The sequence below is a fragment of the Microcaecilia unicolor genome, chromosome 6 (assembly GCF_901765095.1).
Source record: "Microcaecilia unicolor chromosome 6, aMicUni1.1, whole genome shotgun sequence".
NCBI classification, from domain to species: Eukaryota; Metazoa; Chordata; class Amphibia; order Gymnophiona; family Siphonopidae; genus Microcaecilia; species Microcaecilia unicolor.
In genome coordinates this window covers 52,102,406-52,390,763 of record NC_044036.1, presented here as the reverse complement: position 1 = coordinate 52,390,763, position 288,358 = coordinate 52,102,406, and the positions used below count along the sequence as shown (strand labels likewise).

Below are 288,358 nucleotides of genomic sequence, written 5' to 3'. Positions count from 1 at the left end.
AAAACCTCCCACGTGCATGCAGTGTCTTCTAAGTGTTCCTTTGCAAATACTATGTAGCACAGATGTCGCGTGCTCGAGGACCTTGGCATACTGTCAGGCTTCCTCCCCGGGAGCACTGGGTTTGTGAGTCCGTGGGCCACTACCGTGGAGCGGCAGTGGCAGGCAAGATCACCTCCAAGGTAGAGATAAGACAAAACTGGACCGGAACCCCGGACTGGAGTTCTACACAGGAACACACGGAACTGGAACGCACCGGACGGGTGCGCACTGGGGTGGAGCCCGCTGGACTGGAACACACTGGAGGGCCCCACTTGACTGGAAGATACAGGAGTAAAACCCGCTGGACTGGAACACACTGGAGCGGAACCTACGGGACCGGAACCCGCTGGACTGGAACACACTGGACCTAGGCTTCACCTACGCTTGACCACCTTTCCCCGAGGGTTGAGCCCTCAGGTTCGGGCGGCCGGCAGGGCTTACAGGAAAAACCGGAACTGGAACTTGCAAGCAGGAACAGCAGGCATGAGGATCCAGGAGTGCCCCCTGGCACTTCGGCGAAGGCAAGGCAGCCAGGCAGGGAAAGTCCGGGTTCTGGCAGTCGGCAGGTTAGACACAAGGACTAGTAGACTGTACCCAAGCTAATAGGAAAGCTATGCCCAGGCAAACCAGTCATACACAAGAAACATACACTAGGCAACTCAGGAGACTAGTAAAGCTATACACCAGCTAACAACAAAGCTGTGCCCAAGCTAACAAGTCATACACTGGAAACAAACTCAGAGCACTAGCAAAGCTATACACAGGCTCACAAGCCAAGCGGTGCCTAAGCTGGCTAGTCAACACTAGGACCAAACACAGAGAACTAGCAAAGCTATACACAGGCTAACAAGCCACACAGTGCCTAAGCTGGCTAGTCTAACACTAGGAACAAACACAGAGAACTAGCAAAGCTATACACAGGCTAACAAGCCACACGGTGCCTAAGCTGGCTAGTCTAACACTAGGAACAAACACAGAGAACTAGCAAAGCTATACACAGGCTAACAAGCCACACGGTGCCTAAGCTATCTAGTCAAACATAGAAACTCACACAGAGCAAACACTGAAACAGTGTACAGAGCACTCTATACACCAGTGCCCTTAGATGAAATGCAAAGGCCAGGGCTGTAGACTCTAAGTGATTAATAAAGCCCTTCCACACCAGAGGCACAGCTGCAGCAATCACCTTGCATCCAAACAGAGGCTTGACACACAGAGAAGTCAGCCCAGCGGGAGCCATCTTGGATACTGGCATAGAGGAGTCGGCGGCAGCCATCTTGAAAAAGGCATAGCCCACACAGATGAGGTTCAGTAGGGCAATCAGCACACAGAGCCAGAGAGAAACTAAGACAGAGACAGACACAGAGACAAGCAGAAGCCAGCACAGCCACTGACTCCCAGAAACAGGGTAAGTCTGAGGGTGGTCACGGCCACAGACGTAACAACAGAATCTCCCAAATTCTATATATGGCCCTCAGAATTGCGTGTGCAAATTGAATAATGAGCCAAGTAGTGATGATAATTGGACCGTAATAATCAATTGTCAGTGCTAATTGGGATTAATGTAAATTTACTACACTCTAGTATTGTTCGGAATAGTTCTACTACAATATACAAATACACAAAAAAAGGATCTGCTGTCAGCAAATGACATAAAACTGCCTACAGCTCAAGCTGTATTATGACCAGCAGAAAAAAAAAGCCTCAAAGAGCTTCCAGGTCCTGAATCGATCTGTTGAAGCTATAACGGGTCCATGGACCCTGCTTTCATCATTGGCCAAAAAAAACTACTATTATATCAACTTCTGGTGAGGAATAATCGCTATAACTTCATAGGCAATTAACTACATTTATTTTAAATCGATAAACACCACACTTAATTTAAATTTAAACATGCATATTTATGAGTGGCTCCAAAAACAGGGTGCGGCCATGGGAGAGGGTGTTTTGTAAAAGGAGCCCCATGTTTTTTTTCAAAACAAAAGCTGAATAGCAATTTAAAAATATACTTTCCTGAATAGAATTAAAACTATAAATAACAACAACAATCATTTCTAAAGCGCTACTAGGGTTACGCAGCGCTGTACAATTCGAACATAGAAGGACAGTCCCTGCTCAAAGAGCTTACAATCTAAAAGACAAGAGAACAAACTAAGGACAAGTGAACAATCTAGAGGACGAGTGAACAGTTAATCTGATAGGGTGGATAGATTGGGGTATTTTATATTTCTCGAGCGGTTAGGCGCCGAAGGCAGCATTGAAGAGGTGAGTTTTAAGCAGAGATTTGAAGATGGGTAGGGAGGGGGCCTGGCGTATGGGTAAAGGAAGATTATTCCAGGCATAGGGTGAGGCAAGGCAGAATGAGCGGAGCCTGGAGTTGGCAGTAGTGGAGAAGGGTACTGAGAGAAGGGCTTTGTCCTGTGAGCGGAGGTTGCGGGCGGGAACATAGGGGGAGATGAGGGTGGAGAGGTAGTGAGGAGCCGCGGCCTGAGTGCATTTGTAGGTAAGGAGGAGGAGCTTGAATTGTATGCGATATCTGATCGGAAGCCAATGAAGTGATTTGAGGAGAGGGGTGGTGTGAGTATAACGGTTTTGGCGGAATATAAGACGTGCAGCAGCGTTCTGAACGGATTGAAGGGGGGATAGATGGCAGAGTGGGAGGCCGGTGAGGAGTAAGTTGCAGTAATCGAGGTGAGAGGTAATGAGAGCGTGGACGAGAGTTCTGGAGGTATGCTCAGAGAGGAAAGGGCGAATTTTGCTGATATTGAGGAGGAAGAAGCGACAGGTCTTGGCAGTCTGTTGGATATGCGCAGAGAAGGAGAGGGAGGAGTCGAAGGTGACTCCGAGGTTGCGGGCAGATGGGACGGGGAGGATGAGGGTGTTATCAACAGAGAAAGAGAGTGGAGGAAGAGGAGAAGTGGGTTTAGGAGGAAAGACAAGGAGCTCGGTCTTGGACATGTTCAGCTTCAGGTGGCGGTTGGACATCCATGCCGCAATGTCGGATAAACAGGCCGATACCTTGGCCTGAGTCTCCGCAGTGATGTCAGGTGTGGAGAGGTATAGCTGGGTGTCATCATCATAAAGATGATACTGAAAACCATGAGACGAAATCAGCGAGCCCAGGGAAGAGGTGTAGATTGAGAAGAGAAGGGGACCAAGGACAGAACCCTGGGGAACTCCAACAGATAGTGGGATGGGAGTGGAGGAAGATCCATGGGAGTGTACCCTGAAGGTGCGGTGGGAGAGATAAGAGGAGAACCATGAGAGGACAGGGCCTTGGAACCCAAAAGAGGACAGCGTGGCAAGAAGTAAGTCATGATTGACAGTGTCAAACGCGGCGGAAAGATCGAGGAGGATGAGGATGGAGTAGTGACCTCTGGATTTGGCCAGGAGCAGGTCATTGCAAACTTTAGAGAGTGCCGTTTCAGTTGAGTGCAGAGGGCGAAAACCGGATTGAAGTGGATCGAGGATGGCGTTAGAGGAAAGAAAATCAAGGCAGCGGCTATGAACGGTGCGCTCAAGTATTTTGGAAAGGAAGGGTAAAAGAGAAATGGGGCGGTAGTTGGAGGGGCAGGTAGGGTCAAGTGAAGGTTTTTTGAGGAGAGGTGTGACAACGGCGTGCTTGAAGGTGTCGGGGACAGTTGCAGTGGAGAGAGAGAGGTTGAGGATGCGACAGATGGCGGGGGTGACGGTATGGGAGATGGTGTTGAGTAGGTTGGTGGGGATGGGATCAGAGGAACAGGTGGTGCATTTCGAGGAGCAAAGAAGGCGGGAAGTTTCATCCTCGGTGATCTCAGGGAAGGAGGAGAAAAGACCTGGGTAGGTTGGATGGGGGAGAGGGTTAGAGGGTGAAGAGGAGGTGGTGGCTTGGTCGTGAACTCAAGGTTGATCTTTTGCACTTTGTCGCGGAAATAGTCGGCCAGTGATTGAGGAGAGAGAGGGGGGGGAGTAGGAGCGGGGGGCACTTTTAGGAGGGAGTTAAGGGTGGTGAAGAGACGACGAGGGTTGGAGCTGAGAGAATTGGTCAATTGGGTGTAATAGTCCTGTTTTGCACGGAATAGGGAGGAGTGGAGGGAGGATAGCATGAATTTGTAGTGGAGGAAGTCTGAAAGGGTACGAGATTTCCTCCAGAGGCGCTCAGCGGATCGGGTGCAGGAGCGAAGGTGACGGATGCAAGGAGTCAGCCAGGGCTGGGGATTGGTGCGTTTTGTGGGACGGGAGATTGAAGGTGCGAGGGTAACCAATGCAGAGGAGAGAGCGGTATTGTAAGCGGAGAGCGGTATTGTAAGCGGAGACCGCTTTGTCGACAGTTGCGGAGGACGTGATGGAGGGGAGGAGATTAGAGATAGTAGATGATAAGGTGGCGGGGTCAATAGCCTGGAGGTTCCTGGAGGTGGTGGTTAAAGTTGGACGGGGTGAAGGGGGGGTGGGTGAAGAAGTGTGAATGTGATCAGGTGATGGTCGGAGAGAGGAAGAGCTGAGACGTGGAAATTGGAGGGTGAGCCGGAGGAGGAGAGGACGAGGTCAAGGTGAGTAGGGGTGGTGGAGCACAGCTGGAGGTTGAAGGAGGATGTTAGGGTGAGGAACTTAGAAGCATGGGGGTCGGATAGGTCATCAGCATGTACGTTAAAGTCTCCGAGAATGAGGGACGGAGATGAGGGGTCAAGAAAGACAGAGAGCCAAGCATCGAAGTCAGTAAGGAAGGAAGGGAAGGATTTATCAGGGGGGCGGTAAATGACTGCCACTCTGAGTGGTAATGGGTGGAATAGCCGGATGGAATGGGCTTCAAAGGATGAGAAGCAGTGAGACTGCGGAAGGTGGAGGGGTTGGAAACTACAGGAGGGTGAGAGTAATAGCCCAACACCTCCGCCGCGGCCAACTGGGCGGGGCGTGTGGGAGAAGAGATAGCCCCCATGGCAGAGGGCTGCAAGTGAGGCAGAGTCTTCCGGGGAGATCCAGGTTTCGGTTAGGGCGAGCAGTTGAAGGGAGCGAGAGATAAAGAGATCGTGGGTGAGAGGCAGTTTGTTACAGACTGAGTGGGCATTCCACAAAGCACATGAGAAGGGGAGGGAGGAGGGGGGAAGGAGGGGAATAGAGACGAGGTTGGAGACGTCCCGGGATCGTTCGCAGGGATAGGACGGGGACAGGTGAGGGGGACCTGGATTAGGGTTAATGTCTCCCGCGGATAGCAGGAGGAGAAGCAAGAGAGTGCGGAGGAGGGTGGGGGAGGTCGGGCGACGGAGGCGACGAAGACGGGGTGTACTTAGGAGGAAAGGGAATGGGTTAATGGTAGGAAGGAAGTGCCGAAGGTTGAGAGCTAGAAAGGAGGATGGGGACAAGAGGGATGGTGAGGTGAGGGATGGAGGTGAATAGGGTATTGCGGTGGCGGGCAGGGTGGGAGGGCAGCAGGTAGTTCTAATGGTAGACAGTGGGAGTGGGGGGGAAAGAAGATTAGGAAGGGACAGGGCAAGGAAGAGAACATGGACAGGGGCCATAGGTGGTGACTGAGGTGTAACAGGTGACTGTATAGTGAATGAGGTGTTAAGCAGTTAACAGGTGTTAATGGGTGCCTATGTAATGAATGAGATGTTAAGCAGATAGATAGGGCTTGACGCTAGGTTTTGGGTTGGTGATTAGGTAAGTCAATGGCTGATAGGCTAGCAGGTAGGTAGGTAAGTCAATGGCTGAGAGGCTCGCAAGCAGGCAGGCAGGTTACTCGATTTGTTAACAGGCAGATGGTTTGGAGCAAGCCGGAACAAGCTGAGGCAAGCAGGAACAAGCCGGAATAGGCAGGAACAGATGATGGGCAGGCTGGCAAGCTGAGGCAAGCAGGAACAAGCCGGAATAGGCAGGAACAGATGGGCAGGCTGGAACGAGCAGGAACAGATGAACTGAGTCAGGATGAGCAGACGGACAAGCTGGGATCAGGAAGACTGGAACGAGCTGGAACACGCTGGAGCAGAAGAATCAGAGTAAGCAAGGAGAGGCTGGGTCAGGCAGGCTGGAACACACTGGAGTTGATGGACAGCAGGGGGAAGGCTGGATCGGCGGCTGGAACTAGCTGGTCACGCTGGATCCGGTGGACTGGGGCGAGACGGAAGAAGCTGAATCGGGCGGACTGGAACACACTGGAGCCGATAGACTGGAGGGATCAGGCGGGCTGGAACAAGCTGGGCTCAGGAGAACTGGAACGAGCTGGAACACGCTGGCTGGATCAGGCGGGCTGGAACACGCTGGAGCCAATGAACTGGAACAGGCGGGCTGGACACGCTGGAGCCGATGGACTGGAACAAGCGGGGGGAGCTGGGTCAGGCGAACTGGAACAAGCTGGGACCAAGAGGACTGGAACAAGCTTGAACACGCTGGAGCGGATTGACTGGAGCAAGCAGGGAGAAGTTGGATCAGGCGGACTGGAACAAACTGGGATCAGGAGGACTGGAACAAGCTTGAACACGCTGGAGCGGAATGACTGGAGCAAGCAGGGAGAAGCTGGGTCAGGCGGACCGGGACACGCTGGAGCCGATGGACTGGAACAGGCAGGGGGAAGGCTGGAATGGCGGACTGGAACAAGGTGGATCAGGAGCACTGGAATGAGCTGGATCCTGCTGGAGCCAGTGGACTGGAGCAAACACGGAGAAGCTGGATCAGGCAGACTGGAATGAGCTGGAACATGCTGGAGCCAGTGGACTGGAGCAAACAGTGAGAAGCTGGATCAGGCGGACTGGAACACAGTGGAGCTGATAGTCGGAACACGCTGGAGTCGATGGACTGGAACACGCTGGATCTGCAGACTGGAACACACTGGAGTCGAAGGACTGGGTCACGCAGGGAGAAAGCTGGATCTGCGGACTAGACAGCAGAAGGAAGGCTGGATCTGTGGACTGGGACAAGCTGGGATCAGATGGATGGAACAAGCTGGAACACGCTGGTGAAGATGGACAGCAGCAGGCAAGGAGGATCAGGCGGGCTGGAAGACACTGGGGCAGATGAGCAGCCCGGAGCCAGCAGGGGGAAGCTGGAGCCGGTGGACTGGAGCAGCAAGCAGGGAGAGGCCGGAGAGGGTGGACCGGGGCAACCTGGAGCAGCTGGGCAGCCGCACTCGGTGCCCACAAAGCAGCAGAGCAGTAAGGCGCACGGGCCGTGGAGCGCAGTACCCCGCCCCGAGGACCCAGCACCACGATGGGGGGAGGCCGCGGGAGGACGGGCAGCGTGGGCGTCGGGCCGCCGGAAGATCAAGAGATCCTCGGCCAGTGAAAGCAGCGCCAGAGGCAACCCCGGACCAGACCCGCAGCCTGCATCCACAGTCGCCAGAAGCGCCGCGGTGGGCTTGCTCAGCTCACCCGGGTCACACGGTGCTCTCACCCGACACGGCCCGGGCAGTTCCTGCCGGGGAACGGGCAGCCGGACTCGCCCCGGACTCGGTGAACTCGGCGCCCGACAGCACGCGGCAGCCTCACAGCCGCAGCCGAGCCGCAACGATGGAGAGCCCAAACCGTCCCCCGACGCAGCTCCCGGAGTCGGCAAACCCGAGCAGCGCCGGATCCTCTGGGGGGGGGACCGGAGCGGAGCACCGGGGAATCGCTCGGAGTCCGAAGGAATCGACTCCGGATCGATCCACGGCGGAGCTCCCCACGGCGGAGCTCCCCATTTCTTAATGAAAATGGCTTAAGAGGAATGAAAACTTTACACACACACACACACACACACACACACACACACACACACACACACATATACGCATGAACTGAAGAACTGAATAAGCACTAAAAGTTTCAGAAGAGGACTGAATAAAAACTAGAATTAATGTGTCTATTTTGCAAGAACTGAAATTATTTGTCATGAGTTTGTGAACGGAATAAAAAGTAACATTTTCAGAAGAAGACAATTGAAACTGGAATTAAGATTGTCAGAACTAGAATAAAATAGAATAAATGTATATATTTTGTAACTGAATAAGAGCTAAAACTAAAATATTATGCTGAATTAAAATATCACTGCATAAGAGAGACTAGATAAAAGGCTGGAGGAGGGGGTACATGAGAGAGAGAGAGACTGGTGGGGATCTAAGCAATGGTGATATGTGAACAAAGAGGCCTCTTAGTTTCACCTATCAAGTTAGTGATGTGTCACACAGCTGACAACATGATTTGGAAAGAGAATTTTCAGAGGCACCTTAAGGAACTGATTTACTAAAGATTCTTTGCCCATGACACAGAATAGGAAAACAACCTTAGTAAATCAGTTTCTAGAAGAACTACTGCTGATCTAGGATGGGATTCTCGCCCCTCCTTCCTTCCCTGCCTCCCTCTCTCCTCCCCTACAAAAAAAAAACGTCATGTCGCTGTGGACAGGTTTGGAGGAGTGGAGGAGAAGCCAGAGAGGTTTCCTCTGCTGGCTCCTAGATTTAACAAAATTTGTTGAGGCCAGTTGTAAAATAATCTTGAAACTGTTGCATAGTCAATATATTCCTCAGTCTCACTTAGCCAGGGTCCTCTGTAGTTCTTTTGAAGTAATTTGTAGGTTTTACAGTGATCTTCTTCAGTAGTTTCCTTAACGTACAGGTACTGGTTTTGGAGGGACAGCCCAACTGAGGCAATGTGTTGGTAGTTCCAAAGTGTTTCTACTTTAAAATAATTGACCTGACAGTGCACCAAGGAATATGTTAACACAATGACATTTGTAATAGCTTTCTCCCAATCGCTACCTTTGGATTACTTTATTGGGGAGTTGTTTAGGCAGCTTCATAGTCATCATGTTTAAATCTTTACTTCAAATTCACTTTACAAAACAAACAGCTTGATTTTTCATCCAGGAGTATTTAAATCAAATCACTTACTGTGATTGGATATAGCTGGCCTCTACTTAATTTATTAGGGCTTTCTTAAGGCAGTTTTCGGAAATGGAACTAATTTGGGTTTCCCATAAGAAAAAGTGTGAAAACTTATGCAACCATGACTTGTTGATTTCTGATTCTTAATTACTTATGACTTATTAAGTGTCTTTATGAAGAGATTGACTCAAGGCAGTGTACAGCAGATGTAGCTGGACAAAGGCAACTTACACTGTAGTAACAGCAATAATTCTAATAAAGTGACCAAATGTCTGCATAAAGTGCAATTAAAACAGTGAGGTAAACTTGGGTATAAGCCAATTAGATTTGTAGTAACAGTAATAATGCAGTATCAGTCTCATACACATTAAAACAGCACATTAAGACATCGATATAACAGAAATATGATATGTCAGTACAAGTTGGATATTTCAATAATTGTTACATATTAAAAGGGTATATTTTGTGTAGATCAGTAAAATAAACTCATCCTTTTTAATACATTTTGAATTGTATTATTGGACAGGAAAATGTATAACGGTGTAAAGAGTTTTTCAAGGTATTGTGATCTGTCAGCCAAAGATTACACTTTTGCTGATTCACCAATTTAAAGTGATCTTTTTCTTCACTTTAAAGCCTTATTGAGTCAACTTGCAATACAAGTGATTATTGTTGTTGTCCTCTCCTAATCCTTCCCACCCAGCCTGGTGGTAAAATGCTCAACCAACTGTGAAATGACGGCCAACGAGGAAGTGGAACCTACTTTATGAATCTGTCTCAAGGTGGTGTGGAAAATCATTCACATAGAGGGGCATAATCGAAAGGGACGCCCATCTGTTAAGGCGTCCATCTCCGGGGACATTTTAGGGAAGAGGCGGAGCAAACCGTATTTTCGAAAAAGATGGGCGTCCATCTTTCGTTTCGATAATACGGTTTGGGCTGCCCAAATCCGAACATGTAGGTCGATCATGCAGATGGATGAACTTGGTTTTCAGCGATAATGGAAACTGAGAACGCCCATCTCCAAAACGACCCAAATGCCTTGGATTTGGTCGTGGGAGGGGCCAGCATTCTAGTGCACTGGTCCCCCTGACATGCCCGGACACCAACCGGGCACCTAGGGGGCACTGCAGTGGACTTCTTAAATTGCTCCCAGGTACATAGCTCCCTTCCCTTGGGTGCTGAGCCCCCCCAAAACCCACACCCCACACCTATCCACCACTACCATAGCCCTTATGGGTGAAGGGGGGCACCTACATGTGGGTACACTGGGTTTCAGGTGGATTTTGGAGGGCTGGGTCTGCCTGCCTGAAGTGCACTGCACCCACCAAAACTGCTCCAGGGACCTGCATACTGCTGTCATAGAGCTGGGTATGACGTTTGAGGGTGGCATACAGGCTGGAAAAAAAGTTTTTAAATTGGGGTTTTTTTGGGTGGGAGGAGGTTAGTGACCACTGGGGGAGCCAGGGGAAGTCATCCCCAATTCTCTCCGCTGGTCATCTGGTCAGTTGGGGCACTTTTTTGGGACTTGTTTGTGAAAAAAAAGGGTCCAAATAAAAAGCGCCCTTCTTTTTTCCATTATCAGCTAAAGACGCCCATCTCGTAACCATGCCCTGTCCTGCCTTTGCTACTCTGCTGACACGCCCCCTTGCAATGTGTTCGTCCCCACGATGAACAGCAGTTGAAAATGCCCAAAATCGGCTTTCGATTATACCGATTTGGCCGCAATGGGGAGAAGAACGCCCATCTCCCGATTTGGGTCGGAATTTGGCCATTTTCCTCTTTCGATTATAAGGTGGATAGTAACATAGAGGGACATAATTGAACAGGGCCGGCCAAATCGATGGCCAGCCATCTTCGGGGCCGGCTCCGTGAGAGGGTGGAGCCAAGCGTATTTTTGAAATACGTTTGGCACCGGTCAAACCGTTCGCCGGATTAAGAGCAGGATCGCCGGTGGATCGCCGGGCTTACATGAGATGGCCGGCTCCGATTTTCAGCCATAATGGAAACCAGGTCCGGCCATCTCAAACCTGGCGAAACGTAAGGCATTTGGGCGTGGGAGAAGCCAGCATTTGTAGTGCACTGGCCCCCCTCACATGCCAGGACACCAACCGGGCCCCCTAGGGGCACTGCAGTGGACTTCAATAATTGCTCCCAGATACATAGCAACTTTCCCTTGGGTACTGAGCCCCCCAATTCCCCCCCAAAACCCACTCCCCACCACTGTACACCACTACCCTTTGGGTGAAAGGGGGTACCTACATGTGGGTACAGTGGGTTTTGGGTGGGTTTTGGAGAGCTCCCATTTACCACCACAAGTGTAACAGGTAGGGAGGGATGGGCCTGGGTCCGCCTGGCTGAAGTGCACTGCACCCACTAAAACTGCTCCAGGGACTTGCATACTACTGTCATGGAGCGGGGTATGACATTTGAGGCTGGCATATAGGCTGGCAAAATATGTTTTAAATTTTTATTTTTAGTGTGGGAGGGGGTTGGTGACCATTGGGGGAGTATGGGGAGGTGATCCCCGATTACCTCCAGTGGTCATCTGGTCAGTTGGAGCACCTTTTTGATGCTTGGTTGTGAAAATAAAAGGACCAAGTCTCGCCGGCGAAATGTTTGTTAGGGCCGGATTTCTTTTTCCCATTATGCGCTGAAGCCGGCCATCTGTAAGCCACGCCCATGCCCGCCCATGTCACGCCTTCGCTACACCACCGACATATCCCCTGCGACGAAGTGCAGTTGAAACCAGCCAAAATCGGTTTTGTTATTTGGCCGGATTTGAGAGATCGTCGGCCATCTCCCGATTTGTGTCGGAAGATGGCCGGCGATCTCTTTCGAAAATGAGCTGGATAGTAACATAGTAGATGACGGCAGAGAAACACCCGCACGGTCCATCCAGTCTGCTGAGGAGGAAGGAGGTGTTTTAGTGAGCTCTGCTGACTTCCAGTGGAAAGGGAGTGAGACCTAGCTCCCTCCCCAAAGATGAGGAGGGTCCCTGGGGAGAAGGCCTCAGGAAAGTCCCAGGCTATGGGGCCTCCTGGGGCCCGGGACCAGAAGGCCGAAAGGAGTGGCTCTCTCCCTGGTTTGACTACCGGGAGAAGGGAAAGGAGTCCAGTGGACCGAAGGGAGAAGCAGCCCAGTGGAGGCCACCAGAGCATTTCCCCCTCCATGGCCCAGCTTGCGGAAGGTAAGCGAGAAGACAGTGGAGGGGGGAGGAAGATAGTACAGGCCCCAGAAGGGCGCTTCCAAGGAAGGGAGAAGGAAGAGGCGATGGAAGTTTGCCAGAAGCCTTTGCTGGAGGCAGCTGAGAGTGAGAGTGAGGAGAATGGATCGTCAGATGAGGAGTTCCTTGAAGTGAGCTATGACCCTGATGATCCAGCAAGTAGTGTGGTAAATATTGTAAGACGAATTAAGCTGGTGGAAAAAGAAGTAGTGGAGCTAGGAAAACGTCTGAAAATGGCAAGAACTATGTGTAAATTTGCCCCAGCGGAGCACAGACAAATGTATGTTAAAGAGGAAGCCCGGATATCAAAGTTGTTGGGGAAAAAAGAACACTTGTTGAACTGTTTAAAAAAGGGCTCTGTGAATCCTTTGAGGGAGCTCTCTGTTAACCGAGAAAGGATGGCTTCAATACCTCAGTCTGGGGGTTCAGGAACACTACAGTTGCAGCAAGCTTCAGTGTCTTCAGCAGCATTAGACTCAAAAGAGTTGTCTGGGTTCAGAGGTGACCCCACTTTAAAATACATGAGACAGTTGGCAACACAGTCTAGAGCACTTACCCAGCAGCCAGAGGATAAGGAGGCAGCGGCAGGACATGGCTCTGAGGTGGGGGCTGGAGTAGAGATCCTACCTGTGGAGGGGAGGACAGAACTCAGTAACTTTTCAAAACTCCAGATAATGGAGGCAGCAGAGGGAGACGCAGGTAGCAGCCTGTTTTCTACAGAGGTGGTGGTCGAAGTCTCAGAGGGCTTACCTGCAGTTGTGCAAACAGCAGAGACAGTTGCCGTGAAGGAGGCCCTGTTGGAAAAGGGTCAGCAGAGGCAGACTCCGGTATTTTTGGCCGGGTCTGCAATGACTGAAGTGGAAACCGAAGCAGCATGGCATCTGGAGAAGCCCCGCCCACGAAGTCCGGGAGCAGGGGAGGTCTTCCCTGAGCATGGAGTAGCTGGCGGTTTACAGGAGAGGGGTCGGAGAGAGAGGAATAGGAGCGGGCAGCAGCTGGGAGCTCATTTGACCAGCTGTCCATTACAAGAGGTGAAATCGGGGGGTGCTAACAGCCAGCCTGTGGCGGAATCAGGAACAGACAAGCCATGCCCCCGGGAAGCGCCAGCCATTGGGAGAACGCAGGAGGGACTGCACCAGAAGCAAGGGGGAAGTAACCCGATTGTTGAGAGACTTTCGTTGACTACAGAAGTGGACATGGCAAGTCTAACAGATGTGCAGCGGGTGGTGGAGCAGACCTGCCAGCAGGACGGCTGGGAGCGAGGAGCCAAGGGGAGCGGCGGAGTTCCGGAGGCTTCGCCCCTGGTGCCGGAGGTTGGAGGGAGTTCGGGGGCAGAGCGAGCAGGGAGTCTGGTATCGCCAGCTGCAGACCTGACTGGGCAGGTGCCAGAGTATCGCCAGGAGACAGAGGAGAGGAGGCGATTAGCCCAGAGGCTGGAGCCTGCAGTGGCAGGGACGAGCAGGGACGTTCCAGGAAGTGGTGATGGGCAGGACAATCAGTTGGAGGCAGCCCAAGCCGCAGAACTGACTATGGACGTTGCTGGATGTTTGTCTGAGAGGGAAGGGGACGGGGGACAACGGGAGGGGGAGGGGGCGGTGGATATTGAGGAAGGGAGAGGGATGAGGGGAGGGGCAGAGGGACAGAAGGGGGGGGAGGCAGAGGGAAGGGCTGGAACAAGTGTGGAGGGGGGGCGGTGGGGGCTGGGGTCCAAGTCCTTTGCGGCAGTAGTCCAGGGAGGGGGAAGGAGGGAGGGGGGGAGATCGGGTGGTTTTGAGGGCCCAGGGAGGGGTTGGGGGGGAGCGGGGACAGGGGGTGGACAGCTGCCTAAGCGGCGAAATGTGGTACAGCTGAAATGGATAGGGGAGGGGGCAATGCCCTCCAGGGATCGGGTCTTGAGGCTGGTGATGGGGATGGGGTTTATACCCGAGGACTTTTACGCGTGTATACACCCCATCAACATCCCAGAATATGACTTGAGCTTCATGACCCAGAGGGGGATGGAAATATTCTGGGAAAGGTACGAGGGGGTGAGGGGAAAGGGGGAGTGGCGGGACCTCAGGGCCATTCCAGTCAGCAAGCCGGACCTGGTGCAGATCACCCTGCTCGTGAGAAATGAGTCTATCTCTGGGGCAGATTTAGCCTACTGGCTACAGAGGTACGCGGAGCTGAGATCCCCACTTGCAAAGTTACCGGATCCAAGCAGGGTTTGGGCAGGAGGTTGGGGAGCCCTGGTCAATTGAGACAGGAGAGCCATGTGGTCCAGCACATTCCTTCGGCTGCCTTTATCGGTCGTGACAGGATACTGTGCTTTTACAAGGGGCAGCCGCGGCAGTGCTTCAGATGTGGTTCGTTTAGGCACTTCAGCATGTCATGCCCAGTGGTAAAGTGTGGAAGATGCGGGGATCAGCATGCCACAGAGGACTGCACCGCGATCAGGTGCAACCTCTGCGGCGGGTTAGGCCATGCATATCGGAACTGCCCTAGGGCGGCCCATAACGAGTGGGATATGTGGGGGAAGGGACGTGGAGGGGGGGTAATGGAGGAGGGGATAGGGCAGGGGGTGATAGGCAGGGAGGGGCAAGGGGGGGAGAAGGAGGGGATGCAGGAGGGGGGGCGGCAGGGGGCTGGGTCAGGAGTGGAGCAGGGGGGAGAGGGGGAGTGGGTACAAGTGCCACAGAGGAAAGGGAAGTTTCGGAGGGGGGGGAAAGTAGGGGTGGGCAGGGAGGGGTCGCTGCAGGGGAAGAGGGGGGGGAACAGATTTCAGGTGTTGGAGGAGGAGGAGGAGGATAGGGAGGTTGGGAGGGAGGAGGAAGAACAGGGGGAAGGAGAAGAGGTGGAGTTAATGGAGGAAGAGGGGGCGGCAGGGGGGATTGGGGAGGGCAAACGGAAATATGAGGAAGCACTGGAGGAGGGTACTGGTGGTAGGAAGAAGGGCGGGAAGGCTCTGGGGGGAGGGGGAGGGGTGAGGGAGGAGGAAGAGGGAAGGGAGGGAGGGAGGGGAAAGGGGAGTAAGAGGAAAGCTGAGGGGGCCGGGCAGGTGGTGAAGGCCCAAGTGCAGGCTTGGGGGGACAGAGTGGAGCTAGAGGAGGATCTGGAGGACTTGGAGGACTTGGGGGAGGTGGAGGACTCGGAGGAGGAGGTAGGGGGCGGGGGTGAAGAGGGGAGAGGGAGGGATCAGGGGGTGGGTCCGGATAGAGCAAAGAAGAAAGGAAGGAAGAAAGGGGGAGGGGGGGGTAAGGTGCAGACAGGACGGCTGCGGGGGGGGGGGGGGGATCTGGCAGGGGATGACGTAGACCGCATAGCAGAGGACCTGCTTCAGGGTAAGAAGGGGGTATCCCAGGAGATAAGGAAAGAAGGTGGGAGTGAGCAGACTCGTGACTCGCAATAAGGATGGCAGGCTTAGTGTTGACATTTGCCACGCTGAATGTGGCCAGCATCGCCTCTCCGAAGAAGCAGGGTTTAGCGTATGACTGGTTCGCGAGGGTCCAAGCAGATTGCTTCCTGCTCCAGGAGACTCGGCTGCGGTCCATTGAGGTGATCAGGCGGGCGAGGCGGGCCTGGAAGTGGGGTCCCTCGGTGTGGGGGTTGGCGGGGGAGAGGTATGGTGGGGTGGGGATCTTATTTAAGTCCCACCGGGTGAATATTCAGCGAGTGGTGGAGCTGGGGGTGGGGAGATGTCTTGTTGTGGATGTGATTTGGGAGGATAGAGCACTGAGGGTGGTGAATGTGTACGGGCCCCAAAGCAAGAAGGAAAGGGTGCTCCTCTTTGGGAAGATCAAGCCCTACCTATACACTTCGCGCCAAGTAGTCTGGGGGGGAGATTTTAACACCATATTGCGGAAAAAGGATAGTGGGGGACGATCGGTACAGGTGGGCTATGACGGGGTGAGGCTGGCAGGGATCATGCGGGAGGCGGAGCTGGTAGACGCGCATGTGGCCTTCTGTGAGGAACAGGAGGGGTTCACGTTCTTTCGAGGGCAGTGTAAAAGTAGAATCGATAGATTCCTGGTAAAGAAGGGGGTTTGTCTGGGGGGTCCACGAACCGTGGACGTGGACTTTTCAGACCACCACATGGTCCTCCTTCAGGTGGGGGGGGCGGCAGCGCAGAGGCCGGGGAGGGGGTTATGGCGACTAAATTTAAAGTGGTTAGGTAGCGAGCAGGTGCGGGAGGAGTACCGCCGGTTTTTGGAAGATCAGGTGTCAGTGCAGGGGGCATTTCAGTCATTGGGGGAGTGGTGGGATACAGTGAAAAGACGAACGCGGGGATTCTTTCTCAGACAGGCGAGAAGGGAGGGGAGGGAAAGGACAAAGTTGGGCATGGCAATAAAGAAAAAGAGGGACACATTGATTTCACAAGGGGGGAGGGAGGAAGAAATACATGATCTCCAAGCACTCCTGGAGCAGGTACAGTACAACCGCTACACCTCCTTGGTGTATGAGCGGGACTTCGGGAAAATGTGTAGCCCGGACCCCTTCGCATGCTGCCGGGAGCGGAGGGCGCGCAGGGTGGTGGAGGGGGTGCGGGATGCACAGGGGGTCCTGCAGGACACCAAGGAGGGGATTCTGGGGGCAGTGAGGGACCACTTTGCGGCGTTCCTTTCAGCCCAGCAGATTGATATGGAGCAGATGGAGTGTTATGTGGAAGGAACCCCGGGGATAGGTCACGGGGGACCCCAGCTTCAGGCCCTCTTGAACCCGTGGACAGAACAGGAGGTGGAGGAAGCCATCGGGGCGCTCCACAGGAAGACCTCGCCGGGGCCGGATGGGCTAACAACTGAGTTCTACCAGGCCTTTAAGGAGCAGCTGGTGCCGATCCTGGTGAGGGTATGGGGGGCAGCCCAGTTGGAGGGTTCCTTGCCTAGTTCCTTGACAGAGGCGGCTCTTATCCTACTAAGTAAGGGGAAGGACCCGGCGATGCTGGCCAACTGGCGGCCTATAGCACTGCTTAATACGGATCGAAAAATCTTTGCGCGAATGCTATTCCAGAGAATGAGGCAGGTGTCTGGGGATTTGCTAGCAGCCTCGCAAGCATGTGGGGTTAAAGGGAGAGGGGTCTTGGAAGCTGCAGCGTGGGTGCGGGAGGGGGTAGAACGCAGTAGAGTGGGAGGGCATGGTAGGCTGTTGGTAACACTCGACCAGGAAAAAGCGTTTGATAGAGTGCAGTGGGGTGTCCTATGGAGCATTCTGGAGCGCTATGGGTTTCCGAAGGGTTGGATAGAGCAATTACAGCTACTCTATCGGCATGCGGGGTGTTTTCCCCTGGTTAACGGGTGGAGAGGGCAGGGGTTTGAGGTAGGGGCAGGGGTCCGACAGGGGTGCCCACTCAGCCCGCTGTTGTATGCATACGCCATCGACCCTTTTATAAGACGGCTGGAGAAGGGGGGGGCGGAGGGGCTGGAAGGGGTGGAGGTGGGGGACAATAACCAGTTAAGGGTCGTGGCGTATGCAGATGACGTTACAGTGTGGGTAGCGGACCAGAGGGAGGGAGGTAGATTGCAGAACCTGATCCAGGAATACTCGCAGGCAACAGCGTCGCAGGTCAATTTTCAAAAGTCCAATAGCCTGTGGGTTGGGGATCAGGGGCTGCAATTTGAGTTGGGAGGTAGGTTTCCTACAGCTGTGGAACGTATACGGGTCTTGGGAATATACTTCGAGAAGGGGGATTATAGGCTCTACAACTGGGATAGGTGTCTCCAAGAAGTGAAGGGGAGGGTGGATAGATGGAAGGGGTGGAAAATGACCATGGGGGAGCGGGTACAGCTCATCAAGGCACACTTAGTTCCTTTGTTTCTGTTCGTCAGTTACATCTGCCTGCTGCCGGAGAGCCGGTACACGGCCTTGTATGGGGTGTTCTTCCGGCTGCTCTGGGGCAACAGGACGAATCCGGTAAAACGGAATGTTACCTATCTGCCTAGGAGGGAGGGGGGGGTGGGCATGATAAACCCAGTCCTGTTTTTCAGCGCTTTGTTCCTGCAGTTCAATCTGGGGAGGGCGGTAGGGCGGGAGCCACCGGGGTGGGCTAGGAGTGTCCTGCAGTGGTGGCCGAGATATTGGGACCTATGGCGGGAGGGGGGGAGGGTAGTGGCACTGCGAAGGGGGGCTCCGGGGGGGGTGAGTTATTGCAAGACCCTAGTGAAATTGGTGAGGGTGTGGGGGCTGACGGTGGGGGAGGTGAAGGCAGGACAACGGGGGGTCTGGATGGACAGAGTACGGGCGCAGGTGTTCTCAGCTCCTCTGGCGCTGAGGGACGCGCCGGCCCCACGGATGCAGCAGGGGTTACGGTTGATTGCTTCGAACCGCATCCCGGTGAAGTATAAAGACCTGGCGTGGCTGTCCTTTCACGGTAGACTGTACGTCCGAGGAAATTTGAAATATCGCAATGTGCGGGATAGAGGGTGCCCACGGGAGGAATGTGCTGGAACTGAAGAGACGATGGAGCATTTCCTGGTGAGGTGCCCATTTACAGTCCAGGTCTCTGACCGGGTTTCCTCGTTGCTGCAGATCCCCAGTTTCCGCAACTACAGCTATGCGGACTGGGTGTATGGCCCAGAGGGTGGAGAGGGACGCGGGGATCCGGTAACACGCTTTCTGATTTCGGTGATATTGCGGTACTGCCTCTGGATGGCGCGCTGCAGGGTGTCCCTGTACCAGGAGGTCCGGCCGGCGGAGGTAGTCAGCTGGGATGTGGTAAGGGCGGTGCAGGAAGCGGCGAAGTGGGAAAGGGTAGAAAAAGGGGTGGGGGTGGCTTCGAGGTGGTGGAGACACGTGAGGCTTAAGCCGCCATGAGGGGACATGCTTCCCAGGGGATTGTGTGCCAGTTGTCTGAAGGGGTTGTGGGGGTCGGGGGGGGGGGGTGATCCATTGTATTATTGAGGAGGGGGTGTACATAGATAGGCAGACCATGTCTAGCTAGGAGCCTGGGGTTTGATTTGCATGTCCGGTTTTTTTCTTTGGTCTTTCTAATAAACAGTTTCCACTGTACTATTGAGGAGGGGGAGGGGGTGTACATAGATAGGAGGACCGTGTATAGCTAGGGGCTTGTTTTTGATTTGTATGTTATTTGTTTTTAGTTTTTTCCAATAAAAAGAGTTTTCCAGTCTTCCCAACAAGATAACTCATATGTGCTACTTTATTGTATACCTTTACCTTGATTTGTATCTGCCATTTTCAGGGCAAAGACCGTAGAAGTCTGCCCACCACTAGCCCCGCCTCCCACCACCGGCTCTGTCACCCAATCTCCGCTAAGCTTCTGTGGATCCATTGCTTCTGAACAGGATTCCTTTATGTTTATCCCACGCATTTTTAAATTCCGTTACCGTTTTCATCTCCACCACCTCTCCGTCAAGATGGCGGCTCGAGCTGGAGACTCCGCGGCTAGCATGAGCTGAAACTCTGCTGTTCAATCTTATTTTCCTTCTCCATATGCCGCATACTAAGAGGAAGGGGGTGGTAAAGGGTTTACTACCGCCAGCCCAATTACCTGCCCCCGGTCAGCAAACGCTCCTGCGTTATGTCTCCAGCACCCCAGCGAGAACCGGTGAGAGGGACCCCGCATTTGGATATGTAGAAGGAGTGACATCTCCACTAGGGGTAGAGACATCGCTATCCCCCCCGGATCTTAATCCACCGCTTTGTCCTGCAATCCAGCGGTCGAGTATTGAGGACGCAAAGGAACCGGAAGTCGGTGACTGAAGGCCCTCAGACGGAGGTACTCTGCCCCAGGAATTAGATGTTACAACCATGGAACATGCGGTTCCCCAAGCGGTAACTCTACAATCCATTTGGTCAGCTATCCAACAACTAACGACTCTGGCTACAAAAACTTCTCAGGATATGGCTTTGCTGGTAAATAAAATAGATGCTTTAACGTTAGCTCATGAGGATGTTAAAACAGATTTGTCCATTCAAAAAACTGAAATCTCATCTCTGAAAGCAGTAACAGATACTCTGATAAAAGATAAAATTAAGGTTTCCTTAAAATTAGAAACTCTTGAAAACTATAATAGACGTCTGAATCTACGGATTTTAAATTTCCCTGTTTTACCTGGAATCGCCCCGATTGATTTCTTGAAAAAATACTTGATGGAAGTTTTGGCTTATCCTCAATCTGCAATTCCACCGATAAATAATATTTATTATTTACCTGAATCTAAACAATGTAAGGCGAATCCAGCAGAAAAGATACAGACACCTGAATTGAATTTACAAGACTTATCAGCGTTGTTGGAGGAATCTATATCAGAAGTATCAATTCGAAGGACGCTTTTGGTGTCATTCGTTTTTGAGCAGGATATGAATGCCTTATTAAGACTTTACTTTAAGAACTCAAATAAAGAATTTTGTGGTCATAAAATCTGGATCTTTCCAGATGTGGTTAGATCCACACAAGATCGTAGAAAAGCATTTCTTGCCTACAGAGAGGAGGTCAAAGCACTGGGAGCTTCTTTTGTACTGGCTTATCCATGCAAATGCTGTATTAAATACCTGGGAAACAAGTACATCTTTTTTGAACCAGATCAGCTTAAAACGTTTATAGATAGTAAGAAACTGTCCAGATAGTGATTGATGAGTATTAAGAAATAGTATATAAAGCTGGAGGTATACGAGCCAGGCCATTAATGTTAATGTATTACTTTTATGTTTCTCCTTCAACTAGATGTCTCCTCTCCCTACATTGATTGTGGTCTAAGAAAGCGAATTATCTTTTCTTTTTATGTTTATTTTACCTTTTTTTTTTTTTTTAGAGAAAGCATATTAGTTGTGGAGATTAATATTTTTTCCTTTTTGGATATTGATGAATAATGCTATTTCTCTAATTACTTCGCTGTATTTCTGATTTATAAGTACTATCTTGTAAATTTTGAAAATTTAATAAAGAAATTAAATTAAAAAAAAAAATACTTCTTGACATTTTTCTTGAGTCTGCCCCCCTTCAATCTCATTTCATGCCCTCTAGTTCTACGCCTTCCCATCTCCGGAAAAGATTTGTTTGCGGATTAATACTTTTCAAGTATTTGAACGTCTGTATTATATCACCCCTGTTTCTCCTTTCCTCCAGGGTATACATGTTCAGGTCAGCAAGTCTCTCATACATCTTGTAACGCAAATCCCATACTATTTTTGTTGCTTTCCTTTGCACTGCTTCAATTTTTTTTACATCCTTCACAAGATACGGCCTCCAAAACTGATCACAATACTCCAGGTGGGGCCTCACGAACAACTTATACAGGGGCATCAACACCTCCTTTCTTCTGCTGGTCACACCTCTCTCTATACAGCCCATCAACCTTCTCGCTACGGCCACCGCCTTGTCACACTGTTTCGTCACCTTCATATCCTCAGATACTATCACCCTAAGATCCCTCTCCCTGTCCGTACATATCAGACTCTCACCACTTAACACATACGTCTCCCGTGGATTTCTACTCCCTAAGTGCATCACTTTGCATTTCTTCGCATTGAATTTTAATTGCCAAACCTTAGACCATTCTTCTAGCTTCCGCAGATCCTTTTTCATGTTTTCCACTCCCACCCGGGTGTCCACTCTGTTACAAATCTTAGTATCGTCCGCAAAAAGGCAAACTTTACCTTCTAACCCTTCGGCAATGTCACTCACAAATATATTGAACAGAATCGGCCACAGCACCGATCCCTGAGGCACTCCACTACTCACCTTTCCCTCATCCGATCGAATTCCATTTACCACCACCCTCTGGCGTCTGTCCGTCAACCAGTTCCTAATCCAGTTCACCACGTCAGGTCCTGTCTTCAGTCTGTCTAGTTTATTTAAGAGCCTCCTGTGGGGAACCGTGTCAAAAGCTTTGCTGAAATCTAAGTAGATTACGTCTATAGCACGTCCATGATTCAATTCTCCGGTCACTCAGTCAAAGAATTCAATGAGATTCATCTGGCACGATTTAACTTTGGTAAAACCATGTTGTCTCGGATATGTTTGTGCAGCGCTGCGCATGCCTTGTAGCGCTATAGAAATGCTAAATAGTAGTAGTAATATTGCAACTTATTGGCTTCCAGGAAATTCACTAACCTTTCCTTCAGTATTGCTTTCATTACTTTTCCAATAACCGAAGTGAGGCTTTACCGGCCTGTAGTTTCCAGCTTCTTCCCCATCACCACTTTTGTGAAGAGGGACCACATCCGCTGTTCTCCAAATCCCATGGAACCTCTCCCGTCTCCAAGGATTTATTAAACAAATCTTTAAGAGGACCCGCCAGAACCTCTCTGAGCTTCCTCAATATCCTGGGGCTTTGTCCACCTTTAGAATTTCAAGTTGTTCATACACACTCTCTTCCGTGAACGGTGCTATATCCACTCCATTCTCATATGTGCTTTTGCTAGTCAATCGTGGTCCTTCTCCAGGATTTTCTTCTGTGAAAACAGAACAAAAGTATCTATTTAGCAAATTTGCTTTTTCTTCATCATTATCTACATAGCGGTTCACAGCATCTTTCAGTCTCACAATTCACTTTTTAGTCTTCCTCCTTTCACTAATATACCTGAAGAAATTTTTGTCACCCCTCCTTACATTTCTAGCCATTTGTTCTTCCGCTTGTGCTTTCGCCAGACGTATCTCTCTCTTGGCTTTTTTCAGTTTCATCCGGTATTCCTCTCCTTGTTCCTCTTCTTGAGTTTTTCTGTATTTCATGAACGCCAACTCTTTAGCCTTTATTTTCTCAGCCACTTGTTTGGAGAACCATATTGGTTTCCTTTTTCTCTTGCTTTTATTTACTCTCCTTACATAAAGGTTTGTGGCCATATTTATAGCTTCTTTCAGCCTGGACCACTGTCCTTCCACTTCCCATACGTCCTCCCAGCCCATCAGCTCCTTCCTTAGGTATTCCCCCATTTTATTAAAGTCAGCATGCTTGAAATCCAGGACTTTGAGTTTTGAGTGCCGCCCTCCACTTCAGCTGTCATATCAAACCAGACTGTTTGATGGTCATTGCTGTGGGCACCCACTCGGACATTTGACACACCATCCCCATTTGTGAGCACCAGATCCAGCGTCGCTCCCTCCTTCGTGGGTTCCGTCACCATTTGACTGAGCAGAGCACTTTGAAAAGCATCCACGATCTCTCTACTTCTTTCCGATTCCGCAGATGGAACCTTCCAATCTACATCTGGCAGATTGAAATCTCCCAGCAACAGCACCTCTCTCTTCTTTCCCAACTTTTGAATATTCGCGATCAGATCTTTATCTAGTTCATCCAATTGTGTCGGAGGTTTGTAGACAACACCCACGTGGACAGAGATTCTATCATCTCTTTTTAAGGTGATCCATATCGCTTCTTCCTTTCCCCAGGTCCCTGTCATTTCGGTCACTGCGATATCATTTCTCATATACAGAGCTACTCCTCCACCTTTATGACCATCTCTATCCTTCCTAAATAGATTATAGCCTGGTATGTTTACATTCCATTCATGGGAACCATTGAGCCACGTCTCCGTGATTGCAACAACGTCTAAGTCTGCCTCCAACATCAGGGCTTGAAGGTCATGAACTTTATTGCTTAGACTGCGAGCATTTGTGGTCATCGCTTTCCATGTACATTTCAGTGGAATTTTTATCTTCTGTTTAGTTTCTTGTTTAGTCTCTCTTCTTGCTATGTTGGTAAGAAGTGATTTGCTAAGATTGTTGTTTTCATTGCTTTCTTTTCTACTGACGCATTTTGTCTTTAGCTTAGTAGTACAGTTTGACATGTATCGTATGATGTACTATTTTGTGACAGGGCTTGCGTTTTGTTTCAACTTCTGCATTATCTTGTTCTGGTGCCTTTTCAGCATTGTTGGCTATTTGCTGCTTGTGAATAAACAAATTTCAAAAAAAGTTCAGTGCATCAGTAATTCAGAGACAATGGGCCTCATTAGTAACACTCAGTAAGGCTGAACTCCTGCACAAGGCTTAACTGTATTATGATGGAGGGGCTATATCATGGAGAGGGGACCACAAGACCATTTCCTAACTGTAGGAGAAATGCTTTTGGGTGTAAGGGGTCTTACCCAGGGCCTACTGCCCCTTTACAAGCACAGCAGTGAGTTGAGTACCTTTGCGCATTAGCAAGCAGGCCAGGGGTAAGGCTTAGCTATCCTTCTGGCAGGAAAGAACCTTTCTTACTTTCCTAGCTATGCCTCTTATTGAAATACTTTCTATTTTCTCTGTATCAATTAAGTATCTCAACTTCATTTTTGGTTTGAAGAGAAACGTAAATTGAAGGAAACGAATGAGGGCCAATGCAGCATGTGAATAAAAGTCCAAGGACCATTAGCTCACTGTCAAATAATATCAATTGATTGGAATTTTGCCTGCTTGCTATTGTGTGCACATCTGGAAGGGAGCTACATGAGTGCAGATGACAATGCACATCTGCAGGACCGTGGATGTACCGGGTATAACGTGAGAAGGGACGAATTCAAACCTACCATATCAACTTATTGAAACCGTGGGTTGAGCAGGAGGGCCTTGTCACTACCATTGAGAAGGATTTGGAGCCTCAGCTCAGTGAGGTGCGAGAAGGGGGGAAACCCACAATAGGCCTGGCCCTAACCCCAGGACAGAGAGAACAGGTGGAAGGTCTAATTCAGGAGTTTTGAGATGTCATTAATTCCCTCCCAGGGGAGACCCATTTAGTCTCCCATGATACCCAACACGCAACCAACACACGAAAAAGGACATACACTGGACATCATAACACACAAATTGGATCCGGACTCAGCTATCACACTCACCAACACAAGATGGACACCTACATTATGGTCAGATCACCATAAAGCAAATGTCTCCCTCTACTGGCAAAAAACACACATGAACACAATCAATAAACACCAGCGAACTACATACACCACGAGAGGAAAAATAGACCCCACAACATTTTGGCAACAGATCTACCAGAACGAATGGTCAACCACTGCTGACACCATCCAATTCCTCCAAGAATGGGACGATCTATGTACAACAACATTAGACAAAATCGCCCCGATCCAAACCAGAACATCACACAGAAAAAAATCAAACCCATGGTTCACCGAAGAGCTGAAAAAGCTTAAAACACAAGTCAGAAAACTAGAACGTGCATGGAATAAAAAAAGAGATGAACAAACACGAAATGCCTGGAAACTACTTCGGAGGAAATACAAATATACCATAAAACAGACTAAAAGACTACACTACAAGACAATAATAGGACCAAACTACAAAGACACACATAAACTCTTCCACCTTGTGAACAAACTGTTAGACACCACACCAGTTACAAACAACAGCAAAGATATACCAGACGTTGACAGCCTTGCGAAATACTTCAAGGAGAAAATTATACAGTTATGACTTAAAATACCTTCCAGCCAAATCGAATACGCCTCACTCCTAGACTGTCTAGACCCGGAAGACGGCATATACCCAGCAGACAGAACCTGGACCGAATTAGAACTACTATCAGAAGACCTCATCTCTGATACACTTAAAAGATATGCCAAATCCAACTGCAAACTAGACATATGCCCAAACAACCTCATGAAATCAGCTCCTCAACAATTCATATCAGACCTAACGAACCACATAAACTTCATGCTACTAAATGGACTTTTCCCAAAAGAAAAAGGAAAAATTTTACTCACCCCAATACCCAAAGACACAAAGAAAAGCGCAAGAGAAATAACTAACTACAGACCAGTAGCATCCATACCACTAACAACCAAAATAACCAAAGGAATTGTAACTAAACAACTCACCAACTATCTAAATAAACACTCAATACTACATGATGCCCAATCAGGATTCCGATCTAAACATAGTACAGAAACAGTATTAATTACCCTCATGACTAAACTTAAACAAATGATTGCAACCGGCAACAACATACTCCTCCTACAATTTGACATGTCAAACCACGGAATCCTATTACACACACTTGATTATTTTGGCATTGGAGGAAACGTCCTAAACTGGTTCAAGGGGTTCCTAACCATGCGTTCATACCAAGTCACATCAAAGTCAGCCACGTCTGCCGCATGGACACCTGAATGTGGAGTACCACAAGGATCACCTCTCTCACCAACCATCTTCAACCTAATGATGATCCCCTTGGCAAAACTCCTATCAAACCATAACCTCAACCCATATATATACGCCGATGATGTAACAATATACATCTCTTTCAAACAAGACATCAAAGAAATCTCCAATGAAATCAACCAAAGTCTACACATCATGAACGCCTGGGCAGACGCATTTCGTCTGAAATTAAATGCAGAAAAAACTCAGTGCCTGATACTTACTTCCCAATACAACACGAAGGAATTCACCGCTATAAATACACCAAAACTAAACCTTCCAATCTCAGAAACACTAAAAATCCTTGGAGTTACCATCGACTGCCACCTAACACTCGAAACCCATGCAAACAACACAACAAAAAAAATGTTCTACTGCATGTGGAAACTGAAAAGAATAAGACCATTCTTCCCAAGATCCGTCTTCCGCAGCCTAGTGCAATCCCTCGTACTCAGCCATCTGGACTACTGCAACTCACTGTACGCAGGCTGCAAAGAGCAAATACTGAGGAAACTTCAAACAGCCCAGAATACAGCAGCCAGACTCATATTCGGAAAACCAAAATATGAAAGTGCTAAACCATTACGAGAGAAGCTACACTGGCTCCCACTCAAGGAACTCATTACTTTTAAAGTATGCACACTGGTCCACAAAATTATTCACGGAGAAGCCCCAGCCTACATGTCTGAGTTAATTGACTTACCACCCAGAAACGCTAAAAAATCATCCAGAACTTTCCTCAACCTCCACTTCCCTAACTGCAAGGGCCTGAAATACAAGGCGCTGCACGCGTCAACCTTTTCTTACATGAGCACACAGGACTGGAACGCGCTGCCACGTGGCCTGAAAACGATCTGCGAACAAACCAACTTCCGCAAATTATTGAAAACACATCTTTTTGAGAAAATTTACGGAAAGAACCAAAACACATAAATCCACACTCACTGTTCAGTAATACATCAACACATCCACTATGAATTTTCTATCCTGAAATCTCACCACACATGTACTGTACCTCTACTCACAAATATGTTTTCTGTCATGATATATTGCCCCTTGGCTCCTCGTTGTTTCCTTCCAATGTTTCAACGTTCTTTTCCATTGATATATTCCTTAACGTTACTTTGATTTTGATTTTGTCTCGTATAACTCTTACAATGTAATCCATAACCGAATTGTAACAAAATGTATTTCCATCGTTCATAATGTATTGTAAGCCACACTGAACCCGCAAAAAGGTGGGAAAATGTGGGATACAAATGCAATAAATAAATAAATCCTCACCGAGCAGGGTAAGATTGTGAGGCAGAGGCCATATAGAGTGCCCGAAATGAGGAGAAAAGAGATTGTGTGGCAGGTGCAGGAGATGGTAGGGTTAGGGATCATAGAAGAATCGAATAGTCCATGGTCCAGTCCTGTTGTATTGGTACCAAAGTCGGATGGATCACAAAGATTTTGTATAGATTTTAGATGGGTTAATGCCATATCGCAATTTGATGCCTACCCCATGCCCCGCATAGATGACTTGCTAGATAAACTGGGGCAGGCTGAGTACTTAACTACGTTAGATCTCACAAAAGGGTATTGGCAAATCCCTTTGACGGCGGGAGCTAAACCCAAATCTGCATTCAGCACTCCAATTGGTCTGTTCCAATTCAGGAGAATGCCGTTTGGGCTGAATGGGGCGGCTGCTTGCTGTCAAAGGTTGGCCGATCAGCTACTCCGCTGGCATTCTGATTATCCGGCAGCATATATGGATGACATTGTCATTTTTAGTTCAGATTGGGAGTCACACTTGCAAAAGGTTAGGGCAGTCCTAGACACCCTGAGACAGGCAGGCCTTTCTGTTAAACCTAAAAAGTGTATTTTTGCCAGTAAGGAGGTAAGATATTTAGGATATATGGTAGGGGTGGAGTTATTAAACCTATGACCGATAAAGTGCAAGGGATAAAAGATTTTCCCCCTCCCCATACAAAGAAACAGCTGAGGGGATTTCTGGGCCTCATAGGTTATTATCGTCGTTTCATTCCCCACTTTGCGGAGAAGTCGAGCACCTTGACTGATATGTTAAGGAAGACGCACCCCAATGTCCTAGATTGGTCTGAGAAGGGAAGATGCAAATTTCAGGTTCTAAAAGACCTCCTGTGTAGGGAGCCAGTCCTCAAGGGAATAGATTTTGAAAAACCTTTCATATTACAAACGGATGCCTCGGAGACAGGATTGGGGACAGTCCTCTCTCAGGACTTCAGGGGAGAGGAGCACCCAGTTCTCTTTCTGAGTCGGAAGTTAAATTCCGCCGAACACAATTATGCCGTGATCGAGAAAGAGTGTTTGGCCATAAAGTGGGCCGTGGATGCCCTAAAGTTTTATCTACTAGGGAATCCCTTTACACTCGTCACAGACCATGCCCCACTGCGGTGGTTGCAACAAATGCAGGGCCAAAATGCATGGCTTACTTGATGGTACTTAGCCCTGCAAGCTTTTTCATTTGAGGTACAACATAGGTCAGGTAAACTACATAGCAATGCTGATACCTTATCTCGAATTGCGGACTCCCCAGAAGGTAGCCCAAAAAAAGTGGAGAGCCGCAATTATTTGAGGGAGGGGGTATGTAGTAAGGAAGGACAACTTAGGCACACTGCAGATCTAGGGGATACAGAACTATCCTACCCACAATGCCAGGAGGCAGAAGGAAGGGAAGGCAACCTAGAGACTCCGACATGGAATCCTTCCCTAGGAAGGAAGGGAAAGACACCGGGAAAAAACAGTTATACTAGAGGGTGGCCAGTAGGGGGAGCAGCAATGCTAAAACTCCATTTCCATGGTTAAGAAATCAATATAAGATTCCACCCACCTGGGAAGAAGGAGAGAGAAGGTACAGGCCAGCTGATGAGAGGGAGGAATTGGGTGAGAAGATTGGAGACGCTCCTGATTGGATGGAAGGCATTGAAGAGGGACCTGATTTACCTGTAGTGGAGAACAGTTTGGAGGAGCAAGTATCTATGGACTATGAGAATACAAATGTCTGAAGTTTGCAAGTATAAAGGAGAGGCAGCGGGCGGACACAGCTAGAAGTTGCTGTGAAGAGGGAGGTGAGCTGCCCAGCCTGCAGTACTCTGAGAAAGACAGTATTCAGAGAGCAGGTGATTCTGTTTTTTTTTTCTCTTTTTCTTGCTTGATTTTTCTTGTGATAGACTGTGCTTAAAGAGACTTGAACTGTGTTGATAAAGAAAAGGTCTGAAAGCCTTTTCCTTCTCAAGGAGACTCTAAAATGGTCTGTAGTTATATTTTTCTTTTTTGGACAGCTGAAAGGCTTATGTGTGAAAGAGAGAAGCTCAGGCCCAAGAGGACAGAGCCATGGAAGTTACCTGCCCCACACTGAAGGCTAACAGCATCACAATAGAAACAGAGAAAAGTGTATGCCGATAAAGACCATATGGCATATCCAGTCTGCCCATCCATGCCATCTATTCTCCCTATTACTTCCTTAGACATTCTATGTACTTTTCCAAGCTCTCTTGAATTCAGATACTGTGTTCCTCTCCACCAGTTTCTCTGGGAGGCTGTTCCACAAATTTACCACCCTTTCCATGAAGAAGTATTTCCTCAGGTTACTTCTGAGTCTATCCCCTTTCACCTTCATCCTATGCCCTCTCTTTCCAGAGCTTCTTTTCAATTGACAGAGGCTCACCTCCTGTGCATTTATGCCACATAGGTATTTCAATGTCTCGATCATATCTCCCCTCTCCCGCCTTTCTTCCACATATTGAGATCTTTACGTCTGTCCCATATGCTTTACGACGAAGACCACTGGACCAGCTCCATCCTGTTTATATCTTTTTGAAGGTGCAGTCTCCAGACTTGCATACAATATTCTAAATGAGGTCTCACCAGAGTCTTATACAGGGGCATCTTTATCTCCTTTTTCCTACTGGCTGTTCTGTCTTTTGACAGCCTTGCCTAAGTTACAGTGGAACCCTGGAATGGGTTAATGTTTGTTATTATTTCACTGCTAGGTCATGTGAGCTAGGCATTGTGTGTAGTGTAGTTTATGGTAAATGCAACCACTCTTGACAAGCTCTGTTTCTATTGGTCTTTACCTTCGTCTTCTCCTCTGGGCTTGTGTGTGCCCTACTTTCTAGGAGACGGTTAAATTCAGGAGCGTTCTGCGTCAGTAAGGGAAAAGTGCACTGTTATGATGAACCTTAACATCGAGACTTGCTCTACAATATAGTGTTGCAGAACCACTGAGAAAAATGGAATGGGAAGAGCAAAATGTTAAAATAAATTTATGGTTCAAGCTGATAAATGAAGTAAATCCAGTTGAGGCATACGTTAAAATTAAACCAACAACGTTTGTTGCCAGTGTGGTGTTGAACAGGAGCAAAGGAAGGCGTTTGGGAAGAACACCTGATCGATCAGCCCATTTTTAGCAGAAATTCAGGGGAAGGGGGAGGCCATTTCTGTAACATCTTTTCTTCTCTCGGTTATCTCTCTAATTGTTCTTTCCATCTCTTCAGCCGTCTATCACCCTTCCTTCTCCCTCACAATGCCTTCTCTTGTCCAGCTTCCTCTTCCCTTACTCCCCCTTTCATGTTCACATTATCTGCCTTCCAGAACCTCCTTCTCTAGTTCTATCACTCCTCTGCCATTTCATGTTGTTCCTATTTAACTCTTTCAGTCTCCCATTCTGTATTTAATTTTCCAATAATCCTGACTGTTTACAGCGCTGTGGGAATAGAGGAAGCTCCCCTCACCCCCAACCAATAGTGTGCCAGGAAGGGTGAGAACCATCACTGGAGGATAGGAAGGTGATACACCTAAGAGTAAGGGTAATGGGATTTTTGATATACCGCTTTTCTGTGGTATATTCAAATTGATTTACATTATATGCAGGTACTTTCTCTGTCCCTAGTGGGCTTAGTATTGTGTCTGGGGCAATGGAGAGTTAAGTGACTTGCCCAGAGTCACAATTAGCTGCAGTTGGAATCGAAACTTTGTATATTTTTGATATATAGATGGGGATGAGAAAAGAGAATCAAGAATACGAATGTGCCTTTTTAACAAGTAATATAGAAACAGTAGACGATGGCAAAGAGACCCAGTTATTTTGTCCACAGTAAGAATACATCCTAGCTGCAAGATATTTTTTCCTTATCCAGGTTAACCTTTTTTTGTCCTACACAACTATTTTGGGCGGACAAGCATCCAAGATCTTCTTTTATTTCCCTCCCAAATCCCACCTTTCTAGTGTTTAACCACAAACTTCTGTAATCTAAACAGCCAGCAATATTAGCCTGGTCAGTGTACAAGCATCTGGTCTCCTAGGCCCTTTGTGTAGCCTGCCAGAAAGACTCAGCTACATGAGTTGCCTACATTATTATATTTACCTAGCTCAGGGACCCTTTTACTAAAGTGTGCTAAACCCTAATGTGGGTTAACACGCAAGAAAAGGCTTACCGAAAAAAATGTTAGTGTGTTTTCTGGTAGTTTGCCTATTTGCGTGCACTAGCTTGTGCAGTACATGTTCTTAATAGGAAACCAGAGGCGTAGCCAGAAAACAGCTTTTGGGTGGGCCCCAAGCATTCTCCCCCCTCCCCACCACCAAAAAATATCTCAGCTGGCGGGAAAATGCTTCTTTCCACCTTGGCAGTCTGCAGCAGGCATGCACTGAAAACTTAGCATGTGGAGGTGCCGGTATCACGGAGAATAGCGTTTTTGTTACCATCAGGGGGAAGTCTTCAGCTGGCGGAACTTGGGCTCCCCACCAGCTACCGCTAAATGTATGCTACTGTTGGGTGGGCCTGAGCCCTAAGTGGGTGGGCCCTGGTCCACCCAGGCCCACCTGTGGCTATGCCACTGCTCAAAAGGTGCAGAATCAGCAATCAAGTAAGGTGATACTTTGAAGCAGGCAACCTGCACCTTTCATGCAAAGTAATTGGCTAACAAAACCAGCCTAAGCAAGGCATCATGGGAAGAGGTCACTGCTGTTCTCCCTGCAGCTCCCAGACCCCTGGGTCTCTGTAGCTGGGAAAAAAAGGGAGGAACTAAGAGACAGGAAGGAGGGTAGACAGCCTTGGTGTCTTCAAATTACACAAAGTCCCTGACAAAGATCCTGTTCCACAGAGCCACTCCTTATTTTCAAACTTATAATGTGAAATAGAAACTGAATTTTTACTCTCAGTTCCTGTAAGAATCATGGCTGCTGCAACCCCAGCTGAGAGTCTGCGAGATGAAGCTTCTTGTTCTGTCTGTCTGGAATGGATTATTTCACAGATCCAGTAACTACGGACTGTGGACACAACTTCTGTTGCTGTGGCTGCATTGCTGATCTGCAAGGGCAGGCTTTTACATGGAATGCTGCCAGTGGAGGAATAGCCTAGTGGTTAGTGCAGCAGGCTCTGATCCTGGGGAACTGGGTTCAATTCCCACTGCAGCTCCTTGTGACTCTGGGCAAGTCACTTAACCCTCCATTGTCCCAGGTACAAATAAGTACCTGTATATAATATGTAAACTGCTTTGAATGTAGTTGGAAAAACCACAGAAAGGCGGTGTATAAGCCCCATTCCCTTTCCCCTTTCGTGTGAATAAGTCGAAACTCTTCCACAAAGGTAGAGAACATACTTGGTATGAGAAGAAAATTGTGACAGGTGTAGGACATACCTAAGACTTGGGGAAACTCCTGTCGTTCTTGCACAACATCAGGAAATTTAGGGGCCCTTTTACAAACCACGTAAGCATCTACATGCGCCCCAACATGCGCCAAAATGAAGCTACTGCCCAGCTACTGCATGGCTCTTGCGGTAATTTCATTTTTGGCGTGCATTCGATACACGTGTCCGAAAAATAATTTTTATTTTCAGATGCGCGTATTTGACATGCGCCAAGTGGCATTTGATGCGCATAGGTCATTACCGCCCAGTTACCACGTGAGACTTTACTGCTAGGTCAATGGCTGGCAGTAAGGTCTCAGACCCATCACTCAAAATGGATTTGCGGCAATTTTCATTTTGCCGCACGGCCATTTTCGTCAAAAATTTAAAAAAGGCATTTTTTTGCAGGTGCGCTCAAAAATGATTCTGCGCGCACTAAAAACACACGTCTACACTACCGCAGGCCATTTTTCAGCACGCCTTTGTTAAAGGGTCCCTTATTATTTGAATGATCTGAAGCTAACATATTAGCAGTAGAATTGCATCTTTTATTGAAACTGACCAATGTTGTTTTTCGTTCTTCGAAAGGCTCTTTCAGGTCTTATTTGTCTTCATAATCCACTATATCTAAAGTGTTGAAAATGACATTCATTCTTTATTCCTGTAATGACGTTCATCAGTATAGTCCAGTGGAGAAGCATAGCGTTCAGGAGCTAATGCTTGCATTTGCACCTCATTCCTCACTCACCATTTTTCTTCTCATAGCAAGAATAATGATGGAGTGGGTTCGGTGGCCTCCAGAATAATATCTTAAACAAGAATTGCAGGGACTCAGCGGCCCACAATCACACACTCCCACATACATGATGGGTGATAGAGGGCTTATAGCCCCAACACACATTTCACAAATTTCTTAGCATGCTATGAACAAGCATAGTTCACCCCACTAGATGGGAGGGAATTTGTTTAAAGGATCAATAATTTTTCACTCAATGCATAATTGAGCTCTGGGGCTCATTTATCACAAGATATGGTAAATGCGATTAGTGTAGTTGTGTTTAAAAAAAAAGGTTGGACAAGTTCCTGGAGGAAAAATCCATAAACTATTATTAACATGACTTGGGGAAAGACACTGCTTGTCCCTGGGAGTAAGCAGCAAGGAAATTTTGGGATCCTGCCAGATACCTGTGACCTAGATTTGCTCACTGTGGGAAACAGGATACCGGGCTTGATGGACCTTTGGTCTGACCCAGTATGGCAATCTTATATTCTTATGTTGCAGTACATGCCAATGGTCCTAATGCCCTACCCATCTCATGGCACCTCGAGGTCTTCATTTATGACACTTGTGCCTTTAGCTGTTCATTCCACTCTTTATGCTGTTTTGACCCCTCTCTGTTCTTGGGATCTACATGCCATGATTGGTGATGTTTTGCCCCTTTCCTGGGGATCTTTGTGCACTCTTCGTGTTGTTTTGTGTCCTCTCCTGGTGCTTTTGGCTGTTCATGCTACTATTGAAGCTGCATTATCTCTCTTGAATCCTGGACAGAAACAAGCAAGAGATATGTCATCCCAATTCCACCAAAAATACTTTCGTCCAGGGCTGGGTTTTCCAATAGGAAAAGTAGGCAACTGCCTAGCAGTAATCGGGGGATTTAAAGATCCCAACATGTATAATCTGGAAGAAAAGCTGGAGAGGCAAAATTTGATAGAGATATTTAAATTCCTCTGTAGTATAAATTGCACAGGATGTAAGTCTCGTTCAATCGAAAGGATGCCCTGGAATGAGGAGGGCATAGGATGAAGGGGAAAAGGGACAGACTCAGAAGTAATCTGAGGAAATACTTCTTTATGAAAGGGTGATGATGAGTGGAATGGCCTTCCAGTAGAGATAGTGGGCAAGCACAGAGGATCTCTAAATGGAAGAGCTTCGTGGATAGAATGGATAGGCAAACTTGGTAGGCTATGAGGCTCATTTTCAAAGCACTTAGCCTCCCAAAGTGCTTTGAAAATATGCCTCCACATGGTCTTTATCTGCCATCATTTTATAGGTTTCTATTCTTTGGACATACTGCATGGCAAAGCTGGAACAGAAAAAGGGAATGAACTGGGCAAATGCCCCAGGTGTCAGGTAGCTCCTTGTCTTTCCACCCAAACCCTCTTCTCCTCTTCCCCCACTTTCTGTCTCTGTTGACAACGCCCTCATCCTCCCCGTCTCTTCAGCCCGCAATCTCGGAGTCATTTTTGACTCCTCCCTCTCCTTCTCTGCCCATATCCAGCAGACAGCTAAGATCTGTCACTTCTTCCTCTATAATATTAGCAAAATTCGCCCATTCCTCTCTGAACAGACCACCCGAACCCTCGTCCACTCGCTCGTTACCTCTCGTCTTGACTATTGCAACCTTCTCCTCACTGGCCTCCCGCTTAGCCACCTATCCCCCCTTCAATCTGTCCAAAATTCCGCCGCACGTCTTATCTACCGTGCGGACCGATACTCTCACATCACCCCTCTCCTCAAGTCACTTCACTGGCTCCCGATCCGCTACCGTATACAGTTCAAGCTTCTCCTATTGACCTTCAAGTGCACTCAATCTGCAGCCCCCCACTACCTCTCTACCCTCCTCTCCATGTATGTTCCCACCCGTAACCTCCGCTCTCAGGACAAATCACTCCTTTCTGTACCCTTCTCCACCACCGCTAACTCCAGACTCCGCCCCTTCTGCCTCGCATCACCTTATGCCTGGAACAGACTTCCTGAGCACATATGCCATGCGCCCTCCCTGCCCATTTTCAAGTCCTTACTCAAGGCCCATCTCTTCTCCCTTGCTTTTGGTGCCTAACCACCTTCCCCATTCATGATACCTACACTGACTACATAGTTTTTACCTTTAGATTGTAAGCTCTCTTGAGCAGGGACTGTCCTTCCCCATGTTTAAACTTGTACAGCGCTGCGTAACCCTGGCAGCGCTATAGAAATGCTAAGTAGTAGTAGTAGTCAGGTAGCTTTCCAACTGAAGACTGCCTGCTCTGATCCCCTTCTCACTGTGTACACACTCCCTACCAAATCGGCAGTAGAAAAGCATTTACTCGGATGCTGCCAAATGCCAATATCATAATGAACCACAAAATCATGCTGCTTTCATTGCAAGGCTGACGCCACAGCATCAGGAGGGAACTTCTAAGTAAGGGCCCCTTGCGAAAGGTGCATCAGTTTTAGCGCATGTCAAAAATAAGTGTGTGTTAGAGATACCCATATATTCCTATGGGCGTTTCTAACATTTAGCGCCTGCTGAAAATGCTAGCACGCCTTTGTAAAAAAAAAAAAAAAAACCTAAATGATTTTCCTGCTGCTGACTCCAGGAAGGGGGAGAAGCAGGGGAACATGGATAGTTAACTTCAGGTCAAGACCCTGCTAGCTTGGGAAGAGAAGAGAACTGAGGGACGGGGAAAGGAGAGGAGAAAGGAAAAGTTTTACAAGGGAGGGGATGCAAAGAAGGGAAGATCCTCTAGAGTTTGAGAGAGAGAAAGGAGAAACATCTTCAAAAGGGAGGATGAAAAGGAAGATAATTACTAGAGGGAGAGAGAAGGGAAGAAGATCTTGTAGAGAGGAAGGGATAAGAAGAAGGGAGAAAGTGTACCAGGAGGGAAGAAAGGAGCAAATGTGAATGAGAAAATTAATAGACAGGGCAAGATTAAGGCATAGGCAAACCAGGGACATGCCTGGGGCCCCAATGTTTCAGAAGGGCACCTTCAGATGTGCAATCCATGGCTCGCAAGGCAAATTTTTGCCTTGGTAAGTCAAATGTTGGGAGAAAGAGGCATAGGGAGAGGATCAGAGACTTTATTGTCTATTCTTCCCATCCCCTAGGCAATATCTTCCAATCAGCAGGAAGAGTCGAAGAGCAGTTCCCTACACCCCTTCCCGTGCACTCCGCTCCATGGATAAATCCTTCTTATCTGTTCCCTTCTCCACTACTGCCAACTCCAGACTTCGCGCCTTCTGTCTCGCTGCACCCTACGCCTGGAATAAACCTCCTGAGCCCCTACGTCTTGCCCCATCCTTGGCCACCTTTAAATCTAGACTGAAAGCCCACCTCTTTAACATTGCTTTTGACTCGTAACCACTTGTAACCGCTCGCCTCCATCTACCCTCCTCTCCTCCTTCCTGTACAAATTAATTGATTTGATTTGCTTACTTTATTTTTTGTCTATTAGATTGTAAGCTCTTTGAGCAGGGACTGTTTTTCTTCTATGTTTGTGCAGCGCTGCATACGCCTTGTAGCGCTATAGAAATGCTAAATAGTAGTAGTAGTCCTTCTTACCCACTACTTCCTCCTCCGTTGGTTTTCCTGTGCAGTCAGAATTACACAGGGTCCCATTTATGAGATAATTAGAATGTCTTAATATTACAAATGCAAGCCAGCTCTGTGAGTACCAGTGGGGACTGAACACCCCTAATATTAAACATGTTCCTGCACTGCATCTAGGGAGGGGTAATTTGTATTGTGTTTGGCACCTACAATCATTTTGCAGTGTTGGCATCTATGATTATGGGGACCTACCAATGCACTTGGTTGCCTAGGGTGAGAGTGGAGGAAAGAAAGGCATGAGTGTAAAGGGGTTTAGGGATACAGGGTTTAAAGCAGAACTTTCCAAACTGTGGGACAGAACCCCAAATGAGGTCACAAAACTCACATTTGAGGTCGTGACCTGGCTGGGCTCGGTTGTGACCAGGGTGGGCTCTCCATAGGTACATCATTCTGCACCTCGGGGGGGGGGGGGTATGACACAATTGTATTTGGCCACAATCATGGGCTCACAGCCACAAAAAAAGACTAATAAGCACTGGTCTAGAGCAGGGGTTCTCAACCCAGTACTCTAGACATACCCAGCCAGCTTGATTTTCAGGATAACCACAATGAATAAAGAAAAATCAACAGAGCAGGTCGTTATGAGAACAAATATAAATTATTAATGAATACTAAAAATGGACTGATTTGTATATACATTTTTAGTATTCATTAATAAATTATATTTTTTCTCAGAATGACCTGCTCTGTTGATTTTCCGTCTTGGAGTTTGCAGATCATCTGCCTTTTTGCTTTCTTTAACCACAATGAATGTGCACAAATGGAAGCAGTGCATGTAAATTTACCTCATGCATATTCATTGTGGATATCTTGAAAACCAGACTGGCTTGTTGTGTCTCAAGGACTGGGGTGAGAACCTCTGGTCTAGAGGAGGAAGGAAGTGCACGAGTACAAAGAGGGAAGAATTGGAGGGAGGCAGAAAGAATAAGAAATAGTTTCAGACCTAAGTGGATGTGAAAAGGAAAGATCCTCTAGAGATGGACAGAGAGGATGAGAAGAGGGAAGGAGGGGCTGGTGTAAAGGATCTAGAGTGGCTAGGAAGTGGGTTGACAGGAAGTTTAAAAGGGACAGAGTGCTGTGGAAGGGGTGAAACAGTGTGGAAGTGGGCCTGGGAAGGGGCTGAACAGTGGCATACCAAGGGGGGGGCGGTGGGGGCAGTCCGCCCCGGGTGCACGCCGCTGGGGGGTGCCACGGCGCGCGCCTGTGGGCTCCGACTTCGCTAACTTCCCTCGTTTGCTGCAGCTCCCTCTGCCCCGGAACAGGTTACTTCCTGTTCCGGGGCAGAGGGAGCTGCAGCAATCGAGGGAAGTTAGCGAAGTCAGAGCCCACAGGCGCGCGCCGTGGCACCCCCCAGCGGCGTTCACCCGGGGGGGGGGAGGTGTAATTTCGCAGGCGGGGGGGGGGGGGGGCACTGCACCCAGGGGGGGGGGGGGCGCATCGGCAATCCGCCCCAGGTGCAATCCAAGCTAGGAATGCCACTGGGGCTGAAAGTAGCAGGATGTCAGAAAGGGTAGAGTAAAAGAGAAAGAGCTGGTGCTGATGAGGAAATGAGAGTCAGAGGAAGGTACTTTCATGTGTAGATGGGTGTGAGCACAAAGAGTGGAAATTTGGACCTAAAATTGACTTTACATAAATTCAGCCATACTACTAAAATAGTGTTATATACAAAATAACCCAAGATTATATGAAAGCAGTTATTAGATAATTTTACACAGGTAAACACTTGGATATTGTCTCCCACCAATATAAATGTAGGTAAAAAAATGTCCGCAGGGTGTCAGAATGGGAACAGTCATGGGCCTGCAGAGATTTTATTTTGAAATCCTGTCAGTGCTCTATCCCATTGCTTCTCAACCCAGTCCTTGAGGCACACCTAGTTCCATCAGGTTTTTAGGATATCCACAATGAATATGCGTGAGATAAATTTGCATGCAGTGCCTCCTTGGTATGTCAATCTTCTCATGCATATTTATCATGGATATCCTGGAAGTCTGATGGGACTAGGTGTGCCTCAAGAACTGAGTTGAGAAACGCTGAAACTTTGTACCTGCTGCAAAGTACCCAACTTGCTGAAAGAAAAATCCGTGGGACCTAAACTTTGCTTTTAGGCCCTGCAAGCACTACATAGTAACATAGTAGATGACGGCAGAAAAAGACCCGCACGGTCCATCCAGTCTGCCCAACAAGATAAACTCATATGTGCTACTTTTTGTGTATACCTTACCTTATTTTCAACATCACAATACTGCAGTAGGCTCAGACCGTAGCATTCATGCTTTGGAATAGGGAAGCAAGGTTCGGGTCACCTGTCCAGTGTGGCCAGTTGAGCTTGGATGTGCTGTGGAGATGACATGCTCAGGCAAACGAGATAGAGAGGCAGAAGCAGCAGACACTGATGAATAAAACAGGGATAAGTTCAATAAATGTAGTGTTTTCAGATAATAATGAAAAGAAAGTGGGAGAGCAACCAAGGATGCCAAAGACAGGAAGATGTGCCTTAATCAAAGATTAATCAGATAAAACAGCAAGCAAGTTCACAGTAAAAGCATGTAATTCAGCTGTGCAGCAGCACTGCCTGGTTTTTTTTTTTGGGGGGGGGGGGTTGGGTTTTTTGTTTTTGCACTTCCAAAATTATTTCTTGTGCATTTTCTATTGGATACCTTTGTTTTACTTATTTTTATTCTTTGTATTATATAACAACTAGGAAAAAATGCCCGTTTCTGAGCGCAATGAAACGGGCGCTAGCAAGGGGCCCCCTCCCTCCGAGCTACTTGCCTTGTTGGGGGTTGGCGTTCGCCTCGCGTTTTGGGCCTCCGAGTGTTATAGCTCCGCCCTCGACATCATGACGTTTTGACACGAGGGCGGTGCACACCCTCCCTCCGTCCCTCCGAGCTATTTGCGTTGTTCGGAGTTCACGTTTGCCTCGCGTTTCGGCCCTCCGAGTGTTATAGCTCCGCCCTCGACATCATGGCGTTTTGACGCGAGGGCGGTGCAGACACTGCAGAGCACACCGGATATCTCGGGTGCCTCAACTTCCGTGGAGGCTTCAGAACGTTGGGGTTGCCTTTTATATAGAGAGATATTAAAACTTCACACAACTTTCCAATGTGCACAAGATTAACTAAAAAAAACAAAAACCATGCGGTTTATAAAGTTTTGAAAATAGAAACTTCGGGAAGACGCAGTTTAACACTGCTCTCTCTGATGTATGCTTGCACTGCAGCTCCGGTTCTTCCCGAAAAGGAACAGGAAATAAACAGTGTGTTGCTGGACTTCCTACCTCTGCTTTACAACTGATGCTGAAAATGGTCAATGTTGCAGGCAGCACTTTTGGGATGAATTATTGGAAATTACTGGCTTGCCTTCACTTTTTCTATATCTAGTCAATATGAAACATTTAATAAGTCTTATGACAGTTATTAATGAGAATACAACGAAAGATGTGTTTCACAATCAAAAGGGAGAGGATTAAAACTGTCATGGAAGATTTTCTAGTCTCCAGCACTGTACACAGAATATAATGAGTTGTCAGTCATAGAACTATGGTGCCCTCTTTCTTCTTGAGTGAAATTTGCAGAGAGGCTGAATTATATAGCTTTTAAGATGTGAATTCTTTACAGGATTGCATGCAATGTGATTTATTAGTTAGATATACTTAAATATATGCTTAAAGCCCACCTCTTCAATGCTGCGTTCGGCACCTAACCCTTACCGTTCAGTGAATCCAGACTGCCCCAATTTGACTGCCCCTATCGGACCGACCGTTCACTTGTCTATTAGATTGTAAGCTCTTTGAGCAGGGACTGTCTCTCTTTGTTAAATTGTACAGCGCTGCGTAACCCTAGTAGCGCTCTAGAAATGTTAAGTAGTAGTAGTAGTAGTAATTTATTAGTTAGATATACCACTTAAATTTGCATGCCTACATTTATAGAATACTGTCCCTTATACAGATAAGTGTACACATCTACTATAATAATTTGCACCTCCAGCATTCTGAAGCTGACTACCAGGAAGTTGAAGCCCGGTTCGTAATGTCTGAAGCCTTCCGGTGACGTCACCGTGTTGCCTGGGAAACCGCAACGTGACTCAAGCACGGACGCTACGAGTTCGCACCACCGTCTCCATCCCCTCACAGTACAGCAGTCTGCCCCTCTCCCCGGTACATCACCCCCCTCCCTCTGTCTCTGTGGCCTCCGAGTGCAAGGAGGACGTGTGCAAGTTCCCCAGCCCTTCGTACGTGGCAGCTGCTGTTTAAAAAGGTTTACCTCCTGCTCGGCCGGCAACACTCAAGTCCACCAAGTACAGACGCCGCTTCAGACAGGCTGTGGTTCGCTGTTCCTCTGGTCCCGCCCTCATTTCCTGTTTGCAGAAGGGTGGGACCGCAGGAACAGCGAACCACAGCCTGTCTGAAGCGGCGTCTGTACTTGGTGGACTTGAGTGTTGCCGGCCGAGCAGGAGGTAAACCTTTTTAAACAGCAGCTGCCACGTACGAAGGGCTGGGGCGCTCGCACACGTCCTCCTTGCACTCGGAGGCCACAGAAACAGAGGGAGGGAGGCGCTGGGCGGCAGAAATTGGAGAGGGGAGTCCTGAGACGGGGGGGTCCTGAGACGAGAGAGAGAGAGGGGGGGAGGGGTGGAGGTCCTGAGATGAGGAGGGGGTTGGGGTCCTCAGACGACAGAGGGTGGGCGGTCCTGGGGGAGGGGGAGGGGAGTGATGAGGAGGGAGAAGGAGGGGGAGGATGAGGAAGGGGAAGGGAGGGAAAGGGGAGAGGGGGCCCTGGAACCTTGCTAGCGCCCATTTCCTTTCTGTTGGAAACGGGCCTCTTTTACTAGTATGTGCATAAATGGCAGCCAAGTGCTCAGCGCTATTCCATAATATAGTTGTGCAAGTTGGGGAGTTCAAAGGGGAGGGGAATGGATGAACCATTGGTGTGTCTAATAGTTAGGCAACTTATAGAATACTGTAAGTTACAGATATAGTGCTATATTCTATATATGGCACCTCAAAAAAATCAGCTAAACAAATGAAATAGTTAGTGGGGGTGGAAGCAATCTTTCTGTACCAAATATCAACTGACTAGTAAAAAAGGCCCGTTTCTGACAGAAATGAAACGGGCGCTAGCAAGGTTTTCCTCGGAGTGTGTATGTTTGAGAGAGAGTGCGTGCGAGAGATGGAGTGTGTGTGTGTTGTAGACAGAATAAGAGAGAGACAGAGACAGCATGTGTGTGTGTTTGTGTGAGAGAGTGTGTGAGAGACAGAGTGTCTGTGTGACAGAGAGAGAGTGTGATAGACAGGGAGTGTGTCAGAGAGAGTGTATGTGAGAGACAGTGAGTGAGTGTGAGCCCCCACCTCCCTCTCACAGAGCCCCCCATCCCCACCCCCACCTCTCTGGTCTCAGGACCCCCTCCCCACCTCCCTCTCCCCTGCCCCACCTCCAGCCATCCATGTCTAGCGACCCTCCTCTCCTCCTGCTCCCCCTGCAGCTACCCATGTCCAGCGACCCTCCCCTCCCCCGGCACATCACCCAATCCCCCCCGGCGCATCAAACCCCATCGCCACCCGCAGATGCCAGTAGTAATGCTGTTCGGCCACTGCTGCTTCTGTTGAGCAGCAGCAGCCGCTACAAAAAGAAAAGAAGCGATAGATGTTTTTAAACCCAGCCCAAATCATTTGCAAATGCCCGAGTCTTACAACCCAGTCTCTGCAGCTGCTCCTCCTCTCGCCTGTCACATCACTGCACTCCTCTGGGGTCTTACTCCAGGAGAAGCAGCAGCGGCCGGACATCGTTACTACTGGCATCTGCGGGTGGCGATGGGGTTTGATGTGCCGGGGGGGGGGGGATTGGATGATGCACCGAGGGGGGGGGGGGGTTCTGTGATGCTGCGCTTGTAGCTTTTTGATGCGCCGCTCCCTGCCACTTGCTCCGAAGTGGCAGGGAGCAGCGCACTGACAGCTGATTCCCAGGCAGGGGGAGGAGTAGGGAAACACTACTCCTCCCCCTGCCTGGGAATCAGTTGTTAGTGATGTCATCCTGGCTATGGAGCCTAGCTCAGCAACTCCAGGAGCCACGGACACAGGCAGTCCCAGATTAGAATGTTGGTGGTGAGAATTATTATATAGGATGAGTCTCCTACAGCATATAAATAGGAAAATCCAAAATCAAAGCATTTCAAGGGGAGTTGGAAGGCTTATTAGCAAGGATTCAAGACTGCACATAAGAGCGACCATATGAGAGCTAAGTGATACTTGCTTCATTTTTTAATCTTATGGTGAAGACATTTATTTTACTTAGCAGCAACCAGCGTACTGTTTGTGGCATTTAAGTTATTGGTTGGATATGGACTAATAGGGAGCTTTCCCAATATTTTTCATTATTCAAACACTTTAAGGTATTGGGAAGGTTTTTTGCCCATGATGAGGAATTGATCCTTGTAAGACCAAGAAATAGGTCCACTGGATCAGCAGTAGCTCCGTAGATCTGAGCACCTTGAGGCTTTTTCCTCCCATTTACCTTGAAATACTTTGATTTTTGGATTTTCCTATTTATATGCTGTGGGAGACTCATCAGTTGATATTCGGTACCTAAAAAATCAGCACTGAACAGTATTCTATAAGCCTTGCCTAAAGTTTGGCACGGTTTATAGAACACATGCTTAAGCAGAGAGTCACATGTAAAATTTAGGCACGGTCATTTGCACCAACGAAAACATTGTGCAAATGTCCACGCCTGAATTTATGCGCAGAGCACCATTATTCTGTAATAACACACATAACTCAAAACCACACTCCTGTTCTGCCCTGAAATGCCCATGACCCTCCCATTTCCATGCCCCCTTTTACAGACACGTGTGGATCCCGTGCCTAACTTTACGTGCATGGGTCCCAATTAAATCTACTTAGTGGCAATAATTGCTTGTTAAAAAGCCAATTAGTGGCATTAATTAGTTCATTATTCTAATAAATTACGCACACAAATCGGGAACACATTTAAATTTGTGCGTGCAATTTTTGGCAACCTGTATAGAATCAGGGGGATAACAGCCACATTTAGGCCTGCCATAGACCTGGTATAAGGGGCACTCCTAAATGTAGGTGCACCAACACCAACTTACACTGGTATTCTATAATGGCATCATGGTGCACCAATGCTATTATAGAACTGGCCTACAACATGTGGCATCGGCAGGGGCGTAGCCAGACAGCCAATTTTGGGTGGGCCTGAGTCCAAGGCGGGTGGGCACGGAATTCATGCTCCCCCGTCTCTAGCTCTCCTCTGATTTGCTCCGCTCTCTGTTCTTTGTCCCTCCCTCCACCTGCAAGCCCAAAATATTAAATACCTGAGCAAGAAGGGATCTAAAAAAACCCGCCAGCTGACGATTTCCTCCTGCTCAGGCAGTCAGCGCTTTTCCTAACAGCAGCCAGCAGCACTTTCCTTGAGCTGATGCCACAGCCAGCAGGCTGTGCATGCATGAAAACTAAGCATGTGCAGAGGAGCTGATGTTGGTGTCAGCTCAAGGCAAGTTCTGCCAGGTGCGGTTTGAAAGAGGAGGAAATCTTCAGCTGGTGGGGTTTGAGGATCTCTGCCAGCCATAGCAAGAGTGCCAAAATTTTGGGTGGGCCTGAGTCCAAATAGGGTGGGCCCTGGCCCACCCATGGCTACGTCACTCAGAGTTCAATTATAGAATTGCCCTTATGGTGATAATACTATAAAGAAGGCACCAGGAAAGCAAGCAAATGACCTGAATACTGGCACATATGCATAAAAAAGGTGGAGGTTCTCCTGCTGGTAAAGGCTGCTGCCGCCTTACAAAGATAAGTTTGTGCTAAAATGCAGGTTTTTGTTATTTAAAGGCTACGTTATACAGAAAGATGTAAAATAATAAAACAAGGAAAATAAGGAAATAGAAAATAAGGGTGATCCTATGACGATTTGCACCACAGTCATTTTCTCGGATGGAGAAAGAACACTATTGTTCATATGGTGTGAGTTGCAGCTATATCTGATGATCCCCATAAAAAAATTAAAAAAAAATTATATATCCAATTGCAGTTTGAAAGAAATTTATGATTAAGGTTTGGATGTTTGGGACAGTATGTAAAATCATAAAATTTTCTATGAATTTTCTATGGCTTCTGGGCTGCCGTAGTACTCTTAAAGTCTTTCCCACATCTATTTTAATCCCTTAGAAGGGTCATTCAGATATGAATGTTTCAACTCCTCCACACACATATGGCTGTTTTCTTTCCCAGTCAGTGTAGCATCGTGTTCATCTCTTGCTAGGGAGTAAGCCTCATATTTGCTATGGCATCCTTGAAGTCGAATTTCTATGCCCTGTAACGCTCAGGATGGCCAATGAACTGGGTAAGCCCTGTGCCCCCCCCCCCCTCCCAGATCTTTGCAAGCCAGATACCCTACTAGCTCATCTGTTGCTCAGGTTTCAGGTTGAGCAGTTGAAGCCACTGCAGGTTAGTTGGCTTTATCCTTTGTGGGAATTGATGTAGAGTATGACAACTCGGTATTATCAGGAAAGGTATGGAAAACAGGTGTGAGGATGTTATAATGCCGTTGTATCGCTCCATGGTGCGACCGCACCTCGAGTATTGTGTTCAATTCTGGTCGCCGCATCTCAAATAGTAGAATTGGAAAAGGTGCAGCGAAGGGCGACTAAAATGACAGTGGGGATGGGACGACTTCCCTATGAAGAAAGACTAAGGAGGCTAGGGCTATACAGCTTGGAGAAGAGACGGCCAAGGGGAGACATGATAGAGGTATATAAAATAATGAGTGGAGTGGAACAGGTGGATGTGAAGCGTCTGTTCACGCTTTCCAAAAATACTAGGACTAGGGGGCATGCGATGAAACTACAGTGTAGTAAATTTAAAATAAATCGGAGAAAATTTTTCTTCACCCAACGTGTAATTAAACTCTGGAATTCGTTGCCGGAGAAAGTGGTGAAGGCGGTTAGCTTAGCAGAGTTTAAAAAGGGGTTGGACGGTTTCCTAAAGGACAAGTCCATAAACCGCTACTAAACGGACTTGGAAAACTCCAAAATTCCAGGAATAACATGTATAGAATGTTTGTACGTTTGGGAAGCTTGCCAGGTGCCCTTGGCCTGGATTGGCCGCTGTCGTGGACAGGATGCTGGGCTCGATGGACCCTTGGTCTTTTCCCAGTATGGCATTACTTATGTACTTATATTCCTCACTTGCATAAAGGGTATATAGCTGGTATCCCCCTGGGAAAGAGCAACCCAAGCCTTCCTTGCATCAAACGTCTGTGTGGTACTGGGGCCTGTGGTCAAGGTGAGGCGTCTGCTTCACTAGCAATACTCAGGAAGTTATCTGGTGGTGGTGCATCGGTGTATACATGAGCATGTAAATCAGTGTGGTGGCAATCGGCTCCTGTGGCATGTTGCACCTCAGGCCTGCTTTTTTCAGGTGAGATCACCACTCATGAAGAGGGACTTGGTTCCTCAGATCTGAGGGCTCTTCTGATTTAAACTGCGTCCATGCAGTAGTAGGCGCTGGGGTGTGTAGACTTCGGCCTTTACCTCAAGTGCAGCTACTTCCTTCTCTCGCTGAAGTGCCTTTATCCTAATGTCCAGCTCAGCTCTTTCACGTGTGGCCTCAGCTTCTATTGTGGTGGCTTCAACCTCCATCTCAGCCAATATCGCTATGAAATTAATAAAAGGCGAACTGAAGTGGCATCACATCATGCCCCTCTTGAAGGATGACCATTGACTCCCATTACATCATAGGATCATATTTAACATCTCAATCTTGGTATATAAAATCTGTCATTTGGATCTGCCATTTGCCTTAGCATGCTATCTCACCCATATTCATCACCAAGAACTTTATATTCATCCCAGCAAAATCTCAGACAGGACCAGTTATGGGGACATGGTACACATGACAACAGCTTTTCTTGCATCTGTTCTAGATATGGATTGTATTTCTTTTACTTTCTTTACCTTTTATAATTGATAATTGCATTTTGTAAACCATTATGCTGGAATTTCCAAACGGCGGTATATCAAATTGTGAAGTAAACTGTCAACTGTATAGTTACCTTTATTTCCTTAGCATTTACAATGACAAATAACCCAGTGGGGATTTAAAGGAGAGGCGGATTCTGCAGACCTTGCAAACATTATTTAAGTTTACTGTCGCTCCAATAGCAAGGAGAGCAATACCAAAGGGGCCATGGGCCACTCAAGATGGAGGGAAACCTTCATCATTTGATGGGCATTCCTCAACAATCAAGACAGGCCTTCTCTGGAATTTTTGACCCTTTATTCTATGTTGCTGCTAGTCTTTATACTTCATCCCATGTATCAGAATCCCTAGTAAGAAAACAAAATCCCCACAGCTTTGCACCTCCTTTTCAAATCACCGAAGAGCATAGAAGAGCAAAGTGAAACGGACATTGGCAAAAAAAAAAAAAAATTGCTATTAGTCATGAATAAGAAAAAAGCCTTTTTTGCACTTTTCTATGTTTTTGCTTTGTTCTAGGCCAGTGCTTCTCTCTCTTTCTATTATACGGCACCTCCAGGTTGAGAGTAAAGGCGTAGCCAGACCTCGCAGTGGGAGGGGTCCAGAGCCCAAGGTGGTGGGGCACATTTTGGTCTGCATGCTCAGTTTCACTAAAAGGAGCATGCCAGATGTGAGGGGAAGACAGAGCAGGGCAGGCAATGTGGCGGCACCGGAGACTGGCGCTGGATAACGCCACTGGTTGAGAGATCCAAAAAATGTGCCTACGACAGAAGAATTAAGACTGAGGGAATAAGCAAACTAGCAACTGCATATATGGGAGTTGTTCCTAGGGGTCAGGAGTAAACTTGCAGGTACATTAAATTTTTTTTCCAGATAAAGTACCCACACAATTTGTAGGTGCAAATTTATGCACATATTTATTCCAAGTGAAAATATGAGCAGACGTCTCCATTTTTTTTTTAAACGCTCGGTGCCCGTCTGCTCGTCGATCATGGAGCTGATTCCAAGATGGCACTGTGAATAGACGCACCTGTGTTTGCTCCTGGAGGCTGCTGTGTTTGTGAGTTTCTCTCGGTGCCTCTGTAGCCTCGTTAACCATGGGGAAGCGGAGGGGGAAGGTAAAGGAATTTCCCTCGGTTCCTGTGACCTCCTCGACGATGAAACAAACAACCCTGCAATTTCCCAGGCAGCAACCGGGTCCTCAGGGAACTTCGACCCCCACTGCAGCTCTCGGCCCTTCGGAGTCGATTGAGAGTGGAAACGGGGCTTCCTTGAGCCCTGTGGAGTGAATTGCACCTCCCCAGCCTGGAAGAGAGTTGCTGGCTGTTCAAACAGAGACAGACGCCGAAGAGGCTCAGCTGGTCCTGTCTGAGGGTGTGACTGCAGCAACGGAGATAGATTCTCAACTTCAGGAAGCATTACTACAACAGGCTTCAAAGGTATTGCCTCAAGCTATTGTTTCCAAGTTAGCTCGGGCTGATAGTCTACCTCAATCTCCTCCTGTGGCTAGTGGAGTGATTAGACCAGCAATTGTGATGCTGGAGTCACTATGGGATATGGTTTACAATATCCAAACCTCTATGCAAACTACTTTAAAGCAGAATTCTTCTGATATTGAAGTTCTATTGGAGGCTGCCCTGCTTCAAGCACAAGTGACTGCACAGCAAACCCAGAAATTGGAACGTGTGGATATCAAAATTCAAGAAATGGGATCTATAGAAACAGCTTTGGTTAAAGACAATAATTTCCTACATAAACGACTTGAATACCTTGAAAATCAGACTAAAAGGCTTAACCTTAGGTTTCTTAATTTTCCCAAATTGCCATTAATTTCTCCTTTGGAGTTGGTTAAAAAATATTTGGTGGACATCCTGGGAATGGATAAGGACTCACTCCCTCCCATTACACGGGCTTATTACATCGGGAGTACTGGAGTGGTGGTGGGAAATCCCCCCGTAATAGGGGAGGGAATGAATCTTACCTCATTCCTAGAAAGCTCATTAGAAATAGTTACTCAGAGGTTAACTCTGCTTGCCACTTTCGCGCTGGAGCCTGATAGGAATGCCGTACTACGGCTTTTGTTGAGACACTTAGAAAATCTGTTTTTGGGCTCAAAGGTCCGTATCTTTCCAGATCTCTCACGGCCTACACAGATGAGACGAAGGGCCTTTTTGGAACTTCGCCCCAGGGTGGTGGCATTGGGAGCAAATTTTGTTTTGCAATTTCCTTGTTTTTGTAATGTGGTGCTTGAGGGTAAACATTTTCAGTTTGTAGATCCAAAACAGTTGAAAGAGTTTGTGGACAAATGGGCTGTAAAGATATATACTTATCATTTTTGTTTCCTAATGTTAAATAATGCCGATTGCATATTCACTTTATGTGGTGATATATTGGAAAATTTAAATAATTAAAAAAAAAAAAAAAAAAGAAAATATGAGCAGACGTAAAGTCTGTAGGTAAAAAATAGTCATAGGCTTTACACGTACACAGTGTTGGAAAGTTGCCCCCTAAATATTTTCTGTATGGTCTATAAGAACTCTGCTCCAATCAGCACTGAGCTTCTTGGTCTAATGGCAGCAACTCTATAGATCAGTAGAAGGAGAATCATTCTACTGACCAAACTAGAAGCTTTTTTTTTTTTTTAATCAGTAACTATTCTATCTTCTTACCATTAGATGGAGCTCATTCCAAGCCCTACAAGAAGCACCAAATTACAACTGTATATTCTAGTCACTTATACAACTGTTCTTCTCCTAAACTCAATGTTTTAAAATGACTTTAAAAAGGGTACTATTGGCTAAAGTAAAATCAAATAAATTGAGAGAATAGGGGCATTCCCTTACCATTCATTCATTCCAGTTTGGTTTAAAATAGTTTCTGTTTGCCCAATCTAGAAAGTTTGGAAACAAAAATATATTGTCTCATTGGGAAGACCTGGATTTGCAAAACTTGTTTGAAGTTGCAGAGTACATAAGTATTGCCATACTGAGAAAGACCAAAGGCCCATCGAGCCCAGCATCCTGTTTCCAACAGTGGCCAATCCAGGTCACAAATACCCGGCAAGATCCCAAAAATGTACAAAACATTTTATACTGCTTATCCCAGAAATAGTGGATTTTCCCCAAGTTCATTTAATAACGGTCTATGGACTTTTCCTTTAGGAAGCCGTCCAAATCTTTTTTAAACTCCGCTAAGCTTACCGCCTTTACCACATTCTCTGGCAATGAATTCCAGAGTTTAATTACACATTGAGTGAAGAAACATTTTCTCTGAGTACTTGGTTTTAACAAATCTTCATCAATGTGTAGGCAATTCTATGTATATTTGGAACAGTGATGTAGCCAGATAGCCAATTCTGAATGGACCTGAGCCCAAAGTGGGTGGGCACAATATTTTCTCTGTCCTGCCTCGACCGCAAAATATAAATACATTAGCTAATAAGGATCCTCAAGCTCTGAAGGTGGCCAGAACTCCCTTTTACCAAGCTTGGCAGGCAGCAGCAACGTCCCTGAGTCATTGATGCCAGCACCCTGTGCATGCTTAACTGTCGGTGACTCAAGAATGCTGTTGCCGACTGCAGAGCTTAATAGAAGGAAGTTCTGGCTGTCTTTGGAGGAGATCCTCAGCTGGGGAGGCTTGGGATCCCTACCAGCTGTACAGCAAGTGTCAGAACTGGTATTAGACATGCTAGGGCCCCACCTCCCTGATCCTCTCTCCTTCATGCTTTCCCTCTGATTTTCCCACCTGCCATTACTGTCACACCAACAGACCCTCACCAAATACAGAACAAGGGATCACACATCAGAAATAAAAATAGACAAAAATTGAACTGGGAACCCCAAAAATTATACTTAGCATGTACTGCAACACTGGAGAAATAAAAACAGAAATGCATTTCCTTTCTACTGAACATAATACAAACATTTGCTATGCAGATTTCCCAAAGCCAACATATTCCATTGAAAACATTCAAAATCAATTGCTTTTTTTCTACCTTTGTGGTCTGGACATTGTATTTTTCCATCATGTTGGTTGCAGTTTCTGTTCTGCTTTCCTGGCTGTCGTCTTCTAATTCTTTTTCAAGCAGCTGCTGTCCATTTGTCTTTTTTATCTTCATTACACCTGCTTCTGGCATATTGATTGTTCTTTTTTTTTTTTGTAACCAGGTACTTCTAAGTGCAGCCAAGGATAGAACAATCTCCTCCAGCCACAGGCTCCCGGTACAGTCAAGAAATAAATGTCCACCAGCAACTTCAATCTTATGGACTTTATTTCATGCAGATTTCTAATAGACCTGATACACAGTTCCAACAGCAGCATTCACCTTCAATCTTAAGCACATGCAAGCCACCTGAAAGTGTGTGGCAAATAGTCCCCTTTAAGCAGTAGGCTATCAGCACATACCAGGATTCAATACAGGGTCACAGTCAGCTCCAGTCTGGGCTCTTTATCCAATTCACAATAAGCAGTAGTTCAATTCCAAATAGAAGCAGTTCATTCAGTTCATCATCACAGTTAAATCACAAAGCAGCAGTTTCTACCTTCTACTCTCTTTACCTCCAGGAGGGGTTCCATACTTTAGGGATTTCTCATACCCCAAGGGATTCCCCTTTACATCGGCTTCACTGGTAGATTCAATACTTTGGGGACCTCTATTACCGAAGGGTTCTCAGCCTGCAAATACTTCTGGGACTCTCACACCCAAGGGATTTCACCCTGCATCTGCCTCACTCTACCCTTTTCTCTCCTTCTGCTTCTCTCTGCCTTCCCACCTGGCTTCTGCTACCAAAACCAATCATTCTCCTTCCATTAGCTTCCCCCACACCCATACCAGCTGAGTTAAGCATTAGACTAATGATGAGCTCCTGCACACAGGGTTTCCTATCTCTCTTTCCCCCTAGTGGCAGCCAATCTACACATCCTGCCAGCTTACACCCATGTCTTCCCCTATTGCAGCTAGGAGTCCAGTCTGGGTTCTTCATCTCACCCCCTGGCTCCTTGCCTGCAATGCCTTCTGGGACTTGTATTTCAGACTGAAAGTGCCTTAACCCAACTATCCTGGATGTGACTATCACATTTTTTAGCTCTTTCCTCTCTTTATTCTTCTTTCTGCCTCACTGTCAACTCAAGTTTCATCCTCACTGCTCTCCTCCTTTTTAGTTTACAGCTACCTATCAGATTTTCATCTTTTTCTCTCACCCACTAGCTTTTCCATTTCCCCATCTCATTCCTTCCCCACCCTCCATTCCCTTTCATTATCATATTTCTATCCTCTGCACTCACTATCCTTTTATTCATTTCCTTGCCACCCCTTCCTCCTCCTCCTGGCCTCTCCCACGTGGTTCCACCTTTCCCAGCAACTTCTTCCCTCCGCCCTTCTAGGCCAGCAACTGCTCTCTCTTTCTCCCCTCCCCACTCTTGTAGCCTTATATCTCTCTGTCCCTTCTCTCTTCCCTGCTGCCCTCTCCCCCATGTTCCAACATTTCTCCCTCTCTCTTCCCTCACTCCCACTGCCTGGCATCTCACCATCAATCCCTTCTGCTCCTGGATCCAACATCTCCTCCTTTCTCCCCTCTTCACCTCCTGTGTATCTCTCTCTCCCTCTCCCCCTCTCATCCACCCACAGGTCCAACATATCTCCCTCTCTCCCACATGGGTCCAACACTTCTCTTCCCCCTCCCCCCATGCAACATTCTCATTCTCTCCCTTCCTCCCTTCTACTGCCATATCCAACATTTCTGCCTCTCTTTTGGAAACATTCATAGTTACAAAGGGAATCTTTTGCTATGTTGTGCTAAACAGCTAGTGTGGGTTTTAACAAGGATACACACTAACGTCTACCATGCATTAAAACCATGTGGTACACAAACCTATGCTAGCTGCTAACACAGGCAGGTGCAGGAGATGGGCATGGCATGGACCAGTCAGAGGAGTGGCCGGCTGTGACAGCTAGCACATGGGTTGGTAATATGCCGATAGCACAGCTGCATTTAGCATCATCTCAATAGGGCCCTGAGAGAAAGGATCCCTAATTCGATGCACTGTTCTGATCCTCTCTGTCCCCCCCACCCCGACTAGATCAGGGGATGTCGGGGGTGTTCTCTGTATCTCATCTTTTGCAGGCCTGAAGCCTGACTAGGCCAAGAACCATTTTTTTGAGCAATACTATCATGGATGCTACTGGACTTCCTGCAGTGCTGTGCTGGCTGACATCATCCAAAGACATGCTGAACATCTGCACTGGCTCTGCAGTGTAAACCTTGAAGGAATGAGACTCGCACAGAGGTAATCCTCATCAACCATCTCATTAGGGAGCTATCCTATACCAGCTCTGATAAGGAGTGCCATCTGCAAGATCATGGGCCCCTCATTATCTGAGACTGTATATCATCTGCAGGACAGATGGATGTAGAACCTGATTGGTCCAGAAAAGTCACCTGTGGACCATTGGGGCAGAGCTGATTCTGGGGTTTGAGAACATTTTGGATCAGAAGATCAGAAGAGCTGATGATGTACTGAGCTCTCTGAGGAGAGGGACTGAATTGTCTAATGCCTCTATTTGAGACCTATTCTAGAAAGAAAAGTAGGTATCTACATTTCCTTATAGAATACTAGTGTAAGTGGCCATAAATGTGTCCATATTTAAGGCACTTATACCAGCCACACAGCTGGTGTAAATGCTCATGCCTAGATTCAGTGGCATAGCGAGGGCGGCTGCCACCCGGGGCGGTTTGCCGTTGCACACCCCCACCCCTGGGTGCACCATGACATCCCCCCTCAACGCATCAACCCCCCCCCCCCTCAGCACATCACCCAAGCCCCCCCCCCCCCCCCCGAGTGCATTCTTGCCTGCCATGTGCACACCGCTGGGGGGAGTGTCGGTTCCACTGGTTCCCTGCTCCCTCTGCCCCGGAACAGGAAGTAACCTGTTCCGGGGCAGAGGGAGCAGGGAACCAGCGGAGCCGACACCCCCCCAGCGGCGTGCACCCGGGGCGGACCGCCCCCACCTTGCTACGCCACTGCCTAGATTTCAAATGAATGTGTGTAATATAGTATTCTACAATCTACATGTGCAAGTGTACACCCATCCACGCTCTGCCCAAACCTCTACCCATGTGAATTCCCAAATGCAAAGTACACAAATATTGGCACATACTTACAAAACAGCACGCAGCCGGAACATAGTTATTTACAAATGTATGTGCACTGTGTAAATGACCAGGGTAATGGCATTTATGCATGTTCTTTGCCACCCAAATCTAGGTACTCCTTTTTGAATTGCCCCGTAGCACAGCTAAGTAAATAGGCCCCTTATGTAATCTTTACAAAAAATAAAACATAGTGCTTTAAAGAAGTACCTCCAATCTTTTGCAAATGGAAAGAATGTCTATATCAATGTTACAACACATAACAGTGCGCTGTTTTTTTTTCTTAAAAATGTAGACGTAATGGTGCATTATACCTTTATATAACCATAACACCTTGTCTGCTGCCTAAATCAATTCTACAAACCATGTGGGACTACGATTTAGAGAAATATACACAATGAATCTTTCTGAGAAGTTCAAAAACAGCTTATTTTACATATGACTGAGTTCAGATTTGAGACCAGGTAATCAAAGACTGCCACATTATCTCTCTGCATCACCTTGACACCTTGCATGTACCACTTGTAAAAAAAAAAATGCTGGTACCAACTGGAGGAGTAGCCTAGTGGTTAGTGCAGAGGACTCTGATCCTGGGGAACTGGGTTCGATTCCCACTGCAGCTCCTTGTAACTGTGGGCGAGTCACTTAACCCTCCATTGTCCCAGGTACAAAAAAGTACATGTATATAATATGTAAACCGCTTTGAATGTAGTTGGAAAAACCTCAGAAAGGCAGTATATCCAGTCCCTTTCCCTATTTGAGATTCTACATGGAATGTTGCTACTATTGGAGATTCTAGATGGAATGTTGCTACTATTGAGATTCTGTTGCTACTATTTGAGATTCTACATGGAATGTTAATGTTGCTATTCCACTAGCAACATTCCACGTAGAAGCCTGCCCTTGCAGATCAGCAACACGGCCGCGCAGGCTTCTGTTTCTGTAAGTCTGACGTCCTGCACGTACGTGCAGGATGTCAGACTCACAGAAACAGAAGCCTGCGCAGCCGCGTTGCTGATCTGCAAGGGCAGGCTTCTACGTGGAATGTTGCTAGTGGAGGAGTAGCCTAGTGGTTAGTGCAGTGGACTCTGATCCTGGGGAACTGGGTTCGATTTCCACTGCAGCTCCTTGTGACTTTGGGCAAGTCACTTAACCCTCCATTGTCCCAGGTACAAAAAAGTACATGTATATAATATGTAAACCGCTTTGAATGTAGTTGGAAAAACCTCAGAAAGGCAGTATATCCAGTCCCTTTCCCTATTTGAGATTCTACATGGAATGTTGCTACTATTGGAGATTCTAGATGGAATGTTGCTACTATTGAGATTCTGTTGCTACTATTTGAGATTCTACATGGAATGTTAATGTTGCTATTCCACTAGCAACATTCCACGTAGAAGCCGGCCCTTGCAGATCAGCAACACGGCCGCGCAGGCTTCTGTTTCTGTAAGTCTGACGTCCTGCACGTACGTGCAGGACGTCAGACTCACAGAAACAGAAGCCTGCGCAGCCGCGTTGCTGATCTGCAAGGGCAGGCTTCTACGTGGAATGTTGCTAGTGGAGGAGTAGCCTAGTGGTTAGTGCAGTGGACTCTGATCCTGGGGAACTGGGTTCGATTTCCACTGCAGCTCCTTGTGACTTTGGGCAAGTCACTTAACCCTCCATTGTCCCAGGTACAAATAAGTACCTGTATATAATATGTAAACTGCTTTGAATGTAGTTGGAAAAACCATAGATAGTCAGTATATAAGTCCCATTCCCTTTCCCCCTTACATAGCAAGGTTTGAATGGCTTCTTCTGAATGCCTGACTGACAGCATCTTCTTCTCTCTCTCTCCCCCACACACATGAAGGTTATTCACCATCTATCTCTAGGTATATGAAGGGGTATGTCTACTAAAGAGCGTTAAGTCCTAATGTGCACAAAGCATGGTAAGTAACCTTTTTGCATGTGTTATTTATATTTATTTTTTGGAGAGTGCATGTCAAGGGAAGAGAATGGGTGTAGACATGCTATTTAACTATTTATTTATTTATTTAGATTTTGCTCACACCTTTTTCAGTAGTAGCTCAAGGTAAGTTACATTCAGGTACACTGGATATTTCTCTGTCCCAGGAGGGCTCACAATCTAAGTTTGTACCTGAGGCAATGGAGGGTTAATGGAGCAGCAGCGGAATTTGAACCGGCCACCTCTGGATTGCAAGGCCGGTGCTCTAACCACTAGGCCACTCCTCCACTCACCACACACTACATTATAAAACTAGCGCGTTAACATTTGTGTATGCTAACAGCGCACTCATAACATGGCAGCCCTTACCGCCCCCTACATAGGAGATGGTAAGTGCTCCTGTGTCAATTTTTTTCAGGTTATGTGCGCTAATGCAAGCATTAGCGCACAACCTGAAAAAGAAATGCGTGAAAACACCCTATTTCCTGGGCACACTGAAAATGGGGTTAAGGTGATAGAAAGTCCCCTGTTAACAACTGCTAATTTCCTAGTGCCCTTTAGTATTTGTTTTTACTGAGGGGCCCTTTTACTAAGGCACAAGAGGGCTAACACGCAGGTAGCGTGTGCCAAATCAGCACTACCGTCGAGCTAGTGTGTGTGTGCCTGCAATAGAAAATAATTTTCTACCACGGGGGCATTCCCAATGGTAATCAGTGCACTTGCAGGGGCGTAGCCAGACTTCGGCGGGAGGGGGGTCCAGATCCCGAGGTGAGGGGGCACATTTTAGCCCCCCAATCAACTTTGACTCCCCCGCTGCCGATGACCCTCTCGACCCCCCTTCCGTCGCCAACCCTCCCCGCCGTCGCCTACCTTTGCTGGCGGGGGACCCCAATCCCCGCCAGCTGAGGTCCTCTTCTTCCGGCGCAAGGCTTCGTTCTGTTTCTGTGAGTCTGACATCCTGCACGTACAACATGCAGGACGTCAGACTCACAGAAACAGAACAAAGCCTTGCGCCGGAAGAAGAGGACCTCAGCTGGCAGGGGTTGGGGGTCCCCCGCCAGCAAAGGTAGCAGACGGCGACGGCGGTGGTGGGGGAGGGTTGGCAGCAGGAGGGGAGGGGTCGAGAGGGTCATCGGCAGGGGGGGTCCAGGGCCAAATCTACAGGGGCTCAGGCCCCCGTGGCCCCACATAGCTACGCCACTGGTGCACTGCATGGTTATTGTGTTAGTGCGTTAGCACTTACTGCTAGGTCATTGGGTGGCAGAAAAGGCTCAGGATGTAAATAGGTGCATGCTAGTTTTCATTTCAGCGCATGTCCATTTCCTGGCCCATTAAAAAAAAGCTCTTTTTCCCAGCCGCAGTAAAAAAAATTGGCCCAGCACGCGCCCAAAACATGCATTCACACTACCGCAGGCCACTTTTTACCACGTCTTAATAAAAGGATACCAATTGCCCAAAAGAAGTAGGGGAAGACAGAGGTTGGGTGGGATAAGGGTGGGGCTAGGGGAGGATTTTTTGAGGAACTATAGCTTCATGGGCAGTTTGGAGAAACAGGGGATATACAGTTGGTTAAGAGCCACATTGGGAACTTCACGATATAGAGAGATACTAAAAGGACAGCGAGGGGGGTATTGGCTGGGATGCCCCCATCGCTCAATACGTGCAGGTCTCCATTTGGTGTATAATCTGAACAATGAGTTCACGTAATGGCACTTAAGATGGTGACCTGGAACGTGGGTGGCATCTCCTCGCCGATTAAGAGACAAAAGATACTCCAAGCATTACACAAACAAAAAGTAGACATAGCTTTCCTTCAAGAGACGCATTTGAACGCGAAAGAACATGAGAAATTACGTAGGTGGTGGGTTGGAGATTACTACGAATCCCCGGCGCAAGCCAAAAAAGCAGGAGTTATAATATTAATCAAAAAAGGGATTCAAGTTCATACTCATAAGATTGTTGCAGATGCGGAGGGCAGATATGTACTTGTACACTTAACAATAGAACGACAAACAGTAGTGTTGTGCAATGTATATGCCCCCAACACGTATAATAAAACTTTTTACAAAAAACTCCTGCAACACCTAACAGGCTTTGATGGAATTCCCATGCTAGTAGGGGGAGACTTTAATGCAGTGGCTGATCCTAGGTTGGATAGATCACATGGGGAGAAGAGGGGGTCGGGGTCGGATTCGAGAGGCATAAATATGTTAAGTGAGGTCCTAGACTTGGTGGATGTGTGGCGGACTCTGAACCCATTAGAACGGGATTTTACCCATTTGTCCCGCGCACATGCCACCATGTCACGAATTGACTACATATTCCTTTCACGCAATTTATTTACAAGGCTGCGGGAGACAGACATAGGTCCCATAAAAATATCTGATCATGCGATGGTAACTGCAGTACTGGAGCCACCCGAGCCCGCACCAGGACAATTTCAATGGAGATTCCCTACTCGGCTGTACACTGACAGAACATTTCTAAACTACATAACACAGAAGTATAAGTATTTTCAAGAAACTAACCAGGAGCATAGGGACAACCCAATTTTATACTGGGATACAGCTAAAGCCGTACTACGGGGAGAGATTATAGCATACACGAGTCATCAAAAAAGGGTACGGGAGAAGGAGTTGTTTAGATTAGAAAAAGAAGTAACAAGAGTGCGGAAAGCATATGGGCGACATCATAGTTTGCAACTTAAAGCCCAACTTTTAGAATTGCAGCAGGCCCTAAATGAAGGGATTCATCAAAAGGCCCAAAAAAATTATGCTTATTACAGATACCAACTATACAAATATGCCAACAAAAATAGTAGGATGCTCGCAAGGTTGTCAAAATCTAGGCAAGGGCCCTCAAAAATAGACGCCTTGTATTCTCCTAGTGGGGTATTAGAGAATACGGATGTTCAAATCAATAAAATCCTGGTAGACTATTACACGCATTTATACTCGCCCCCTGATCCACCCCCGTTAGATAGCGAGATATACTTCAGTAGACAAGACAACGTCCGAGTGGACCCGGACGGTCTGGCTATGTTAAATGCCCCCATAACAAATGACGAAGTAGCGTGGGCAATACAGCAGGGTCCTTTGGGGAAGGCCCCAGGCCCAGATGGATATAGAGGGGAATTCTATAAAATGCTGAGGGAGGAGGTGGCACCACCACTCACAGATATGTTTAATACCATAGTGCAGGATCAACGAATGCCTCCCTCCTTACGACTAGCACAAATTATAGTAATACCGAAGCCGGGACGCGATACGAAGAAACCAGAATCCTATAGGCCGATTTCGCTTCTTAATTATGAGGCCAAATTATACGCTAAAGTCTTAGCCAACCGATTAGCCCGTATATTGCCAGATATTGTTGAGGAATCGCAAGTGGGTTTTGTGCAGGGCAGAAGTATTACCAAGAATATCAGGAAAATACTTACAACGTTGGAGGTAGTATCTAACCAGGCCATACCATCCGTGTTAGTCAGCTTTGATGCCGAAAAGGCATTTGATAGAGTGGTGTGGGATTTTTTGTTTGGGACGTTAGAAGCATATGGAATAAGCGGGTTTTTTCAGGAGGCAATACGGGCGTTATACTATCTTCCACAGGCCCAAATGTGGGTTAATGGAATACTATCTGCCCCTTTCTCGATATATCGGGGAACTAGACAAGGCTGTCCACTGTCACCGTTGCTATTCGTATTAACATTAGATCCCTTGATCAGAGATATTCAAGGGACGCCTGATGTGAAGGGAGTGGCGGTGGGCGCAGAAACGTTCAAGATCGCAGCATTTGCAGACGACCTATTAGCTCATCTGACTAATCCAAGTACATCATTGGCAGCTTTATTAGAATGTATGGTAGAATATGGGGATTTCTCAGGTTTTAAGTTAAATTTGGAGAAATCAGAAGCATTGCTGGGTGGGGAGAAGCGCGAGGAGAGTTGGCAAGGCCGTGTTCCCTTGAGATGGGCAGATGGGTCCTTTCGTTATTTAGGAGTGCAGTTGTCCATGGACACCTCAAAGTTGTATCACCTGAATATAGAGAAACTGCTACAGGATACAAGACACTCTCTTGAGCGGTGGAGCCATCTGCCCCTATCACTTACTGGGAGAATTAATATGTTTAAAATGTTCATCTTCCCTAGATGGCTCTACATCTTACAAGCCATACCAATACACTTATTAAGAAGAGATATACGAAAGTTAAATAGGATTTGCAGGAAATTCCTTTGGGATGGGAAGAAGTCCAAATTACGTTTAGAATATCTTTATGATAATTGGACACAAGGAGGCTTGGGATTACCCAATATTCAAAGATATAACCAGGCCTGCTTACTGAGACATCTCAGAGACTGGGTGCTAGGCACAAATCAGTATACCCCTATTGGGTGGGAGAGGGCACTGTATAGGCCTTGGCATATGAATTTTCTTCTGCAGGCTAAGTCAACTAGTTTACCGTCTGTATGTAAGAACAGTATTTTATTACAACCTTTAAGACAGATCTGGCGTATCCTAATGATGGCTTGGAATCATAATCCAAATGTCAGTGATCAGTTACCTCTTCAAGGGAATGGGGACTTTCAACCTGGAATGGAAGTAGGGACCATTAAAAACTGGGCAGAAATGGGAATCACTTTAGTGGAACACTTAACCAATGCGGATGGAAGGTTGTATACATTCCAAGATCTACAGCAGAGGTTATCCCTAACAAACAAGGATCACTACACTTATAGACAATTACACCACTACTGGTATAGCTTAGATCAAGAGGCTCTGGGTACAAAAATGGGTCAAAAGCTTAGGGAATTTTTAAAGGGGGATGCATACGATCAGGTTTCCATATCTAGTTTACATAAGGCGCTTCTGTCGCTTTGCCCACCTCGCAATTATGAAGCACTTACTGCAGCCTGGAGTAAAGACTTGGGATATGAATTGAAAGGAGTAAATTTTACGAAACTGATCATAGATATCCCAAAACAGGTGGGGGGGGCGGAGCTGCAGGAGAGTCAATACAGAATAATACACAGGGGGTACATGACACAAACACAAGCAGCGAGAGCGGGGTGGACACCCGATGCCCAATGTTCCAAATGCAACAGAGGACGGAATACCTTTTTGCATGCATTTTGGAGGTGCGATAGAGTAAAAATATTTTGGAGGGCGGTGCATAAATACCTTGAGAGTATCATTGATCAAAAAATACTCCCATCCTGGAGAGGAGCACTTTTAAATAGAAGGACAGCCTACGGGATTTCGGATAGGAATTTGGAACAATTGATATGCAGGGCTTATGCCGTGGGGAAAAAATGCATACTTAGACACTGGATGCAGGAGGTGCCGCCCTCCTTCTGGCATTGGAGAAATAGGTTTCATGAATTGATGCTATGGGAGGCCAGGGAAGCCCAGGGCACTTCCAAGAAAAGAAAGAAGTTTATCTCCATCTGGACCAAGTATATACAAAGTATATCCCATAAAGCGAGAAGTGCAATATTAAATAAATTTTCCACATAGGGGATCATAAAGGTGGGAGAGGATAATGGCAAATAGAGTTCAATAACACAATATAAGGCAGAGCACCTTAACCAACACTGTAACACAAGGGTGAGTGGGTGAAGCAACTGAATGGCTCATGAAGTGAAGGTGGAATATTTCATGATAAAGGGGGGGAGGGGGGAAGGGGATGGAAGGGAGGGAGATATTAGATAAGGGGTTAACAGCAACGCAAATACAAGTTATTATTTTTGGAAAGTGCAGATAGCGGACAATGTTTATTACTCTATTTTGATATAAGGAATAGGTTACAGACAGTATTAAGGGGGGGAGGGGGGGAATTGGGAAGAAAACTGTAAATCAATTTGATGATAATGACCGCGGATTAATGTACATATGACTGACAAAGTTAAAACTGTTATGTATTTAATCAAAGAACTGTATTAATCTGTGGCATCATCAATAAAAACTTTGAAACATAAAAGGATACCAATTGCTGGCTGAATTCTTGTTAAATATATTTTGGTAAAGAGGTAAATGACTTCAGATCCCCAGTGCACATTCACTCTATATTGAACGGCACCGCTCCGCTTTACTGCTGGGTCTCAGCGTCACCAATGCGGTTACCAGCAGGTATCCTCGTGAGTCTTTAATCCTCTTTTTACCACTACCTTCTCTACAATTCTACTTTTATAATTTGTATGTAGGGAATGGCACTTATTTAACTGTGTGCATTGGGAATAATAGAATTTGAGTTCATTAAGCATACCAAAGACAGACTTATTTCATAAATATATTTTGGGCAATTTTTGCTTTACATGTTGCTTTTCAGGGGGGGGGGTTGTTGTTAAATTAATTTAGTCTACATTATAAAAGAACACATATTCAAAATGTTCACGTTCATCTATATTTGTTAGCATATAGGTATTTCCTCTTGTTTAAAAAGTTTGTTCCTGTATGCTCTAGCAACCAAATCCGAACTGGAATAAATATCATTCTGTTTCTAACTTGCTACAGCAGTATTTCAGCAAGTGATCTGAAGCCCTTCCTGCTCTTTTCTGATTGGCTGAATGGTAGCAAACTAGACACCGGCAGGAGCCGATTGCCTACCCCATCACATGTATTCCTAATTATTCCAATGGCATGCGATTAGCAGGCTTTGGCTAGCAACAAACGAAAACAGACCCCCCCCCCCCCCCCCCTCTGCTGTTACGCGAATTAGCTTATGAGAAGACAATTTCTTAGCGAGAAGAATACACTTTATACGTATATAAGTTTTTTTGCTTTCTAATGAAAAAACAGACTTTTTGGAATAAAAGAACAACAGTGGCCACTAATGAAGCAGGATTTTAAAAAATCTCCAGCTCCCAAAGCCAAGACCAAGCTGAAGATATCAGCTCATACCTCAAAAGACTATTTATGGAGTGTATTTAGAGCCAGCAAGTACTGAACATGGATTTGGGTGCATCGAGCGAAATGCTGGTGAAAGCTCTTTGCCTCAACAGCCAAGAGAAAAAAAAGCGAGACCTTCAGAGCTTAACAATTGAAAAGGATTATCATCGATCTTTATTGATGATTACCAACAGCATTATAGATATTCGAAGCACTTTGAGCGACATCAAGGCCACCACTGGTCACAGCAAAGAAGCCTGGACAACTTTGGAACCGTTTCCAGCACCGACAGACAAAGCTCTTACTGTTAATTCTGGTGAAGAGAAAACTAGAAGCATCAAACTGGAAACTCACAATCGACTAATAAACCTGCAGGGTGAGTACCGCGATCAAAGAAATGTATCAAGGAACAAACGTACTGAGCAGGATTACAAGTCCTTAATCAGAAATGAATCACGGTTTCAAGAAAATCTTGACCTGTTCGACCATCCTGTTTCACTTTCAACTCAGCAAGTTAGTTCAGATGAAATGATTGCATGTAATATATTTAGAAACTCAGAACATGATGTTGTGGTTAATTCTAGAAAATCTGTCCTGAAAAGCAGTAGTGTATGTGTATCTGTAAGGGGAATTTTAGAAACAGAAAGCAATTCTGGTGATTTAGATGCAAGGAAACCGCTGAAACTTGATAAGGAAGCGAGGACGGACACAGCCAAAATTCGGTCTGGTGTGAAAGGGTTAATATGCACAGGAAAATGGGACATCAAAGGATTAAATCACGAAATTCTGCAGCCTTCTTCTGCGACTGCCTGGAATCCGGTTCCCAAAGTAACAGAATCTTTGCCAACACAATTCAGTGAGGTTTTAGTTCAGAACAATGGGTGGGATGAAAAGAATCCGAGCAAGAATCAAATAGACAGATGCATTTACAGCTCGCCGTCTACGGCTTTTGAAAATCCCAATATTCTGCACGAAAATGAAGCAAGCACGAAAGAGAATCGTGAGAAAAACCGACAGAACGCTCCCAAGTTAAAGCAATGCTTTTCTGCAAAGCAGCTGCCAAGAAGGGACGCAGATCGCTCAAGGCTTCAGGAAAATGAACGCAAAACAAGCATGAGACCAGGTTCCCAACCTACAATTTTGACAGGAACAAGTTATCAAGCAAAGTTCTTCCTAAGTAAAGACGCCGGAGAAAAATCCCTTGATCGAGTAAATAGACAGCCTCCTTTTGTAGTTGCATCGAGCACAGCCAGACAGGGAAAACGAAGTCAGTCTGCTCCAATGTCCAGGACTTTTGTAAAAGTACAGTTTAAATCAGCACCGGGGCTCCCGGCTTACAAGGTTAGCGAGGGCCAAAACAGGGCTCGTACAGAGAACTTCTCAGGTGTCGTCAGGAACAGATCTTTTAATGCAAGTGCTGGGCATTACCAGAGATTTGTTTATATATCTGCTGCTAACGATGACAGAGGGAAAGTGCAAATTAACGCCACCCTTTCCAAGAGAGAAAAGAAAAGAATCTTAGAGCAGATGATTTCAAATTACAAGAAGTCTATGGATAAAACCATACTGGAGAAAGAAAGGCAGAAGTTGCTGCAAGAGAAGATCACAGCTTTTATAGCCTCACTGGAGCATCACTGCAAGAAAAATGACGATGGGTAACTCCTCCTGAAACTGACTGCATATATATTCACATAATTTACATAATCAAACCTTAATATTTGGTCCTGATTTGAGTTGTTATTAACCGGTCGGTAAAGATTGTTCATAAATCTTCTTACCTACAAATGCACTCAGTCTGCTGCCCCTCACTACCTCTCTACCCTCATCTCCCCTTACGTTCCCGCCTGTAACCTCCGTTCACAGGACAAATCCCTCCTCTCTGTACCCTTCTCCACCACCGCCAACTCCAGGCTCCGCTCATTCTGCCTCGCCTCACCCTATGCTTGGAACAACCTTCCCGAGCCCTTACGCCAAGCCCCCTCCCTGCCCATCTTCAAGTCTTTGCTTAAAGCCCACCTCTTCAATGCTGCATTCGGCACCTAACTCTTACCGTTCAGTAAATCCAGACTGCCCCAATGTGACAGCCCCTATCGGACTGACCGTTCACTTGTCTCTTAGATTGTAAGCTCTTTGAGCAGGGACCGTCCCTCTATGTTTAAATTGTACAGTGCTGCGTAACCCTTGTAGCGCTTTAGAAATGTTAAGTAGTAAGTAGATAAATCAGTTGTAAACAGAAGGTCTTTAAAATGCTTGTATAGTATGTTATAAAAGGTCTCAGTTTGCTTGATAAAAATCGTATTCTCATCTGCACCTTTTTTCAAGTACCAAATGTTTATACACTGTACAACCATATTACATACATTAATTTTTTTGATATTAAAGCACTGAGGGGCCCTTTTACTAAGCTGCGATAAGCACTAACGCGGGGCACGCTCAATCATCCCATGGTAGTTTCAGGCTTGGCACACGCTTTCCACACACTAAAATATAGAATTTAATTTTTAGCACTGGGGGCATGTCTGGGGGTGGAGAGTAGGCATGTGCTGTGCTAATCAGTCAGAGCAGCTACATCGTAGCACACTAATCAATTAGAGTATGATTAGCGTTTGACACCCCCCCCCCCCCCCTTACCACCTAGAAAATAGGTGTAAGTGCTCATTTGATAATGGCCACACACTAATGGGGAAATTAGCACATGGACATTAATAGGGAAAATGGGGCTATTTTACTGCTATGAGAAAATTGGCCTCAGCATGCAGAAAAGTCCCAAGCGGAGGACAGCGCTGGCCACTATTTAGCATAACTTAGCATAACATTCATCACTGGAAAGACATGTTTTTTTTCTGTAATAACTGTGCAAAAAATTATTTAACCTAGAAGTCAAAGGACACAAATTTAGGGCCCTTTTACTAAGAAGTGGTAAGCCCACCACGGGTTTGCCGTTTGGCAAATCTGGCAGACACAGTCAGTAGCTCCACCCCCAGCCCACAGCATTTCCGGCGCTAGTGGAAATGGGTGGCAGCAGGGGCGTAGCCAGACCTCGAAGTGGGAGGGAGCCAGAGCCCAAGGTAGGGGGACCAGAACCCAAGGTGGGGGGCACATGTTGGTCACCGCCCCGCTGCCCCTGGCTGGTGGGGTCCCCAACCCCCGCCAGCTGAAAACTTTGTCCAGTGCTAGCTAGCACTGGACAAAGTCTTCAGCTGGCGGGGGTTGGGGACCCCCACCAGCCAACCAGGGACCCAGAGTAAATTTGGGGGGCCCAGGCCCCCATGGCCCCACCTAGCTATGTCACTGGGTAGCAGTAAGTTCTCCCCCATGAAATGGCCATGCGGCAAGTGTGAACGTACCACATGGCCATTTCAGTTTTGACTATTTTTACTAGCGCTGGGCCTCTTTTACTGCAGCTTAGTAAATGGGCCCCTTTATGTCTTACATGCAATAGACAGCTCTCTTTATTCAGTCTGGGCTTGAATTTAGGTGCTCAAATAATCATAATGGGGCCAACTATTAGGCAGTTGCCTAGGGAAGCAAGGGGGGGGAGGGGGAATTGAAGTCAAAGAAAAGTAATAGTCCTGGTAACCACACAACTCAAAAGAACTATCTGCCTCTAACTTTTAGCCACAGTAAGAGTGAGGATTTCCGAACAGCCCAATTACCCAGGTAAAGGACTTTTGGAAATTGCTCTCATTATATGTACAGTGGGGGAAATAAGTATTTGATCCCTTGCTGATTTTGTAAGTGTGCCCACTGACAAAGACATGAGCAGCCCATAATTGAAGGGTAGGTTATTGGTAACAGTGAGAGATAGCACATCACAAATTAAATCCGGAAAATCACATTGTGGAAAGTATATGAATTTATTTGCATTCTGCAGAGGGAAATAAGTATTTGATCCCTCTGGCAAACAAGACCTAATACTTGGTGGCAAAACCCTTGTTGGCAAGCACAGCGGTCAGACGTCTTCTGTAGTTGATGATGAGGTTTGCACACATGTCAGGAGGAATTTTGGTCCACTCCTCTTTGCAGATCATCTCTAAATCATTAAGAGTTCTGGGCTGTCGCTTGGCAACTCGCAGCTTCAGCTCCCTCCATAAGTTTTCAATGGGATTAAGGTCTGGTGACTGGCTAGGCCACTCCATGACCCTAATGTGCTTCTTCCTGAGCCACTCCTTTGTTGCCTTGGCTGTATGTTTTGGGTCATTGTCGTGCTGGAAGACCCAGCCACGACCCATTTTTAAGGCCCTGGCGGAGGGAAGGAGGTTGTCACTCAGAATTGTACGGTACATGGCCCCATCCATTCTCCCATTGATGCGGTGAAGTAGTCCTGTGCCCTTAGCAGAGAAACACCCCCAAAACATAACATTTCCACCTCCATGCTTGACAGTGGGGACGGTGTTCTTTGGGTCATAGGCAGCATTTCTCTTCCTCCAAACACGGCGAGTTGAGTTCATGCCAAAGAGCTCAATTTTTGTCTCATCTGACCACAGCACCTTCTCCCAATCACTCTCGGCATCATCCAGGTGTTCACTGGCAAACTTCAGACGGGCCGTCACATGTGCCTTCCGGAGCAGGGGGACCTTGCGGGCACTGCAGGATTGCAATCCGTTATGTCGTAATGTGTTACCAATGGTTTTCGTGGTGACAGTGGTCCCAGCTGCCTTGAGATCATTGACAAGTTCCCCCCTTGTAGTTGTAGGCTGATTTCTAACCTTCCTCATGATCAAGGATACCCCACGAGGTGAGATTTTGCGTGGAGCCCCAGATCTTTGTCGATTGACAGTCATTTTGTACTTCTTCCATTTTCTTACTATGGCACCAACAGTTGTCTCCTTCTCGCCCAGCGTCTTACTGATGGTTTTGTAGCCCATTCCAGCCTTGTGCAGGTATATGATCTTGTCCCTGACATCCTTAGACAGCTCCTTGCTCTTGGCCATTTTGTAGAGGTTAGAGTCTGACTGATTCACTGAGTCTGTGGACAGGTGTCTTTCATACAGGTGACCATTGCCGACAGCTGTCTGTCATGCAGGTAACGAGTTGATTTGGAGCATCTACCTGGTCTGTAGGGGCCAGATCTCTTACTGGTTGGTGGGGGATCAAATACTTATTTCCCTCTGCAGAATGCAAATAAATTCATATACTTTCCACAATGTGATTTTCCGGATTTAATTTGTGATGTGCTATCTCTCACTGTTACCAATAACCTACCCTTCAATTATGGGCTGCTCATGTCTTTGTCAGTGGGCACACTTACAAAATCAGCAAGGGATCAAATACTTATTTCCCCCACTGTATATATACTAAATAAAGTTTAATATTTCACTTATGGTTGGTCTTGGAGGCATGGCATTAAGGTGATCATGACTGTAGAGTTTATCAACATTTCAGGGGTATGCCTAAGGCCTTCAAGTTAATTGAGGGAGCACATAGCTAAACATTCACCTATAGCACCTAATCCCCTTGCACTGGCCCTGCAAATAATGCTGATAGCAATTTAAGGGACCCTTTTACTAAGCTCTCTTAGGCTCTAACATGCACCTACCACAGCTGTAAAATGGCATACTGCGTCCTAAAAAATATTTTTAATTGTTGTTTTTTTTTTGAGGCGACAATTCTGGGGCACAGAGTGGGTGTTGCTGAGTGGAGGAGTGGCCTAGTGGTTAGAGCACCAATCTTGACATCCAGAGGTAGCTAGTTCAAATCCCACTGCTGCTCCTTGTGATCTTGGGCAAGTCACTTGACCCTCCATTGCCTCAGGTACAAACTTAGATTATGAGCCCTCCTGGGACAGAGAAATATCCAGTGTACCTGAATGTAACTCACCTGCAGCTACTACTGAAAAAGGTGTGAACAAAATCTAAATAAATACATAAAATAAAAATAGTTAGTGCAGCTACATTACTGCATGCTGATTGACTAGGATAGGAATACAGCATGAGCCCTTACTGCCTACAAAATAGGTGGCAGTAAGTGCTCACATGGTAACACTTTTTAATGGCTGCGCACTAACACAACATTAGCACATGTTCATTAATACAAACCCCCCCCCCCTAAAAGACCACATCTATGGCTGCAGTAAAAATGACTAGTGCACTGGGCATTCTACAGCCACTTTTTGCCACAGCTTAGTCAAAGGACCCCTAACTTACATTCATAATTAAGTAATATACGAAACAGAATAAAAAAAGGTCAAGTGTCCACTGCCACAATCTCTCTGCACCCCCCTAATAAACCTTCCTGGGCTCATTCATGAGAAATGAGCTGGAGAGAAGGAGAGTGGTCACTGCAGCATGGATGCTCTATGGCCCCAGAGCTCAAGTAGTCGCATATCCAAAAATAGTCCATGCTTCCCAGGGAACAGAAGGATTCTGAGTCCTTACAAGGCCAAAAATTGAAAAAAAGAAATATTTGTAAAAATAAAAATGTTTAATTTAAATAATTTAATACCAAGAAAAGAAAAATAAGAAGAAAAAATGTCCCCCCCAAAAAAGGGAAAGCACCAAAAAGGCAATAGTTTGATGAGCTGAGGAAAGATTAAAAAGCCAACCTCTCTGCTCCATGGAAAACAATAGAGTGATGGTCCCGCACATAAGAATCAGGTGGGAAGGCACCCATGTATACGCAGTGGGGCCAGTAGAGGGGGTTAGTGAACACAAAATGCTAAGAGAAGGGCAGATGTGGTCTCTCTTCACAAAAACGGAAGTAAGGTAGAGGTTGGGAACTACAGGCCGGTAAGTCTGACTTCTGCGGTAAGTAAATTAATGGAAACATTTTTAAAACAGAGGATAGTAAAGTTTTTGAAATCCAATGGATTAATGGACCCAAGGCAATGTGGTTTCACTAGAGGCAAGTCTTGTCAGACAAATCTGATCAATTTCTTTGACTGGGTGACTAGAGAGTTGGATCAAGGGAGAACGTTAGATGTGGTGTATTTAGATTTTAGCAAAGCCTTTGACACGGTTCTGCATAGACGACTAATTCGTAAACTGAGTGCCCTCAGTAGGGGCCATAAAGTGACTGACTGGGTTAGGAACTGCTTGGAAGGCAACAGAGGGTAGTGGTAAATGGAGCTTATTCTGAGAAAAAGGAAGTTACCAGTGGTGTGCCTCAAGGTTTGGTTCCTGGGCTGGTTCTTTTTAACATTTTTGTAAATGATATTTTTAAAGGCTGTCTGGTAAGGTTTGCCTCTTTGCAGATGATACCAAAATCTACAATAGGGTAGACATCCCTAATGGTATGGATAACATGAAGAAGGACTTAGCAAAGCTAGAGGATTGGCCTGGAATTTGGCAGATAAGATTTAATGCTAAAAAATGCAGGGTCATGTGTTTGGGCTACAAAACCCCAAAGGAACGGTACAGTATAGGGGGTGAAGAACTTTTCTGCATGAAAGAGGAGCGGGCCTTGGGAGTGATCATACATGATGATCTTAAGGTGGCCAAACAGGTAGAAAAAGCAACGGTGAAAGCTAGAGAGTGGAGGAGTGGCCTAGTGGTTAGGGTGGTGGACTTTGGTCCTGGGGAACTGAGGAACTGAGTTCGATTCCCACTTCAAGCACAGGCAGCTCCTTGTGACTCTGGGCAAGTCACTTAACCCTCCATTGCCCCATGAAAGCCGCATTGAGCCTGCCATGAGTGGGAAAGCGCGGGGTACAAATGTAACAAAAATAAAAATAAAGGATGCTTTGATGCATAGGGAGAAGAATGGCCAGTAAGGAGGTGATACCGTGTGCAATTCTGGATAATGCAACTTCAAAAAGATATAAACAGGATGGAGTCAGTCCAGAGGGCTGCTACTAAAATGGTCAGTGGTCTTTGTCATAAAGCATATGCGGACAGACTTAAAGCTCTCAAAATGTATTTGGAAGAAATGTGGGAGAGGGGAGATATGATAGAGACACTTAAACACCTATATGGCATAAAAGCACAGGAGGCGAGTCTCTAGCAATTGAAAGGAAGCTCTGGAACGAGGGGGCATTGGATGAAGGTGGAAAGGGATAGACTTAGAAGTAACCTGAGGAAATACTTCGTCATGAAAAGGGTGGTGAATTAATGGAACGGCCTCCTGGTGGAAGTGGTGGAAACAAAAACGGTATCTGAATTCAAGAGAGCTTGGGACAAGAACATAGGATCTCTAAGGGAGTTTAAAGAAGAGTAGATGGCATGGATGGGCTGACTGGATAGGCCATAGAGGGGCTGATATTCAGACTGTGAAAGTTAGACCAGTTAATTCCCACGGTCGGCACTGAACCCAGATATTCAATGCCAGGCCATTCTGGTGACTGGCATTGAATATCCAGTTTATTTTCGGGCAGCTTAAAGATAACTGACTAAGTCAAACTTAGCCAGTTATCTTTAAACCGGCCAAACATATCCCATGTTTTCACATGGCTAAATATGGCCACTGAACCAGCTTTGAAAATCGGCGGATAGCTGATTATATTGGGTGATATAACTGGCTATCTGCTAGCCGCTAACCATGGATATTCAGCAGGGACTAGCCAGTTATCCTCCACTGAATATCAGCGGATAGCCGGTTAAGCACTATTTACCCGGTGCTGTGATCCTGGGTGGTGAGCCCTTGGATCGTAGCCAGATTCCCAACCACAGCAGACAGGTCACTTCCAGAGTAGAAGGAGAAGAGGAAAGACAAGAGCTTGGCACAGCAAAAAGCTAAGAGACAAGGCTGGACTTAACAAGCAGAAACCAGAAAACAAGCGGAACTTGGCAAGCAGGAACCAGGAGACAAGCAGAACTTGACAAGCAGGAACCAGGAAACAAGCTGGGCTTGACAAACAGGAACCAAGACACAAGTGGAACTTGGCAAGCAGGAACCAAGACACAAGTGGAACTTCGCAAGCAGAAACCCAAGACACAAGTGGAACGTGGCAAACGGGAACCAAGAGACAAGCGGAACTTGGCTGGCAGAAACCAGGAGAGAAGCTGGACTTGGCAAGCAGGAGCCAGGAGACCAACAGAACCAGTTACAAAGGTGCTCGAGGTGGGGCTGGGCTTGCCTAATATAGAACTTCTTATTTCTTTGCAAACAAATTTTACTTGACATGGTTTCTGATAATATTCTATTACTCTAATAGCTTTAATATAAACTACTGTACACACAAAAAGGTTTTATTTAGTGTTTGCCAAGATCATATTAATATATGCTCCTTTCTAATAAAGCACATTCAGAAAATGTGCAAATTTAATTGTAAAAATTTAGTGTTTTCCAAAAATATAACTTACTGAATATATTTTGCTGAGGTCTTACTATCAAAACCAATATTTCAGGATTTCTCAGTGCCTCCTGCACCCTGCCAAACAATTACAATATTGTGACCTCATGTAGCAATCCTCTGACCTCAGCTGTGGTGCATGTTTGCATTTTAAGCAGAAATGTCTGACCTTTGTAGATTAAATTGTAAAGCTTGCTGTCAGAAAAACAATATATTCATTGATCTTGTTGATAGAATTGTTAGGAGACCATCTTTACAATTCCCTGGTCAGTGGGGGTATCAGTGTTATGAACCCAGAGTTTACAGGACTCTGGCAAAAATACTGAGGCATGTTGATCTGGATGGATTTGATATTCTTATCTCAGATTATATCACTTTTGTGAAGCGATCAGAATATCGCCTCGAAAAACATTTTAATCATGAGTTTACCGAAATATGTGTGAACACAATTCTATACTGGGTTTTTGCAAGAAAAGGGAACTCCAAGTTTGTTGAACTGCTTTTACAGAAGACCAGAGATTACATTCAGGACAGGAGCTGCAGTTTGGCATTAATCTGGAGGTACAGTAACAACTGATCTAATTTTGTAAAAAAAAAAAAACTTTTCTAGCAAATGGATTGTAAAAGGTATATATGCATGTGACGGCAGCTGGCCTTGCTGCGTTTAAAGGGGGTCTGGACAGATTCCTGAAGGAAAAGTCCATTGATCGTTATTAAATTTGGGGGTTTTGCCAGGTTCTTGGGGCCTGGATTGGCCGCTGTTGGAGACGGAGTGCTGGGCTTGATGGACCTTTGGCCTTTTCCCAGCATGGCAGTGCTTATGTACTATCTAACATATAGTAAACATAGTAAATGACGGCAGATAAAGACCTGTACGGTCCATCCAGTCTGCATCTGCCTTTATACGATGGAATCTTTATTTTTCTTGAGTACCTGTTTTGCAATATCTCCAGAAAGAAGACATCATGAAAACAGAAATGTAAAGTTAGATTCTCTCTCTTTAATCTATGGTTGCTTTCACTTCCACAACAAGATACCTTTAAACTATCACTAATTTTGCTGGCAAAAAAATAAAAATGTAATTACAAGAAAAGTAGTAATACAGTATCAATGTTGCTGTGTAATACAGTATTTTTAAAAGTTGGAAATGAGTACTAAACACATTTTCCACTGTCTGTTAAGCAGTTATTGAGTATCCACACTCCCAGTGGTGTGCTGGAGCAGGCTCTCACAGGCTCGCAAGAGCCGGTTGTTAAGATTTTAAGAATTTTGGGAGCCGGTTGTTAAAGTAGGGCCCTCCATGGCTACTTTAACAACTGGCTGCCAAAATGTGGGCTTGGGCCCCCTGCTGAATTATCTTTTACTTTGCTGGTGGTGAGCCCTTCCAGCCAAGTAAATAGACTACTGCTGCTCCCCGCTCCTTGTTTCCAGCTCTGGGCAGCAGGCTGGGACTTCTCCAGCATGAGAGAGAAGTTCTAGCATGCTGCTCAGAGCAAGACGTTGGGAGTGGTGGCAGTCCATTTATTGGCTGCCAGCAAAGGTATGCTTAGCGTGCCCGCACGAAGAGAGGAAGGAGAGAGAGGCAAGTGTTGCTTCCCCCCCACCACCCCTGGCCCTTCCAACTGCAGAGCTGGCTACGTCCGGAGAAAGAGCCTGTTGTTAAAAATTTACCAGCACACCCCTGCACACTCCATACTGTCTCCCGGCCTGTGTCCGCTATTAGTTCTATGTTTTGTTGACTAGCAGTTGGCCTTACTTGTGCAGACTTAATTAGAGAACTACAGTTGTGTGAATTCATCATATTTACACACCCAATAGATAACTTTATGGGACAATCTTTGACTAGCTTTGACAATACAGTAACTTTACATTGTGAAAGATTCTGTATATACAAGTCTTAAAAATGTGTCATTCAAACCTGAGATATTCATAGTTTTATTAAGAAAATATGAAAGCATTCATAAAATGCTTGATAACCAACAATTTATTATTATACTTTACCAAAAATGAATGACCTTCCTAGAGAACAAAGTTGCTTACCTGTTATGAATGTTTTCTTAACACAGTTCAGTGTGTGGCAACAGCCACAACAGCAAAGAGAACGTCAGGAATTATTAGGAGAAACAACAAAAACGGAAGATATACAGAAAGACCAAACTAAAATCGCAAATATAAAAAAGCCAAATTTATTTATAAAGACCCTACACGGTCCGTGTTTCGGCCAAAGAGACCTTCTTCAGGGGTCTAAAATAAAACAAAAATACAACACATATATCATAAAAATTAATAAAACATCATAAATACATAAGCATGTATATTTAAAATAAACATAAAAAATGTAAGATATAAGATAAACCGCATTGAGAAAAGGCTCAATAAAAATATATATCAAATCTACAAAGGCAGTATATATAGTAATAATGGTAGACGTTTAAAACATAAACATATAAGGTTATCTTGTAAAGGCAGGGATTGAAAGGACATGAATAATAGAAATGATAATGTAACCAAAGAACATATATGATAATACGACCAAAGAGTATATATAACCTAGGACTACAGGCTGACGTACATTAATGGTATTTTAAATATTGATGTGCAATTATAAATATAGCCATACTTAGATAATAAGAACCAAAGATTAAAATATATATATATATGACAACAAAACATAATGAACTTACGTAGGTATAGTTTAAATAAAATGTGACGTACCTATAAATTGGCATATATAGATGTTCATCCGAAGGTTCACTCAAATTAAGACAAATCTGGACGAAAACATATATATAAATAAATGTGTATGCAAATCTATGAAGGATAAGAAGATAAATGAAAAGTGATATACCACCACGTTTATTTCTGAAAAAAATATCTAAATAAAAGGAATGATGAATGGCATGGGCCCTACAGGGACGCGAACACCGGTTAGCTTAAAAAGGATGTATATTATATCCTTGAAAAAAGCACCGTACTAAACATATAGTCGCCACGGTCACTTATGTGGAATGCACAATAAGCGTTTACATGTAAGGACTAAAATACTCAAGAGTTAACGTTCAAAGGAGTTAACGTTCGGGTTGTTTTTAGAATTGCCGGTTAGACTAAAAAGGTGATAATCAAAGAGCACAGTACCTACTTGGCTAAAAAATCAGTTGGGTTTATAAATGAAAAACAATAATAACTGAAGGGTAAAAACCCTTTCAATAAGACTTAAATGATATGCACTCTCCGAGGGTAGCTCTTTTGTTGAACAATTGTTCTAAACGATGTGCACTTATATATAGAAAAACTTGCAATACACACTTAACCACAAGATACAACTAGATTTAATAATGGAAACTGATGGGAATCTATCGTATTGTACTTATATCCAATACATATTGTAAAAAACTTGCCTGCTAATACTGTCCGACCGATGCATGAACCATGTAATCAAAATGAAAGCCGGTGTAGAGAGAACACTACTATTTGAAGTTCAAAGCGACGTCCACAACGTAAGATGACATATGACGTTTATGAGAGCCAATAAGAATTAAAGAATGAGTGTATTTAAAAGAAAACAGAGTGACAAGGCAAACTGTCAAAAGCAATCAATGACGTGTATGAACTATACGCTAACCACAGCTGTCAACTAAAGAAATGATATACATTTAATGCACCTTGGTAAATTGTCGAGTAATGTGGCAAATAAGGCTGCACAGAGCGCAAGATGGTTATATATCATATGTACTGTAGGTATAATATCGACCAGAATGTGATGCAATCACTACTGCGAATTAAAAATGAGCAAATAAAATACGTGGCTAGGAATGGCTTTAAAAAATGATAAATGGAAAAATATTGTGTAATGAGAAAATATGAGAAGGAACCACAGGTTTGCATACATCGATATAACAAACAAGATGGAACTATATGTATTTGAAAACTAAAAGGAAAAACAAATAACGAAATTATAAAGAAAAATAGGAACCTAATTATCAAAAAATACATCATAGTCGACAAAAAAGGCAAACGATAGGAATGGGAAGCAAGGTAATAAACAAGGGAACATAATATTGTTTTTTACGTGTGTTTTTTTCGAGAGATTTGGACTCTCTTTGTTGTTGTAGGAATTATTAGGAAACAAATAGAGAATAAAACAAAGACTATCATAATAACTATGTATCCTCCATGGTGAGACCCTCCTCTATATAATAATTTCTCAATCTGCATCCCTGGACGGCTGGCTAGGTTCGTAACTGTATGCAAACGAGCTACTACATAATCGGCTCGCCTCCAGTCTTCCCTTTCCTTCCCTCTCAGTGTCCCGCCCTCACGGAAGGAGGAAATTACATCAGAGGAGGGCGGGACACAGAGGGAAGGAAAGGGAAAGGCTGTACGCGAGCCGAGCCTGCCGCTGCTGCGACTTGAGGTAAAATAGATGTTTTTAAGGAAGGAAGGAAGGAAAGAAAGAAAGGAGGGCTGTTGTGGGAGAAGAGGGCGGGCAGGTGAGGGCTGGGGTTGAACTGGATCTCGGGTGCTTAAAAGGGAGGCAGGTGGGGGTTGGGGTGAGTCACTGGACATGGGAGGGGATTGGAGGGGAGGAGAGGGCAGAGAAGAATCGCTAGACATGGATGCGAGGGGAGAGGGGAATCGCTGGACATGGAGGGGAAGGCAGGGGAGAGAGGAGACCGCTGGACATGGATGGGAGGGGAGGGCAGACGAGAAATCGCTGGACACAGATGGGAGGGTAGGGGACAAAGGAGAATTGCTGGATATGGATGGTGGAGAAGGCAGGGAAGAGAGATTTAAAACATAATTGCGATTAGACGATAGCCTTGCTAGGGCCCGTTTCATTTTTCACAAAACGGGCTTTTTTGCTTGTCTTCAATATTATGTGCAATTCTGATCACCAAATCTCAGAACAGATGTAGTAGAACTGGAAAAAGTACAAAGAATGGTGAGCACAATGATTAAGGGATTAAGAGGAAAGACTAAAGTGGTTAGGGCTCTTCATCTTAGAGAGGCTGAGGGGGAGATATGATGGAGGTCCATAAAATCCTGAATATAGTAGAATGGGAAAATGTGAATGTGAGAGAGTGAGGGCTATAGGGCTAGGCATCCCCAGAAACTCTCTCACTCGGAGGGTGCAATTCAGCCGCTACACGACAGGGGGTGCTAAACCTGCTGTGCCAGAGATTGAACTGCAGAATATCCAGAGCTAATTTAGCCGGCAACAATCAACATTTAAAAAAAACCCCACTTACTGCTATTAGCTGATTATTGACTATTTATTAGGATTTATTTATCATATTTTTAAAGAAATTCACCCAAAGGCATTGTACAGTAAGTATAAGCTGAACATAGGGAATAATTACAGCAGTAAACACAGTATTCTATAAGTTCCATGCATAAGTATGAGTCAAACCCATGCTTCACCTATGTATATACTTACCTGTAAAATACGCACTAAGGGGACCTTTTACAAAGTGTCGGTAAGCCCAACGCGGGCTTACCACATGCTAACTCGGGACTACTGCCAGCCAAACGTGGCTGCCAGTGGCAGTTCCAGCTTGAGTGTGCGCCATTTCCGGTTTACCAGAAAAACTTTTTTTTAATAGAACGGCCCTATCTCGGCGGTAATCAGGCGTCGTCTCACGCTGCCCGGTTGTTGTGGGAGCCCTTTCTGCCACTTCAGTGGGTGGCGGTAAGTGCTCCCCACTGCATGGCCATTTTGGGGGGGGGGGGGGCTTTTTACCCACTGCAGTAAAAAGGGTCCTTGTGAGCACGAAAAATGGCCCCTGCCGCTACCGCAGGGCCCTTTTTCCCAAAGCTTAGTAAAAGGACCCCTATGTGAGAAATGCATGTATTTATAGAATAACAGGCAGATTTTTTGCATTTCAAAACACACGTATATGCCGGCAATCTAATCATTTAAACAAGTATTTAGCATGTAAATGTTAGCATTCAGTTTATAGACTTGCCCCTATGTAGCTGATGGGGAGAAACTCGAAGCTACCATGAGGTAATATTTCTCCAAACAAAAGCATCCAGAATGCATGAAACAGCCTCCTAATTGAACTAATAGAGACAAAACCACTACTGAAATTCAAGGAAACATGGGATAAGCAAAGAAGATATTTAGCTGTAAATAAATCATGGTACAGCTGGAGCTCAAGCTTGGTCTATGGTACTGCAAGAAGAAGGAAAATTGTGCAAACTAAAAGAGTCTTATAATGTTTACTGCTGCTATTTTCTTCCTTATGAATAGTTTGAACCCTCAAAATGTATCGAGATTAGATTACAGCATTTGTATTGTTTTTCTGGTCAGACTTGCAGGCTTATAATTCTGTATATACAGTGGTGGAAATAAGTATTTGATCCCTTGCTGATTTTGTAAGTTTGCCCACTGACAAAGACATGAGCAGCCCATAATTGAAGGGTAGGTTATTGGTAACAGTGAGAGATAGCACATCACAAATTAAATCCGGAAAATCACATTGTGGAAAGTATATGAATTTATTTGCATTCTGCAGAGGGAAATAAGTATTTGATCCCCCACCAACCAGTAAGAGATCTGGCCCCTACAGACCAGGTACATGCTCCAAATCAACTCGTTACCTGCATGACAGACAGCTGTCGGCAATGGTCACCTGTATGAAAGACACCTGTCCACAGACTCAGTGAATCAGTCAGACTCTAACCTCTACAAAATGGCCAAGAGCAAGGAGCTGTCTAAGGATGTCAGGGACAAGATCATACACCTGCACAAGGCTGGAATGGGCTACAAAACCATCAGTAAGACGCTGGGCGAGAAGGAGACAACTGTTGGTGCCATAGTAAGAAAATGGAAGAAGTACAAAATGACTGTCAATCGACAAAGATCTGGGGCTCCACGCAAAATCTCACCTCGTGCGGTATCCTTGATCATGAGGAAGGTTAGAAATCAGCCTACAACTACAAGGGGGGAACTTGTCAATGATCTCAAGGCAGCTGGGACCACTGTCACCACGAAAACCATTGGTAACACATTACGACATAACGGATTGCAATCCTGCAGTGCCCGCAAGGTCCCCCTGCTCCGGAAGGCACATGTGACGGCCCGTCTGAAGTTCGCCAGTGAACACCTGGATGATGCCGAGAGTGATTGGGAGAAGGTGCTGTGGTCAGATGAGACAAAAATTGAGCTCTTTGGCATGAACTCAACTCGCCGTGTTTGGAGGAAGAGAAATGCTGCCTATGACCCAAAGAACACCGTCCCCACTGTCAAGCATGGAGGTGGAAATGTTATGTTTTGGGGGTGTTTCTCTGCTAAGGGCACAGGACTACTTCACCGCATCAATGGGAGAATGGATGGGGCCATGTACCGTACAATTCTGAGTGACAACCTCCTTCCCTCCGCCAGGGCCTTAAAAATGGGTCGTGGCTGGGTCTTCCAGCACGACAATGACCCAAAACATACAGCCAAGGCAACAAAGGAGTGGCTCAGGAAGAAGCACATTAGGGTCATGGAGTGGCCTAGCCAGTCACCAGACCTTAATCCCATTGAAAATTTATGGAGGGAGCTGAAGCTGCGAGTTGCCAAGCGACAGCCCAGAACTCTTAATGATTTAGAGATGATCTGCAAAGAGGAGTGGACCAAAATTCCTCCTGACATGTGTGCAAACCTCATCATCAACTACAGAAGACGTCTGACCGCTGTGCTTGCCAACAAGGGTTTTGCCACCAAGTATTAGGTCTTGTTTGCCAGAGGGATTAAATACTTATTTCCCTCTGCAGAATGCAAATAAATTCATATACTTTCCACAATGTGATTTTCCGGATTTAATTTGTGATGTGCTATCTCTCACTGTTACCAATAACCTACCCTTCAATTATGGGCTGCTCATGTCTTTGTCAGTGGGCAAACTTACAAAATCAGCAAGGGATCAAATACTTATTTCCACCACTGTATGGTGCCTGAAAATTCTGCACAGCAAAAAAAAAAAAAAAAAAAGCCTAGGCATATCCTATAAAGTATGCCTATATTTTATAGAATACATCTAAAGTTCCACCTGGCTTATAGAATACGGCGAGCACCCATCCGCATGACTAAATTTAGTGACAGGCAGTTATGCCAAGCAAAACTGTGTAAATGCCAACACCTAAATTGGGCGTGGAGAAGGTGTATTCTATAACAATGCGCATAGATTTTACAAATGCCCATGACCCACCCATGGTCATGCTCCCCTTTCAACTATATGACTTAAAATTTACGTGCAGCACGTTATAGAATGTGCTTAGATAGTTGTGGGCATAAATGCTAATTAGTGTCAATAATTACTTAAGTGGCAATTATCAGCGCTGATTGGCTTGTTAAGTAATTAAGTTGCACGCACAAATCCAGAATACGACTGGATTTCCATGAGCAACTTAAATCACACTATTTAGAATCCAGGGGCAAGTACATAAAACTGAATCCTAGAAACTGAAAAAACATCAATATTAACAGAAAACAGTTAACATATTTTGAGTACAAGCATATGTCAGAATAAAATGCCAGTTTCAAATGGAAAACAGTAATGCACGTTACATGCTTAACTGTATATTTATTTTAAACTAGTAAAAAAGGCCCGTTTCTGGAACGAATGAAACGGGCGCTAGCAAGGTTTTTCTTGGGAGTGTGTATGTTTGAGAGAGAGAGAGCCAGAGTGAATGTGCGGGTACGTGACAGAGTGAGACTGTCTGTGTGACAGTGTGTGTGTGAGAATGAGAGTGTGTGACAGGGCCCCCTCCCCTGTTCCTAATGCCCCTCACCCCGTTCCCTCCCCTCCTTTTCTTCCTCCTTCCCATACTTTGGGTTCCTTAAGGCTTTCAAAAGTCTATGTACCCCCGTGGCCCTAACGCCCAGTATCCGGATACCCCACCGCTTTCCTCCTCACCCCTCCCCCAAGATGTAATACTTTCACGTCCTTCATTTTTTTTTTTAAAGTGTCCTATCTACCCTGTGTACAAATGCCTGGCATTCAGATTGTGTTCCTCTCGTAAATTTTCATTTCTTTCATTCATTCAGAACTTGCCCTCCCCCCCTGAACACTTTTGGTTCCTTCAGTCTTTTAAAACTCTCCTAATGTATCCTGTGTGCTAATGGCCAGCATTGAGATTGTTTTCCTGTCCCAAATTTGCATGTCTTTCAGTCATTCACAACTCCCCCCCCCCCCTTCTCCAGTTTAACACTTTCGTTTCCTTCAGTCTTTTAAAACTCTCCTATCTACCCTGTGTCCTAATGGCCAGCATTCAGATTGTTTTCCTTTCCCAAATGTTCATATGTTTCAGTCATCAGAACTCCTCCCTCCCCCCCATTTAACACTTTCGGTTCCTTCAGTCTTTTAGAACTCTCCTATCAACCCTGTGTCCTAATGGCCAGCACTCAGATTGTTTTGCTTTGCCAAATTGTCTGTCACTGAGGTCAGTGCTTGCCTGCCTAGCAGACCACTTCCGGCAGGCAGGGTCCCAAGCACATCCTGTTAGAGGTGAGAATTATTATATAGGATATTCAAGCAATAATTCCTGTTTGGCTGAACTTCAGCTTTACATTTGACTTTCAGCACTTCTAGAGAAGGCATTAATGAAGAGTAAATAGTTTATTCAGAGGGGATTACTGTTGTTGTACAGTAACGTTTATTTTAAGATTTTTAACCATACTATTTTGCAAAAAAGCAGCAATTAATACAAGCATCCTAATTAGTTAAATTAGAAACATGGGAATTTCTAGGGAAATACCGCTCTATGATTATGATTAGTAAACAAGACATCTGTTTATATGGGATTTCAGCACACTTCAGGTGTTTTGTGGCATACTAGCTCGATAACGAGGTGACTGCAAGAATCCAGAGAATACACTATGTTCAGCTATAAAAATTACAAACCAGGGTAGAGCGGCATAGCCGAAGAAATAATTTCAAAAAACAAACATGTAAATTTTCTTCTATGAAGCCATATAACATGCATATGAAATTAATCTGTATGCTAATTCATTATTTACATATTGGAGTCTACATAGACTCTGATAGTCTATATTGAACTAATATAGATTGATGATGTAGTCTATGGATTATTCTCATGGTCCAATAAAAGGTATCAATACCTACAAAAATTTTCTAGGTGGCCATGGGCTGGGATCAAAATGGGATCACTCCTGCACCAACACTATAACATCAAAGATATCCCCAATAAATGTCGGGGGGGGGGCAGCAGAGGGAAGGTTGACTGCCTCTTTGGTGGAGGTGGTTGAGGAGGGATTGATGCTGATACTTTGGGGGATTGTACAGGGGGTTGATACTTTGCTTATACTGTTGATGGAGGAGGTCGGGCTTCAGACTGTGATCAGGAGGGGGTATGTGTTATCAGAAAGGGGATTGGAAGTAGGATTGGGGATTGGAAGTGTGACCAGGGATAAGGGTAGTTTTCTTTCCCCATAGTGCCTACTGTTAACAACACTGGGGGAGGGGGGAAACAAAATGTCATGCCCCCCCCCCCCCCCCATCATTTCAGGTTGAAAAATATATGAAATGACATGGAAAATGTTTACATTTTTGCATGTCATTTCAAACAAATGCACATCCCTAGAAATTGGATTTTTATATCCACATTTTATTATATGAGGGCCGAGGTATTTTCCACAATTCGCTATCAACTGTTGCTTGCTTTCTGAGACAGCAATGCAGCGATGGCTATCCTGAATTGGTAAAGCTGCTTATAAAGAAAACAAGCTGAGCTGGAAAATCTAGCCTCAACACTACTCAGAGATTCTAGTATGTTCCCCTAGAAACAAAACAATGCCTTTAATTGCAGTTTTGCTAAATGTGTCATTTTGTAATTACAACCAGAATAATAATTAGCTTCATAGACAATTCCTTAACGAGTTCCTTCTATGAACAAACTGGTCCATAAAGGACATTACTGTAAGTGCAAAGTCAAATGTTTTCTACGATAAAGGAGTATGTTGCAGCACGAGGAAATTTAATGATGGCTATTTTGCAGCATAGTTGCCTCGTTACATAATATGTTTTAATGAAAGATAAGAAAGTAAGTGGAACTGTAACACTGTTGAATTACTACTTTATCAAAATCCTTTTACCATTGGTTAAAATAAGGGTTTATGGTCATTCAGCAAGAAATATAGTATAGTACTAAATAATCTATTATATTTTACAGAACTTTCACACCAGTCTACTGCCCAAGTCCACTTAGTGGCATCACTCCTTTGCTTTATGTTGCTCAGACTAGGCAATCTAGTATCCTAAAAATACTCCTTCAATATGGGATTCTGGAAATGGAAAAAAAGCCAATCAACATAGTGTTCACAATTCTCTTCTACCCATCAAGAGTGAGAATAATGGATGATCATGAATTAATAGACATCCACGAAGATGCGAAGAGATGTCTACAACTATGCACCAGAGTTCTTTCCTCCATCCCAGTCACGGAAATTAAGGTAGGTGTGTGCATCCGCGTGCCATCTTTGATACATGTATATTAACACACATACAAATAGATGTATAAGTAGTCAACAGTTACATGTAAAGATCACACACACGTGCCAATAGCGACTTTTAGGAAGCTCATTTTTGAAACAGGAAAACATCCAAAAATGGCACAAAGTAGCAGATGGACTTTTTTTTTTTTTTTGCAAAAATACCCACATTACTATTTTCAAAACTAATTTTAAAGACGTTTTTCTCTGCAGTTTGTCTAAATCTCAAGGCAGCGTGTTGGAGGCGTATTTTGGGCAGGACTAGGGCAGGCTTATGATTTGGACATTTTTCTGTGATAATATAACATTGTCAAAATGTCCAGTTCTGTGCATAAATTCTAATTAATGCCAATTAGTGTCAATAATTGCTTAAGTGGCAATTATCAGCACTGATTGACAACTAATTAAGTTGCACATGCAAATCTAGAATGTGACTGGATTTTTGCGCGCATCTTAAGTTGCACGACTCAGAATCTGGGAGCTCGTGTGTTTAAACAAGCAACTCTATGAAGAAATAAAAACATATACACTGTAAATCTGTTTATTGCAACTGTTATCATTCTATTACATTTATAACACCACCACCACCAGTGGTAAAGCCTAAACAGGTTATACAGTTTTTCACTGAACAATATTCTTCTTTTTTTCAAGACACAGCAGACTTTTGGAAGACATCCGATCATTTCTGATTGGCTAGACTACATTCCTTCTACAAGAGACAAAGAACCATGTGAACTTTTACACCTCTGCAGATTGGCTATAAGGAACCAACTACTAACTAAAACCCAGCTTCCATCTGGTATAGTTTTCCTGCCAATTCCCATTATTCTACAACACTACCTGAACTTAGAAACTTAATAAACTTACTGGCTAGCCATAGATAAGTATCATTTTAGCTATAGTTAGAATATGGGATGAAATATATCTAGTACCACTAGCAGAAAAAAACTAGTAGTCTGCATTGTCCTCAGTCATCTGGAATGTGTAGGTCAATTAAAGTTCCAGCATGATCTGCCCACCTGTTTAAAATTTTTCCCACACAGCACAGTAATGTATGTTACTTTATCCCATAGAAAAGTAAAAAAAAAAATCGGGTCAAACATGTTTTTTCCAAATATTTTTTGTTCTGTTTGCTAACCCAACAGCATATTCAAATAGCACTTTTTGTAAAAGCCAGCTGCAGCATTAAAAAAAATAAATACACAGATTTGGTGCTGCTTTATGGATGGACAGTGGTGCTGAATAATCACAGACAGAGCTCCTTCCAGTAGTTATTGCTCATTTTCAAAGAACATGGGGGTCCTTTTACTAAGGCGCGCCGAAAAATGGCCTGCGGTAGTATAGACACGTGTTTTGGACACGCACAAAATCATTTTTCAGCGCACCTGTAAAAAAATGCCTTTTTTAAAATTTTTGCTGAAAATGAACGTGGCAAAATGAAAGGTGCCGGGCATCCATTTGGGTCGGAGACCTTACCACCAACCATTGACTTAGCAGTAAGGTCTCACCCGGAAACCAAGCGTTAATCGTCTACACGCATAGAATGACCATTATCACCCAGTTTTTGCCACATGCCAGCGTAGCGGACGCATGTCAAAAATGAAATGACTGCAAGGGCCACACGGTAGCTGGGTGGCAACTCAAAATCGACAAATGTTGGGCGCTCATAGGCACCTAGTCAGCTTAGTAAAAGGGCCCCATAGACTTACAAAGTTACTTTATGTTTAATAGAAATATTCCCACAAAACACAAACTAGAGTTCGCAAATATGGATACTTATAATAAGGTATCAGCTTGTTCTCACCCCAAGATAAAAGAGATTAATCTCGAACACCATTGTTAATTATTTAGGAGGATTCTCAGAGTATTAACTCACCCAAATTGAGACCCAGTAAATAATCTTTATAATCTCTACGGGTGGTTGAGCAGGTCAGGGTTATTCCCAGGATTTAGGCATACAGTTATAGAATACTTGAATTTCCACACTTCACAGTAGTTGGGCGTGAGAATTTACACTGGCCTTTGGCTGGCATAAGTGCTTGCACCCAAAGTTAGGCGTGAAATTGCATGCTAAGCTAGTATTCTGTGAAGGCAGTTATGTGCAGAACTGTCTTTATAGAATTTGCGCTTAGTATCATCCAGGCACCTAACTTTGGGTGTTCTTTACTGAATTTCCCCCTATATGGATACCCCCTCATTCTATAACAGCTTGCCTAAATTCAAGCACTGTTTACACACTTAAATTTAAAGAATACTGCCATTCATGCAGACAAGTGTACACCAGACCTGCCAAGTTATCCAGCTCCAGGAGGGAGACCTTTTGGCCAGTTCTGGCTTTGAACTTGTATCCAAAAAGAATTGTTGGATTTGTAGTCCATGATTCTATCCATTTAAATCAGAGGTGCAGATCCCATAATGCACCATAATGGGTTTTCAGAAATCCAGGACTGGATTAAAATCTCCCTCCTGTAACTGGGTAACAGCTGGCAACTTACACATATAAACTGCAATAGTATGCCTAACCACTATTCTATATTTACATGCTTCAAATGGAATAGCTTGTAAATGCAAGGGGAGCGTTTACAGAGGAGGTGCATAGGCATGTCCTAGGCATGGCCAAAATTTACTTGGGCTACTGACAGAATACTGTAAGTTATGCACGTAAATGCTGCATTTAGGCATGCCCATTTATGCCAGCCATAGTTCTGGAGTAAATGTGTGTGCCTATATTTAGGGGCACCAATGCTGGTTTATGCTAGTATTCTATAAGTACACTTCTGTGGAGACAAATGAGGCCCTACAGAAAAGGCACTATTTTATACTGTGAACCTGTCTTCCAAGTTACAGACTTGGGCCAAGTCTGCTCATGCTAAGGCTTGTTGGCTCAGTAGGCCCCAGTCCTGTTGAGTAGTGAACGTAACATTGCTGACATAGCCAAGGCTGCCGGAGAGCAAAAATAATTTATCGACAACCTTGTTTACAGAAACTGGGTCTTCATGTTCAGGCCAATCTGCTTTTGGCACCCATGGCCCTGTTGTTTGATCCAAGCCATAACACTGGACAGTCCCTGATTTGTTACCCTGGACAGCATGGCTCTCTATACTCAAGAAAAGGGTATAAGAAACCCATCCTCAAATATAACGTCACCTTTGGGTGGTATCTTGAGCCGTTCACGTGACAGCTGCCAGCAGTCCAGGTCTGAGCCAGCCACATAATGAACAGCGTCTGAGGGTCATTAATGATGGCTCACTGTCTGTCCTGCTCATCTGCTTGCTGGAGTTGCCTGCCTGAGTGAGAGGGAACAAGAGCTGACTGACTGTCCCAGAGAGAGACCACCTGCCAGCTGCTTGCTACGGTTCCTGTGCCTCGAGAAATACAGGTTTTGTTTCTTCTCTTAGTGCCTTGGGGAGTTAGAAGTCCTAATTAGTTTCAGGGTTAGGGCGTATGTGTGCATTTTCTACCCTGTCTTAACAGGTACATGAATATTCAGTACTTTACCATCATTTTGGGTATATCAGCATGAGTGCATTTTTTCTAATTTACACTGTTTTGCCCTTGCCAAAATAATAAATTAGCTTTGCTATTTCCATAACACCTGAGCTTTGAGTCTTTATCAGTATTTTGAGCTATAAGATTTCAGATCTGCCCTCAGTGGGATGTTTTGTTTTAATCAGAGTGCTATCTTTCATATTTTTCTCATCTTTCATGTCCCCTGATTGCCTATCCTATACCTGAGGCTGGATACTTGTAGTGATATTTCTTACAACTGGAGTTGTCCACCTCAGTGATGGTCTTAGACCATTGTGTCTGTGTTAAACTATTATTTTGTTCTGTGTGAACTAATAATATCCAAATATAATTTGGCTGGTTCCACAGAATCTAGTGTTTTAAGCTTTAATACACTATTTTCTAATTCATTAGTAGCTGTGTTTCACAGGCTGTCTGTTTATCTGTCTCTACTGAGTTCACTGCTCCAGCAGGGGAATGCAGAGAACTGGGTAATTACCTTCAGTGATTTACAACTTACTGATAAGACCAACTTTTAAAAAGTTTCTTAAGGCTTAAAAGCATCGCTATTGTCATTATTTCAAACTCTGCTTGCCAAGCAGAGCCCTACCACCTTTATTCAAAGCTGACAAATTAATATTTGCAAGTAGAGCAGAATGTCAAAATTTGTGAGAAAGATTCAACGAAATGCCAGCAGAGTCCCTAGAGCTGAGATAGATCAGTTTGGAAGCCCCAGTGGCATTCCTGGGGGGGGGGGGGTGCGGTGCCGCACGCGCCTGTCCTCAATTCGTTCCATGCTTGTTCTCTGCCCCCGGAACAGGAAGTAACCTGTTCCAGGGCAGAGAAGAAGCATGGAACGAATGGAGGACAGGCGCGCGCGGCACCCCCCCCCCCCCCCAGCGGCGTACACCCGGGGGGGGGGGTTCCTTCACGGGGGATGTCCTTTCGCCAGGGGGGGTCACGCTGCATCGGGGGAGGCGGGGCACATCGGCGATCCACCCCGGGTGTCAGCCCCCCTAGGACCACCACTGGGAAGCCCACTTCTGATTGCTCCCAAAAAGGGGTGTGTCCCTATCTGTCCATACTCAGAGCATGGGCTGGACACTGACTTCCTCCAGTGATCCTGTACATACACGGTAGATTTAGCAGAGCAGAAGGGCAGGCAGATGGTGATTTATTGGATGGGGTAGCCTCTGAGCATGCACCATCTCCTGAGTTCTCTGAAAGAACTTTGACTGAGGCCCAGATGCACTAACTCCATGGAAAAAGCCCTTCCCTTACCGATCCCCGGTTCCTGCTTAGTGATTCTGAAAAAAATGGGCATGCATGAAGGAAATTGCATGCAAACAAACTGCTCAGTGTTAGCTCATTTGCATTCAATTTCCTTCCTAGGGGGGGAAACCAGTCGGTCAGCTGAGCATGCACAGAGCAGCCAAGTGCTAAGCGTGGCTGCTCTGCGTATGCCACAGATGGTTTCATACACACAGACAAGCTACGTGTATAATAGCCATGTATAGTCTCCCATAAATTGCCACAGAAGTGACTGTTGCTTCTTGCATTTAAAAAAAAGCAGAAGTGCCTGCCAATCACAGCACGTTTAGCTGTCACTGGTGTCAGTTAAATGCGCTGTGATTGGCTGAGAGAGACCTGGGTCTCCCTCAGATTTTTGCTCTCTTTCTCTGTACCTTTGCGTACAAGGGGGAAAGTTCTCTCTCCCTCTACTGCAAAATTCCACATTTTTCTGTGACTGCCAGAAAAGCAGGAAAAGCAGCAGCTTCCAGGCTGCTCTCATGCCCAGCAAAACCAAAGTATAATCTGGTAGACGATGGCCATCAGGAGGAGCAAGAACCAGCAGCAGCTCACAGCAGCCCCAGCCAGGCATTAACGACAGGTGCAGACCTCCCGTTATGTTTTCCATGGTAAAGGTAGGGCCTGCTTTTGTGCACGGGGTCAGAAAACGGCTGTGCATCGCCTTGCATGCACATTATAATACTAATTAGCTCATTATAATAGCTATTAGATCATTTGCATTCTGTTTTTGTTACCTGCTACCATGACAAGAAAATGGATCGAACCTGTTTAAAAACCACAGTGCTGACGCCTTAGGTTTAGTGCATCTGAGATAATTAAGCTGTACCAGGACTCTGACAGGGAACAAGGAAGCATCAAATTTCATTCAGATAGCAGAACAAGCCATTAACCTCTTCACTGTCAGTTCCCTTTAGACATGGGTATTTGACAGGAAGAAGAAAAGACTAAGCCAGTTTCACATTCCGAGCCTTTGCATATGGCACAAGCTGAGGCAACTATGCCATTGGTTGAAACATCCATCTACAAGGAACTTTCTACACTTTCCCAAACAAAACTCCCATAGGAAAGCCGTTCTGAAGTGTCATCAATTCTGTGAGGTAAGTTTTGTTTCATTCCTTTCCTAGAGGAAAGTTCTACTTCTTAGTAATTGATACCTGGCAGTGCCTTTTGTTTTTGAAGTCTGGTAATATCCTATACATACAGATTTCTTTTAGGAAACGTCTAAGTTTGCCTGCTGTTGCATCTAGTGTCCATTAGAGGGCAATAGCATTTTACATTGAGAAGGTACTTTGTGTTAGCCTGTAGCGCTAAAATTGAAATCTTTTAAACATGTTATATGGCCATATCATTGCTAGAATTTTAGTTAAAAACGAGTCCCATTAGGTTGTGCGATTAGATATCTAAGGGTGGTTAACTAGAGCTTTGGTCAGTCATGTCTCAGAGCCATATCTTGTCAAAGGAAGAATGTAATAGACTGAGTTACCTTTGATCAGTTTAGAGACAGTGAGGCATATTTTCAAAGCACTTAGACTTACAAAGTTCCATTGTAACCTATGGAACGTTGTAAGTCTAAGTGCTTTGAAAATGAGCCCCAGTGTCTCCTGGCACATTTTATAAAGAAAATTAAATTTGCACTTGTCATTGCCACCACAACTTTGTTGTTAGCCCATAGAGGGATTGGTTTCCCCACACGGGGCTGGACTTTAAATCATTTGAGCTGGGCAAGCTCTTGATTATTAAGGCATTACCTGCCAGATTCTATATATTGTGCCTAGCATTCCACGCCTAAATCTAAGCATATTCTATAACAATGCGTGTAACTTAATTGGCTTAACATGCCAATCAGTGTTAATAGAACTTAAGCAATAATGAGCACTAATTGGCAATAATTAGAACCTACGCACATAACTTGCTAAGCGTATGCTGTAATGAACTGCACCTAAATTCTAAAGCATGAAGTTCAAAAGGGGCATGGCTATGGGCAGGGAAATGGGCATTTCCAAATTTAGGCGCGTTGTTACAGAATATGGCCCAGCCTGCGTAAATCTACACACAGGGGACTTATGCCATGTTTTCACTGATATAAATGGATGCACGTAGTTTTAGGTGCTGGGATATCAACTATATACGTATTCTATATACCGTGCCTAAATCTTATACAATACGCTTAGGCGAAAATTATTCCAGGTGCCATTTACAGAATCTCTCGTATCCTTAGTGTTAATTAAGTGATTTGCATTGCTTGATGTTGTAAAGGCATCGTTAACTGAGTCACCTTTAACAATTTTCCTTTAGTTTTATGTATGAACTACTGGTATAGGCTTCAGTCTTAGTTTATTCCTACTATCATCTGCTGGCTCTGAATAAAATATTTTAAGATCTAACGGCAATTAAATGTGTCTATTTCCATCACCACAGTCTCCTTTGAAAAATCAATGTTCATATATGATATGTCAGGCATTAACATTGCTCCAGAGATAAATTAGCTTAGAACTGTAAAAAAAAAAAAAAAAAAGTGATCTGAGACATATAAAGCTAAAGTCAAAGAATAAATTGTTTAGAGGCTTTCAAATCGTTTTTAAAGTTTCATCTTTAAAATGTATCATAAATAAAAAGCATTTATTTTTACATTTTGCACACACCTTCCCATTCAGCATCAGGAACCATCAACATTGAGAATGTAACATTGTTTGTCAAGAAACTTACCTTTTCTTGCAAATTCAAAAAAACACTTATGAAGGGATTCTGTTCTCCAACCTGTGACCGGAATCTCCATGACTTACCTACAGCCCTGAATAAACTAATTACCTAACATCAATTCAAGAATGGGCTACGCACAACAAACTTAGCCTGAACCCAAGTAAAACCGAGCTTCTCTGGATCCCTAACTCAAGTGGACACGTACCTGACATCAAAATCTCTTTTGGGAAGTACGAACTTCCCCCTCAAATCACAAGTCAGGAACCTTGGAATACAGTTACATTCAACACTTATTCTGATTCCCCAAACCCAGCAACCTTCAAGAGCTGCTTTTACTATTTGCAACAACTATGCTGCCTCTCCCCTTACAATGAGAAGGAAAATCTTATCCCAGTTGTGCATGCCATGATAACATCAAGACGGATTACTGCAATGCACTCTGCAAATGGTCACACTACAAAGGGTCTGCACCATCTCCAATTGATTCAGAATGCTGCAGGAAGACGCATAGAAGGTTGCAAGCAATGTGACCACATCACACCATTTTTGCAAAAACTTCATTGGCTACCAGTACAATACAGGCTAAATTTAAAACTCTATTTCTGATCTTCAAGACCCTTAAAGGAAATGGCCCAGAGTACTTGAAGAACAGGATGACCCTCTACACACCTCCAAGGACACTAAAGTCCTCCCCAAAGGCATATCCCTAACCACATCCTCTTCAAAAGACATTACATGATATGATACACGCAAGCGAGCTTTCTCCAGAATAGCCCTGCACTCTGGAATGCACTCCCTAAAAGGCTCTGCTCAATACAAGACTATCTCTACTTCAGGAAGCAGGTGAAAGCTTGGCTCTTCAACCAGGCCTTTAATGGAAGAAGTAACTAACTTCTTAGTCTCACACACACAAGGAGTGACACAGTCTGCACATACTGCAGCAGGACATGGTTATCCACTCCTGTCCTAGCTGAGATAACATTTAACCATTTCTCTGACCTCATGTGCAACTTTCTTTAAATCAGACACCTTGTTTTCTAACTCCTCTTACTCTCTTACCTATCTATATGTTCCATCTTTGCTTATCCTGCACATACTGCAGCAGGACATGGTTATCCACTCCTGCCCTAGCTGAGATAACATTTAACCATTTCTCTGACCTCATGTGCAACTTTCTTTAAATCAGACACCTTGTTTTCTAACTCCTCTTACTCTCTTACCTATCTATATGTTCCATCTTTGCTTATCCTCTATGCTGTCTATTAAAACTAGTAAAAAAAACCCCGTTTCTGAAGCAAATGAAACGGGGGCTAGCAAGGTTTTCTTCAGAGTGTGCATGTGGGAGTGTGTGTGTCCCTGCCCTCTCTCCCTCCCCCTCCCCCCTCCGAGTCCAGTCCTTCAGTGTTGTTTCCTGCTGTTCTGTGTTTTTGTTACAGAGAGAGTGAGGGCATCTCTCTCCCCTCCCCCCCTGAGTCCTTCACTGTTTCGTGGGATTTCGTGCTGTGCTGTTTTCCTTCACTCATGGGGAAACCGGATATCTCTGGCGCTTCACACTTCCGGCTGGAGGCTTCAGTGGTGCCTTTTATATATATAGATGTTTTATTACATATTGTGTTGACATTGTAAGTAGAATACTATCAAAAATGTAAAAGCTTGCTTAGAGCATATCATGGAATGTAGCTGAAAAAGCTGATAAGCTAAGTATTACTTCCTGAATAAGTTTGATGTACATATAACAGAATAAATTAAGATTAAGAAGTCTAAAAATGCTTATGAAGGCAGTTAATGGACTAAAATTATATATAAGAAATACTGAATTAAGTAAAAATATATTAAAAAAATACAGATGGGATGAGGATTACGGTACCACCTCTATAAATATGCTTGGCTCATGAAGAAAACTGTTAGCCAGTTAGGAGGTGGATACGTTGATCTGATGATCCTATTATGACTGTCTGATCATGTAGACCTGAGTATATTAAGGATAAACTATCGGAGAAGTTGAGCGTATAGAGAGAGTGATTTAAAGTCCTAACATTTGTGGCCGATCTTTTTAGCTTCTTTTTAACCATTTTCCTCATTTTATTGTAGTTGCCCTTTTGAAAATTAAATGCTGCTACAGTAGATTTCCTTAGTGACTTCACGCCAGATATCAGCTCAAATGTTATCATGTTATGATCACCGCTTCCCAGCGAACCCAACACCATTATCTCTTGTACTATGCCAAGCATTCCACTTGATATCACTACAGGGATGGACCTTACCACCCTGCGATGATTAAAGTGTACTCCACAGCAGTGGTTTTAAAGAAGACAATAGCATCAATTCAGCAAATAAACTTGAAAAACATTTAAAATGAATAAATATTTTCCCTCATACTATGAGTTTGGAAATTTGCTTATTTTATTAATATTAGCATAGATTAATGCTCAACAAAACTATTGACTGTATTTTACAATACAACTTAAATGCAAAGTTTTAAAATTAAATATGTACAAACAATGGCATTGTATTATGATTTTATTGATCTACTATTTTTAATTGTGGGATCCTTTTTCTAAGCTATGGTAAGCACTAGCACACCCTTATTGCAGCTTAACGGGGCTTACTGAAGTACGTGCTGAGGTGTCCATGGTAAGTTTGAAAGTGTGCGTTAACTCAGCACAAAAATATTTTTAAATTTTTGCTCAGAAGGGGTATGTCTTCGGGATGGAGAGTGGGTGTTTCTGCGCTGCTCAGTGTAGCTACATTAGCACATGCTAATTGATTAATACAGGATTACCATGTGCAAATAAGTGTCGGTAACTGCTAATTGGTAATTTTATAAAGATCCACGTGCTCATGGCAACATTAGCACATGGCTATTAATACAAATAAAGGAAAATTGGATATTTTACTGCTGCATTAAAAATGGCCTTACCATGTGGGAAAACCCCATATAAAGGCACACTAAGGCCACTTTATACCGCAGCTTAGTAAAAGGACCCCTGTATGACCTATACATAAAAATTCAATTATGAACAAAATTTCAATTTACTTAAGTTTTACCTAAGTTTCTGTACAACTAAAATTAGACATCATGGGTCAGATATTACTTCTGTTTAACAAATAAATTCTTTAACTCCAATGAGCACTAATATGCTGTATGAAAAGGATTAAGCATCCCTACTGTGTATAAAAAAAGTGAACACTTCAAAAATTAATTACCCAGATGCTGATCATCTGAGGGCCTCTTTTATCAAGCAACACTAGCAGTTTCAAGTGCAGTAATGATGACAAAGCCCATTCACTTTGAATGGGCTTCGTTGGGATTGCCATGTGGGAACCATTAGTGTGGCTTGATAAAAGAGGCCTTTAGTTTTGTTGACTCTAATTGGCTAGCAACTTCAATCACTTTAGGTCTTGCAAACAACTTCCAGCTAATTTCTTGCATCTAAACTGGGAATAACTGGATATATTGCCAATATAACTACAACTAAGAATATAATAGTAAATGAAAGGGAGGACAATCTTCAGAGTCATTTACCTGGGAAAACAGCGCTGGCTGAAAATTGAAGTCTTCTTGTCTGGCTAAAAGTGTGGTCATGTTTCCACATAGTGTATATATATGTTTTGCATGGTTTAAAAGAAAAGGCATTCCCCAGCGATATGTTTAGGCAGGAGAAGGAAATAACATAGGTACATTTTATTTTATACTCAAATGCATGCATGTTGTTGTACACTTGAACATCTGCCCATGCAAATAGCAGAGGCACAGTACATGGCTGCTTACCAAGATTGTAACTAATTTTCAATGTGAAGCTAAGTACTCTACAGGCTATTGAAAATGATTTCCAAAGTGGCGATAGGTATTCTAAATTAAAGCCTTTATCTTCCCATTTTAAATTAATAAGTCACATGTTCAGAATCATGCATTATTATTCTACTGTGCAGTCAGTTACATTTGACATCGCTGCAAACACTAAAAATGCATTATTTTTTTCCAACAGAAGTTGTGTGGCATCATTTTTCTGTTTCTATCTGTACTTGTCCAGCTGCAAGACAATCAGCTTCATATCTTTTCTTAAGACCTGCTAAATATATTCTCAAACTGTCTGGTTCCAAACGGGAGTTTCTAGCAGTCTGAACCAGTCTTGTTGCTAAATGGTACGCAGCTTTCTGTCTTAAAGCCTCAGGAGTGTTCCTTTGATTTTTCTGTACATTAAAAATGAAATAAATTAGTGCAATTTAGGAACATTTCATAATTCATTTCAGAAAGCCTGGGTTTTCCCCCCCTGTAACTTTTCTGTTTGCAGGTTCAACAATTTAATTCATACATAGAATGGCATTGCTGCAGTAGTCTGCCTGTTATTTCCTGTGGTAGCTCAGGAATAGATTTTGTGACAAGTATCAAGTATTTCTGTGGCAAAATTTATACCAATTTTGCAGCATATTTGCAAGTAAAATAATATAACTTATTGTATTTTTAAAAAAGGTCAATATTCGGCAGCATTCATCCAGATAGGTGTTGCTTCTACTAGGATAAGAGCCACTCATTGGGCCCATACATGGATTTTCACTGACATTATCTAATAATGCCATTGAAAATCATGTCTGACTGCTTCAGCACTAGATGGATAGTGCCAGGGTGGTCTAGGGGCAGAACTAGGGGAGAGCCCTACCAGGCACTACCACTGAATATCACCACTGTCCTAACTTGTCCTGAGTTACCTGGGTGCTGACACAGAGTATCAGTCATACCCAGATAACTTCTGATGGCCGCTTTGTACCCAAATATTTAGTACGTTCCACTGTCAAAGTTTGAATTAAATTCTGTGTTTAAATGTTAAGGGGAAAGTTGTTGCCAACTTACTTATGAACATTTATTGTCTTTTTAGAATTTTTTTTTTGGGGGGAGGTGAAGGGAAAAGGAATAACAAGGATTAATATTTTAAAAAGTCACTGAGTAGGAAGATAACAGGGGTAAATTACCCAGTTACACTTATCCAGCTAATTGTGTGGCTGTGTTTCTGGGTAAATCTACCTACTTAAAGTCTGATCAGGTAGATTTAGGCCTTCAGTTACACAGATAACTTTACCCTTAAATATAGCTGGGTAAACCTATCAAGCTGTGTTAGGACTCTTAAGTCGAGTTATTCGCCCCTTAACACGACTTAAATTACTGTAATGCAGTGACAACTAAATTACTGTGGGGTACATAGTAATGAGATGCAAAACATACAAATGCATATAAAGTTTTCAAGTTTTATATTGATTTACTATCCCACCTATCGAAAGGGTCAGCTAGGCAGCTTACAGTTTAAGCTGGGGAAGAAGGGAGTAGGAAGGGGAATGACAAGGCATGATTAAAAAGTAAGTTATTCGATAGGACACAAAAGGACACCAGGAGGGGTAAAGTTGTTCAGGCCCACCTCAAAGGATGAGGCTATTAGGGATATGAGTCCTTAACAAAAAAGTTTTTAATTCCAATTTTAAATTTTGAAGCAATGTTTGCTGGTGGAGAGACTGTGGCAATCGAGTCCAGTGATGTGGGCCCTGTATGAAAAAATTGCTTTTCTGGTACATTCATGAAAGATTTCTCAGAAAAAGGGGACCAATAATTGGTTCCGATTTGAAGATAAAGCAGCTATGTAAAATCTATAATGCAACTTGTAATGAAGCACTGCAACTTGCATCATAGCTAGAAAAATATTTTACTGTCCTGGGAGCATTAGGCCTGAAAGCCATGGCCTGATGCTCCTAGGCTGCATCTTAAAGGGGCAGCCAATGCTGTCAGACAACTAATGATCCCCTAACCCACACCCCCACTCAAGATTCAAGCCCTTGATGATCCCCCAAACCCTCTGCTCAAGATTCAAGCTCCCAATGATCCTCCAACTCTCCCCTCAATCAAGATTCAAGCTCTGATAATTCCCTACTCATGTCTTCAAGCCCCAGATCATAAGCCCCACCCCCAATCGACCCCCTTCTGACTCCCTGGGCCTACCATTACAAGTCCTAGTGGTCAAGGGGGTCCCAGATTAGAAGTAATCTCCAGTCACTCATCCTAGCTGGTACCTTGCCTTTGTGGTAGTCTTCTTATTCAGAAACATCATGCCTAGCAGTAGTATTGGGAGATAACAGTGAGGAGCACCATATTAACGGAAGGTGCTGGCTATAGCAGGAGCAACTGAGGATCGTGCTTGCCCTGGGAACCCCCAGACTACCAGGGACTTATAATGATAGGCTAAGGAAGGTCCAGGGGAAGGGCATCGTTTGAGGGCTGGGGATGTTGATCAGTGGGTGGGGCTTCAGATCAGGGGTAGGGCTTCTGATGAGAGGGCTTGAGTGGTGTGGGGATTCAGAGGATCACTGCTGTATAACAACATCCATGGTCCCTTTGAGTTGTGGACTGGAGGCATTGCTCCCAGGCTGCTGGAATAATGCTGCTTGCAAGGTGGCTCACAAGCAGTGTTATTCATTTACCAAGGGAGTTATCAACCTGCACCACTGAGACAGGTTAGTGCCAAATAGTGTATTAACTGATTAAATCTGAAAGGCTGTCCTAGGAATGCCTCTGATTAGTGCCCTGTTTCACCTAGCTAAAATTATACAATTTTACCCAGCTGAGTAAATGTATTCATTATCGACTTCTTAGTGACTGGTTTAAGGAAGAGCGTAAAAAAGATCAGCATGGGATCAGATCTTGAGGATGAGGGGTATTTGAGAAAGGGGAAAATTGGAGATGGGGGGGGTGGAGAAGGAAGGGATGATCGTAGACTGGAAAGTATAAAGCGTGAAAGAGAGCGACGGGATGTGAACTGGAAGGAGAGATGAGGAATTGAAGACAGGGGACAGAGTATTAGAAAAGGAAGAAGGGGGGAGAGAGGGAGGAAGTATTTGTTTTAAATTTACTACTTTGTAGCTTCATTGTGTGCCCCCTAGTCCTAGTATTTTTGGAAAGAGTAAACAAGCGATTCATGTCTATCCGTTCCACTCCACTCATTATTTTATAGACCTCTATCATATCTCCCCTCAGCCGTCTTTTCTCCAAGCTGAAGAGCCCTAGCCACTTTAGCCTTTTCTCATAGGGAAGCTGTCCAATCCCCTTTATCATTTTCGTTGTCCTTCTCTGTACCTTTTCTAATTCCACTATATCTTTTCTGAGATGTGGTGACCAGAATTGAACACAATATTTGAGGTGCAGTCACATCATGGAGCGATACAAAGACATTATAACATCCTCATTTTTGTTTTCCATTCCTTTCCTAATAATATCTAACATTCTGTTTGCTTTCTTAGCTGCCACCACCGCACACTGAGAAGAGGATTTCAACATATCAACGATGACACCTAGATCCCTTTCCTAGTCGGTGACTCCTAATATGGAACCTTGCATCATGTAACTATAGTCTCATTTTTCTCCAAACCTGCTCCGCTTTATGGAGTTGTTGTTTAAGCAAGCACAATCTGTTATGAAACCAGGGTTTGCCCTGCAGAGAAGATGGGTTGATGAGTTGAATTGGGGCAACATGATCAAGAGCTGTAAGTGTAGAGTGCAACAAATCTGTTTACTTGTCTAGTGAAAGAGTGTCAAAATAATTAGAAAAGAGAAGGTGAGAGAATATGAGGGTCAATTTTTGACAATCTTCTTACCCATTTATTAGTCAGATGGACATGAGGGGAAGAGATAAAAGATAAAGGAAAGAAAATGGCCAAGTGATCTGACCAAGGAATCTGTAGAGAAGAGAATGAAGATTGGTAAAATAAAAAAATCAGATGGAGAGAGGACTAGGTCAAGAATATGGCCAGTACAATGGGCGGGGAAGGACACCCACTGGGAAAGATAGAGGTCATTCTGAAGAGACAGAAAATTTTTACAATGAGGGCGGTCGGGATTATCAATATGGGTATTGAAATCACCTAGAATAAGTACATTTGGAAAGCAGATTGTGGCATCAGTTATGGCATGATAGCATGATTCCCACTGTAACTGGGTAAGAGAGGGGGGCAGTAAAATAAGAGGAGGGCCAAAGGGTTTCATCCATAAAGTTGCACTGATAACACTTTGGGATATGAAACGGGAAGCGAGATCTCCGCAACCTGCAACTTAGAAGAAAAAAGATGGCTAGGCTACCTCAAATCCTTGAAGGCCTTGCTAAGCAACAGACCTCAAAACCCTCAGGGAGATAATCATAGAAAAAAAGATTCTTTCCCATTTCTGATCCATTTCTGTGAGACAGAGAATGTCTATGGAATGGGAGGTAATGAGAATGTGAATAAGGGAAGATTTCACATGTAATGGCCAACAATTCAACAAGCCTACGTGGAAGTCGATGTTGGGAGGAGGGGCCTGAAGGGTTTGTTTTAGGAGGATTCCAAGGGGAAATCGATGTAGCTTGGTTTCACTCTGACTGCAAGCACTTTCCTCTAGACTTTTTCGGAACTGACTCAGGTTTCTTTTCGTTAGCAGTTGGAAGGGTTGGGACACAAAAGGCTTAACATTTGGTTCTTGGAATGTCAATGGTTTAAGTGATGCAGGTAAGTGCAATATCATACATAAAGAGCTGAGGCGGATGTCCTGGGATATAGTCCTTCTTCAGGAGACCCACTTGAGGAAACTTGATCGACATTTCTTTCAGTAGCAGTCTTATGATCAGATCTTTGCCCATGGTAGTCCAGGGGGAGGTAAGTCAGGAGCTATGGCAATTTTAATATGTATAGGACTGTCTTTTGTAGTGCAAGAAATATATCATTCTTGAATAGTTTTGAATATCGGGAGACGTCTCTTGCTGTAGCAAAGTGTGAGATTGCAGCTTACTGGAAGCAAGTTGCTGGCCCCACCTTGGAGGATTGGTGTCTATGGTTTAAAGGTGGTTGCAGAGCTTGAGAGAGACTTACTGACTGCTGGAAGTTTGGGACTAATTTTTGTACTTGGACTAAGAAATGGACCCTGACACAGAGGAATGGACTCATTTGAAGCAGATACTTTGAGTTAGTAGGAAGGGGTGAGGAGAAGGTCAGCCTTAAGAAACCCACTGATTGACCTGTGTTATTTGTGGGTACAATTACGCTGTCTTGGTGATGGGGTGGGGTTTCTGGAGAGGGTTTAGAGGTGGTTGGAAGTTTTACACACTGCTTTGTATTTAACACATACTTTTTTGTGATTGTCCTTTATAGTTGTATTGAAAATACTTAATAAAAATAATTTATTGAAACAAAAATAATTGTCTGTTAACAGTTAATTATTGATGTTTATTCGCTCAAATTTGAATTTGTCCATGGATCTGGCTGTGCATGATTTTATAAAGATCCACGTCCAAATCCTCTCGCACGCAACCCAAAAAGGGATGTAGCTATGGGTTGAGCATAGGCAGGTCAGGGAATTCCAAAGAACTACATGCAGTGTTACAGAATTTGGAAAATGTGTGCCCAAGGTGTGTGCCAGGATTTGCACCAGATTTCAGATGGCATAAGTCCTCATGTCAAAAGCTGGGCGCTGGAATATGTGCTAAGTGCTATTGTACAAAGAGCGTTCAGTTCAGAGCACCTTTTATAGAATAGCACTGAGCGTGAATTTTTTTCTGGTGCCTAGTTTTTGGCACTCAGGAAACAGTGAAGATGTATGGTCTTGAAAGTTTATTCAACAGCAACAAAGACTTGACATGGCCATGTTGAGTCTTTGTTGTTTAACAAACCATACAGCATCATCATATCTTCGCATTTTTGAGTCACCTTCACTGTCTCCTGAGTGTCTTTATCCATGCAAGGTTTTGGTTCTTCTGTATTTTCTGCCTAGTTTTTGGCACCATGTACTGAATCCAGCCCTATGTGTTTTATTATAGTCTTATGAGTTTTTGTATTTATGTTTTATATATTTTGTGTTTTGTTTAATGATGCACTGTTTAGTATAATGATGCAGTTAGTATTGTTATTTTTTGTACACTATTTTGATGCATCCCTAGCACTCTATTAGTTATTATTAAACTAGTGGAAACAGTTTAGGGAGTGAACCTTTGTCTTACCAGATCTAATAGCAGTTTTTTTGCATGTAGTCCTGAACGGCTGTTGGTGGTGGTGATATATTTATCAGACTATCCAGCTTATAATCGAACGAGAATAACGCCCAAGTTCCGACCTAAATCGGGAGATGGGCGTTCTTCTCACAAAAACAAATAAAGCGGTATAATCGAAAGCCGAACTTTGGACGCTTTCAACTGCACTCCGTCGCGGGTGCGGACAAAGTTGACGGGGGCGTGTCGGAGGCGTGGTGAAGGCGGAACTGGGGCGTGGTTATCGGGCGAACAGAGATGGGCGCCCTTCGCCGATAATGGAACAGTTTTGAGCTAGAATTTAGGACACTTTTCCTGGACCCTGTTTTTTCACGAATAAGGCCCCCAAAAGTGCCCTAAATGACCAGATGACCCCCAGAGGGAGTCGGGGATGACCTCCCCTGACTCCCCCAGTGGTCACTAACCCCCTCCCACCACAACAAATGATGTTTCACAACTTTTTACTTTCACCCTCAAATGTCATACCCTCCTCCCAAGCAGCAGTATGCAGGTCCCTGGAGCAGTTGTTAGGGGGTGCAGTGGACGTCAGGCAGGTGGACCCAGGCCCATCCCCCCCCTACCTGTTACAATTGTGCTGCTTAATGCTACTAGTCGTCCAACCCCCCCAAACCCACTGTACCCACATGTAGGTGCCCCCCTTCACCTCTTAGGGCTATAGTAATGGTGTAGACTTGTGGGCAGTGGGTTTTGAGGGGGATTTGGGGGGCTCAACACCCAAGGGAAGGGTGCTATGCACCTGGGAGCTCTTTTACCTGTTTTTTTGGTTTTGTAAAAGTGCCCCCTAGGGTGCCCGGTTGGTGTCCTGGCATGTGAGGGGGACCAGTGCACTATGAATCCTGGCCCCTCCCACGAATAAATGTCTTGGATTTATTCGTTTTTGAGCTGGGCGATTTCATTTTCCATTATCGCTGAAAAGCAAAAACGCCCAGCTCACACCTTGACGAATAAAACATGGGCGTCTTTTTCTTTTAAAAAATACGATCCGCCCCGCCCCTTCACGGACCCGTTCTCGGAGATAAACGCCCATGGAGATAGGCGTTTCTGTTCGATTATGCCCCTCTATGTGGCTTAAAAGATGCATTATGTACTCGAAAAGAGACACACATGGCTTGAAAACTGTGTTTGAACAATCCATGATCTAGAATTATCTGTAATAATATGGAGTTAATACATACCAAAGTTTGTTTGATAATCTGAGTTACGATTTCCTTTGCATCCAACAAGACTGATGGAGGTAATGAAGAAACTTCAGCAGCTTTTAACCCTAAAATTGTAAAATTAGGAAGTTTGCTATACTTATTTGTAATTGTTCTAAATATTCACTCATCCCCCCAACAGACACATACGCTTCCAAAGTGCTTCACATCTGAACAGGAAATATATTTCGTTTTCAAAGCTCATGTATGCTAATATCTTTCAACAATTTTTACATTGGTTCAATAACCTACAAAAAATTCAGGTTTATCCCATTCTATGAAAAACCGTCACCTTCATTTCTACATTTCCAGAGAATATTTATGGAGAGAAAAGGTTATGCTGTATGCCTGAAAGTAAAAATTTTAAAATACCTAAGGAGAACTGGCAAAAGATATAGTATAGTTTTCTTTTTCTTACAGTATTTTGCTTTATTTGCACAAATCAAAGTTCACCCCTCAAAAAAGTAAACAGTCAGGTGACGTGCTGTCAATTTTAAATGGTTTCATCAATACAAATGCCTATAAAATATTTGACTATTTTTTTGGTTACTCATTTTCTGCTCATGTATTTATTTATTTATTTAGTTGCATTTGTATCCCACATTTTCCCACCTATTTGTGGGCTCAGTGTGGCTTACAATACATTGTAAATAATGGAAATACAGTTTGTTACATTACGATTATGGTTACATTGTGAATAGTTAAGGAAGACAGAGTTATATCGGTCACTTTTGGGGCGTAGAAACTATAGGATATGTCGTTGGGGAATTACTACGGTGGTCGAGTAGTAGCAAGAGAGTGATGGGTAGAGAGTTTTTATCTGTGGGTAGATTGTTGTGTGGGAGAGAGTACGGGGAAGTGGAGTACGTGAGGTAATGTCTTGAGGCATTATTATGATGTATATGGGATTTATATGTTTCAATCCTTGCGGTATGTTTTTTCAAAGAGATAGGTCTTTAATCGTTTGCGGAAGTCTGTCAACTCATAGATTGCTCTCAGGCCGCGTGGCAGTGCATTCCAAAGTTGCGTGCTCTTGTAGGTGAAGGTTGATGTATTCTTATCACTCACAAACAGTGGAAGAAATAAGTAGTTTGTGCATAACTGTCATGGTCATTCCATTTAAAGCATCTATATAAGAAGAAATCATCAAATGATATAAAAAGTATTATATAATAGCACATTTTTATAATACTAATGCAATTTTTGATACCATCATATATTACCATAGTTTTTTTCCTCTGTGTGTCCTTTAGAAAGTATGTAGGTATAAGATATCTTCTCCCTGTTTCCAATGCCATTTCTCACATGTTGAACTTCAAAATGGTTGTTTTCAACATTGGGATATAAAGTATCTAAATGGCACAATTCCAGAAAATGCGTGGTAAATAGTATAAATGCCTAACAAAAATAAATACAATTCTTTTAGAGTAAGCATTTTCTACATGCATTTAAAATATATAACTACATAATATGATGAATGAAAGATAAAATATATAACTACATAATATGATGAATGAAAGATTCAAACATGAATACAAAAACAGTGAGGTTAATTTTCAGCTGCAGGACTTTTGTATAGCTTTAAACTGATAGGTCAGCAGGGAAAAGCATGTAAGTGCTGCCACTGAAAATGTGCATGCAACTTTAAATAGATAACTATACCCTTTTTAAACAAGTAGCCTTGGCTGTTTACATGTAATACAGTCAAAGTTATAAATAGAAGTGCCTTGGATTAAAAAAAAAAAGTGAGAGAGAGAATCCAAAGCACAACAGAAGGAGCAACAAACCAATAAAAGCACAAGGAGTCTTCAAGAGTGGGGGTGTCAACTCAGTATTTTGGTGGTCGCCTGCATCAAGGGTCTTGCAATGGTCACAAAATCCAAGATTGTCAAAGTGTAGAATGTTAAATCTTCAAAAAGCTGATGCCTTTCTACAAGTTGTTCGTGAGGCCCCACTTAAGAGTATTGTGTTCAGTTTTGTCGGTCGTATGTTGCTAAGGATATAAAAAGACTGGAAGCGGTTCAAAGAAAAGCAAACCATGGGTAAATGAATGTTTACCTGAGAAGGTCCTTCACAGATGGTGAGTAAATTTTTTTTAACTCCTCTCCTATACTTTTCCATGGGGAATTTGTACTTATAATATCTACAGACAGAAATGTACTTAGGAGCTTTGTCAAAGAAGGAACTGTGAAATCAAAACTCCAAGGGAGTTTTCCTTTGAAAATTGGCTTGCAAGTTCTGTGTGATGGCTGAAAACTGGTACAAATTTTCTGTCTGAAAATTGTACTTCTTCAATATAGCTAAAAAAATGTGTCTTATTCCAGGTATGGGTATACCTTTAATCACATTTTTGGGGCTCTAAATTTGAGTAAAATTGGAAAACAACATAGATTGCACTTTCAGTTTTATTTATGCTATTTTCCATTAAAAAACCTAGCCACGCAAAGTCAGGTGCAAAAGTGTGTGTTGATACTTTCCCTCTGAAATTTGCTGTGAGACAAAGTACGTGCACGTTTCCTCTGTTAAACTAAATGGAAAGTCCATGGGTAAAAAAAAAAATACTCTGTCTGAAAATTGCTTTTAAAACTTCACAGTCCCACTAGCAGCCATCCACTGATCAACACTGCACTTTCAAAGGTATCACAAAAACCAATACTTAATGCAGAGATCAGATACTGTAAATCTGTAAACACATACTGAGCAAAAGAAAGGCTAAAATCAAATAACATACCTTCAAGTTCAGCAGATATTCACAGACTGCAAAACAAATACCAATGCCTTCTTCTGTACTGGTACCTCTGCCTAATTCATCAATTATTATAAGTGATTTGTCATTGGCATTCTGTACGATATATGTTATCTGTTGGAGAAAATGGTGATAACAGTAAATCTACATAAAAGAACATAACGCCCAATATTTAATTGGTGGTGGTCAGCAATTTTTGAAGCGCTGACCCCTATAGGTTGAATTTCACCTGGATATTCAGTGCTGGGCCTAATCTAGTACTGGCACCAGATATCCAGGTCTTGTCTGGCCACTGGAAGTGTCAATATTCAGCATCAGTATACAGTTAACTATCTGGGCAAGTAAGGATAGCTATTTCTGCAGTCCTGCTTGCCCATATAGTTATCTGGGCACCAGCACTGAATATCAGAGCATTTCCTGCAGAGGATCATGCCAAAAGTTTAAAGGATTTAGATTTATTTTATGTATTTATTTGTTACATTTGTACCCCACATTTCCCCACCTATTTGCAGGCTCAATGTGGCTTACATAGCACCGTGAGGCAGAAGCTGCCTCCGGTGGTGAAACAAATACAGAGTGATGTTATAGTCAGTGAGATAAATATATTACAGACACAATAGGGAATCGTACAGGAGTTACATAGAGTTCATTATAAGTTTTTGTTTCTTTGTGTAGCTGGGTTAAGGCATTTAAGTTCAGTCAGTAGGGTATGCCTTTTCGAACAAGTTGGTCTTTAGTGATTTCCGGAAGTTGAGGTGGTCGTACGTTGTCTTTACGGCTTTTGGTAGTGCATTCCAGAGTTGCGTGCTTATATAGGAGAAGCTGGATCCATAAATTGATTTGTACTTAAGTCCTTTGCAGCTAGGGCAGTGAAGATTTAAGTATGTTTGTGAAGATCTGGTTGAGTTTCTGGTTGGCAGGTCTATGTGGTCATGCATATATCCCTGGGCATTGCCATAGATAATCTTGTGGACCAGGGTGCAGATTTTGAAAGTAATACGTTCTTTGATTGAAAGCCAATGTAGTTTTTCTCGAAGGGGTTTGGCGCTTTCGAATCGCGATTTTCCAAATACAAGCCTGGCTGCTGTGTTTTGAGCAGTCTGTAGCTTCTTTATGAGTTGGTCTTTGCATCCTGTGTAAATTCTGTTGCAGTAGTCGGCATGGCTTAGTACCATTGATTGTATCAGGTTGCGGAACATTGCTCTAGGGCAGTGGTCGGCAAACTGCGGCTCGCGAGCCACATGCGGCTCTTTGGCCCCTTGAGTGTGGCTCTTCCCGCGAGTCCGCTCCCCGCCACTGGCCGGCGCTCACAGTCAGTCCATAGGCGCCCGCCCTCAGCTCCCCTACAGCCCTCCGTCCTTTTTCCGTTCCTGCTGGTGGCCACCCAGCGTTTAAACTTCTTTAAGTTGCAGCGACGTGCCGATGGCTCACCTCCTCCAGCCTTTCACTTCCCGCTCAATGCCCCGCCTTCCTGATGAGGTATTTCCTGTTTCCACAAGGGCGTGCGGGAGTCACTGAGCGGGAAAGGAAAAGCTGGAGCCTGGAAGTGAGCCATCGGTCGCTGCGACTTAAAATAAAAAGGTAAGGTTTAAACCCTGGGTGGCCACGGCCGGCAGGAATGGAGAGAGGAGGGCTGTTGGGGAGCTGAGGGTGATGGGCAGGTGGGGGCAGGGCTGGGTAGCAGTGCACCTCAAACTCATGCTGCGTGGGGTGGGGGTGGAGTTATACAGTTTCCTTGAATGGTTGGTTTTAATGCTGTAATTCTATTAAAAGTAGTGCATGGTAGATACTGTTTGCACAAGTTCCTTGCACTTTGAAATAGCCAAGACAACTGAGTTCAGTCCAACTGCACAATGCTGGCCAGGACTTAGTTTTTAGCAAAGGCCAGCTTAGGAGTACCCTAATTAAGTTAATAACAATGTACCTACCTATATAATTTAAGTTTAAAAAATTTGGCTCTCAAAAGAAATTTAAATCGTTGTACTGTTGATATTTGGCTCTATTGACTAATGAGTTTGCCAACCACTGCCCTAGGGAAGAATGGTTTTACACGTTTGAGTTTCCACAATGAGTGAAACATTTTCTTGATTGTAGAGTTAACTTGGCTCTCGAGTATAAGGTTCTAAGAGTAGACACCAATCTGCTTCAGAAAAGCCTTGGATTACATTGGGATCTAAAGAAAGACATTTTTAACTTTCACATATCCACCCAAGAGAAACCATATACATGTAGATGTGTCTTGTCCACAGTCAATAGTCTATATGATCCACTGGGATTTGTGGATCCAGTCACCAATCAAGAAAGATCTCAAAGTACTGATGAGTGGGATGTCCCACTGCCACCAGAAATGCAATAAGAATGGAAGACATGGAAAGATTCTTGAAAGACTCTTGAACAACTGCATATCTCATGAACTTACATCCCTGCAGCACTCAGTATTGCCTGTCACAAAGAGATCTGCGTCGTCTTGGATGCTTCTGAAAAAGCCATAGCTGCAGTGATCTACTTGAAAGCTACAGATGGGCTAACTCAAGTGGTATTCATCTTTGACAAAGCCAAGCTAGTACCACAACTCCAGTGATACCATTCCATGCTTAGAATTGTGTGAAGCAGAACTGGCAGTAGAGATAACAGAGATGATACCAAGTAAAATGAACATTCAAATACACAGTCAATTTTTACGCTGACAGTTCAGTCATCCTGGGCTATATATACGAACCAGGTGATTTTACATGTCAGCAACAGAGATGAGCATATATGGAAGTCAACACAACCAGAACAGTGGCATTATGTGCCAACTAACCAAAGTCCAGCAGACACTGCCACCACAGCACTGCCAATGTCTCATCTAATGAAAACCATGTGGTGAACAGGACCAGATTTCCTTCTGACTATACGTCTCCAGCTATGGAGAACTCCTTTGCGCTTATAGACCCTGACTGATGCAAAGATTCATTCACAGATGACAGTTCTTGCCACCAACATTGTGTCTTCAGTTTATCAACCAGCTGATGAAAGATCAGGCACCTATCATCCAAGTGCCATCAGAGATTCAGAACTGCAGATGAAAGATAACTTGGCACCACCTGGGAACTTAAACACCAGACTCCCACGGAATAAAGCCAACTTCTTCATCAGAGCCATCAGTGAGCCAGTGATCCGCATACACCATGGACTGTTGTCCACTCCAGAAACTTAACTTTTTCTTCTTCTATGTTGCTTCTATGTTGTTTGTATTGGCTGTTTCTTGTTTCAGCTCCTGTGAGACTGCAAGAAGTCACCTGAATGACAGAGAACTTGAGTCAAGCAAGGAGTTTGTCAGCCTTCAGGATCCAGCATTATTACTCGACTTTGAATGCTCATAAAGCTTTATATTTTTAGGAATTAAATAGTGGTATCTACCATACCAGGCAGGGAGTGTTTTACCCCATTTGATGGAGGCAGGCTTTTTGTTATGTATATATGTTAAGCATTGTCTATAACAGATTATCTGTACTTTTAAGGTTGTGCCCTTTTCCTAAGCACACCCCAGATTCTTGTGCCTTATGGGACTCTTCCTACTGGCTTGCCTTGTTCTTTTGTGCATGCTGGATTAGTTCCCCCTCCCCCATCTATCTCCATCTGGTCTGTGAAAGTTAGTCTGCAGCATTCTCCTCTGTGAACTGAATTTGCCTATGCTGTACTTTGCTGTATTCGGTTGTATGATCCCTTCAAGCTACTGTGAACACTATCAAAATTTTACCAGTATCAAAGTATATGCAGCATTACTGTTTAAACGTGTACTTAAAGCCTATTATTTTACCCTTGCATTTGGGGTTCCTATTTTAGAGAATGAGAAATGAGGTGTGTTTTGGATATTATCCTAGTGTTTTGATGAGTATTTGTTTTATGTGGTCATATTGCCTGTCTAATGTCCTATTTAAAAATTGTATTTCTTTTATGTTTTAAGTTTTTGTCTTAATCTTGTACACCACTGTGTAGTAGAGAACCAAGCGGTATAGCAAATTTAACAAACTGTAACTGAAACTTGCACGGAGAAGGGCTGGTTGAGAACAGACTCCCAGTTTGCAAGGCAAAAACTCTTGTTCAGCACATCTAAACTGCAAGTTAATTTTTCCTTGTTTGATTACTGCATTAGAGAAGATTTTGGTTCAAGAATTCTGACTCTTCTCATAGAGATGTTCTATACTCTGGTTTAAGCTGCATGCCATTCATGCCAGGCCACTGAAACGGCAGAACACTAAAAAAAAAAAAAAAACTCCCCACTGGAGATGACACCAAAAGCAAGTTGCAGAAACTGCAGAGCTGCATACAGAGCTACAGCTTTCTGGTATCCACCACTTCCTGCATCAGGAACTAGAGATTGGCAGGGGACCCCTGAGATTTAGCAAAGATCAGCTGCCCCCATCCCTCCCTCTACACCCAGGGATTCCACTGTAACTCAGCTCCAAGCTGGCATTAGGGTGAGTATGCAGTCAGTAGGTTTTGGTTGTTAGGGCTGAGTTTTTTTTAAGCAGTTTCTCTGAGTATTGGAGGGATTCGCTAATGGCCTCATTTATATCACATTTTAATACTAACAAGCTCATTTTCATAACATCTCTGGTCGCTGCTTTCATGAACAGTAAGAGCAGCACCAAAACCTTTTGTGCATTAGGCACACAATATCATGCGTGCTAAACTGGCTAAAACCAGTCCAAATGAAATGTTGTAAGGCCAGGAAGCACTGAGCATCGGGGCCTCAGTGACAGGATGCACACCCAGAGCCAGATGCACAAAACCTAACGAGCCAGCAATGTGGTTTTTACACCGGTTCTAGCTGGTTTAGCGAGCAAGGAATACAGGGCAACGTGCACAAAAGGGTTCTCCAAATTCTTTTCTTGTCACGGTAATAGCTAACAAAAGTTGCATGCAAAGCTATTATAATGACCTAATTACTATACAAATGTGTATGCAAAGTGATGCACAGCTGTTTTCCAAGCGATGAATTGAAGCAGCCCCTACCTTTACCATGGAAAATTTAACGGGAGGTCTAGAGCTGTCGGTCCTGACAGTTCTTCATGGAAAGTGAGTTTCACACAATAAAATATCAGGGCAGAGAGTGCTGTAGGCAAATGCACTGTAACGGCGGGGACTGCGTTTAACCGAAACACAAAAAAATGTGGACTGATTTTAACCAAAACACAAAAAAGTGTGACAAAAATCCAAACAAAGGCTGAAGGGAACTGGTGAGTGCCTGCAATAGGAGGAAGGGATCCTGCTTCAGGTGTCCGGGGTCAGCCAGATAAAGAAACCAAGCTGATAGAAGTTATAAGGCCAGGCAGAGAAACCAAGCTGATAAAAGTCACACCCTCATTTAATTGCTTACCTACTGTTCAGGTGACAACTTCATCAGTATCCTGCTGCTTAAGAGTTCACATGCACATCTAAAGGTCTCCCTAAATGAGGTGGTATCTTACTGCTCTGCCTGTGCTGGAATTCTGCCTTTGAAAAAGTGTCTTTTGTTCTTACTGAAACTAGTAAATATGATCCATTCTCTGAATGAGAGCGGAAAGTATTTGTCCTATAGCCGGCTATCCTTTCTGTAATCTCCTAGGCCAGTGTTTCCCAACTCTGGTCCTGAAGGCACTCCAGTCAGGTTTTCAGAATATCCACAATGAATATTCATGAGATAGATTTGCCTGCAGTGGAGGCAGTGTATGCAAATCTCTTTCAAGAATATTAATTGTGGGTAGCCTGAAAATCTGACTGTGGTGCCTCCAGGACCAGGTTTGAGAACCACTGTCCTAGGCTATGCGAGCAGTCAAGCCCTGAGAGGGGCATCTTTAGCAGCTGACTGCTGCCCACCAACCATAAAGACATTTTCGGTTGGTAGGATTTCATATCACGCCGGACAAGAATGGAGGCTTGTGCTTGTGAAAAAAAAAAGGGCTACGTCTACTGCTTCATAGACGCAGCTCATCTGCATGTATGAAAGCTGTCTGTAGCATGCACAGAGCAGCCACGCTTAGTGCTTGGCTGCCCTGCACATGCTCAGCTGACCAACTGGCTTCTCCCCACCCCCCTGAAGGAAATCGCATGCAAATGAACTAACAGTGAGCAGCTCATTTGCATGCGATTTCCTTCATGCATGCCCAGCTTTTTCAAAATTGCTAAGCAGCAACGGGGATCAGTAAGGTAAGGGCTTTTTGCGTGGAGCTTAGTACATCTGGGCCCCAGTTACAGTGCAGTACTATACCAAGCTGTCACATATTTTCTCTACTGACTCCAGGCTAACAAAAGGGAGCATAAGTGAAGGCAGCAAGAAGTCATAAGATAAAAGCAATACTAGAGAAATCAAACATAACAATTTCTTCATATTATACCATAAGTACTATGGGCAACTAGAAATTTGCTTTCATGGTTATAGACCTGATATATTTTACAATATTTCTCTAGTTTGCTTTTAAGATCTGTGTCCAAATAAAAGTTAGCAGTACATTCTTCCATCCAGGTTGAAGAGTCAAACTCTTGAGTTAGCTATCTCAACAGTCTGTCTATATTTACAGCATTTAACTCCTTCTTTACCTGGCTTATGGATTATCATTCTAATTTGAATCATAACAGGAAAGTGGGCTAAGTAGCCTAATTTTTATATGAAAAGTATGAAACAGAATGCACAGAGTATAATAAAAATGGGGGAAGAGGGGGGAGGGAGTAAAGCACCAGCAATCATTTTCTCCAAAAATATGAAAACAAAAATTTATTAAGAGCTGCTCAAACAATTTATTCAAATAACATTCAAGTGGCAGATTGTTTAGGAGAAGAAGATATTTGACAATCCAAACAAGTTAGATAATGGCAAATTAATATACGTAGAGCATAAAAGTGATACACGTAGGGGAGAATTCTATAAATGGAACTCAAAATTTAATGCCAAAACAATCAGTGCTAAGCACTATTCCATAAAGGACGCATGCCCTTTAGAGTGGACTCCCGCACCCAACTCTAACGTTGGACTTGCACAAGCTGAAATCTGGTGTAAATCCTACCCATGGCCGCGGTCCCTTCTGGGTTGCTCCCAGCATTATAGAATAGCACAGCGTTATAGAGTAGCATTCACCCAGTAGCATACAAATTCTAATTGGTGCTAAACATCAATAATTAGCTGTTAGCATCCAATTATTGCTCGTTAGCTCGTTATCCAATTGAGTTCTGCACGCATCTTGATTATTTGTGAGATATCTTTACCAGATAGTCCCCATATGGCAATCCATCCCATCTTCATTCTTTTTATATTTTTCCTTCTAACTGTTATATATATTGTTTTGTTAGAAGGATATGTAATCAGTCACTTTGCAACTTAAAGAACCAGCATGTCTATAAAAAAGAAAATTGTGAGAAAAGACCAAAAAGATAGAATTGTGTGAGGGAAAAAAGATTCATGGTATAATGGAAATTTACTAGCTAGCCTATGCAGTATCCATTATATATAGCGCCAAGTTTGCTGATAAACAGTTATGTGAAAAACAGTTTTGTCCACAAAAAGGAGAAAACCATACAATTCCCACAAAACCCAGAAAGTGACAGAGAAACATGGTGGGAATGACAAAATATGAAAAGCAGATGATCCAAGAATTTCCCGGATAAAATATTTTATTATAAAACATCTTATGATGTTCAATGATTGAGAGGTACAGACTTGACACGGGCTGTGTTTCGGCACAGTGGCTTTCATTAGGAGTCCAACAATTAAGCAATGAAGGTGATAGCCATAAAGATTATAAAAGCAATCTTCTATTTAACATATTTATTTAGATTTATTTTAGATTTTTGCTTACACCTTTTTCAGTAGTAGCTCAAGGTCAAGGTACACTGGATATTTCTCTGTCCCAAGAGGGCTCACAATCTAAGTTTGTACCTGAGGCAATGGAGGGTTAAGTGACTTGCTCAAGATCACAAGGAGCAGCAGCGGGATCTGAACCGACCACCTCTGGATTGCAAGACTGGTGCTCTAACTACTAGGCCACTCCTCCACTCAGTAATGAATTTCTGCAGCAGCTGTGGAAATGACCCTCAAAGGAGGGTCCTAGGCTCATCTTTTCCTCCTACATCTCTAGGACCACATCCAGGATTCCACTGGGTATTCTATTTATTTAAAATATTTCTTACCCATATAGTACTACTACTACTTATCATTTCTATAGCGCTACTAGATGTACGCAGCACTGTACACTTGAACATGAAGAGACATTCCCTGCTCGACAGACCTTACAATCTAATTAGGACAGACACCACTGTTTTCCCAAAGGGGAACAACCTGTTCAGTTCTGGGGAATTTCTTAGATGTCAAATGTACATAGGGCAGCGAGGAATTTCAATTCTTGCCATCTTTGGTAACAAACTTCTTCAACATCTCCTTAAGGATTTATTTATAAAACTTATACCCCGCTTAAACCTAAGCGGCTAACAGCATAACATATACAATTATTAAAAATCCATAAACATACAAACAACAAATACACTATTATCCCACACAAACATCCCAAATAATAATAATAGCTGCTGGTACCTGACTGCATCAAAATTAAAAGAAAGCCTGGACAATGAGTTTATAGTAGCTTCCTGAACTGACCAATATTTGCACAGAGACACAAATGACCAGGCAAAACATTCCACTGTACTGGACCTACAACTGAAAATGCTGCAGCCCTCGCCAGAACATAATGTGTAGTCATTAACAAATCAGTTGCCAACTTCTTCACGGAATCAGATCTCAAAACCTTAGCAGAATGCAAATACCATGGAACCAGAAGTGTTCAACAAGGACATCAGTCTGGGGCTGATAAACTGATGTACAAAGGGTTTTCACTTTCTACAATTTGTAGCTTGTTGCATTACCTACAATATAAATAGGATACTTGGGTTTGTTAATATCTCCTTGGACAAGCCAATTTATGAGAAGATCTCTATCAGGATAGTTGCCACAGTTGCAGCCTTCATAGTATGTAACGGTACCACTTCTGACAGTTGCCTCATGTACTCCTCTTTGAAGGATCTACCAAATCCATGGCAGCCATTTGAAGGGTTTTTCTACAAAAGGCATTGGTAATCGTCAGATCTGACCCAGACAGGGCAGACAGTAAAGCTGAACTTGCTTATATAGCCTTGTCTAATAGAAGTATGTTAATATTCACTCATGAATTTTCTGTTTCCCTAAAAGGCTATGAGCTAATGGTATGGTTGGGGCATTAGGAACTGTTGAACCACCTCACCTTCTAAATGTCCCTTTGCCACCTAAACTCCAGGCCCTTATGAAAAAGGGCAGAGACAGACTCTAGGTTCCTAGGCTAAGGACTGGTTCCTGTTTATCATCTGAACTTGTTCCTATGTAGACTTAAGAGACTTATCTTCAACCTGGGTCTTCCTCATCCCCATCCAAGTATAACAGCTAAGAGGTTTTGGAAAACTTGTGTCCTCGGCCAGCCCTGGGCTTCTGCTACCACAGTCCCTAGATTCTTGAAATACTGGGACTTCAGCCAGTGTGCTAGAAGGGCATAGGGTCCTTAACATACAAGTCTGGGTCCTTTAGGATAATATTTCTTCAGAATTCACTGGTCGGAAGTCTGCCAGGCCCAAGAGTCCCAACATCTGGATAATCCCGTCCCAAATTGACAGGGTAGGGAAACCAAGATAGTACTCCAACTTCTAATCCGGCTTACCCCAGTGTTGTGTTTACTGAGAACAGGCAGTAGGATATTGCCTCTAGTCTCCATAAATGCAAGTCAAAGTAACTCTCTGCCCACAGTCAATCTGGATTCTCTTAACTTTATCCCTTTGAATGAGTGTTTTAACACTCCCAGATTCTACAAGTGCTTGAGTCAGGGATTCATCGGGCTCAAATTGGATCACAAACTTATGAGTTCTAGTACACAGGTCATCCACAAAGTTTCAGGTATGGGCATCTGTAAGACATATCCTGGGGCATTCTCCAGTGAAATGATCTTTTTCTCCACAGTCTTTTTTTTTTAATCTTGTTCTCAGACATGTTTACCAACAGAACATGTTTTGAATTATTATTTATATTTGATTTCCAAGTAATAAGTATCTCATGACAGTCAAGGAAAACTTTAATGTTCACTTCCATAAGGAACTGTCATTCAAGCTATTGTGGGAATCTCTCTATAAAAATGGTGGCAACATTTTTGTAAACTCTTCATTCTGAGTTAACACATTTCACTCACTGTACTTTTTCATAGGGCTTTGGTACGTTAAATCAATTGCATATATTTAACTGTGATAGAATAACATTTTGTGAGATTAAAGACAACCCTTTAATGATTATCATAACCACAGCATTATCCACCCAGCAATCACTGATGTTTGCATTTTGCACTTTGCTAAGTCATACTTTTGTATTTTTAGATTTTTAAAAAAAATATTTTTGCAGAGATTGGCTATCTGGGGCACCACAATGAAATACAATTTCTGTTATAGAATTGTTACAGAGCTTTCTTAGGAAAATGCAGGGCAGAAATGTCACAACAAATAAATGTTTGGCTGCAATTACTTTGTCTACAGGCTGATTATGAAATCACCAGTCACCCTTTGCCATGTAAATTACATTTTATATACTGTTATTGTTTAGGTATTAATATGGATTTAGGATAATAGTACTGACCTGATATTTCTCTTTCTTTTTCACAGTTTTACCCCAATGAAGGTGTTTTCTGAAACATGGCAATGTCAGGTTTTAGGACTTTGTAATTTTATCAGTTATGGTACTAAAGTTTTGATTTGTTTATTAATTTATCTATATTTATTTTTTTATTTATTGGATTGAACTGGTCTCCTACCTCAACCATGGTGGTTTTACAACCTCTGGTGATCTGGAATAAAAGGTGTCATGAGGCCTGGTCTCATCTCAGTGAAGAAACTGGCTACTGTTATTTTGCTCTGATCCAAGTAACACTAATGAAGAAAAGCTCAACACTTTGGATGGTAGAGAAGTGTTAGAAATCTATTTATATTGAATCAAAGACTACCTGCAGAAATTTGCATCTCTTTACACATAAATCAGATATAAAAAGTTTGCTGTCACTAAATGTCAACATGATACGATTAATACCTCTTTCATTTCCTTCATGAATGTTGATGAATTTGTTTCTATATCATCATCCATTCCTATTCTAGTAAAAATCTGCTCAGCAATCCTAAAAGATGCATATTCTGCTGGTACATAAGAACCTACAAAATAGAAAATGTTTCTGTTAAATATAAATTTAAAAATGTATTTTATGTTCTAAGCAATAGTATAGAATTTTAACACTAATGCATTTCAAATACATAATCAGTCACAACTACAAACGCTATGAAATTTTTCTCTTCCATCTTAGTGGCCCTATACACTAAAATGCAAACTGACTTTGCAAAAGTGCACTTCTTGGAAAAAAATGCACAAGTTCAGGCAATTTGAGGGCAATTCAACAACAGCACACCTGTATCTAGAATGATAATCTGAGCTACAAAAGGTTTTCACTTTCTACAATTCTTAACTTGTTGCATTACCTACAATGCAAATAGGATACTTGGGTTTGTTAATCTCTCCTTGGACAAGCAAAGAGGGCACCTAATTCTGTAAAGGAAAAGTATGTGTCTACTTTCCTTTATACAGGGTGAAGCAAAAAAAAAAAAAAAAAGTAACCCCACAGAGTTTTTTTTTTTTTTTTTTTTTACTGTTTTCTCAGCAACTGCTTGGAATTTCATTGAACCATGTTGCCACTGCACCACTGATTCCTATGTTGCCGAGCAGTGTCATTAGTGTGGTAAGGTCTACTAGGTCGAATACACTTGACATGTTGAATTGTAATAATACATTTTGTCCTTGGTATATTATGTTTCTGAATTTCGTTATCAAGATGGTTATCAGGGACCATTTCAGTGCTGTGTTGTGGTCTGAAACCTGATTGGGATTTATGAAGAATTGAGAATTTTGTCAAATATTCCATTAATTGCTGTGTTACTAGACTTTCCATCGTTTTGGTCAGTATTGGTATTGAGGATACTGGTCTGTAATTTGTGCTATCGCTGATCTTGCTGGTAGTGTTTTGGGGGATAGGTCTGAGTACTATGCCGCCTTTGTCTGTTGGAAATTGGCCACTTTCAAACATGTATGTGATGTATTTGGTGAGGTATTTGATTAACTAGTCTGGTGGGTTTTTCATCATGTAGTTGGGGCATTTGTCAAGTAGGCAGCATACATGTGCATATTTTGTCAATAGTGTCTTTACTGTGTCTAGTTGGGGTGGTCTGAATGTGGTACATATTCTGTCTGCTGTGGTGTGGTTGCAGTGTGTTTTGCAGACCTGAAGGTGGTGTGTGATGTTTATTTGTGCTTTTGCAAGGTTTGATCTTGTGTTTGTTATTTTGTTTTTGAAGTATTGTGCAAGCTCGTCTGCAGTTAGTGGTGTTTCAGTTGTTGCCAATATATTCTTGGTTTTCAGTAGTTTGTTCATGAGTTAGAATATTTTTTTTCGTATTGGCCTGGTCGAGGTTTGTATATGTATTGTACTGTTCTGCTTTCACTTTTTTTATGCTGTTTGTGTATTTGCTGGCTTTTCTCCATATGGTTTTGTTTGAGTCTGTTTTGTTTTTGGCCCATGCTCTTTCGAGTTTCCAACAGAGTTTCTTCATGTGTATTAATTTGTCATTAAACCAGGGATGTGGTTGTTTTGTGATTTTTGTTTTGAGTGGTTTGGTTGATATAGAGGGGCATAATCGAAAGGGACGTCCAAGTTTTGAGGACGTCCTCGCAAAATGTCCCAATGGAGGGGAGGGGAAACCCGTATTATCAAAACAAGATGGACGTTCATCTTTTGTTTCGATAATATGGTCAGAGACGCCCAAATTTTGGTCACCCTAGACTTGGTTGTTTCTGATTTTCGGCGATAATGGAAACCAAGGACGCCCATCTCAGAAACGACCAAATGCAAGCCCTTTGGTCATGGGAGGAGCCAGTATTTGTAGTGTACTGGTCCCCCTGACATGCCAGGACACCAACCGGGCACCCTAGGGGGCACTGCAGTGGACTTCATAAAATACTCCCAGGCACATAGCTCCCTTACCTTGTCTGCTGAGCCCCCCAAGCCCCCCCTAAAACCCACTACCCACAACTGTACACCACTACCATAGCCCTTATGGGTGAAGGGGGCACCTACATGTGAGTACAGTGGGTTTGTCGTGGATTTTGGAGGGCTCGCTGTTTCCTCCACAAATGTAACAAGTATGGAGGGGGATGGGCCTGGGTCCACCTGCCTGAAGTGCACTGCACCCACTAAAACTGCTCCAGGGACCTGCATACTGCTGTGATGGAGCTGAGTATGACATCTGAGGCTGGCAAAAAATATTGTTTTAAGGTATTTTTTTGAGGTGGGAGGGGGTTAGTGACCACTGGGGGAGTAAGAGGAGGTCATCTCCGATTCTCTCCGGTGGTCTTCTGGTCATTTCAGTCACCTTTTTGTGCCTTGGTCATAAGAAACACATGACCAGGTAAAGTCATTCAAGTGCTCGTCAGGGGCGCCTTTTTTTTCCCATTATGGGTCGAGGACGTCCATGTGTTAGTCACGCCCAAGTCCCGCCTTTGCTATGCCTCCGATATACCCCTTGAACTTTGGCCGTCTCTGCGACGGAAAGCAGTTGGGGATGTCCAAAATCGGCTTTCGGTTATACCGATTTGGACGACCCTGAGAGAAGGACGCCCATCTTCCGATTTGTGTCAAAAAATGGGCGTCCTTCTCTTTCGAAAATGAGCCTGATAGTGACCTTGTGGAGGTGTGGTAATGGATGGGGGTTGTGGAGGCATCTAGAAGGAGGGAGTGTGTTGAAGGTTAGAAGGGGGAAGGGGTATGGAGTTTGGGAATCCCTGTACTGCTTAACTAGGAGTCAGCCACCAGTGATCTCCCCTTAATCAAACCTGCTGTAGATTCCTGAATGCTGAAAGATGAAGGCATCATGGATGGAGCCTGGGTAGCAGGCACAACATCTACAATCTACCACTGGGCATCACACATGACCTGCATCACGTTCAAGGAGTGAAATGATTTTCTATTCCTGTAAATCTCCTTGTGAGTCCTGGGGGTCTGAGTGCGACGTATGTGCAGTCGATGACAACTATGACCAAGGGGAAGCAGTCTATGGTGTAGAATTGAGCCATGTTGTTCTGGAATGCCTGGGCGGTAATGAGGAAGGTAATATATTGTCAGGTGTGGTGAGGAAGGTATCAAGGAACTGGGCAAGACAGTTGAGGATGGCAGACTGGGTGAGGCCTGCACTGACTGCTAGCACTGACTAGAAGGTGCCGGTGGCCAGAAAGGTGAGAGAGGCAGTGATCTTCAGGCGGACTGACACAGAGGTTGTCACAGAGGTGCTGTATGGCAGCCCTATCAAAGCAGTACCTAGTAAGGTGTTCCTGGTCAGCGAGATCCAGCAAGCAGGTGTGGAACCTAAAGAGACTCTGATAGGGATATCTCCTCTGGGGACTCCCCTCCAAACTCTTATCCACCTCCAGCAAGGTGTGAGCCACCAAAGCCTTCAGTGCATTCATGATTGGCATACAAGTGTCTCACCTCCACAGGTGCAACCCACTGACCTCAGAAACACCACTGTGCACACCCCCACCTACTGTACTTTGTAAGACTCAGTCCCCACACCAGCACACAGTTGTGAGAGACACACTAGCTGCCCAAAACACTCACTCTCCCACCACCAGCAAACAGTCCTGACACACACAGCAGCAGCAGCAAGCACTCACTTTAACAGCACACAGCCCTCACAGAAATAGCAACAGCAAAGTGACAAAATGGGAGTGGACAAATAGGGGAACAATAAGAGACAGGAGAGAAATAGGTAGGGATGTAGAATGGAGGTGTGGGGGTTTCGGGACAGTGAAGGTTTAGTGGGGGAAGGGGTGAGATAGAGAGGAAGGGATGGGTGTGGCTGGGGGAGCAAGCAGGTGTGGACAAGTACTTGAGGACATGAGGCATCTTCTATTGTTGTCGTCATCTGTTTTGATTGATTCAATTTATGAAGAAAATAAGAAGCAAAATAAGTAGTGTGAAGCTAGATGCAAAGCACTGATAAAGGCTAAAAGAAAATATGAAGAAAAACTTCAGTGGAGACAAAAACTCATAGTATCACCTTTTTCATGTACATCAGAAGCAGAAAGCCTGTTAAGGAATCTGTGGGACTGCTACATCATGAAGAAGTAAAAGGGTCACGCAGGGAGGACAAGACCATAGCAGACAGAATGAATTAATTCTTTGCTTGAGTATTTATGGAAGAAGATGTACCGGAAATGGTTTTCAAGGTAACGATGCGGAGAAACTGAAAAAAACCTCGTTGAACCTGGAAGATAAGCTCTGCTGTTAGTTATCTGTAACCTGTCATTAAAATCATCCATAGCACCTGATGACTGGAGGGTGGCTAATGTAACACCAATTTTTTAAAAGGGTTCCACAGGCGATCTGGGGAAAATAGTGGAAACTATTATAAAGAGTAAAATTATGGAACAAATAGACAAACATGGTTTAATGGGACAGAGTCCACATGGGTTCAGCCAAGGGAAATCTTGCCTCACCAATTTGCTTTATTTCTTTGAAGGCGTAAATAAACATGAGGATAAAGGTGAGCTGGTTGATGTAGTGTATCTGAATTCTCAGAAAGCTTTTAACATAGGTCCTCATGAAAGACTCCTGAGAAAATTAAAAATTCATGGTATAGGAGACAATGTCCTTCTGATTAGGAACTGGTTATTGGACAGAACAGAGGGTAGGGTTAAATAACCATTTCTCTCAATGGAGGAGGGTGAATAGTGAAGTGCCACAGGGATCTGTACTGGGACCAGTGCTATTTAGCCTATTTATAATTGGTCTGGAAAACAGAATGACAAGTGAGGTGATTAAATTTGCAGATGACACAAAACCAGCACGTGTTTTCTAGCAAAAAAGGTGCCGGTACTCAAATGCCAGGCTACCCTTCAGGGGTGGGGTGATTACTGAGGTACCCACCCCACAATAGCCAGGCCCCCTGCAACAGAATCTATGACAAGGCAGAATTGGTGTGTAGAGCCTGAGATCTTTCATTAAAACTTGGGGTCCATGGGTCAATTTTTGCAGACAATGGAAAAGGTGCCGGTACTCAGTACCCCCAAGTACCCCCTCAAAAAAAGCCCTGCATAAAACTATTAAAAGTTGTCAAAACACATGCAGATTGTGAAAAAATTGCAGGAAGACCTTAGGACACTAGAAGACTGGGCAACCAAATGGCAGATGAAATTTAATGTGGACAAATGCAAAGTGATGCACATTGGGAACAATAATCTGAATTATAGTTACCTGATGCTAGGGTCCACCTTAGGAGTCAGCACTCAAGAAAAAGATCTAGGTGTTATTGTAGACAATACGCCCAGTGTGCAGTGGTGGCCAAAAAAAGCAAACGGGCTGCTAGGAATTATTAGGAAAGAGATGCAAAATAAGACCAAGATTATTATTATGCCTCTGTTTCGCTCCATGGAGAAGAGAGACCAAAATGATAAAGGGGCTGGAACGCCTCCCGTATGAGGAGAGGCTAAAGAGGTTAGGGCTCTTCAGTTTGGAAAAGAGATGGCTGAGGGGGGATATGATAGAGGTTTATAAAATCCTGAGTAGTATAGAATGGGTAGAGGTGAATCAATTTTTCACTCTTGCAAAATCTACAAAGACCAGGGGACACAATGAAATTACATGGAAGTAAGTTTAAAACAAATAGGAGGAACTATTTTTTCACTCAAAGAATAGTTACGTTCTGGAACATGCTGCCAGAGGATGTGGTAACAGTGATTAGCGTATCTGGGTTTTAAAAATGTTTGGACAAGTTCCAGGAAGAAAAGTCCTTAGTTTGTTATTGAGATGGACATGTCTCCTCAGCACACAATTACTATGTGCAGTCCATGCCCAGTTTCCACCCATGACCTGCCCCATCCCATGCAAAGCACTTAGCGCTGAATATTTAGCAAGCTGTTTTTAGTGGTTGTTAAACCCCTGCTTAGCACACGTTAGTAACCATGCCCTTTCATGAACAAATAGATTATTTATAGTTTACATATGAAATATATTTTTATACTTACTATAAGACACTGGCTGTCCCACAGATCAGAAAGGGCAAGATACAGGTGCAAAATTAGATCACTCTCTGATATCAAAAATCACCATTTTACAAAGATAGTAGGAATAAGTGCAGTTTAATTATTTAAATCCTTAGTGAATGCTCACCAATCTGGGCCATAATCTGACAAAGAGCAAGCTGTTTAAGGTATGTTGATTTTCCACTCATGTTTGGCCCGGTGATAATGACAAAATTACTGCCTTCAGTGATGTAGCTGTTGTTAGAAACAGGTTTCGTTACAGAAATCTTTTCAAGAATGGGATGCCACCCCTGTTTGATTGCTAAGGTGTCAGTAAACTCAGGTCGAACTAAAAATAAAAGTAATACAATGATATAAGTTAAAGAATTAAAAATATAGGATACAAAATATAACAGAAATATGCAAGAACTTTTATTTCACCCAGCCATTTTCATCCAGTGGCGTGGACAGAAGACAATTTTTGGGTGGGCATGCATTTCCTCTTCTCTTCCCTCCTCCCTACTATGAACTTTAAAAATTAAATACTTTAGCAGGTGAAGATCCCTAGCCCACCAACCCTGGTTTAGAAAAGCACAGCAGTCAAAGGAAGCACTCTAAGCCAATGACACTGGTATCGGCACCACAGGCACGCTCAGTTCCCATGCATGAACTGAACATGCATGAGAACCAAGTATGTTCACGGTGCTGGTATTAGCAGTTTGGAGCACCACCACTGACTGCCATGGTTTTCTAACGGAGGGTTTGACGGGCTGTGTATGTCTTCAGTTGGTGGGGGATGGAAATCCTCTCTAGTTATGTGAATGATGCACCTAGGGTTGCCAACTTTTTGAAAGATAAAATCTGGCACCTGCCATCACCCTGCTCCGCCACTGTCCTGCCCCCTGCATCCCATCCCGCCAGTGTAGTAAACAGGAGATGACATGGTTGAAAAGTAGAAAACAAGCAGGATAGATGAAATTGGAGGAAGCAGATTAGCATCTATAATTCAGCATTAAAATCCTCCAGAGAACATTATTTCCATTTTGTGAAAACGGTGGCCTTGGATATAAAAGCTCTTTTTAAAGTAGCTAAATCATTAACCAGTGTTTTAAATCTTACTAGTCAGGATAGTGTTAATGTTCTTTAGCTCAGGAACTGGTCATTTTTTTCAAGACAAAAATTATTAAGATTAGGACTGCCCTTCTGCCACTAAATTTTTTTATCCCTGAGTTACTACTCCAATCCTGCTGACTCACGCACTAGTGCAATGTTAGTGAATCGAACTTGGAATTCATTCTCAGTTGTAGACATTGATAGTGTTGAGTTTTTTTGAAAAAGTATTCTTTATCTCAGTGCCATCTTGATATTTGTCCAGAATATCTAAGACGCCTTCATTTGTTTGTTTAGATTGGTTAACAAAGTGGCTAAATTTTGGTCTTCTGCAAGGAATATTTCCTGATTACTTAGGCCACATTGTCTTAATTCCAATCCTGAAAGATTCACCAGAGAACTTCTCTGCCATGTCCAATTATCGTGCTGTTGGTTCAATCCCTTTGGGGGTCTTTTACCAGTGCGCTAAAAATAGGTGCTCATTAAACGCTAAAGGCACCAATGTATTCCTATGGGCGTCTTTAGTGTTTAGCACATGCCTATTTTTTGTGCGCCTAAGTAAAAGACCCCCTTTGCCAAGACCATGGAGGCCATAGTGGCTGTTCAATTGGTTAGTTACTTAGATCATTTAATCTTGCTCCCTTCTCAATCTGGATTTACAAGATGTGGTTGATTAAAAGGTGCCAAGTTGTACTGGTCCAGTTTGATGTAGCTGTCAGGGATGTAGCCATGGGTGGGCCTGAGTGGGCTTGGGCATAACACGGCTGAGAGGTCTTGTGCCATCTTTTAAAGATTGCATCGTTGGGTGATTTGGTGGTAATTGCGAGTCAGGAGCTGTTGGTGTGGCAGCTGCAGGGGAGAGAGCTGCTGTAGGGGACAGGAAGACTTTAAAGAGAGTGCCAGAGCACATGAAGTAAATGGGGAATAAGGAAGGACACCGAGGACAGAAAATAGAGGAGATGCTGGATTGGGAGTTGGGATATAGGGAAGGAATTCTGGTCACATGAATTGGGGGGGGGGGGGGGACACAGGGGAAAAACAGGACATAGAGAGGGCATGATGGTTATGAAGGAACGGTGGAAAATTTGGATACCCAGAATGAATGCTCAGAAGGGTTGCTGGATAAGGGAAGGAATGGAGGGAAATGGAGTGGAGGAGTGGCCTAGTGGTTAGGGTGGTGGTCCTGGGGAACTGAGGAACTGAGTTCAATTCCCACTTCAGGCACAGGCAGCTCCTTGTGACTCTGGGCAAGTCACTTAACCCTCCACTGCCCCATGTAAGCCGCATTGAGCCTGCCATGAGTGGGAAAGCGCGGGGTACAAATGTAACAAAAAAAAAATTCTAGACACATGGAGAGACAGGACATAGGGCATGCTAGTGATAAGGGAAGGAATGGGGGAAAGTGGATGCAGGGAAGGACTGGATACTGAGAGGGGATGATGGACATGAGTGAAAAATGGGAGGAGATTCTGCACACAAGAAAGGACAGGATGCAGGACATGTTGAACATGAGGTAAGGAATAGGGGGATATTATGGCCACGGGGAAGGATAAGAACAGGGTCAGAAAGGTGAGGAGCTGGACGGGGGGGGGGGGGGGGGGGGAGGGGGGGGGGGGGAGTATAAGAGCAAGGATACAGGGGAGGATAAAGAGGGACACAGAAGGGAGATGTATGGTGGACATGGAATGAGAAGAAAGGTCAAATGGACAGGAGATACTGGAAAAAAAAGTTAAGAGAAGAAAAGACAGAGGAATGTAGAAACCAGAGACTGGGATAATGTGATTAGAAAAATAACATGACCTGATAACAAAGGTAGAAAGAAATGTATTTTCTATTTAGTGATTAGAGTATGTCACTCTTTGGAATGTACAAAGCTAGTGTTAGACTGGGCCAGGACCCAGGTCAGAAATTAGACAGGGGGCCCCTGCCCTCTCTGGCCTGGAGGCCCAGAGCAATTGTCCTGGTAGCAACTCTCCCCCCCCCCCCCCCCCAAGTGCTTGCCCTGACATCTGCTATCTTTACATCAGTGCAAGGGGAATTTCTGGTTGTGGTGGTCTGCATTCAAGAACCTGTTTGTTTTTGGGGTTTTTTTTTTTTTGGGGGGGGGGGGGGGGGTCAGTTGAATTTTGTCTATATATTTCTTTTAATTTATGGTTACCTAGTATGTATTTGGTGAAGGTCTGTCTGTGGTTTATGTGTGTGACCGAGGCCAGCATAGAGTTTCTGTGTAAAGGTCTGTGGTAATCTAGCTTGTTCAATTTTCCCAATAGGTGTACTGATGTTTTAGGACCCACTGCATGTTTATGGTGCTGCCTTTCCTTAGGTATGATCCTACTTATTTGAGCTTTGGACTTTATGCCAGAATGGTAGGTTTGTTCTAGGTTTTAAGGGAATTTTGTACAGTTTTGTATTACTTCACAATATGCTGACAAGGTTTATATCGCTGTTACTCATATTATATTAGAAACAAATATATATTTTTTTATACAGCATGTTTTATGGGGAAATGTCCTAGCTCTGCTGTATAACAATTGTTGGGGAAGAGGCCATGTGACTCTGTGAATGCAGAATATATTTTTGCATTTAATACTGTATGGAGGAAGTATATGTATGTTGAGGGACTATGAAGGGAGCTGTGGTTCATTGGGGGGATGAAGAATGTAGGCTGTTATACTAATCTGGTTGGTGGCTGTCATTAGGCTAATTGTACGTTTTGGGTTGCCTTGTTTGAAGGTTTGTAATTGTAAAAGTGGCGGGGTATGCCCTGCAGTTCATAGTATTGTCTCTCATTATATTAAAGTCTTCTTTAAATTTAAAAAAAAAAAAAAGATCCCCTTTTTCAACCTGCACAGAACTATGTAAGAAGCAGGTGCATGGAAATCCATTGGATTCCTGAAAGGTCTAAATTAATAGAATGGTTTTTCCCTCCTCATAGAACACATAGGATAGTTCCCTCATGATAGCCATATGGAAACATAAAACAAGATTATTTAGGCCCTGATACTTAAAATCAAATATCTGGACAGCAGCAGCTGTTATCCGAATATTTCCACTAGGTGGCACTATGAAATTTTTTCCAAACCTTGATGGCACCATCTGACTAACTTCAGAACAGCAAATAGCTGTCCTAAAGTTAGCTGGATAGCTTTCTGAATGAATATCAGACTTAATATCACGGCTATATGTTAAGTGTACCCCTGATATTTAAAACTATTTAACTGGCCAGGAATAACTCCTGGCCGGTTAAATAGGGTTTAAGCACCTAACCGCGGATATTCAGCAGGAGATAAGCGGTTATCTCCTGCTGAATATCAGGGTTAGTGGCTACCCACTAACCAGCTATATTAAGTGACATAGCTGGTTAGACGCAAATATCCAGCACCTAACTGGCTATGTTAAATGGTCAAAACAGGCCGTTTAAATAGCAGGCGTATCTTTGATCGGGGAAAAGCCCCTAGGTAATTAAAACATTAAATACCTCGAGAGAAATAGCAAAAAACGGTAGTATCTGGAGCGCTGTGTATACAAATGCCTATAGTATGAGAAATAAGGTTCTGGATCTACAGGCTGTGATGGAAAAGGCTGAGTTTGATCTAGTGGTGGTCACAGAGATGTGGTTCATGGAGAATCATGACTGAGATACAGTTATGTGGGCAATAATCTATCAGGAAGAGCATAGCAGGAAAAAGGGGAAGAGGAACGGTGTTGCATGTTAAAGATAACATTGAAGCAACAGAATTGCAGGACTTATGGGATAAGGAAGAGGCACTGTAGGTTAATCTGAGTAGAGGGAATGGAAAATTTACATTGCTGTGATATTCAGGCCTCCTTCACAGGCAGAGAAAGTGAACAGAGATTTGAGGACTTTCACAATCTAGTTATGAAAGGAAACAAGATGGAGTTAGAGTACATCTCCATGAAAGTTCTGTTTAAATTCACCTTCAATGCTGAAGCAGAGAAGTATTCGGGGACCTCTTTCCTCCACCACTTCTACTTCAGTGTCTTGGCAGGTGTTCATTACGAATTTCACTCATCCTCAAACAACTTTGGACGTATCCACGTGGCAAGAACAAGGGCAGGGTCCCTGATTTTCGAGCAGGATTCACTTAACCTGGTGTTTCCCCATAACAAGTATTTCCTGGGCCACATAACAGTGAAGAAACCCCAGTAGAGTAGGGCATGGTGGATAGCTTTGCGACACTCAGTCAGAGGAGTGGGTGCCTTCACCAGCAATCATGATGGGAGATTCTACAGCTTCAAGAAGTATGAAGATGCCATTTGAGGCCATAGGAGAACAACAGTTAGAAGTTTGGGGCGGTTGCCCTGCTCAGATTTCATGTGGTGTGATTTCCATTGCAAAAGGTCATTCTCATGTTGCAGCCTTAGGAAATAGCTCCTTTGATTCACCCCTCTGAGGTAACACTAGATTCTGAATGGAAAGCTTTGGTACTACCACTAGTATCACGAGACTCCCGCTAGAGGTCACAGTGGCTATTTCTAATATGGAGCCATTAGGGGCAGAAGCAAATGGGATTTGGCTCCCCCTAACTGGCCCACTAAGCTTCCTTGAACTGGTGATGGTGGTGATCCTTATACCTGGAGATTGAAGCTGGTGCAGGGGACTTAGGACGGGGACATCCACACTTCACCAATGTGGGTCCCAGCTGAATATCTGCCGGGACCTGCATAACAGCTGGCAGCCTGACAGCGTCCAGTAAGATGCCAATATTCAATGCTGGTGCCAAGACCAGGCCTGGCATTGAATATCAGGGCCTAATTCTGTCCACGGTGGTCAGTGTTTAAAAAAACTGCTGATCGCCACTGGTTGAATATCAATCCAATAAGATTTGATCTAGAGGATCATGACATACTTATTGATCACATGAAACAACTGTTTGTAGCATTCCACTGAAATGATTCCAATCTTATCTCCAACAGAGATCATTTCAGATCTCTAAAACCTACGATCTTACATATGGTGTTATTCACGGACTCTACCCTGGAGCCCATTTTTTTTTTCATATTTTCTTTCAGCCTTGGCACGTCTCCTAGGAGATCCTAGAACTGAAATTCTTCATGTTCAGCTACTTTTTCCAAATGAAAACCATACTGAAGAGGTGATTAGTAAAATCTCATTTGTCTCTGGTTAGCTTGTAATACATTGAGACAGAATCTATCCACAACTACTGCACTGCTCTTTCCCTTAATTTGTTCCCCAGTCCTTTTCAGTTCCCCTGTGATTAATAACATACAAATACCACTTAAGCACTCCATTAAAATCCTGGGAGTAATCATTGATTCTCATCTGAAATTTTCTGAGCACACCTCTGTTGTGAAAAAATCCTTCTTTACGATGAGACAGATCCACGTTCTTTTTCTGATACTTCTTTTACGTCACTCACGTTTTAATTATTTCTTGTAAAGAATATTAAAATTCTGTACTTTATGGTGTTCCACACTACCAACTACGTTGACTACAATTAATTCATACCACTGTAAAACGTATTTATGGCACAGACATATTTAGTTAAAACATTTATATCTGGGAAATTATAGACCGGTGAGTCTGACATCGGTGCCAGGCAAAATGGTAGAGACTATTATAAAGAACAAAATTACAGAGCATATTCAAAAGCATGGATTAATGAGACAAAGTCAACATGGATTTAGTGAAGGGAAATCTTGTTTCTTTGAAGGGGTGAACAAACATGTGGATAAAGGTGAGCTGGTATCTGGATTTTCAGAAGGCGTTTGATAAAGTACCTCATGAAAGATTCCAGAAGAAATTGGAGAGTCATGGGATAGGAGGTAGTGTTCTATTGTGGATTAAAAACTGGTTAAAAGATAGAAAACAGAGAGAGTAGGGTTAAATAGTCAGTATTCTCAATGGAGAAGGGTAGTTAGTGGGGTTCCCCAGGGGTCTGTGCTGGGACCGCTGCTTTTTAACATATTTATATATGACCTAGAGATAGGAGTAGCTAGTGAGGTAATTAAATTTGCTGATGACACAAAGTTATTAAAAGTCATTAAATCGCGGGAGGATTGTGAAAAGTTACAAGAGGACCTTATGAGTCTGGGAGACTAAATGGTAGATGACGTTTAATGTAAGCAAGTGCAAAGTGATGCATGTGGGAAAGAGGAACCCGAATTATAGCTACATCATGCAAGGTTCCACATTAGGAGTCACAGACCAAGAAAGGGATCTAGGTGTCGTCGTTGATGATACGTTGAAACCTTCTGCTCAGTGTGCTGCTGTGGCTAAGAAAGCAAACAGAATGTTAGGTATTATTAGGAAAGGAATAGAAAACAAAAATGAGGATGTTATGCCTTTGTATCGCTCCATGGTGCTACCACACCTCAAATATTGTGTTCAATTCTGGTCGCCGCATCTCAAAAAAGATATAGTGGAAACAGAAAAGGTGCCGAGAAAGGCGAAGAAAATGATAAAGCGGATGGGACAACTTCCCTATGAGGAAAGGCTAAAGCGGCTAGGGCTCTTCAGCTTGGAGAAAAGGTGGCTGAGGGGAGATATGATAGAGGTCTATAAAATAATGAGTGGAGCTGAACGGGTAGATGTGAAGCGTCTGTTTATGCTTTCCAAAAATACTAGGACTACGGGGCATGCGATGAAGCTACAATGTAGTAAATTTAAAATGAATCGAAGAAAATGTTTCTTCACTCAACGTGTAATTAAACTCTGGAATGCGTTGTCAGAGAATGAGTTAAAGGTGGTTAGCTTAGTGGAGTTTAAAAAAAGGTTTGGACGGCTGCCTAAAGAAAAAGTCCATAGACCATTATTAAATGGATGTCAGGTGCTCAGGTTCGGAGCACGTGGGCGCGGACTCTGGAGCAATCATGAGCCCTTGGGCTGCTGACGAGGAGCATCAGCAGTAGGCAAAATCCACCAACCAACACTGGGCTAGCACACCGGCAAAGGCAAGGACTGCAGACGCAGACAGGCGAGCCGGAACACACAGACTGGAACCCACTGGACTGGTACGCACCGGACTGGAACCCACCGGACTGGTACGCACGGGACAGGAACACACCGGACTGGTACGCACTGGACTGAAACCCACGGGACTGGAACCAGGCTTCACCTACACTTAGCTCCCGGATGCAGGCAGCCGGCAGGGCTTGGAGGAAAACTGGTACTGGAACTAGCAGGCAGGAACACCCGAGAACTCACACTAGGAGGAACACTAAACAAGCCAGACCACAACAGAGTTCAGGATAGGATTCAGGATACCGGATTACCAAACAGACCAGACTGGAAGGAAACAAAGCAAGAAGGGCAGACACAAGCAGGAGGGGTACTGAAGCTGAAGCCAACCATCCCCAACAGAGGAAATACAGATACTATACAGGGAGAAGGACTTTAAGACAAGCTTGACTAATCAGGGTGTGGCAGAAGCCCAAGGAAACAGGGAACCAGGATACAGCAGTGCCCATAGGCACCCAGACAAAAAGCAAGGTAGAAGTGCTAACTGCACAAAGGGTTCAAGGTTCTCAGACAGGAGGGAAAGGAAACCAACAGCAGCCAGGATTCAGAAGTGCCCACAGGCACCTAGACAAAAACAGGGTTGCAGTGCTAACTGCACAAGGGGTTCAGGGTTACACAGACAGAAAGGAAAGTGAGCCAACAGAATAGGATTCCAGAATCCAGATACAAACAAACAAGGAATACAAACTAGGAACAATACCTATGAAGCAAGACAAGGCAGAGGTGCTCACTGCACCAACACTGACCTGGACCTTTGGTGTATGCAAAGGCCCTGAGTGGAAGAACACCACTTCCCTATCAAGGGTCTGACTGATGATGTCACAGCTACAGGACTCAGGCAGAAAGCATACTGAAGCACAGAGAGGCTTAACACACACAGGTGCAGTATAGTGGAGTAATTAGAGCCATGCTGGGAGCAGCCAGCATACAGAGACAGAGCTAACTCAGGAAGGACAGACAGAAGCCAGCTAAGAAGCTGACCACCAGAAATAAGTTAAGTTTGAGAGGGGTCACAACCACAATTGTAACAATGGACTTGGGGAAAATCCACTATTTCTGGGATAAGCAGTATAGAATGTTTTGTACTTTTTTGGGATCTTGCCAGGTATTTGTGTCCTAGATTGGCCACTGTTGGAAACAGAATGCTGGGCTTGATGGACCTTTGATCTTTCCCAGTATGGCAATACTTATGTACTTATGTAACCTAGGCGGTTAGCAAAAATAATATACATAATAAAAACAAAACTTTAAAAAAAACAATCACATTCCACATATCACAAACTATAAACTACTTGTACTGATCTTCATTAATAGATTAAGCACAGATTTCTCCTATATAAAAGCTTCCACAAACAACTGCGTTTTTACCAATTTTTTTTTGAACAGAACTACACTGCTGCACAAAGTTGTCCAAGGAAGGCAGGATGTTCCATAGCCTAACACAACAATGGAAAAAGCAGACAAACTCATATCAGCATAACAAATTCTTGTTCCTGTGTCCAAAGATAAGTGCATTGTATTTTCTGAACGCGACGACCATCGCGGACAATGTGCATGAACAGAACAGACTAAGCGCAGTAAAATGAAGTTCCTAAATATAAGGCTTGATGAATAAATACCAATGCTTTATATCAAATTCGAAAAAGCACAGGAAGCCAGTGCAACTGCTTCAGCACAGCTGTTATATGCTCAAACTTTGAACACCTGCTATAGATGAGTAACCTTCCTTTCTCCGAGGACAAGCAGGCCATCATATTCTCACAAGTGGGAATCCCTAGCTACCAGGCTCACCGAAAACAACAATGCTAGGACAGTAGGAGCTCAAAACATCGAGGCATGTACTCAATCAACCTGAAACAATTTGAGTACTAGTTGTGGAGGTGCAGCCTGTAACAAAACAAAACGGCCTAGGGAGGTGCAGCTGGATTCTAGACACCGAACAAATTCTGCAGGACTGTCTGACCGAACCAGCAGTCATGTCAGGTATCATGCTCAAGGCAGTAATGAGATGTGAATGTGTGAACAGATGACCATGTTGCAGCTTTGTAAATCTCCTCTTTGGAGGCTGACCTCAAGTGGGCTACCAACATAGTTATGGCTCTGGCATTGTGAGCCTTGACATGACCCTCTAGAGTCCTGGGCATAAGTAAAGGAGATGCAATCTGCTAGCCAATTAAAAATTGTACCTTTGCACGAGTGCACACTAACTGCTAGCACGAGCCAAAAATAGCCAGTGTGCTAAAAATCCTAAGCTAACTGCATGTCATGTTAGAAGGTGGAAACTGAGCAGGTTATGTGTAGAAAATGGATGTGGAATGTACACCACCACCTCCTGAAGAAGAGGTGTAGTGTATATCAACACTAATTGCAAATAAACTTAATATATGGTTAAAAAAAAAAAGATGTCTATGCACACCCAACAGCACACATTATTTGCACTTACTATTCTTTAACAGCAAAAATAAACATGTGTAAGTGCAAAAACTTACTGCACTTTAATAAACAAACCCTTCCATGCCTCAATAATAGCACAGAGAAGTGTATTATAAAAATAAATGTACTTGAAAAATTAATAAGGATATATAGCAATAATAATAGGATTAAGTGGGGCTTCTGATTTTAGGTTTTAACCAATCAACTCCCTGATGCCAAAAACTTAAAACAGATGATTATTGGATAGACACTGAAAAAACACCACTTCCTCTAGTATTCTTTCATCCCTAGCTTATCTTATAGTCTTCAGTCTGTGCCTTTTCTGTGCTGACTCCTAAGTGACACAAACATATCTGATTCCACCAGAAAATGTTCCAAGTAATATGTAATTTATCAAGAAAGCACCAAAACACACACATTTTTTTTTACTATCACATGATCCCTAATTAGCCAGAGAATAAACATCTAAATTCACAATGTATAAACCCACAAGAACAGATATTCTATTAATAAGTTATCAACAATATTAAGCTTTATTACTATGTATTTATATTTTAAATAAGTTTCCATTTCTCAGTTAACCTACCATAGTCAGAGAGTGTACAGGCATGGGCAAATGACAACAGCATATCCAGCATTGAAACTGTGTCAGACAGTTTATAGAGGCAATGGATATGTTCATATATTTCACCAAGTAGTTTACATATGACCCTAAGAAAAGTTTAAAAAAGTAAATTTATTAGCAGTACTCTATGTATTGTTCTACAAATTGATAAGAAACCTATAAAATTACTAGCCTTTGGTCCTTATTTTTAAAAGCACCCCCACATATAAATAGTGGCTTTTAAATGGGCAGATTGCCACAGCCAGGCCATGGTTGGAAGGGGAATTGGTGGGGGGGGGGGGGGGGTATAACAAATTTGACATTTTGGTCATTTATTGTTTGTTCAATTTTGCTGTTATGTGTTTGTATAACATTTGAATCTTGTTTCTTGATGTTGATGACTGAAAAAAAGAAGTGTGGAGGAGTGGCCTAGTGGTTAGGGTGGTGGACTTTGGTCCTGGGGAACTGAGTTCCATTCCCACTTCAGGCACAGGCAGCTCCTTGTGACTCTGGGCAAGTCACTTAACCCTCCATTGCCCCATGTAAGCAGCATTGAGCCTGCCATGAGTGGGAAAGCGAAGGGTACAAATGTAACAAAAATAAAATAGATACTATTGGAGATTCTACATGGAATGTTGCTATTCCACTAGCAATATTCCATGTAGAAGGCTGCGCAGGCTTCTGTTTCTGCGAGTCTGACGTCCTGCACGTACATGCAGGACGTCAGACTCACAGAAGCAGAAGCCTGTGCGGCCACATTGGTGATCTGCAAGGGACGACTTCTACATGGAATGTTGCTAGTGGAATAGCAACATTCCATGTAGAATCTCAAATAGTAGCAACAGTGGAGGAGTGGCCTAGTGGTTAGGGTGGTGGACTTTGGTCCTGAGGAACTGAGTTCCATTCCCACTTCAGGCACAGGCAGCTCCTTGTGACTCTGGGCAAGTCACTTAACCCTCCATTGCCCCATGTAAGCAGCATTGAGCCTGCCATGAGTGGGAAAAGTGCGGGGTACAAATGTAACAAAAAAAAAAAGTAAACTTAAATGGGTAGACTGCCATGGTATAGCATATAGAAGTTGCAAGGAGGCATGAAGAGGGAGTAGTTTGGTTTGGGCGGCCCTCAAATCTTGACATGTATTCACCATTTTACAAAGGGAATGGATGTGGATATAGAACACTGTAAATGTCAGCTTTCACATCTGCCCCAAGGCATGCACAAATGCCAACTTGAAGGAGCAGGTGCAAAGGCTGAAGCCCCCCCACATCCCTATGGCAGCAGATTCCCACTAGGAGGTCAAGGGTACTATTTTGAAGCCAGAGCCTTAATGAGCAGGAGCAACTGGTGATTGCTCCTTCTCCCTCTAGACCACTAGGGACACCCCCACCACCACTTTACCAATAGAGAATCGAGAGTTGGGGAGATGTGCTGCTGGTGTAGGAGGGGAACAGGGAAGGGGATCGCTATTGCCTGCAGCAGCAATTTTATTAAGCTGTCCTCAAGCACAAACGGGGATTAGAGAATAGGATGCTCTTTGGTCCCCAGGTGCAGCTTTTTTTTTTTTTTAATTTATTTATTAGTATATTTCATTATTTCACTACAAATTGTGAATATGCAATCGGCATTACAAACAGGAAATCATATAGATCAAATTCAGATAATTCTCTAGGCCTATTCGTCCACAAATTAATTAAGAAACAGGTGCAGCTTTTAAATTACTGCTTTCTCTATACATGCTGTTCTACATGTCCTTACCCATATTTTACAGAAGGTTCTATGTTTGACTGAGCCTTTGTAAAATATAGGGGAATTGTGCATGTCCCACCCTGGACATCTCAATTCCTATCTCGCCTTTCTATGTAAAATTCTGCTCTGCATTAGTACATTTCTTAAAGAAACATTAATGAGACAACATACGGTAATACATTTCTCCATTCATCTTGCTGCAGTTTCATATCAGGGATGTACTAGTGTGTGTGTATATATATATATATATATATATATATATATATATATATATATATATTAGCCTTTGAGCCCGTAAAAACAGGCTATTATAGGAAGGGGGGGTTGAAAGGCCCCTGCGCGCCGCCGAGTTCGCCGCTGCCCCCCCCCCCCGGAGCCGTCGCCACCCACCTTCCACCCGGCCGGGCCCCTCCGCTATTGAAACAGCAAAGGTCCGGGAACGCAGCACTGAGCTCTGCTGAGCAGCCGACATCAGCCTTCCTTCTTCTTCTCTGCCTGTGTCCCGCCCTCGTGTGACGTAACGTCGTTGAGGGCGGGACACAGGCAGAGAAGAAGAAGGAAGGCCGACGGCAGCTCAGTAGAGCTCAATGCTGCGTTCCCGGACCTTCGCTGTTTCAGTAGCGGAGCGAGGGCCCGACGGGTGGAAGGTGGGTGGTGGTGGCGGCGGCGGCAACTCCGGGTGGGGGAAGCTTTAGCAACGGCGGTGTCTCTCCCTCACAAATGCGCAGTACAGACCCTTTCTGTTCCGCCCCCGTCATCACGTATTGGGGCGGGGCAGAGAAGGTCTCTACTGCGCATTTGCGAGTGAGTATGACACTCGCCTTTTATATATATTGAGATATATATATATATATATATATATATCAATCATATGATGCCACTTCATTCACTGGGGACTCCAATAATTAAAAATAATACTGCTAAGCCCTATCTTTCAGAGGAGAGAGTTGAGGTGAAGTTGATGTTTTTTTTTATTTTTTAGAAGTTCTCACCATAGAGATGTAGAAGAGAGATCCTCCAAGCCTCACAGAAAAATACAGAACTGAGGAATGAGAACCAGCAGACACACACAATTCTCTGCTCTACAAAGCTTTAAGCTTTGAGAGATTTCATAGGATCCAGCTCTGTGGGTGCCAGTAAGTACTAAACACCCCCAATATTGAGTATGATCCTTTATTATATCTAGGAACTGGTAATTTATATTATGTTTAGCATCCCCAATCATTTTGAAATGTTTGTGCCTATGGAGGTAATTATCTTAAGCTTTCTGTTACAGGCTCTATTGGATGATGTCACCCATGTGTCAGGACTTTATAACCTGGTTGCCCATGAAGAAATCTGGCAAACATTTCGAGACTGTTTTAGAAAGGATGTACAAATCAGAATTGAGATGTCCAGTTTGGGCAGGATCCAGTCGATATTCAGTGCTATTTAACCAGTCAGGAATGGCTCCCGGCCACTTAAATAGCACTTAACTGGATAAGCGCTAATATTCAGCATGAGATAGCCGGTTATCTCCGCTGAATATTACCACTTAACGGCTAACCGTCTAGCCGTGAATATTCAGTGCATCGCCAGCTAAATTTAGCGGCCAAATAAGACCACCAAAATAGCAGTCCAATCTTTGGCCGCTTTAAACTTAACCAGCCAGCGCTGAATATTGACATAGCTGGTTAAGATTAAACCGGCTGAAAAAAATCTGGATATTCAATGTTGGTCACCAGAAACAGCCCAGCACTGAATATCCAGGCTCAGCGCCGATCGTGGGACTAAGTCAGCCTGCTTCCCATGGGCTGAGTATTGGCCGGGATGTCTTAAGTTCCACTAGTATATTAGAACAGGATCTGCCAAAGTAGAGCCTGTTCTAAAATACATCAAGAAATGGACTTTTTGCATCAGTTACATGTGGCAGGAACATCCATTTTAAAACCGAGAACAAAGATGGCACAGCAAGATAAACATTTAGATCCTGGCACATAAATGCATATTTTCTGAAATACCAACATATGGGGTCAATATTCAAAGGGGTTTAACCAGGCAGGAAATGGTCTTGTCCAGTTAAACCCCGTTGAGCTAGCCAATCCTGGATGTTCAGCAGCACTTAACCAGGCAGTGCCGCTGAATATCCCTACTAACCAGCCATCTCCTAATTGGTTATGTCAGAGGCGGTTCAGGTGTGGAGTTCAGGTGCAGCAGCAACTTAGCTGGTCAGTGGTGATATTCAGTCTGCTAACTGGCTAAGTGAGTATATAAAGGTGTTCTTTTACTAAGCTGTGGTAAAAAGTGGCCATAGCACATGTGAGTCTTTCACATGCACTAAGGCCATTTTTATCACAGCTGTAAAAATGGCTTTTTTCCTATTTTTTGTATTAATGGTCATGTGATGTTGCCATTAGCACATGGTCATTTTATCAAATTATCATATATGCACTTACCGCCACCCATTTTGTAGGCAGTTAGGGCTCACACACTATCAGTGCACTAACTGGTTAGTGCACTGATAGTGTGTGAGCCCTAACTGCCTACAAAATCCCTCAAAAAAGGTTTTTTAGCATGAGCAAATTTGGTAGTTACTGCAGGACACTTGAGTGCATCCCACAGTACACCATTTTAAAGCTGTGATAAGCATGCATTAATGCCTAACGCAGCTTAATAAAAGGGTCCCAAAGTTAAGACAGCAAAAATGCTGTCCTAACTTCATGCATCAAGTTAACTGGGCACTAGTCTGAATATTGGCTGATGCCCTATTAACTTCCAGGTTAGCACACACACCTAGATATTCTATGCTTCGAGGTGTGCATGATCTGGAATTGAAAATCCAGGGTTCGGTCAGCCTGTGGCTAGAAATGGCTTACTGGCTGCTTAACCACCTCAGGCTGAATATCACCCCTATACATATTAATGTGGCAATAATCACAATCTACTACTACTATTTAGCATTTCTATAGCAATCATTTATGACAACCATTTTAGAAATACACAGGTTTATATTTCCTAAGCTGGCACAGAGACTGGTATCACTTGCCAGTTTTGCATTTGGTGGGGACATCAACTACTGGGGAATTAAGGGGATGACCTTCCTTAATCCGTCTAGTGGAGCACTGCTTACTACAAGCACTTTGTGAAAATTATACATCTTGGGTAGCTGGAGTAAATCCTGATGCTAATCATTTTGAACACAATTGTAGATGTGCAGTCCCCTTCTGAAATGAGAAATGCATGTTTATTTTTTAGGCCTGCCTTAGTCCCACCCAAAAGATGCCCAAACCATGCTCCCTTGCCATATACATGTTTTTCAGTTTTAGACATTTATATCATAGATTTATAAATTGGGATTTAGACATTTATGCAATCTAAACGTCTAAATGTTGATTTATGCACATTGGTTATTTTTTCGTTGTTTTAACCGAAAGTTGGCAGCTTGATTTTATTCCCAAGTAAGGTATGCCCCACTATCACTGCATGATTACTGTCCTTTTTGACATTTTGATGACCACTGATGCAGGCTGTAGCCAAAATGTGGCTAAGTCTTTCTTTAATAAAACTGGATGCGTAATTATTCTGGAAGCTCCTATTCCTTAGACTACTCCCATTGGTGCTGACTGGTTATGCACATTTAAAACACAATAGCACTTCTAAAATAAGCTCCATTATTATTACATTTAGCAAAAACCTCTTTGAGAGAAAAAAAACTTTAAATTTTCTTACAAATATGACATGTGATATATTTCTCTTAAAGACTCTTGGCACCTTTCATTCATTTTAATTAAGTCTGCTGAAGTGAAGCTGTATGCATTCTTAATTTTAGTAACCTGTAGGGAAATTCAAATTTGCTGTCAATACATAAGGCAAATTAGTAATATTTCTGATATTATTTTTAAAAGAAAATCAATAAGATGACATTATATTATTCTTTATCCAATTATTTCCATAGGACCAGAAAACTTAAACTGAAATTAGTTGTAATGACACCTATTACTTTAATGAACTGTACAAGAAGTAGTATATAACCCAGTCTAACTATGTACATGTTGATTTTTGATACACAAAACCCCATTTGCTGAAATGTGTTAAAGGTTTTGCACTTAATTTATCCTATATCATGCATTGTACTGTGTGGGTAACAAGTCACATACATAATTTTAAAATACATATACTATATGACAAACTACATAAAATTCTACAATAACAAATATATGATCCTTCTCTAGATGACATGCAAATATCCATGTCAGTCCTACCATGAGAAATATATGATTCTACTCCAGATGACATTCCCCATAGTTAGCCTAACACCAACTCATATTGCACTAAAGCAGTGTCTAAAGTAGTGCTGGCTTACTAAAATAAAATGTCTCATAATGGAAAAATCTATCAAAACAACCCGGCTTCAATTTTTTTTCTGAAATCTAATACACTCTCAGTTCCTGCAATAACGTGTTCCACTCCACTGGGCTCACAAGTAGTGGGTTGAGAACCTGGGGAATTGGGTTCAATTCCCACTGTGGCTCCTTGTGATTCTGGGCAAGTCACTTAACCCTCCATTGACCCAGGTACAAAAGTTTAGATTGTAAGCCCTCTAGGGACAGAGAAAGTACCTTCATAACCTAAATGTAAACCACTTTGGTTGTACCACAAAAAGGTGGTATATCAAATTCATGACCTTTTACCCAAGAATGTGCACGTGTCTCAACCAGATGACATTGTCTAATGGAAGAGAGATGAATCTGACAAGAACCCTCTGATCTCAACGACCACAAGATCTGTAAACTTTCAAAACAGTGATAAGATACTGTGGAGTTTCCCTTTTTAAAACATGGTGGATCAGTAGTAAAATTTTAAACTTGAATCTCCAAGCCACAGGTGCAACTGCAGCCAAATGGGGAGTAATATGGTCATAACAAGATGCCCCTGATAACAATGGTGCTGCAACATTCTGGACTACCTGTAAAGCTTGCAGGGAGGTCTTAGGCAGCCCCAAATACAACAAATTATAGTAGCCTACTTTAGCAATAACCAGTGCTTGCAGTAAAGCCCTAAAGTCATCCACTACTAAAAGAATCTTCAGGCTGAGCAGTAAACATAGCTTACAGAAAGCAGAATGCACATCTTTTAGATGTGCCTTCCTAGATAACGATGTCCAAAATGGCCCCTAAACTACACACCCAAGATGTCTCCTTAATTTGCCGTGTACCTGGTTTTATTCAGATTAATAGCCATTTTAGAGAAGCTGCTGCAATGGTCAAGAGCAAGTGGCCATTGCTTCTACCCATTTCCCCACTGGACTATCAGGGCAATGGGTAGGTAAGCCTGCTGAGGGGGGGGGGGGCTTTCTCTGCTTCTGAGGTGGGAGGGGGGAGCAGGCATCCCAAAGGGGGGGTCCTTCCAGACATCTGGGGATTGGTGGGAGGGAGAGGATCTTCATGTGCTTCCGGGTGGGGACTATGAGGGAGAGGGAATACGAAGAGGAGTTCTGGATGTGCCAGGGAGGGTTGCCAGGGAAGGAGGGGGATGGCAGGATATCGAACCAGGATCTAGAAGTCAATCAGGCACCAGCTGATAATTCAGACCAGTGCCTAGTTGACTTTACCACATAAAGCTAGCACAGCTTGTTTTTTTGTCCTAACTTTATACAATTTCTTAGCTGGTTAGCAGACTGAAAATCTCTACTCTGCCCTAACTCCACCCCAGGACTGCCCACAAACTAGCCAGTTCTCGTAGGAATTGCAAATCACAGAGAATGTGGTTTTCAATCTGTCCTTTAGAATTCTCATGGTATCGCAAAATCAGGTTCTTCAATATGGTTTGTCATTTGTTCAATCTCGTGTATATGATGCGGATTTGATTTGCGGATGTATTTAAATAAATTCTTCAGGAAGCTAAGATTGCAAGTGTTTTTTGTGGATGACAAATTGGTGACTGATGACTTGCAGGTATTTAGGGAGCCTACTTTTTCCACGTTACCACTTACCTTCAACATGGGTTTCCCCTGGTCCAATTGATGCAGGTATAGAGACTTTTCAAAAATTGGTCCTGCATGATTTAGAAAATATATAGAGGGGTTTAGTATCTGCTAGAAAGAACTTGTCATTTCAACAAAGAAGGGCCCTTTATAAGTTATTGCAAGATGTGAGAGTATTATCATCATGCAAGCAGATAAGGGTGGGGGTGTGGTAATGCAGGACAGAGCGGCTTATGTTAAGGAAGCTCATAGGCAGTTACTGAATAAGCGCTTTTACAGGATTATAGATATAGATCCCACAAGAAATTATGTGACTATGATACGGCAGAAACTGATTGAGGCACAAAGTATTATCACCCCCAAAGGCGCTGAGACATCTAGGCAGCAATGTCGGGCAGTCAGGCTGATCCTTTGGCCTGGATTTCAGCTGAGATTTCTGGTGTGGCGAGGTAGATCCATTCTAATAATGGCTTATCGACTTTTCTTTTAGGACAATATCCAAACCTTTGTAAACCTCACTAAGCTGCTTTTACCACATTCTCTGGCAACGAATTCCAGAGTTTAATTACACGTTGAGTGAAGAAATATCACACCTCTGGAGTAAAGTGTGGCAAACCCGCATCTCCCAAGTAGTCTAAAACATGAGGATCTTCAACATGGATGTAACTGTTGAAAGTGCTGAAAAAATATTTGAGCTATAGTCGAGGTGTCATGATGTAGCTGTATTATCCCGAATGCGAGGAATGTAACTGGAACCCATCCAACATTTGATAATGTGCGCAAATAATTTGCCTGCTTTATTGACATGATATTTAAATTTGCAATAAAATAACTTAGATAAGTGAGTTCATAGCAGCCTGTGCTCCATGAGAGCCTCCCTCGCCATTGTGATTGACCAAAGCAAACTTTTCCGCCAAAAGGAAAATTCCCTGGGAGATACGTTTAGTTCTCGCCGACACATACGAGATAACGTTCCCGCGAAGAACCACTTTAGCAGTCTCCAAAAAACAAGACTAAGATCATTAACATGCTGCGAATTAAAAGTAACAAAATCTGACCACTTCTGATGTAGAAATTGCTAAAAGTGGGTATCACCATGTAAATAAGCTGGAAATCTCCAATAAAATATGACAGGATGCTACAACATGTATAAATAAATAACATGAAATATGTTTGCATAAAAAATTATTTAGCCAACGTAACGTAATAAAATATTGAAAGGTTTAAAAGACAAAATTGAAAACCAGAAACATTAAATAATATCTGAATAAAATGAAGTAGCGACTGACCTTTAAATAAAATGCAACACCATCAAACAATCAATGACCGTAGATTCAAGAAAAAGGAACAATGTGGTCTAAGGGAAACAAATACATCTCTTAAAAGACATATAAATAATAAAATGTACACTGTATGACATATATCACACTTAATTTGATGATACTCTGGCAATGATCATAAAATACAGGTAAACAATAATTAGGATGAATATACTGCTCAAGAAATAATGAGATTGTAAACTGTGTAATACCTGTTTTGTATCACATGATGGATATAAGGAGTTATAACAAGTTGAAACTAATGTTAAATATTTCACAAAAATTTTAATATAAGATGCAAAATTACATATTTGATCAAGAATCTAGGGGGAGTAAATGTTATAAAAGGCATTAGCAATATATTATAAAGAGGTTATTAAAAGCATGCACAACAAATAGACTATTAAATAAAATATGTTTCCGTCTTTTTAAGGATGTGTGAGTAAAAAACAAATTGCACAAAAAGAATACAATAATGTCTATCAAGACTATCTATAGGAACGGGTCAAGTGCACTGTGAACAGTGTGTTATATACGTGTTTTGAAAAAATATCTGTTAAGTGGGAAAGGGAGCTCATCGGGCAATAAGAGAATAATGCCGATTTCAACTAACTCAATTTGAAATGGAGTTGTATATTGCTTGTAGACCAACATAAGTTGAAAATGAATTAATGGTGGCATAATAATAACATTATTGAGATTAAGTACGCAAAGTGGCAGAAAGGATACATATGTGATGGCTGTGAACTAAGTAATATAAGATTGAATAAACGCGTGAATAGTGAATATGTGAAAATCTAGGTTACAAACAAAAGAACTGTTATTGAAAATACAAGTACCATTAATGAAAATAAAACAGTGCGAAATACACCCAGCACGGAAAGGTATGTACCCTGTGTTTGGGTGCTATCCATAAAAGGCAAGAAAATAAAAATAAGAATAACTTTTGGAATAAGTGTACGATGGAAACATCTAACAAACTGAGGAGTGCTACGTGAAAGAGAAAAGTGCTATTAGGCTCTACGACACTACCGAGTCAGTGGTAAATAATGCCGGTTTAAAAGATAAGTGCCAGGTATGCGATATAGTGTCATCAATAAAATGTGCCCGAAATGAAAATAGCAACTAAGGATAAATATTCTGATATAGTTATTTAATATTTCTGTTTTTCTATTTTGTCTTGTAGACCTTTCAATATTTTATTACGTTATGTTGGCTAAAAATGTTTTTTATACAAACATATTTCATCCTCCCCGTCCCATCTGCCCGCAACCTCGGAGTCATCTTCGACTCCTCCCTCTCCTTCTCTGCGCATATCCAACAGACTGCCAAGACCTGTCGCTTCTTCCTCTTCAACATCAGCAAAATTCGCCCTTTCCTCTCTGAGCACACCACACGAACTCTCGTCCACGCTCTCATTACCTCTCGCCTTGACTACTGCAACTTACTCCTCACCGGCCTCCCACTTAGCCATCTATCCCCCCTTCAATCCGTTCAGAACGCTGCCGCACATCTTATATTCCGCCAGAACCGATATACTCATATCACCCCTCTCCTCAAGTCACTTCACTGGCTTCCGATCAGATACCGCATACAATTCAAGCTTCTCCTCCTTACCTACAAATGCACCCGGTCTGCGGCTCCTCACTACCTCTCTACCCTCATCTCTCCCTATGTTCCCGCCCGTAACCTCCGCTCTCAGGACAAATCCCTCCTTTCAGTACCCTTCACCACCACTGCCAACTCCAGGCTCCGTTCTGCCTTGCCTCACCCTATGCCTGGAACACTCTTCCTCAACCCCTACGCCAAGCCCCCTCCCTACCCATCTTCAAATCTCTGCTTAAAACTCACCTCTTCAATGCTGCTTTCGGCACCTAACCTTTCGAGAAATATAGTATGCCCTATCAGATTGACTCTACACTTGTCTTTTAGATTGTACACTTGTCTCTAGATTGTATACCTGTCTTTTAGACTGTACACTTATCTTTAGATTGTGCACCTGTCTTTTAGATTGTAAGCTCCTTGAGCAGGGACTGTCCTTCCATGTTAAATTGTACAGCGCTGCGTAACCCTAGTAGCGCTTTAGAAATGTTAAGTAGTAGTAGTAGTAATTTCCAATAAATTGTTCCATATCAACTGAAGTCTCCCTGATTGCCTCTGGATTGTCTATTTCCCACTTCTCTGTTTTTTGCTGTTCTTTCTTTGTGGGATCTCCAGCCTTGGCGGGTTTAAGAGAGCCAAAATGTTATTTCGCTTAACCGGAGAAGAGATGCTTGAAACATTCCAAGAAAGCACGAGTACACCTTGTTTAGTTACACTGCAAAGAACAGAAATGGCATATATACACTTAGAGATTACACATTCACTCTCCCCAAGTGCCCAGCCCTCACCTGGGGAGAAATCACACTTTGCCCATTTGGAAAAGCAAGACCTCAGTAGATAAACCCAAAGGAAAAGCATAAAAATACATAAGAATATCTCTAAAATAAACACAAAAACCCCACGAGACACACACCAACACCCATTTATTTAAAACCAAAAAGCCCTCCCCTTCCCCTCCTACCCCCAAACCACAATCATACTCCCTCCTGTATACCCATCAGGGCATAACCCACCAACATCCCCTGCTCACAAGCACAGAAGAATGCGGCAAGTCACTAATGCTACCCAGGCCCCCAACCCCATAGCAATATAACTATATGAATCACAACTGTAGGACAGAAAAAGCAGCACCAAGTGGCACAAACTAGTCATTTCAGGAAATATAGAATCCACTTGTAAGATAAATTGAGCAGTACTAAACGCACACATCACTCACAAAGTCCTGTCATGAAATCAGGTCACAGATGACGCAGATTGATCCATGTTATTAACAAAGTCCCATGTTTCAGAAATGGAGGCATATACTTGCCATTTACCCTCAAAAAATTTTCAAAGTAGCTGGCTAGAGGAACATAAACCGTACTTTTCGATCAGAAAGAACTGCACACAATGGATGAAACTGTAAAACAATTTTGGAAAATGCGCACTGGTACGCTATCATAAGACAAAAAATTTCTACTTTGTGAACATAATTATGAAATTTCATGATGACAATTCGTGTACGCATTTCTTCTGGCAGCTTCCTACCAATTCCGTGTGCACGCTCCAGGCATGCAGGACCTATGCCCTCATGCAGTGGCAATTCTTTCTCCAGCCAATTTTCAACTTAACTAAGCAGCTGTTGCTCTGGGACTGTTTCAGGGATACCCAGGTCATGGAGATACCAGTGTCGGAAGCAGTTCTCCAAATCCTCCAATTAGTCCGCATGGGCATACACCTGGTCTTTAAGTGCAACCAAATCCTAAGACACCATGAGAGCCCGTCTTACAACCCGAAAAGGCATTGCTCCAATTGTGTCATTCTCCAGGTCGTTTGTTTGTTGTTCCTATTTACATCTTGCTCAGAAGTTTACAGTGTTAATTTGCAATCTTTTGTCTGATTTTTATTTAAGGACACCTGATCTACTATGTTCTCTTTTGCAAACTTGCTATCAGGATACCCTATCTTCCCTGTTTTGGTGATATCTTTGAAAGATACCTTGTTCCGAACCAAGCGTTTTCGAATGACTGTCAGTTTACCCCCAGGTTCTAGTTTAAAAGTTGCTCTATCTCCTTTTTAAATGCCGATGCCAGCAGCCTGGTCCTACCCTGGATAAGGTGGAGCCCATCCTTCTGGAATAGGCTCCTCCTTCCCTAGAATGTTGCCCAGTTCCATACAAATCTAAAAACCTCATCCATGCATTGAGACTATGGAGCTCTGCCTGTCTCTTGGGCCCTGCACGTGGAACAGGTAGCACTTCAGAAAATGCTACCCTAGAGATTCTGGATTTGAGCTTTCTACCTACGAGCCTAAATTTAGCTTCCAGAACCTCTCTCCCATATTTTCCTATGTCATTGATGCCCACATGTACCAAGACAGCTGGCTCCTACCCAGCACTATCTAAAATCCTATCTAGGTGACGCGTGAGGTCTGCCACTTTCGCACCAGGCAGGCATGTGACCAGGCGATCCTCACGTCCACCAGCCACCTAGCTATAGTGATGCCTTCAAAGATATTTTGATTTTTTTTAAAAACAAGCAAACATACTGGCCACAACTAGCAAAATTTGCATGGGAGATCCTGTACATCCTGCTACCAGCACATCTTCTAAGAAGACAACTTCTATTCCAGGAAGGACTGTGGAAGACAGGAGAGCTAGATTGAATCCTGAGATTGTTGATGATTTCTTATTTATCCACAGATTAAAAAAACACAACAGTGCTTTATAGGGCATATTTTTCCCCTCTAGGGCATATAGAACGGATTGTATTTTATACCCCTGGACGTTTTAACAGTGTAAATTAGGATTCCTTGGTGTAGTAGAAATCACATATTGTTGGGGTTGGAAGGGTAGAGGGTAGTGGTGGGAAGGAGGGTTATTATAGCTGCTCATTGTTATTATTGTTCTCTATTTGTAATTTATACACAACAGTTGCACAGCATATTGTTCCTTTTTATATTTTAATAAAAAGATTTAAATATAAAATCATAAGTGTTCAAGGCTTCTGCAGATGAGGACAGAGCCCACGGGGACGGGGCGGGGACGGAGACAAACTTTGTCCCCGTGTCATTCTCTATTTCACACATTGTGTAACTCCAATAAACAAATTAAACTTACAGAGGCAGCAGTACACTGTGCATCCGGGAATTAGTCTACCAAATAAAACAAGATGGCTGTACTCACATAGCCACTTTCTGATGAGCTAATCATGGTTAGTAGAGAAAAGGCAAAAACAGCCTCAGGAATAAAATCCAGAATTAAAATGGAAAAGTTATTTTTCTCCCCCTATAAGCATGCAGAACTACAAATTTTAGTATTCTATGGTGCTTATTTTCAAAGCATATAGACTTACAAAGTTACATATATTACTATGGAAATTTGTAAGTCTATATGCTTTGAAAATGAGCCTCTACACCTCTGGGTACCCTTATTAAATTGCTTCGTATGTAAGTATGAGTTCTGGAGACTTTATAATAAGCCTACCTTTATAAATTCTGAAGGAAGTTGACCATTAGGCAATGATATGCCATCTGTATTCATTTGGATAAAAAATCCTCGAGTAGTGCTGAAGCTTGTCCTGAAGGGTAGATTGTATTTTTCTGAAAGCTGTGTTATCATTCCTGTATAGTATAGAATACATTTTAAGTAGAAATTGTGTAGTAGTTTTTATTTTTAGGTATAGTAGTAACTCAGACTTAAAGCAGCAATACTCTATAACTTATACAGTAATACAGTAAATGATGGCAGAAAAAGGCCATTTGATCAATCTACTTTGCCCTCTTATTCTGTCCACACTGTTAAATATACATCTCAATTGCCAGCAACAGAGCGTGACCGCCTGCAAGAATCTTTCTTATCCAAACCATTTTTTTCATCTGCCTTTGTACTCCACCATCCCGGATAGAACAGCATGAAAAATACTCAGAGACCAATATTTAAAAAGATTTAGTAGATACTTCAAGAGATACTGGATGAAATCTTTGTTTCTTTAAAAATCTCCTTGCTCATTGTAAGGATCAAACTTTAGACACTGGCAAAGAGGAATGCTGAAGGCATTCCAAGAACACAGCTTAGGTTTAGCCAGACAATAATGAAATTTAGAAAAAGAATTATAAAGAAACTGTTATAGACAACTTTGATTGTGCCAGAGGGTTATCCTAAAGTTAACTGGATAACTAAAGTTTCACCGATTATCTCAATAAATAGCTCTAATTAACTTTGTTGCTTGCCACAGCATCAAATGTCAGCCCTACAGATCCTTCCAGCAACCACCTAACCCATACCTAAACAAAAAAGCCTCTGCTACATTCAGAGCAGCCAGCAACACCACTGGAACTGCTGCCCAGCCAGCCAGGTTCCCAGGTCTCCTGTAAGACAGATCCAGTTATATGTGTCTGCATTTTCAGTAGACATCTACTGGCTGATATTCAGCTCAGTGGCGTAGCCAGACAGCCAGTTTTGGGTGGGCCTGAGCCCAAAGTGGGTGGGCACAAAATTTTCTCTGCTTAGCCGTGCTGAATACAGTGGAATTATTTTCCAGAGGAATGTAAAAACTCTTCTTCATATTATCTAAATAAGGATGCCAACAAATTTTGCTAGAAGACTAGAAAAAAAAAATAGGGAGATAGATAGACTGACTGATAGACTGACAAACATCTTCCCAAACAGTTCAGTATGTATAAAACTCTTTCATAATCAAACTGGTTCTGAGAGGCATTTAATGAGGCAGATTGAATTACCTCATAGAGTAGCATACTTCACAGCCTACTGCACACCACTGTTATGGCAATTGCTTTTTTTTTTGTCTATTTAAAATTTCTGAGAATTTTCCAGCCACGATTCTTAAACAGCCAGTTCTTTGCTAACAGGTCACAACAGTCTCATAATAATGACCCAGGTCATTTTATACCGGTCGTTAAAACCATGAGGCAGAGGCACTAAAGAAAAACATGATAATACCAAATCTTCCCTCACCTTCCTTGCAGGCCCGCCCAGCAGGTATTCCGGTCGCAGGCTCAGCTTCGGCTCGTACACGTTGCCTGCCGGCTGCCGCTTAACAATCTCCTTGCAGCTACTAAGCGGCAGCGCTAACCTAACCCGGAAGCCCCTCCTGAGCCTGCGACCGGAATACCTGCTGGGCGGGCCTGCAAGGAAGGTGAGGGAAGATGGGGTGAAAGTTGCGGCAAACCACGGGGTAAAAGACGATGATGGGGACCGGAGCCTGCGAGTGCAACCGGAATCGCTGTGCTGCTGCTGGGCGGGCCTGACCCCAAATTGGGTGGGCCCAGGCCCACCCGTGGCTACGCCCCTGATTCAGCTGGCAGCACTCGCCGGCTACATTAGCCCTCAGTATTCAGTGTCAGGCTATGTCTGAGCACCAGCACTGAATGCTGGGGACTAAATTTGATGGGAATGGCCGCTCAACTTATGCAGGTCCCAGCCGATATTCAGCCAGGGTCTGCTTAAGACAGTTAATGTGGTACTTGTGTATTACCGAGAGGCTGCCACAAGAAGTCACAGCAGCCATTTTTAAAGGGCAGCTGTAAAAGGCAGGAACGAGGGGGTTTCACTCTTGCCCCAAATGATCCCACTAGGAACACCAGGGATAGACAAACCCAGGGGGAGGGGGCTTTGATTCTCATGGGCTGAGGGGGAGCTGAGAGAGCGGATATTTTGGAGGCTAGTAAGGGGATCAGGGAGGTTTCAAGTTAAAAAATAGTTATTTAGGTCCCGGCACATATTCAGTGCTGGGGCCCACATAGCTAGGTGGATGACAAAGTTTCTTTTTTTTGTCCCTAGGGAGTATATATCTGTCGTTTCCTCTAGTAACTTTGAGAAGACGCTCTTTTAACTGGTTTATCTGACATGCTTACTTTAATATTTATGAGTTGCTATATTCCGATTTTAATATTCATGACCTTTTGCATCTATATTTAAATATGTCTTTTAAGTGAATCATTTTTTAAATAGCATTGTGATGCTGAATGCATAGCGAGTATTTGCTTTCAATTCCATATTTTTACAGACCTCCTTAAAAAATGTTCCTTGAAACAGGAAGAATTTAATTTGAGGATTTGGGATGTTCAGATTGAATTGCCTTTTTTCATGGTTGCAACCCCATTCCCCACAGCAGTGCTATTTTGGCTTTTAAGCTGTATGTGTACATATACCTTTAGCTTTTTAGTTTAGCTGTATAAACTTCATTTTGAAGTTCTGTACTTTCACACAGTTTCTACTTTTGGCTTAGCGAACCCTTTGAATATTTATTAGTTAACATATAAGCCCTTTATTTAGTGTTGCACTCGATTCCTAAGGTTACGCTTTTTATTAGGGCTGCAAATTAATAGTGAATAACACAGCGATTAGCGTGTTAATCATTAATCACCACTAAAAAAAATTAAGGGGCCCTTTTACTAAGCCGTGTAAGCACCTAAGCGCGCCCAACGCATCCGGCTACCACGTGGCTCTTGTAATTACATTCTTGGATCACGTCTGAAAAATAATTTTTATTTTCTGACGCGAATATGTCATTACCCTATTACTATCCCTTATCTATTCCTTTTCTTCTTCCTTACACCTACCTCCTAACGCTTAATTCCTTACAACTTTATTTTTATATTGTTACGATGTAAGCCGCATTGAGCCTGCCTTGTGTGGGAAAGCGCGGGGTACAAATGTAATAAATAAATAAAATTACCGAACGGTTAATGCACAAGACCTTACTGTTAAGTCAATGGCTGGCGTTAAGGTCTCAGACTCAAAATGGACGCGCGCCAATTTTGAATTTGCCACACATCCATTTTCAGCAAAAAATTTTAAAAGGCCTTTTTTACAGGTGCGTCGAAAAATGGATCTGCGCTCGCCCAAAACCTGCGCTTACACTACTGCAGGCCATTATTCAGCGCACTTTAGTAAAAGGACCCCTAAATGCAGTTAACCCCCTCCCTCCTGCCAGTCCAACATCTCTTGCTCCCCTCCAGCAGCTCTCCCCTCCTCTCTTCTACTTGTTTGCCTCATCCGTTGTGTTGCAGTAAATCTTTGCCCTGCAGCAGCTGGCAGCATATTGAAATGCAGCCTCAGCCTGCACCGGGCCTTTCCTTCTGACCCGTCCTGCCCCCTTCTGACGTAACTTCCTATTTTCAGAAAGGGGCATGCAGTCAAAGGAAAGGCCTGGTGCAGGCCGAGGCAGCATTTCAAAATGCTGCTGGTCGCTGCAGGGCAAAGATTTATTGCAACACAACAGATGAGGTAAACCGGGAGAGGAGAGCTGCTGCTCACGGCATGGAGAGATGGCGGGTGGACGAGCAAGCAAGGGAAAACACGAGAGGGCAGGGGAAATTAAGGAAAAATGCGGGAGGGGAGGCATACTAAAGAGAGAGAGAGAGAACGGGTGAAGGCACAGGGGGAGAGAGAGAATGGGTGAAGGCACAGGGGGCACATTAAAGAGAGAAAGGGTGAAGGCACCCCCGCCCCCCAAAGCTACAGTACCTGTTCAATGGCTGGTGGGGTAGCTAAAGCCCCGCCAGCCGACGCCCTGCCAGCTGATGAAATCCACTTCCGGAGTCATCCCCTTTCTCCCCACACTGCCTCAGAAGTGAGGAAGTCAGCAGAGTGCCTCCAGCCACCAATGCTTGCACTCCCCAAGCATTCTCTGTTTGTGTATGAGCTAAGCATACTTGGAGAGTGCTGGCACTGGCAGCTGGAGGAACCTTGCCTCCTCGCTGCTGAGGCAGCACAAGGAGAAAGTGGAGACACTTTGGCAGTGGATTTCTTTGACTAGCTTTGGCATCCACGCCAGCAAAGGTATGATATCTAGTTGGGGGGAGGGAGGAAAATGTCCCCCCTCACCCACCCATCCCTGTGCTCCCCCCATGAACAGCTGGACATGGCCCAACTTTAATTGTGAGATTAATCGCAAGATTACAATTTTTGAGCGTATGATTAATCTCAATTATAAATTTAAATTGAACGACAGCCCTATTTTTTATTTTTTGCTTTAAAGTTGTATGGCTATAACCTTTATAATATTAGGGTTTTTTAGGGTTAGTATTATGAAAAGCGTGCACTAAACGCTAGAGACATCCATATATTCCTATGGGCGTCTAGTGTTTGGTGCGCGCTAAGAACGCTAGTGAAACCTTTGTAAAAGACCCCCATAATAAAGAACATATCAGTAGTGCACATTCCGTTTTTTAAAATGAAGATATCGTCAGAAATATGCCCTCTTTTTAAATGAATAAGGTGTGAAGATGTAATCAGAGGGCAATGTGCTCTTTTAGTATATATCTACTTTCATTGAGCCTGGCCTTCACTTTGGAGCAGGTGTTTTACATGTACTATCATGATGCGCTGTTTTATCACTTAGAGGGTCTTTTACTAAGCCACGATAGCGTTTTTAGCTTGCGGTAGAAATCAGCTGGCAAAAGTCAAGACATCCATTATATTTCTATGGGTGTCCCGGTTTATCACCAGCTGATTTCTACCGCGAACTAAAAATGCTACCAGGGTTTAGTTAAAGACCCCCAGAATACCTTTTTCAGCATTATTTTTAAGTAGCCTTTTTGCCTTGTTAATGTTATTTTGTGACTCTTATGAGGTTTAGTTTTTATTTGTAGTCTTTGCCTTAGTAGGAAGATTCCTTTTCTAAAGAAGGCCTATTTTTAAGGTCCTTTGGGGTCCCTCATTTTGGTCCATCTCTTCATGTTCTTATAGAGTTTTATATTAGGGACATTATTTATGTTTGTCCTGAGATTGTGCATTTGATACTACTACTTATCACTTCTATAGCGCTATTAGACTAACTTTTTTAGGTGAACTAATGGGTTTTTTTTGTTTAGTTCTTTAAAGTTTTTTTATTGTTTGTATAGTAGATTGTGTTTTGTTTTTTTGTGTCATCCAGCAGATTAACCCCCCCTGTTTACAATGCCACGCAGCAATGCAGACACAGCCCATTCAAAGTGAATGGGCTGGGTCGGCATTACTACATCAGCATCCATTAGCGAGGTTTTGTAAATACTATTCTCTCTCTTTTTCCCTTCTTTGCTTTTACCCTCTCTTACACTTCAAAGTAATTGATTGTTTATTTGCTGAATTGATGTATGTTTTTACAGACTGTTGTAAGCCACATTGAGCCTGCCCGTGGGTGGGAAATTGTGGGATATAAATGCTATAAATAAATATACATATTTTTTAATATACATACATTTTATGTTTATTTCTAGGATGTACATACATACTTGTGGCACTCACTTGTGTGATAAGGAGAAGTGTGTTTTAGTAATATATTGGTGGTGATGATTTGATGTTGGCTATTTACTTTTTAATATATATTTTTTTATACTCTTGTATGTCAATTTTTTAATTATTTATTGTTTTATGAATGTTTACAAACCCCTGACGAAGGCGTGAGTGCCGAAACTTTGTCAAGTCGGGTCAATTCTCAATAAACCTACTTGTGGCAAACCTTGAATCTTCTTCTCTGGACTACCTCTGCTTTGCTTTGCTACCCCTAGAGCAGAAGACTGAAGTCATGGGGTGACAGGAAGGGTTCCTATGTTAGAAGACGCACCCGATCTGATCAGGATCAGCAAGGCTGGATGATCATTATCCTCCTGACCACCCGAGTCTGTGTGAGCTGATGATGCCACTCTTCCAAATTTGTGGTTGTGACTTCAAATTAAGGTTTTGCATCCCATTTGGGAATCATTGGTAAAGAAAATGGTGAGATTCAGAAGTTTGTTCTGTCTGAGGAATAAAAGTGGATTATGGTGTGTTAAACTTACAACCTGTCAACTAGATCCCTGCCCTTCTAAGGTTGTGAAGTTAAGACTGAATAAGGCTGTAACTTAGATATTAATAACCCTACTTCAGTAACACCTTTACTGTTATCTGCCCATTTCATTAAAACACTCAGTGATAACACCCATTAGTAAAAACACATAAAGTAGGCTGGATTGTGGCCAAGGCTGAATAAGTGTTTCTATTCCAGTGTAGCCTGATTCCTTCCTTCAGCTAAAGAACCTATGGACCTTAGCATTGCGGAATGTGGTTATCAGATTCAAGCAGGAACTGTTCCAGCACACCACTATTAAGAACATAAGCATTGCCATACTGGGACAGACTGAAGGTCCATCAAGCCCAATATCCTGGTTCCAACAGTGGCCAATCCAGGTCCCAAGTACCTGACAAGATCCCAGAACAGTAAAACAGATTTTATGCTGTTTATTCTAGAAATAAGCAGTGGATTTTCTCAAGTCCATCTTAATAATGGCTTATGGACTTTTCTTTTAGGAAATTATCCAAATCTTTTTAAACCCTGCTAAGCTAACTGCTTTTACCATATTCTTTGGCAAAGAATTCCAGAGTTTAGTTACATTTTGAGTGAAGAAATTTTGTTTTGAATTTACTATTTAGTAGCTTCATTGCATGCACCCTAGTCCTACTATTTTTTGGAAAAGTAAACAAGTGATTTATTTCTAACTGTCCCACTTCACTCAATATTTTATACAGCTCTATCATATCTCCTGTCATCCGTCTCTTCTCCAAGCGGAAGAGCCCTAGCCGCTTTAGCCTTTCTTCAAAGGGAAGTTCCCTTTATCATTTTCATCACCCTTCTCTGTACTTTTTCTAATTCTGCTATATCTCTCACTCTCCATGATCCAGGGTGTTCCAACAGAGAAAATCAGCCTGAATGGTTCCTGTGCCAACAATACGTGCCATGGAAATGAGCCTCGAGTGTTGCTCCAATTGCAAAAATAGCAACTTTGCCTCCTGGGCCATACAGTAGCTCCTGGTGCCCCTCTGTCTGTTTTGACATATGCCACTGTTATTGCATTGTCCAAGATAACACATACCACAGTCCCTTTCAGCAATTAACAGGAAGTGTGCCAAGGTAAACCATATCATGTAAGTCTGGTTTCGATTCAGTTGTCAACCAGTCCCCAGCAAGACCAGTGACTCTGAGAAACTTAGTCCTGGTAGTGAGCTCCCCAAACCCTCAGACTTATATCTGAGGGCCACTACCCCATCAGGCGGGGGGGGGGGGGGGGGGGGGGGGAGGGGGGTGGTTACAAATTAATCCCCTTCAGCAAATGTACAGACCACCACCAGACCAAGGAAAGAACCCGAACAAACAAGGAAGTTCCAGATGAGGTGACACTTGGACCCTTCTTGCTCTGGAACAAAATAGAAGCAAAAGAAAAGCAATCAGAAGGAATAGAAAAATAGAGCCTGACAAAATGGTCAACCTCATGGGGTAGGAATTGTGTAGATGCTCCACAGTACACTTCTGCAGCTGGGGAAGGCTTCTGCACTACTACTAATAATCATTTCTATAGTGCTACTAGACATATGCAGCACTGTACACATCATATGCAGGTACTTTCTCTGTCCCTAGAGTGCTCAAAATCTAAGTTTTTTTGTCGTACCTGGGGAAATGGAGGGTTAAGTGACTTGCACAAGGAGATGCAGTGGGAACTGAACCCAGGTTTCCAGGATCAAAGCCTGCTGCGCTAACCATTAGGCCACTCCTCCCTGTTTCATCTCTATCCCATTCCTGAATGCCAACTATGTGGTCATAAATAGGAAAGACAGATCCAGCCACGCTACCAATGTGCTTACCACTGCGTCACTGCAGCAATGGCTCTTCTTGTCACACTCTAGCATCAGCCCCCCCCCCCTACCAGCATGCAAGATATACTGGCCCCCTTAGTGGTGAATCCTTTGCAGATGGTGCTGCTGAAAGGCCTGACTCCAGCTTTTTCATTAAAAAACAAACACCACCCTTTATTGGCTCACAGCAAAGAAATGCCCAAAACAAGAGAAAAGAGATGAAAAGTACCTGAGACAAAACTGCACCCTCACAATGACGCCATAAGGCAATCTCCTGTTCAATCAGGGACCACAAAACCAAGCCAGCATAGGCCTGCTACACCAGAGAAAAGCATGTGAGCCTGCATCCAGGGAGCCATAAACAGACAAAGAAGTTCAATCAGATACAATAAACCATAGTCCGTGTGGTAAATATTAGAGTTCCTGTCCCTCTTGACCAAGGGTACTGCCCATGGGATGAAATGTGTGGGCTACCACAACATCCTGCTGGACTAATCCTAATCCAGAAGCTGCCACCATATGCCTAGGGAATACTGACTAATCCAGGGCTGCACCACCCACTTATAGTGCAAATGTCATCCCTAGAAAAGCTGTGTTGTCTCCAACCTGCTGGTTGGGAGGGGGTGGGGATATAAACCCACACATCTGTACTAGCCTAAACTGGTAAAATAAGGAACTGGAAAATAAGGCATTGCCATTCCACCTCTCTTCCCTTGCTACTGCATCTTGGATCAAACAATATCCATGTCTCTCTCAACAACGCCATATCAAGCTTGCAATACTCAATCAAATCATGATTGGTTCTGTTCCATGTGCACATTAAATAACAGATTTTTCCCCAAAAGAGCCTTATATTTATCCAGACAATCAATTGTCAGTCATATCCTTCTTTAGCTCTCTAAGCCTGTCCAAACTTCCTTCCAAAAGCATCCCCATCTCTGCTCCCTCTGACTCTAGCCAAATTTCCTCCCCAAAGCACCCTCCAGATACCTACCCCACCTATTCACATGAACAGCACCTCAATACTTATTTCTTTCTATCTTCTTATCAACCCCTAACACCATTATCTCAGACTCATACACTCATTTAACCAGCTATCCCCAAGGCAAACTGAAATGATTCAAGGGGGGATCTTAACAAGACACATACCCCTTTGTTGTGCTCTTTTGGCATACCATAGTGGAGTACCACTTCACAGCAGTTGAATCTCTGAAATAACCTCTAAAGCTGATGAATTTGGGTTGAGCTCACAGCATTCTGGGAGGGAGGGGAATGCGATCACCAAGCCATGCATGGAATCAACGTCCTCTGAATAATTGGCATAGCTGTAGGTGCACTAGGTGGTACTTATCAGAATCTCTCATCACTCCTGCTATTTGCCCACATAAATAGCTTTGAAATTTGTCTTCTATCACAATGTACAATGAAAGAGAAATATTAAAAAAAATAAAAAAAAGAACACTGTCAGACAAAGAAAGAAATATTTACACGTAAGACTTTTGCTATTAATTGTAACCAACTGTTATTTTTCTCTGACCATTTTTACTCATAATACCATACCCTTGTCTAAGGACAAGAACAACTGACCTCTGGTGAAAAAAGGGACAGCATACAAATATGGATCAAGTTTAATTCCAGAAAAATGACAACTACAATTGTTTCTGCTACTGCTTCCCCAATTCGGGGGGAGGGCATGGTTGAATATGAAAAATATACTGAACAAAATAAACTAAAGAAATACCTGCTATGTCGTCTACAATCTCTGCATAAGTTCTACGAGCTATATCAAGAAATTCATTAATATTTGGCTTGACTGCATAACATTTTTGGGTCCTCATATTCAAGCATCCTTTTGTGTACCTTGTGTCATCATTAATAACAGTTTTAATCTTTTCAAGTATGACTCCAAACCTACAAAAAAAGTCAATATTATATGTATGAAATGAAAGCAACACTTTTCAGTTTTACCTTTACACATGTACAAAATGTATGCTGAACAATTTTATAGTCATAAGGCTCAAATTCCAACAATCACAATAGAGGAAACTGCACAGAAGAGTGGGAACCATACCTGAAATAATGGAACATCAGCTCATCAAAGCTAAGTTACTTATCTGTAGCAGGTGCTCTCCGAGGACAGCATGCATATATTCTCACATGTGGGTGACCTCATCCACGAAGCCCAGTGTGGATATTGCCAAGTACACCGTCACTTTAAATCTTTGAGGCAATGCCCCCTCCATGCATGTGCAGGCACCTTTCTCACCGATGTTCGAGCGTGGGACCAGTAGTACAGTACTAAAGCTAAGAAGACAACTCCAAGGGGAGGTAGAAGAGATGTGAGAATATATGCCTGCTGTCCTTGGAGAACACCTGCAAAGGATAAGTAACTTAGCTTTCTCCAAGGACAAGCAGGCATAATTTTTTCACGTGTAGGACTCACTAGACACCAGGCTCACAACATAAATGCATTCTTGTCAACAAAGTAGATAGCCAGTCTGGTAGAAAAAAAAAGCAGGAGGACAGACTTGACTTTTAAGTAGTAAAAAAAGATTCTGCAGGTCTGCTTGTCCAAACCAGCTATCCTGTCTAGTGAGCAGTGAAGGTGTGGATAGAAAACCACATAGGGACTTGTGCCCAGGGATTGCAGAGACTTTTCACAGAATAATAAAGTAAAGTTTGCTTCTGAAAACAGCCATCAAACATCCTAGAACAGAAATGAGGGATACATGAAGTGGCTTCTAATCACTGCCTCCAGAAACTAATCTAATGACCAGATTAAGACAAGAACTGTTTCCATCCAAATGATATAGAGGTACAAGGAGAAAAAAGGACTTACCCCACGGATCCCAGAGACTTTTCACCAAATAATACAGTACATAAGAACAGTCGTACTGGGTCAGACCAATAGTCCATCTAGTCCAGTATCCTGCTTCTAACTGTGGCCAATCCAGCTCTTAAGTGCCTGGCAGAAACCCAATTAGTAGCAACATTCCACGCTACCAATCCCAGGGCAAGCAATGGCTTCCCCCATGTCCATCTCAATAACAGACTAGACTTTTCTTCAGGAACTTGTCCAAACCTTTTTTAAACCCAGATACACTAACCGCTGTTACTGCATCTCCAGCAGCGAGTTCCATAACTATTCTTTCAGTGAAAAAATACTTTCTCCCATTTGTTTTAAAGTATTTCCATATAATTTCATTGAGAGTCCCCTGGTCTTTCTACTTTTTGAAAGCGTGAAAAATCGATTCACTTCTACCCGTTCTACACCACTCGGGATTTTGTAGACCTCAATCATATCCCCCCTCATCCACCTCGTTTCCAAGCTGAAGAGCCCTAACCTATTTAGCCTTTCTTCATAAAGAAGACTTCCATCCCCTTTATCATTTTGGTCGCTCTTCTTTGAACCTTTTCCAATTCCGCTATATCTTTTTTGAGATACAGCGACCAGAACTGAACACAATACTCAAGGTGATATCGCATCATGGAACGATACAGAGGCATAAAAATATTCTTGGTCTTATTTTGCATCCCTTTTCTAATAATTCCCAGCAGCCCATTAGCTTTTTTGGCCACCACAACACACTGGGCAGAAGATTTCAGTGTATTCTGTCTACAATGACACCTAGAATGTTTTCAAGTGCTGACTCCTAAGGTGGACCCTAGCATCAGGTAACAATGATTCAGATTATTCTTCTCAATGTGCATCACTCTGCATTTGTCCACATTAAATTTCATCTGCCATTTGGATGCCCAGTCTTCAGTTTCCTAAGGTCTTCCTGCAATTTTTCATGTGTTTTGACAACTTTGAATAGTTTTACATCATCTGCAAATAATCACCTCATTCCTCTTTCCGTTTTCCAGATAATTTATAAATATGTTATAAATAGCACCGGTCACAGTACAAATCTCTGCGGAACTCCACTATTCACCTCCTCCATTGAGAAAAATGGTAATTTAACCCTACATCTGTTTTCTGTCAAATAACCAATTCCTAATCCACAGAAGGACTTTGCCTCCTATCTCAGGAGTCTCTCATAAGGAACTTTGTCAAAAGCTTTCTGAAAATCCTGATACACTACAGGAACCAACTCACCTTTATCCACATGTTTATTTACGCCTTCAAAGAAATGAAGCAAATTGGTGAGGCAAGACTTCCCTTTGCTGAACCCATGCTGACTCTGTCCCATTAAATCAAGTTTGTCGATTGGAAGAGATGGGAGACTGATTCAAGATGGTGTCGGGTTAGGACGCGGTGATCCTCTCTCGGATGGTTCTCACAAATTTGTTTATTTTCTTCTATAAACTATGCCTAAAAGGAAGGGGAAGACGAGGGGGGTAGCTCCTTAGCTCCTTACCCTCCACGGTACCTCCTCGAGGGCAAATACCGATTACGGACTACACCGTCTCTGTCGCTACTTCAGGCGCTCCATTAGCCGAGGAAAAGAGGAGCCTTGGCCAGGAGAGTAAACTTTCACTCAGCCCACGTTTGCCTCGAGTAGCAGGAAGTGATGCTGGAGGAAGTCCCGTCCAGCAGCCCGGATCCGAAGCTGCGGTCTTGGGGAAGGAGCACTCCTTCGACGCTGCGCTGCTCCCGCTGAGTTTTACCAGCGAAGATCCGAGCCAAACATCTACCCCCAGGAGTAGGGGCAGCATGGATAACATCCAGGTGGAAGCCCGAACCGCACAGGAGATGGCGGATCGACGGTTGGAACCTGCACTGCAACTCCTACCCCTGGAGAAGCCACCTAAGGTGACGTTGGAGTCTTTGTGGGGGGCGATGGAATCTTTACATAAAATATGTTTAACTTTTGTTTCTAGCTCCCAAGCTAACACTTTAAAGATAGAAACTCTTCAGACTAATATGGCTTCCCAAGCTACACAGTAACATAGTAAATGACGGCAGAAAAAGACCTGCATGGTCCATCAAGTCTGCCCAACAAGACAAACTCATATGTGCTACTTTTTGTGCATACCCTACCCTGACCTGTACCTGTCCTCCCCAGGGCACAGACCGCATAAGTCTGTCCAGCACTATCCCCGCCTCCCAACCACCAGCCCCGCCTCCCACCACTGGCTCTGGCACAGACCGTATAAGTCTGCCCAGCACTATCCTCGCCTCCCACCACCGGCTGGCTCTGCCACCCAATCTCGGCTAAGCTCCTTAGGATCCCCATTGCTTCTGAATAGGATTCCTTTATGTTTATCCCACGCGTATTTGAATTCTGTTACCGTTTTCATTTCCACCACCTCCCGCGGGAGGGCATTCCAAGCATCCACTACTCTCTCTGTGAAAAAATACTTCCTGACATTTTTCTTGAGTCTGCCCCCCTTCAATCTCATTTCATGTCCTCTCGTTCTACTGCCTTCGCACCTCCGGAAAAGGTTCGTTTGCGGATTAATACTTTTCAAATATTTGAACGTCTGTATCATATCACCCCTGTTTCTCCTTTCTTCCAGAGTATACATGTTCAGGTCATCAAGTCTCTCCTCATACGTCTTGTAATGCAAATCCCTTACCATTCTCGTAGCTTTTCTTTGCACCGCTTCAATTCTTTTTACATCCTTTTCAAGGTACAGCCTCCAAAACTGAACACAATACTCTAGGTGGGGCCTCACCAACGGCTTATACAGGGGCATCAACACCTCCTTTCTTCTGCTGGTCATACCTCTCTCTATACAGCCTAACAACCTTCTAGCTACGGCCACCGCCTTGTCACACTGTTTCGTCGCCTTCAGATCCTCAGATACTATCACCCCAAGATCCCTCTCCCCATCCGTACCTATCAGATTCTCCCCGCCTAACACATACATCTCCCGAGGGTTTCTATTCCCTAAGTGCATCACTTTGCATTGAATTTTAATTGCCAAACCTTAGACCATTCTTCTAGCTTCCTCAGATCCTTTTTCATGTTTTCCACTCCCTCCCGGGTGTCCACTTTGTTGCAGATCTTAGTATCATCCGCAAATACTCAAACTTTACCTTCTAACCCTTCGGCAATGTCACTCACTCACTGTTCCAAAATGCGGACCTGATGCACAGGAAGATTGAAAATCTAGAAAATGGGGCTAGAAATTTAAATTTGAGGTTTTTGAACTTTCCCTTTTTCAAATATACCCCATTAAGAGATCTGTTCCATAAGTTCTTGAAGGAAATTTTCAATTATTCTGAGACAAACTTTCCCCCAATAAAAAAACTTTATACGATACCAGTTCAAGAACCTAAGGAAAAAGATAAAGAGCCTACTGAAAAAGCTTTGGAACACTTGGATGTATCGGCGTTGCTTGAGCAATCACAAGAGGAGGTTGAATATAGATCCACTCTGCTGGTATCTTTTGTTTTTTTGACGGATAAAGAAGCTATCCTGAGACAATATCTGAGACAAACCTCCTCTGTGGTATTTTTGGGGGAAAGAGTTCAAATATTCCCAGATGTATCGAGAACCACACAGGAACGGAGAAAAAAATTCCTGATGATGAGACAAGAGACAGTACAGATGGGAGGTAAGTTTCAGCTTCGATTTCTTTGCAAATGTGTAGTTTTTTATGAAAATAAGACAATTTCTTTGAGCCTTTGCAACTTCGTTCATTTTTAAATGCAAAGCCACCTAACCAGCCATAAGGACCCAACAAAACGGACTTCAATTTATTAGTGACAACTTGATGTCATACTTGTATTTTATTTATATATCTCTTTGTTAAATATCCTTATCCTCTTATAAGGTTTTTTTTTTTCAGTCTCCCCAAGTAGAGGACTATGATGTTAAATAGTTTCCTACGGGATTCATCCCATATAATGACTACTGTTACTGATATTATTGTGTTATTTCTTGACAAAGCTTTGCTTTGGTATGTAATTTAAAAGTTATAAATAAATAAATAAATCAAGTTTGTCTATGTATTCCATAATTTTAATCTTTATAATAGTTTCCAATATTTCCCCTGGCACTGAAGTCAGGCTTAACAGTCTGTAATTTCCCAGAACACCTCTGGAACCCTTTTTAAAAATCAATGTTACATTGGCCACTCTCCAATTGTCAGGTACTATGGATGATTTTAACAACAGATTACAGATCACTAACAGACCAGCAATTTCATGTTTGAGCTCTTTCAGTACCCTGGGACGTATGCCATCCAGTCTAGGTGATTTATCACTTTAACTTGTCAATTTGGCTCAGTACATCTTCAGGTTCACCGAGATTTCTGTCAGATCCTCTGAATCGTCACCCTTGGAAACCATTTTTGGTACAGGTAGAGCTCTTACGTCTCCTTCCATAAAGACCAAAGCAAAGAATTCATTCAATCTCTTTGTTATATGGCCTTGTCTTCCCCGAGTTCCCCTTTTGCTCCTTCATAATGTAACAGTCCCATGGATTCCCTCACAGGCTTTCTGCTTCTGATGTACTTGAAAAAGGTGTTACTATGGAATTTTAGTAGCCACAGCAAGTTTCTCTTCATATTCTCTTTTAGCCTTCTTTATCAGTGCTTGTCATTTGGCTTGACACTGCTCATGTTGCTTCATATTTTCTTCATTTGGATCCTTTCTGCATTCTTTGAAAGATGCTCTTTTGGCTCTAACAACCTCTTTCACGCCACCTTTTAACCATGCTGGCTGTTTGCTCTTCTTTCCACCTTTGTTAATTCATGCAATACATCTGGTCTGGGCTTCCAAGATGGTATTTTTACACAACATCCATGCCCGATTTAAAGTTCTAAACTTTGCAGCCAACCCTTTCAGCTTCTTTTTAACTATTTTCCTCATTTTGCCATTGTCAGTCTTTTGAAAATTGAATCCTGCTACAGTAACTTCTTTAATGACTTCACTCCAGATATCAGCTCAAGATCTGACTATGTGATGATCACTGTTTCCCCAGCGAATCCAACACAATTGACTCTCGTACCATGCTCTGCATTCCACTAAGAACTAGATCTAAAATAGCTCCTCTTCTTGTCGGTTTTTGGACCAGTTGCTCCAAGCAGCAGTCATTTATTACACCTAAGAATTTTACCTTCCTAGTGCTCCAGGATGACATTTATCCAGCCAATAATGGGGTAATTGAAATCACACTACAAAACAACAAATTCTACATAATCTGTATCAGAAGGATTGCCCAAATATTAAAAAGTGGAGAAAAAAAACCTCAGTAAACAAAAGGAGACACACTTATTCGTAAAGCAAGCCTTCAATATATAGGTGGCTCACAATAGCCATCAGTCATAAAAAAAAAACTCCACTAATAAATTAACCAAAACCAGTCCTTACATAGCAATAACACTTACTGATACAGAATATAACTTGAAAATTATATACAGTTCTCATTTGCCGACATACATACTACTCCACAGTACTTATCATGGTATGAACAAAACATATCACTTCAGTCCCAACAGCGGTTCCCTGTTTCGCTAATCCAAGCTGCTTCAAGGGAAAAAAATGTTAACAATCCAAGACATTAAAAAAATGATGAAGTGCAACTTTATAACAGCTTTCCAGCCTTAGGCACTCACAAAATGGATGACTGTCAGTGGGTTTTACTTATAAGAAAACCAACTTTGAAAAATAGCCCCCAAGGATAAAGTACTTGTGCAACTCACAGTGCATGCACTTTTATCTGCTCACAAAATAAGGCAGTTAAAGGGAGGTAGGGAGAGGAAAGAAATGTGCAGGGCTTTCAGTTTCAAAATTCCATACATACTCATGTCACACAGATTAGAATCCACTTTAAAGCAGGTGCAAATATATGCACTGAAATAGGAGCACCATTCAGTGGACAACTGCATTTTCAAAGGAAATCCTTGTACAGGGTCTCTCTGAAAATGGGCTTTCAGGTCTACAGAAATGAGTTCCTCATAGGCCTGAAAATTGCTCCCAGTACTATGTAACCATTCATATAATGAAACATAATTAACAGAAAGGCCTATAATATACAAAAATTGATTTCAGATAGAATATTAGTTTTAACATCTCTAATGCCATCTAGAGGTGTGCAAACTTTAATAATATTCTAAGATTTGAATCAAGCATACAAGTAACCTGACCTATCAGTTTGACTATTAGGATGATCATTTTTGATGAAAAAAAAAACAGGCAAAGTGTTCTTTAGAAATACTGACCTAGTATCTTCCAGTGAAGTGTAGTATGCCTTTAACAGTGGCGTCTTGCAGTTTCTCAAAGCAACCTTTTCAAAATAAAATTCCAGTTATTTACATGCAATACAAACCATTATACACATCTAGAATATATGAAAACCTTTCAGGAAAAAGATACTGTTTTAAGTTCAATCTAAAACTAGAAATAAAATGATACATGGGTTGATCTGTCAGTTTACTGCCACAAACGTACACAGCTTTTTAAAGCATAAATGGTCATGGATTTGATGTAACACCTTTCTGGTAACAGCCAAAATCGTTGATGTTTTATTATATGCAGGTACTTTCTCTGTCCCTAGTGAGCTCACAATCTAAACCCCCCTTTTATAAAGCCTTGCTAACTACTGCCAGTGCAGTAATGCTGACACAGTCCTTTCAAACTGAATGGGCAATGTTGGCATTACCATTTGGTTTTGTAAAAGGGGGAGGGGCAAGGTTTTGTACCTGGGGTAATAGAGGGTTAAGTAACCTGCCCAGAACCACAAGGATCCACAGTGGGAATCAAACGCTGTCCTCCAAATTCTCAGGGCACTGTACTGACCATTAGGCTATACCTCTATTTTGATGATTCTTCTACTATTACAAGGTAGATTTTAATAAAAAGGTTAGCAAAAAATATGTCAAAATTCAGCATACATTTACTTTACTGCTGTGCTAATAAAAACTGTACTATCCAATGCAATTATCTAATTAGATTCAAATTACTTGGTAGTAAATTTAAAATGTACACTAACATGGTTCAACGATGAATTAAAAAAAAACTGAAAACACAATCCAGGAAACTCGAACGAGCATGGAGAAAAACAAAAGATGAACATACACTCAACACATGGAAACAAATACAAAGAAAATACAAATAAGCAATAAGACAGACCAAAACATTATACTATAAACTAAAATAAGGACAGATTACAAAGACACGAAGAAATTATACCAGCTCGTGAACAAACTCCTAGACACCAACTTGGTCACCACAACAAATACAGACATCCCATCTGCAGATAAACTTGCTAAGTATTTCAAAGAAAAAATTGTAAACCTACGCAACACGCTACCTCAGGACAACACTGATATCGAAAACTTCCTTAATGAGTTGGACCCAACCATTGGAGAATACCCAGCTGACCGAACCTGGTTAAACTTCGCTCTCCTTACCGTCGAAACAGTTACCCAGGAAATTAGCAAGTTCTCCAGCACTCACTGTCCCAACTACCTAATGAAATCCGCCCCTGACCGCTATATAGCTGCATGCATGAAAGCAATAGAAGTAGCCCTTTTTTTTGCAAGTACAAAAGCACCTTTTTTTTTTATGGAGCTGCAAGTAGGCAGCTTAATGTGCAGTGACTCAGAAGCAGACAGGCATACCTGAGTTGGGTCTCCCTGGCTCCCTGCTACTGAAAACAAAAGTGGTAAAAATGTAGAATATGATCTCTGCTTCTCACGGCTGTCATTTTCTGTGAGGAATCAGCATCGGGGCTGATACATAAGTACATAAGTACATAAGTATTGCCATACTAGGACAGACCAAAGGTCCATCAAGCCCAGCATCCTATTCCTAACAGTGGCCATTCCAGGTCAAAAATACCTGGCAAGATCCCAAAAAAGTTCAATACATTTAATGCTGCTTATCCCAGAAATAAGCAGTGGATTTCCCCCAAGTCAATTTAATAATGGTATATGGACTTTTCCTTTAGGAAGCCGTACAGACCTTTTTTAAATCCAGCTAAGCTAACTGCCTTTACCACATTCTCTGGCAATGAATTCCAGAGTTTAATTACACGTTGAGTGAAGAAAACTTTTCTCTGATTCGTATTTACTACTTTGTAGCTTCATCGCATGCCCCCTAGTCCTAGTATTTTTGGAAAGAGTAAACAAATGAGTCACATCTACCTGTTCCACTCTACTCATTATTTTATATATCTCTATCTCCCCTCAGCCGTCTTTTCTCCAAGCTGAAGAGCCCTAGACACTTCAGCCTTTCCTCATAGGGAAGTGGTCCCATACCCTTTATCATTTTTGTCGCCCTTCTCTGTACCTTTTCTAATTCTGCTATATCTTTTTTGAGATGCGGTGACCAGAATTGAACACAATATTTGAGGTGCAGTCGCGCCATGGACCGATACAAAGGCATTATAACATTTTCCCTTTTGTTTTCCATTCCTTTCCTAATAATACCTAACATTCTATTTGCTTTCTTTGCCGCCGATGCACACTGAGCAGAGGGTTTCAACGTATCATCAACAACAACGTCGAGATCCCTGTCTTGGTCGGTGACTCATGGAACCTTGCATTACGTAGCCATAGACCGGGTTCCTCCATCCCACATGCATTACTTTGCACTTGCTCACATTAAACGTTATCTGCCATTTAGACGCCCAGTCTCCCAGTCTCGTAAATTTTCACAATCCTCTCACGATTTAACAACTTTGAATAACTTTATGTTGTCAGCAAATTTAATTACCTCACTAATTACTCCCATTTCTAGATCATTTATAAATATGTTAAAAAGCAGTGGTCCCAGCACAGGCCCCTGGGGAATCCCACTATCTACCCTTCTCCATTGAGAATACTGACCATTTAACCCTACTCTATGTTTTCTATCCTTTAATCAGTTTTTAATCCACAAAAGGACACTACCTCCTATCCCGTTACTCTCCAATTTCTTCTGGAGTTTTTCATGAGGTACTTTGTCAAATGCCTTTTGAAAATCCAGATACACAATATCAACCGGCTTGCCTTTATCCACATGTTTGCTCACCCCTTCACAGAAATGTAATAGATTGGTGTGGCAAGATTTCCTTTCACTAAATTCATGTTGGCTTTGTCTCATTAATCCATGCTTTTGAAAATGCTCTGTAATTTGCAAACTTTTTAAAATATCGGTGTTACATTGGCCACACTCCAATCTTCCTGTACCACACTCGATTTTAAAGATAAATTACATATTACTAACAATAGTTCTGCCAGTTCATTTTCAATTCTATCAGCACTCAGATGAATACCATCCAGTCCAGGAAATTTGCTATTCTTCAATTTGTCAAATTACCCCATTCCATCCTCTAGGTTTAGAGAGATTCAGTTTCTCCGATTTGTCAGCTTTGAATACCATTTCTGGCACTGGTATCTCTCCCAAATCTTCCTCGGTAAACACCGAAGCAAAGAATTCATATAATCTCTCCGCTATAGCTTTGTCTTCCCTGATCACTACTTTTACCCCTCTCATCTAGGGGTCCAACCGATTCTTTTGCCTGTTTCTTGCTTTTAATATACCTAAAAAAAAATTTTACTATGTGTTTTTGCCTCCAACGCAATCTTTTTCTCAAAGTCCCTCTTTGCCTTCCTTATCAGCGCTTTGCACTTGACTTGACATTCCTTATGCTGTTTCTTATAATTTTCAGTCGGTTCCTTCTTCCATTTTCTGAAGGATTTTCTTTTAGCTCTAATAGCTTCCTTCACCTCACTTTTTAATCATGAAGGCTGATGACTGTTATCAAGTGGCCCCATCACCATTACCTCTCGCACCAGATCATGCGCTTCACTAAGGACTAGGTCTAGAATTTTTCCTTCTCTTGTTGGCTCCTGTACCGGCTGCTCCATAAAGCAGTCCTTGATTTTGTCAAGGAATTTTACCTCCCTATCATGCTCTGATGTTACATTTACCCAGTCAATACCAGGGTAATTGAAATCGCCAATTATTATAGTATTGCCCAGTTTGTTAGCATCCCTAATTTCCAATAACATTTCTACATCCGTCTGTTCATTTTGGCAAGGCGGACGGTAGTACACTCCTATCACTATCTTTTTCCCCTTTACACATGGAATTTCAATTAATAGGGATTCCAAGATGTGTTTTGTTTCCTGCAGACGTTTCAATCTATTTAAATGAAGGCCCTCCTTAACATACAATGCTACCCCTCCACCAATTCGATCCACCCTGTCACTACGATGTAATCTGTATCCCAGTATGACAGTGTACCACTGGTTATCCTCCTTCCACCAGGTCTCAGAGATATCTATTATAACTAATTTTTCATTAAGTGCAATATATTCTATGTTTGTACAGCGCTGCGTATGCCTTGTAGCGCTATAGAAATGCTAAATAGTAGTAGTAAATAGTAGTAGTAGTAATATTCTAACTCTCCAATCTTATTTCTTAGGCTTATGACACTCGCATATAAACATTTCAAGCTAGGTCTGTTGTTCCTATTTACATCATGCTCAGTACTTGACAATATTAATTTGCATTCTTTTGTCTCATTTTTATTTAAGGACACCTGATCTACTATGGTCTCTTTTGCAACCTACCCTATCTTCCCTGTTTTGGTGATATCTTTGAATGATACCTTATCCTGAACCATGCACTTCTGAGCAACTGTTGGCCTTCCCCCAGTTTCTAGTTTAAAAGCTGCTCTATCTCCTTTTTAAATGCTGATGCCAGCAGCCTGGTCCCACCCTGGTTAAGGTGGAGACCATCCTTTCAGAATAGCTCCCTCTTCTCTAGAATGTTGACCAGGTCCTAACAAATCTAAAACTCTCTTCCCTTCACCATCATCTCATCCACACATTCAAACTCTGGAGCTCTGCCTGTCTCTTGGGCCCTGCACACGGAACAGGTAGCACGTCAGAAAATGCTACCCTAGAGGTTCTGGATTTGAGCTTTCTACCTAAGAGCATAAATTTGGCTTCTAGAACCTCTCTCCCACATTTTTCTATGTTATTGGTACCCATATGTACCAAGACAACCGGCTCCTCCCCAGCACTATCTGAAATCCTATCTAGGTGAAGCGTGAGGTCCACCACCTTTGCACCAGGCAGGCAAGTGACCAGGCAATCCTCATGTCCACCAGCCACACCAGGTATCTACATGCCTAATAATCGAATCACCAACTACAACAGCTATCATAACCCTTGCCACCTGGGCAGTAGCTCCTGGAGACATATCCTCGGTGCGAGAGGACATTGCATTCCCTGGTGTGTTGGTCCTGTCTACAGGATTACTTCCAGCCTCACCAGGGTGATGCTCTCCTATTAGAAGGCCTCCCTCCTCCAAGGCAGCACAGGGGCTGCCAGATTGGAGGTGGGACTTCTCTACAACATCCCTTTAGGCCTCCTCTATGTATTCTCTATCTCCCTCAGCTCCTCCAATCTGCTACTCTAGCCTCAAGAGAACGGACTTGTTCTCTGAGAGCTAGGAGCTCTTTGCATCGAGAACCCGCATATGACATGTCACCAAATGAGAGGTAATCATACATGTAACACTCAATGCAAAAGACTGGATAAGACCCTCTCGCTGCTAGCCTACTGACTGCATCTTAGTATTACAGAGTTATTTAATCAAATTTCTTGAGGTACTAGGGATTTCAGATGAATATAATGATCCTTTTGACTGGTGTAATTTGTAATTTATTTAGGGTTTGCTTATTAGAAACTAATTAAATGTAATTCAGACTAATGAAAATTCCCCTCTTGTTGTCTTAATTAGAATTGACTATAAATGAAGAGTTAAGCTAGAAGTGGGCAGGAGCTGGGGAGGGTGGATGGGAATGCGGACTGAACTGGGCTCTTCTGTGCCTTCTAGGAACTATCTGTTAATGCTGTGGCAGAAACTTCAAGTTTTAAAACTATGGGGAAAAGTGTATGGAGACTAGCTAATGAAGTTTGCTTGCTTTTTTTTTAATTTTAAAATTCTGTGTTTATCAGTATCCTACAATGCCGTTCTTAAACCCTACCCTTTAAGCTGTGGCAGAAACTTCAAGTTTTAAACTATGGGGAAAGGGTATGGAGACTACCTAATAAAGTTTGCTTGCTTTTTTAATTTTAAAATTAAAATTCTGTGTTTATCAATATCCTACAATCCCTCTTTTTAACCCTAATTTTTAATTTACCAAGCTAAGAATAAAATAATCTCACTTACCCACAGAGATGTCCTCTTCTCTCAGAACTTCTCAGAAAGCCTATGCATATAACCAAATATCTCATTACATTAGCTCTCTGAGTGCTGTGGCTTTGTGGTCTTGGCATAGTCACCATTTGAGAAATTTTTTTGCTTTGGTGAAGGGAGATAAGCTTTCGGTCTCAGGTCTCTACAAAGCACTTAAGACCCTTTCACCCCTGAAAGATATGGAGCTTATTAGGCTCTGTTGGGTGCAGGATTTAGATACGCCCAATCATTCTTTGGATTTTAATTACCTTGACCTCCCGGATTCCCATTTTGACACTAAGTGCAGACCTAAGGTGGTGCCAGTTTCGGATATTGCATTGGGCATATCTATCAAAGTTCAAATTTTTAAATGGGCCGGGGGGGGGGGGGGGTGGGTACAGACACTCCTTTGTGTACAAAATGCCAGCGCTGTCAGGGGTCGTTCTTTCACTCTCTCTGGGATTGTTTCTTAGTGCAGTCGTTTAGAACTGCTGCTTTTTAATACTTGGAAACTCTATTAGGCTCTTGCATTCCATTCTCTCCCCTTGGAGCTCTTCTAGATAAATATGAACTCTTTGTGTTGCAAAATAGAGATGCTCAGCAACTGATTTGAAAAAGTCTGTAGTTTAGGCATGTGCGTTATTCTGAGCCTTTGGAAAAGTGATTTGCCTCCAGACTACTGGCATTGGAATAATAAATTTCATGACCTCATGTTATTAGAATGTAGGGGAGCACATTTGTCTCCCAGACGTAGAAAGCGTTTCCTCTCTATCTGGGGGCCTTATATGCACTCTCTGAATCCACGAGGGTACAGTTTAATGGTTAATTCCCCTTAAGTCTCTTTGTGAACAGTTATTCTTTTCTCTTACACACTATCTTTTATGAGACTGGGAATGGGTGGGATGGGGGATGGTTTTGGGGAGGGGTGAGATTGGGATTGGGGTACATTAGTAAAGAAGCAGCAGTGAAGATTTAGATTGGGGACTTATACATACACCAAACTGAGAGCAGCTAAAGTCTTTTGAAATATGTTTTGCATTGTTTACGGATGCCCTACATGTCCCACGAACATATGATGGGTTTCCTTACTTTCTTTTTTATGCTGTACGTTTTTCATATTTGAATTTTTGTAAATGTTGAACCATAAAGTTTGAGTGACATTTTCTGAAAATTTTAGTTAGAAATTGTTTATGTGCTTTAGGGCCCTGTTTACTAAGGCACGTTAGTGTTTTTAATGTACGTTAACAGTGTATGTGCCTACCATATCCTTATAGGCCCCTACACAGTTAACGCACGCGCTAATTGAAGGCGCATTAAAAATGCTAATGTGCCTTAGTAAACAGGGTCCTTAATTTGGACTGTTTTATTTTGTAATTTTAAATTTACTTTATGAATCTTATATATATAAGTTTGTACACCACTTAGGTATAGGTGGTATATAAGTTATTAAACCATAATCATAAGCATGAGGGGTCACAGTTACTGTTTTGGACCAGGAAACAGATTGGGTAGGAGCAGATAGGGATGGCTCCTGTCTCTCTTTCCCCTACTAGCCACAAGGGACACCCAGTAAGAGCAAGGAGGGGGGAGTAGAGGTGAGCAGACCTGGTGCTCTGTATGGAAAGGGGGACAAAACTCAGTGCTCAGTGTCAGGGATATTAGAGGGTGGGGAAACTTGGTTCTCACTATTAGGGGCTGTCAGCCTGTGGTAGGGGAATTCCCAATAGCGTGGATCCATTTATTGCCTCTCCTTCAGGAGGCAGTAACTACGACCATACTATTTGCATTGGTGAAAACAAACAGTAATTTACCATAAAATAACTGCAATGTGATGTCCATGCCTATAACCTGCTCATTCTCCACCCATTTCCTTCTCCTTTCCATGGGAATAACTATGCAAATTAGTATGAGGTAAATATCACAGCCTAAGAAGTAACTGTTACCATGCACTAATTTATGCAATAACTGTTTACCACATTTTAGTAAGCAAGCCCCTATGATTAACTCAGAAGGAAGGGAAGTGGTAATATTAGGATTTTACCTTTAAGGGATCCACAAGATCTAAAGTATGCTTTAAGGAAATTAAATTTGTTATTTTTGAATCGGCTGCTTTATCCTATTGAAAAGAAGAATGCATACAGTTGTTTATTTTTAAAAAATAGGACATTTTAATCATCAAATTAAAAGGTTTATTGCACAGATCTACAGTCCATTCAAGCAGTAAATATCTGGAGAAAAAAATCCATGATGCATGCATGAATGTAAAGGATAACATATATGTATTGGATAAAACAAAAATATTTAAGAGAAAATAAAATGACAATCAAGGTCATCATAAAGGGGGTCTTTTACCAAGGTGCGCTAGCGTTTTAGCTCACACTAAAAATTTAGTGCCAGCTGATTTTTTTTTAGAGTGAGCTAAAAATGCTAGTGCACCTTAGTAAAAGACCCACAAAATGTAGGATGAGGCAGTGTGGTTGCTGAGCTAGTCCATTTTAAGGAAATAAACAGAAATAAAACAAAAGAAAGGAAAATAAGGCAATAACTTTTAATTGGATTAAATATATTTTTGACAAGCTTTCAAAGGCACAGCCCTCTTCTTCGGGTCAGATATAAGCAAGAAATGACATCAAAATACTTGTAGTGAAACATGAACAGTATTCCAATAACAGTCTCAAGGGAAAGGCAGGAATAAGGGGTAGGCAAGGAGTGACAGGGAGAAAGCTAAGTTACTCACCTGTAGCTGAAGTTCTCTGAGGGCAGCAGGATACGTATTACCACAGTTGGGTGATGTCACCAACAGAGCCCCCAGTGCAGACACTGCATGCACATGTGCCTTCCCACTACTTCAGTAGCACAAGACCAGCAGTTGACGTCAAAAAGATTAGAGAATACAACTCTTAGGTGAGGTGGGAGGGTCTGTGATAATGTGTCCTGCTGTCCTCAGAGAACATCTGCTACAGATGAATAACTTCACTTTCTCCAAGGACAAGCAGGACATCAATTACTAGAGAGATCCTTTAACAAAAAGGCACACTAGAGTTTTAAGCAAGCACTAAACGCTAGAGATGCCCACATATTCCTATAGGTGTCTCTAACGTTTAGTGCATGCTAATCATTAGCGTGCACTAAAAACACTAACACACCTTTGTAAGAGACCCCCACAATTAGGAATCCCTAGCCACCAGGCTCACCAAAAACAACAGTCAAAAGGGACAAGACCAATTAGGAACCAATTAAACTGCACTACAACATAAAAAAATATTGTGTAGGTGAAGCCTGGAACAGAACGGGCTTAGGAGGGTAGAGTAGGATTCTAGACCCTTAACAAATTCTTCAGAGCTGCCTAATTGAACCAGCTATCACATCAGGAATCCTGCTAAAAGCAGTAGTGAGCTGTGAATGGAAGCCCTGCAAATCTCCTCAGTAGAGGCAGATTTCACGTGTGCTACCAAAGCAGCCACGGCTCATCACTTGGTGAGCAGTGACATAACCCTCTATAGTCAACCCAGCCTGAGCATAAGTGAAGAAGATGCAATCTGCTAGTCAGCTGGATAAAGTGTGTTTACCAGTGGTTGCTCCCATTTTGTTTGAGTCAAAAGAAACAAAAAGCTGGGTGGAATGTCTATGGGCTTTAGTCTGCTCCAGATAGAAAGCTAAAGCTTGCTTGCAGTCCAAGGTGTGCAATTTGCTTTCACCAGGATGGGCATAAGGTTTTGGGAATGTAGGGATATTGGAGAGGAATGTTGGAAGGACAACTGACTTAAGATGGAACTTCAACACCACTTTAGGAAATAACTTAGGATGTGTGCAGATAATTACTCTATTATGATGAAACTCTGAGTAAGCTAGACCAGCTACTAGGTCCTTAAGCTCACTGAATCTGCAGGAACGTGCAGGAACATGCAAGAACGTGCTGGACGTCAGGACTCGCAGCACAGATCAGCAAAGTGAGTGAACGCGCCGCAGACCGGCGCTGAAGAAGACTAAGGCCGGCGGGGGTTGGGGTTGGCGGTGGTCGGCAGCAGGGGGAGGTGGGCTAAAATGTGCCCCCCCACCTTGGGCTCTGGATCCCCCTCCAGCCAAGGTCTGGCTATGCTCCTGGAAGGTACTCATGTAGTTTCTGTGTAGGACAAATGACGGGATCTGGGGCCTTGCCCTCACACCAAATATATCTCTTCCACTTAAAATTAAAAGACCTCTTAGTGGAATCTTTCCTGAAAGCAAGCAAGGAAACACCCTCATGCAGTTGAAGGGATGCACATTGCTTACTCTTTCACAGGTACCAACCCTAGGGGGACATACTAATACTTTTAAAACAGGAGAATTTTTATTTTCACTCAGTGATTGGTTAAGCTCTGGAACTCATTGCCAGAGGATGCAGAGAGAGCAATTAGTCTATCTAGATTTTAAAAATTTCTGGACAGGTTCTTGGAGCAAAAGTCTATTGCTATTAAGATAGGGGATTGGCAGTATAGAATTTTGCTACTCTTTGGGATTCTGCCAGGAACTTGGAACCTGGATCATCATTGGCCACTATTGGAAGCAGGATACTGGGCTAGATGGATCACTGGTCTGAACCTACAGTATGGCTATTCTTACGTTCTTATATGTGTGGTCAAAACACTTCTGCCATCCAAGAAGTCATCTGAACCTGGTTTACTGTGTATCCTTAACCTAAAACAGGTACCTTCTTGTTTTGAGGAATGACAAAAAAAAAAAATCTATCAAGGGAATGCCAAGTCCTTGTCCAAGGCAGCATACAACTCACTTAATATGTCATGGAGTTGTCCTTCCTTGCTAGGTAAGCGGCCCTAAGGGTCATTCTGTTGAAAAAAAATGTACAAATAATAATATATATTATAATATATTCTATTTCTATTCTTCTATATTCTATTCTATTTCTCCACCAATTAAATATAAGGTAATATAAGAATATGTAAGAAAAGGGGGAATTAAATACTATATTTGTTGAATTACATTAACCTGCACTGTAAGGTTTAAGGACATGTGCTCAGAACATAAAGACCATATAATTAACTTTAAAATGTTTATTTACAATACAGGCAATGTAATAATGTTACAAGAGAGAGGCAGTTTTTAGGAATCTTTCACAAGGGGAAATGTGCTTTTCAAGATTACAAAGTCTGAATGATAAATTAGGCTGGATAATGGTAACTCACTTTGATGGAGGCTGCTGGAGATCCTCGCTGCTAAAGAAGTCTTTTGTTGCAGAGTTGTTGCTAGATACTGGAGAAAGTTTTGTTTTAGATGTGTGTGCAGCAGAGAGGCAAGAGGCAGAGCGAAGAAGCAAGAGAACAAGAGCGCCCAAGAGAGAGAACTGGGCATTTTATAATTTCTTGTTGGACCCTAGGCTGAAGTCAGGTGGGGTGTACTCGATCCAATGAAAACTCAGGGATAGCTGAGAACTGGTTTCATCTAGTTTTGAGATGGAGCATGGTAACTGGTCACATGTTTAATTAATTTATTTATTTATTGCATTTGTATCCCACATTATCCCACCTCTTTGCAGGCTCAATGTGGCTTACAATTCATCATGGATACTGGAAGTAGAAGAGAATGTACATTTGGTTTTACAGAGGGGTTTGGGTTACATGGTAGTGAAATACATGATAGTGTTAAAGCAAAAGACAATATAAGACATTTCTGGATATATTAAAGATTATACAGTTACACATGCTGATCTTTGTGATATATCTTGTCGAAGAGATAGGTTTTCAGTAGTTTTCGGAAATTGGTCAGTTCATAGACCATTTTCAGGTTGTGTGGTAATGCGTTCCAGAGCTGCGTGCTCACATAGGAAAAGGTTGATGCGTGCATTCATTTGTATTTCAGACTTTTGCACTTGGGAGGATGAAGATTAAGGAATGTGCGAGAAGATTTTTTTGCGTTCCTGGGTGGTAATTCTATTAGGTCTGACATGTAGGCTGGGGCATCACCATGGATGATTTTATGGACTAGGGTACAAAGTTTGAACGTGATGTGTTCTTTAAGTGGGAGCCAGTGGAGTTTTTCTCGTAGGGGTTTCGTGCTTTCGTATTTTGATTTGCCGAATATTAGTCTGGCTGCCGTGTTCTGGGCTGTCTGGAGTTTTTTTTTTGAGTATTTGCTCTTTGCAACCAGCGAAGAGTGAGTTACAATAGTCCAGATGACTGAGTACTAATGATCGTACCAGATTGCGGAAGACAGACCTTGGAAAAAATGATCTAACTCTTTTTAGTTTCCACACTGAATGAAACATCTTTTTAGTTACGTTTTTCGCATGATTCTCAAGTGTTAGGTGACGATCAACGGTGACTCCAAGGATTTTTAGGTTGTCCGAAACTGGTAGATTTAGTTTAGGTGTGTTGATGGTTAAATGACATCATAAGACTTTCTGTCTGGACATCTGCTATGATATACATCCAGAAGGCATTTGATAGGATTAAGAGAGTCTTTGTCAGAGTAGATAGGCTTTTTAGGGGGAGTTTTGCTGCCTTTTGTTAACTCCAGTCTCTGTGATTGCTGTCCATCTTCAGAGTTTTGTTCTTTGGAGATGTGTTGATGGGCTTAGGTATCCACCCAGCTAATGTTTGTTATCAGTAGTTTCCAGGGGGAAGGTGAAAGTAAAGTTTTTGCCTCTGTATATATTTTATATTTGTATCTGATCCAGCAAAATCAATAACTCTGACAATTACACTCATATCATGCTACACTGTAAGAAATGGTCCTGTACTACACCTTGGCAGTCTCACAACACAGGAGGTATGACCCTGTTATTTCCTGCTTGTAGTTATAATACACTGCAACTTGTTTGTCTGATTGTATCAATATAATTATGTTGGCCAGCCAATCTTTGAAAGCTTTTACAAGATTCCAGACTGCTCTTGATTCCAGTGTGTGAAACCTATCTAAATGGCCTCCCCAGCCCAGTCTGGATGCACGTCATCAATGTTTGATAATATGGAATCTAGAAGATGCTTTTTGCCAGATTAAAGGTGAAGTGTGAAATATCTGTCATTAAAAACCCCTCCAATAGATATACCACTAATCTTAATAAATCAAAGTGGTTTACAATAATATAAAGGTTTGGGCAGGAGGGAATAAAACTAGGAAAGTTATAGGTGGCCTAGTTTATGTCCTGTAATCTGTGAGTGGCCTGTGTCCACTACATGTGCATGGTTCACTGAGCATGTCTCATCTTGAAACATGCAAAGTGTGTTACATGCACTGGTGAGGCCATGTGCTCCAACATCCTTAACTTGTTCAATGCTGAGGTCTACTGACGCCTTTGGATTTCTAGTACTATAGACACCAGAATGATGATCCTTTGTTGAGGTAGAAAGGCTTTCACCTGAGTCAAGTCTATGAGAGCTGTTGAGAATTCCAATTGCTGTGACGGGCTTTAGATGGTACATGGTGTAGTTTATGATGAACACTAATAACTCCAGAACCCCAATGGGGTACACTCTGATCCTTTTGTTTCTTTCCACGATATGCTCTTTAACAGACAATCATCCAAACAGGGATGCACTCCTAGTCTGTTTAAAATAAATATTCTGCTATGATTGCAATTCATTTTGTGAACACTGATGTAAGACCAAAATATAGTGCAAGATACTAATAGTGGTGCTTCCCAATGACAAATCCGAGATACTTTGTGACTGGGATATAATCCCTGTGTGTGTGTAAACATCCTTTTAATTTTCAGAACATAACCAGTCCCCCTTTTGGAGAAAAAGGATTAGGGTGCCCAGGAAAACCATCCTGAACCTCTCACTAAAAACTTGCTCAGGGTCCTTAAATCTATAATAGGATGGAGCCCCCTTTGTGATCAGAAAATACAACGGAACCTCTTTCACGTAATGAAATAGGTTCAATAGTATTTGTATCTAACCCCTATCTTCTTTTCATAAGTACATAAGTATTGCCATACTGGGAAAGACCAAAGGTCCATCGAGCCCAGCATCCTGTTTCCAACAGTGGCCAATCCAGGTCACAGATACCCGGCAAGATCCCAAAAATGTACAAAACATTTTACACTGCTTATCCCAGAAATAGTGGATTTTCCACAAGTCCATTTAATAATGGTCTATGGACTTTTCCTTTAGGAAGTCGTCCAAACCTTTTTAAAACTCCGCTAACCGCCTTTACCACATTCTCTAGCAACGAATTCCAGAGTTTAATTACACGTTGAGTGAAGAAAGGTTTTCTCCGATTCGTTTTAAATTTACTACATTGTAGCTTCATCGCATGCCCCCTAGTCCTAGTATTTTTGGAAAGCGTAAACCGACACTTCACATCAACCTGTTCAACTCCACTCATTATTTTATAGACCTCTATCATATCTCCCCTCAGCCGCCTTTTCTCCAAGCTGAAGAGCCCTAGCCGCTTTAGCCTTTCCTCATAGGGAAGTTGTCCCATCCCCTTTATCATTTTCGTCGCTCTTCTCTGCACCTTTTCTAATTCCACTATATCTTTTTTGAGATGCGGCGACCAGAATTGAACACAGTATTTGCGATGCGGTCACACCATGGAGCGATACAAAGGCATTATAACATCCTCATTTTTGTTTTCCATTCCTTTCCTAATAATACCTAACATTCTATTTGCTTTCTTAGCCGCAGCAGAACACTGAGCAGAAGGTTTCAAAGTATCATCAACGACGACACCTAGATCCCTTCTTGGTCCGTGACGCCTAATGTGGAACCTTGCATGACATAGCTATAATTCGGGTTCCTCTTTCCCACATGCATCACTTTGCACTTGCACACATTAAACGTCATCTGCCATTTAGACGCCCAGTCTCGTAAGGTCCGCTTGTAATTTTTCACAATCCTCCCACGATTTAATGACTTTGAATAACTTTATGTCATCAGCAAATTTAATTACCTCACTAGTTATGTTAAAAAGCAGCGGTCCCAGCACAGAGCCCTGGGGAACCCCACTAACTACCCTTCTCCATTGAGAATCAGAAAATACAACTGAACCTCTTTCACCTAATGAAATAGGTTCAACTGTATTTGTAACTAACCCCTATCTTCTTTGGAATCAGAAAATACAACTGAACCTCTTTCACCTGATGAAATAGATTTAATTGTATTTGTATCTAAGAGGGAAATGAGCTCTTTGGTAAGTATTTCCAATCTCAGTGGGCAATTTAGTTATATTTTGAACAGAAACAGTAGACAATTTTCAGAACCCACTGATTTAAGGTTATAAGAGGACAGCAACCTTTGAAAAACCATAGCCTCACTCCTATAGGTAGGTTGTACAGTTCATAAGTACATAAGTATTGCCATACTGGGACAGACCAAAGGTTCAAGCCCAGCATCCTGTTTCCAACAGTGGCCAATCCAGGTCACAAATAACTGGCAAGATCCCAAAAAAGTACTAAACATTTTATACTGCTTATCCCAGAAATAGTGGATTTTCCCCAAGTCCATTTAATAATGGTCTATGGACTTTTCCTTTAGGAAGCCGTCCAAACTTTTTTAAAACTCTGCTAAGCTAACCGCCTTCTAATCACATTCTCTGGCAACAAATTCCAGAGTTTAATTACACATTGAGTGAAGAAACATTTTCTCCGATTCATTTTAAATTTACTACTTTGTAGCTTCATCGCATGCCCCCTAGTCCTAGTATTTTTGGAAAGCATAAACAGACGCTTCACGTCTACCCGCTCAACTCCACTCATTATTTTATAGACCTCTATCATTTCTGCCCTCAGCCGCCTTTTCTCCAAGCTGAAGAGCCCTAGCTGCTTTAGCCTTTTCTCATAGGGAAGTTGTCCCATCCCCTTTATCATTTCCGTCACCCTTCTCTGCACCTTTTCTAATTTCACTATATCTTTTTTGAGATACGGCGACCAGAATTGAACACAATATTCAAGGTGCAGTCGCACCATAGAGCGATACAAAGGCATTATTAACATCCTCATTTTTGTTTTCCATTCCTTTCCTAATAATACCTAACATTCTATTTGCTTTCTTCGCCACCACAGCACACTGAGCAGGTTTCACAGTATCATCAATGACAACACCTAGATCCCTTTCTTGGTCAGTGACTCCTAACGTGGAACTTTGCATGACGTACCTATACTTCGGGTTCCTCTTTCCCACATGCATCACCTTAAACTTGCTCACGTTAAATGTCATCTGCCACTTAGACACCCAGTCTCGTAGGGTCCTCTTGTAATTTTTCACAAGCCTCCTGCGATTTAACGATACTAGGAGCTCTTGTTATGTCTCATGGAGGCAGTCAAAACCCTGCCCTTGGTTTTGGATGCAGAGGTGGGTGAACCTTTCAGCTGCATGGGACAAGAGTAAATTCCTGGTCTTCACTGGGAAGAACAGGAGGGAGGAGGATATCCATACTTTTGACAGTACTAGTGCCTCCTTTGCCCTCCATTCTAGTATCTCATTGGAAGAGAAGGCTGGGCCAGAAATGGGCCTAAAGAGGATCTTAAGAGAGTGTCACTGTGCTGTATGACAAGGTTCACAGGAAGCTGCTACCTTTCTCTCTGAAGAGATGCTCTCCATGGGATGACACATCAGCAAACTTTTCTTGCGTAGCATATCTTAGGTCTGAAGCCTGGAGCCAGGCAAGTCTCTGGACACCAAATACCCATTGCAGAAGTTCTCAATGTCATATCAAAAATATTTGGACCATGTATTTTCCACACTCCTTCCCTTTGCCCAATAGCAAACGGAGCTGCTAGGTCTTCTCCCGAGGTAGAGTATCTGCAAACTTTGCTACATTGTGCCTAATGTTTCTAAAGCACATACTCATGAAGAGCTGGTAAGAAGCTATGCAGAAATCAACGTAACACTCAAAACAATTATCCCATGTCTGAGCTTCTCTCCCCAGGGGTACTTAGGAGTGAGTCGTGAAAAACTTGGACCTTTAGAAAGCAGACTGGACTACCATGGACTGGTGAAGAAGATGTTGGTTCTTGAATCCAGGAGCCTTCTAGATTCTGGAAATAAAGTTGACAGCGAATGCTAAATACCTGTAGAAGGTATTCTCCGAGGACAGCAGGCTGATTGTTCTCACTGATGGGTGACGTCCACGGCAGCCCCTCCAATCGGAATCTTCACTAGCAAAGTCCTTTGCTAGCTCTCGCGCGCCCGCGCGGCCGTCTTCCCGCCCGAAACCGGCTCGAGCCGGCCAGTCTCGTATGTAGCAAAAGAGAAACAAGGGAAGACTCAACTCCAAAGGGGAGGCGGGCGGGTTTGTGAGAACAATCAGCCTGCTGTCCTCGGAGAATACCTTCTACAGGTATGTAGCATTCGCTTTCTCCGAGGACAAGCAGGCTGCTTGTTCTCACTGATGGGGTATCCCTAGCCCCCAGGCTCACTCAAAACAACAACCATGGTCAATTGGGCCTCGCAACGGCGAGGACATAACTGAGATTGACCTAAAAAATTTACCAACTAACTGAGAGTGCAGCCTGGAACAGAACAAACAGGGCCCTCGGGGGGTGGAGTTGGATCCTAAAGCCCAAACAGGTTCTGAAGAACTGACTGCCCGAACCGACTGTCGCGTCGGGTATCCTGCTGCAGGCAGTAATGAGATGTGAATGTGTGGACAGATGACCACGTCGCAGCTTTGCAAATTTCTTCAATTGAGGCTGACTTCAAGTGGGCTACCGACGCAGCCATGGCTCTAACATTATGAGCCGTGACATGACCCTCAAGAGTCAGCCCCGCCTGGGCGTAAGTGAAGGAAATGCAATCTGCTAGCCAATTGGATATGGTGCGTTTCCCTACAGCCACTCCCCTCCTATTGGGATCAAAAGAAACAAACAATTGGGCGGACTGTCTGTTGGGCTGTGTCCGCTCCAGGTAGAAGGCCAATGCTCTCTTGCAGTCCAATGTGTGCAGCTGATGTTCAGCAGGGCAGGAATGAGGACGGGGAAAGAATGTTGGCAAGACAATTGACTGGTTCAGATGGAACTCCGACACGACCTTTGGCAAGAACTTAGGGTGAGTGCGGAGGACTACTCTGTTATGATGAAATTTTGTGTAAGGGGCCTGGGCTACCAGGGCCTGAAGCTCACTGACTCTACGAGCTGAAGTAACTGCCACCAAGAAAATGACCTTCCAGGTCAAGTACTTCAGATGGCAGGAATTCAGTGGCTCAAAAGGAGGTTTCATCAGCTGGGTGAGAACGACATTGAGATCCCATGACACTGTAGGAGGCTTGACAGGGGGCTTTGACAAAAGCAAACCTCTCATGAAGCGAACAACTAAAGGCTGTCCTGAGATCGGCTTACCTTCCACTTGGTAATGGTATGCACTGATTGCACTAAGGTGAACCCTTACAGAGTTGGTCTTGAGACCAGACTCAGACAAGTGCAGAAGGTATTCAAGCAGGGTCTGTGTAGGACAAGAGCGAGGATCTAGGGCCTTGCTGTCACACCAGACGGCAAACCTCCTCCATAGAAAGAAGTAACTCCTCTTAGTGGAATCTTTCCTGGAAGCAAGCAAGATGCGGGAGACACCCTCTGACAGACCCAAAGAGGCAAAGTCTACGCTCTCAACATCCAGGCCGTGAGAGCCAGGGACCGGAGGCTGGGATGCAGAAGAGCCCCTTCGTCCTGCGTGATGAGGGTCGGAAAACACTCCAATCTCCACGGTTCTTCGGAGGATAACTCCAGAAGAAGAGGGAACCAGATCTGACGCAGCCAAAAAGGAGCAATCAGAATCATGGTGCCTCGGTCTTGCTTGAGTTTCAACAAAGTCTTCCCCACCAGAGAAATGGGAGGATAGGCATACAGCAGGCCCTCCCCCCAATCCAGGAGGAAGGCATCCGATGCCAGTCTGCCGTGGGCCTGAAGCCTGGAACAGAACTGAGGGACTTTGTGGTTTGCTCGAGATGCGAAGAGATCCACCAAGGGGGTGCCCCACGCTTGGAAGATCTGGCGCACCACTCGGGAGTTGAGCGACCACTCGTGAGGTTGCATAATCCTGCTCAGTCTGTCGGCCAGACTGTTGTTTACGCCTGCCAGGTATGTGGCTTGGAGCACCATGCCGTGACGGCGAGCCCAGAGCCACATGCTGACGGCTTCCTGACACAGGGGGCGAGATCCGGTGCCCCCCTGCTTGTTGACATAGTACATGGCAACCTGGTTGTCTGTCTGAATTTGGATAATTTGGTGGGACAGCCGATCTCTGAAAGCCTTCAGAGCGTTCCAGATCGCTCGCAACTCCAGAAGATTGATCTGTAGATCGCGTTCCTGGAGGGACCAGCTTCCTTGGGTGTGAAGCCCATCGACATGAGCTCCCCATCCCAGGAGAGACGCATCCGTGGTCAGCACTTTTTGTGGCTGAGGAATTTGGAAAGGACGTCCCAGAGTCAAATTGGACCAAATCGTCCACCAAAACAGGGCTTCGAGAAAACTCGTGGACAGGTGGATCACGTCTTCTAGATCCCCAGCAGCCTGAAACCACTGGGAAGCTAGGGCCCATTGAGCAGATCTCATGTGAAGGCGGGCCATGGGAGTCACATGAACTGTGGAGGCCATGTGGCCCAGCAATCTCAACATCTGCCGAGCTGTGATCTGCTGGGACGCTCGCACCCGCGAGACGAGGGACAACAAATTGTTGGCTCTCGCCTCTGGGAGATAGGCGCGAGCCGTCCGAGAATCCAGCAGAGCTCCTATGAATTCGAGTCTCTGCGCTGGGAGAAGATGGGACTTTGGGTAATTTATCACAAACCCCAGTAGCTCCAGGAGGCGAATAGTCATCTGCATGGACTGCAGGGCTCCTGCCTCGGACGTGTTCTTCACCAGCCAATCGTCGAGATATGGGAACACGTGCACCCCCAGCCTGCGAAGTGCTGCTGCTACTACAGCCAAGCACTTTGTGAACACCCTGGGCGCAGAGGCGAGCCCAAAGGGTAGCACACAGTACTGGAAGTGACGTGTGCCCACCTGAAATCGCAGATACTGTCTGTGAGCTGGCAGTATCGGGATGTGTGTGTAGGCATCCTTCAAGTCCAGAGAGCATAGCCAATCGTTTTCCTGAATCATGGGAAGGAGGGTGCCCAGGGAAAGCATCCTGAACTTTTCTTTTACGAGATATTTGTTCAGGGCCCTTAGGTCTAGGATGGGACGCATCCCCCGTTTTCTTTTCCACAAGGAAGTACCTGGAATAGAATCCCAGCCCTTCTTGCCCGGATGGCACGGGCTCGACCGCATTGGCGCTGAGAAGGGCGGAGAGTTCCTCTGCAAGTACCTGCTTGTGCTGGAAGCTGTAAGACTGAGCTCCCGGTGGACAATTTGGAGGTTTTGAGGCCAAATTGAGGGTGTATCCTTGCCGGACTATTTGCAGAACCCACTGATCGGAGGTTATGAGAGGCCACCTTTGCGGCAGGTCGCCCGGCACTGACACTTGGATGTCGGCTATGTTCTGCTGGAGCCAGTCAAAAGCTCGTCCCTTGCTTTTGCTGGGGAGCCGCGGGGCCTTGCTGAGGCGCACGCTGCTGACGAGAGCGAGCGCGCTGGGGCTTAGCCTGGGCCGCAGGCTGTCGAGAAGGAGGATTGTACCTACGCTTGCCAGAAGAGTAGGGAACAGTCCTCCTTCCCCCAAAAAATCTTCTACCTGTAGAGGTAGATGCTAAAGGCTGCCGGCGGGAGAACTTGTCGAATGCGGTATCCCGCTGGTGGAGATGCTCTACCACCTGCTCGACCTTCTCTCCAAAAATATTGTCCGCATGGCAAGGCGAGTCCGCAATCCGCTGCTGGAGTCTATTCTCTAGGTCGGAGGCACGCAGCCATGAGAGCCTGCGCATCACCACACCTTGAGCAGCGGCCCTGGACGCAACATCAAAGGTGTCATACACCCCTCTGGCCAGGAATTTTCTGCACGCCTTCAGCTACCTGACCACCTCCTGAAAAGGCTTGGCTTGCTCAGGGGGGAGAGCATCAACCAAGCCCGCCAACTGCCGCACATTGTTCCGCATGTGTATGCTCGTGTAGAGCTGGTAAGACTGGATTTTGGCCACGAGCATAGAGGAATGGTAGGCCTTCCTCCCAAAGGAGTCTAAGGTTCTAGAGTCTTTGCCCGGGGGCGCCGAAGCATGCTCCCTAGAACTCTTAGCCTTCTTTAGGGCCAGATCCACAACTCCAGAGTCGTGAGGCAACTGAGTGCGCATCAGTTCTGGGTCCCCATGGATCCGGTACTGGGACTCGATCTTCTTGGGGATGTGGGGATTACTTAGTGGCTTGGTCCAGTTCGCAAGCAATGTCTTTTTCAGGACATGGTGCAAGGGAACAGTGGACGCTTCCTTAGGTGGAGAAGGATAGTCCAGGAGCTCAAACATTTCAGCCCTGGGCTCGTCCTCCACAACCACCGGGAAGGGGATGGCCGTAGACATCTCCCGGACAAAGGAAGCAAAAGACAGACTCTCGGGAGGAGAAAGCTGTCTCTCAGGAGAGGGAGTGGGATCGGAAGGAAGACCCTCAGACTCCGCGTCAGAGAAATATCTGGGGTCTTCTTCCTCTTCCCACGAGGCCTCACCCTCGGTGTCAGACACAAGTTCACGGACCTGTGTCTGCAACCTCGCCCGGCTCGACTCCGTGGAGCCACGTCCACGATGGGGGCGTCGAGAGGTAGACTCCCTCGCCCGCATCGGCGAAGCTCCCTCCGCCGACGTAGTCGGGGAGCCTTCCTGGGAGGTGGCCGCAGTCGGCACCGCACGCGGTACCGACGTCGGGGACCTCACCCCGGGCGATGGGCCAGCCGGCGCCACGCTCGACGGTACCGGAGGCGCAAGCACCGCCGGTACCGGAGGGGTAGGGCGCAACAGCTCTCCCAGAATCTCTGGGAGAACGGCCCGGAGGCTCTCGTTCAGAGCGGCTGCAGAGAAAGGCATGGAGGCCGATGCAGGCGTCGACGTCAGAACCTGTTCCGGGCGTGGAGGCTGTTCCGGGCTGTCCAGAGTGGAGCGCATCGACACCTCCTGAACAGAGGGTGAGCGGTCCTCTCGGTGCCGATGCCTGCTGGGTGCCGACTCCCTCGGCGACCCAGAGCTCTCGGTGCCGACGCGGGGAGGAGACCGGTGTCGATGCTTCTTCGACTTCTTCCGAAGCATGTCACCGGAGCTCCCCGGCACCGATGAGGAGGACGTAGAATCCATCCGTCGCTTCCTCGGGGCCGAGGTCGAAGCAGGTCGATCCCGGGGGGGCTGTACCGCAGGAGCCCTCAGGGTAGGGGGAGACCCACCCGAAGGCTCACCGCCACCAGCAGGGGAATGGACAGCCCTCACCTGCACTCCTGACGATGCACCACCGTCCGACGACATCAGGAGACGAGGTCCCGGTACCACCGACGTCGATGCAGCTATCCGATGTCTCGGCGCCGATGCAGAGGGCCGATGCCTCGATGCACTCGATGCACTGGCGGCCGAGGATGAAGGTCTGGACGCTGATGACGTCGATGCACTCGATGACCCCGGTGCCGATGCCGACGAAGGGCCCGAGAACAAAACGTTCCACTGGGCCAATCTCGCTATCTGAGTCCGCCTTTGTAACAGGGAACACAGACTACAGTTCTGAGGACGGTGCTCGGCCCCCAGACACTGAAGACACGAAGAGTGCCTATCAGTGAGCGAGATTACCCGGGCGCACTGGGTGCACTTCTTGAAGCCGCTGGAAGGCTTCGATGTCATGGGCGGAAAAATCACGCCGGCGAAATCAAAATCCGAAATGACGAATTTGAGCACCAAAACTTTGAGGGAGAAAAATCTCGACCGAGGCCGAAAAGAGGCCTACCCCGACGACGAAAGAAAACTTACCGGGGCAAAAACTGGAAATACGGGAAGGGGCAAACGAAACCCAAGGGGGTTTTCGGAGCACTTTCCGAACGAAAAGAGAACTTTTCCGAAGAAAAAACACGTCGATTAAGATAACGGACGCGCGAGGTCGACTCTCCGGGGCTCGACACGGCAAAAAACACAGCCGTACCGAGTGCGGACGAAAGAAGACTGGCCGGCTCGAGCCGGTTTCGGGCGGGAAGACGGCCGCGCAGGCGCGCGAGAGCTAGCAAAGGACTTTGCTAGTGAAGATTCCGATTGGAGGGGCTGCCGTGGACGTCACCCATCAGTGAGAACAAGTAGCCTGCTTGTCCTCGGAGAATTATTTATAGGCACTAGAGAGAGGAGTCTCCACATTCTCATCTGCTCATCCTTGAAGATTCTGTGAATGGGTATTGTCATAGCTTCATGGGAAGTGGTTCTGAGGAACCAGAGGATGTCCAGTGTTTCTATCTTGGGTTCCTCCTCTGTATCTAACTTAAATGGAATGGCCTCAACCATTTCCCCTCACATCATCAATGAATAAGAGTTAAGCTGAAATCTTTTCTCATTATCTGAAAATGGGTTTAACAGTAAGGCTGTTAAACCCTCTTCTGAGAATCCATCTGGCTCATAATCATAGTCCCAGAAATGTTCTGAATCACACCCTAAAAATACTCCAAAGGAGAAGTCTGCTAGTCTCAATCTACTGACATCAGTGTCAAACCTTGGCCAATGAGACACTGAGGATCTTCAATGCCTCAGTGAAGCTTCCTTCAATGATGAATTGGAGATTAACAGCGGTGTAGCAGAGATTGACAACAAAGTCCTTCGAGGTCTCAACGTTGATATCTATTCTACAGGCAATGTATGAGTTTTGACGACTGGTTAGATGTCTACATTGACCCTAACAGTGTCCAAGCCACAGCATTGCACTGAACAAAAAAGTACGCTGTCTGCTCATCAAATCTTCTCATTAGCTGTTTCTCAAAAGGCTGCCATTCACAACAGCTTAATGAAAGCAGTAGGAGTAGTCATGTATTCCTGAGTCACCTGGCGAGTATGGAAAGGCAAGACTCGGGCTCTTGGAGGCTATTACATCCCCTCCAATATTGAGGAGACTATGTGGTCCGCATTTCAGGGACACTTTGATGGCCCTGGAAACCTGGGTGCTTTAGTGCTCTGATGGACCAGAATTCTTAGTACCATTACCATGCTTACACTGCTTCCCTCAAGCATGAAGACTTCTCTTGGACATCTGTAAACATAATATTCATTTAGAAGGATCATGATCAGGTCCCAGGTATCGCAGGAACTAATTATGGATAACTAGGAAAAAAAGGCCCGTTTCTGACAGGAATGAAATGGGCGCTAGAAAGGTTTTCCTTGGAGTGTGTGTGTTTTACAGAATGTGTGTGAGAGTGAGTGTGTGATACAGAAAGAGTGAATATGTGAGTGTGTGTGACAGAGAGAGTGAGACTTTGTGTGAGTGTGTGTAAGAATGAGAGTGCGCGCCAGGGGCCCCCTCCCTCCCAGTTTCAGGGTCCGCCCCCCCTGCAAGGTCCAGTGTCCGCTCTCCCTCCCTCCCACCCACCCAGTTCTAGGGTCGTTTCCCCCCCTCCCCCAGTTTCTGGATCCCCCCTCCCTCTCAGTTTCTGGGTCCGCCTGGCACCCCTCCAAGTTCCAAGGTCCGCTCCCCCTCCAAGTTCCAGGGTCCGCTGTCCCTCCCTAACTTTATAAAGTGGGCACTAACATTTATGCACCAATGATGCACATAAATGTTTAGAATGCTAGCATATAATCACACGTGTACACAAGAGCGTACAAATGCCAAAAATCGACCTAACCACTATTCTATAAATACACACATATCTTATATAGCACATATTTGACAGATGGGCATACACACAGGTGGAGTCTGGGCGGAAACTGGGCAGGACTCACACTTATGCGTATTAGTTACACGTGCATCTCCAGTGTTTAGGCATGGACATGTAAACCAGCTGTATAGTTAATTGAACAAGCTAATTAGCACTGCTCATGGGGTGCTAATTGGAATTAAAATTTACACGCACATTTTTAGGCACCAGGATCCATTTGTAAATTTTACACAAAGTTTCAAAAAGGAAACATAGCCATGGGAGGGTCATGGACAGATCAGGGGCGTTCCTTCAATTTATGTGCACTCTTATAGAATAAGGGGGATCCGCACCTAATTTAGACATGAGGATTTACGCCAGAGTTTAGTTGGCATTACCCCTTGCTTCTAAAGTTAGGCACAGATCCCAGAACTAAGTGCTATTCTATAAATGGCGCCTAACTTTGAGCATCATTTATAGAATAATGCTTAGCGTGTTTCTTTTTTCTCAGCGCTGATTTTTCGGTACTATTTATAGAATTTGGTCCTTATTGCTTACTAAACTGAAGAAATAGAATTCCCCCCCCCCCCCCCACCCCCACCCCCGGTGCAGGTTCTATCAGTAACTTCACTTATGCCATGAGGACTTGCGATCCTACTTGTCCTTAGAGAACCTAGTAATCACATTTTGTGGGTCCTACATGCAAATTTAAAAATGTATTTTGTACAAGTATTTATTATTACTAATATAGTACTTAAAGATTGAATGTATTTAAAAACTTACTGTGTCCTGCTTTGGAATTTGTACAAGATTTGAAAGAAGATGTTCTGTATCCAAGAACCTTGAAATAACTGATATACAAAATAAAAATGAGCAAATGTAAATATACTATAAGACAGATTAGTCACTAATTAAGTATGCTAAAATTTCAGAGTCAAGCAGAAAACAGTGGAGAAACATATGAGGATTTATTTATTTACTAGTTTAAAAAAAGGCCCATTTCTGAAAGAAATGAAACGGGCGCTAGCAAGGTTGTCCTCTAATTGCAATTATGTTTTTAAGGAAACTGTCAGGAGAGAGTATGTGTGAGAGAGAGAGTATGTGTGACAGAGTGAATGAGTGTGTGACAGAGTATGTGTGAGAGAGAAAGAGTGTGTGTCAGAGAGAGAGACAGTGTGTGATTGAGAGACAGAATGTGTCTGTGTGAGTGAGAGTGTAGTGTATGTCCCCGTGTGCATCAATTATGCTCTCTCCCCTGCATTCATCCATATGCAGCAAACGTCCTCTGTGCCCTGCCCCCTCCATCCATCCATGTGCAGCATCTCTCCCCTGCCCCCTCCATCCATCGTGGTGCAGTAATTCTCCTCTGTCCCTTGCCCTCCCCCCCTACATTTGCATCACACCTCGCCCATCTCCCTCCGAGTTCCAGGCCCCCCTCCCTTCTCTCTCTCCTTCCCTCCCCCTCCCTCCCTCCCAGTTCCAGGGTCCCCCCTCCCTCCCAGTACCAGGGTCGTTGTCCCTCCGATTTTTAAAACTCATCTTCACTTACCACGGAGGTTACGATGGAGTTGGAGTTTTACGGGTGATCTGGAAGTAGCACAGTCCACGCACAAAGCCAATAAAGATAAGCCAATCATTAAGCTAATTATCTGTTATAGACCTTCGGGTGCTAATGTTTGAAATATGAAGATGGATGGAAGGGAAGGAGGGCGTGTGCGATGATGTCTGATGACTGTGTACCCTATCCAGATTGATTTGGTTTTATTGGGCACAACAGTGTTACTGAGCACAGCATATTAAAAATTAAAAAATTTGTAAGATTGAGTAAGTAGACTAAAATGTAGATTGGCATTACTGAGTAGGTATCAATTATTCACACCAGTCATATGGTTGGTTCCCTCATTTGATTAGTCCTTTTATGTTCTGCCAATATTTCATTATTTCTTCCTGGCAATATATATAAGCATTTATATAGAGACTATTTGTGCTCTGTGTTTTTTGCACTGATGTTTTTTATGTATATATCTGTAGACTGTGTCATCACAAGTGCTCTTGTGACGGATCTACATGCTATCTGATGTTTTTGTGCTTTCAATTCATAATAAGGTCCGTGTGTTCTTGTGACTACATTTTTTAAATTGATACTCTGGTCATCTCGGTATTTTTTTAAATTTGATATCCTGGTCATCCAAAGTTTTTATGCACCTATACCTATAAAACATTGTCCTATGTTTGAATTTTATGCCTATCACCTTGTCCAAAATTGCATCTTAGTTAATTACATACATTGAATCTATTACTTTTTAATTGAACAATATATTTATATTTTCATTGATTTGTTTTTCATTATGATTTTATTTTTATGTAATATATCTGTATGATTATTTATGTGTTTTAGATTCCTGAGGCATACATTTGTACCGAAACACGGTGCCGTATCTAGCTGTCTACTGATATTTTATGAATAAACCCTGTATATGACATTATTTGCCTCCCTCGTGTTTTTGGATGTGTCCTGTTGACTACACTACTCCTTCAATCACCCTATAGTTTATTATGTAATCTGGAAAGGTATAGCTGCAAATACGACTCACTGAAGAAGCTCTATACATCATTAGAACTCCTGCTTAAGTTCCCCTCCCTTTTCTCCATTCATTTTAATTAATCAAAAATGAAGATTTTGTATTTTTATTATATAAAAAGACTAGCAGGTCCACAATGATCTAATAAGCGTTATAGTGCAATATCCATAAAGTTAGAAAAATAATCAAAACAAATCCACAACATGATTTAGTGTAACCAGCATCGGACATTCAAAAAAAGCAGTAGAAAATCTTATCTCAATCTGCCAATACTTTCATTTTTTTCATAAACTACTCACAAGACATCCAACAGAGCACTCAATTTCAGAACTCCTTTGTCAGGGACGCCAGTGCTATGTTTTCAAAGGTTGATGGTGGATTCACCACGAATTGCTGTTTCTCAAGAGAGGAGATGGACTTTTGCTACACTGACTTTACTTTGAAAAAAAAAGAGTCCTCCATCAATCTTTGAAAAAAAAAAAAAAACCTTCATTTTTGATTAATTAAAATTAATGAAGATAAGGGAGGGGTACTTTGGCAGGAGTTCTAATGATGTATAGAGCTTCTTAAGTGAGCCATATTTGCGGCTATACTCACTGAAATAAAGCTCGGCTGTATTTTTCAGCCTATACTCACTAAAATAAAGCTTGGCTGTATTTTTCAACCTATACTGAATTCTCCTGTTCTTCTCCTCCCCAATTCTCCTTATTTATCATTAATATAGCACCAATTAATATTGAGTGGTACAGGTCCTAGGCTTTGTATATCCTTGTTATAAAATTTAATATACTAACTCTCCCAGTTGTGTTTATCACAATCTAATTTAGATCGGAGCCATAATCTATTTTCCTGCAATTTTGTTCATAAAACTCAATTCAGTTAATTCAATTCAGGAGAAATAGTAACTTTCCCACCAATACATTTGTAAGGAGCAAGTTGGTCAACTGAGATAACTGAATGACTGCAATATTGTATAAGAAATCTGCTATGGCAGCTATAATGGATAAGACAACTGTAGGTTGTCTTTATACCTGTAACTATAAAGAAATATGCATTTGATGACCTTTCAGAACAATAACACTCTAGAAATAGTTTTAATAAATAATAAGTAAAAAAAAATAAAGTTAAAAGGCGTGGAGTATACGTATTTATGAATTTTAATCCAATTTTCACCTGATTGAAGGCTAAAGAAGAGTTCTTCATCCTGAAGTAGTTCCTGAACACAATCCAATCTTGTATTAATTGTTTCAATGTCAACTAGAGGCTCCAGGATGTTAGACCGAAGTTTTCGACTTCCACCTGGTGTTCTGGTGTAATTTAGAACTCCAAAAAGGGTATGACCATTCCTTTCAAAATAAGCAACACAAGAGAAATGTAAAATGGTGAAATTTGGTCTTATCTGATAATTTCCCCCAGCTAGACCAGTCCCAACCAATGATTTATTTCCCCTTTCCAACAGATGGAGGCAGACACACTAGTCTCTTCCAGTGACATCACCACCATAAGTAGTGCCGCAGCATGGAAGGAAAATGTGGGGTACAAACGCAATAATAAATAAACTTGTCAATATGATAGAGCTAAAGCAAACATTCACCCAATAAAAACTATGTACATTGATCAAGAACCCTATAAGGGAACCCTCTTCACATTTACTAAGTTAGAAAACAGATACACTGATAGCAGGAAGAGCAATGAGAGTAAGCAGACATTGCCATGGATCCCCTAAAAACTGCAGTCTTCCAGAGTTGACCCTGGACTGATCTAGCAGGAAATAAGAAAAGAAAATATCAGGTTAAGACCAAATTTCACCTTGGTTTTCATTATGTTAGAACCAGTCCAGACCAATTGGATGAACACAAGTTTTATACCTCAGGGTGGGAAGCAGACAACACTCCCTCCAACACTGCACTTCCAAAGGCAGCATTTTCTCTGGCCCAAACATCAATCCTGTAATGTTTTACAAAGGAATGCAGTGACAATCACATCACTACCTTTCTTATCTCTTCTGGAATTATCGCTAAGGTTTCCACCCAGGACACACTGCCTGTGACCTTGTCGAATGTACCCAAAGGCCTCCTGAAACCACCTTCCGAATAAAAATGTAGGATGTTTCTATTTTTGCCTTAATCCAGCACATCCATTACTTTAACTTTATTGGATTTATACCCCACAGTCATCCGAGTCGAGGACTCAGTTCTATGTGGCTTACATAAGATTAATCAGATATACAAACATATATCAAGGATGCATGATAGGCAGTGAGCAGATAGAATAGTGGGACCAGGATTGGGGATGGAGACCAAGAGGAGGGTACACTGCCCCATGGTGTACACACAAAGGCCACAGTAACATAACAGAGCTATAGTTGGATAGGGGAGATATCTGGTTGTAATTATTGAGGATGCCTTGCAACACATATTTAAGTCACATCTACCAACAGGAATTTCTTATATAAATACAAATTGTTGCATGCATCCACCTTCTCCTATATGGGCACGCAGCTATGGAACGCCTTACCACGCAACCTGAAAACGGTCCATGAACTGGCCAATTTCCGCAAACTACTGAAAACCTATCTCTTCGAAAAGATATATCACTAAGATCAACACGTGTAACTGCACAATCTCTAATATAGATAGGAATGTCTTATAAAGTCTTTTGCTGTAATACAACCATGTACTTCACCACCATGTAACCCAAACTCTCTATAAACCAAATGTATATTTTCTATTTCCAATATCCACAATGAATTGTAAGCCACATTGAGCCTGCAAAGAGGTGGGATAATGTGGGATACAAATGCAATAAAATAAAATAAATAAATAAAAATGTTTTCAGTTTTTAATGAACGCTTTCATAGGTGGTGTCATGCCATATTTCTTTGGGTAATGCATTCCACCATTTGGCCGCATTATATGGAAAGCCTGCAGTATGGGGTGATCTGTAGACCACCCCTCTGCAGCTGGGGAAGTGGATAATTAGGTGGTCTGTAAGCTTTTTCTTGAGATTAGGAAGCACTAGCTCTATTAATGGCATCATAGAGCTTGGTACTTTGCCAAAGACGACCTGGTATATAAAGATACAGGTTTTGAAAACCACTCTGACACTTATTGGTAGCCAGTGCAGGGATTACAGCAGTGGTGCAGCATGGCTGTATCTGGATATGCTGCAGATTAGGCGCACATAGATATTTTGTATTGTTTGTAGTTTTTTGTAGATGTACGTCCTGCATCCCACAAGTTACAGTAGTCCATATGGGACAAAACAAAACTTTGGATCAAAATGCAAAAGGTGCTTTTTGAGAATTGGGCTCTTAGTCATCGTAGTTGCCATAGCAATCTGAATACTTTTGACGTTAGGGTAGACATTTGCGGTTCTAATATTATGTGCTGGTCAAGTAGTATTCCCAGCACTTTGATGTTTATGTCTAGAGAGTATTCTGTTCGATCAATAGAAAATTTGTTTACTATTGGTTTGAATGGGCTTGTTATCACCATGAACTTCATCTTTTCTCTGTTAAGTTTCAGCTTAAAAGCCGTGGCCCATGATTCCATCAGATCAAGCGCTTGTTTGATGTCTCCTAGAGCATCTAGAATGTAATTAACAAAGGGGATACATATGGTTACATCATCTGCATAGTTGTATGTAATAAAAACGTTCTCTTCCAGTCTGTAGCCTAAGGGGGCCATTAGGATATTAAATAGTGATGGAGAGATGGGGGAACCTTCGGGTACTCAACATTATGGTATCCATTCTGATGATAGAGATCCTGACATCTTCACTTTGTAGAATCTGCCTCTCAGGAATCCCTCAAACCAGGATAGTACTTTGCCCCCTATACCTAGATTGTCTAGCATGTTCAGTAACAACTTATGGTCGACCAAGACAAATGCCGAGGACATGTTGAACTGGAGGATCATAACTCTCCTGCCTATGCTAACCACTTTTCTCAGCTCTGCAACCAGAGATGTTAGAATTGTTTCTGTACTGTGGTTAGGGTGAAAGCCCAACTGAGAACAGTGCTGTATTGAAAAATGCATCATATATTCCATAAGTTGTTTTGCAGCTATGCCCTCCATCACCTTGGTCAGTAAGGGAATGGAGGCCACGAGTCTATAGTTAGATACTACATCCCACGCTATCTTCTTGTTTTTAGGAATGGGGGTTAAGATAATGCCTCCGTTCTCTTTAGGAAATTGGCCCTGATGAAACATAAAGGTGATGTACTTGGTTAGGATATGTATGAAAGTATCAGGGGTGTTATTTAGTAAGAAATTCGGACAGGCATCTAGAAAACATTGAGATTTGGTGCATTTATTCACAAAATGTCATGTCATTAGAGGGTGGTGTGAAAGATGACCATGATCTGTCTGTTGGCAGGGCGTCTTCTGCGTTTTTTGTCACATCAAGGTATTCCCCTATGTCACTACGTGCATTAGGCAAAGGTCCAAATCACAAGGTAAAAGGGATCTGGGTCTTCCATCACAACTGGCCACCACTTTAATATGTGATTGGGAAGCCTACCAATAAATACATCAGAATGGCAAATCAGAGTTGGCAAGGCCAATAACACTCCTGATCAAAGAGCATGGAGGAAAGATATATAGGGGCTACTCCTTGGGCCATGGCTCCACCAAAGCATCTAAGTGCACAGAATCCAATTCACTCCTGCAGCTGAAGAAGAGCAGGAGTTCGCTTTATACCATATCGCCATCAAATCAGAGGAGGCCCTCTACTACTGCACCAGCAGCCAGAATGCTGAGGGGCTCAACTTCCCTTTCCCTGGATCCAGAGGCTGTCTGCTGATAAAGTCTGCCTAAATATTCTCTGCTCCCACGATGTGCACTGCTGAAATTGCTAATAGGTTAAGTTCAATCCAGCTGCAAAGTCCATTGATCTGCACAACCTTGGTTTCCCCTGTTTGTTGACAAGTTTCTGCTATTGCACTGTCAAACATCACTCTAACTGCCCTTCTCTGAACTAAATGGGATTGAACTCCCCATATATGAGGAAAGGCTAAAGGAATTAGAGACTGCTCTTGGAAGAGATATGATCAAGATCTATAACATCCTGAGTGGAATGGAATAGGCAACCATAACTAGTTTACACTATCAAAAAGTACAAAGACTAAGGGATACACCATAAAGTTACATAGTAGCACATTTTGAAACAAATAGGAGAAAATATTTTTCACTCAAAAAAGGATGAGGTAAAAGCAGTTAATGTAGCTCTATTTTTAAAATTCTGGTCACCACATCTCAAAAAAAGATATAGTGGAATGAGAAAAGGTACAGAGAAGGGCGACGAAAATGATAAAGAGGATGGGACGACTTCCTTATGAGGAAAGGCTAAAGCAGTTAGGGGTCTTCAACTTGGAAAAGGGATGGGTGAGGGGAGATATTTTAGAGGTCTATAAAATACTGAGGGGAATGCATGAATCGCTTGTTTTCTCTTTCCAAAAAATACTTGGACTAGGGGGCACACAATGGAGCTACTAAGTAGTAAATTTAAAACAAAATATTTCTTCACTCAACATGTAATTAAACTCTGGAATTTGTTGCCAGAGAATGTGGTAGAAGCAGTTAGCTTAGCAGGATTTTAAAAAGGTTTGGATAATTTCCTGAAAGAAAACTCCATTATTAAGATGGACTTGGGAAAATCCATTGCTTATTTCTAGGATAAGCAGCATAAAATCTTGTTGTACTATTCTGGGTCTTGCCAGGTACTTGTGACCCGGATGGGCCATTCTTGGAAACAAGATACTAGGCTTGATGGACCTTCAGTGTCCCAGTATGACAACATTTATGTTCTTATGATGCATCCACTGTCCAATGTCTGACCACCACCACCTTCAAGTAACCACCACAGAAGCTACTATCTGTGAGCAGATGCAGATCATTCATACATGGCACCGGCCAGAAATGCCACACAAGACTCTAAACACAGCACCTCCGAGGACTCCAGCAACTGCTGGAGCCACAAGAGCACTCAAGCCACATAATGGCTGAACAATGAGTCCTGGGCCCTCACCACAATGAAGGATAGTGCCTGTTTACGGAGCTGCTTCACTTTCCTGTCATGGAAGTTTCTCTTACTACTACTACTACTATTTAGCATTTCTATAGCGCTACAAGGCATACGCAGCGCTGCACAAACATAGAAGAAAGACAGTCCTTGCTCAAAGAGCTTACAATCTAATAGACAAAAAATAAAGTAAGCAAATCAAATCAATTAATGTGTACAGGAAGGAGGAGAGGAGGGTAGGTGGAGGCGAGTGGTTACAAGTGGTTATGAGTCAAAAGCAATGTTAAAGAGGTGGGCTTTCAGTCTAGATTTAAAGGTGGCCAAGGATGGGGCAAGACATACGGGCTCAGGAAGTTTTTCCAGGCGTAGGGTGTAGCGAGACAGAAGGCGCGAAGTCTGGAGTTGGCAGTAGAGGAGAAGGGAACAGATAAGAAGGATTTATCCATGGAGCGGAATGCACGGGAAGGGGTGTAGGGAAGGACGAGTGTGGAGAGATACTGGGGAGCAGCAGAGTGAGTACATTTATAGGTTAGTAGAAGAAGTTTCAACAGGATGCGAAAACGGATAGGGAGCCAGTGAAGGGTCTTGAGGAGAGGGGTAGTATGAGTAAAGCGACCCTGGCGGAAGAAGAGACAGGCAGCAGAGTTTTGAACCGATTGGAGAGGGGAGAGGTGACTAAGTGGGAGGCCAGCAAGAAGCAGATTGCAGTAGTCTAAACGAGAGGTGACAAGAGTGTGGATGAGGGTTTTGGTAGAGTGCTCGGAAAGAAAGGGGCGGATTTTATGGATGTTGTAAAGAAAGAAACGACAGGTCTTGGCGGTCTGCTGGATATGAGGAGAGAGAAGAGTCAAAGATGACCCCAAGGTTTCGAGCTGAGGAGACAGGGAGAATGAGAGAGCCATCAACAGAAATAGAAAACGGGGGGGGGGGGGGGGGGGGGGGGGGGGGGAATGAGAAGCTCGGTTTTGGTCATGTTTAATTTCAGGTGGCGTTGAGACATCCAGACAGCAATGTCAGACTAGCATGCTGAAACTTTGGTTTGGATGCAAGGTGAGATATCAGGGGTAGAAAGGTAGATTTTGGAGTCATCAGCATAGAGATGGTAGGAAAAGCCATGGGATGAGATTAATGAACCAAGGGAAGAAGTGTAGATAGAAAAGAGGAGGGGACCAAGAACAGAACCCTGAGGTACGCCGACAGGCAGACGGATAGAAGTAGAAGAGGATCCACCAGAGTGAACACTAAAGGTGCGGAGGGAAAGGTAGGAAGAGAACCAGGAAAGGACAGAGCCCTGGAATCCAAATGAGGACAGGGTATCGAGAAGTATGCTGTGATCAACAGTGTCAAAAGCAGCGGAAAGATCAAGAAGAATGAGGATGGAATATTGACCTCTGGATTTAGCCAGTAATAGGTCATTGGAGACTTTAGTAAGCGCAGTTTCGGTTGAGTGGAGAGGGCGAAAACCAGATTGTAGTGGGTCAAGAATAGCATGTGAGGAGAGAAAATCAAGGCAGCGGTGGTGAACAGCACGCTCAAGTAATTTGGAGAGAAAAGGGAGGAGGGAGATGGGTCGGTAATTAGAGGGACAAGTAGGGTCGAGTGAAAGCTTCTTAAGGAGAGGTGTGACCACAGCATGTTTAAAGGCAGTAGGGACAGTTGCAGTGGAAAGTGAGAGGTTGAGAATGTGACAGATAAAAGGAATAAGAGCAGGTGAGATGGCATTAAGAAGGTGGGTGGGAATGAGATCAGAGGAACAGGTGGTACATTTTGAGGAAGAAAGGAGAAGTGTAGTTTCCTCTATAGTAACTTCAGCAAAGGAAGAAAAGGAATGAGGGGAAGGAGAGAGAGGGGAATGGACTAGTGGAGGGAGAGGTGGCAAGGTAGAGAATTCAAGGTTTATCTTTTGAACCTTGTCGTGTTCATGTTCACCATAGTGGCCAGGGAATCAGACTTCAAAGACCTTGAACAGCTTCTCTAGTTTGTCCCCAAGCAAGGGACAGAGCCTTCCCAGGAGCCTCATACCTTTCAGGATGCCTTCTAGGAACTCTCACTCTGAAAACACCATCTAACAGACATCCCTGTGGAAGGGAAAGGACTTGGAGGGCTTATACAGGCCTTCCAGGATGGTATTCACATCCGAGGTGTCTGGTTGACTAGGGGCCAAAATCTGCACAGCTGAAGCCACCAAATATAAGGTGACTCAGTTCTCTCCAAAACAGCCTCACCACAGAAGAGTCATCCACATTCTTCCTGAGGCAGAACTCCTCAAATGCAGAACCCCCAGGTACATCCTCCTTGAAGTCCCAAGGATTCTCCTGAAGAAGAGGCAACATTAGAGTCTGGTCCTCGGTGTCCTCTATTTCCCACCTGGTGAGCTTGACTGTGGCAGCAGGGTCTCTGAGGGTGATCTTTTCTGGCACCGGGAGTAAGATATGTCTTCCATAAACTAGCATATAGTCCATGATCAGCATTACTATCTCCGGACCTCAGGGACCCCCGAGGGCACACTGATGCTGTGGGATGGAGTCCCCTGTGACCCTCCCTCCCAGTAACAGAAGCAATGGTATCTGAATCCCCCACACTTTGGCAAAATGGACTGAACCTTAGGAGCTAAGGGCCTCAAGAGATGCAGGCAGTGGACTGTGCCTCGGGGAGTCAGGCCTAACTCCTGAATCCTACTACACCAGCCCCCCTACCATCTGCTGGATGTACAGACATGCTGATAAATTCCTGTCTACAACCAGCCTTTATACAGGTCATGTTCCTGGAACAAATCACCATCTCCAACTGCTGATCAGCAAGGAACACAATTCATTCATGTGGACTGATCTAGCAGGATGTAAAGGAATACTACTTTTAAAAATGAAACTATGAGGCTTAGGGTACACACATACTGGGTTCCAAAGGGATCTAAGGTTTTACGGCTCCTGGCCAAGAGCCATAAACTGCAGTAATAAAATTGTGGAGGGAGAGGGAGGGGAAGGTAGTTGCAAATGAAAGTTCAAAGTGTCATAACTCAACCAAGACCAGTGCAGATTAAACTGGAAATCAAGGAGAAAGAAAAAAAAAAAGTCCAGGTTATGAAATGAAAATTAATTTAATCTTGCGAGTTGACAAAATAAATTTAGAAATGATCTGAACCTGATTTTATCCTAAACAGGAGATTATATACTAATCAAATAAGGTACTTTATATGGTTAAAAACCGAGTCAGCTAATCTATATAAAACACCCTATTCAGTCACATATTAACTGCTGTAAATATGCATCAACAATGTCAACGTCGATCTGTCGAAAATATTTATACTTCATATCTATTATTCACCCATTTATGGATGTATATAAGTTTTCCTTGTTAAGATTCAGCTTCTCAACCCCCATTCATACATAAAATCAAGTAACTAACCTGTAGAAGGGTATCCTCCATAGACAGCAAGATAACCATTAATGAGGTACTGTATCATCATGCAACAGATCCCATGTGGAAAAAAGGCCTCTTAAGCCTGAAGAGTTCTAGAAGCCTTTGAGAGTTCTGACTGTACATAAATGTAAGTTCCTACCTCAGTCTTTGTAAAAGCTAAACTAGGAGACAACTGCAAGGGGAGGTAGGCAGGTACATGAGAACTTTTATCTTGCTGTCCATGGAGAACACCTGCTACAGGATAACTAACTTGGTTTTCTCCAAGGACAAGCAAGATAGGAAGTCCTAACAAAATGAGACTTCCTAGCAAGGGACATGTTTTATAGAAATAAATGGGGCAAATGTGCATTAAAGGCACTGCCAGCAGGCAGATACCATAACTTGTTGTTAGTGGCAATGCCCTTTTTCAGTTGTTAGGTTTTGGGTTTCGTTTTTTTTTTTTTTTTTTTGAAGGTAGCCTAGAATGAAGAAAATAGGCCCTAGGGCCCTGATGGCGAACCTATGACACGCGTGTCAGTACTGACACGCGTAGCCATTTTCGATGACACGCGGCCGCATGTGGCCGCATACAGAGAAGCAGCGGCGTTCCTTGCTGACACCCGGGCGGATCGCCGATGCGCCCCCCCCCAAGGTGCAGCGCGACCTCCCCCCCCCCCCCCCGGTGCATGTTTACCCGTGTGCGCTCCTATTGGCTCCCTCCGAGTCCTCCGCTCGTTCCCTCCCTGCTGCTCCCTCTGCCCCGGCTCCTGCATGGCCGTTTGACCTCACTTCCGGCCGGCGGAGCAGAGAGCAGTGGAATGCCGTGGGGGACGCATCTCTGAGGGCCCTGTGATCGCCATTACCAGCAACCACATAACCACAGCAACCATCATCCAATCTACTGTTCTGGGGTGTCGTGGATTTCTAATTGACCATCATTACTGAGATAGGTGAGGGGGAGGCTGGGAGAGGCAAGGGCATGTGCTATGGGTGCCGTTTCCCGCCATTAGAAATAGCGGCAGCCATCTTAATTTACATAAGGTGGTCAGTTAGGCTAGTTAACCCCTAATTGCCTGCAGGGCTAACAGGCTATCTATAATTCTATCTTCTGTCACTGCCCCCCTGATGGAGAACCCAAAAAATAAAAAAACAAGGTTAAGTAAAGGAAGTGGTAGTAGCAGTTGCCGACCCTTTCAAGAGACATGGACCGAGATGTATGGCATTATAGAAAAAAATGGCAGATCATTTTGCGTTCTATGTACTGAAACGGTAGTAAGCAGAACGTGGAATATAAATAGACATTTTGAAACTAATCATTCCCAGCTCCTGAAAAAAAGTGAGGATGAAAGGAAGGAATACATTTCCAGGCAGCTACACTTTTATAAGAGCCAATCTAATTCCATCCTTACATTTGTAAAAGGTTCTACAAATTTAACATCTGCAAGTTTGAGCATTGCTCACTCCATAGCTCAGCATGGAAAAGCACTCAGTGAGGGAGGATTTATTAAAGAAACTCTCCTAAGATGTGCACCAGTTCTATTTCACGATATGCAGAATAAAGATGCAATTATTAAGAGAATATCTGAGTTACCAGGAAATTTGGAGTGCCTGGATCCGATTACCAGACACTTTTAGCACCCTGAAAAATATAGCAATGGCTTTACTCACAATTTTTCCCTCTACGTACTTTTGTGAAACCTTATTCTCAGTGTTAAATAATATCAAAACCAACAAAAGAAACAGATTGAAAGATGAAGTTAGTAGCGCATGCTTGGGCTTGAATTGTACAAAATACCAACCTTCAATTGAAGATTTAGCCAATGAAATTCAGCAACAAAAAAGTCACTAATAGGCAGATTAGTTAAAGAATTCCCCCTCCCCCTCACTTATCTTAGTTCACGGCACCCCACACAAGTTAAATAATACCAAGACCAACAAAAGAAACCGATTGACAGATGAACAAAGAAGTCACTAAGCAGGTAAGTTAAATAATTAGTTTTTGGTTTATTAAATACAGTTATATATTACAATTATACATTTTTGTTATTTAAACTATAAGTATCGTGAAATTATGGTTTTTTTTAATCGAAGTGACACACCACCCGAGTTATGCTCGGTTTTTTGGCGAATTTTGACACACCAAGCTCAAAAGGTTGCCCATCACTGCCCTAGGGGAAAAGATACAGATTTTAAACCTCAAGGCCATTATGAAAAACAGACTGACCAAACCTACCATTTGCAGGATCCCCAGCCTCCTTTGGACCAACCCTTAAAATTCAAGGTGTCATCTTCGGTCCAAATCTCAGTTTTCATTTAGGACACTTTAATCTTCCGCCCAGTGTATGGTGGTGTCCAAAAAAGCAAACAGGATGCTAATAATTATTAGGCAAGAGATGGAAAATAACACAAAGAATATTATAATGCCTTTGTATCACTCCATGGGGTGACCACACCTTGAGTATTGTGTGCAATTCTGGTTGCTGTAACTTTAAATAGATATAGTAGAATCAGAAAAGGTTCAAGGAAAGGAAACCAAAATGATTGGGAGGGGGGGGGGGGGTGGAACGCTTCTCATATGAGGAAAGGTTTAAGAGGTTAAGCCTCTTAAACTTGGAAAAGAGACGGCTAAGGGGGGATATAATAGAGGTCTACAAAATACTTAAGATGTGTAGAACTGGTAAACATAAATCGATTTTTTACTCTTTCAAAAAGTACAAAGATTAGGGGACACTCAAGGAAGTCATACGGTACTACTTTTAAAATTAACAGGAGAAAATATTTTTTCACTCAACGAATAGTTAAGCTCTAGAACTCGCTGTCCGAGGATGTCGTATCAGCGGTTAGTGTATCTGGGTTTTAAAAAAAAGGTTGGAGAAGCTCCTGGAGGAAAAGTCCATACTCTGCTATTGAGATAGACATGGGGAAAACCACTGCTTGTCCCTGGGATTAGTAGCATGAATCTTGTCACTATCTGGGATTCTGTCAGGTACCTGTGATCTGAATTGGCCACTGTTGCAAGCAGGACACTGGGCTAGATGGACAACTGATCTGACCCAGTATGGCTAATCTTATGTTCTTATGTTATCTCCCATGTAGTTCAGCATTGCTATTTCAAGCTTTAAATTATCTTTTCACTCCGTCAACTTTCACCTCTCTGGTAATCACCAGCCTTGACTACTGCAACAGTTTACTTCATGGTGCAAAAACTACAAACATTAGGGGCTAAATTCAATAAATGGTGTCCAAATATGGCACAGAAAAAAAATCAGCACCCAGCGCTATTTTATAAAGGATGTTCTGGAATGAGGATTCTTTATAGAATAGCATTAGGTGAGCAATTCTGTGCCCAACTTTGGGCACCAGGACTTACACCAACTGAAACTTGGCACACACGTTTGGTGCGCACCCACGGTATTCTATCATTTTGTATGCAATTTTTCAGAATGCCCCTGACCTGCTCATCTCATGGGAATACTGCCTATGCAGTTGCGCACAGATATACTTAAGTGCTATCCTACCAGGGCGTGCTCCCAATTTCTGCAGCAATCTGCTGTTTCAGCCCTATTTCAGTGCCTTCCATCCTATGCAATGCATATCCATGCTGAAATTTGGGAAATGGAAATAGCACCTAACTTTAGGCGCCATTTATAGAATTCCCTAGTAGATGTTAACAACTGGTGCAAAATACTGCAGTGTAACTGCTAACAGGGTCAAAGAAATCTGACCATGTAACTCCATTGCTTTGGAATAACACTGGCTTCCCATTACTCACTGGATCACATTTAAAAATTCTCACAATAGTACACAAAGTATATCACTCTGGCATACCACTATATCTTCTCGACATTCAATCCCATACATTCCCTCTAGAATAGCTAAGTTACTTACCTGTAGCAAGTGCTCTCTGAGGACAGCAGGTATGTATTCTCACATATGGGTCACATGATCCACAAAGCCCACACTGTCAAGTGCACTGTCACTTTAAAACTTTGAGGCAGTGCCCCCACCACACATGCACAGGTGCCTTCCCACCCGATGCACGAGTGAGAACCCAGCTAAGAAGACAACTCCAAAGGGAGGTTAGAGGGATGTGAGAATATATACCTGCTGTCCTTGAAAAACACCTGCTACAGGTAACTGAGCTTTGTCCGAGGACAAGCAAGCATAATATTTTCACACATGTGACTCACTATCTACCAGGCCCACAAGAAAGATGAATTTTTGTAACTAAGTAGATAGTGAGCCTGGTAGAATAACAGGCCGGAGGGTGAAGTTCAACTTTAGACAGTAAAAAGATTCTGCAGGACTGCTTTTCCAAATCAGCTATCCTACCTGGAACACTGCTCCAGACAGTAGTGAGCAGTGAAGATATGGCCAGAAGACCACGTAGCCACATTACAAATGTCTTGAATACAGGTAGATCAGACATGGGCAACTGAGGCCACCATGACTCTCACATTATGAGCGATAACCTGGCCCTGGAGGATAAGCCCTGCCTGAGTATACATATACGAGATATAGTCAGCTAACCAAGTGGAACCTGTACACTTGGTGATTGGAATTCCCAATTTGTTAGGATCAAAGGATACAAAACGCTGGGAGGATTTCCGACGAGGCTTTGTTTGTTCTAGATAGCATGCTAGAGCACGCTTGCAGTCTAAGGTATGCAGTGCTGCTTCTCCAGGAATAGAATGTGGTTTAGGAAAGCAGACAGATAGTACAATAGACTCATTGAGATAGAACTCTACAACCACCTTTGGGAGAAATTGGAGTAGGTTCAAAGTACAAACCTATCGTTGTAGAACCTCTTATAAAGTAGATCTGCCACAAGAGCTTGAAGCTCACTGACTCTTCTGGTAGAAGTAAGAGCTATTAGGAAAACTACTTTATACATGAGGAACTTCAGAGAACAGGAACAAAGTGGTTCGAACGGAGGTTTCATAAGAGCAGTGAGGACAACATTGAGATCTCACGCCACCGGAGAAGGTTTGATAAGAGGTCACGAATCTAACCCATCAAGGGATGAACTGAAATTGGCTTACTATCAATTTTAGCATGAAAAGCACTGATGGTGCTCAACTTTCCCGCTGCAACCGGGTTCTGCCTGTGTATGACTACAGAACACTCGCAAAAGCCGGTTGTTAAGTTTTTAAAGATTTTGCGAGCTGGTTGCTCTCTCCAGCATACCAATGAATGCAGGGCTCCCTCCAGTACACCACTGAATGCAGGTCTCCCTCAAGCCGCAGGGTCCTGGCACATAACCTGGCTGAAGCCATCCTGGTGGTCTAGTGGATTCTTCAGGACAGGAAAGATCCCCTGTTTTTGCTGCCCGCATTAACACTCTTGCTGCCACATCACTATTTAAAAATGGCTGCCGAGACTTACAGCAGCAGCCTCGCAAGATTTCCGCTGAAGTCTTGCGAGGCCACCGTTGTAAGTCTCAGCAACCATTTTAAAGAAGATGCGGCAGCAAGAGGGTCAGCAACAGCAGCAAGCAGGTCTTCTGGTCTAACGGGAACTCAGACAAAAGTCTGCATGCCTATTTTTTAATCTGTTATATTTGGAGAACAAACACCCTTGGATATCTTGACTGTTTGTCTTTGGAAATTTTGGTACTTGGTGACATCCACTCTTTTTTGTTTGCTGCTCCTTTGTAAAATATTTGTTTTCCTTCTTTTGCCCTTGCTCAAAAATACTCTGAATTAGTTTTGAGTCCAGAATCCAAAAGATGGAAGAAGTACACCATAAGGGTAGGTAGAGAGCATGCAGTAGGATCAAGTGACGTATCTGAACACCAGAGAGAGAGAGAGCCTTTTCCACTTTAAATGGTAGCATTTTCTTGTGGAAGATTTTCTGGAGGCAAGATGTATTCTACAGACTTTGTGAAGAAGGTTCAATGCCATCAATTACCAAGTCGTCAGGGCTAGACAGCGAGGGTCTAGATGAAAGAGGTATCCCTCATTCTGTGTTATCAGGGTTGGAAAAGGATTTAACCTGAACAGTTCTTTGATGACAACTCTAGGTGAAAAGGGAACCAGATTTATTCATTGAGCTACCCAGGCATCAATCTGAATTCCAACTGGTGCCTGAGAAACGTCCATGTTGCAAAGCTGACCCAGATATTCAATGCTGGTGTAAAAACATGGCCCAGTATTGAATATCCAGGCTTATTTCTGTCCATAGATGGCAGCAGCTTAAAATCCTATCATCACTGCTGGACTGTGTGTAAGGTTAATCGATATTCTCATACATTTTATGATTTTAAAACAACCTTAAATAGAATACAAATTAAAAAAAAATCTTGCCTGGAGTCTCTGTTGTTAACAAGTAGCTCTAGATTTTGAGCTGATGTTGAATCAATCATGGCTGTCTGTTCACTTCCTTGGAAACAAATTTTGAGAGATTTTGGCGCATAAACTGAATTCTGAATAAACTCAACATATTTGAGCAAAGCCCCAACAGCAGCCAGGCAGTAGTATCTACAGAATGATCAAAATCTGTAAGTTATACATTTAACTTTTCAACAGACCAAAATGTGAACTTAAAAATATGCTTTCCCAGCCTAAACATCGTAAAATGAGTTTCTACACACTCCCGTCATTAATGTTATTTACTGCAGTTTAAATATTGTCAGGTAACTTAACTTATATCTCCTTAAGAGAGTAATGGATTAGTATCTCAAACAGCAACAATCCAGATTCAGCCCAAGGAAAGGAGGAGAGATTTTGGATTAAGTTACTGCCTTTTTTGCAGCTGTAGATCAAGACAAGTTACAATCAGGTACAGTAAGTGACCCTTCAGCTGTGTAACCCCCTCCCCCCCCCCAAAGGGTGGCTCAAAACCTTCTCCAATAGTCCAGTATCTCCCCTTCTCCTCACAAGCACCCCCCCAGGCATCTAACATCTCATTTCTTCTTACCCCCTTTCTCTTGTCCAGCATTTCCCCTTTTCTTTTCCCTCCCCCTTGACCATCATGTCCCCCACAACTTCCCTTTCTCTTACAGGGTTTTCTCCCTCCCCTCCTTCACTACTGCAGCTACCTGTCAGGACTCTCAAGGCTAAACATGAATTCATGAGCCCTTGGACCACTGCCGAGGAGCGGCAGGCAAAACCCCCCAACCAGCACTGGGCAAGCACACCAGCAAGGCAGGGACTGCAGGTGCAGATAAGCAAGCCGGAACACAAGGACTGGAACTAGGCTTCACCTACACTTGACTGCCATTCCCCAGGGGTTGAGCCCCTGGGTGCAGGCAGCCGGCAGGACTTAGAGGAAAGCTGGTACTGGAGCAAGCAGGCTGGAACAGCAAGAAACTCACACTAGAAAAGATTCTTAAACAAGCTTGGCCAAAACAGGGTTCAGGCTAGGAATCAGGATTTCGAAACAGGCTTGGCTGGAAGGAAACTGAAAGCAAGCAGGGCAGACACAAGCAGGAGGGGAACTGAAGCTGAAGACAACCAGCCACAAACAGAGGAAGAATGGATACTATACAGGGTAAAGGACCAGCTTGACTAACCAGGGTAGGGCAGAAGCCCAAGGTGAACAGGGAACCAAACAAGACAGACTAGACAGGACACAAAGCTAGGCTACACAGACAAGAACTAGGGCAATGACTGAAAGCTGCCAAGCAGCCACTAAGACAGACAGACATACATACAAGCAATAAAGCTAGACTGAAAGCAGAACCTAGCAGACAAACAGAGAACACAAAGGCTAAAGTACACACAGGCACCAAGATCTAAACACAGAACAGGACAAGGCTAAAGTACACACAGGCACCAAGAAATAAGCACAGAACAGAAGGCAAGAGTGCAACTGCACACCAGTTACCTCGAGACCCTTGGCAATGCAAAGGCCCTGCTGAAAGGGCCAGGTGCCTAGTAAAGGCAATCAGCAGCTGAGGCTCAAGCTGCAGGAATCTCAAGGCAGCTAAGGGTGAGGCTAGCTGCCAAACTTCCAACCAAGTCTGGAGGGCTAGAATATCTGGACCGGACTGGAATGAAAGTCTAGAATGTGTAGGGAGACAGCAAGACAGTCTATGGCAGCCACCGGTTCTGGCCACCAGTGGGCGAGGTGAGCACAGCCAAGGAAAATAGTCACCATCGTGGCACTACCTCTGCCAAGCCACCCTGGAGTGCTTGAAAGCATCATGCATAACATGGGGCCTCTGAATGCAAGCGTACTCTCAAAGACTGTTTAGTCCCATTCCGTTCAGCAGGAGTTTTGCACCAAAGGGCAAGGAACCCAGAAGACCTTGGGCACATACTTGCAATCAGAGGCCTTGCGCTCTGCATGCCACTTTCAAGTGCTTCAGAGCAGCCTGAGCAGAGGTAGGGTGGTGGCTGCAGCAGCAAAGGAGGAGAGGAGGAAGCAGGTACTGCCCTGCCACCTTTGGCAGATGAATGGTCCATCTAGTGGTAGGGAAATCCTCACAGTAGTCTAACAACGTAATGATATCATGAGTTCAAAAGCTTGTCTCTTCAGACCGGTCAAACTAATTCTAAAGTGTTGTTAATTATAATAGCTATCTGGATTAGCCAAGTGTCTGCCATAATTGCACTAGTGAACTACAAAAGCTAAGGGGACAACGTTACTGACAGTACAGCTACATACCTTGATGTTTGTTAGATTTGAATAAGATAATATTTTTACTCTTTTTGTTATTGTACATTTTATATAATATTGTGTATGTTTTGTTGTTACCTGCCAAGAATGGTAGACTGAGCAGGCTACAAATTTATAAATAAATAAATAAATGTATTAAAGTGTATTAAGAGAAAGGAAGGAGTGGGAAGCAGATAACGGCTCTTCAAAAACAAACCATGAAACATTCAAATGTTGCAAAAGCATTCTTTATTGATGGTAGCTAAAGACTCAACATGGCACCATGTTTCAGCTTAAAGTGCCTCCCTCAGGAATCTCGTGGTGAAAGTTTGCTGCAAGTATCGAGTATCGAAAACACAACCCACCAATGAGATCAATGGTGTACTGGTCACGTTGTTGTATGGAGACATACAAAACTATGAAGAGGTCATGACAGTGGCAAGTGACGGAAGGAGAAATTCAGAACAATAAATGAAATGAAAATAGTCCCTTTAGAAAGGCCTTTGGAAAATGCCTTCTGAAGAAAATACACTGTCAGCTGAGCTAAGGGGCCAATGTTAATGACTGTACAGCTACATACCTCTTTGTTTGATATTTGTTAGATTTAAAGAAGATGCTCTGTTTTTAGTCTTGTTATTTTATGTTTTATATAAATATTGTGTATGTTTTGTTGTTACCCATCAAGAATGGTAGATTGATCAGGCTAAAAATGTGTAAATAAATGTATTAAGGTATGTTAAGGCTTATGCAGATTTAGTTTTAACAGGTATTGAAGTATGAGCTTTAACGCACATACATTAATCCACATTAATATAGAACAACTTGGACTAAGAATAAAAATTTTAGAGCTAGATTTTCTAAAAGGTACTAGTGTACTACCACATACTAACATACATTAATATGGGGGGGGGGGGTTATTTAAGAACATAAGAGAGAAAGCAACAACAACAAGACTGTAACCCAAACCTCTTATGAAAAATACGCCAAGCCTGGCACATAGGGCAAAGCAGGATGGCATTACCTATTTTAAGAGGGAGCCATTGTGCCCTGGCATGAAGCAAATTGGAGAGCATCAATGGTTAACCAAGGGATCCTTCCAAAGTCACATCACAAAATTTGGAGGTACCACTGACCCAGTCATGCACAAAGTGTAGCTGACCAGCGAGAGAGTACACTCCCAAGTCTGGAAGGCCCAATCCACCATCCCCCCTCCTTAACTGTAAATGCTAGAGGACAACCTTTCTTAGAGAATCGTCAGTTACCCACTCGAGGAAGAAGATCACGACGGGTGGGGTTTCAACCAACAGATCGATACGACAGCCAACCATCTCAGGAACGCTATTATCAAACATGAGAAACACAAAATCAGCAATTTAATATCTCAAATGTTACTATTACAGAACCTCAATCTCAGCTGTTAAATGTAGGATTAAGTTTCGTTCCAACAACGATGTATGGTCCCTTCTCGACACGAGTGGCACTGTTTAGATTCTTTAGGAAATTACATCTAAAATTATTTTTCTTTCACCATCCCCTGGTCCCTGATGCATCCATGGTTAAACTGTGTTCTACATGGATGCCATTAGAGAATTTGGACTCCTCCATCCTAGCATTTCAAAAATGTATTTTACAAGATCTGAATAAATAGGAAAGTCATATGGTGACTAGGTACAATATTCCTCGTTCAATACATGAAGCGTTAGCATTGTTACAGAATCAAATGGAGATAATGGTCCTTCGAGCGGACAAGGGGGGAGCAGTGATGGTATGGGATAAAGCACAATATTTGATGGAAGGTCATCAAAAGTTGCAAGATGCAACTACATATAGGCAATTAGATATGGATCCCACTCCAAATTTGCTAACTAAAATTAGAGACATAGTGTCCGAAGCAGAATCTAAACAAATATTAAACAGCCAAAGCAGCAAGATTTTTGATCACTGAATGCCCTAGTACTCCAAGAATATATTTCTTGCCTAAGGTTCACAAGAACCTGGAGTCTCCTCAAGGGCGTCCGACAGTAGCCCTGCGAGATTCAATTTTGGAACCTCTCTCCAAATTTCTGGATCTTTTTTTTTAAGCCTTTTGCCACTCAAGTGACTTCTTTTTTTACAGGACACTACCGATTTTTTTTTTAGAAATCTGCAAGCTGTTGAACTCACTAATGACTCTATTTTTGTTACAATTGATGTAACTTCCCTCTATACAGTAATACCTCAAGAAGCAGCCTTGGGTTTGATTGAAGAATATTTGAATAAACGCAGTGGCGTAGCAAGGGCGGGGCGGTGGGGGCGGTCCGCCCCGGGTGTCATCGGGTGGGGGGGTGCTCCGCTCCCGCTGCTCTGCCTTAAAAAAATTTTTTTCAAAGCGCCGGAGAGTGGCAGGCGCGCCTCACGTCTGCCCTGCTAGTAAAGAAGATCTCGCTGACGTCATCGCCCTTCCCACATTGAGTCCCGCCCCCTCTGAGGCAACTTCCTATTACCGCGAGGGCGGGCGGGACTCAGTGTGGGAAGGACAACGACGTTGACGAGATCTTCTTTACTAGCAGGGCAGACGCGAGGCGCGCTGCCTGCCACTCTCCGGCGCTTTGAAAAAAAATTTTAAAGGCAGGACAGGGTAGGAGCAGCAGGAGAACTGATCTCAGCTGTCGGGTCGGGGGGGACTCAGAGGGGAGAAGGTGATTGGGGAGGGGTGGGGAGCTCAAAGAGGGGAGAAGGGGATTGGGGAAGGGTGGGGGAGCTCAGAGGGGTGCTTAAAGGGGATTAGGGAGGGTGGGGAGCTCAGAGAGGGGAGAAGGGGATTGGGGAGGGGTGGGGGAGCTCAGAGGGGTGCTTAAAGGGGATTAGGGAGGGTGGGGAGCAGGGGAATGGGGAGGGGTGGGGGAGCTCAGAGGGGTGCTTAAAGGGGATTAGGGAGGGTGGGGGAGCTCAGATGGGTGCTCAGAGAGGGGAGAAGGGGATTGGGGAGGGTGGGGGTGCTCAGAGGGGGGAGGGGAGTGCTCAGATGGGAGAAGGGGTCTGAAGCTGGAACTGAGGTCTGACAAGGGGGCAGGAGGGAAAATGGGTCCATGCCTGGGGCAGGTGGGAGAATGGGTCTGGGGCTGAAAAGGGGGGATGCAAGGCATGTGGTGGATGAAGGGGGCTGAAACTGTGGGGACTAGGGGCTTTAAAGGGGACAGGGAGAACTGGCTGGGGCTGAAGCTCGGGACTGGTGAGAGAAAAGGGCTGGGGTTGAAACTAGGGGCTGAAAAGAGGGCAGGGAGAAGTGGCTGGGGGCTGAAGCTCGGGACTGATGGGAGAAAAGGGGGGCAGGTGGGAGATGTGGGCTGAGGCTGGAACTAGGGGCAGGTGAAATAAGGGGGCTGGAACTGGGGGCTGAAAAGAGGGGGCAGAGAGAGAGGGGATAGAAGGGGGGAGCGTGAGGGAGGGCAGACCCTGGATGGATGGTAGAGGGAGGGCAGACGGATTGAAGGGGCAGAGAGAAAGGGCAGATGGTGGGTGGAAGGGGAGAGAGAAAGAGGGCAAACTGGGGCAAATGGTGGATGGAAGGGGCAGAGATAGAGGGCAGATGTTGATGGAAGAGGGAGAGAGAGATGGCAGACTGGGGCAGATGGTGCATGGAAGGGGCAGAAGTGGATGGAAGGGAGCGAGGGCAGACAGTGGATGGAAGGGGCAGAGAGAGAGGACAGACACTGGATGGAAGGGGCAGAGAGAGAGGGCAAACACTGGATGGCAGAGAGAGAGCGAAGACAGATGCTGGATAGAAGGAAGACAGTGAAAAGATGAGGAAAGCAGAAACCAGAGACAACGAACTGTAAATATATATTTTTATTTTTTTGCTTTAGGATAAAGTAGTATTGTAGCTGTGTTAATAAATGTTTATAATAGAACATGTAAATAAGGTAATCTTTTTATTGGACTAATTTTAATACATTTTACCTTCAGAGAACAAAACCCCCTTCCTCAGGTCAGGATAGGACACTGTAACAGTACTATACTGAATTGACCTGAGGAAGGAGGTTTTGGCCTCTGAAAGCTAAATGTACTAGTCCAATAAAATGATATTATTTGTTTTATTTCTATTTGTTAATTTGTAAAGTGGTGATTGGTATTTGTTAGTTTTTTCAAATTTACATCTGCTGTCTTTATATTTTGCACAGTATTAGAGGACATTTTCTGTTTCTGTGGTGCTGCATTGTATGCAGAGTCTGGCATCGGGGGTTCAGTTTAATTTTTGTCTAAATAGAAAGTTTATGATTACTTATTCTATAGTGGATTAGGGTGTATCTGTATTTGTGAAAAAGACATAGCTTTCGGTTGGCATTGTGCAGGATTGACGATCTGTACTAATCTGTCTGTTTTCGTTTTACAATAGGTGAATTGATGTTCTAGTGCTCACTGTAGTGTTTAAGATGCTTTCCTTTTCCTTGTGTGACTCGTACAAATTACTGCTTATGGTATGGTAGAATTGCTCTATAGGTCCTGAGTGTTTTGTATTCTCGGTATGCCTAGTACTGGATTTCGGGGGGGGGGGGGGTGTTAAAAAATGACCGGCCCTGGGTGTCAACTACCCTAGCTACGCCACTGAATAAACGCCCAGCCCCTCAGCAGGTTACTACTAGTTTTTTTGATTACTCTAGCAGAGTTAGTTATTCAGAAGACCTTTTTCTGGTTCCAAAAGACTACTATGAACAAAAGCAAGGGGTTGCAATGGGGGCTTCCCTTGCACCCTCTATTGCAACATTATATCTGGCAAAATTTTAAGAAAAATTCTTCTGGTTTGTATATGAACCTAAGAATATCATGATGTGGAAGCGTTTCCTCGACGACATTTTTTTCATCTGGAATGGCCCTTTTCAGAGGCTACAGTTCATTGAGTGGATGAATTCTTTGCAACCCATTTTGAAGTTCACCTGGCATTCTCATCAACAAGGCTTAGAGTTTCTTGATGTATGGATATACAGGGAGAATAATAACATTCACACCACTCTTTTTCAAAAGCCCTCAGCCCGGAATACTCTTCTACACTTTTCAAGCTATCACCCTTATCATCTGCCTATTAGTCAATTTCTACGGTTGAAGAGAATCTGCTCAAAGAAGGAAGATTTTGAAGATGAAGCTCGAAAGATGTATCAGAAGTTTTCTGAAAGAGGATATCCAGGTAAAATAATTAGATGAGCGTACCTTACAGCTAAATATTCTCAGCATGAGCTTCTACTACAATATAAACAATCTCTTGAAGCAGACAAGTTGACAGCAGTCATACCTTTTTCGACTGCAAGTTCCTTGATCAACACCTATTCATACACACTGGAGAATATTACAAGTGCATGAATGTTTTGAAAGTCATCCAATTTGTGCTTACCGGCGGGGGAAAACGATAGGAGAGAGTTTAACATATAAACACCTGGATAAGAATGAGCTTGTGGAACTTCCAGGACATTTTAAATGTGACAACTGTCAGTGGTGTTCCTCAACAATTGAAGGACTAGATTGAATACATCCCATTTCCCAGTGACGCATTACAGCATGTACCAGGACCAACTGTACATCAAAAAATGTGATATATACACGATTATTTGCACATGTCATTTCAACTATATTGGCCGCTTGGGTGGAGCGATTAAGACATGGTTAAATGAGCATAAATCACGTATAAAAAACAGAGTGATGACTGCCCCTTTAACTCAACACTGGTAGGAACATCATCATCAATTAATCGATATCAGTTGGAGAATTTTAGATAGCGTCCAGTTGGGATGGGAGGGAGGTAATCTGGAATATTATTTGAACTATAAAGAACAAAAATGGATTTTCACCTTGAACACTTTCCAGCTTATTTTCGAAAGAAAAAGACGATCATATTTCGACCCAAATCGGGAGATGGGCGCCTTTCTCCCATGGGTGCCCAAATCGGTATAATCAAAAGCCGATTTTGGGTGCTTCCAATTGCAGTCTGTCGAGGGAACGAAGTTGACGGGGCGTGTCGGAGACGTGGTGAAGGCGGGACTGGGGCGTGTTTATCGGCCGAGAGATGGGCGCGCTTGGCCGATAATGGAAAAAAGAAGGGCGGCAGAAGCAAGAATTTGGGCCCGCTTTTTTTGGACCCTTTTTTTCACGAAGTCCCCAAAAAGTGCCCCAACTGCCCAGATGACCACTGGAGGGAATTGGGGATGACCTCCCCTGACTAACCCCCTCCCACCAAAAAAAAAAATAAAGGACTTTAAAAACTTTTTTTTCCAGCCTGTATGCCAGCCTCAAATGTCATACCCAGCTCCATCACAGCAGTATGCAGGTCCCTGGAGCAGTTGTTAGTGGGTGCAGTGGACTTCAGGCAGGTGGACCCAGGCCCATCCCCCCCACTACCTGTTACACTTGTGCTGGTAAATGGGAGCCCTCCAAACCGCCCCCAAAACCCACTGTACCCACATGTAGGTGCCCCCCTTCAGCCATAAGTGCTATGGTAATGGTGTAGAGTTGTGGGCAGTGGTTTGGGGGGGGGGGGGATTTGAGGGGGCTCAGCACATGGGAGGTATTTTTAAATTTTTTTTTTACTTTTTACAAGTGCCCCTAGGGTGCCCGGTTGGTGTCCTAGCATGTGAGGGGGACCAGTGCACTACGAATCCTGGTCCCTCCCATGACCAAATGCCTTGGAGTTGTTCGTTTTTGAGCTGGGCGCCTTCGGTTTCCATTATCACTGAAAACAGATACCGCCCAGCTCAAATCCGATGCATTTGCCCAGCACCAACCGTATTATCAAAACAAAAGATGGACGCCCATCTTTTTCAAAAATATGGTCTGTCCCGCCCCTTCGCGTACCCGTCCTCGGAGATAGTCACCCATGGAGATGGGCGTTCGTGTTTGATTATGCCTCTCTTTGTATCCTTCAGGATTAAATTCGGAATTGGATTGGTGGTCTGTGATCTGATTGTCAGAGCTATTTTTATTGTTAGCCTATCAGAAGCGAGATCGTCGGTATCAGCTGATGCATATTTAATGGCAGCAGTGCTAGGAAAATGCCACAGCCATTTTGTTCAATAAAAAGACAACGGAACCAGGAGAGAAAAAAGCATGCTGTGAATGACTCTTTATTAGTAGGGTATTGAGACTACAATAACTTGGAGAATTTAAAGTATGACCTGCAAGTAATTTAATGTTTGCTATTTGCAAAGAACCTTCACCCTGACGAAGTTGCGAAACCTGGCCAAGTCAGTTGAGGTTCCTGAGGTCTTCCCTGAGCCTACTCCTCCTACTCCCCCTTTCCTCAGACTCGTCTTCACTCTGCTGCCAGTTAAGTGAAACAGTATTGAAATGAATTAACAATATATTGTACTGATGAAAACAAGTAATGAAGCAGGAAGTTGCTAAGTAAGAGATATTGATAAAAAAAAGAATGATAGGTGAAATATTCATATATTAAAAAAAACAACATATATTAAATGATCCATGACGATGTGCACCTGACTGCCTAGAAAACTGTGGGTTAAGCAGTCTGGATGCAGGAATTCTGAAGATTTCACATGAAGTTAAAACTGTATAAAACTCCATTTGTGCTTGGGATGAGGTTTGAAGGTATCCTATATAATAATTCTCACCTCCAACGTTCTGACCTGCCTGGGTCTGTGGCTCCCTCGGAGGCGGTCAGGACAGCTCCGTAGATCAGACTGACGTCACTGGCCGCATTATGACGTTACCCTAGTAGACCAACTCCGAGGGAGCCACGGTCCGAGGCAAGAAAGCACGTTGGAGGTGAGAATTATGGAGCTCCGTCGACGATAATGGCGCCGCAAACACCCCCCTCCCACTCCACCCCTCTCTGGCCCTCCCTTCGTAAGAGCTGGCTGCTTAAAAGTATTTACCTCCTGCACGGAGGGACGCCGCTTCCGTCTGCCTTTTCTTTCGATTCTATTTCAGCTGTTCCTGTGGTCCTGCCCTTGAGGGCGGGACCAGAGGAACAGCTGAAACACAAGCGAAAGAAAAAGCTGTCGGAAGCGGCGTCCCTGCGTGCAGGAGGTAAAAACTTTTAAGCAGACAGCTCTTACGAAGGGGAGGGCCAGACAGGTGGGGAGTGGGAGGGAGGGTCCTGAAACGAAAGGGGGGGTCAAAAATGACATGGGGGGGTCCTGAAACTACAAAGGGGGGTCCTGAAATGACAGAGGGGGGAAGGGGTCCTGAAACAACACGAGGGGGGGAGGGGATTACTGGAAATCCACTGGAAGGGGAGGGGCGGGTCCTGGAACTCGGAGGGGGGGACAGGCAGAGCAGGAAGGGAAGAGGGGGGATGGGAAGAAGTGGGAGGGGTTCTGGAACTCTGACAGGGGTGGAAGGGGAAGAGGGGAAGGAGGGGTGGAAGAAGAGGGGAAGGAGGGGTGGAAGAAGAGGGGGAGGGGCGTTCTGCAAACTCTCGGTCTCATACACTCTCGGTCTCACAAAGAGTCTGTGTATCGCACACATAGTAACATAGTAGATGATGGCAGAAAAAGACCTGCACGGTCCATCCAGTCTGCCCAACAAGATAAACTCACGTCTCATTTTTTGTGTATGCCTTACTTTGATTTGTACCTGTCTTTTTCAGGGCACAGACCGTATAAGTCTGCCCAGCACTATCCCCACCTCCCACCGCCGGCTAAGCTTCTGGGGATCCCTTCCTCTCACACATACTGTATCTGTGTGAAACACACACACACACTCTCTCACACTCACTGTGTCTCACAGACGCACTCGCACACTGTCATTCTCACACGCACTCTCTCTCACAGACACACTCGCACCCAGTCTCACTCTCTCTCACACACACACACTCGCACAGTCACTCTCTCTCTCTCTCACACACTCGCACAGTCAATCTCTCTCTCTCACACACACACTCGCACAGTCACTCTCTCTCTCTCACACACACACTCGCACAGTCACTCTCTCTCTCTCTCACACACTCGCACAGTCACTCTCTCTCTCTCACACAGTCACTCTCACACACACACCCTCTAAAATATACACACGCCGAGGAAAACCTTGCTAGTGCCCGTTTCATTTTTGTCAGAAATGGGCCTTTTTTACTAGTTGATGTATATTAATCCCCGCACTGTCCTAAGAATTGTTGTCCAGCTCTAGGTGATTTAAAATTCATTCTCAGCTTCCTCCCATTCCATATAAAATAACTGATACGCTTATTCCAGGTCTCAAAACAATCAGGAGATACCGAAGGGTGTACATCCATTTTGGAAAAAGAATCATCTTAATCAACTGAATCCATTAATGAACCATTTTAAATTGTAAACCACTTTGATTTGTGCTCAATTAGAGGCAGTATAATAAATCAATAAGCAATAAAGCACAAGGTACTTACCTGTAGCTGATATTCTCCGAGGACAGCAGGCCAAATATTCTCACATCTGGGTGACATCCAACGGAGCCCGGTGCAAATGCAGACCAGCTAGTAAGGTAGAAAGTTCTAGCAGCGATGGTGCCTTCCTGCCTGACATTCGAGCGTGGGTCCTCCAGTCAGGTGAAAAAGCAAAAAGCCTATAACTACAGACAACTTCTAGAAGAGGTGGGATGGTATGTGAGAATAATTGGCCTGCTGACCTCAGAGAACACTAGTTACAGGTAAGTATCTTTGCTTTCTCCGAGGACAAGCAGACCTTCATATTCTCACATCTGGGAATCCCTAGATAACTTGCTCACCGAAAACAAGAAAGCTATGATAATTGAGTCTTGAAACGTTGAGACTAAAATTTCAAATCAACTTTAAACTAGCTGTATAGGTGCAGCCTGGAAGAGACCAAAACAGGGCCTAGGGGGGTAGAGTTGGAATATAGACACCGAACAAATTCTGCAAAACTGCCTGTTGCGTCGGGTGTCCTGATCCAAACAGTAGTGGGAAGTGAATGTGTGGACTGAAGGCCACACTGCAGCCTTGCAAATCTCCTCTATGGAGGCTGATCTCAAGTGGGCTACTGATGCAGCCATGGCTCTGACATTGTGAGCTGTGACGTAACCCTCAAACGTCAGCCCAGTCTGGGCATAAGCAAAGGATCTGCAATCTGCTATCCAATTAGAAAGTGTGCGCACCCCCAATCTGTTGGGGTCAAAAGAAATGAAAAGCTGGGTGGACTGTCTATAGGCTTTAGTCCCCTCCAGATGGAAGACTAAGACTTGCTTGCAGTCGAAAGTATGCAGTACACTTTCACCAGGATGGGCATGAGGTTTTGGGAAAAATGTTGGCAGAACAATTGACTGGTTAAGATGGAACTCAGACACTACCTTAGGAAGGAACTTAGGGTGTGTGCAGAGGAGTACTCTGTTTTGATAAAATTTTGTACATGGCGAGTGAGCTACCAGGGCCTGGAGCTCACCGTCTCAGCAAGCTGAAGTGATCACCACCAGAAACGCAATTTTCCAGGTCAAAAACTTCAGATGACAGGAATTCAAAAGGAGCTTTCATCAGCTGGGTGAGGACTATGTTGAGATCCCATGACACAGTGGGAGGTCTGTGGGGGGGCTTTCTCAGCAATAAACCTCTCATGAAGTGAACAACTAAAGGCTGTACAGAGATGGGCTTGCCTCCTACACAGTGATAAGCACCAAATGCACTGAGATGAACCCTTGCAGAGTTGGTTTTCAAACCAGACTCAGAAAGGTGAGACGTATTCAAGCAGTTTTTGTGTAGAGCAAGAGAAGGAATCTAAGGCCTTGCCCTCACACCAGATGGCAAACCTCTTCCACTTAACAGAGTAACACCTCTTAGTGGAATCTTTCCTGGAATCTAGCAAGAAACGGGAGACACCCTCAGGCAATCCCAGAGATTTGAGTTCTACTCTCTCAACATCCAAACCATGAGGGCCAGGGATTAGAGACTGAAATGCAGAAGGGAACTTTTGTTCTGTGTGATGAGGACAACTCCAGAAAAAGAGGTAACCAGATCTGCCTCGGCCAGTAAGAAGTGATCAAAATCGTGGTGCCCTGATCTTCAGCAAAGACTTCTCTATGAGAGATATGGAAAGATACGCATACAGAAGATCTCCCCCCAAAGTAGAAGAAAGGCATCTGATGCTACTCTGCTGTGTGACCTGAAACTAGAGCAAAACTGAAGTACTTTGTTGTTCAGATGAGTGGCGAAAAGATCAGAGGGGATTCCCCACTCTTGGAAGATCTTCCTGACTATGCCCATGTTTAAAGACCACAAATGTGATTGAAGTAACCTGCTCATCTCTCTGCTAGGCAGTTATCTTTGCTGGATAGGTAAGTGGTACAGAGGTTCATCCCGTGAAGTAGGGCCCATTGCCACATGCCCACCGCTTCCTGACACAAGAAGTAGGATCCCGTACCCCACTGCTTGTTGACACAGAACATTGAAACCAGGTTGTCTCTTTGAATGAGAACAATTTGGTTCTGGAGCCAATCTCTGAAAGCTTTTAGAGTGTTCCAAATAGCCCTGAGCTCGAGGAGATTGATGTGGAACTGAACCTCCTCAATAGATCACCGGCCTTCAATGTGAAGCCCATCTACACAAGCTCCCCAACCCAGGTTAGATGCATCCACTGTCAACACCTTCCGAGGCAGTGGAACTTGGAATGGAAGTCAGAGTCAAATTGGACCGAATTATTCACCACAGAAGAGCGTGTGCCAGATCTGGTGGTATGCGGATGACATTGGTTAGGTTCCCTGTCACCTAAGACCACTGGGAAGCTAAGGTCCACTAGGCCGCACTCAAGTGGAGCCATGCCATGGAAGTGACATGCATGGTGGAGACCATGTGGTCCATCAGTCTCAACATTTGCCAAGCTGAAACCTGCAAGTGGTGTGTACCTGTGAGGCAAGTGTTACTAAAGGTATCCGCTCTCACTTGAAGGATAGCCCAAGTCTGTGCTGTATCTAGCAGAGCCCTTATGTACTCCAAATGACAAACTGGTTGTAGTTGGGACTTGGAGTAATTGATGACAAGCCCCAGTAGATCTAACACCTGAATAGTCATCCTCATATACTCCTTGGCTCCTTCCCCAAGATGTGCCCTTGACCAGCCAATTGTCCAGGTAGGGAAACATATACACCCCCAGTTTGCATAAACACGCTGTGACTACTGCTAGACACTTGATAAAACCTCTGGGTGAAGATGCCAGGCCAAAAGGCAGAACACCAATACTGGTGGTGGCATTTCCCCACTCGAAATCTGAGATACTTCCTGCGACTTGGAAGTAATGAAATGTGGTTATAGGCAACCTTTAAGACCAGAGAGCATAGCTAATAATTTTCCTAAATTAGAGGCAGAAGGCTGCCCAGTGAAAGCATCCTGCACTTTTTTTTTGACTAGGAATTGGTCAGGTCCCTTAGGTCTAGGATGGGCTGGTATCCACCTGTTTTTTTGGGTCACAAGGAAGAACCTGGAATAGAATCCCTTCCCTTCTTCCCCTGGTGGTATGGACTCGACTACTCGAGCCTATACAAGGGTGGAGAGTTCCTCTGCAAGTACCTGCTTGTGCTGAGAGATGATGAATGACTCTCTTGGTGGGAAATTTGGAGATCTCGGATGCCAATTCAGTGCATACCTGAGACAGACTATTTGAAGAACCCACCGGTCGGAGGTTAGAAGGGGCAACCTGTGTTGGTAAAAAAATGAGCCCCCCCTCTCCCCAACCAGAAGGTCATCCAGGATAGATACGTTTTGAGCTGCTAGGCTCTTCTTGAGCGATTCAAAAGCCCGTGCCCTGCTTAGACTAGGAAGCCATCTGGGACTATTGAGGATGGTGCTGGCAAGGCCTGGGACACTGGGCCTGAGCTGCCTGAATGGAACGAGTGGGAGGTGGGTACTTACACCTTTGAGAATAATAGGTATGCCGCCTACACTCGGTCAAAAATCTTCTTGCTGAAGAAAATGAAGATGGAGTACACCAAGAAAAAATGTGGATAGTATCTGTATGCTTTTTTGTGAAGTCAGCAACTTCCTCCACTTTCTGTCTAAACAAGTTGTCCCCTCAGCATGGCACGTTGGATAACCTCTCTTGAACCACTGGTTCCAGATCAAAGGCATGCAGCCATGAGATTCTGAGCATCCCCACACCCATTCCAGCAAGTCTGGACACAACATCAAAAGTATCATAGGCGCCCCTGGCCAAATAGTTCCTACACTCCATCTGCTGGTTGGCCAGCTGGTGAAGCTCTGGGCCTGCTCCAAAAGGAGAGAGTCCTCGAGAGTCAGTGTACTGTTTACCAAAGACTCCAAGTAAAAGCTCGTGTAGAGCTGGTAGGACTGGATGTGGGCAACAAGCATTGAGGCCTGAAAAGTCTTCCTCACAAACAAATCTAAAGTTCTAGCCTCCCACCCCTGGGGCACTGAGGCATGAGACCGAGAACTCTTGGCCTATTTGAGAACAGATTCAACCACCAAGGAGTTGTGAAGTAACTGTGCCTTCTCAAATCCGGGAGCTTTCTGGATACAATACTGCTTATCCACCTTCTTGAATGAGACCTGCACTGTAAGGGGAGATTCCTAGTTCTTCAACAGGGCGTTCTTAAGGAGAGGGTGCAATGGTACTATGATTTCCTTCCTTAGGAGGAGACTTACAGCCCAGAACAGACAACATCTCTGTTCTAGGCACCTCCTCCATCTCCAACTTAAATGGGACAGCCGCCGCTATCTCCCTTACAAAACTGGAGAAAGAAGCGCCTCTGGTGGTGATTTCCACCTCTCCTGAAGAGGAGAGGGATCAGATGGAATTCCATATGACTCCTCCTCTGAGAAGTAATATGGATCCTCATCTGACTCCTATGAGCGGTCCCAATCAGACTCTTCACCATACTCAGCAACAGGTGAATGAGTCTGAGCCAACCTCACTTTGGTGGAACGATGTGCACGCTTAGAGGAGCTTCGAGGGTCAGCCCTATTCTCATCCAGGGAAGCTTCCTCCCCCACATGTCGAAGGTGGTAATGCCTGTCCGGACACTGACATCAACACCCGGTAAAGCACCAGCACTGAAGATCTGGACACTGGCATTGAAGGAGCCTCAGAGAAGGCCTGGGGCTGATCCAGCAGTGGTGCAAGCACCCTCAATGCCAAAGCGGGAGTCCCCTGCAGCAACTTCACCAGCTCCACCTGGAGTACGCTGCGGAACCACTCGTCAAAAGTGGGCATTGGCAAAGGTACGGGAGCCGATGCAGAAGCAGTCTAAGAAGATGTGAATGCTGAACTGGTGGCGGGGACTGGGCCACTCGATAACTTGAGCACCAGCACCACTTCTAAGGAGGGGGAGAGTGCCTCCCGCTGCTGGCGCTTCTCAAGTATCTGATGCACTGATATCCCAGTGATCCCGGCACCTCATGTCAAGGAAAATTGGTGGTTACGCTTCTTGGGCTTCTCCCAATGCGATCCCCCTGGTGCCGATGAGGACGCCACTGCAGAATCCGTATGGGTCCGATGCTGACCTGTCCCGGGGCCTACTAACAGCCCCCGGTATTGAGGCAGGTGGAGACCCACTGCCATCGGTGCCAAAATTGATGGTCTGGTCTCTGAAAAGTCAAAGAGTTGCTCCATTTGAGCCAGTTGCACCTGCATGTGCAAACAGATCACAAACAGAGGGGTCATGATCTGGACCAAGGCACCCAGATGCACCGTGTGGGTCTGTAGCAGAAATCACGCATCTACACTTAGTGCAGCTTGAAGCTACTGAGGGTCTTCTGAGACATAGAAAAAAAAAGTCTCTCGGCTTAATTAAACTCCTCAATCTTGAATCAAGAAAAAAGGGGGCAGTGTTCAAATTGAGGACGGAGCTGCAGACAAATTGCGCAGCCACTCAAATCTGCAGAAAATATGTAAGAAAAAAAAACTAGAAGGAAGAAACAAAAACCCTAAATTGAAGGAAAAACTAGGAAAAACAGAAAAAAAAATGCCTGCCCTGGAGGCACTTGCAGACCAAAGTAGAATCAGCACAGCGTGGTGAGAGAAAACAAAATGCATCCGCTCAGCTCCGTGGAAAAACAAAGACTGTGTGTCAGGCGGGAAGGCACCAGTGCATGCACTGGTAGAACTCTCTACCTTACTAGCTGGTCATCATTTGCATCGGGCTGTCAGATGTCGTCACCCAGATGTGAGAATATGAACGTCTGCTTGCCCTCGGAGAAATAACAGAACTGAAATTTTAATCTATTTCCAGCAAATAGTTCTGTAATTGCTCATTTTTCAATAACATAACATAAAATACTTTTAATTATAAAGCCAATTGTTTGAGCTTTTTTGTAATTAAAATCTAAATCTTCACACTGAATCAGATTATAGCATGCATACTTAGACTGAACCTCCATTAAGACTGTGCTGAATTCAGAGGTACACAACTGTTCGATGTATTCTAGACCTTTTGTTTCATTGAAGTACTTCCTTTGTACGGTAGTGAAAGTTACATTCTAAGAATAAACAGATTTCAAAATATTGTTTGATGTTATTAAACATTTTTGACAAATTGTTCCTTAATTTATAAAGAAAACAAAACAAAACTAGCACAGTTAAAGCCCCATTTTTTAAAAATATTTTTTATTCAATTTTAAACAGTTACAAATATATGCTGCATTCTTGCAATAAACCAAAACTATTATCAAACAATAACACCATTTCTCAGTTCTTATTGAATAGAATGCTGGGGCAGGATTTGGGCTGTCCAGGTCAAGACATTCTCAATTCCCACATTATTCTAGGTAATCAAAAGGAATAAAATAAAAACAGAGAAAAGAAAATAAGATGATACCTTTTTTATTGGACTAACAATACATTTTTTGATTAGCTTTCGAAGGTAGCCCTTCTTCATCAGATCAGAAATAAGCAAATGTTGATAAATAACAGTATATTTAAATGAAACATCAAAGCATTTCAGTGACAACATGAGGGTGGGGTGGGTTAGGTGAGAAACAGGGAGATATGAATGGTGGTAAGAGGGTGATAAAGCAGTAGAATTTTATGGTTTATAATGGGCTAGAAAACCCAGATCTTTGTTAAGTCCTGTCTGGTGGATGTCAAAATATTTAATCACTCTGATTTCAAAGATCTTACGTTCCTGTATCGTCAAAGTTTCCTTTTAGTATTCTCACTATAAAATCATTGGCACTGACATTTTTCATATGATGTTTAGGTAAATTAAATCTCTTCAAAAGTGTAGTAAGTGCTCCTGGCCAAGAACTTGCGACATGACTTCTGCTGCTTGACGAGCTGGTGAAAAGGCTCGGCATGCTCCAGATAGCTGCCTCACCGATTTCCGCAAGTAGATGGTCGTGAAGAGCTGGTATGATTATATGGGCAACGAGCATTGCGGCCCAATGCATTTTTCTCCCAAAAGAGTCCAAGGTTCTAGCTTCTCTGTCTGGGAGAGCCGAAGTATAGTCCTTAGTACTCTTGGCTCTCTCTTGAGAGCAGCATCCACCACCATGGAGTAATGGGGTAACTGAGACCTCGCCAACCCAGGTTTCCCGTGGATCCAATACTGGGTGTCAATTTTCTTGGGGACCACAGGGACAGAGAGGATGCCCAGTTTCGCCTAAGGACTACCTTGAGTACCTCATGCAGAGAGGCCGCACTGCCTCTTTAGGTGGAGAGGTGTAGTCTAGGACCTCGAGCATCTTAGCCCTGGGCTCATCCTACTACTACTTAACATTTCTAGAGCGCTACTAGGGTTACGCAGCGCTGTACAAATTAACAATTAAGGACGGTCCCTGCTCGGAAGAGCTTACAATCTAAAGGACTTCTACTTCTATTGCCAACTCCTAATTCCACTTTTTCACCTTGCTATGCTGTGTGCTGAAACAGACTTCCTCACTTGATTCATCATGTTCTCTCTTTAGACATATTCGAATCCAAACTAAAAAATGCTCCCCCTTTTGAGTCTGATTTTAAATTGTATTATATAGAAATGGTTACATTCTAATAGACCAGTGATGGGCAACCTTTTGAGCTTGGTGTGTCAAAATTCACCAAAAAACCGAGCCTAACTCGGGTGGTGTGTCACTTCAAGAAAAATCACTGCTACTGGGAACGCCCCCCGGGCCCCCCCTACCCAAGATCGCTGCCCACCCGAGGTTGCCGGGCCCCCCCTCCACCGGGCCCGGAACTAACCTTAAAGCCTCCTTTCACGTTGCAGTAAGCAGCAGCAGGGCAGATCTCTCCTCCTTCCTTCTGTGCTCCGCCCTCGCGGACGTTACGTCAGGCGAGGTCAGGACACGGAAGGAAGGAGTGGCCTGCCCTGCTGCTGCTTGCTGCGACGTGAAAGGAGGCTTTAAGGTTAGTTTCCGGGAGCGAGGAGGGAGGGCGGACCACACTGCGGCGGCGGCGCCGCGTGTCATCCAAAATGGCTACGCGTGTCAGTGCTGACACACGTGTCATAGGTTCGCCATCAGGGTAATAGACTCTCTTGTCTGTCATGCATGTTTGTCTTGACTAGATTGTAAGCTCCATGGAGTGGGGACAGTCTCTTATACAATACACAGATAGTGCTGCATGCATCTAATAGTGATTTAGAGGGGATAAACAGTAATAGAACTGCAGAACATGTACAAAACACACTAATCCATCTAATTAACAATAATGATTATTCTCCATGAATAATTTATTTTCATCAGGTAGACCTGGCATTACAAAAATTTAGGCAGGATATTTCTCAAAACTCTTTGAATTCCTTAAACAGCATTCAAAAAGTCACCAAAAGGAACCTTTCACATTTAAATTTATTAAATTATTGAAGAAGTATTACCTTGAAGTTTTCTGTTATCAGATTAAACAGTTTGGTTGTATTCCCCTTATCACAAGCAGTGTTAGACATTATTATTTCTAATGGTGTCAAAATCTTGAGCTTGGTGATTACCTAAATCAATATTTAAAAGTTGAATAAAAATATTCAGAAATATCAGTAAATATTTTCAGAAACATTGGCTGCTTTGTTAAGATCATATTCTAAGCTCACCTGGATTCCTCTCTCTTAAAGTATAGGATAACACGGGCAACTGGGACTCCTAGCTAGCCACCCCCTTTCTGCTACATGGAAGTGTGGAAAATATTCTACCTTAGAAATATATTTTAATAGTAGCTTAGATTTTCGTAAGTATGACCACTTTCTGAATGTTTAACGATAAAGAACAGAGTGTTAAGTGACCTAGGGGCCTTTAGGAATGGAAAAACATTGTAAGTCATTTGTATCTTAACTTGGAAGCAATTTATGACTCCAATATATTATGGATAATCTGGTGGTCAAGGGGTGAAGGAGACTATCACGGAGATGATGCAGTCATTAGTAAACTAACCTATGCTCCTGTAATAATGAATCTTTTATGTATTGTTGATCCTTTTGTGTTCAAGATGCCAAATTCCCTATACAAGGAACTGGCCTCTGTCCAGAATTTAGAACATACCTTGTCTGCCACCAAGACTTGTATGTTCTCATAAATTGATATATCAATAAACAATTGTTGAATTGAGAAAGGCTAGTGTTTTTTATTTGCAATTCTACAATAGTGGTGGACAATGGAATGGGCAGTTTAACTCCCTCCGAGCCACACAGGACGGACCTTTCCCTAGCGCCAACAAAAAGAGATAGGAGGAACTCAGTTTAAAAAAATATATATATCCTCTAACAAATAGGGCCAGATCCATCCATGTGTGGGGCATTCAGGGATACAACAGATTTCCCATAACATACAGTCTGTGCTCAGAATTACCTGCAGACAGTATCTTGTTTGTTTCTATATTACCAGTGTGGTTGCTGTAGTTAAATGTTCTGTGAGGACAGGTCACTGTGGTCTGGAACTCTGACTAATTTTGCCACCTGTCAGAACTCATTCTACAGGGTGTCCTGAGACAGGAAGTCCAGGGGTGGGATATAGGGGCGCAAGTATTAACACGGGGAGAGAGAGAGAGACAGAGAGAGAGATTGATACTGAGAATTTCCAGGAAATCATAAAAATTCCTTACGGAGTAAAAGCCTGTGGTCTGTGCCGTGTTTAAATGTTTAGAATTTTAAGTTGGTGCAAACTGAAAGGGGGAAAAATGTTTAAAGGTTACAAATATCAGTGTTGGTTCTAATCAACTAGGTATGAAGCTATTTGGTTTATGGGCGCTATTAAACTCTTTAGTCTAACGTGTGATACATTAATGTGTATTTCTCATTGAATCTGGTTGATAATGGTATTGAGAATTTTCTTGTTTCAGTTACAGAGAAAAGATTTTTTTTTTTTTATTAATGAATTTCCTAATTTCTTACAAGCATATCACTTGTTACAGAAAAACAGCATAATAGAAACGTTAAAGAAAATAATCAAAGAAAAAGTTATACATGCTTCCTTAGACCTCAAATTGAGGGGAGAATTACAGTTTAGTGGAGTTTTGTACAGGTATATTAACACAAATATAAAAAAAATGCGGTTTAAGTGTGTAATTCGTCACATATCATTTAACTAATTCTACATTAAGCTATTTCATATCCAGAAAGGATTTTAGCTGTTCTGAGTCATAAAATACATACTTTATCCCACTATACCTGACCAGGCATTTGCAAGGGTACACTAGCAAAAATGAACCACCCAATTTAAGAACATCCTGTTTCAATGCTAGAAATAATTTTCTACGTTCTTGGGTTACTTTAGTAACATCTGGAAATATCCATATTTTTGTTCCATAAAAAAGAACCTTTGAAAATTTAAAATATAACTTTAATATTGCACTGAGATCTTGTTCGAATACCAGCGAAACCAAAAGGGTGGCTCTTTGCGGAACTATTTCAATAGATTGTTCTAGAATTTCAGACAAATTGTTAAAGTCTATACCATCCAAACCTTCTTTCTTTCCTTCTTTTCCACCTGAATTTGTCGGAAGATAATAAATTTTATTTATAGGAGGAATAAGTTCTTGAGGCATTTCAGAGAAAAGATTTATGTTATTTCTCTGAAGCCATGTCTAGAGGACTGTTAAGAACAAAATAGACTGTGCTGTGCTTATATTGTTTTAACTCTGCATTGATGTAACTGTGTGTGTGATCCTTTAGTTACTTAAAAGGACTTAGGGGCAGATGCACTAAGGTCATCGGAAGAGCCCTTCCCTTACCGATTCCATAGCGAATCGGTAGGGAACGGCCATGCATCAAGGAAGGGAATGCAAATGAGCTGATCGTTGTAGCTTACTTGCATTCTCTATTCCCTTGGAAGCCAGTCGGCCGGTCGCAGCATGCGCAGATCAGCCAAGCGTTAAGCTGGCTCCTCTACGCATGCCAAGGACATCCTCTATGGACGTCCTTCACTCAAAAAAAAAAAAAAAAAAAAAAAGGACGTCCCTGAAGAGCAGGAAACTTGTCAGCAGCCTGAAACCTCAGAAGAGAAACAGTGCTAAAAAGAGCCCCAGTTAATTTAAGTGCTACTGCTCTTAACATTTCCATTGTTTACTGCTTTAAATGTTAAAGGCAGGCTTACATCAGGCAATTAGGAAGGACTTCTCTAAAGAAAAAAAAAATCCAAGTGCTCGTAAGGGACATCTAACAGGAGCTGGCCATCTTCCTGCAGCTTTTGTGATGGGCGTCCTTCTTGGACCTGTTTTTCTCACCTACAGTTAGGAAGGACTTCTCTGAAGAAAAAAAAGAAGGGACATCTCTGTTTTTCTTACCTGCCTGAATTGACCACAACCACAGTTCTCTCAACAGTCCCCTCCAAGGTTGTTTTCATCTTGCGCCCCCCCCCCCCCCCCCCCCAGGATCGGGACGTGCGAGGACGTCCAAATCAAAACTTTTTGGATGTCCCTCCCTCCAGGTCTCTCTCAGCCAATCCCAGTGCGTTTAGGTAATACTGGTAACATGGTAACAGCTAAATGCGCTGTGATTGGCTGAGAGAGACCTGGAGGGAGGGACATCCAAAAGTTTTGATGTGGATGTCTTCGCATGTCCCGATCCTGGGGGGGGGGGCACAAACTGAAAACAACCTTGGAGGGGACTGTTGAGAGAACTGTGGTTGTGGTCAGTTTAGGCAGGTAAGAAAAACAGAGACGTCCCTTTTTTTCTTCTTCAGAGAAGTCCTTCCTAATTGTACGTAAGAAAAACACGTCCAAGAAGGACGCCCATCACAAAAGCTGCAGGAAGATGTCCAGCTCGTGTTAGACGTCCTTGACGAGCACTTGGACATGGCTAGGCAGTGAAGGACTTCCATAAAGGACGTCCCTGATGAGCACTTGGACGTTTTTTTCCCAATTTTATTTTGTTACATTTATAGAAGTTTTTAGAGGCTGCGCAGCCCCAATGAGAGGTACAGACCTCCCATTAGAGTGTCCACGGTTAGGCAATCGGAAAACGGTAGTGCATCTCATTACAATACGATTTATAACATTGGGGTACTAATTTGATCATCTGCATTCCGTTTTTGTTAGCTGCTACCGTGATCGGAAAATGGCTATGAGAAGCATTTAGTGCATGCCACGGTTTACTACTTGCTCGTTAAAGGCTCATTATGTTTAGTGCATCAGGCCCTTAATGGGTTTATTGTGTCACTGAAACAGCACAGAAATAACTTGTTAACAGACTTCTGTAAGTTAAGTTTTCTGGGGTTTTTTGTTTGTTTTTTTACCTTACTGACAATTGTACTCTCCGAGTTTGAATTATTTAGCAAATGAGAAATACACACAAACTGATTTCTGAGCATAATAACTGTGCAAAGGGTGTGTGTGTATGAGACTTATTAGCACGTATCACATGTCAAGGCATTCTTTATGCTGTTTAAGCAGCTAAACTGAATTAGTGCAACATTAGCACATAAGTATTTCCATACTGGGAAAGATCAAAGGTCCATCAAGACCAGCATCCTGTTTCCAACAGTGGCCAATCCAGGTCACAAATACCTGGCAAGATCCCCCAAAAAGTACAAAACATTTTATGTTGATTATCCCAGAAATAAGCAGTGGATTTTCCTCAAGTCCATTTTAATAAAGGTCTATGGACTTTTCCTTTAGAAAGTCGTCCAAACCTTTTTTTTAAAACACCACTAAGCTAACCGCCTTTACCACATTCTCTGGCAACGAATTCCAGAGTTTAATTACACATTGAGTGAAGAAAAAATTTCTACGATTCGATTTAAATTTACTACTTTGTAGCTTCATTGAACGCCCCCTAGTCCTAGTATTCTTGGAAAGAGTAAGCAGATGCTTCACGTTTACCCTTTCCACTCCACTCATTATTTTTAGACCTCTATCATATCTCCTCTCAGCCGTCTTTTCTCCAAGCTGAAGAGCCCGAGCCACTTTAGCCTTTCCTAATAGGGAAGTCGTCCCATACCCTTTATCATTTTCATTGCACTTCTCTGCACCTTTTCTAATTCCACTATATCTTTTTTGAGATGGGGCGACCAGAATTTAACACAATATTCGAGGTGCGGTCGCACCATGGAGAGATACAAAGGTATTATAACGTCCTCATTTTTGTTTTCCATTCCTTTCCTAATAATACCTAACATTCTACTTGCTTTCTTAGCCGCCGCAGCACACTGAGTAGACGGTTTCAACGTATCATCAACGACGGCGCCTAGATCCCTTTCTTGATCAGTGACTCCTAACGTGGAACCTTACATTACATAGCTATAATTTGGGTTCCTCTTTCCCACATGCATCTCTTTGCACTTGCTCACATTAAAAGTCATCTGCCATTTAGACGCCCAGTCTCCCAGTCTAGTAAGATCCTCTTGTAATTTTTCACAATCCTCTTGCGATTTAACAACTTTGAATAACTTTGTGTCGTCAGCAAATGTAATTACCTCACTAGTTAGTGAGAGACCAAAGTTAGGATACAGAAGTTGTCCATCTTGTTGGGTCAGGTGGCCTGTGTCCCCAAGAAAATGGGTGATTCTTTGCTAGTGAGAGCAGCCATGGAAACCACATCTCACGAGGCCACTAAGACATCACTAGGATTACATGTGCCTTGTCCTGAATACATTTTTGATTGACAATGGAAATGTATAAAGCAAGCACTGGTGCCACGGAACAGAGAAAGCACTGTGCACCATTTTGTGCAGTGTAGGACTCCTGGAGCAGAAGGAATAACATTTGCTGTTGTGATGTGTGGCAAAGAAGTTCATATTTGGGGAAATACCAGCAATGGAATGTCCCGTGCAACCCCAATGATGAAGGCAGTGCAAAATCGGTGCAAAGGTGGCAGCTCTCACTCGTCACCTAGAGGAGTCAGCAGTCTTGGTTCATGTAGGTCCCAATCACATTGGAAAATGTGGGAGGGAGGTTCTGGAAGCCAAATTTAGGCTCTCAAGTAAAAAGCTCAAATCCAGAGCCTCTAGGGTAGCATTTTCCAAATTGCTCCCATTCCACAGGCAGGGCCCAAGAGACAGGCAGAGCTCCAGAGTCTCAATGCGTGGATGAGGGATGGTGCAGGAAGGGTTTTAGATTTGTAAGGAACTAGGCAACATTCTTGGAAAGGGGGAGCCTATTCCATTCTGAGAATATTAGGGATCAATTTTATACTGCTTTAAACACAGTGACTTCTTGATTGATGTGGCAGCCATTGATGCATATTCATCTGAGCTGATTCTCTCTCCTTTGACCTCTGATCAGTCTGCTAGTCTAGCAAGTGAGATAACAGTTGATGAGGTGATGAAGGCTATTAAATTACACCCAATACATAAAGCTCCAGGATTAGACAGCTTTTCCATAGAGTTGTAGCTTACCAGCAGGCTGTTCTGAGGACTGGTTACTATTTAGAAGGATGCCCTATCATTTTCTCTTCAGAAGCTCATCTACATCTAAGCGAGTGTCAGGACTGGTGCAGTCACTTGTGCAGTCAGATTACCACCAGGCTGTTCTGAGAACCGGTTCCTATTTAGGAGAATGCCCTACTGCAGAACGTGGCCTCGGGTGCATGGCCTTGAGCCCGAAGGGAAGTGACCAAAGGGGCAGGTCCCGCCCCTTCAGAGCCAACTGAGGTGCTGAGGGCCGGTCATTTGGGCCAGTCATTTTCCATGGGTAAAAGGAAGATCAAAGGGCCTATAAAGAAGATGGCCCCAGTACAAAGACCAATGAATCAATATGTGTGTTCTACAGTGACAGTGGACCAGAGGGTGGCTAATTCTGTGGCAGCAGCACCCATTTCGTCAAGCGAGCGAACCCCGCCCCCTCAACATGTTGCTTTGATGGATGGATTAACTCCTACCAACCAGGTAGGAGTTTTATGTGCTGGGGCGGTGAGTTCTCCAGCAGAACCTCCTTCTAATTCTGTCGGGATCATCAGTTTTGCTGTCTGTTCTGGCAAAACAACCTGCTTCTTCATCCTTAATGTCTGGAAATTATTTATCTAAACTGGGATCAGCTGTTAAACTGAATGATGTTCTGACGGCTCTGAACAGAATTGAAAATACTTTGCAAGGTACTTTATCACAACTCTGTAAATATATGGTGGATTTTCTGTGAAATTCGCAAAACATGAAAAGAAAATTACTGCCCTTGGACAAAAATTGATTAAAACCAATACCCAGATAGTTCATGTGCAATCAGTTGTTAATGCTTCAATAAAGCGAATGCTACATACCTGTAGAAGGTATTCTCCGAGGACAGCAGGCTGATTGTTCTCACTGATGGGTTGACGTCCTCGGCAGCCCCCTCCATCGGAAAGTTTACTAGCAAAGGCCTTTGCTAGTCCTCCATCGCCCATGCGCACCGCGCATGCGCGGCCGTCTTCCCGCCCGAAACCGGCTCGAGCCGGCCAGTCCAGTATGTAGCAAGACAATACACTTCAAGGGAAGACTCAACTCCAAAGGGGAGGCGGGCGGGTTTGTGAGAACAATCAGCCTGCTGTCCTCGGAGAATACCTTCTACAGGTATGTAGCATTCGCTTTCTCCGAGGACAAGCAGGCTGCTTGTTCTCACTGATGGGGTATCCCTAGCCCCCAGGCTCACTCAAAACAACAACATTGGTCAATTGGGCCTCGCAACGGCGAGGACATAACTGAGATTGACCTAAAAAATTTACCAACTAACTGAGAGTGTAGCCTGGAACAGAACAAACAGGGCCCTCGGGGGGTGGAGTTGGATCCTAAAGCCCAAACAGGTTCTGAAGAACTGACTGCCCGAACCGACTGTCGCGTCGGGTATCCTGCTGCAGGCAGTAATGAGATGTGAATGTGTGGACAGATGACCACGTCGCAGCTTTGCAAATTTCTTCAATGGAGGCTGACTTCAAGTGGGCTACCGACGCAGCCATGGCTCTAACATTATGAGCCGTGACATGACCCTCAAGAGCCAGCCCCGCCTGGGCGTAAGTGAAGGAAATGCAATCTGCTAGCCAATTGGATATGGTGCGTTTCCCTACAGCCACTCCCCTCCTATTGGGATCAAAAGAAACAAACAATTGGGCGGACTGTCTGTGGGGCTGTGTCCGCTCCAAATAGAAGGCCAATGCTCTCTTGCAGTCCAATGTGTGCAGCTGACGTTCAGCAGGGCAGGAATGAGGACGGGGAAAGAATGTTGGCAAGACAATTGACTGGTTCAGATGGAACTCCGACACAACCTTTGGCAGGAACTTAGGGTGAGTGCGGAGGACTACTCTGTTATGATGAAATTTGGTGTAAGGGGCCTGGGCTACCAGGGCCTGAAGCTCACTGACTCTACGAGCTGAAGTAACTGCCACCAAGAAAATGACCTTCCAAGTCAAGTACTTCAGATGGCAGGAATTCAGTGGCTCGAAAGGAGGTTTCATCAGCTGGGTGAGAACGACATTGAGATCCCATGACACTGTAGGAGGCTTGACAGGGGGCTTTGACAAAAGCAAACCTCTCATGAAGCGAACAACTAAAGGCTGTCCTGAGATCGGCTTACCTTCCACACGGTAATGGTATGCACTGATTGCGCTAAGGTGAACTCTTACAGAGTTGGTCTTGAGACCAGACTCAGACAAGTGCAGAAGGTATTCAAGCAGGGTCTGTGTAGGACAAGAGCGAGGATCTAGGGCCTTGCTGTCACACCAGACGGCAAACCTCCTCCAATGGAAGAAGTAACTTCTCTTAGTGGAATCTTTCCTGGAAGCAAGCAAGATGCGAGAGACACCCTCTGACAGACCCAAAGAGGCAAAGTCTACGCCCTCAACATCCAGGCCGTAAGAGCCAGCGACTGGAGGTTGGGATGCAGAAGCGCCCCTTCGTCCTGTGTGATGAGGGTCGGAAAACACTCCAATCTCCACGGTTCTTCGGAGGACAATTCCAGAAGAAGAGGGAACCAGATCTGACGCGGCCAAAAAGGAGCAATCAGAATCATGGTGCCTCGGTCTTGCTTGAGTTTCAACAAAGTCTTCCCCACCAGAGGTATGGGAGGATAAGCATACAGCAGACCCTCCCCCCAGTCCAGGAGGAAGGCATCCGATGCCAGTCTGCCGTGGGCCTGAAGCCTGGAACAGAACTGAGGGACTTTGTGGTTCACTCGAGATGCGAAGAGATCTACCAAGGGGGTGCCCCACACCTGGAAGATCTGTCGTACCACACGGGAATTGAGCGACCACTCGTGAGGTTGCATAATCCTGCTCAACCTGTCGGCCAGACTGTTGTTTACGCCTGCCAGATATGTGGCTTGGAGCACCATGCTGTGACGGCGAGCCCAGAGCCACATGCTGACGGCTTCCTGACACAGGGGGCGAGATCCGGTGCCCCCCTGCTTGTTGACATAATACATCGCAACCTGGTTGTCTGTCTGAATTTGGATAATTTGGTGAGACAGCCGATCTCTGAAAGCCTTCAGAGCGTTCCAGATCGCTCGTAACTCCAGAAGATTGATCTGCAGATCGCGTTCCTGGAGGGACCAGCTTCCTTGGGTGTGAAGCCCATCGACATGAGCTCCCCATCCCAGGAGGGACACATCCGTGGTCAGCACTTTTTGTGGCTGAGGAATTTGGAAGGGACGTCCCAGAGTCAAATTGGAGCAGATCGTCCACCAATACAGGGATTTGAGAAAACTCGTGGACAGGTGGATCACGTCCTCTAGACCCCCAGCGGCCTGATACCACTGGGAGGCTAGGGTCCATTGAGCAGATCTCATGTGAAGGCGGGCCATGGGAGTCACATGAACTGTGGAGGCCATGTGGCCCAGCAATCTCAACATCTGCCGAGCTGTGATCTGCTGGGACGCTCGCACCCGCGAGACGAGGGACAACAAGTTGTTGGCTCTCGTCTCTGGGAGATAGGCGCGAGCCGTCCGAGAATCCAGCAGAGCTCCTATGAATTCGAGTCTCTGCATTGGGAGAAGATGGGACTTTGGATAATTTATCACAAACCCCAGTAGCTCCAGTAGGCGAATAGTCATCTGCATGGACTGCAGGGCTCCTGCCTCGGATGTGTTCTTCACCAGCCAATCGTCGAGATATGGGAACACGTGCACCCCCAGCCTGCGAAGTGCCACTGCTACCACAGCTAGGCACTTTGTGAACACCCTGGGCGCAGAGGCGAGCCCAAAGGGTAGCACACAGTACTGGAAGTGGCGTGTGCCCAGCTGAAATCGCAGATACTGTCTGTGAGCTGGCAGTATCGGGATGTGAGTGTAGGCATCCTTCAAGTCCAGAGAGCATAGCCAATCGTTTTGCTGAATCATGGGGAGAAGGGTGCCCAGGGAAAGCATCCTGAACTTTTCTTTTACGAGATATTTGTTCAGGGCCCTTAGGTCTAGGATGGGACGCATCCCCCCTGTTTTCTTTTCCACAAGGAAGTACCTGGAATAGAATCCCAGCCCTTCTTGCCCGGATGGCACGGGCTCGACCGCATTGGCGCTGAGAAGGGCGGAGAGTTCCTCTGCAAGTACCTGCTTGTGCTGGAAGCTGTAAGACTGAGCTCCCGGTGGACAATTTGGAGGTTTTGAGGCCAAATTGAGGGTGTATCCTTGCCGGACTATTTGCAGAACCCACTGATCGGAGGTTATGAGAGGCCACCTTTGGTGAAAAGCTTTCAACCTCCCCCCGACCGGCAGGTCGCCCGGCACTGACACTTGGATGTCGGCTATGCTCTGCTGGAGCCAGTCAAAAGCTCGCCCCTTGCTTTTGCTGGGGAGCCGCGGGGCCTTGCTGAGGCGCACGCTGCTGACGAGAGCGAGCGCGCTGGGGCTTAGCCTGGGCCGCAGGCTGTCGGGAAGGAGGATTGTACCTACGCTTACCAGAAGCATAGGGACCAGTCTTCCTTCCCCCGAAAAATCTTCTACCTGTAGAGGTAGAGGCTGAAGGCTGCCGGCGGGAGAACTTGTCGAATGCGGTGTCCCGCTGGTGGAGAGACTCTACCACCTGCTCGACTTTTTCTCCAAAATGTTGTCCGCACGGCAAGGCGAGTCCGCAATCCGCTGCTGGAGTCTATTCTCCAGGTCGGCGGCACGCAGCCATGAGAGCCTGCGCATCACCACACCTTGAGCAGCGGCCCTGGACGCAACATCAAAAGTGTCATAAACTCCTCTGGCCAGGAATTTTCTGCACGCCTTCAGCTGCCTGACCACCTCCTGAAAAGGCTTGGCTTGCTCAGGGGGAAGAGCATCAACCAAGCCCGCCAACTGCCGCACATTGTTCCGCATGTGTATGCTCGTGTAGAGCTGGTAAGACTGGATCTTGGCCACGAGCATAGAAGAATGGTAGGCCTTCCTCCCAAAGGAGTCTAAGGTTCTAGGGTCTTTGCCCGGGGGCGCCGAAGCATGCTCCCTAGAACTCTTAGCCTTCTTTAGGGCCAAATCCACAACTCCAGAGTCATGAGGCAACTGAGTGCGCATCAGCTCTGGGTCCCCATGGATCCGGTACTGGGACTCGATCTTCTTGGGAATGTGGGGATTACTTAATGGCTTGGTCCAGTTCGCAAGCAATGTCTTTTTCAGGACATGGTGCAAGGGAACAGTGGACGCTTCCTTAGGTGGAGAAGGATAGTCCAGGAGCTCAAACATTTCAGCCCTGGGCTCGTCCTCCACAACCACCGGGAAGGGGATGGCCGTAGACATCTCCCGGACAAAGGAAGCAAAAGACAGACTCTCGGGAGGAGAAAGCTGTCTCTCAGGAGAGGGAGTGGGATCAGAAGGAAGACCCTCAGACTCCTCGTCAGAGAAATATCTGGGATCTTCCTCTTCCTCCCACGAGGCCTCACCCTCGGTGTCAGACACAAGTTCACGAACCTGTGTCTGCAACCTCGCCCTGCTCGACTCGGTGGAACCCCGTCCACGGTGGGGGCGTCGAGAGGTAGACTCCCTCGCCCGCATCGGCGAAGCTCCCTCCGCCGACGTAGTCGGGGAGCCTTCCCGGGAGGTGGCCGCGGTCGGCACCGCACGCGGTACCGACGTCGGGGACCTCAACCTGGGCGATGGGCCAGCCGGCGCCACGCTCGACGGTACCGGAGGCGCAAGCACCGCCGGTACCGGAGGGGTAGGGCGCAACAGCTCTCCCAGAATCTCTGGGTGAACGGCCCGGAGGCTCTCGTTTAGAGCGGCTGCAGAGAAAGGCTGAGAGGTCGATGCAGGCGTCGACGTCAGAACCTGTTCCGGGCGAGGAGGCTGTTCCGGGCTGTCCAGAGTGGAGCGCATCGACACCTCCTGAACAGAGGGTGAGCGGTCCTCTCGGTGCCGATGCCTGCTGGGTGCCGAATCCCTCGGCAACCCAGAGCTCTCGGTGCCGACATGGGGAGGAGACCGGTGTCGATGCTTCTTCGACTTCTTCCGAAGCATGTCACCGGAGCTCCCCGGCACCGACGAGGAGGACGTAGAATCCATCCGTCGCTTCCTCGGGGCCGAGACCGAAGAGGGTCGATCCCGGGGTGGCTGTACCGCAGGAGCCCTCAGGGTAGGAGGAGACCCACCCGAAGGCTCACCGCCACCAGCAGGGGAATGGACAGCCCTCACCTGCACTCCTGAAGATGCACCTCCGTCCGACGACATCAGCAGACGAAGTCTCGGTACCACCGACGTCGATACAGTCGCCCGATGCCTCGGCGCCGATGCAGAGGTCCGATGCCTCGATGCAGTCGATGGAGCGGCAGCCAAGGAAGATGGTCCGGACGCTGACGACGTCGATGCACTCGATGCCTCCGGTGCCGATGTCGACGAAGAGCCCGAGAACAAAACGTTCCACTGGGCTAATCTCGCTACCTGAGTCCGCCTTTGTAACAGGGAACACAGACTGCAGTTCTGAGGGCGGTGCTGGGCCCCTAGACACTGAAGACACGCAGAGTGCCTATCAGTGAGCGAGATTACCCGGGCGCACTGGGTGCACTTCTTGAAGCCGCTGGAAGGCTTCAATGTCATGGGCGGAAAAATCACGCCGGCGAAATCAAAAGCCGAAATGGCGAAAATTGAAGCACCAAAATTTAGAGGGAGAAAATCTCGACCGAGGCCAAAAGAGGCCTACCCCGACAACGAAAGAAAACTTACGGGGCAAAAAACTGAGAAATACGGGAAGGGCAGAAAACCCGAAAGGGTCTTCCGGAACACTTCCGGAGCGCTTCCCGAACTTTTTTGAGAAAAAAGAATGAAAAAACACGTCGAAAAGGACGCGCGAGGTCGACTCTCTGGGGCACGAACGGCGTAACACGACCGTACCGAGCGCGGACGAAAGAAGACTGGCCGGCTCGAGCCGGTTTCGGGCGGGAAGACGGCCGCGCATGCGCGGTGCGCATGGGCGCGCGAGGACTAGCAAAGGCCTTTGCTAGTAAACTTTCCGATGGAGGGGGCTGCCGAGGACGTCAACCCATCAGTGAGAACAAGCAGCCTGCTTGTCCTCGGAGAAAAGACAGTTTAGTAGTGCATGCTAGATTGGAATTTTTGGAGAACAAGTCAAGGGCAAGCAATTTGAGGATTTTAAACTTTCTAGTAACTCCCTACCTTGCTCCTCTGGAACTTTTAAAGATGTTCACCCATCCAGATTCACTGGATGTTTTGGATATTTTCTATTTGCCCAGAGGTAGCAAGGTAGTTAATGAAGAAGGTGTCCATGACTTAACTACCTCTCCTGATAGTTTGGATTTATCTAAATTTTTAGAATCCTCTCATGGTTTGATAACTTAAAAAAAAGTACACTTTGTTAGTTACTTTTTGTTAGTTACTTTTTAAACAGAAGAGTAAAAACAGGTTGTCTTTAAAGCTTATTTTCCTAAGAAACATTTATTTTTTTGTCGCCAAGCAGTACAATAGTTTCCTGATGTAGCAAGAGCTATTCAGTTATGTAGGAAAGCATTTCTACAGCTGAAGCCTAAGTTTCTAGCTGAAGGTACATATTTCTATTTACATTTTCCTTCTAAATGTCTTGTCGCATATAAAGAAAATAGATATACTTTTTTTGGACCCTGCCTATTTAGAAACATTTCTTAAAGATCAAGTTTGATTTCCTTAATATTTTTTTTTTATTACTTCAGGTGAGGATAGTTAAATTGGGTTCCATTGTATCTAGGCTATATCAGGTCCTGGAGGCACCCTACTGCATGCAAATCTCATGAATATTCATTGTGGATATCCTGAAAACGTGACTGGGCTATGTCTTTTTCTTTTCTTTTTCTTATTTGATTATTAAGTTTAGTTCTTATACTTGCTGGATTGTTATTGAGTTTCCTCATTATTTACTTGGATTTTGCTCACACCTTTTTCTGTAGTATCACCAGGTGAGTTACATTCAGGTACACTGAGTATTTCTCTGTCCCTGGAGGGCTCACAGTCTAGGTTTGTACCTGAGGCAATACAGTGTTTAGCGATTTGCACAGGATCACAGGGAGCAGCAGTAGGATTTGAACCGGCCATCTCTGGATGTGAAGACAGGAGATCTAACCACTAGGCTACTCTTCCACTCCCATTATATGTGCATGTTGCTAATAATGAGGTTATTACTTTGATTCTATGTATAGTCTTGCATTTTCTTTGTACACTATTTTGAGTTGTATAGAATATAATTATTCAATTAAAAGAACAAAACAGGAATTCACTCTCTGAAATTGAACAAGGCAGCAGTTCCCGATAGGTTCACCTCTGAATTTTATAAGTTGATAGAAGCTAATGTTTTACTCTGCCTATTTTGTGTTGTACTGGATTTTTGCTGATGCTCAATAAAAAATTGCTTTAACTATAAGTTGCTAGAAGCTCCCTGTCACTGTTCGGGGTAGCTGAACCCTTGGGCAGCAGTCAGGTTTACGCTGCCTACCCAATCCGAAGGCTACAGTAGGTGGGCCCCAGCTGGTGACAGGTGAGTCACGCCCCAGCAGAGACTAAACCAGAGAGTGGCTCTTAAAAGAGCCCATTAGGACTGGCCTGACCAAATCAAGGCCAGGGAATAGCTCAATGCCCTTGGGGTGACCGAACAAGTCAGGGTGGAGAGTGACTCTTTTACAGTCCTTTGGTGGTGGCCCGATGGAGTCAAGGCCAGGAACAGCTGAAGACTCCGACTGGGACAAGGCTGAAATGGAGCTAAAGACTCCGACTGGGACAAGGCTATAGTATAGTGGAGGAGTGGCCTAGTGGTTAGGGTGGTGGACTTTGGTCCTGGGGAACTGAGGAACTGAGTTCGATTCCCGGCCCAGGCAGCTCCTTGTGACTCTGGGCAAGTCACTTAACCCTCCATTGCCTGCCGCATTGAGCCTGCCATGAGTGGGAAAAAGTGCGGGGTACAAATAAAAAAATTAAAAAAAAAAAAAAAAAGACTTGGGGCAGTTTGTAATACATATAACCACTTTGACAAGCCCCACCATCTTATAATGGGCGATCCTGCCCATCAAGGAGAGAGGTAAGGTACTCTATGTAATAATGCCCGAGTATGTTCTAGCATAGGAATCATGCTAGCCTGATTATAACCTCTCAGGATGAACAGGAAACTGGATGTCCAAATATTCGTTGATAATCTGGTGACATTGGGGACCATCTGAATTCTGATGAGGCCGCATGTGAGCCCTTGCCCATGGAATGACCTCCAAGGTCGCAGTCATGGAACCAAGGAGCTAAACATAGTACCTCACTCGGGGAGCGTGACCAGTCAACAAGGACCTCACCTGAGGAAGCTGTTTGATCCTTCGTCCCTTGGGGAGAAACACCTTCCCCCGCTTCATATCGAATTGGACTCCGAGACTGAATGACTGAGTAGGCACCAGGTGACTCTTGTCCAGATTGACCACCCAACCTAAGGATTGCAACACCGCAACCACTCGGTCGGTGACCACTCGACTCTTGTCTGCAGTAGTCGCTCGAATCAGCCAGTCGTAGAGATATGAATGTACGCGAATCCCCTCCTTCCGCAGGAACGCCGCCACCATCACCATTACCTTGGAAAAAGTGCATGGGGCAGTGGCCATCCCGAAAGGAAGGGCCCGAAACTGGAAGTGCTGACCTAGCACTGCAAATTGGACAAATCGCTGATAGGGCTGCCAAATGGGAATGTGAAGGTAAGTTTCCTTCAAATCGAGAGCCGCCAAAAACTCGCCTGGTTGAACAGCAGCAATAACTGCCCTCAACATCTCCATGCAGAAGTGATGAACCCACAAAAGTTGGTTTACTTTTCTGAGATCGAGAATAGGCCGAAAAGCCCCTCCTTTCTTTGGTACCCCAAAGAAGATGGAGTACCGCCCTGTGCACCTCTCATGAGGAGGAACAGCTATGATAGCCCAAACTATCCGCTGAAACCAGATACAGCCGGGCCATAGCCCTGGCCACTTTCAATCCCCCATCCGGATCCGCCCATTGGGCCGAAATCAACTCTTCAATAGCTTTATGCACCGGAAAGGCCTTAGAAGGCCGTCTGGTACTAGCCATCTTGGGGTTGACCGCCTGAGAAGCTGCAACCTCCGGGTTTTCTATATTCAGGTCTTGCAGTGCCTGAGAGGTAAAGTAGGATAACTCCTCCTTATGGAAAATTCTCACAGCGAAGGAATCCTCTGGTTGGTCAGTGAGGACACCGTTCTCCGCGTCCTCAATCCCCGTCTGCTCCGAGAGAGCCACCACCAAGGGGGGTGCAAGCGAGTGAATAAAGGACCCCTCCTCAGACCCCAAAGAAAGCCTAGGCTTTTTAAGGGAGAAGAAATCCTCTGGGGAAAAACCCAAAAACTCTTGGTTATTCCCAGACCCCCTGAGAGGATCAATGGCCTAAGCTAAAGCCACCGCCGCTGCCGTGTGAGGGGGGGCAGGGCCCTCTTCAAGAAAAACGCCTGATGGAGTAACAAAACAAACTCCTGCGAAAACCCCTCCACCGCAACGGAGGAGGTCGCCGCCAAGACCCCCGCACCACCGGCCACAGTGCCAGCCGTCCCCAGACTCCTCTACCAGTGTAGCAGAAGTTTTACCCAAAACCGCTACTGGAGCCGGCTCCGCGACCGCTCGCAAAATGGCACGAGAATCGCCAGGCTCCAGGCGGGAAAGCACAATCTCAGGGAGGGCCACCGCTCCATCGAGTCCCGGCAAATCAGTGCATCCCGCACTGCAAAGGCCTGCCGCCGAACACCGTTTCCCCCATCGGGAACACCGTTTGACCACCTCCACTGCCATCACCCACCCAAGAACAGGAACCCTGCAGAACTTACCCCGGACTGGGAAAGTGCGTGAACTGACAGCTGAGCCGAAAAAGAAAACTCTCTGACTACACTGTGAGGCAGGCTCAGACAAGCAGACAACAGAAAAGAGGACTCGGACAGCAGAAACCCAAAACTGCTCTCAGTAAAAAAAAAAAGAACACTCCCCTGTGCTTCTCTGTTTCTCTTTTTATTTAAGTGAGGAGGCAGGAAGAAACAGGGAAGGAAAGGAACAGCTAAAGCCTGTTCAGAGGGAACTTGAGGTGCAACAGGGACTCAGCAATTGAGTATGCTGCCAAAGGGGACACCAGCAGTCCGCCACCCCTGGCTCAAACTGGCCACTGGCCCAGGAGCACCCTCAAAAGCCTTGGATCCAGGAGCTGGAGAAAAAGCCATCCACCACCTGCTGGAGATAGAGACATACTGACTGAGGAAGGGGCTGGCCGTCTGGCATCACTGCCTTTAGTTTATCTCTATCTCCACCTGCTGGTAGGCAGACTTAACCCACCGTCCTGGATTCATCTGCTGCTAGTGACAAGGAATTTATGTTTACATAGGCTTGCAAGGCCATTTTGATCAACTGGAGAGAACTGGAGCCTCCTAATTTAACTCAGTGGCGCAATTTGTTTTATACCATTATGGTCATGAAGCACTTGAGAGCGGGTCGTAATCAACTCACAAAATCAGGCAATATGGGTGCCATTTTGGTCAGCTATGCCCCATAGGGCTCGTTGCTGGGTCCTTAATGTGAGTCCATAAATATCTCAGTGATACCTGGTGCTCAGTTCTGGTATGGCTTTGACTGTTGTTTGTATTGCTATAAGGAACTCCACCAAACCACGATGTGGTAGTTATTTGCTTGTTTAATAGAAAGTAAAGCATTAAGGGATGGATGGGGGGTTGGTGGGGGGGGGGGGGGGAGAGGAGGGGGGTTGCATTAAATAAAAAGATAATTACATTGTTGTTACTTAACCAGTTGTAAACGCTGCTGTAAGCTGATATTGATGGTGTGTGTTTTTGAATAATGTACCTTATTAAAAACTTACAAAAAAAAAAAAAAAAAAGACCCTCAAATCTTCCTAGCATGGAAAACTCTGAATGCTGTGCTTCCCTCTAATTTTGGTTTTATAAGAAAAGGACCCCCCCCCCCCCCCCCCCCCCACCAAACCCAACACCTTACTCTTCTCTTCACCAAGAAGAAAATATAAAACCCTCGTTCCTGGCCACCTTAAGGCTATAATCAGGTAACTCAGCTTGAGGCTAATGACCACCAAAGCATATAGGATCCCCCTACAGATTACAGTCTCTCATAGCCAATCCAAGAGCTACCCAGAGATCAAACCTTAGCAAATAAGGGTCATCAGCTTTTCTCTCTCAAACAACCTCCCCACTTAGGCATTATCCTGTTCTAAGAAGGCAGTCTCCCTTTGTCTCTTCTTCCTCTTGCTCCAGTCAGTGGAATGCTCTAGCACCCTAATCGCTGTCAAGGTCAACCTGTGGTTTCTTCTGCGCAGAGACACAGATTAGGGCTAGGATGGGCTCAAAGTGGAACCTGAAGTGCTGCCAAAGTAGGAACACCCATTGTCCACAGTGCCCCAAAATTCGATCTATGCTCTTCCAGGAATCTGGGTCTACAACCTTCCTAGGAGTAGCATATTCAGCCTACTTATAGTTGCTGCACCAGGCCACATTATCTGCACCATCTGCTCAAGCCAGAAAAATACTAAGGAGTTGATGGCAACATCCTATAAGGGAAGTGAAATCAGCTCTGAGCTGGTTTTCTCTGGCTCCATCTGCCGGCAGGGTGACATAACCCACTTGTTTGGACTAGTCTAGCACAGACGATAAGGAATTATGTTATAAAAATATAAACTGATTTCCCATTAGCTGGGACAAGCATTTAATGATAATGAATTCATATGGAACAGTCATGCTAAATCATTACAATGGATCTCCTTTCTTAACTTATTTTACATTATAAATTGCCTGGACCTCTATGCCAGATAAGGCAGTATAGTAAACCCTCATAAACAATAAGAATGAACGTGTAAGGAGCAATATTCACTTACTTTATGAGTGATATTCAGCGGCTCTATTCATTTATGTAGGACTAATTAATATACCGTTCTAAACTTGAACAGGTAACAGATGTCCTTTTACTCAAGTGTGGTAAGTTTTTGTACTCACCATGAATTAGGTGCAAAATCTGTGCAGCAAATGCAGAGGGTGTGCACAGCACCTGCCCTGCCTTTACTATGCAGAAAGACACTTACCCAGATGGGCACCATATCACACAAATTAGGAGATAGTATAAAACAAAGTGCTAGCCCAATCAAAAATAAATAACATACTGCAGTAGCAGTGTACCCCTCCCCCACCCCCATCTCCCCGAGCCTAATCCTCCCCCTGCTCCAAAGTCACAACCTCCCTTGACAAACCCCTCCTGGTCTAAACACTCACCAACATTACCCCCCCCCCCCCCCCCCCCCCCCAAAAAAAAAAAAAAAAAATCAAAACAGCAACAGAACTCAAAAAGGTATGGGATAAAAACAGATGATCCCTATATAACAAGAGGATGTAATCAAAGAAAATCTTAAATGACCTTCAGAGTAAGACAGAGGGGTATAACCTGCATAGATTGGCAGGTTCAACCCTAAACAATGGCACAGAAGAGTAACCTTCAAGGAACAGCATATACAAATCTAGCCATCTTACTGGACAGTCTAGAACGGGCCATGCTGACCTTATCTGTCGTTATCTACTAGATTACTAGGTTTAGGAATGTCTAAGCTAGCCCAAAGTTTCACAGCAGTGTGTAATGCTAATATTTTCAAATGCCATATCAACTTCTTACAGTCCAAAGATATTTTTGAACAGCAATTTTAACCTGTTAATTTTCCATATCACAATTCAAAACTTTACATATGATCCGAGAATAACCAGTTTTACCTTAGCATATGTTGTATTGTCTGCAAACTGGGACAGTATCACCTCAGGATTTTTTAAATCGATGCTAGCCATTCCTATTTCACCTCTGGCAAGTCCTCTTCCTTCCACTACTGCTACAATAACTGTTGCCGCAGAGTAAGAAGAAACTGCAGATGAAGATGTAACTGTAACACAGGAGGGCAAATTCACAACTCTGATTCATTTAATACAACAAGTCTGCTCAATACAGTGTGTTTTTATGGCACAGGCATAAATAATCCATATCTCCATGGACACTTTCCCTCTCAATTTTCAATCCTCCTAGCTCTCTACCTGATATGAAGTCAGTCTTAGCTTCTCCAGCCTAACTTCCAGCATTGTTCTGGCACCAACTAAGGATGTGTCATGGTCAGCAGCACCAGAATAGCTGTAAAAGTCAAGCTGCCGGTCCCTGGAGGAGAACGTGTTATATGCTGGGAGGGGGCACTTTGAGGGCTGGGAATCTGGAGGCCAGGACACTCACTGTAGGAATGAGCATTAAATCTCTCTCCTGGTTCAGCAGTCTTAATATATAGCCTTTTACTTATTTAGTTCTATTTGTGGATTGCAAAGACCTTAAGACAATTCATAGCCTATTAAAAATAGAAAGTATAACTTCAGCAGTCTCCAACATTAAATTATTTAAAGTAAAATACATAAAATCGCACTAGCTCATTATTAAGCCATTTAAATATTTTGCACACCTGCATTCAACAAAAAAAGCACGTTAGCCGTATTGAGCCTGCCATGAGTGGGGAAAAGCGCGGGGTACAAATGTAACTAAAAATAAATAACAGTAGCGGCTTTCAACACAAAATATGTTTTGGCATGTATGGTATATATACATAAAACATGAACTAAAGCAAAGTTGCTCACCTATAGCAGGTGTTCTCCGAGGACAGCAGAACACATATTCGCACATATGGGTGATATCATCCGACAGAGCCCAGCACAGATCAATATCCCAGCTTCTTTCCAGAATCCTTTGGAACTGCCATCATGCATGCGATTTCCCATCCCCTGCTGCTGCGCAGGATCAGCCAGTCTAGTACAAGAGCTAACAGTACAACTCCTAGGGGAGGTGGGTATGTGGAAATATGTGTCCTGCTGTCCCTCAGAGAACACCTACTATAGGTGAGTAACTTCATTTTCTCCAAGAACAAGCAGGACACTACATGTACACATAGGAGGGATCCCTTGCTACCAGGCTGTCAGAAACAAAAACAAGGAGGGAAAAACAAAGCCTACAGCAGGCTAAGGCCTAGACCCTTTTTTTTTTTTTTTTTTAAGTCAGCCTACAATAGAAACAAAATGGGCCTGGAGGTAGTACTGGATTCTAGACCCCAAATAAATCCTGTAAAACTGACTGACCAAATCAACTGTAATGTCAGGATTCTTCTTCTAAGCAGTTAGTGGGATGTGAATGCATGGATTGATAACCACATTGCTGCCCTGCAAATTTCCTCTATTGAAACTGACTTCAAGTGGGCTTTCTGATGCAGTCATGGGAGCAAAGAAATATTTATATTCGGGATTGTCCTATTTGTTTCTTCCACAAAATAGAGTGTGTGTGTGTGTGTATACAAGCAGTGTGAAAAATATGACTCAATTATGGAAAAGCAGTCTTAGATTTTCAGTGGAAGAGCATTCAACTATACTTCAAACTCCAGCTTTATCTTAATTTTCCACTGAATGGTGTGACAATTCGCAATGGTCAGAGTTATTGGAGGACATCAAGGCACTAATCAGATGGGAGATGCATAGTGCTTCACTTGTTGAGTACTGTAAGCAAGAATTAATTCCAAGGGGCTTGCAAATGCAATGCAGCCCAAAAGTATTTCCCGTTGATGAGCAGTTTGTGTCCAATAGTATATTAAATCAATGCTCTCTAGACCTAATGTTATTACTGATTCAGACATTGCAAGGGAAAACTGAAGCTAATATATTGAAATTGGAAGAACAAAAACAGAAATTACAGTCATTTAAAGATTTTGATAAATCATTGTTCAAGTTTAATGATAAATTGGATAAGTTCCTCATTCTTTAGGAGTAAGCATCCCTTACACGTCACTTATATCATGCAGTGATGTCTGGACATTTTACAGTATAAAACGGCCAGTTTTGGTTCTTTACTCTTTTTCAAGTTGGTACTCCAAAGAGTCCAAGCACTGTACTTGGTGTTTATTTATACATATAGCAAGGTACGGTAATATTCTCCATTTCCTTTCTTTTTTCTGAGTGTCATTTTATTTTCCCACTTTTTTTTCTATTTTTTTTCATTTTCTTTTTGACCTTCTCAATGCGATTTTGGTTGATGGTCTTTCTTTTTTTATCTTTCATAACTACTCTGCACAGTTTTTATTTTTAGGATTAGTTTTACCCTATCTTTTAGCTATTCCTGATGCTGCTATGCACTGCGGTACATTCGTCATATGGATTCGGGTCTCTCTCGTCCTCGTTCGGTGCAGCCATACATTCTCACTTTTGGTTGAAGACAGTGGCAACAACTATTTTCTTTTCATATCACTTTAAAGTGTTTTAAACACATCCTCTATGCACATATTTTGTCCTATGGGTCTTGTTTGTTACCTACACGTACGTCTTTTTTTCTTTGGACTTTTACTCTTACTGCTTCAGAGATATAGGTTACTAACCTTGGGCTATACCACCTTCTGGTGGCAGTTGTTTTATACATTTATTGTCTGTTTCACCTTTAGTTCTATTATCTCCCCATTTTTTCACCGATTGAAAGTGTTACATTTATCAGTTGGCTTTAGTTTATACTAGTAAAAAAGGCCCGTTTCTTAACGCAATGAAACGGGCGCTAGCAATGTAATGAGTTCCTGCCATTAATGTTTCCACGGTTGTATTCTGAATATAATTGTTGTTTACATGTGTAAGATTTCTTTATATACAATAGTTTTTGTGTAAACTGTGTTACAATGTGGTAAAAGTTTTCCTTGTTCAGGCCCTTCAATCAGTTTAACAATCACATCAGAAGAGCTCCTTACTCGTGAGAATGCAACATACAGTTGCTCATGTGAGAGACTGAGAGAGAGAGTGTGTGATGTGTGTGTGTATGATGTGTTTGAGTGACAAAGTGATTAAATGTTTGTCTTCCCTTCCGTTCTGTGCATTTGCCTCCACTGATGTTCGTACCTCCCTGTATATGATTGTTTGTTAGAGATTCAATCCACTCCACTTCCCTCCTCCAAGTTCCGTTCTGTCTGATTGGTTCTTCGTTCCTGTGACATCACATTTGTTTGCTTGGCAACTATGCAGCGTTCCGTTTCCTCAAGGTGAGGGCGGGGACAGTGAGAGCCAATGAAACGCTGAACTACAGACTTACGAACCCTACACTGCCACAGTGCCACAGAGTCAGCTTCAGAATGTTGGAGGTGCTTTTTATTATACAGGATATTTATTATTTTCTTACTCTTTTACGAAAACACCAAGCCATACTAGTAAGACAACAGGTCGTTTATCCCAGTCTTAACTTGATTCTTTCCTTTTTATCCAATAAATACGTTTTTCAGTTCAATCTCTTATACAGTCCTCTTTTTAGCTACAGCACTGCTTCCTCATTAAAAAAAACATAACAGATTGCTTGATATTTAATAGAAAGACAGAACACTTCTGCTTACAAAAAGTTTTTAATATATAGTTCCCCCCGTTTCAGACATTGTACATTAACCAACATTTTGAGTTCAGCCAAACAACATACATCCAATCAAAAGGTATGGATTGGTACTACCATGTTCTTTTTGTATGTATTTGGACCATTATATTTATATTGTATGTTTACATTTGTCAAGTTATTTTTATTACATGTTTATTTTGTTACTTGTATCTGTTTTGATATCAATATTATTATTATACTCCTAAATTATATTTATACATAATAATCATTATAGTAGTTTGTTTTATCTTTGTAATTGAGAAACATATTGATTTTAAAGACATATGCTACCTATACCTTTTTATGTATTTCTACTGTGTCAGATGTATTTTTATTTTTTCATTTGTATGTATGGTTTTAGAGACTGCTGAGGAAGGCCCTCGAGGGCTGAAAAACAACTCTTGAGTCCTGGATGTTTAATAAAGGTGCAAGTTTGTACATCGTCTGCAGCCCTCTTTTTTTGTCATCCTTGTTGTGACTGATTTGTCAGTGTGCCTACAAGGGCTCCTGTTCTTCGTTCTATAATCTCCCGGGTCATCCCTAGAACCCTTTTTAAAAATTGGCGTTACATTGGCCACACTCCAATCTTCCAGTACCATGCTTGATTTTTAAGATAAATTACATATTACTAACAATAGCTCTGAGGGTTGTTTAGTTGGGATGGACCAAATGGGATGTCTGGCCCGAGTGGGATGTATACCATTCGGTCCAGGCTATTTCATCCTCTTTAATTTATCAAATTGCCCCATTACATCTTCTATGTTTACAGACATTTGGTATAGTTCCTCTGACTAGTCACCACTGAATACCATTTATGGCAGTGGTATCTCCCCCATATCTTCCTTTGAGGCGGCCATGGGCAAAGAAAGTGTTTACTCTGAGAAATTATATATAAGAAATCATATGAAGGGTTAATTCTGTTAAAATCTGGGGTTTAAAAGTGGTGTTTGAATTCTAGCTTTTTACTTTGCAAGCAGAATGAAGGAATGCAAGCTGGAGTTAATTAGACTCTAGCTGCCGAGCTAAAGGGCAGAAAGGTCAGAAAGACCCTTGTGATTGATGGATTGTTAAATGCTGGCACAGCTGTAAACTATTATGAATGAACAAAGCATGAGCCAGACATGCCGTAGTTTTAAAAGAATTAGTTTAATGCTAGTTAGATTCTAAATAATTCTAGATATTCCTGATGTTTAGATATATCTTATAAGGAATACTGATTATGCTTATTTTAGAATATGTGTATTCTGTGTAGTTAATATGTAGAAAACCTTTTTAAATCTAATGTTACTCTCTGCTGTATTTTCTAAGCAAAGACTGCTGTGAGGAGATCAACATGTGTTTTGAATTAACTATGGTCTTAGCTAGTTCTGTGTATGGAGCTGAGAGGTGAAAAAGGTCAGAACTAGTCAGCTCTCTTCTCCTTGATTAATTGTAGGTAAAATGTAGAAATGGTCTTGGAAGTAATAACCTGATATGTATGCTATTAAGTAAGATTGGCTTTTGACCCCTTTAATGAATGCCAGAGTTTAGTTAGCAGTTAGTACTAGGAATATGAGAAATCAATCATAATAACATGTAAGAGACTGGAGCCCAAATGTCTGGTGTAAGGGGCCCCAGGTCACAGGTCAGTTTAGGATGTCTGGAACCTATGTAACTGATATTTCAAAAGTAATGATTGGTTGAGGCAAGGTAGCCAATCAATTTCTTAACCAATTGGGAGTAAAGGGGGCTAGGCTAGGAGGAGGGCTTAGGACCCTATTTAAGTGGGAGCAGAAGCAGTTTACGTCAGAAGAAAGGAAGAAAGCTGGAAGACAACAGGAGAGACAGCAGAAGAGAAGCAGCTGAGACAAAAGCCATAATATACAGAGAGCTGAGACAGAGGAGAAGAGAGCTAGAACTGATGTCCTGCTTTGTTTGCTGGCAAATAAAGAAGATTACTCTCTCATTCTGGTGTGTGCTGTCTGACTCCTGAAGCATCACAAATTCATGTATTAATTCCTGCAACAATTCTTGGTGGCAGCGGTGGGATCCTGAATCCTGTACCTAATCCCAGCACCCAACTGACTGAGGAACATTCGCCGGGTATGTATTTTGTATTCTGTATTATAATTCTAGCTAGAAAGTTGTAAACCAGCCCCTCAAAGAAAATTGAGGAAGGAGAGCCTGATCAACTCTCAGCGAAGGCCCTAGTACCTTCTAGTCGCGGGGACTAGAAGCGAAAACGCTTGAGCTTATCTGTATCTGAGAAATCTGAAATTGTTGGGTGGGATTTTCTGTACTGAATGAATGTGTGATGCCTGAATGTTAATGAGTGCGGACTTCTTATAGCTGCATTTCCAATTAACGCGAGTTCAATTGGTCAGCAACGGAAGGAAGCGATTGTTGTCTGTCTACCTAGTGTCTCGAGAGTGCAGACCCCTTACTGCATTCTCAAAAATTCCCCCCCTCTTTGTGTGTTGTAACTGTAAGCATTATGGGTGGGAAATCGTCTAGACAAATTGCTACCCCCCTAGATTGTATGCTTAAGAACTTTAAAAAAGGCTTTTTAATTAATGACTATGGACAGACTTTAAGCTCAAGTACTTTAAGAACCTTGTGTGAAGTTGAGTGGCCATCTATGGGAGTGGGGTGGGCCCCTAGTGGCAGCTTAGATATTGAAGTAATCCGGAAGGTCTACAGTATAGTTGTAGGAGAACCAGAATATTCTGAACAACTCCCTTATATAGATTCCTGGGACAGCCTTGTGACTGACCCTCCCTCTTGGTTGAAAACTTATATGGGATCCCCAGTAAAATTCATGTTAGGCCGTGTTCAAAGAAAGATTAGAAAATCTAAACTAGAAGAGGGAAAGAGCCCCAGGAAGCTTACCACCCAATCGGTGGCTTCCGCCCCTACCCTGTCTGAGAAACCCATACTCTCTGATGATCCCTCAGATCTTGAGCCACCACCTTATGGCCCATTGTTGGGGTTCCGTGCCACCCCCAGAGATCCACGCCGCCCAGCCCAAGCTTCTCCAGTACAGGCTTCTCCGGATAGTTCCTCTTTTGTGCGAACCCCACCACATCCTAGGTTGGACTTTTCACCTGGCCTCTACCCTTCTGTGCCAAATCCTCTCCTGTTAACCTCTGAAGACCCGCTTTGGGTTCCACTCCCTGACTCCTCAACTCCCGACAGCCCAGCCTCTCCTTCTAATACCCCTACCCACTCATTAGGGGCCCGGCATCCCTTTCAATGGACTGACTCACCTGTGACCACCTCTCAGTCTATGAGTACCCCTCCCCATCCCTCAGGATTTCAACCTACCTCCACTGAATGGGTTAGACCCGCTGCAATTACCTTTGAGCATGATAGGAGGGTAGCTCCTAGCTCTACCTCAGGTTCCATTCCCACCTCCTCGAGAGTTCTGCCACTTCGTCAGGTAACTACCACTCGACCGGTTCCTAATAATCAGGGTCAGGTTATACAGGCACAGGCCTATCAGTATGTACCCTTCACAACCACCGATCTCCTGAATTGGAAGACGCATTACCCCTCTTATACTGAAAAGCCTCAGGCAGTGGTGGACCTAGTGACTAGCATTATGGCCACCCATAACCCAACCTGGACTGATTGTCAACAACTTCTCCTGACCCTCTTCACAACTGAGGAGAGGCGGAAGATTTTGCAAAATGCTGAGGCCATCACGCGAGAGCGTGTCCCAGGGGGGATACAAGACCCAGAGGGATGGGTTAGAGCTCGGTTTCCTCGCGCAGCTCCAGATTGGGATCCAAATGATGGGCAGCACTATGAACTGTTGTCTGGCTATTGCCGGGACTTACTGGAAGGTATGAGGAAAGGCATAAAGAGGCCCATTAATCTGGCAAAGGTCTCTGAAATTCTCCAAGGGGCAACTGAATCCCCTGGGGCCTTTTTAGAGCGACTAATTGAAGCCTACAGAACATACACCCCATTTGACCCTGAAGCCCAAGAAAACCAGAGAATGGTGAATAGTGCATTGGTGGCCCAGAGTATGCCAGATATCCGGAAGAAGTTGCAGCGTCAGGAGGGATTCGCAGGGATGAATACCACCCAGCTAATTGAGATCGCAACCAAGGTTTTCATTAATAGAGATCAGGAGGTGCGCCGAGAGGCTGACCGGAAGATGCAGAAGAAGGCCGACCTTTTAGCGGCAGCCATTACTAATTCCACCCTTAACCGAGGTCGACCTCTAGCTAATGGGAAGCCAAAGTGGGACCCCGGACCACCAGCCAGGCCCCGAGATTCCTTCAATCAATCCCGGCCAAGGGGGGAGAATCCCAGACCAAGATTGGAGAGGGATCAGTGTGCCTATTGTAAGGAAAGAGGGCACTGGAAAGATGAATGCCCCCAGAGGCGCCAGGGACTGAGAAGGGGACCAGGAGATCGAGGAAGCCGAGGCCGAGAGGGAAGATATGAGCCTGCTGAATCTGACATCATCGGGATAGCCGAGATGGCAGAATGGGACGAATAGGACAGACCGGGTTCCTACAAACTGGGCTCCCAGGAACCTATGGTCAAGTTAACTATAGGGAGCCGCTCAATTCCATTCATGATTGATACAGGAGCTGAACATTCTGTTGTGACGGAGCGATTAGCGCCTGTGTCTGGAAAAACTGTCCGAGTGGTGGGAGCCACGGGGGTGCAGAACCGGAGGCCCTTCCTGACAACCCGTAGATGCCAATTAGGCTCACACATAGTCACTCATGAATTCCTGTATATGCCAGACTGTCCAATCCCTTTGTTAGGTCGAGACCTGCTGTCCAAGCTTAGGGCCCAAATTTCCTTTGACTCTGATGGCCAGACTTCAGTCTCCTTTCGGCCCCCAGCATCCAGCCCTAAGGGTATATTGAGTTTCTGCTGCCCTCTTGAAGAAGAATGGCGGCTGCATCAGTCACATGGCCAAGTTGACCTACCCCTGGCAGACAGCTTTCAGGTCAGTGGGGTATGGGCAGAAGATAATCCCCCAGGGTTGGCCCGAAATATTCCTCCTGTACATGTAGACTTACTTCCAAGTGCCCGGCCAATCCATCTTCGCCAATACCCAATTCCCAGAAAGGCTCTGGAAGGGATTCAAGCACATTTGAATCGTCTGTTATCCCATGGAATTATTCGTCCTTGCCAGTCTCCATGGAATACGCCACTATTGCCAGTTCAGAAGCCAGGGACTGAGGACTACCGGCCAGTCCAAGACTTACGAGTGGTCAACAAATCCACTATCTCATTACACCCTGTAGTGCCTAATCCATATGTCCTGCTAGGATTGATACCTTCTGGAGCTACCCATTTCACGACACTAGACCTAAAAGATGCCTTCTTTTGTATTCGGGTGGCCCCCGCCAGTCAATTGCTTTTTGCCTTTCAGTGGGAAAACCCAGTAACAGGAAGGAAGCTTCAGTATACATGGACCCGCCTGCCACAGGGGTTCAAGAATTCCCCCACCATTTTTGGGACAGCCCTAGGACAAGACCTTAAGACTTTTAAATCTGAGCCTTCCAGGCGAGTTTTACTCCAGTATGTAGATGACCTCCTGATTGCAGCAGTGACCCAGGAAGAGTGTTTTGAGGCTACCAGAGAATTGCTGGAGCTACTCTTGGATGCAGGCTATAAGGTCTCACGCTCAAAGGCCCAACTTTGTCAGTCAGAAGTGAAGTATCTGGGTTTTTGCATTTCCCAGGGAAGTCGGAGACTGGATGCTAGTAGGAAGCAAGCGGTAGCTGCAATTCCCCAACCCAAGTCCAGAAGGGAAGTTAGGGAATTTCTGGGAGCAGCCGGATTCTGCAGAATTTGGATTCCAAATTTTGCATTGATGGCGAAACCCCTTTACCAAGCCACAAAGGGGGGTGAAAAGGAACCATTTGAATGGGGACCTACTGCTCAACAATCCTTCATTGCCATAAAGAAAGCCCTACTCCAAGCCCCTGCGTTAGGCCTTCCTGATGTGGAGAAACCTTTCTCACTGTATGTCCATGAGCGACAGGGGGTTGCTCTGGGTGTGCTGACCCAGATGATGGGATCCTGGCAGAGGCCTGTTGCATACCTGTCTAAACAGCTGGATGGAGTGGCTAAAGGATGGCCAGCCTGCATGAGGGCCATTGCAGCAACAGCCTTACTGGTCCAGGAAGCTGATAAGTTGACCTTGGGGCAAGAACTGGTTGTTAAAGTCCCCCATGCAGTTCTCACCCTCATGGAGTATAAGGGCAACCACTGGTTTACAAATAACCGTATGGTTAAGTACCAAGCTAGTTTGTGTGAGAATCCACGGATACACCTGGAAACAGTGGCTACATTTAATCCCGCCACTCTTTTGCCAGCATCTGAGGGACCACCAGATCATGACTGTATCCAAACTATGGATGAAGTGTACTCCAGTCGACCAGATCTTAAAGATGTTCCATGGAGGGACCCAGATGTAATTTATTTTACGGATGGAAGCAGTTATGTGGAGAACTCCAAGCGATTGGCAGGCTATGCTGTGGTGACAGAGGACAAGGTGATAGAAGCAAGAGCCCTGCCCCAAGGAACTTCAGCTCAGAAAGCAGAACTTGTGGCCCTCATACGAGCTCTGGAGCTAGCAGCAGGACTGGTGACTAACATTTATACTGATTCCAAATATGCCTTCACAACTCTACATGCTCATGGAGCTTTGTATAAGGAAAAGGGACTCATAAATGCTGCAGGCCAACCTGTTAAGTATGGACCTGAAATACTTCAGCTGCTAGAGGCTGTGTGGGCCCCTAAGAAGGTAGCTGTTATTCACTGCAGGGGACACCAAAGAATAGATACTCCAGTGGCCCGAGGGAACCGCCATGCTGATCGGGTGGCCAAGGAAGCTGCTCGAGGACCCCCAGCAAGTACTGTGACTCCCCTGTTCCAAATCCGACTGCAAGAATGGACACCTATATATACCCAAGTGGAAGAGAAATGGGCTCAAGAAGAAGGTGCAGTAAGGAGACCTGATGGCTGGTTACATCTCCCTGATACCAGAGTTCTGGTGCCACGCCACCTAGCTTGGCCTGTAGTGTCTCAAGCTCATGACCTATCACACTTAGGGAAAACAGCACTAGCCCGCCTACTCAATCGAGTAGTGGTGCTGGAAGGATTGGATAGTCTGGTTGCCACTGCCTCTGCCCGATGTACTCTCTGTGCCCAGAATAATGCTCGTCAGGGACCCCGTATTCCACCAGGAGTTCAGTCTAGAGGACTAACACCCTTTGAGTCCCTAGTTATAGACTTCACAGAAATGCCCAGGAGTGGTAGGTTCCGATACCTCTTAGTCATGGTCTGTACCTTTTCTGGGTGGGTGGAAGCATATCCTACAGTCACTGAGAAAGCCACAGAAGTAGCTCGAGCCCTCCTTAGGGATGTCATCCCCAGGTATGGATTGCCCCTTGCCATAGGTTCAGATAATGGTCCCGCCTTTGTTGAAGCTACACTTCAGGCCCTGTCCCGCGCATTGCGCATTACCTGGAAATTGCATTGTGCCTATCGTCCCCAGAGTTCAGGGCAGGTTGAGCGAGCAAACAGAACCTTGAAAAATAGCCTAGCAAAGATTTGTCAGGAAACCCAACTGAAATGGCCACAGGCATTGCCACTAGCCCTCTTCCGCCTCCGATGCACTCCAACTAAAGGAACAGCCCTTTCTCCCTTTGAAATTGTGTATGGGAAGCCCCCAGCCATTTTACAGGGAATTAAGGGAGACATAGGGATTATAGGGTCTGCCCAGGTGCAGGAGCAGGTAGCCCTCCTGGGTAAGATAATTTCTGAGCTTCAGTCTTATGTGAGAGAAATAAACCCTGTCCCCTTCCAGGCTCAGGTACATTCCTTCCTGCCAGGGGATAGAGTTTGGGTGAAAGACTGGAGGCTCCAGCCTTTGGGGCCCCGATGGAAAGGACCTTTTACTGTTTTGCTTTCTACTCCTACAGCTGTGAAGGTCGCAGGGATAACTCCATGGGTCCATTGGTCTCGAATTAAGTCTGCTGATCAGACTGAGCCCAGCACGGATCAGACGGAGCCTAAACAGTGGAGAGCAGAAAGTGATCCAGCGGAGCCATTGAAGTTGCGCTTGACCCGAACCAAAGAATCTACTAGCTGAAAAGAAGGGTCAACTGCATACTGCAGGAGCGGCTGAACTTCGGCTTCATACTGAGACTCTTTCTTGCCTGATTCTGGCTTTCTTGGAATTTGAAAGCTTGATCCTTATCAGTTGAGGATTTATCCCAACTGGTATAAGAACTCAAAGACTGAGAACACTATATGAGAGTAATCTGTGATTAGCACAGACTGTTGAAATATTACTGCTTAATTAGTTTGCTGTATTTGTTTTAGATTAGGAAGAAAGAAAATGTTAGTAGTTTGGATGCTTTTGTTGTTTTCTACTCCTTGCCTCCTTGTTCCTAATACCCCAACTCGCTCCAACCTTTGGTTACACTCTGTCCAGGAACTAATTAGCCAGGCAAAGATTACTTCCCCTTGTATTGTGTGTTCCCGATTTTCTCCTTATACCACAGATGTCCCAGCTGTACCTGTCCCTGTGCAACTCCCAGCTCTTATACCTCCCTACTTTTCGAGTTCAGGCCCTTGGAGCCAGGATTATACTTGGTGGTCCTTTTATAATGCTACTTCCCCCTCTGACTCTTCTCTAAGGCCAGTCTTTACGTCTCCCTATCCAGCTTCTGGAGTGTTTTGTTTAACAAGAGACATCTCAACTGTTCTTTCCATTCCCTGTAACTATACTAATGTTCTCCCAGAGAAGGAGGAACCTGTGTGGGTAGTTTCTCCAGGTACTCCTATGTGCCCTATTACCATACCTGTAGATTATGACCAGGGTGATTACCTGGCTCCTAACTATACTACTGAGAAAACTATAGTGTCCCATCCCATTTTCTACTTTCATAAGTCCCCGGGGTATGAAGGGGTTGCATCATATGAGCGGTCTGTTACAATTGGGGATTGGCACCTATGGTGTACAAAGTCTCCATTTCTTCTTCGTTCCCCCTGGGATAGGGGCTCGCATTATGGGCATCCTAATCTCCATCCTGTGCCTACATTTATTGGGAACTTTCGTCGCCCTCTCCTTGGTCATTACTGGCTCTGTGATAATGTCCTCCACATGATTCTTCCCCCCACATATGATTTTTGTGTATTGGTAACCTTGAATTATTTTCCTAAAGTTATTCCTCTTAAGCCACCATCCCCGCACCGCTCTAAGCGAGAGGCTTTGTCTTTACCCTCCTCTGTTGCCACAGAGGATGAGGCGATTGAATTAGCCCTCCAGTATATTAATTCTACTTATCCTCTGACTAAAAAGAGACTTGTAGCCCTTTCTGCCACGGCCTGGATTCCAATTGGAGGCCCGGTAGCGGGTATTACCGAACTAGGTATGGCTACCCGGAGACTTCAGTCCCTACTCCATGTTTTAGTTCATGAGCTGAACGTGGTAGTCAATGCATTGCAGGATCAAATTAATGAATTAAGTATAGTTTCTAGATATAACCGTATGGGCCTTGACTATCTCTTTGCAGCTCAGGGTGGCCTCTGCACAGTGCTAAATTCTTCAGAGTGCTGTACTATTGTCATAAATAGGACGCATGTAGTTAGGCATGCTATGGATAAAGTCCTACAGTTGGCCAGCCTTAATGTGGAGGATTACCGAGGAGGATTAGATCTTACCTCCTGGTGGTGGTCATTGACCTCCTGGATACGTCCCTTGTTCATTTCCCTAATAGTCTTAGTTTTAGCAGGGTTTTTGTTTTGTTTCCTGGCCTCATGTGCTTCGGCAGTATGCCGTCGGACCTTAACAAGTAGGGTAATGGTGATTCACAAGTCTATTCCTAGTTAGGATCACTATAATCTCCAGAGTCTGAGTTGTGAGACTTATCTCTGCATAAGCTGATTTTAGTCTCAAAGGGGGGAATGAGGCGGCCATGGGCAAAGAAAGTGTTTACTCTGAGAAATTATATATAAGAAATCATATGAAGGGTTAATTCTGTTAAAATCTGGGGTTTAAAAGTGGTGTTTGAATTCTAGCTTTTTACTTTGCAAGCAGAATGAAGGAATGCAAGCTGGAGTTAATTAGACTCTAGCTGCCGAGCTAAAGGGCAGAAAGGTCAGAAAGACCCTTGTGATTGATGGATTGTTAAATGCTGGCACAGCTGTAAACTATTATGAATGAACAAAGCATGAGCCAGACATGCCGTAGTTTTAAAAGAATTAGTTTAATGCTAGTTAGATTCTAAATAATTCTAGATATTCCTGATGTTTAGATATATCTTATAAGGAATACTGATTATGCTTATTTTAGAATATGTGTATTCTGTGTAGTTAATATGTAGAAAACCTTTTTAAATCTAATGTTACTCTCTGCTGTATTTTCTAAGCAAAGACTGCTGTGAGGAGATCAACATGTGTTTTGAATTAACTATGGTCTTAGCTAGTTCTGTGTATGGAGCTGAGAGGTGAAAAAGGTCAGAACTAGTCAGCTCTCTTCTCCTTGATTAATTGTAGGTAAAATGTAGAAATGGTCTTGGAAGTAATAACCTGATATGTATGCTATTAAGTAAGATTGGCTTTTGACCCCTTTAATGAATGCCAGAGTTTAGTTAGCAGTTAGTACTAGGAATATGAGAAATCAATCATAATAACATGTAAGAGACTGGAGCCCAAATGTCTGGTGTAAGGGGCCCCAGGTCACAGGTCAGTTTAGGATGTCTGGAACCTATGTAACTGATATTTCAAAAGTAATGATTGGTTGAGGCAAGGTAGCCAATCAATTTCTTAACCAATTGGGAGTAAAGGGGGCTAGGCTAGGAGGAGGGCTTAGGACCCTATTTAAGTGGGAGCAGAAGCAGTTTACGTCAGAAGAAAGGAAGAAAGCTGGAAGACAACAGGAGAGACAGCAGAAGAGAAGCAGCTGAGACAAAAGCCATAATATACAGAGAGCTGAGACAGAGGAGAAGAGAGCTAGAACTGATGTCCTGCTTTGTTTGCTGGCAAATAAAGAAGATTACTCTCTCATTCTGGTGTGTGCTGTCTGACTCCTGAAGCATCACAAATTCATGTATTAATTCCTGCAACACCTTGATGAAGACTGAAGAAAGAATTCATAAAGAGGCATATTTTCAAAGCACTTTGGGAGGCTAAGTTCCATAGGTTTCTATGGAACTTTGGGAGGCTAAGTGCTTTGAAAATGAGCCCGTAAGTCTCTTTTCTTTAACCTTGTCTTTTTGATGGATCACCAGTAAAATTGTTTCCTCATATGCTTAAAAAAGGCAAACCAATGAGACTGGTCTATCAAAAACAACTGTTCTTGAATCCAAAGATTTTTTTGATTGGCCTGCTGCTCATGTTGACATGAAGTTCAACATCGCTATTAATCTAGCTCTTGAAGGATTACCTGTTTGTAGTGAGAATGATAATTTGGTGTTTTATTTACTAATACAATACCTGAATATCCTGTTTGCGGAGTTCGAAGTTTGAAAGCTGATCTTGCGTGGTGGCTACCAGCAGAAAGTGGTGTTTTTCTGGTATTGTCGCAGGCCTTTAATGAAGCAGAACTTGTAACAGTAGTACAGTTGAACGTGCTAATATTTTCCACAAAAGAACTCTTGTCTCCCAAGTAAGAATCTATTTAAAAAAATAAAAGATAAGGAAGGCTTAAATAAAAAATGCTCGTTAAAAAAAAAAAAGAATGTATCACAAATTTATTAAAATTTGTTTCTATTGTTAATGATATTCTCTTCCAGTGGTGCAAAATCTGTCCACGTTTCACCATAATTTCATTCTGTGTTACAATTGCAAAGATTTAATTCACAATCAAGGAAAGTATTTTTAATATATTTTTGGAAGAAAACAATGCTCTCTTGTCGTGCCATGGGCAAATATAAGCAGATTAAAATACATCACTTAGTATATGTGACTACATTTAGGAGTACTTTTACTAAAGGTGCACTAACTGATTTAACGCATGCTAATCATTAGTGTGCACTAAATGCTAACAAGCCTATAGGTATAAAATGGGCTTCTTAGTATTTAGCGCACGCTAAATCGGTTAGCGCACCTTAGTAAAAGGACCCCTTAGGACAGTGATGGCGAACCTTTCAGAGACCGAGTGCCCAAACAGCAACCCAAAATCTAATTACTCATCGCGAAGTGCCGGTACTCATTATGGGCGGGGTCACCACATATGACTCCACCCCTATGATAGCCACACCTCCTTACACCAGCCATGGCGCATATAAACAGACATCATTGAAAATATTATACTAGTATAGGAGAAAAAAATAACATGATTTTCTTTCATTATAAATGATTTCTGTAAGTTATTACAGCTCCAGTATACCCAGTGCAAAATAAGACAGCAGATGTAAATTCTCAAATTGGACATATTCCAAACACAAATGAAAATAAAATGATTTTGTCTACCTTTGTTGTCTGGTGATTTTGTTTTTCTATCCATATTGGTCCTAGTTGCTGATTCTGCTGCTCTCTATCTGTTCTCTTAACTCCGTTTCCAGGGCTTCCTTTCCATTTATTTCTTTACTTTCCTCCTTTCTTCTTCATTTCTTGCCCTCCATCCATGTCCAGCAACCCTCCTCTCCCCTCCAGCCACCCATGTCCAGCCACCATCCTCTCTCCCCTGCCCTCCCCTCCAGCCACCCTCCTCTCCCCCCTGCCCTCCCAGCGGCAGGCCTCCCTCCCACCCAGCACCAAGTCTCCCTCCCTCCCACCCAAGCACCAGGCCATGCACCCACCCAGCACTCCCACCCAAGCACCAGGCCTCCCACCCAGCACCAGGCCATCCACCCACCCAAGCACCAGGCAGGCAGGACACCCACCCAAGCACCAGGCAGCCCTCCGCCCTCCCTCCCACCAGGCAGGCCTCCCTCCCACCCAAGCACCCAGCACTCCCACCCAAGCACCAGGCCGCACTCCCTCCCTCCCATCCGGCGTGCACCAGGGCACCCTCCCTCCCTCCCTCCCACCCGGCGTCAAGCATTCCTCCCTCCCTCCCACCCGGCACCAGCCCGCAATCCCTCCCTCCCTCCGAACCCTAAGAAATTTAAAAGTCTTCCCTTGTCCGAATAGGCGGCGTCAGCATCAGCAGTAGCAGCGAAAAGCGTGCTGCTGTTTGGCGCGTTTTCAGCCTTCCATCTCTCAAGCTCTCTGGTCCCACCCTAACAGGATATGAGGGCGGAACCAGAGAGCTTGAGAGACGGAAGGCTGAAGACGCGCCGAACCAGCAACACGCTTTTCGCTGCTACTGCTGATGCTGACGCCGCCTATTCGGACAAGGGAAGACTTTTAAATTTCTTCCGGTTCGGAGGGAGGGATGGAGGCCGGGCGGGCTGGTGCTGGATGGGAGGGAGGGAGGGAGGAATGCTTGACGCCGGGTGGGTGGGAGGGCTGAAAGTCTCGGGTGAGGCGACCGGCGGCGCGCGTGCCCTCTCTGGCACGCGTGCCATAGGTTCGCCATCACTGCCTTAGGAAGTGGTTATTTTAAAACCACCCTTATGTTAACATTTAAACAAGTTTCAATTTTAACAACTTCTGATGATATACCACCTATTATGAAACATCTAAGCAGTTCCAGTATCCATAACAAAATAAAATTTAAAAAAAACCCAGAAAAATAAAGTTACAATATATCCATGAGTCAAGAAAAAAATAGGAACATACATAGATTTATATAATTGCTGCCTCCCAAGCTCCAGCTCCATCTAGCAACAAGCAATCCAGTAAAGCATGTCTCCTAGGAGGTGCTTATCTGGAGCCTATTCTATAAAATGAAATAAATGCCTACTTTCCTTAACACAATACTAGCAGAACTGGGTATATATGGACATAAGCGATTAGGATTGAACATTTATGCTAGCCATATAGATGGCATAAATACCAGTACCTAGATTTGGGAGATACACACATAGGCAGATTTCTACGGTCTACGCCCTGATCGTGACTGAATAGATAGGGATGGACTGGAGTCTAAATTTTAAGGGGCTTCGATGTTAGCTTCAGAAAGTACAAGAATAGTACTGGGCAGACTTCTATGGTCTGTGCCCTGAGAAAGGCAGGAAAAATCAAACTCAGGTATACATATAAAGTATCACATACCATGTAAAATAAGTTTATCTTGTTGGGCAGACTGGTTGGACCGTTTAGGTCGTCATTTACAATTTTACTATGTAACTTAAATGCAGCCAACTTATGAATACTGTGTGTGCTGTGCTCATGGTCCGCCCACACTCAACTTATGTGAATGCTCCCCTGTAAAATATGCATCATCAAAGATATGCACTTATTTACTTAACAGCACATAGCACAACTTATTGGGATTTATGTGATCATTTACACATATATTTCCAATATAAATGTTAGCACCTTCTTTATAGAACTACTCCAATATTGCCAAGACAGTCTCTCCAGATTTTCAGTGATACTATCCAGGTACGACTTGATAAGCAGGACTTATCTGGGTAGGAGCCACTCCTACCAGATAATGCCCCCTTCAAGTCTACAAAAAAGAGCTAGTTACCATGGAAATGGGCAGAGCAGGCTCACTCACACATGGGGAAGATTGGAGAATTGCAGATATTGTTAATTCTGAAAATGTCCAGACAATACATAAGTACTGCCATACTGGGACATCAAGCCCACCAACCTGTTCACAACAGTGGCCAATCCAGGTTACAAGTACCTGGCAAGATACCAAAACAGTACAATACGTTTTATGCTGCCTATCCTAGAAATAAGCAGTGGATTTTCCCCTAATCTAATTTAATAAGTGCTTATGGACTTTTCTTTTAGGAAGCTATCCAAACCTTTTTTAAACCCTGATAACCTGATTTTACTACATTCTTTGGCAACAAATTCCATAATTACACATTGAGCAAAGAAATATTTTCTACGATTCATTTCAAATTTACTACTTTGTAGCTACATTGCATGCCCCCTAGTCCTGGTAAACAAGTGACTCATGTCTACCTCCATCATATCTCCACTCAGCCATCTTTTCTCCAAGTTGAAGAGCCCTACCACTTTAGCCTTTCCTCATAGGGAAGTCGTCCCATCCCCTTTATCATTTTCGTCACCCTTCATTGTACCTTTTGTAATTCAACTATGTCTTTTTTGAGATGCGGTGACCAGATTTGCACACAATATTCAAGGTGCAGTCACACCATGAAGTGATGCAAAGGCATTATAACATCCTCATTTTTGATTTCCATTCCTTTCCTAATAATACCTAACATTCTATTTGCTTTCTTAGCCACCGCCACACACTGAGCAGAGGGTTTCAACGTATCATCTAGGCGATGTCACCTAGATCCCTTTCCAGGTCAGTGACTCCTAATGTGAAACTTTGCATTATGTAGCTATAGTTCCAGATGCATCACTTTGCACTTGCTCACATTAAACATCATCATCTGCCATTTAGATGCCCAGTCTCCCACTACTCTTTCAATTTAACAACTTTGAGTAACTTTGTGTTGTCAGTAAATGTAATTACCTCACTAGTTACTCCCATCTCATTTATAAACATGTTAAAAAGCAGTGGTCCCAGCACAGACCCCTGGGGAACCCCATTATCTACCCTTCTCCATTGAGAATACTGACCATTTAACCCTACTCTCTGTTTTCTATCTTTTAACCACTTTTTAATCCACAATAGAACATTACCTCCTATCCCATGCCTCTCCAATTTCCTCTGGAGACTTTCATGAAGTAGTTTGTCAAACGCCTTTTGAAAATCCAGATACACAGTATCTACTGGCTCACCTTTATCCACATGTTTGTTCACCCCTTCAAAGAAACGTAATAGATTGGTGAGACAAGATTTCCCTTCACTAAATCCATGTTGTCTATGTCTCATTAATCCATGCTTTTGAATATGCTCTGTAATTTTGTTCTTTATAATAGTCTCTACCATTTTGCCCAGCACCAATGTCAGACTCACCGGTCTATAATTTCCCCGGATCTCCTCTGGAACCTTTTTTAAAAATCGGCGTTACATTGGCCACCCTCCAATCTTCCGGTACCACGCTTGATTTTAAGGATAAATTACATATTACTAACAATAGTTCTGCAAGTTCAGTTTTCAATTCTATCAGTACTCTGGGATGAATACCATTCGGTCCAGGTAATTTGTTACTCTTCAATTTATCAAATTGCCCCATTACATCTTCCAGGTTTATAGAGATTTCATTCAGTTTCTCTGATTCATCAGCTTTGAATACCATTTCTGGCACCGGTATTTGACTTGACATTCCTTATGCAGTTTCTTACTGTTTTCAGTCTGATCCTTCTTATATTTACTGAAGGATTTTCTTTTAGCTCTAATAGCTTCCTTCACCTCACTTTTTAACCATGCCACATGTCGTTTGGTCTTCCTTCCTCCTTTTTTAATACACAGAATATATTTGGCCTGTGCTTCCAGGATGGTATTTTTGAACAGCATCCACACCTGATGTATATTTTGACCTTCGCAGCAGCGCCTCAATTTGTTTTCACCATTCTTCTCATTTTATCATAGTCAACTTTTTAAAAGTTAAATCCTAGTGTATTGGATTTCCTGTGTGTACTTACTCCAAAGCAGATATCAATCTGATCATATTATGATCACTGTTATCAACTGGCCCCAGCACCATTACCTCCCGCACCAGATCATGTGCTCCACTAAGGACTAAGTCTAGAATTTTTCCTTCTCTTGTTGGCTCCTGTACCAGCCACTCCATAAAGCAGTCCTTGATTTTGTCAAGGAATTTTAACTCCCTGTCATGCCCTGATGTTACATTTATCTAGTCAATATCGGGGTAATTGAAATCACCCATTATTATTGTGTTCCCCAGTTTGTTAGCCTCCCTAATTTCTAATAACATTTCTATATCTGTCTGTTCATCCTGGCCACGTAGATTGTAGTACACTATCACTATCCTTTTCCCCTTTACACATGGAATTTCAATCAATAGGGATCCCAAGATGTGTTTTGTTTGCTGTAGAATTTTCAATCTATTTGATTCAAGGGTCTCCTTAACATACATTCACCCTACAGACAACTCATATACAACCCACTAGAACAACAGAACAGCAATCAACTAAAAGGTAAAACAAATATACATGGAAACAACCAACAGAAAGGGAAGAAAGGACACAACAAAATTAGATATCAGGAAAACAGGCAATTAATAAAAATTAAGACTTCAACAACCCTAACCGAATCTTACCATTCAATTCAAATTGGATACGTGAACACCAGATCAGTAGTGACCAAGACAGAGGATATTACTACTACTACTACTACTACTATTTAGCATTTCTATAGTGCTGCAAGGCATACGCAGTGCTGCACAAACATAGAAGAAAGACAGTCCCTGCTCAAAGAGCTTACATTCTAATAGACAAAAAAAAAAAAAAAAGGCAAATCAAATCAATTAATGTGTACAGGAAAGAGGAGAGGAGGGTAGGTGGAGGCGAGTGGTTACAAAGATATAATGGACTGGATCACTGCAGAGAACCTGGACTTCCTCTTCATCACTGAAACTTGGATCCACAACCTCCAAGATCCTATAATCCTAGAACTATGCCCACCTGGATATAAAATTACACACTGGACAAGAAATGGAAAAAGGGGAGGAGGAATAGCCATAACATACAGATCTGAGTTCAATATCACAAACATAGCTGAATCCATATTGCCACAACTTGAAATCGCTTCCATAAGAATCAATCACCCAAAACTACAGGAACACCTTAACGCAGTTATATTTTATAGACCACCAGGCAACTGGCGAGATTGCCAAACGCACTTCATGGACTTTATCTTGAATACCTGCATCTCCTCCTCCAACCTCATCATAACAGGAGATATTAACCTACACCTGGAAGATCTCACCACAACAAATACCCAAGACTGTAGAGAGTTCTTACAACTATGGGATCTACAAGGACAAAACACACAACCAACACACGAAAAAGGACACACATTAGACCTCATAACATACAAATTGACCATGACGCAAACATTATACTAACACACACAAATTGGTCACCTACACTGTGGTCAGACCATTACAAAGCACATATTACCCTCCAATGGAGAACGAAAGATTTACCTAACAAACAAATACGAAAAACCTACACAAGGTTAAATTCTGGCAACAGTTCTATGACGACGATTGGACAACAAAAACAGACAACTCAATTCCTTTCAAATTGGGACAACAGATGTAAATCAACACTAGACACCATTGCCCCAATCCAAACCAGAACATCGCACAGAAAGAACTCAATACCATGGTTCAATGAAGAACTTAAAATACTTAAAACACAAGTTAGGAAACTAGAACGAGCTTGGTACAAAAAGAAAGACGATCCCACACTTAACGACTGGAAGCAACTCCGAAGGAAATACAAATACACCATAAGACAATACTACAAAACTGAAATCGGACCAAACTACAAAGACACACACAAACTCTTCCAACTTGTAAATAAATTATTAGACACCACTCCAGTCACCAACAACAGCAAAGACATACCGGGAGCTGACGAATTGGCGAAGTACTTCAAGGAGAAAATCATACAACTGCGACTTAAAATACCTGCCAGCCACACCAAATATAGCACACTCCTGGACTGCCTAGACCCAGACCCTGGAATATATCCAGCAGACAGAATCTGGACAGAATTCACAATACTACCGGAAGATCTTATCTCACAAACGCTTAAAAGATTCGCCAAATCTCACTGCAAACTAGACATATGCCCAAATAACCTCATGAAATCGGCCCCTCAACAATTTATAAAAGACCTAACAAACCACAAACTATATGCTACAAAATGGACTCTTCCCAAGTGAAAAAGGTAACATCCTACTCACCCCCATACCTAAGGATGCAAAGAAAAATGCAAATGAACTAACGAACTATAGACCAGTAGCATCCATTCCCTTAATTACCAAAGTAACAGAGGCATAGTGACCAAACAACTCACAGACTATATAACCAAGTTCTCGATATTACACGATTCTCAATCAGGATTTCGTTCTAATCACAGTACTGAAACTGTACTAGTCACGCTTATGAACAAATTCAAACAATTGATAGCAAACGGCAACAACATTCTACTGCTACAATTTGACATGTCAAGTGCATTCGACATGGTTGACCACGGAATTTTATTGCACATCCTTGAATATTTCGGAATTGGAGGCAACGTTCTCAACTGGTTCAAAGGGTTCCTCACTACACGCTCATATCAAGTGACTTCAAATTCGATTACATCAGCGACATGGAAACCTGTATGCGGAGTTCAACAGGGATCCCCCCTCTCACCGACCATATTCAATCTAATGATGACACCCTTGGCCAAATTACTATCGAATCAGAACCTAAACCCATATATATATACGCTGACGATGTAACGATCTTCATCCCATTCCATGAAGATTTAAGGGAAATCTCCAATGAAATCAAGCAAAGCCTACATATTATGAATTCCTAGGCAAATGCATTTCAGCTGAAACTCAATGCTGAGAAAACCCAATGCCTGGTACTCACCTCGCAATACAATAAGAATAAATTTACCACCATCAATATACCCAAATTAAATCTACCAATTTCGGACACCCTGAAAATCCTCAGAGTCACCATTGATCGACATCTAACACTTGAGAACCATGCAAATAACATAATCAAAAAGATGTTTCATTCAATGTGGAAACTGAAAAGAGTTAGACCATTCTTCCCAAGGATTGTCTTCCGCAACCTGGTACAATCACTGGTACTCAGTCACCTGGACTATTGTAACTCACTCTACGCTGGCTGTAAAGAGCAAATACTCAAAAAACTTCAGACAGCTCAGAATACGGCAGCCAGACTAATATTTGGCACACCAAAATACGAAAGCGCGAAACCCTTATGAGAAAAACTACACTGGCTTCCACTAAAAGAACGCATCACGTTCAAACTTTGCACTTTAGTCCACAAAATCGTCCATGGTAACGCCCCAGCCTACATGTCAGATCTAATAGAACTACCACCCAGGAACGCAAAAAAATCTTCCTGTACACCCCTCATTCTTCATCCTCCGAAATGCAAGGGTTTGAAATACAAATCAATGCATGCATCTACCTTTTCCTTTACGAGTACGCAGCTCTGGAATGCGCTACCACGCAACCTGAAAACGATCTATGAACTGACCAATTTCCGAAAACTATTAAAAACCTCTCTCTTCGACAAGATTTATCACAAAGATCAACATGCAAATGTATAATCTTCTGAACTTCTAACACTGTCTTATAATGTCTTTTGCTTTCTAGCACTGTCTTATAATGTCTTTTGCTTTAACACCATTATATAATTCACCACCATGTAACACAAATCTTCTGTAAACCTAATGTATATGCACTCCTATTTCCGGTACCCATGATGTATTGTAAGCCACATTGAGCCTGCAAAGAGGTGGGATAATGTGGGATACAAATGCAATAAATAATAATAAATAATAATACATAGTAACATAGTAGATGACGGCAGAAAAAGACCTGCACGGTCCACCCAGTCTGCCCAACAAGATAAACTCACATGTGCCATTTTTTGTGTATACCTTACCTTGATTTGTACCTGTCTTTTTCAGGGCACAGACCGTATAAGTCTGCCCAGCACTATCCCCACCTCCCAACCACCAGCCCTGCCTCCCACCGCCGGCTAAGCTTCCAGGGATCCCTTCCTTCTGAGGAGGATTCCTTTATGTTTATCCCACGCATGTTTGAATTCTGTTACCGTTTTCCTCTCCACCACCTCCTGCTAACCCTCCATCCTATCACTATGATATAATTTGTGCCTTGGTATGAGTGTCCCACTGGTTATCCTCCTTCCACCAGGTCTCAGAGATGCCTATTATATCTAATTTTTCATTTAGTGCAATATATTCTAACTCTCCCATCTTATTTCTTAGGCTTCTGGCATTCGCATATGGAGATTTCAAACTATATTTGTTGTTCCTATTTACATCATGCTCATTAGTTGACAGTGTTAATTTGCAATCTTTTGTCTGATTTTTATTTAAAGACACCTGGGGGCTCATTTTCAAAGCACTTAGACTTACAAAGTTCCATAGGCTACTATGGTACTTTGTAAGTCTAAGTGCTTTGAAAATACGCTTACTGGTCTACTATGGTCTCTATTGCAACCTCGTTATCAGGATACCCTATCTTCCCTGTTTTGGTGATATCTTTGAAAGATACTTTACTCCTAACCATGCATTTTTGAACGACTGTCAGCTTTCCCCCAGGTTCAAGTTTAAAAGATGCTCTATTTCCTTTTTAAATGCCGATGTCGGCAGCCTGGCCTCATCCTGGTTAAGGTGGAGCCCATCATTCCGGAATAGGTTCCCCCTTTCCCAGAATGTGGTCCAGTTCCTTACATATCTAAAACCCTCCTCCCTGCACTATCGCCTCATCCACGCATTAAGACTCCAGCGCTTTACTTGTCTCTTGGGCCCTGCACATGCAACAGGGAGCACTTTGGAAAATGCTACCCTAGAGGTTCTGGATTTGAGTTTTCTACTTAAGAGCCTACATTTGGCTTCCAGAACATCTCTCCCACATTTTCCTATGTCATAGGTACCACATGTACCAGAGCAGCCAGCTCCTCCCCAGCACCATCTAAATTCCTATCTAGGTGACATGTGAGGTCCGCCACCTTCGCACCAGGCAGGCAAGTCACCAGGTGATCCTCACATCCATCAACCACCAAGCTATCTACATGCCTAATATTAATATTACAACAGCCATGCCTTCCCTCATGGGCAGAAGTTCCTAGAGAGACATCCTCGATGAGAGAGAATATTGCATCCCCTGGTGGGCTGGTCCTGGCTACAGGATTACTTCCAGCTAGAGGGTGATGTTCTACTTTTAGAAGACCTCCCTCCTCCAAGGCAGCACAGGGTCCCTGTAGGCCGTACCTCTCTGTCTCCCTGAGCTCCTCCAAGTCTGCTACTCTAGCCTCAAGAGAACGGACATGTTAGCTAGACTTCTAGCTTCCAGAAATGAATGTAAAAATCAATAGAATCCTGAAAATTGGCAGTTGCCAGTCCAAACCTCCTGAGTTCGAAGCATATCTGGCAGGGCTTCCCATAAACTCTGGAACCTAGGAATGTTTCTAGTTTGCCAATGTCTGTACTCCTGCCATAATTCTGCATTAAAAAAAAATTCTGCACAATTTTTTTTTTTAATTCTGTGCACAAAATTTGAGAATTCTGCAAGTTTGTCATAATTTTACCAATATTACAGTCCCTTCTCCCTGTACACAGATACCATCCATATTTTCCTAGCCCCCTCCCAGTACCATAGCATCCACCTTTTTTACATTCTCCTCCCTGCACTCACACGCCACTTTTCCAGCCCGCTACACCCACACATAGCATCCCCTTTTTTCAGCCTCCTCTCTTCTTCCACCCACAGAATCCCTCTTTCACAGCCCCTCCCTTCCCCATACATAGCACTCTTTTTCTTTGTACAGCCCCTCCTCAGTTCTCACCCTCCTTTTTAACAGCCCTTCCCCACCCCCCCTTTTTTACAACCCCACACCTTACACAGCATTCCCTTTTTTACAGCCCCTCCCCCACATTGCATTCCCCTTTTTTAACAACCCCTCCCTCGCACCCATTCCAGCATCCCCCCCTTTTTAAACCTCCCTCCCACAGCATCCCCCCTCCATTTATACAGCCTCTCCGCCCAAACATAGCATCCATTCCTTTTTTACAGCCCACACACACTCACTCACCTGCGAGGTAGGAGGAAAGGGAGCTGCAGTGGGAATGCATCTTCGAGGCAGGAAATAACCCCTGTTCGCTGCCGCTGTGTTGGGCCGGTGACTGTCGCCGGCGCTGCTTATTCCAAATGTCCGCCGAGGCTTCAAGCGGTAATCTTACGAGATTACTGCTTGAACTCTTGGCGGCCATTTTGAAGCACGTGTGATGACGTGACGCCGGCAAAAGGTAAAAGACGGTTCTGCGCTGAAATATTCGCGCGGAATTCTGGCAGGTGTAATGTTTTAATCTACATATTGCAATATACCGTAACAAATAAGGAATCAGTACAAATGAAATATATCTGAAGAACTTCAATTGCTGTACAACATAGGGACTTAAAGTATTTGTAATCTATGTGTGCATGTGTTATGTTTTAGATAATGACACGGGGACAAAAGCCTCCCTGTCCCGCAGGTTCTGTCCCCATGGGCTTATGATTTTAATATTTAAATCTTTGTATTAAAAGTATAAAAAGGAACCATATGCTGTGCAACTGTTTATAAATCACAAATAAAAAGAAATAACAAAAGCAAGCAACTCTAATAACCCTCACCCTCTACCCTTCCAACCCCAACAATAACCGACCTCTACTACCCAAGGAAGCCTTCCTAATCCACCCTGTTAAAATGTCCAGGGTTACAAAGTACAAGTTGGATACAGTCTAGATATCCTGTCTTCTACGGTCCTTCCTGCAATAGAAGATGTGTTCTTAGAAGAGGTGCTGGTAGAAATATACAGTTTCTCCCATGCAAAGTTTGCTAGTTATGGCAGCATGTTTGCTTGTTTAAAAAAAAAAAAATCAAAATATTGTCTGTATCACTCAAACAAATAACAGTCTAGTTCATTAACAGATTTCGAATTGTTGCAGGAATTGAGATAGGAATTTGTGATACTTCAAGAGTCAGACAGCACACACCAGTATGAGAGAGAAATCTTCTTTATTTGCCAGCAAACAAAGCAGGACATCAGTTCTAGCTCTCTTCTCCTCTGTCTCAGCTCTCTGGATATTATGGCTTCTGTCTCAGCTGCTTCTCTTCTGCTGTCTCTCCTGTTGTCTTCCAGCTCTCCTTCTGACGTAAACTGCTTCTGCTCCTACTTAAATACTGTTCTATCCTCCTCCTAGCCTAGCCCCCCCTTACTCTCCAATTGGTTAAGGAATAGATTGGTCACTTTGCCTCAACCAATCATTACTTTTGAAATATCAGTTACATAGGTTCCAGACATCCTAAACTGACCTGTGACCTGGGGCCCCTTACACCAGACATTTGGGCTCCAGTCTCTTACATGTTATTATGATTGATTTCTCATATTCCTAGTACTAACTGCTAACTAAACTCTGGCATTCATTAAAGAGGTCAAAGGCCAGTCTTACTTAATAGCATACGGCTATGGTCTGTTATTTCTTTCAGGAGGCCAGTCCTACACTTAGCTATAATTAATCAAGGAGAAGAGAGCTGACTAGTCCTGACCTCGTTCACCTATCAGCTTATACATTGAACCAGCCAGAACTGCAGATAAGTCAAAACACATGTTTGACCTCTTCACTGCAGTCCTTGCTTAGAAAATACAGCAGAAAGTAACATTAGATTTAAAAAGGTATTCTACATATTAACTACACAGAATACACATATTCTACATACTTATAATGGTCTATATATCTATATCTAAGCTATCTCCTTATAACAAAATCTACATATCAAGAACTTCTGAAATAGTATTTCAGCCTAATCCTAAACAAACTGCCTGCTTACAAAACTATTCAGTATGCCTAATAATATACAGCTGTTGAGCTAGCTTTCCTCATTCACAAGGGACAGAGTTTCATTTCTCACTGACCTTTCCTAACCCAGCCCAGCAAACGTAAATAACCTAAACCAGATGACATTCCTTCACTTGCTAGCAGAACTGAGAATTTAAAATAATATCTGAGCACCTTTAAACAAAATTAACCCTTAATATGATTTCTCAGAATTATTCAATACCCATGGCTGCCTCAAAATGACAAAGTTTGTCCCCGCCCTGTCTCCATGGACTCTCTCCCCATCCCTGCTGTTACCGTGAGCCACCATCCCCATGTCATTCTTTATTATGTTTTTGAAGGGTAGGTAGGAGTGGTGCAGCAGTTTGCATTGGGGGGGGGGGGGGAGTTGTGGAGGAGGAGCAGTTTGGGGTGCTGGGTCAGTTTTAGGGAGCTAATTTTATGTGGTGGGGCAGTAGCAGGGAGGGTGCATTTTGGGAATAGGAGTAGCTTGTGGGGTGTTGGGGCAATTTGCAGGGAGTAGTTTTGGGAGTAGGGCAGTTTGTAGGGTGGTGGGACAGCTGTAGGGGCTAGATTTTGGGGGTACAGCAGTAGCAGTTTTGTGGGTGGGGCAGTTTGTAGGGTGGTAGAGTAATTGTAGGGGTAGTTTTTCAGAATGGGGCAGTTTGCAGGGTGATGGAGCAGTTGCAGGGGGGTAGAATTTGTGGGTGAAGGTGGGGCAATTTGCAGGGTGGTAATTTTTGAGAGTGGGAGCAGTTTGGTGGGGGGGTTGGTAGAGAACAGAGAGGCAGTTTGAAAGGAGCAACTCCCTGTTTTAGTTCACTGTATGTAAACTTCTATGCCATAGAAGCTGGATCTCCTTCTCCCATAGAAATGCATTGGGCCGAGAGTCAAGCTGGTAGCTGATTGACTTACTGGGTCTGTGCTCTCTTCATATCATTTGTCCTTGATGGGTAAACGCAGAGGCAAGGTGAGGGTCTATGCCCTCAGAAACGCCCACAACCCCATTTTTTATTGCATGCAGCATAGACAGGCTCCAGTTCAGAAGTCCAGAGGTTTGCTGCTGGGATCCTTGGTAGAGCCAGGAGGTCTGGAGTGCTCCTTGACATCTGACATCACACTTAGCCTGGACGAGATAATTCTGCCTTTGCAGCCAGGTCCTCTCTTCTTGAATATTACTGGGTCAGAAGCTGGCTGAGAAGCACCAAGCACAGCTGCATGGTCCATCTTCTATCCACTTGGAGACAGAGAAAATACTGTTCAATCCGTTGCTGGCCAACACCCTTGATGGGTGACTCACAGGAACTATTTTGTTTCTCTGTATCCATCTACAGGTAGATGGCATAACCGAGCAGTCTGGACTGGTCTGGTATGGACGTGAAGGAATTCCACCAGTACAGCTGGGTCCTCTCTCCCTGATAGGTGCTGAGTGCCAAGCACTCTTATTCCAAAGTGTTTGTTGAGCTGCAGGCCCAAGACGTCGAAATACAGAGGTTTACCATATGGTGAACAGATGCGACCGGTGCTCAGAGGAGAAGGGACCCAGACGGAAGTTTGGAATCTATTAGTAATTTTAAAGAGGGTAAATCTATGCCAGTTCCTCTTAAAATGCATTTTTAAACGTAAAGGCCTGTCCAATTTAATTTAGAATCAATTTGGACAGTGAGCTTGGAACTGGGTCAGGCAGTTTTGTCCGCAATTTAATGTATTATCAGCGAAGGCCCGCGAACAACACCCCCCCCCCCCCCCCCAAATATTCAAAGCTATTTAATTGGCCAGACAGGGCCACTGACCAGTTAAATAGCATATCCATGCCTAACCGCTAATATTCAGCAGTAGTTAACAGGTTATCTCTGCTAAATATTGCCAGTTAGTACCTAGCACATAACCAACTATATCGCGCAATTTATCCAGTTAGGCGCCAATATTCACCACCTAACGGGATATGTTTTAGCAGGCAAATCAGTTTTACTCCCTGTAAAAAATTGGTAAGGACCACCCCTGCACCTTCCCCCAGAAACAGAACAAAGCAGCTACCTGCACTTTCAAGGAAGACAGATCTAGGCCTCTGTCCAAACCATCCTGCAAAAATTCCAACACCTCTGCAATAGAAGTGCACAAAGGGAGATAAGCCCTATCTTGGCACCAGTTCTCAAAAATCTGCCACACACGCACATAGACCAACGAAGTGGACCATTTTCGGGAACGTAACATCGTACCAATTACCCTGGGAGAAAACCCTTTCTTCCTTAACCTGCTCCTCTCAAGAGCCAGGCCATAAGCAAGAATGGAGAAGGATCGGGCATCATGATCAGACCCTGACATAGCAGTACTGTTTCTCTTAATGGAAGCGGTTTCTTCTCTGCCAGGCACACCAGGTCTGTGTACCACGGACGATGCAACCAATTCGGAGCCACCAGGTTTACCGGGCCCGAGTGACGCTCAATGTGTTGAACCACCCGACCTACTGACAGCCATGGGGGGAAACACAGCAACTCCTGAAGCCATGGAAGAACCAACACATTGAGCTCTTCTGACCGAGGATCCCTTCATCGACTGAAGAAACGTGGTACCTGGGTATTGTCGGCCGTCGCCATGAGATCCATCACTGGCTGACCCCATTCCAACGGGATGCAGGCGAAGACCAACTGATGAAGAGACCATTCTCTGGGATCCAGAGTGTGCCCGCTCAGAAATCTGGGTTCACGTTGTCCATGCTGGCCACGTGACCCGCTAAGAGATCCTGGACCATCGATCTTCCTCCAGAGACCAACGACCCTGGGCTTCCTGACCGAGACCACGTTGCAGCTTTGCACATTTCTTCAATGGAAGCTGACCACAAGTGAGCTACCGATGCAGCCTTGGCGCTAACTTCAGCCATGACATGACCCTCTAGGGTCGGCCCAGCCTGGTCATAAAATAAAGAAATGCAATCTGCCAGCCAGTTAGAGATGGTGCATTTCCCGATGGTGACCCCCATCCTGTTGGGGTCAAAAGAAATAAAAAGTTGGGCGGACTGTCTGTGAGGCCTGGTCCGCTGCATGTAATAGGTCAATGCTCTCTTGCAATCTAAGGTGTGTAAGGCACTCTCGCCAGGATGGGCATCAGGTCTGGGAAAGAATGTTGGTGAGAATCGACTGGTTCAGATGGAACTCCGACACCACCTTTGGCAAGAATTTAGGGTGTATGCGGAGGACTACTCTGTTGTGATGGAACTTAGTATAAGATGCATCTACTACTAAGGCCTGAAGGGGGAAGTATGGACAAGGAGTAAAGAGAGAGATAGCGGGGGATGCTGGATTTGAGGAGGCAGAAGGAGAGAGAGAGACACAAGGCAGATGATAGGGTGGGGAAGGGTCTGATGCTAGAGATGGAAGAAAGCGACAGACTAACAAAGGTTAGGAATGGAAGAGTGTTGATATTGGGGCTGGGGGAGGGGTGAGGCTGTAGTTTGTGGGAGAGAATAACAAAGGAGGAAGGGATGGAGAAATGGTGGAGAGGTAGTGTAGAGGGGCAGGGGGCCTAGGAAGCAAACATAAAGAAATTGGACCACGGAAAGGCAGGGACAACATGGAAATAGAGATAAGTTGAGGAGGAATAGGAAGCTAGTTAGGGGTAACAGAAGGAGGAAATGGCCTAGATGTCAGGAAAGGTCATTACAGGGAATGAACTGGGGCTGGTGAGGGAATGAGAGAAAAAAAAAGTAGATGAGGGCTTGGGAGAGAGAGTGAGGGAGAGACGGGGACAAAGTGAAAATAAACTGGGAGAGAGGGAGAGACGGGGACAATGGGAGGGCTGGGGAGAGGTGAAAAGAGGGAGAGGGTGAGAGAAGGGGAAAATGAATTTACACTGTTAACTAGGAGAAGAGAAGATAGAAATAGAGAAAAAAGATGAAATAGAAGCTCACCGTGACACAGCTGCGAACTTGTACACCAGGAAATTGTGGTTATCCTGCAGGGCCCCATGACACTTGTGAATGCATGCATCAGTCTTGGCTCCCAGAATAAAGAGGGGAAATCACTGCAGATGTCCTACAGAAGTAAAATGTTCACACAAAGGGGGCAGAAAAAATGTGCTAGGTCAGGAAGCGAGTAAGAGAAGCAGTTGTCACATGATAGAGCACCGAATTAAGGGAAGGGAAGGATGTATGTTTTGGGGGTGGTTGAGCAAGACGTGGGTTGTTCAATAGAAAAGCATAAATTTAAGGACTGGGTGGGGAATTAAATGGAAACTTTGGAGTGGCAAAGAAATAATTTGGATTTGAGGGTGGGGACTGGGGACTTAGTAGGGCCTGGGAAATAGCATAGGGAGAAATGGATGCTTGGAGAGGAGATAGCAGGAACTCGGTGATTCAGAAGAAAGCAACTTGCTAGTCTGACTCACACTCTTCAGCACTAGCCTGCAATATAGACCTGACTTTTACAGACCTGACCATTTTCAGACTTCATGCAAAGGCTTGGTACTGTGTGAAGGCCTCGAGGTATATATGGAACCATCCAGTCTGATAAAAGGCAAAACTGGACAGTAACAGCTTATCGTTGTTATATTGTTATCAGCATGAACATCACCCCAGGGGCTTCAGGTCATCATGTTCCAGACCAACTGGCACTAAGAAAGGTATAAAGACCCCCTTCTTTGAAGGTATTAGCTGGCACGCTCGCTGTTATCTCTTGGAACCTCGATCAACAGCTGGCTCCGAGCTCTGCCACCCGATGAAGGCTTGTTAATGTGCAGCATCACTGCCTGAGACTTCCGGCTAGGGAGTCCACCTGCTGCTTGTGTTCCTGATCCATCATGTATCATCATGTAACTGAAAGGGCTGAACTTGGGACTGAAAATGGTGAACTGGATAGGTAAGCTGGTTCCAGCAGGGACTGAGGTGAAACAGTTGGCAGAGATGTTCTATGCCGATGACTGGATCAAAGTAATGCCATCAAGTCAGTGAAAAACCAACACTGTAATTAAAACTGCTGGTCAGAAAGGCTATCTGACAGCGGGAGGTAGGTGGACTTATGTGCTATGATGTCTGGACGGTGTTATTACCTACATACTGACTGCAGTCAAAAGTAATGCACTGAGCACTATTCGCATATTTAAAAAAATTTTCACTGGTGACTTAGTTTTTATGTTTGCAAGGGTTTCTTTGACATTGAAGGAGTTAAAATTTAATCCCAAGAAGTGCAGAAACCCAAAAGAGAGATACCAAATAGGAGGGGAGAGATTAGTAAACTCGACTCAGGAGAGAGACTTGGGGTGTTGGTGTCGGAGGATATGAAAGTGAAGAAACAATGTGACAAGGCAACAGCCGTTGCCAGAAGGATGCTAGACTGCATAGAGAGGGGTATAACAAGAAGAAAGGAGATGTTGATGCCCCTCTACAAGTCGTTGATGAGGCCCCACTTGGAGTATTGTGTTCTGTTTTGGAGACCGTATCTTGCTAAAGATGTAAAAAGACTGGAAGCGGTGCAAAGAAAAGCTACAAAAATGGTATGGGATTTGCATGGCAAACCGTACAAGGAGAGACTTGCCAACCTGAACATGTATACCTTGGAGGAAAGGAGAAACAGGGGTGACATGATACAGATGTTCAAATATTTGAAAAGTATTAATCCATAAACGAACCTTTTCCGGAGACGAGAAGGTGGTAGAACTAGAGGACTTGAATTGAGGTTGAAGGGGGGCAGACTCAGGAGTAATATCAGGAAGTATTTTTTCACGGAGAGGGTGGTGATTACTTGGAATACCCTCCCACGGGAGGTGGTGGAGATGAAAATGTTAATGGAATTCAAACATGTGGGATAAACGCAAAGGAATCCTGTTTAGAAGGAATGGATCTATGGAATCTTAGCGGAGATTGGGTGACAACGCCGGTAATTGGGAAGCAAAACCAGTGCTGGGCAGACTTCTACGGTCTACACCCTGATCGTAACTAATAGATATGGAAAGTTCAAGAACAGTTCTGGGCAGACTTTTATGGTCTGTGCCCTGAGAAAGGCAAGGACAAATCAAACTCAGGTATACAAATAAAGTATCACATACCATGTAAAATGAGTTTATCTTGGGCAGACTGGATGGACCGTACAGGTCTTTATCTGCTGTCATTTACTATGTTACCGGTGTTCCTGATACTGATCTCCCATCAATCGAGTGCCTGTGCTGTTTCCTGAGTGATACCATCTGTCAGGTCTGAACTGCTATCTCCTTAGTGCCTGGGCTTTGTTAGGAATCCTAATTTTAGGATTAGGGAGTGTGCGCTTTCTTAGCTAAGCCTAGACCCTCTTAAAGTTATCAATAGATATCAAACAAAATAAAACATGAAAAATATTCAGTCATTCTTATTTCAAAGGTCTTACGTTCCTGTAAGAATGATTGAAAATTTTGACACCCAACAAACAGGACTTAATAAGGATCTGGGTTTTCTAACCCATTATAAACCATAAAGCTGTATTTCTCTGTTTATTACCCTCCTCTCACCTACCAACACCCATCCTGTTAGAATATCAATGAAATGCTTTGATGTCCCCATGCATACCCCCACCCACCCACTCTGTCAGACTGTCAAAGTAATGCTTTGATGTTTCTCTTATATATACTATCTGCTAACACATTTGCTTATTTCCGATCTGACGAAGAAGGGCAACCTTCGAAAGCTAATCAAGAAATGTAATAAGTTATGTCCAATAAAAAAGGTATCATCTTATTTTCTTTTCCATGTTTTATTTCGTTTGATTTCTATTGATAACCTTTCGTATAAGAGAAATTGCTTAGGTAGTTGCCTCTAAAGTCCATTAGAGTGCAGCAAAGTACAGTTTTTCAGGTTTAACCATTTATGCTGAATTATTATGAAACAAATTATAAAGATTTTGGTTTTACATAACATAATACTGCCTAAAATGTCTGGAAAGAATGTAGTTACACCTATGGTTTGATATCTTAAGATCCTAGGTTAAGACAGTAGGACATTTCTGCTGTGAATTAGTAATTCTTATGTGACAAGAGTTTTGCTTGGTGTCTGCCATTCCTTGTGGCAGAAGAATAGTTTGGATTTTTGGGTGATGGAATCCGATATGATAATTTGCTGTCTTTGTTAAGAGTTAGCAAATGTTGTCCTGTCTTTTTGGTGGCTGTATTAACATCCGGGTTTCCAGAGAAGAGGGTGAGGGCCTCTGTTTGTATAGTTAATGACATTCTACATTGTTATTAAAAGAAATTAAATGCTCGTTCGTGTTTCATTTCCTTTTACACCAAGCTTTTATGGTGTTTGAGTCTTTCTTTATTTAGATATACTAGCCAGTTTTGCTTTTAATCTCTAAAAGAAGCAGAGTCCTCCGAGGACAACTTTCAAATAATCTAGTAATTAATTACGGCCGTATATCTAAGTTATTTCTATTTTCCAATCTTAAAAATGTTTACTTAAGAATCCTGTAAATCCATTAAGACATCTCTATTCTTAAAAACACCACAAGAGCGAGCTTTTCTAGGGAAATATCTAGAGCAGTAATGTCACCAAAGTTATATATACATGAAGTTTATCTCATATTCCAGCATAAGGCATAGAACAGCCAATTGTCTAAATATGCTATATACCAATCTATTTGATTTCCATTCCTCACTGAATTTAAAGCATGAGATATCCTCTGTTTATGTTAGATTGAACCACTTCAAAAGTATTCCTTGATGAGACATACCATCTTGATAAAAAAAAAAGTTTTAACCAAGTAGTTTTTCTTCCCATGTAGGCTGTAGGTATAAAGACCCCTTCCTTGAAGGTGTTATCAGCTCAGCTGGCACGTACACTGTTATCTCATGGAACCTCGATCTATAGCCCTCAGCTGGCTCTGCGCCCTGCCACCCAGTGAAGGCTCATTAATCTGTAGTATTGCTGCCTTAGACTTCCTGATCTACCATCAATCGAGTGCCTGTGCTGTTTTCCTGATCCAGTGTTCGTGAGTGATACCATCTGTCAGGTCTGAACTGCTATCCCCTTAGTGCCTGGGCTTTATTAGGAATCCTAATTTTAGGGTTAGGGAGTGTGCGCTTTCTTAGCTAAACCTAGACCCTTTTGCCATCATTTTGGGTTAGTATGATTCATTGTCTCTGAGTGCATCTATTATTATTTCCTGCCTATGTCATAATAAACAGCTTACCTTTTCATAAATAACATCAGCCTTGTGTCTTACTCTTAGTATAAAGTATAAGTACTGTGTGCATAATAATTTCTGATTGTGAATTCGGATTGTATCTACAGTGAAGATCATTTCTAAGGTTTTGTTTTCCAGAGTGCTATATGATAAATTATTTCTCTCACTTATTTACCAATTCCCGGTTTGGTAAGTATGTAGCTTAGTCCCTATAACCTCACATGCAAACTTATTTTCTAACTCCTGTTACTCTGTTTTATCTGTTTACATGTTCCATCTTTGCTTACACCCTATGCTGTCTATTAAAATTTTTTATTGTGTATTGTCAACGGTGGGCAGGAGCAAGGGCCAGGCAGTCCCACCAAATCAGTCTGTACACGGCCCTGCAATTGCTAAAACTGGCCCCGTTTTCAAGATTGATACTAGAGGTTACAGCAACTACTTTGAGCGCAGAACCGGCATGAACAGAAACGACTGGTGCCCCGACTATATTAGTAGACCACCAGGGCTTGTAAAGTAAGCGGGGGGGGGGGGGGGGGGGGGGTATGCGTGGTTTATGGGGGTAGGCACTTGGGGTGCTATTCCTGTTCAGAGCAGTGGTGGGGGTCAGCTCTTGTTTGGAGAGGAAGGAGGTTGGGGAAGCTACAGGATGAAGCTGAACGTTTCGATTTTCAGCCAAAATGGATTTTGGGCTGAAACAGAAATTCAGGCAGCCTCTAGTGCATAGCTTTCTATAACTTACACACATAGTGTGCGCCCCACCCATGTGTATGCCTACCTGTAAAAAAAAAAAAATGCTCGTTGTAAGATATGAATGTAGAGAAATTTTCCCAGCAACTGCATCTTAAAGCATATCAAATACATATCACTGTTCTTCAAAAACATTTTTCTCACAACCCTCAGTGAAGTTCATTGCAAATTTGTAAAAGGAGAAACTAGAATGATATGTAAATCTGTACAGTTGCTCCCGCTTTTGGATAGCGAGAGTGACATTACTCTCCTCAATGTCCACAGAACACAAAGAGCAGCAAAAGTTTTTGTTGTTCTTACAAATTAATGTAGAGGCTAGAGAGATTTTGTGGTAACAGGTGCAAAGCCTTGGGAAGTCAGGTCAAATATGCCTCCATACAGTGTCTGGCACACACTTTTCAACTTGTTTAAATGATCTTCAATACAACTAGGCTGTTCATTCTCTATTTATTTATGCTTTATGTGCATCAATTCAGTAGTGATGGCTACACATATTGTACAAAAACAACAGCAGCACATTTTATGTACCTCAGGGAAATGGAAGTAGTCATACGGAAGGTAACTGAAAGAAACATCAATATTTAATCTGAAAAAAAAGGATAAAAGTTGCACGTATAAAGATTGTTACTATCAATCAAACCACCATGTTTTGGTGGATTTAACCTGTTTTTGCTCAAAGTTTTATTTTCACTCTAGCTTTTGAAACACAATTTTAGAACACTGAGCAAAAGCATGTTAAGCAAGCAGCACTAGCAAAAATTACTACTACTACTACTATTTAGCATTTCTATAGCGCTACAAGGCATACGCAGCGCTGCACAAACATAGAAGACAGACAGTCCCTGCTCAAAGAGCTTACAATCTAATAGACAAAAAATAAATTTTGGTGTCATCCGCAAAAAGGCAAACTTTACCTTGCCGAAGAGTTACAAGGTAAAGTTTGCCTTTTTGCGGATGACACCAAGATTTGCAACAGAGTGGACACCCCGGAGGGAGTGGAAAACATGAAAAAAGATCTGAAGAAGCTGGAAAAATGGTCTAACGTTTGGCAATTAAAATTCAATGCGAAGAAATGCAAAGTGATGCACTTAGGGAGTAGAAATCCAAGGGAGGCGTATGTGTTAGGTGGGGAGAGCCTGATAGACACAGACGGGGAGAGGGATCTTGGGGTGATAGTATCTGAGGACCTGAAGGCGATGAAACAGTGCGACAAGGCGGTGGCCGTAGCGAGAAGGTTGCTAGGCTGTATAGAGAGAGGTGTGACCAGCAGAAAAAAGGAGGTTTTAATGCCCCTGTATAAGACGTTGGTGAGACCCCACCTGGAGTATTGTGTTCAGTTTTGGAGGCCGTACCTTGCGAAGGATGTTAAAAAAATGGAAGCGGTGCAAAGAAAAGCTACGAGGATGGTATGGGAGTTGCGTTCCAAGACGTATGAAGAGAGGCTTGCTGACCTGAACATGTATACTCTGGAGGAAAGGAGGAACAGGGGTGATATGATACAGACGTTCAAATATTTGAAAGGTATTAATCCGCAAACGAATCTTTTCCGGAGATGGGAAGGCAGTAGAACGAGAGGACATGAAATGAGATTGAAGGGGGGCAGACTCAGGAAAGATGTCAGGAAGTATTTCTTCACGGAGAGGGTGGTGAACGCTTGGAATGCCCTCCCGCGGGAGGTGGTGGAGATGAAAACGGTAACGGAATTCAAGCATGCGTGGGACAGGCATAAAGGAATCCTGTGCAGAAGGAATGGATCCACAGAAGCTTAACTGAAATTGGGTGGCAGGGGGAAGAGGGGTTGGTGGTTGAGAGGCTAGGATGGGGGAGGGCAGACTTTTTATACGGGGTCTGTGCCGGAGCCGGTGATGGGAGGAGGGACTGGTGGTTGGGAGATGGGAAATACTGCTGCACAGATTTATACGGCTGTGCCCTGAAAAAGACAGGTACAAATCAGGGTAAGGTATACACATATGAGTTTATCGTGGGCAGACTAGATGGACCGTGCAGGTCTTTTTCTGCCGTCATCTACTATGTTACTATGTTACTATGTAAATAAAGTAAGCAAATCAAATCAATTAATGTGAACGGGAAGGAAGAGGAGGGTAGGTGGAGGCGAGTGGTTACAAGTGGTTACGAGTCAAAAGCAATGTTAAAGAGGTGGGCTTTCAGTCTAGATTTAAAGGTGGCCAAGGATGGGGCAAGACGTAGGGGCTCAGGAAGTTTATTCCAGGCGTAGGGTGCAGCGAGACAGAATCTGTCCAGCATCATCTTTCATCGTGTATTCAATTATTTATTTAGATTTTGCTCACACCTTCTTCAGTAGTAGCTCAAGGTGAGTTACATTCAGGTACTCTGGATATTTCTCTGTCCCAGGAGGGCTCACAATCTAAGTTTGTACCTGAGGCAGGGGCGTAGCTGCTAAGGGGCCACGCCCTGGACCCCCCCTGCCGGTGACCCTCTCAACCCCCCCCCCCCCCCGCCTGCTACCTTTGCTGGCGGGGACCCCAACCCCCGCCAGCCAAAGTCTTCTTTCTTCGTTTGGTTTCTGAGTCTGACGTCCTGCATGTAGAACATGCAGGACGTCAGACTCACAGAAACAGAACGAACGCCTGCAGATCGCAAGGCTTCGTTCTGTCTCTGAGTCAGAAACCAAACGAAGGAAGAAGACTTCGGCTGGCGGGGGTTGGGGTCCCCTGCCAGCAAAGGTGGTAGGCGGGCGGGGGATTGAGAGGGTCATCGGGCGGGGGGGGGGGGGGTCAAAGTTGTTGGTGTCAGCAAGGGGGGGGGTCGGCGGGGGGGGGGGGCTAAAATGTGCCCCACCCCCACCTCGGCTCTGGACCCCCCCTACCGTTGAAGTCTGGCTACGCCCCTGGGCAATGGAGGGTTAAGTGATTTGCCCAAGTAAGCCTGACCTTCATTCCTCTCTGACCATTTTTCCTTGGTGGCACTCTCCCTCCTTCACACTTCTTTCTCGCATTCTCACTGGAATCGTTACTGTTCCTACTCCTCAGGACATTGGCCATAAGCTCCTTGCTCATCAGCCTCGTCATATAATATACAATTTACTGTGTAGTTTTACTGTACTTAGGACCCACTCAAATGAAAGACAGTACTTAAAATAACTGAATTATACTCAAACATTAAATTATCCAACTTTCATTTGTTGCTTAAAGAAAAGCCTTTATTAATATTTTACACAAGATTTTGATGTTGGTTTTAGAAGATATAAAACCCCTGGATTCAATGCACTTTGCTAATATACTGATTTGATATAAATATTGTAATCAAAGTTATATTTGTTACTGAAATAGTAGAAGTTATGAATTTTAAGATACTGCACTCAAATATAAATGTGCTCACGGGTGTTATCTCCCTAAAGAAGGGCTGTTCATAATCGCATAAAAATATTTCACATGCACCGATAATTTTAACTCGATTAATCGCATCATGCTGCTCTCTCCTATAAGGAGGAAGAAAAATGGCAGAAAGTTGAATGTGAAAGATGTTATAGGTGAAGAGAGGAGGAGAGAA

General features: G+C 44.0%; 2 protein-coding genes across 2 annotated transcripts; one reads left to right on the top strand and one right to left on the bottom strand.

The window, feature by feature from the left end:
• Nucleotides 1-72,552: 72,552 nt before the first annotated feature.
• Nucleotides 72,553-84,870, top strand: ASB17 (ankyrin repeat and SOCS box containing 17). Its single transcript, XM_030207153.1, has 3 exons — nt 72,553-72,953; nt 83,571-83,850; nt 84,541-84,870. The coding sequence occupies exons 1-3, from the start codon at nt 72,553-72,555 to the stop codon at nt 84,745-84,747; spliced, it is 888 nt and encodes a 295-aa protein (XP_030063013.1). The 3' UTR covers nt 84,748-84,870.
• A 10,539-nt stretch (nt 84,871-95,409) lies between these two features.
• MSH4 (mutS homolog 4) lies at nt 95,410-278,558 on the bottom strand. The gene is made up of 20 exons (XM_030205714.1): nt 278,405-278,558; nt 262,814-262,993; nt 247,657-247,820; nt 227,964-228,074; nt 225,518-225,633; nt 207,944-208,117; nt 193,389-193,561; nt 190,417-190,484; nt 173,019-173,093; nt 165,022-165,086; nt 157,646-157,815; nt 147,778-147,914; nt 139,140-139,243; nt 133,668-133,792; nt 122,684-122,884; nt 116,506-116,624; nt 105,387-105,515; nt 103,879-104,053; nt 102,635-102,723; nt 95,410-95,601 (listed from the first exon to the last, which is right to left on the bottom strand). Exons 1-20 carry the CDS (start codon nt 278,556-278,558, stop codon nt 95,410-95,412), a joined length of 2,721 nt encoding a protein of 906 aa, XP_030061574.1.
• Between the last annotated feature and the right edge of the window lie 9,800 nt (nt 278,559-288,358).

Coding starts and splice junctions, on each gene's coding strand:
- ASB17 (XM_030207153.1), top strand. CDS start 72,553: ATGTCTGACCTTTGTAGATTAAATTGTAAAGCTTGCTGTCAGAAAAAC. Junction 72,954..83,570: donor AGTTTGGCATTAATCTGGAG/GTACAGTAACAA, acceptor TATATTTTACAG/AACTTTCACACCAGTCTACT. Junction 83,851..84,540: donor TCCCAGTCACGGAAATTAAG/GTAGGTGTGTGC, acceptor CTTTTTTTCAAG/ACACAGCAGACTTTTGGAAG.
- MSH4 (XM_030205714.1), bottom strand. CDS start 278,558: ATGGGGTCAGCCAGTGATGGATCTCATGGCGACGGCCGACAATACCCA. Junction 116,625..122,683: donor TCAGATTATGGCCCAGATTG/GTGAGCATTCAC, acceptor TCTATTTTGTAG/GTTCTTATGTACCAGCAGAA. Junction 102,724..103,878: donor CACAGAGGAAAAAAACTATG/GTAATATATGAT, acceptor TTACAATTTTAG/GGTTAAAAGCTGCTGAAGTT.